Consider the following 288,358-nt stretch of genomic DNA (forward strand, 5'->3'; position numbering starts at 1 on the left):
TAAAATCGTATTTTTCGTTTAATGTTTTGTGATGTATTTAAACTTGGTGCGTTTTTATTTGTAGATTTTGCTGTGTATATAAAACAAAAATGCCGTTTTAAAACAGTATTCATATAAAAAATAAAATATATCAGTGCATTTTATTCTCCTCCTTTTAAGCAAATTTGGATCGAAAAGTTATTAGCTTCTGAACAGCGGCCGCCCAAAGTCCCCTAGCCCATAAATCAAGGCTCGAGCGCCGTGACCTCGGCGCAGTCTCGCACTCCTGGATGATACTCCGTCTTGCATTATTTCCTTGTTTCCCCTGTGAGATCCCACATCAAACGACCCGCTGCTGCTCCGTGGAGTTGTATTTGCCATGTTATGATTTATTCTTCCGGAAACAGTCCGTATACACACTCTAGAAACTATATTTTATACACAATAAACACAAACGATCGCAGACGACTTGTGTACTGTAAAAAATAGAATATTGTTTAGTCTGATTAATCTTTAATACTAAACCCCGCCCATGAGGCCAAAATACTATTTTTTAACAATTTAGAATGTTCCTAATATTTAGATTATTACAAACTAAACACCAACATGTGTTTATGAAATAACGTAACAAATAATTATAATATACTTGTCAATGCATTTTACACGTTAAGGCGAATAATAACGAATTTGCTTACAATTAAAGCCACATTTTTTTTCTAAAAATCTATCCACGTTACAAATTTAGTGTTTACGTATAGTAATACAGTTGGTTCAGCAAATATTGTCATACAGCTGTTAAAATAATCGACTAAAAATCAGGTGAATTCTGTACTAACTTTTTTTTTACTATTTAATTCTAAATAATCACCAGTAGTTGACACTCAAAAACAACGCAGTATAAAAACTGAATACAATTAACAAATTTAATCATGTTTTGTTTTACTGGCTGTTGTTATATTTATACTATAATGAAATCATTTCAGTTACATGGTAAAAACAACAACTTGACCAAATGGAGGTCCGATGATCTTATTCTTTGTTCCAGCGCGAGCACGCTGCCACTGACCTTTTTCCTAACCCACATTAACACATGGGAGTAATGAACAATCAACGGAAATACCTTAGATTAAAATCCATCCTCCTTGCGCTGGGCTGCTCTCTCTTGAAGGGAAACAATCATTCATAAGCAATATAATTCCAGCACGAAATGTGTAATCTATATAACGGTCTGTCTGTCTGTATGCACATCTATCTATCTATCTATCTATCTATCTATCTATCTATCTATCTATCTATCTATCTATCTATCTATCTATCTATCTATCTATCTATCTATCTATCTATCTATCTATCTATCTATCTATCTATCTATCTATCTATCTATCTATCTAGAAGTTGACTGGCAGACTGGCAATCTATTCATCTTCCCCATGCACTTCAGTATAGTTCACAGTGGTTCGACCCCACTGTTGTTGAAGTGGGATCGCAAAGTCAGCACTGCAAATTCAGCCAAGACCAATCCTTGATCAAACACCACCCTACACACCCCTTACCCTTTTACCATTATTTTGCATCCATATTATGCACCCAGCTCACGTGATTCACAATCTAACTAAAACCTTTTTGATTTAAATAGGTAAAATATTAATAAAGACTGTCTGCAATGCACACAGTTAACGTATGAAAGGGCAGAGGAATAGCTTTTGTTTGAACCTTACATTTTACGTCCTTCTTGGTCATCATATGTAGGGCTGCAGCATGGTACTGTGTTTTTACACCTCGCATAATTATAACTTAAATCGGTGGACTGTACAGTGGAGTATATTGGCTGTATTTTTGTGGTGATGTGTATGTGCGTGTGTGTGTGCGCGCGCTCGTGAGTGGATGGGGGAGGAGGGAAATAAAGTCTACGGATGTCGTATGAATGGGTTTTTAAAGATTTGAAGCTTTTCTATGAGAAGACACCCCTCTTTGATGGTTGGCACTCGTCACTTGTCAGTAAAGCTTCTTCTCATTATTAGGTGCTAAGGTTTGAAGTTATTGTCGTTTCCCTCTTCACCTTCCTTTACTATGGGAAAGTAACACGGTCAAAGCGCACAAGATGGCCCTCTCTCGGCCGCCACAGTGTATTATAAAAAAAAAAACCGTGCATAGTAGTTCATATGTTTTAGTTAAAATGATACAATTTTAATTTTGACATTTCCTATTAAAAATACTTATTTGCAGTTGATTCATATTTAGGTTTTGTGTGTGCTTTGCGTAAGGATGTTTTAATCTTCGGATCTGTACACGTGGGTTACGGCTGGAGAAATTATATCCTCTCTCATGTCGAGCCAAAATTCTTTTAACACTAAAACAACGGCATTCCTTAATGTTTGCCAACGCACAACAAAGATGGATTAAAGTCATTCGAATAAATTATGCATAAAAACAAATACCCCCCTTGCCCCTCCAAAAATACAATCGATCGTTACTTGTTAAAATAGAAACTCGTGTATAAACTCAGTCTGCCAACAACATAGCATAGTTTAATGATAAATTAAGTTTTGAGTAAAACGCTGCAGATCATTAACATTTAGAAAACTTCAGATCAAGATCAGTTATTTGGAGCTGTTTAGCTGTACTTTTCCGGCAACACTATGTTTAGACCTCAGGCTACTTTGGCGGATGTGGCGGACTTAAAACACCATTAATCAACTCATTCAAGCACGAAGCATCTCCTTATTGTCTATCCTCACTTTGTCCTAAAATGTCCAATTTCAGAAGATACAAAACGTTGACTATGCTTACAGAAAAGCTATAGCTGTAAAGATTGGACATTGTCATAACATCGTTTTATAACGATTTTGTTAAATTAACTTTTGTGTTAAAACACTCACACACACACACACACACACACACAAAGAATGTGTCCTTCGCTTCCGTTTATTAATACCAAAAAAAAGGTCTTAGCGGAATTTTTGCCCTTATTTTATGATTTAATATTCACGCATCTATTTTAAAGCAATATGATATATTGCGCTGGATTTTGGGTCTGCGCCTTTGTTAAAATTTATATTACGCTAAGACACTGAGATTTATTTACCTTTATTTTAGGACAATTGAATTAACATTTGCAATGGGATGTGCATATAGCTGCCCCAAAACACTGAACAAATTGTTTCTAATAATGTCTGATGCACTACTTTTAGTGAATCCGGGCTAAATTCCAGTTTCACTACTGCCCCATGCGTCCAAGAAAAATATTCCACGCATGAGAAGACGCTTGAGATGGTGGGGTCAAAGGTCAGGGGTCGAGCAAAAAGCTGGAGTTCGATGATTGGAAAGTACTGGTGTCCCTTGTTTGAACCCAAGACGAATGCAGTCCAGCCATATATAAGAGCATTAATAATAATATAATCTAGCACAAGAAATACTAGTTCTGGTTAATATATGTTTGTTAAACGTAGGCACCGACTAGTTTAAAAGCGCATTAGGTGTCTGATAAAATGACTGATCATGACAGAAAAAAACGCTTTGTATATCCTGAAACATGACACTGTAAGTCTTTGGTAACAATTGTAAGAGCTGCTAAAAAACAATACAAGTATGTAAAATTAATAAAATGAGGGCAACCTAACTGTAAAAAATTATCGCATATTTATCGGATGCACGTTTATTTAGAGCTCATTTTTGTTCATCCTTTAGAGAAAGCTGATAAATAGTGTTATAAACACATTCCAGTAAGACTGATGTGCGTTGGTTGTGGTCCGAATAGGATAACCTCATTAGCTATTATTTTATGAAATGTGCTCCTATTATGTAGTTTGTAAATAAAATATTGTGACTACAATATTAAAACACCTGCACCTCTGCATCCATAATAATATACATTAATTTACACATTTACAAATACAGTTACACACACACACACACACACACACATATTATTAACAAACTATGAACAAGTTAACAAATTATTGACAGTAAATGCATTTTTTTTATTTTCAATGACAATATCTTTTACATTACTAACGAATATTCTACAACATAAAACTGGACACTAAAGTACAAATAACTACACGATTATTCACAGCTTGGAAGACAATGCACAACACACTTGGGTACATGAAAGACAGAGTTTAAGGTTTTCCTTCAGAATTACATTATTTGTGCTTTAATGAGATTTGTGCACGAAGCAACTGCCCATCCTCTGATGAGTATTCGTTCCAAATATATGTTACACTCTTCCTTTTCTTTACAGAAGTGATCGACATCACTTTCCAATATTAACATTCCTTTATACTTCAAGTTGGAAGCCATTTTCCACCGAAAAAAGAAGAAGAAACAATCAAACAGTTTCCGAACTGAGGGGGATCACAAAATAAATTAGGTAGGTGAGGGGTAAATGCGGATTTCAAATCCAATATTAAATTAAAAGAAGCACTGTCAAGTTCCGGTCCAAATACTGCTCTGTCTTCTTCCCTCTTGCTCAGTTCTTCTGGTGCTCAAATTATTCCACAGCTAAAGACTTGATGAACATTGCGTGGGAAGCATAGTCTGCTGCTGATGGCCCGTGTCCGTTTTCACTTGGTGACTGGAGGACGATGAGCTCGCGGAACGGATCTTCGTGTTTGGGAGCTTGTGGTCTTTCTTCCACTTCATACGGCGGTTCTGGAACCAGATCTTTACCTGTCGCTCCGATAGACACATGGTATGCGCTATTTCCACTCGCCGGCGCCGGGTCAGGTACCGGTTAAAGTGAAATTCCTTCTCTAGCTCTAAAGCTTGCTGGCGAGTGTAGGCGGTGCGAGACCTCTTGAGCACTCCTCCAGAGTAGTTAGCGGTCACTAAGCAAACAAACAAAAAACTATTACCTATACTGAAGTAATCCATGACCATGAACCCCAAGCAAGCAATACATATTGGAAATCACTATAGACTATATATCACATAAACTGCTTTCCCTCCCCCTTTTATTACTTGTAAACATATTTTATTCTGAATAGTTTTCTACTTTACAGGAGCCAGCATCGAAAGCCAGGACAATTATTAGCCAAAATACTGAATGACCGGCGTGGGCGTCCATAAATTAGAAACACAAGCAGATGGCAGGCTAGAAGCAAAACAAACGATAAAATTTACGAGGACTTCTAATTAGCGCAACAGTGTATCTGGGGTCGTAAATCGTCCCCTCGTTTTATTTGATACGAGGTGTAATTTCTATTGAGTTACTGGTGTTTTTTCTGACCGTCACAAATACTTACTCGAATTAACGTGGACCTTCTTCATCCAAGGATAGACTACCGGCTCCTTTCCTTTCGGAGTGTCAGGGAGAGACTCACTGACTAGGCTGCAATCCTTCCCAGCGCAACTGTCGGTACCAAGGTGGGACTCGTGATTTTGGGGAACGGACTGAGGTTGTAAGTGATGTCGATCGTTGTAATCGACGAGGCTGTTGGTTTGAACGTTGCTGTAGTCATAGCTCGCGTCTTGGTAGCTTGACCGCGGGTATGGTGCCTCTTCGTGATGCAAGAAACCCGAATCTTTCGGTCGCTCATAGTAGTCAGAAGAGACAGGGACGTAGCCGTTCTGTCCGTATTCCTCGCACTGCGGAAAAGATGGTTCTATATAATTTGAATTGATCAAGTAGGAACTCATGGTCATTAATTTGTAAAGTGCCGCAATTCTAAAATTTATCGCGCGATCGTTTTTTCTGATCTCTCCAAAACCCACCTATCCCCTCTGTCAAATGTACAAAGTTGGCTAGTCACGTGAAAAAATGCACCAATCAGAATACCATGTGTCTGCCGGGTAAACAAGCACCAATGGCAGAGCAGACAGGAACACAACGAAAATCATACCGTCTGATCACGCGACTGTTTTTGATTAGAAAAGAAAAATAAGATTATTCACAAAACAATTTGGTTTACTAAATAAATAAGTGACTAAATAAACTGGTCCTTGGTTGAAACTGAAGCGTTCAGAATGAAAATGCACAGTGTTTCTTGTAGAAGAATGTGTGTTACAAATATATTTGTTACATATTACTGTCAAACCTTTCATTAGATAAACCAGTGTTGCAACCAACACTTTGCTACAGCTATGCGTTTCAGAACAAAGTTCCGCTAAAAAGTAACACATTTTATAATTGCATAAATAACAAATATCCCGTTGCCTGATTTAGGAAAATGACAACTAACGTCTATTCGATATGCAAGGTTACCGCAATTCACATTAGCCTGCACTTCCAATTTTTTTGACTGATTATAAACAATGAATACTAATGTAAAACACAAACACAAGCATGATGAGGCAAAAGATTCAACAGTTTAGGCCTAAGGAAATGTTTATAACAAATAGTTAAATATTACTAATAGGCTTATATTTTGTAGGCTATATATATATATTCAGATTTATATTATATGCTCTTTTATTTAACTATTTGCTATAAACATTTGATTAGTTTTACATTTCATGCGTTTTCTTTTGATCCTTAATGTCCTTTCATCTTTTCTTTGTTTTGTTTTAATGTTGTGGTTTATAACTGTTGAAGATGATAGAGAATTTAAAAATAACAATAATAAAAATAATAAAAGTAAAAATAATTTTATAACAATCTATTTGCTTTTGCCTAATTAAATGAAATGGTATTTTATATACGCTTAAATAATCTTCAGTGAGAAATGCAGACTTCACAATTAACGTTAGTAAATTTGCTTCATATTATTATGGACTTAAACACTGCGGTCTACACTCCATAAGATCGACTTATTATGATTAATACATGTTCAAACTGTATAGATAAATCTATAACATAAAACTGACAGCTGTTAGCTAGAGGTAATAAAAATATGTCTGCTCAAATGGCAGGGCGTCTAGGCAAATACATTCATGGAATTTTTACCTACCTCTACCTTGTCGTAGGTAGCTCGCTGAATTCGTACACTTTTGAATCAAAATCGAATTTACTCAAACTAATTATGTTCCAATAATAAAATTCCGAACAATTTGCGCGCTCCTAGCATTAGCGATAACTGAATTTGGACGAACAAGCGTTTAAAGTTATGAGTTGACTCTCGCGACTTGCGATTAAGATAATAGCCTCTAACTTTGGTCTGACCCCTAACTTAGCTTGAATTTCACCTCTGATTAATTAATCTTGGTTATTGACAGTCTTTGTTAAACACCGAGGCGCGCCTTCTAAAACGAGGACATTTTCATATTAGTTAGACGCAATGACCTAGCTTTCACCCGGCCTTGGACTAGCTTCTCCCTTAAGTTAAGACCCAAGGGAACTATCTTGGGGGGTCCTAAAGGTCAGCACTTAATAGCATCCCAAAAACAAAGACCCTGCATTTATTCTTCTTATTGTTATTATTGTTGTTGTTGTTCATCACTAAGAGTAAAATAAGCCTGATAAATAAATACGTATAAATTTTGTGTACAATTGTGGAGCTATAATATACAAAAATGGTTTGCTAATTAAATAAAAGCCTTGTATACACGCATGTAAACTGTCACTGACTTTATGGCACAACATGTTACACACACAGTACCAAAGCCTTGTTCTTAAAACATGCGCACATCCTACATATTTAGGATTTGCCTAAACAATATTTTACCAAAACAAAAGGTTATCAAACAAAAAAAGATGTTACATAAAGATGGAACTTTACTAGAAAACTTTCTCGAAAGCAGGAACTAGACAACTTTCTGTTTTCCGTTTTCTGTTTTCAGACGTATACTGACTTCCTAAATCCGAACTGTAATTATATGGACATTTGTAAAACAAACATTTTGTAAGAATCCACAAAGTAGAATGAATTTTAAGAGCTATGTGATGTCATCTGATTTTTTCAATAATCAGCATAACTGCTAAAAAAGAAAGACCTGGAACTATTTAATCGGACGTTTCACAGAATACTGACTAAACAGCTTTAGAATTTAACAGTGCAGGCAAACAAAATATATTTATACTTATATTACCATATATCTTTTTCAACGGTAGATCTCCGTTTAATTGACCATGGTCTGGTACAGGTCGCAAACAGCAGAGTCAATAAACATTATTAAACGTTATTAACACGGATTTAAAAATTAATACACTATAATAAACAGAATAGTTCTTGTATAAACAATAATAGTACGTGTTCTGAACAAGGAATCTATGATGTAGTTGCACATTTGTGTGTTATTTGTAGAATGCTTATTTTGCCAAGGTCTTTTCTCTTATCTAATTTCATTCATTTAGGGGCAATTCTTTAATAAAAATCAGACGCTTAATCTTTCGCGGTGTCGGTAGAGGTGGGAGTCTCTTGAGGCTGCTATTCCAGGGTCGCTTGGAGAGTTCAACGCAAGGTTAGCACAGAGGGCGCGGAATTCACAGCCAAGCGTATTCCATTTTCTGTGCGTTTACAATGCTGGCACACCGCTTCAGCAGAACAAATGACGATGGGCGATGTGTTCCGCAATAAACTTTTGACCTCCCTCTCTAATCAACTGCCTTCCTATGCTCCTCTATCTTCCATCTTTCACAAGTATCTCTGTATGTGTGTGTGTGTGTGAGGGGGGGTTAATCCTAGGCATGGTAACCTCTTTTTATGTTTTACCCTGAGTGGGTGGGCCCAGTGCGGGTGACACTGAACTTGGCCAAAAGCTCTGCTGGTGGTTCACGGAGTGTGCACATTTATTTTCCTGCCGTGGATGACCTCGTGGTGAACCAATAAGGGGACATTTTTCTTAAATATCGGCAATTCTCTTTTGAGTTTACCAAAAAATATATATTAAATAATGATTCTGTGTTAAAATACTACGAGGTAAAACCTTTACAAACAGCAATGTTTATTTGTTAAATAGACTGTTAAAGCAGATGAGGATTTTTAAATGTTTTATAAATACATTTGCATTAGGCGTTTAAGACAGGGTCATTTCTACATGATATGACTTTTCCAAGAGACAGGTAAAACAAAGCATTTAAAGTTTTGAAACAGATAAATAGGTTAAAAGGTGTTAAAATAAAGCAACGAATTATAAGCAAGGCATACACATAGCGTTCATAATCACTGTAATAACTTTTATCGTCCAGGAAAGAGTAATGAAAATCCGCCTTTGAACGTTCTGTCAAATGCAGAAAGGTAAACGTAACACAAACAATGAATATTTTTTATTATGATAATGTGGAAAGAGAAAACAAATATATCAGTTTAATAGTAATCAGATCAGAGTTTTATTTTAGACCATAATTTAACAACACAGTAGCAAATAAGAAGACTGCAGGCCCTACCTACGCACATTCAGTCGAAGAGTGACATTAATGATGCTGTAAAGTCCCCTGTACCGGCGACTCTTGGACTTGCCATTAGACATCATTTTTTATTCAGCATTTCACAAGAACACGGATTGTCTAAATCTGGTTTACTATCCGCTTCATCTATAATTCTCAAGTGCATACCATCAGCAAAGAAACAAATTGAAAAAGTCCAACTTGCCTTGAGGCACCTCTCGACCTGAGGTGCGACTCCAGTCGCAACGTTTCCAGTCCATTACGATCTTGTGTGAGAGGCAGCGAGGGCAAGAAGCGACACTCCTTATCTACAAGAGTCAGAAGAAAGTCGGCGTCAGTAAGATTAGACGTTATATGCGATATACTGTCAACTCCCCAAAACCATAAAACCACTATAATAGCCAACACGTGACTCTTTCGTGGGCACATCTTTATTCTATGGCTGAGGATAATAAAAGCAGAATGACACAGCGCCTGATCAATCTTTTTTTCGACAAAGAGGTCAATAAGAGCCACCGAGACGATGGCTTAATGGACATAAGTCCTGAATGCCGGGAGTAAGTTCATTAAGTCCTCCTACCTGTTGACTTAGTGATGAGGCTTTAAAGGACCTAATTCTTATAAAACTTTTTTACTTTTTAAGTTTTAAATTACCCATTTTATTGGGAAAATATATGCAATCTGGTTATCCGGACAACATCCTCAGACGTCAACTTAACATTTGAAAAGGTTTGCTAAATTAAGCAGGGCAGGACTTATACATTTACATTTTCGGCATTTAGCAGACGCTTTTATCCAAAGCGACTTACAGTATTGTGACAGTACAGTCTGAGCAATTGAGGGTTAAGGGTCTTGCTCAAGGGCCCAACAGTGGCAACCTGGCAGTGGTGGGGCTTGAACCGGCAACCTCTACTATTTACAAAACGTATGAGGTTGTGAAACATTTTGGTTGAATTCAAGCCTTAGATTTCACACCGAAACCCTAATTTTACCATTACAATTTTTCTGAAACAGTGGCGAGAATGACAGCCACACACAGATAAGCACTTCACCTGTTATAAAAAGTCATAATTTACTGTCATTTTAAACTGAACTGATGGTAAGTAATTTATCAGTATCTGGAAATTATATACATTTACATAACAGTTTGCAATACAAGAAGTTTCCTAAACAAGCGTAATACTTGACAGTCAAAAGTCATTTCCACGCAAAGAATAGAACATTTAAATATCCGTCATAAAAAATCTGTCGTGCTTGCAAACTTAGTGAAAATTTATATCCAATATTTTTGAGGGCACAATTTCAGGACAGAATGTGCATACCCGTCGACAAACACACATACACATTACACACGGCCAAATACACCCACGAGGCCGCAATACTAACTATGGTTTTAGTTTGTCCTTTTTCCATTTCATTCTTCTGTTTTGAAACCAGATGTTGATCTGTCGTTCTATGAGGCACGGCGAAAATGCAATTTCGATCCGTCTGCGTCGTGTCAGGTTACCGGTTGAAGTGGAACTTCTTTTCGAGCGTTTAAAGAGTTCATGTGTTTGATAACGCGTATAAGCTGTCCTCGCCGTTAGTCCATCATTGTATACATTATAAAACATACGACAAAGCATAATATGTATAGTAACTCTATGTTTTGTGTGGACTTTTTTAACCATGCGTAAAGTTTCAAAATATTAGATAATTATCTGTGACTTAGGTGAGGTTTTTGCATCCGTGTGGCTTCGTTTTCGCTGATGCTCTCTGTAAACGTGCATGTTTACATTCTGTCGGTTTCTTTTCCTCCATGCTATTGCAAACCACAACCTTCTTTGCACCACCGGTTAGCATGCAGCCAGGGAAGGTCGAGATTTAGTTTTGAGGTTGTGGCATGAGGGAGAAGCATCGACAGAGGAGCACACAAGAGGGTCAGGGGCCGGCGACTACAATTCAGCGTTAAAATTCATCAGGCATTGTTGTTGCGGTTTCTGATAATAGTGCGAGCTCGTCATCCGAGGAGATACAGTAGGAAGTGATGGAGCGGCCCACGCTCCATTCCACTGTAAACACAGCAGTACCTGCTGAAATGCAAAGCCTTAGAGTCCTGGAACTTGTCACCTGAGCTGTAATTGTCATACTTAGGTAATAAACAGCCTGTGCCATTCGGGAAGCGAGCAAAGAATTAGTCAACAAAACAAGAGCTCATTTATTTATCTCTTGATGGTTTTGCGCAGGGTTTTTGTTCTTGAACAGTTTGTGATGAACTATGCAACATAAATACATGCTTGGTACTCTCGTAGACAACCAATATATGGAGTATAGCTCGAAGTCAAGTGTTTACGGTGTCCGCTGAAAGCTGTTGGGTGTGCGCCCCCTTTGTTTATAGGAAGAAACTTCCCGTATCTCCCGTCCAAGGGCGGGGCTGCGACAGGGTCATCATGAGGTTAATGACTTTACAGCTGAAAAATGATTGCTGCTGAAACAGTGAACAATTCGGTGACCTCTGTATAAATGAGACTAATGAAACAGCTGATGAATTTGATCATATCAAGACTGATGTACATTATTTAGATTATTTGCATTTTTTAATTTTTAAAAACTAAAAGTAACCTTTACCATTATATGTAATAGTTAATATAACACTGTATCTGACGACCTAGAACGACCACCATAAGCTTTATTTTTCAGCAAATATGAGAGCATCAATTGAGTAAATATAAAATTCTTTATCAATAAAAATAACCAGTTAGGATGTTTGTGCAAATAACAATGCTTGTGTCTCTCGGTAATCGCAGGTGTTTGTTTTCTTTATCGCATTAAACGGAATCATTGATTATTAAACGAAACAACGGAATATAGACAACAATCGACTGACTATATAGACATGGAGCTGTATGCTTTATTGGGTTGTTTTTTCCTTCTATGGCTCAATATCAAACAACTATATGTGCTGGAAATGGTAACACTAAAATAATAAACGTAATATGAACTACTTAATTCATTGAGAACTCGTCTTCTGGTAAAAATCATTAACTGCAACTCATATTATGCAGTACACATGGGGATGGTTGAGGCTTGCCACTATACCAGATATGCATAAAATAATCCGTTATTTTAGGCATCTCATTTATAATGCATAAAAACTATGAAAAATTCAGACCATCCTCGTGTAAACACAAGGAGCCAAACTTACTATTACATGGTAGTGATTAATTCTTTAGATGGCACTGTATTTAAAACAAACATGCTTCTGTAATGTATAGCACTATGAGATCAGGAGTTCTCATTAATAAACCGTTTTCAATAGACACTGTTGGTCGCTGCAACCTCAAAAGCAACTGTACTGTAGCGAAAGTCCTATGTCATGACTGCCAGCAATGCCACTGCCTTATTTGAGCTCAAACTTAACTGACTCAAACATAACGTAACTCAAATTAACGATGTACATTAAAAACCTGTGTTGTGGACTCGTGTATTCTCTGGGTCGAAAAGAACCATCCTAAATGTCACTAGCTTAAAGCCTCTGTTATGGATAATTTGCACCTCTGTAAGAACAGCAAAATATATTGGATAAATATATTCTGTCTTGTAGATTATCTTATTCTCTAGTCTTAATTAAATTAACTTCAACACGACCACGCCAAGCCACATTCTGCATGTTTTACTACAGCGAGTGTCTCCTGTTCAAAATATATGGAGCATTATAATGTGCAAAATACAACAAGAACACTACGTATGGCTGTGCAGCTAAAGACGTAAAAAAATCCACTTAAAAATGTGGTTAATAAGTTCATAAGTGCTGTTCAAAGGCTTTTGTATTGATAAACATGCTTCTGTTCCAGCTTTTTAAAATGTTTTAGCCTTCGAATTTGGAATCTATATTTACAAAACAGTTGAATCAAATTTTGTTTTCATTACCATGTATCTTAGTGTTGCTTTTTAATTAACTAAAGAACATATTTTAGAAATGTTAATAATTTTTTATTTCGTTGTTTATATTTAAATGGTTCGGTGTATATGCTTTTGTTAATGCATTGTTTTATAACTGGCCTAGATGTATATTAGTGACGAGCAGAGATTTGCAGCAACGTTTTCACTGACAGCTAGATGCATTTAAACGGTCATTCTTAAATCGTCTCGACATAAAATTTGAGTATTTTAGTTGTATGACATTTATGTAAAAATACATCGTGACAATCTTTAGAAACCAATGCAAATACATTAGTTCAAACGATGCTAATTTCTGCTTACCAGATTTATTAAATACTACCATCTGTGTGTTTTCAGAAAAAAACAGCCAGCATCTGGCAAATTTAAAACAACCAACAAAAAGTGAGACGACATTGAACAAAGTGCATGCCACTACGACAACGAGCACACCACTATAACAGCAGAACAAGAGAACATATCCACAAAAATTTTATTACAACATAAGAAGTTCTAAGCATGTTATCTATAATGTTATCTAAGTTGTAATATGTAACCTAAAGTACACTAAATGTAGTGAAAGAAATATGAAGAAAAAATGAAGGAAATTTTATAATAATAATATTGCAAACACTGCAGTTTGACCATAATATTAATCTCTGTAATCCAACTATTTATAACCATGTGGTTCTCAGCTACGTTCCGCATTATGTCGCAGCGCCACCAGATGTTCAGTTTGTGCAACAAATTAAGAAAGTGCTATTTAAACAATCAGCAAAGGTAAAACACAATTATTCATTTTCTCAATTCTGCTCGCAATTAACCAACACTGATTTTTACACCTGTCACCCATTAATTTTTGCATTAAACCGACCACTGTCTTACGTAAATCTATATAATCTCCAATCACGATCTCATAACATCAAATTTTTAAATTCGACTGGATTAAAAACATTCACACAAAGACATCCTTATTTTATTTTGTTTTATTTTATCTTACTGAGTGGAAACATTGAAGTAATTCCGGGATCATACAAGCATAATTTTAAATTTATTTTTGTTCGACTGCTCCTGTATTAGGGGTCGCAAGCAGCAAGCATAAATATGCAAAAATACACGTTAAAGTAATGATTCTAAAAGTATAATCTTTTGTCCATACAAAATACCAAGGTTCCTACCATTTATGTTTGTGGCTCCAACTACGCGCAGTCAGCGTGTGAGTGGGGGTGGCATTCGACACATCTGACAGCTGTCCTCCTCAAAACTCAGTTTGTTCGGCTTGTAAGAAGTTATTCCATTGCTGTTTAGTTCTCTCTTCAACTGTTCTCCACGGAGTCTAAACAGATATATAACAAAGCATCCAAAATATAGAGCACTGAGGTCGAAACCACAGCGGTAGCAGGAGTTCTAGTGAAGAATGGGAACCTATACTGGGGAAAGGAAGTAAGCGCATATAAAGTTAATGTTCATGGGACCCTAATATCATGTGACCATCACCAGCCAATAGTAAACCGTATGGCCTCGTAAAGTTGTACTGCAGGGTAGTAAATTTTCAACAGCAGATTTATAGTAGCGCCCCTGTGTTAGAAAGGAGACAAGAACTGGAAAGCAGAAATGTGTGCAAGACGCCATTTTACAGAGAAAGAGTCTGTAAAAGATGTAATGATATATAAAAAATTTTTATTGTGAATATTAATGAAAAGTGTTATTGCACGGAACTAAATAATTTTGTGAATGGAGCCATGTTAGGATGGAATCAGATGGAATAACCATCGAAATATGAAATACATCTAACAATAATGCACTACAAAAATGGACAAGTAAAGGAGCAATGAATAAAACTACGAAGACATGCTAAGAATTGGCGCCTGTCCAGGGTATCCCTGCATTAAGTCATATGTTCCCCGCCGCGACCCCGACCAGGTTGGAGCCGTGGAGTCGTTGATGAAAAGAAAATGAAGATTATTATTATTAGGTTTATTATTTAATTATATATATATATATATATATATATATATATATAAGTTCATTATAACGCTAAAGATATTTCAATGATCAACGTAGTTTTTTTTTGTTTAATAGTCAATAAATAAATTGTGAAGATATTTGTTTGCATAACATAAAATTTGACAAAACCGTGTAAGCTTAGGCAGTTTATACATTTTCTCCAATAGATTACAATTATTAATTTCTCCCACCAATGTACATTTTGACCAACAAATAGAATTTTTTCAAACCATAAAGTGACCTTAAACTGGTTGTTTTACAACATTAATTAAAGGCATTTATTTCATTTCATTAAAACAGTGCTAGAGTATTTGCGATAAGTTTCTGAATGAACAACAATATTACAATAAATAAATAAATTAATTAATAAATACCCTATTTTGAAAAAGCTACAGTATTTTATAGGGTAAATGTAAACCAAATTTTCCTAGGCATATCAAGTCATTTCATTCAGCAATACCATGTGTTTTTCTTGTTTCTTAGGGAGAAACCACACTTTACACTGTAAATTAACTAGACGTAAAATACTGATTGTTATGGCTTACACACAGTGGTTTTGTGATATATTATAATATTTTCTCTTTAGAATATTAATTTCATATTAGAGTGTAACACAATTATAAAATTTGAATATTGAAAACATATTACATGTTTAAACCATAAACCATGTCCATATTTACCTGTTACAATCCTCACGATTTATTGATTGCAAAACAAAAAGCTTTAATCACATTTACTATTTAAATACGGAAACAAACATGCTCGGTCACTAAAACACTCACTGAACTAATAGCACTAAACACAATGTGCTAGGCCTTACTTATAACATAAGGCTAGGTAATAACAGTATAAATAAATTGTAATAAACAAAGCTATACATCCTCAAAAACAAGAAAAAAAAAACAAAAAAACACCACACCTTAAAAGACAATACATTTGGCCTTACAGACACGTCAACCGTTCACTGTCCTTTTTATCTTTAATAATAAAGGTAAAGGTTGCATTCAAGATATGAGTTTGTAGGCAGCAAACGGTTTCCTGGAAGTATTTAAAACCTGACATTGTTACAAATTACTATATATTTTCAGCCGAATGGTTTGCCCATGGCAAATAATTTTATTCACCTAAATTGCAGCACACTATCTGTGGTACCCACAATGTTTCGATGGCTTAAGATTTTTGTCTCAAGTTGAAATGTGCTTGCCCTGTTAATTGTGTATAGGTGCGCTGTGACCGTTTTTATAAGGACAAATTACAGTTCGGATAGATCGGATCAGATAGAATCGTCAATAATTTTTTTAAATTTTTCTTTCGTGCAAATATGATGCTCATTCTAGAGCGTATGTAACAGTTAAGACACTGAAAAACTTGCAGATGCAAGTGTAAAATGTACATCAAATTAAAAATATAATGTATTTGACCACCATGCCATAGTTAAACGAGACTTGCATGTCTGCAAGGACAGTTATTTTCCAAAAAGTCCCTTTGTATTTTTTGTAAACACTATGTTAATGAAAAGATTGCTGTGGCCATTTAAAGTGATGTAAGCCTATCTATCTAAAGAAAAACTCTCTGGTAGAGTACCAGTAATAATCTTAGTAGGTCTTTACTGACATCCAGTGGTGAAAGGTTGTAATATTATCACGTCAAAATGGTTCATTTACTTCTAACTAGCGTCAAGCCTACATTTTAATGTACACAAAAAAATATCCTTGATAGAGTTGATAGAGTTGTCTCCGTCAACGTGCAGACAAGTTTCTTTTGACAAAAGCTGCCTGCAGGCGCCGCTGGGAGTGGGAGCAATAAACTGGATAGGTTCCTTTTTTGCACACATAACATAAAAAGGTAAAGAGGTTGAAAAAAAAAATAAAAGCACTGGTACAAATGGGTGCTGTAACTCTAAACCTATCTAATTGTGTCTGGACTGCCATAAAGCCATTAAACTCTAAATTCCAGAGTGTGTTTCCGTGCCTGCATTTAAATGACCTAGTCTTTGCAAGAAGGCTTTTGAAGTCCATCTGCGAATCACGTGCGTCCAACACCTTGTGCTGTCTTCCGTATGTTATGCATTTAGTAATTTGTATTTTTATGTGAGCAATCATCGCTGTTTAACTAGTTTATAACTACATATATTAAACTGGAGGTGTGTTATAATATTCAGGAGGTTCCAGGCATTGATAATACTACCATTAAGAACAATGGAACATTAAAGATCGATGCTATTTTTCGCAAAATACACAGAAAAACTATGACTTCGAACATAAGTTAAATAAACTGGAAAAAGCAACATTTAATGCGTACAAAATACGTGCATGGCTCAGACTCATGGGTCAAATAATGACATCGCTTTTGTGCTGTGTTGTCTCTCGCTTTGCACCCCATTAACGGTTATAGCTGTAATTGTCTTTTACGGCGGTATACAGCTAGCAATCTCCAAATCGCCAAACCAACAGAATGGGCCTGTCTGCTCAAGCCCATTCCCAAGCCGCCCAAACCACCACCACATACTCTATACTGTGTGTGTGTGTGTGTGTGTGTTTTATATATTGTTTATTTTCCTTTGTTAATATTTTATTTTTATTATACGTAACGTAAATACGTAACTAAGTTTTGGCAATACCAATGTCCATATTTTGTTCTGCCAATAAAGCTATGATTGTGTGTGTGAGTGTGTGTGTGTGTGTGTGTGTGTATGTGTGTGTGTGTGTGTGTGTGTAAGATAGAATAGGATTAAAGATGGGGTAGGTTGTAGTGCTAATTAAATAATAATAATAATAATAATATTAATAATAATAATAATAATAACAATAATAAAAAATAAAAAATAATAATAATAACAAATTTATGTTACAACTATGTTTTATTACTTAATAAATAAAGTACAAATAACATATAAATTAAACAATAGCACAACATTAGGGCGGTCAATTGACCAGGAGGTATTTAGTTTAATGACTACATGGTTTATATTTTATTTAGCTTCATGGAGAATCTAGTCATATCCTGAATATCACAACTTTGTATTCTTAATGGATATGGTATTACTATAAGGTTTTAATGTTTTTATTCAAAATTAGGTAGTAAAAAATCTAGGTAGCAACAAACACAAAGGTACTTATAAACAGCATTTCAAGGGTGTATCAGTGTAAAACTATACAACACTACAATGAAAATGTAGTATTAGGCAACATAAGGTCTTTTTATCTATTTTCTAAATATACACGATATCCAAAGATACAATCTAAAAGTAATTCATCCATTAATTTAAACCTCTATGTTTGCTAATATCAAGGACAGGAGACCGCATCAGTAAACTGATCGTTTTTGTTACAAAAAAATAATTTGTGCAGCAGTCAGTAGACACGTAAAACGCTTAAGTAACCTAATATACAATACTAATGCATCCCAGCATGCTTTAAGACAAAATACTGTTCAGTTTAAGATTGATTTACTAACAAAATGTTCTGTTCATTCATCTTTTGTGCTGTTTTTGTTCATTTTTTTCATCTTCATCCTGCGGTTTTGAAACCAGATTTTTACCTGTCTCTCGGTGAGATTAAGAAGACGCGCGACTTCGTATCTGCGGTCGCGCGTAAGGTACATGTTAAACAGAAACTCTTTCTCCAGCTCAAGGAGCTGGTGCTTAGTGTAGGGGCAGCGTTTTTTGCGTGTGGAGCTCGCGTGAAGCCAGTTGGACACCGGATTGTCTGAAAAAGGGTAGAGAGAGCAAAAAAAGGAAATGGGAGAGGAAATTACACACCATCGCTGACCCGACCGTGACAAAACACCACAAATTCATGATCAACATATTAACATTTTATAACACATTTGTTATAAAATTACGTCATTAGAACACCAAATATTATTTGTCTTATTAAAGATTGACATGTATGTTTTAAGAAAATATGAAAAGCCGTGTATTTAAACAGTGTGTAAGTAAAGTAATATTAGCTTTATCTTACTTGAATCACTGGCTGTCTTCTCTTCGCTCTGCCTTTCTGCGTCTGTAGACCGGAGCGAGAGCACGTCTGTATTCTTAATACATGATACATTTGGAAAGTCTTGTTGAATTTCCAATAACTGGGGAGTGGAAAGACTGTGGCTGTTTGTTCCAAGAACCTCCGTTTTGGCGGGCAGCTGGTGATGTACCGTTGATAGTTCGGTTAGAGGAACATTTGTGTCCAATAGCCACGACTGTACGAAGTCTCCAACTAATGAAAGATGTGGCTGTGTATGTGCGTTATATAAGGGATTTACACTGCTAGTCAGTGTTGTTGGAATGTGACCCCATCCTGTACTGCTGTACACCGGCTGTTTTGAAGGAAATATGCAGTTCCCTAAGCCATTATGCTCAGCTTGTAAACCTGACTGTCTCGCGTGCTGCAAAAGCTCCGGTCCAGAGGAAAAATGGGATTCCTCGCTTTCCGACAGAAGAAGAGAGTCAACGTAGTATCCTGTCAGAGGTCCGGAAGTCGACATGGCGAACAGGCACAATCGTGTTTATACACACGCAAAAATATGCACAAACCACCAACACACATACGAGCACCCTTTCCAAAATAATAAACTGTGGGAAATAAAAAGCAGCTTCTTTTTGGTTGGTTAATAGGTTGAAGAAAGACTGCCATTTGATTGGACAACATGCGCACGTGATCGTAGGTACCGAACAATACAGGATAAATCAATCGGCATCAGACCTCAGTTTGCTCTGCGTTTAATGCAATTAATATGTAAAAAATACCAACAAATACAAAAAAATCCGGGTATTCAAAAAATAAATAAATAAATAAAGAGGAAACATATATTGCCAGAACATATAGATTTTACAATCAAATGATTTTATCGAGATTCTTCTTTTAAACACAAGCTCAGTACAATTGTATCTAAAAAAAAAAAAAGATCTAATCCAAACAAATCCAATGGATATATAAGTGCTGAAAAAACGTTTCATGCCAGTGATTAAATAAATTGTTATTCGTTCGTACACTTTCTGTATTACAGTAAATTAAGTTAAACCGCCCAGCTTGCATTTTTGTATTATTATTCTAACAAGCTCTTAATTTCTATATTTCTAATTAATTAAATAAATGCACTGATTATTTAACAAATAAATTATTAAAAATACATTTAATTTTGAAACAAACACATTCTACACTAAAAACGGTAAACCACAGAATAATTCCAATAGCACCGGTTAATTTAGTAAATAAAAAAGACAATGTAAAAATCTTTAAAAATGTAGGAAATAGTCATTGAATAATTAATTAAAAAAAAAATAACTGTAGACAGTACACCATTAATTTGAAATAACTAAATATGTAGTTTAATGTATGATCTATACACACATATATAAATATAAATATATATATATATATATATATATATATATATATATATATATATATATATATGTGCGTGCGTGTGTGTGTTTGTGTGTGTGTGTACAACATTTTGATGCATATCTATCTATCTATCTATCTATCTATCTATCTATCTATCTATCTATCTATCTATCTATCTATCTATCTATCTATCTATCTATCTACAAATAACTAAAAAGTGTGACACTAATACGTTAATGCCTCTAAATCGAATTCTTTTGTATAGCTGGCATTACTATCTAACAGAAATGTGCATTAACATACCAACCCTAATTTAGTAACAACAACCAATAATAATAATAATAATAATAATAATTATTATTATTATTACATAAATAGTATTATTTATTTAATAATAACTGCAACTATTACAATTACTGAAAACTGCAATATAAATAATATGATGATATGATGATAATAATAATAATAATAATAATAATAATAATAATAATAATAATAATAAGAAGAAGAAGAAGAAGAAGAAGAAGAAAAAGAAGAAGAAAATAGCTAATTATTAAATTAATTTATTTTAGTTCTGTTGTCATTAATGTTGCCGTGTAAAATGTACTTGCTACAATTTGGTTTAAGCCTTAAACTTTAAATTACAATTTAATCTAGAAAAAAAAAATTCAACCTAATAAATGTATAAAAACTGAAAGTTGTTTACTCAGTAAAAGTTTTATGTTTATGTTGTAAGTGTTGTATTCACGTCTGCATGTAGGCCCATGTGTTGTCTGATAGTATCATTATGTTTTTGTCGTCACAGGTCGAAATATTGTAAAAGCTAGTCATATACTTTTAATTCATATTTGTGGAAATAAACATTGTCTAATAAAATACAGCAATTTATTATTTTTTTCTTTTAAAAAAAGAAGCTTGTGTCGAATCACAGCATTAAAATTAGTCCTTCTTAAAAAAAACCCGCAGACGGTGGATAGCGAATAGTCACTTTTACAGCAGGAACTTCCACACCAAAAATTAAAACAAAAAGAGACGGAAACGACATAGCACTTCGGGGCTGTAAAAGGCTCACGGGCGTTGGTTAACACTGAGCGAGTTTCTTTTTTAAACCACGGGCGCTATTGAAGTCCTTTAAAGCTCTGATAAGATCCTGTCAGTGTTTGCCTGAATGCTATCATAAACCTCATCCGAGCTTTTGTGTACAGCCTATTCTCACGGCTTATAACGGAAGTCGATCTACAATTGTGCCCCAATTGTGCCCCAAAGAAGTCACAGTAGACGTCCAGCCCTCCCCTAGCCTTAATGGACGTAACCGAGGCCTTGTCACCTTACTGCTTCATTTAGACTTTAAACTAGTTTTTAAAAGTAGTCCACTGTGCATCACACGTCTACAGAGTGATACTTTTAAAAGCACAAAACTCGACAGATTTAGCAACACCGTGGTACAAAATGAAGTGAGACTGTTCAAATGCTCGATAAATTCACAACACATGTAAATGTTTCAACGCCGAATTAAACTGTGGCAATTAAGACAGTTTCGTGTTGCAGAGGCAAAAAGACAATCCCAACAACATGAAACTACCTAAACCACTCGACAGTCTAATGTCAGGAAAAAAGCTTAGCCTATGTGTAACACCTCACCTGTGTCGTCCTTGAAACGGTTTGAAACATGTTTCGAATGCGCACCTTCGTCAGATTTGCTTTCTTTTTAGTAACTTGCAAACATAACCGTCTCCTCAAGACTATCCACCGCACTAAAGCTTTAGTCCTCAATGATGAGCCTTACAGGGCAACACGCCATAAAACGCTACAAAAGCGGAATTAACGTGTTGTATTGCTCTCTGAGGTAACCACATAGACCAGGGGTGGGCAATTAAATTTTCGAAGGGGCCACATAAGCAACTGGGACTGTTGTGGAGGGCCGGACCAATAAGGTGAACTTAATTCTGCTCAATATTAATTTTATCTCTTTATTTACATTTTCAGCATTTAGCAGACGCCTTGATCCAAAGTGACTTACAATAAAGTTACAGTATACAGTCTGAGCAATTGAGGGTTAAGGGCCAGCAGCAACCTGGCGGTGGTGGGGCTTGAACCAGAGACCTTCTGGTTACTAGTCCAGTACCTTAAGCACTAGGCTACAACTGCCCACTATTTATTAAAAGCAGTAAATTGTGCAGTTCTAATAAGTTGTTAATGTTTAGATGACAATTAGAAGTAGGCAGAGTAAAACATCAACATTATTTTACTATTTAAACAAACAAATGCAAAAAAAAACCCAAAAAAAACAAATGTGAACAAAATGTGCAGGTTTTTAAACTTTACACTATTTTGTTTTGAGTCTAATTACCTCATTTATTTTTCAGTCTTTTGTTATTGTTGGACATTCTTATTAAAATCACAAAGCTGGTCCTGACTGCTTCAGTTCTGGATGTGTTAAACTTTATAAAAAGTCCTTGTTGCTTTTGCAGTTTAGTTAGTAAAGCTTCAGGTGTGACGCTCCGCATCGTTCATGTTCTGTTTAGTACCATAACAGCGATTTAAACCCTAAATTGTGATCGTTAAACAGCTTTACACCTGACTTCAGTAAATAAATACTTCAGAAGTTCACGTCTTGTTAAAAACTCCACCGTCAGTCACACTCAGTTGTGTTCGCATTACGGTGAACTGATACACTCTCACACACGTAAAACGAAACGGATATTTAAAGACACAGCGCTCCCGTCAAAATCAATCCTGTTATATTGCATGTTTGATGTACATTTATTTACGTCTAATTTTTAATTGCCACGAACCTCATGCGGGCCGGTTGGGGATGTCTCGCGGGCCGGATGTGGCCCGCGGGCCGTACAATGCCCAGGTCTGACATAGACCAATGTACTTGGCAATAGTACTTATAAATTCCTGTCCAAAATTGAGATTATGTCACTAATCTAAATAGATCTTTAGTCAATGACTAAGGTCTTAGCAATAATTAAACGCAACACCATAGATAATAATAAAATAGAGTACGAAACCACGAAAAATACTCTAATGCTAATTTACTCTAATGCTAATTTTATATGAACAGGCTTGATAGACCTCAGCAAATTTCATAAGGGCCAAGTCCAAGTCGTTATGGCCAGACGACTGGGTTAGTATATCTACGAACAAGCGTTGGGTGACAGCCGCAGACAGGTTACTGGGCGGCCTATGTCAGGGAACAGTGCTAACTGTCCATTATCAAAGCACCTACAATGGGCACTCATGAATCGGAACTGGACATCAAAACAATGGATGTAGGTCGACTGGTACTGGTTTGACGAAGTCTGCTTTCCCCAAGATCATGTGGACCGTGGTAATTTTTCGTGTGTGCGTGTGACCGAGTTTGAAGAAGTCGTGCGCGTGTATGTGTGCGCGTACATTAAAACAGACCAAACTGGAGGAATTGTTATATTAGTCACTTTTTATAAAATCGGTTATTGTAATTATTGATGTTGTTATTTTAAATTACTTTACCTAAACATGGAGAAATGTGTAACTACATTTAATACCTGATTTTTGTTTGCCTTGAACAGTTAACTAATTTTCCCTTTGTGGGCATAATAAGGATTGTTACTGCAATGTTTAGTTTGTATAGTTTTTACTTCATCTAGCATATAAATGGTAAAATGATATATTTTTTTGTCATTTCGATTGTGTGCATGATCTGTAAGCATCATGAGCAGTCTGCACCATATATTTTAGTAAATAAAACACAAGAAACAATTCTTCTCTTTGTGATAACACGTGCTCTTTATCACTGCTCCCTTGACGCACTGTGTGACATATATGCCTTTGCATTTAAATTTTTGTTTTGAGCTGAGGGTGATATATCTAATAAAAAATTTCTTGTTGTCAGGTAAAGCAGACGCGTGTGCCCCTACGTGGTCCATGTGATTTTTGGTCATTACTGCTAGTTAGAAAGATCCTACTGCAAACCGGGTGGAATTCTCCTGCTCACAAGAGACTAACACTTACCCTTGAGCTACCAAAAGAGAACGAAGGAAAAGCATTTTACGCATGACATGCAGACGACCACATTTTACAGGACTTTGACATGTTCATCCATGTCTTGCGCTGAAATCGCGTGCGTTTATCTGGGTTAAAAACTTAACTTTATTGACGCTAGTTCATGGTTGCGCTGCGGTCGATTAAAGGCTATAAGATGCTCGCGACTTACCAGGTCGTTAGTGCATTCCATTGGGTGGTATGTTAGCTAGGAACTGTCGCGTTCTGTTGTTCCCATTTTCTGAAGCAAATATACTGCAGCCGGCGAGCTTTTCTTGCAAATTTGTGTGTAGACTTTAAAACACAGAGAGCCACGCCTTCCGAATAACTACGTCGTCTCATTTAAACGCATGATACGTGGATTTTTTTTTGTTAAACAAGCACAAACAAGATTACTTGTTTGTGGAGTAGTTTCATGAATATTTCACGTACCGCAAATGAAAAAATGATTTATCAACACTGTTTATTAACAAATATATATATATATATATATATATGTTAATAAACAGTGTTGATAAACCATTTTTTCTTAAAGCAATATTTTGCTCTCTAAAATCTGGATGACAGTTACAAATGTTAATTTAGTGATTGCACGTTTGGGCTTACATTTGTTAACATCACTACATTGTACCTCACACATTCTGCTGCTGTTTTACATCGTTCAAGATTAAAAGATCCTCTTAGTTGCTGTTTAAGTAAATGGGCAACCAATTTCTGACAGTTTATCAGTAAAGAAGATAACTTGAAATCGTAAGTAATTTATTATCTAACTTCTCTCTAACCTTTTCCCCAGCTAACACAGAACGTTCCCGTAACGTTAGATTTTGGTTCCCCTATGGTTATTTTTAGGGAACCATCCCATAACGTTATGGGAACGTTCTATATTCGTTAAAAAAATCAGCGCTGTTCCCGGAACGTTCCGGGAACTATGAAACCTAACGTTCTCTCATGGTTTTATGAAAACTAACAGAGAACGTTATCTAAAAGTTGCCTTTAGGTTTTCTTTCTTATGTGTTTAAAGTAACGTTCCAGTAACGTTCCCGGAAGGTTTTCTTATTATCTTTAAAGTTTTTTGGTAGAAACTTACCAAAAAAACAGCCTTTTGCTTGAGACGGTCCATGTAGATCAACCTTTACTTACAAGTACCAACTATAAAACTATGAAACCTAACGTTCTCTCATGGTTTTATGAGAACTAATAGAGAACGTTAGTTAAAGCTTGTATAAGGTTTTATTTCTTATGTGTATAAAGTATCGTTCCAGTAACGTTCCCGGAAGGTTTCTAAGTTAACCCAGCTAGCACAATCATCTGGCCCAGTTCCCACTTTTCTATCGGCACAGTCGGCCGAGTGTCAGAATCGGCCAGAATCAATGTAGCCAGATCCGGCCCAGTTGTTACCACAGCCGTTGAAAATGAGGACTCGTTCGTTCGTGTGAGGTAAATAAACGTTTAATCTTAACAACTTTTTACTTAGTAAAATGTAAGCAGAAAGTATATTAATGAGTTTTGGATTAAGATAGAGAGCAATTTGGAAATGGAAACTGTTAGGTAATGTTATCTAGTGAGTTTCAGGTTAACTGGTAGTCTGAACTGAAACTCTTCAGGTAACGTTAAAGGCTAACAGTTTCTAGCATTAGACAACAGCTGCTAAATAATTAAAGTTCATTGAATACTGTGGATAACGTTAACTTAAAAGCTACAATAAGCAACAAGAACAACAACAACAATAATAGTAATACAATAATAAGCAACAGACGACCTACCATCTCTGACTACATCCACAAGGTGGACCAACAAAGCAGGTGTGTATAATTTAAGAGTGGACAGTGAGTGGACACGGTATTTGAAAACTCCAGCAGCGATGCTGTGTCTGATCCAGTCATATAAGCACAACACACAGTAACACACCACCACCACGTCAGTGTCACTGCAGTGCTGAGAATGATCCACCACCTAAATAATACCTGCTCTGAGGTGGTCATGTGGAGGTCCTGACTATTGAAGAATAAGGTAAAAGGGGGCTAACAAAGTATGCAGAGTAACTGATGGACGACAGTGGAACTGTAGAGCTACAAAGTGCACCTATAGATAGATAACTTTATTAATCCCATAGGGAAAGTCAGTAAATGGTTAGTAAACTATATGGTTAGTGGAGCTGATAGAAAAAGAGTATACATACAAAGAGGTGGTTTTAATGTTATGGCTGATCGTATATGATTTTATAACCCAAAGATTGTCCCTTGTATTTTTTGTAGATATTTAAGTGTCCACTACCATCACTGAGCCACATTTGCTTATTCACCTCTCATACATGAGTGAAAACTATGAACACTACTCTGCAGCATCTAACAGCCGGTGTAGATCATCAGCCAAGGTCACAAGATCCAGCAAGAAGGTTTTGGGTTCGATCCCCAGGTGGGGCGGTCTGGGTAATTTCTGTGTTGTTTGCATGTTCTCCCCATGTCCGCGTAGGTTTCATCCGGGTGCTCGGGTTTCCTCCCACAGTCCAAAGACATGCAAGTGAGGTGAATTGGAGACACTAAATTGTTCATGACTGTGTTTGATATAACCTTGAGAACTGATGAATCTTGTGTTATGAGTAACTACCATTCCTGTCATGAATGTAACCAAAGTGTAAAACATAAGGTTAAAATCCTAATAAACAAACAAACAGTACTTCTTTATATTGTATGTATGTATATATATACTTTACTTTTATAATTATTATTCTTATATGCAATTATATGTTATTTTCTATATATAATATTCATATAGCTGTCATTTTGGTTCACTTTTCAACCAAAAACTAACGTTCCCGGAACGTTCTGGGAACCAAAAATTGTTAGCTGGGTCGTTATTTGTATTACAAGTTCATTCTTCATTTACTCGGTTTTTTTACTCTGCAGTATGCTAATAGGGTATATTTGTTAATAACTATATTTGTTTTTAGAGGCTCTAGCGCAAGGGTATGCTTTAATGTGGTGTTTGGTTAACGAAATTAAAAGGATATAGCTGTAATTTATTTCTTATGGTGATAGACAGTTATAGCAAAATGTTGACATTTGAAATACATTTTACCAAACGTTACTATCAGCTTTTGTTTATTTAAATGAAGTTGTAATTTAAACACAGGAGAAAACCGAATTGGAATATGTTAACTACAATTCTATTATTAACAATACTTTTATTTTTATTTAGCCAGCCTGTGGCGGCATTTTTGAGCCTATCAAGTCTTGCAGTTCCTTGGTCAGCGTTAGCCCACTCGGCCATGACATTGGTCTTAACAGCGCCGCCCGATGGAAACACATATACACCTCTCTGTGCATTTGTCATTGCAACCTTTTGTAGCTATTAATTAATATTAAGTATTATTATTATTAATTATTAGGTAAGTAAAGATTTTACCTTTTGTAAAAAATAGACGAAAAGTGAACAAAACCAGCCGTCGACATAGTGCCACTGGGAAACCAATGCCACCTTAGATAAACTGTTAATAACCTTGGTTCAGACGGTTTATAAAAGCTCAGTATAAACGTGCCAAATGCTGTAGACGTTTATGTATATTCCAAGCCATATTTGGGGCAAAGTCAAGTTTTTTATTACATTTCTTGCATTCTTTACTTCATGCATTTTATGTATTTTTTAAACGTTTGGCTAAAATAGCATATAAATGCCACAAACATTTACATTTATATTTAGCAGATTTAGAAGATGCTTTTATTGTATAAGTGACTTACAATTGTGCACAAGAACAAACAAGCAATTTAGGGTTAAGGGCTTTACTCAGGAACCCAACAGTGATGATTCGACTAATCGATTGTGTTAAATTTGTTATCGTGTTTGTTTATTATGTAAACTTCATCAAATATTTACATATTAATTGCACGTTACAATCACTTGTTTTAGTGATCTTAAGTGAAAAATCTAAATTATCAAGTATAATGTATGAGATTTCTTTAAAAAAAGTTGCCAAAATAATACTGCTTTTGGGGTAAAATCATGATTTAAGTAATGTTAATAACATTTTGCTTGTAAATCTTCGTAGTCTAATGAGTTTATTAAACTTATTTGGCTTTACAATGTGAATCACAAACATTTGAGTTTATTAAACTTATTTGGCTTTACAATGTAGATCACAAAAATGTAACCTTTAGACAATAAGATTTATTCACAGTGTAGTATAACAACTCAGGTGCAGCTGTTTTACTATAAAATTTTTATTGCTTTATTAGATTCATCATGCTTAACAACCAGATGACACTTCCACACAGACCTTCTACGGAAGCATTCTTTGCTCTTGGTTATAACATGAATAATATGGTTGTACAAAATAACCCGTAATGAATTAATGATCAGCTGGGTAAAGTTCTCTGGAAGTGCATCAGGTCACAAAGATTGCCGCTGTTCCCAAACTTAAAATGTATTTTTGCAAATTTATTTCACTAAGTTCGTAGTAGTTGTGTTTATACATCAGGTTTGTTTGTTTGTTTTTGTTTGGATTTTTTCCCGCCCTAAATCAGGTTGCTTGTTGTATACAACCCCTGGCAAAAATTATGGAATCACCACTCTTGGAAGATGTTCTGTCAATTGTTTAATTTTGTAGAAAAAAAATAAATCACAGACATGCCACAAAACTATCATTTTTCAAAATGTCAACCTTCTGGCATTAAGAAACAATAAAAAAAAGAAACAAATATAATAGTTGTGGTCATTCACAATTGCTTTTTTTAGATCAAGTAGAGGAAAAAAATATGGAATCACTCAAATCTGAGGAAAAAATTATGGAATCACTCTGTAATTTGCAGTTTAAAAACAAAACATCTGCAGCAGATTAGATTTGCTAATTATTCTTCAGTTTAAAAAGAGTGCTCACACCTCGGAGAGCTGTTGCACAAAGCAGATTGTCATGAATCATGGTTCCAACACAAGATATGTCAGTTGAAACAAATGAGAGGATTATAAAACTCCTTCAAGAAGATAAATCATTGTGGAATGTCGCAAAAGATGTTGGTTGTTCCCAGTAAGCTGTGTTTAAAATCTGGACCAAGTACAAACAAAATGGGAAGGTTGTAAAAGGGAAGCATACTGGTAGACCAAGTAAGACATCAAAGCATCAAGATAGAAAACTTAAAGCAATATGTCTTGAAAACAGAAAATGCACAACAAAACAAATGAGAAACAAGTGGCCAGAAAGTGGAGTCAATGTCTGTGACTGAACTGTAAGAAATCACCTAAAAGAAATGGGATTTACATACAGAAAAGCCAAACAAAAGCCATCATTAACACCTAAAAAGAAAAGAACAAGGTTAAAGTAGGCTAAAGAAAAGCAATCGTGGACTGTGGGTGACTGGATAAAAGTGATCTTCAGTGATGAATCGCGAATCTGCATTGGGCAAGGTGATGATGCTGGAACTTTTGTTTGGTGTCTGTCCAATGAAATTTATGAAGATAACTGCCTAAAGAAAACATGTTAATTTCCACAGTTGTTGATGATATGGGCCTGCATGTCGGGTAAAGGCACAGGGGAGATGGTCTTCAATAAATGCCAAAGTCCACATTGAAATTTTGGACGCTTTTCTTATTCCATCAGTTGAAAGGATGTTTGGTGATGATGACTTCATTTTTCAAGGACGTGAAAACTTTCCTTCAAGAAAACATATAATGTCAATGGCATGGCCTGCAAATAGTCCGGATCTCAATCCATTTGAAAATCTCTGGTGGAAATTGAAGAAAATGGTCAATGACAAGGTTCCAACCTGCAAAGCTGATCTGGCAACAGCAAGAGACAGTTGAAGGCAGATTGATGAAGAATACTGTTTGTCATTAGTTAACTCCATGCCTCAGAGAATTTAAACCATTATAAAAGCCAGAGGTGGTGCAACAAAGTAATAATGGTGCAGTGTTTTCTAATGATTCCATAATTTTTTCCTCAGATTTGAGTGATTCCATATTTTTTTCCTCTACTTGATCTAAAAAAAAGCAATTGTGACTGACCACAACTATTATATTTGTTTCTTTTTTTATTGTTTCTTAATGCCAGAGGGTTGACAGTTTGAGAAATGATAGTTTTGTGGCATGTCTGTGATTTCTTTTTTTTCTACAAAATTAAACAATTGAAAGAACATCTTCCAAGAGTGGTGATTCCATAATTTTTGCCAGGGGTTGTAGTACTGTATACGGTCCCGGTTAAGTTTCTTCTCTTTCATACGCCTAACCATATTTTGACTTGGCGGTCAGTAAGGTTGAGCAGTCGGGAGAGTTGAAGCCGTTTCTCTTTGTTGATACACACCAAAGAAGAATTCTTTCTCAAGGTCGCGGATATGATATTTGGTGTATGGACATCTCTTCTTTTGAACTCTGGGTGGATCTGGAAATGAAAACCATAATTTGTCATTTTTAGTGAGTTACAAACTTCTTTGCAAAATTGTCCATGCGTTGACAAATTATTACTAGCACAATTTTACTAATATTTCTAGTGTTAAATTTGGTTACTGTAACGATTAAGCTAATATTGTACATGTTAAAATACATTGTAAGGATGACAAAGTTAGCATTTGTGCTATCCTTTATGAGATAGATTAAATGACTATTATTTAAAAACAATACCTGCATTAAACAGACTCGAGCAAATATTGTTTATAAGAAAGTACCTTACACTAAAACAATATTTTCGATTAAATTTGCGTACACTAAAAAACGAGCCCTAAACGATCTTTATTTAGTCAGTACATTGTTGGTTATGTTGTACATATCTTGCACAAATACACACACGTTTTTTTAAACCAACCAGGTATAAAAGAGACATAGAACAAGGCACTTAGCACCGGTGGCTGTTAAAAAAGACATCAAGAAAAGAGCATTTTAAAATATAAAGTCACAAATTATCTGGGCTGGAGTTGTTTCATGGCCAATTTCAATTCCAAGCACACGATTTCCCCAGTTTACAAGTACATAAACCTTATGTGCTTATAAAACAGCATATAAATGTTTAACAGCGGTGTACAAGATTTTGTGAACTTTCTATTTTAGGCTCGTTGCTGCGTCTACGTACTGTTCACTTTGCTCATCTTTTCCTGGTTGTTTCCAAATGAGGACTCGGGGCTGCTGGTCTCTTGCAGATCTTTTCCTTCTGTGTCCTGCTTTGATATAACTGTTTGTGTATGTTTTCTACTGATTTGCTGTTTTCCCCCTATCACGTATTCATAGTTTTGTGCGTTTTCCATACTTCCATATGCCGTGTCAAAAACTGGTCAAAGGCTTGAGGAAGGACTCCATTCCTGTCTATGCTGCCGTAAAAGTTGGGCGACGAGTTCGAACCCGAAATGGCGTGATGGCAGACTGCAGTGCCGTTCTTCGTAACATTTTCTGCAACCGTGGTCACGATGCATTCCCTCCTCACCCGTGTAACACTGAGCCCGAGAACCGCAAGGCCATTTTCCAGACGGTTCAAAAGCATTTTCACGTAATGTTACATCGCGAACAGACTGAATCTGCGAAGACTGGATGAGTATGGACACGAGACGGGACGAGTAGAGTGGCTTTGTGATAGGAAAGATGAAAGCGTGGGAAAATCAGCGCCCGGGACATAGTAAGTGCAACTGGCAGATACATACTAGAACCAGCCCTTTCTTCAAAATCTATTATATAAACCGCGATGTGTCTCGCTCGGGCATATGAGACCTGTGCACAAAGTCCTTACCATGGCTTAGGATCGCTTGTAGCTCGCTCCTCCTTTGAAGCTGTATCAGAATTTGTAAGACGTAAGGTGACGTGGAAATTCATCTCAGTCCACTCCAGTGAAGGCCACGGTCACGTGACTATCGACAGATCTCTCTCTCTCTCTCTCTCTCTCTCTCTCTCTCTTTTACCGAGTTCGTTTGCTAGAAGCAATGCATTTATGTAATGCAACCAAAATGTGTCACACATATCAAGATATATCACACATATCAAAATATATTAACCAAAATGTGTCACACATATCAATATATATCTTGTGGCGGTTGTGTTATTTTAGTTCTGCTACATCCACCCCCACCATCACTACCCCAACTACCACCACTACTACTACTACTACTACTGCTACTATTATTACTACTTCTATAACTGCTTATAAAATCAGTCAGAGACCATTTGTCCAGACCATCTTTGATTAAGATCGTCTTTGGTAATTATTTATAATTTGGAATTGTGAAAAAGCCATTTCTATAATTATTAAAAAATAAATAATAAAATATAAGAAAACAAAGATATTTACAATGTACAAACGTATCAATAGGAATCTATATATACAGTGTATTAATTTTACGGCTCTTGTTGTAATAATAATAAGAAAAAGACGAATAGTAACAACAACATTATTGCAATAATAACTATTAAGAAACTATTATTATTATTATTATTACTATTATTAATATTAGTAGGAGTAGTAATTTAATCCGATAGTTCTTTTGTAACAGTCGCATATGTTTGCTAGATAGTTCTGATAAAATGGAAAACTAAAATGTAACTGTTTTTTTAAGTCACTTAATTGTAGTAATTTTGATAATGGGTCGAAAGAAGAGGAGGAGGAGGAGGAAGAAGAAGACGAACATTATTGATAATTTTCAGGCAGCCAAACCAGTTTCTGAAATATAACATCTTGTTAATAGGAAAAGGAGGGCTTTATATATCATCAGTTACAGCTTCAACCTATCTTAAGGTAATAACCGATTTTAACCATAATACTGCTGGGCACTTACTGTATTTTATGATTTTTATTTGTATTTTTTAATCAAATACGCTTTAACTTGTATTTCCAATATAACTACCCAGACAACAGAAGTTGTTGATAAGTAAATGTGTTAGCCTTAAGAAAAATCTGAACAATTTTCTTAATGCCATTTGTCAGTTTGGTTGCTTAAACAGTGACCGCTGGGTCATGTTGACCAAAGTGACAGCACTGACAAGGGTTTTTCTATAACGTTTAAGGTGACCATATGTGCTAAAGCACGACAAAGCTTCTAAAAACCACGTGACCCGCTCAACCTTGCCTTGATTTCCATGCACAGACCATTTCTAACCACAGATAACACACGGTGCTCGAGTAACTCAGGCCTCAAAATCACGATTATGAAAATAGTGGGATTGTTTATTTAGCACAACAAAACTAATGAAGTACTATTAAAGTACAATTTTGTCTTACAGGTGTCAATAATTAAAACTCACTTCAATAGCCTACGTTTTATTAAATAATTAAACAGGCAGTTAAATAAATGTAATAGTGAATTTTTTGCCTGATACCAGAATTAATCACCAGAGTTAACTGTTACGTTATATACAGTATGTTACCGCATAGTCTAACTTTTAATAGTGTTTATTTTATTCTTTGTGTCGTTTATATAAAAAAATCAACCAAGTGTTCTTTTATACTATGTAATCGAATGTAACTTTATCGCGTGCACATTGAAAAAAAAATCCTGACAGATTTGTTGTTCCTGACAGATGAACACAAACAATGTATAAATTGTCACCATGTAGAAGATAGGGTTGTCAAATTGTAAAATGTCAATTATGTTGGCGCCAAGCCACAGGATACCTAACTGCAACTTTTCTTTACGCTCATAGACGCATTGTTGTGTTATGACCAAATGTAACACATTTGCGTTGTTGCAAATGCGGTGTTAGCAGTCTGTTTACAACTTAAATATGGTGTTGTGTTCTTGCGTCGTTTAAATGTATAAATTAGGCTTTATCTATTTGTTTATTTATTTTAAGATGTAACCAGGCGTTAAGGAAATACACACATGGACACGTACGGCTTTACAGGCAATGGCGTACAAAATCTCAAGGAAGATGCCAAAAAATTAGGAGCTATTCTAACTCCAATAAAGTTTCATACTGGGGTGCGTTTTCCAAAACGTTCGTAAAGCCAAGTACTTCGTAACCTCGTATTTAACCCTTGTGTGGTGTTCATTGTTTTGTTACTCAGCCAATGGTCTGGTGGACCCACCGCATTATTGTGTTTTTAAATCAATACAGCCATGACTTATTTAACATACAAAATGTCAGATTTTTACTTTAAGATGTTTACAAGCAATAAATACATATTTGATTAACATTTACTGTTTACCTATGTTGGATTATATTTATAAATAACAGTGCCATCCGTCTGTTGTGATAAAATCTAAAAAAGGAAAAATCAATAACAAAATATGGCTGGAAAAACGTGTTTACTTTTAACAAATCGGAATGAAACAACCTTAAGAAGTGTAAAACATTTGTCAGTCTAATAAACATCAGCCTGAACAGATACAGTATTTATATCAGTCAACACATCAGTCCCATTGAACACAGTCTATTCATGATCGCCTATACAATAGGGTCAGCTTTACTGTGTGTGTGTGTGTTGCATGCATTCATTTGATGCATGTATGCTGTGTCTTGCTGTCTCTCTGTCTGTCTGTCTGTTTCTCTCTCTGTCTGTATCTCTGTCTGTATCAGTATGTCTGTCTCTCTCTGACTGCCTGCCTTTCTGTCTGTCTCGGCCTGTTTTTTTTTTTTACAAGTTTTTTTTTTTTATCTATCCATCTGTCTGTCTGTCTGTCTTTCTTTGTGTGTGTGTGTCTCTGTGTTTCTCTCTGTCTGTATTTCTGTCTGTCTGCCTCTCTCTCTCTGTCTGGCAGAGACTCTGTCTGTCTCTCTCTCTCACACACACAGAGAGACACACACTCACAGCAGGACATGTTAGGACAGAGTAAAGGGACACACTTGTAAACCTGCAGGTCCAGTGGACCCGAACACCACATGTGTAATATAAATGTGTAGGGGTGTACAGTGTGAACTCATTAAAAATGTGTTATTTTATATGTTCTTTACACATAATGAGCCAAAGGCAAGGAGTCTGAGGTTAAAATAATAATAAATAGCATCATCTATCTTTTGGTAAACACTGAAAACGGGTCCCACAGACCCAAACACCACACAAGGGTTAAGAACATTCTTAAATTTACGAGTGTTTCCCAAAACTCTTCGTAACTGACGTAGTACTTAAACTCTTTTGTAAATTTAAGAGTAGTCTTGGTAACCACTGAGTACTTTTTCATTCTTTATTCATTCATTCATTCATTCATCCATATTCATCCATTTATTTCATAACTGATTCATTAACCCTTGGTACCAAAAAATTATGTTTAATAAAATATTACTTTGCATTTCTTAGTTCCTTTGGATTATACCAACAACAAACAATTAATATATTTTTACTAGTGCACATAGTATGTGCCTGTCTGTGCATATATATATATGCACACACAAATGTGCACACACACATGTGCACACCCACATACATACAGTGTATCACAAAAGTGAGTACACCCCTCACATTTCTGCAGATATTTAAGTATATCTTTTCATGGGACAACACTGACAAAATGACACTTTGACACAATGAAAAGTAGTCTGTGTGCAGCTTATATAACAGTGTAAATTTATTCTTCCCTCAAAATAACTCAATATACAGCCATTAATGTCTAAACCACCGGCAACAAAAGTGAGTACACCCCTTAGTGAAAGTTCCTGAAGTGTCAATATTTTGTGTGGCCACCATTATTTCTTAGAACTGCCTTAACTCTTCTGGGCATGGAGTTTACCAGAGCTTCACAGGTTGCCACTGGAATGCTTTTCCACTCCTCCATGACGACATCACGGAGCTGGCGGATATTCGAGACTTTGCGCTCCTCCACCTTCCGCTTGAGGATGCCCCAAAAATGTTCTATTGGGTTTAGGTCTGGAGACATGCTTGGCCAGTCCATCACCTTTACCCTCAGCCTCTTCAATAAAGCAGTGGTCGTCTTAGAGGTGTGTTTGGGGTCATTATCATCAAACTCATGACCCAGTTTCCGGAGGGAGGGGATCATGCTCTGCTTCAGTATTTCACAGTACATATCGGAGATCGTGTGTCCCTCAATGAAATGTAACTCCCCAACACCTGCTGCACTCATGCAGCCCCAGACCATGGCATTCCCACCACCATGCTTGACTGTAGGCATGACACACTTATCTTTGTACTCCTCACCTGATTGCCGCCACACATGCTTGAGACCATCTGAACCAAACAAATTAATCTTGGTCTCATCAGACCATAGGACATGGTTCCAGTAATCCATGTCCTTTGTTGACATGTCTTCAGCAAACTGTTTGTGGGCTTTCTTGTGTAGAGACTTCAGAAGAGGCTTCCTTCTGGGGTGACAGCCATGCAGACCAATTTGATGTAGTGTGCGGCGTATGGTCTGAGCACTGACAGGCTGACCCCCCACCTTTTCAATCTCTGCAGCAATGCTGACAGCACTCCTGCGCCTATCTTTCAAAGACAGCAGTTGGATGTGACGCTGAGCACGTGCACTCAGCTTCTTTGGACGACAAACGCGAGGTCTGTTCTGAGTGGACCCTGCTCTTTTAAAACGCTGGATGATCTTGGCCACTGTGCTGCAGCTCAGTTTCAGGGTGTTGGCATCTTCTTGTAGCCTTGGCCATCTTCATGTAGCGCAACAATTCGTCTTTTAAGATCCTCAGAGAGTTCTTTGCCATGAGGTGCCATGTTGGAACTTTCAGTGACCAGTATGAGAGAGTGTGAGAGCTGTACTACTAAATTGAACACACCTGCTCCCTATGCACACCTGAGACCTAGTAACACTAACAAATCACATGACATTTTGGAGGGAAAATGACAAGCAGTGCTCAATTTGGACATTTAGGGGTGTAGTCTCTTAGGGGTGTACTCACTTTTGTTGCCGGTGGTTTAGACATTAATGGCTGTATATTGAGTTATTTTGAGGGAAGAATAAATTTACACTGTTATATAAGCTGCACACAGACTACTTTTCATTGTGTCAAAGTGTCATTTTGTCAGTGTTGTCCCATGAAAAGATATACTTAAATATCTGCAGAAATGTGAGGGGTGTACTCACTTTTGTGATACACTGTATGTACATATAAATGTGCCACAATTCTGTTACATTCAGAATTACGTTCCTTCTTTTTTTCAGAAAATTTGTGTGCAGTGGGTGATTATGATTGTCCATAATAAAAAGCACTTTGCACAGAGTCCTTTTCTCTGTCACAGAGAAAAGTTATTAGAGTAATGAGCCTCTACCAAACCGCTGAGGTGATCACAAAAATGATGCAACTTTCAAGAATAATTTTTCAGCTGCAGGCTGTAATTTGACATATAGTTTTCTTAAAACAATCTACCCAATATTTTTTAGTTTAACACATGTCAAACAAGAAGTAGATATGGCCCAAACAATATTATTTAAATACAGCTCATTTCACCCAAGAATTTAGACTTAAAGTAAGATCAGCCAAATGGTTGAGCAGACCATTAAGGGGTTAAACAACTGTAAAGCTTTCTATGTTGTCTCTTCTGATTTGTTTGTAGTCAATAACACTTTTTACCACTTCAACACTTACGCCTAGAAATAAATACATTTCCACATAAACCATAAATTTAAAGGGTACATTTTAAGTTGACCTTTTTCATGCTTTGTTTAGTTCTTTTACCTTTGGTTGAGTCGTGTAATAATTAAGCAATGTGGAGCAATGCATGCAGGCCAAGAAACACGTCACCAATTAATAGAAACTATGTTTGGCCTATAACCCCAACCCACCCTCTCACACACCCTTTATTTAAACCACAGCTTTTTCCTCCACTATTTATTTTGTAATTTTACATATCATAATTTTCACTTATTTTACAACCGTTTCATTCATATATTCATTCATTAATTAAAAAAATTCATTCATTCATTTATCCATTAACCATTTATTTCTTTCATTCACTCATTTCTTTATGAATCCATTATGTACAGATGATGGTTTCTGCTGAATATCAGTCACAAGTATTATTATTATTATTCGACAAATACATAAAGAAGTCCATTAAGGACTACATAAATAAATATTTGACATTTTAAATGTTCGTACAACAAGATTAAAGTAAACTTTCTGCTTTCATGGCATTATGACTACCGTCCTTTAACTGCGTCCTACGTCAGCGATGACGCAGTCACCAGGAACTACGCTTCTAACCACACATCTACAGGTGTAGTTGGAACTACACAACTTAACCACGGTAGTTACGAACGTTCGGTGGAACTATGGTTTTGAGAAACACCTGTGTCGCATAACGATGTTTTGAACTATGCAACTTACCAAAGTAGTTACCACAGTAGTTAGCAACTATGCTTTTGGGAAACGCACCCCTGGTTAGCTGAAACTCTGCCTGGCCTTGATGTCAAGTTTGGTCCTCTTCAAATCCACCAACTCTTAATTCCACCTGAAGCCTTTCTTTTCGAGGGCAATTAACTCCTTACTACATCGTTGATCATGTGGAGCCATTTGACTGGGCCATGCAGAGAAAGGCCCAGGAGATGACCCAGTACCGCTGCAAAGGCAAGGATGCACAGGGGATGTGAGCTGAGATGGGGTAGATGGGAACAGACATCCCTTCAGTTGCTGTTGGGCCAAGTAATCCAGTGTTTATTCCTCCTCCACAGTAAGGCCTGTTGCAGTTAATTGACCTCCACCTGTCTTAGGCCTCTCTTTCCTGAGTTGTCCCCCCTTCCCCCCTTTTTATCTTATCTGGCAAAGTTATGCCATTTTTTTTATATCGATACCAGATCTTTTGGTAGCATAACAAGCACTGATATTGCTGGCAATACCCTTCCATTTCTTCTTTATTTGTTAAATTTCAAAAAAAGCATTTGGGTAAGTTCTTCTTGAGAAAAATGTCGTTTTTTACTGTAGGCTGGACATGCTTCTGGACTGATGCTTGATATGCGATACATAAAATTGCAAATGTAATGGTTTTATGCTTTTATACCAGTAATTTAAATACCTATTGGTTATTATTTTTGTAAGTGATTTTTAAATGAATTATTTGCTTTTTGTGATATAATATTGAGAAATTGCATGGTAATCGGTAATGCAGTTTTCGACTGGCGGTGCCTTGCCACTGACGATGCAGAGGCGGAGTCAACAAAGAATACTTAGGAATTAGTGGTGGTAAATTCGGTTTATTTTATGGACTCTGATTAATCTAATTCACTCAGTAATGTGATCCGGTTCACTTGAGTCCACACACCAAAAACATGTAAGTTAACCAAAATTAAAATATATTAAATGTAGAACAACAACCAAATAGAAACAAACAATGAAAAATGTACAAAGGTACACTGCCTGGCCAAAAAAAAGGTCACACACTCGAATATCTCGTTGGACCGCCTTTAGCTTTGATTACGGCAGCTGATGCCCGTGCCATCAGGGAAGAAAAAATCCATTGATGGAATAACCTGGTCGTTCAGTATATTCAGGTAGTCAGCTGACCTCATTCTTTGGGCACATAACGTTGCTGAACCTAGATCTGAACAACTGCAGCAACCCCAGATCATAGCACTGCCCCCACAGGCTTGTATCACTGTAAAAAAGTTTAAGCGTTTAAGTAACTGATTTCATCACCTTTTTTAAGTTAGTACAACTTTAAGGCTGATTTGTTTGCTACAATTAAAAATTTAAATTGACACAACAAGTCTTAAAAAGTTTGCTAAACTTAAATTGCTAAGTCACCTCAACTTGAATTTTTTTCAGATTGATAACCATAACCTAATATTTTAAGTTGGCAGAACTTGATATATCAAGTAAATGCAACTTTACATTTCATGTTAGAATAGCCAACTAAAAATTGTTTTGAAATTTGTTACTAAAACATTTTTAGTTAGACTAACAAACTCAAAGGTGTTTGTTGTACACGGCAACAGCAATACATTAGTAAAGTGAACTATGTTAATTTAAACCTCTGAAATAAAGACACATCAATGTATTTAAAGATTTATTAACAGCACAATCAGTAAGTCTGCACTTTTACAAAACATATTGCGAAATATGCAGTTTTTACACAGTTACACTAAAAAATATTATACACTAAACGTACTTGTTTTTTGACGTGTACAAAATTCTCATGAACAGAATATTACTCAACACATCTTGCCAAAGGTCAGTAATCTGAAAGGCAAAACTGTGCTAATAACATTTAAATTATGTGTAAAATATAATAATAATACATTTAAATCAAGTACATTCAATGAACTACTATGAACTACAATGAACTACTATGTACTTATACTTAAACAAATGATGCTAAACTTCCATTTCCATTGCTAAAAAGTCTATATATAAAACTTACACAATACTATCACATGAACAAGATAGTGACCTTTGTTCAGCAGCAGATATCTGTACTCAACAGTTACGACACCCTGAACCTTGAAAGAACAGGGTGAAAGCAAATTAAAACGTATGCAGAGAAACAGATGGACTACAGTCAGTAATTGTAGAACTACAAAGTGCTTCTATATGGTAAGTGGAGCTGATAAAATGGACAGTGAGTGTAGAAACAAGGTGGTTTTAATGTTATGGCTGATCAGTGTATATCTTATACCGAATAAACAGAAAGGTACAATACCAAGGCTGAACTTGCATTCCTAGGCTTTAAGCAGGCTTTTTTTCAGTGACAAGGTTCGAGCAGAGCACTGCTCACCAAGAGGCAGGAATACCTTCTGTACAGTTTCAAATGTGTATCTCCATTCTTTTGGGTATTCAATGTTGAGCGCATAAAGAAGTCCAAATAGTACCATAAAGGCTGTGGGAAAGTCACCAAGCCCTTCTAGAGCAAGAGTCTCCTCTATCACAACAGCAAGGTTTCCAAGAGGGTCTGTCTCACCTCTGGCATCTGATACCTCCAGGATCGCCATTTTGATCCCTCTGATATGAGAGAACTCAGTTCCCTGAACCAGAAACAAATACACAAATCAACATCCACCCTCCTCCACCATAGCATTACATAGTTGTATACAGCACAACATATTACATCTTCACAAATAAGACCATCTTAAATCTAGTCAGAATAAGTATTTCTCATTTTGGGAAAAATATTGTTTTAAGTTTTTCATTGTAGGTAGTGAAGTTGTCTTATTCTATAATTTTGATTCATAATTTAGATTTTATTGTTTCATGATTCTTCAAGTGAATGCTTAGGTGCCTGAAGTATGTTCTTTTGTCACAAATATCTTCAAAATCACATATTTCACAACTTAATGTAACATAGTGCGGTTGTCCACGTTTGGAATGTGCTCTGCTTAGATGAGTTTTTAACGCACCTACAGTCCTGAATGTATACACGCAGTCCAAATACAGGCAGTGCAGTGGTCTGTTACTCAAATGATGCCAGTGCTTTAGTCTGTAATGTTTTATAACTGAATCTTGTTTTGCAGTGGAAAAGTTGCAATATCGACGGTCAAACATGCTATTCATGTTGCTACTCATCTATTTGTAATTACAAGATAAACACAACAATTGTATTTTTCTAATTACCTTGATATGAAGATAGTGACAGTGACAGTTTCTCTTCTTATATTTGTAAATTCTGCAGAGCAAAAAAAGACAGATTAGACATATAAATTGCATGCATATAGTTACATAAAATATGTATAAACACTTACTGGTCCAAAGAATTCGAAAACAAAGGTTGGATGCCCACCGTGCTGACTGTCTTTATCCTTAGCTTAGTTTTTTTTTCATTACTGAGTAGCTAGAATAAGAACAGACAAAATATAAACATGGTGTGCGTGCACCGCTGTAAATTGCCCTGTAACGAATGAAATACTCATTTAAGGCGTCGCGTATTCGCGTTTCATATAAAAATAATGTATATTTCTATAGTCAAAGCCTTTTTTCTAATTAGTTACAGACTGATCCATCTAACTACTCTTACCACAACATTAGCAACTTCTCTAACTTACCTGACCAAAAATGCGCAGCTTCGATTTGTACGTAAAGAAGTCGCGGTGCGAGTCTGAACCCGCTGCTATAAAATTAGATGCAGAGCCTCGTAGAATTCCCGCGGTTTAGCATGAGAGATGAACTGATGAACTTGTTAAAACATTGTCTGGCACTTTCACCACTAATTTGATTATAAAAATATTATTTTAATATGAAACTTTAAACTAGCTCGTTTAATTTGCAGATAAAAAAAACAACCAATTTTTAGTAAGCCGGGAGATCTGCACTGGCTAGATTAACCTACTAACAGCTGGGATGCAAACGAATTTGCAAACTAGCTAAGGCATGGGACATGCAGGACATAGTTAGAAAGCTAACTAACATCACTTTACAATGGCAAAGAACGTTGAATATATTTCTTAAAACGTGTTAATAAATTAATATTTACAAAGACTTAAAAAAAACATTGCTGCATACCTTCGAAGTATGTCGTTCTTTGAATGTCTTCGTGGTTTGCCGCTTTGATGAATTCAAAATGTCGGTTGATGTCCAACTAATAGAAGACTGCACATACGCAACTGCAGGTTCAAGCCCAGGCACTAGGGCATCATTTCAGTTCAACAAATTTTTTTATGTTTGCTCTGTGAGATCCATTGAAAGTTAGAAAAATGTGATTTAAGATGTTGGAACAACTTTACTACTGCAATTAAGTTGAAACCACTTGTAATTTTATGTGTCCACAACATTTTGAAAATTAGATTTTTTACAGTGCGGTAGGCACTAGGCATGATGGGTGCATCACTTCAGCCGCCTCTCTTCCTACCCTGATGCGCCCATCACTCTGGAACAGGGTAAATCTGGACTCATCAGACCACATGACCTTCTTCCATTGCTCCAGAGTCCAATCTTTATGCTTTCTAGCAAATTGAAGCTGTTTTTGCCTTAGCCTCACTGACAAGTGGTTTTCTTAAGGCTACACAGCTGTTTAGTCCCAATCCCTTGAGTTCCCTTTGCATTGTGCATGTGGAAACGCTCTTACTTTCACTATTAAACATTTCTCTGAGTTCTACTGTAGTTTTTCTACCATTTGATTTCACCAAATGTTTAAGTGATGGCCGATCACGATCATTCAAGATTTTTTTTCTGACCACATTCCTTCCTCGAAGATGATGTTTCCCCACTGTCCTTCCACTTTTTAATAATGGTTTGGACAGTTCTTAATTCGATTTTAGTAGTTTCAGCAATCTCCTTAGATGTTTTCTCTGCTTGATTCATGCCAATAATTTGACCCTTCTGAAACAGATTAACATCTTTTCCACGACCACAGGATGTGTCTTTCGACATGGTTGATAAACAAATGAGAAGCTACTCACTGCATCAGTTAGGGTAAAATAACTTGTTGCCAGCTGAAACATAATCACCCATCCAGTAATTATCCAATGGGAGACTCTTACCTATTTGCTTAGTTAAATCCAGGTGGTGACCTTTTTTTGGCCAGGCAGTGTATAAGTCGAATATATAAGAATAATATATAAATAGCAAAAAAAATGCAGTGTGCCAATTAGACTAAGAATTAAATATTTTAAATAGCTATATAAACAAAAACAACCATGCTGAAAAAAGGCAAAATGTGCAAAAACGTATATAACTATATGCATAAATATACAAAATAAACATGCAAAAATGCAGACAAAAGTGAGCAAAAACTGCAAATCATTTATGCAAGTGCTTCCACCTATACATGTTGGCATCTGGGCAGCATGGTGGCTAAGTGGGTAGCACTGTCACCTCACAGCAGAAAGGTCCTGGGTTTGATCCCTGGTGGGGCAGTCCGAGTTCTTTCTGTGTGGAGTTTCTCCCTGTGTCTGCGTGGGTTTCCTGTGGGTGCTCCAGTTTTCTCCCACAGTCCAAAGACATGCAGTAAGGTGAACTGGATACACTAAATTGTCCATGACTGTGTTTGATAAAACCTTGTGAACTGATGAACGTTGTGTAATGAGTGACTACCATTACTGTCATGAATGTAACCAAAGTGTAAAACATGACATTAAAATCCTAATAAAACAAACATATTGGCATTTAAAAGTCCCAACTCATGCACTTTGGATGAATTACCATGAGGGAAGGGCTATGATACTCCTTAAGTGGTACAGTCCTAATGTAGCTACATAATGAACACCAGTGTCTTACCTGCTTGTTTATTGGAAAATGTAACTTATTACTTAGATTCACGGACTGGAATAAAGCCGGTTCAGCCAAATCACAGTCCGCGGTGTTTGTGGTCAGTCTGCTCACTCGCCTTGTGTACTTGCCTAGTTCACACTACACGATTTTTGCCCTGATTTTCGCTCGGCGACTGGTCGGCGATTGATTTTCCGGGTCGGGAGCAACTCAGCGTTTGCTCGGCGATCAAAACTCGGCTCTCAGTCGCTAAGTGTGAACTATCCAACAACTCGACCCGACCGGCTCGCCGAGCGCTCGGCGACTGGATTGAATTTTCTAGCAGGTCAGATATCTGATCTCAGACGGGCAACTGGGAATGAGTGACATGTCGAACAGCCAATGAGAACACAGGATACAGCGTGAGGGGAAATGCAGGAGAGGACAGGGGCTTAATTAATATAGTTTATATCAGGATACACCGGCACACACACGTTTTACAGTATTTCTGATTTGATCGTCCTCTACAAAACATAATACCCACGCTGCATTGCAAAACTTACTACAGAACAAGCTATATACTGTTCGTGTTGCCAAATCCACTAAGATTCATTTATTTTTCTCCTTGATATTACGCTGCACATCAGCGCACAAACCCTTTGATCTCTCGCTACTTGTTGACGTTCATTTTTTGGACGTGGTATCATTAAACTTCTCGTCACTTCAGAAAAAAGGGAGACCAGAGAAGCTCGCCTGCGATTCCAGTTGGTGATGGATCGTGTAGTGTGAAACCCCCTATCACCGATCAGTCGTGTAGTGTGAAATATACACCGACTGAAAGACTCCCGAGTGCAGGAGATTCAGTCGTGTAGTGTGAACTGTACAGCGACCTGATGACTTGGAAAGTCGCGTAGTGTGAACTTGGCAGCAGCCAGTCAGAGGACTCATAGGATCCGGGTTAATTGAGACCTCGGACTCGTGATTCCTGATTCAGTACAAAGATTCGAATCATTAACCCGGGTGATTCAGGAACCGCCCAGCTCTATTAGGAAGGCTTTTGGGAAACACTCGCAAAAGCGTTCTTAAAGTTACGTCGTTCTTGAAGTTGTTCGTAAATCGCTAAGATCAATCGTTATCGGGAACGCACCTCTGTACGGCGTGTTAAAAAGTAATTTAAAATAAAGCAATAAGCCACGAGAGACCGTGCATTACTGTGATTTTAGCACGGGGATGACGTTTTTGGCACGACGCGAAGCGGAGTGCCTAAAACTTCTTTCCCCGTGCTAAAATCATAACAGTAATGCACGGTCTCGAGTGGCTTATTGCTTTTATAAAACGGCGGTCAACATAACATATAATAAATACAACAATGTTTAATTCATAAATGTATTTATTGTGTATAAACTTACAATAAATCATTCTTCCGCGACGCAAAATAGTTCGATTAACAGTGTTGCTAGGCAACATGAGGGCGAAAATAACATTAATTTTTTCTATTCAGTGGCGTATTAATATGGAATGATGTGAGGTGGTCATAGGTAATAATACACATTATAAAACGGATAGTTCCGGTCCTAAAATCTGATTGGCTTAGCCGCGTTCGAAGCCGTTGTAAAATCCCCGATAAACGCACACCTATGACCACCTCACATCATTCCATATTAATACGCCACTGATTAGAAAAAATTAATGTTATTTTCGCCCTCATGTTGCCTAGCAACACTGTTAATCGAACTATTTTGCGTCGCGGAAGAAATCACAGTAATGCACGGCCTCTCGTGGCTTATTGCTTTATTTCAAACAGTATGGGCAAAAACGTTTTAAACAGTGGTTTCAACTCTTTCAACTCTTCTATTCATACTGTATTTATCCCATTTGTGTTCTCTTACATTTATACTGTTGCGCCAGGATGTCTTGCAATTACCCTCCAGCCCGACCCCCTTTCCTCCAATTTGATTACCGTAGTCTTGGCTGTGCAGTGTTTTTCAAGTTCGAGGAAGGAGAAAAGACGGGGAAGAGATTACAGACGCCACACAAATACGAAGTTTTTAAAGTTCTTATCAATCCCTTACGCACGTTTTTCTACTTTAAATGTACATAGCACTACTCTGAACAGAAAAAGTGTGAGAAATGGGTACAACATTTAGTTTTAAATGAAGAGACAAGAACAATAAAATTTGGTGACCAGGCACATTGTAAAGAACAGTGGGCCAGTGAATAAAATCATTTCCAATGTAAACATGTTTAGAACTGTAAAGATATTTATTTAAAAGAAGTTCGATATGTGTCTAGAATTTATAAGCGATTCGTCAAAAAAAAGTTTTTAAAAACCATACCATGGAAACATTTAATAATAGTTCAATTGTTAGAAAAATTACATATCTGCCTTTTTTTAAAGTTCAGAAAAAAATTTACACTAAAACAAGTAATTCTATATAACATACATTAAACTGGGGTGTGTTTCCCCAATAACGATTGATCTAAGCGATTTTCGAACAACTTTAAAAACGACGTAACACCAGCCTCCGAAATTACGAAAGAGTTTCAAGTATAGTTCTTTGTTGACTGCACCTCTGGAGCTCCGCTGGAAACGCATCACCAGTCGAAAACTGAATCATCGATTATCATACAATTTCTTATTATTATATCACAAAAAGCTAATAATTCACTAATCAAGTCATTTTAAGATAATAAGCAATAGGTCTTTAAATTACTGGGAAAAAGCATGAAAATATTACATTTGCAATTCATATCCATCGCATATCAAAATAATATAGGCACACAACCTTTTATTCATCAATTCAGAAGAATGGCAAACGAAATTTTTCGCTTAAGAACTTACCCAAATGCTCTATAAAACTGAAAATGGCATAACTTTGCAAGTCCGGCTAAAAGAAAAGGGGCAGGACTCAGAATGATTCTGAGAAAGGTGAGGTCAGTCCAGAATTACACGGGAGGAGCTTGTCAATGATCTCAAGGGAGCTGGGAGCAGAGAAATGCTGGATATGACCCCAAGAACACCATCCCCACCGGGCATTTCTTTGCCTCCAAACACGGCGAGTGGAGTTGATGCCAAAGAGCTCAATTTTGGTCTCATCTGACCATATCACATTCTCCCAAGCTTTCTCTGAATCATTCAGGTGTTCATTGGCAAACTTCAGACGGGCCTGTACATGAGCCTTCTTGAGCAAAGGGACTTTGCGGGCACTGCAGGATCTCAATCCATTACGGCGAAGTGTGTTACTAATGGTTTTCTTGGTGACTGTGCTCCCAGCTCCCTTGAGATCATTGACAAGCTCCTCCCGTGTAATTCTGGACTGACCTCACCTTTCTCAGAATCATTCTTACCCCACCAGGTGAGATCTTGCATGGAGCTCCAGAGCGAGGGTGATTGACTGTGATCTTGTATTTCTTCCATTTTCGAATTATCGCACCAACAGTGGTCTCTTTCTCACCAAACTTCTTGCTGATGGTCTTGTAGCCCATTCCAGCCTTGTGCAGGTCTACAATCTTGTCCCTGACGTCCTTTGATAGCTCTTTGGTCTTGCCCATGGTGGTCGAGAGATTTGAATGGAAGAAACTGATTCTGTGACAGGAGTCTTTTATACAGGGACAGGACTAATTTGTGTGCCTCATGGGCACATAACCGGTCTGTGGGGGTCAGAATTCTTGCTGGTTGGTAGGGGATCAAATACTTATTTCCCTTAATTAAATACAAATTAATTTATAACTTTTATTTAATGTTTTTTTTCTGTATTTTTTGTTGATATTCTGTCTCTCTCTGTTAAAATTAACCTTCCATAAAAAATATAGACTGTTCAAGTCTTTGTAAGGGGGTAAACTTACAAAATCAGCAGGGGATCAAATACTTATTTCCCCCACTGTACATCTACTCCCCCAGATATCCCTTCAGTCACTGTTGGGCCTAGTGTTGTTTCCTCTTCCAGAGTAAGGCCTGTTGCCGATAACTGACCTTCACCTGTCTTAGGCCTCTCTTTCCTTAATTGTGCCCCAGTTTGCGCTGTAGACTTGCCATGCTTCTGCATTGATGCATGAAACGTTAATTGTGCGCCTATAGGCTTGATATGCGATAAATGGCAATTGCAAATGTAATGTTTTTATATCAGTAATTTAAAGACCTATTGGTTAGTAGTTTTAAAAAAATGTTTTGTTAATGAATTATTTGCTTTTTGTGATTATAACAATGAGAAATTGTATGGTAATCGGTGATTCAGTTTTCGACTGGCAGTGCCTTTTTCAGAGGCGGAGTCAACAAAGAACGACTTGAACCTCGTTTGTAATTTCAGAGACTTAAGGGGTTTTTGGGAAACACTCCCAAAACTGGCGTTCTTAAAGTTACGTCGTTCTTAAAGTTGTTAGTAAATCGCTAAGATCAATCGTTATCGGGAAACGCACCACAGGATAACCGATGGCAAAACGTTTGACTAGCCATAATAATAACAAAAAGTAAATAATAATAAAAAATTTATATCTTAATTCATTAATTAAGTTTGTGTTTGTCTAAGTTTATTATAGTCTATTGTAGTAAATAATTTAGGCTTCGGACATAATAAGCTCAAGTTATAGTAAAAAATTAAATGTACTACTCATTTAATTAAACCAAAATAACTGGCGTAATCATTTAGGACTGTAAGTCCTAAGTAAACCATTCACTTAAAATTATTATCTTTAATTTATTTATGTACTTATTCAGTTAGTTCGTTATTTTACAGCGGTAACAAAGCATCCTTCTAAATAACAAAATGAGATAAAGTCTAGGAAATTAATAAAGGCTATTTCAAAAGCCTATTTTTTTATTAGGTTGGCATTCTAAAACATTTTTAATTTACATTTTGGGCCATTGCCTGTTAAAGCGCTTACGTAAACCTGCTTAATTGTTGTTTACTCTATACAATGCACCAGTTCCAACAGAAAAAAACCGCATGTTTGACAGCAGGTACAGTGTAGGTGGGTTTAATTGCCTCATATGCTTCTATCCAAACATTCTTAAAAACTTAAATTTTGTTTTATGTGACTACAAAAACCGCAAAATATATTTTCCTGGTCCCTTTAATTAGTTCTAGTAAAGCTTTAAAAAGGCAATTTTAAAGCTACTTTTTTCACAGCTGTCAGTAGGCCGATTACACTGGAGTGTGGACAGCTGTTTTTGTGGATCTAGGATTACATCTGATTATCTGTATAAATTTCCTCTCCATAAAGTGAGCACTGCATGTAGGGACAAATATTTTTACGAGTGATTTCAACAATGACGTAACGTCAATTTTGTACATTTGTATGTTCATGTATGTACATATTTAAGTACGTATGTATGCACCTGTATGTACATATTTACATACATTTTAACATTATTATTCCACAAAGTATTATTAGGCAAATAATTATTATAAAACCTATAACCGATAAGTATTTAAATTATCGGTTAAAAAAGCATGAAAAACATTATACATTACACTGCAATTCCTATTTATTACGTATTAAGCCCATAGGCGCACAATTAATCTTTCACTCGTTAATGGGTGGATGGTTATGGGTGGATGGCTTTTAACCTAATGGTTAAAAGAATTAGCTATGTTTTTTCTTTTGCTTAATTTTTACATCTAACATCTAACACCTAATGCAAGGTCTTTCCTACAGCTTATCAATTCCACGATTTAAAATAAACGTTTATTATTTTACTTATGTGATTTTATAGCACCTTGTGATTTTGTTGTTTACTCTTCATTGTTTACCTTTAAGTTATGTTTTGTTAGATGTGTTGTTATTTTAATGTTGTTTATGTTACATAAACGAATACTACAATTTACATAAAATGTACGAATGAATAAATTTGCAGTCTTAATGGTGGTGAGCAATTCTGAAGTGTGTGTAGATGCGAGGGTGTGCCTGTTTCTACACTTTGCTAAAACAAACAAGGTGAACACAAAACATTCAAATATACGAAAACGCAGGGCATTGTTTACTTATAGAGACAATTTAGGGCAGCCAGTCTGCCTGTATATAAGAATAAAATAAATTGAAAGCGAATGTGGAAATAGTAAAGTCGACTTACTTGTAATAAATTTCATGGTGAAGTTTGTGTACTATAGGAATGCAAGGGAAATGCTTGCATGTGTAGATGAATATTAAGTTATGGTATTGGTGGTATATGCATTAAGAACTTAAGAAAAGCATAATAAGCATTTCACCACATGCTAATAAGGAGTACCTGGTATCAGGTCAGCAACGTTAATTTAGCTATGTCAGTGCGTTAGTTACTATCACTCAGTTGTATATTACGAATGAACAAATACATTTAATACAACATATACATTTACAGATTGTATGATGGAGATTTACACCACGATGAGGGAGAAACTCTGCTTTCAGCAAAAAGGTGTAAATCCCGATTCTTAACAATCATTTACCTAAATAAATTGTAATCAAAATAAACAAAATACATAAACATATCAGAAGACCGTGAAATCAGATGAACAGCTGTAAAGTTTCATTTCTGCTATTGTAACCAATATGTATTTAAAAAAAATTACTACTAATATACTAATATCAGATAACTTTTTGGTATACGAATATAAAAAACGAGATTATTCTTGATTGTAGAATTTTTAAGTACTTTTAAATTTTAGTATTTTGTATTTTAAGTTAAAAGTCAAAGTATGACAATTTATAATACTAAAATATGGTAATAATTTTCTTGGCTAACTGCCAATTTAACAACTTTAGATCTTTAAAAATATTCGTCAGTTTAGTAATTGTCCTTATTTTTGCTTGTAACATGCATGAAGGAGCGTAAGGATTCGAAATGGAGTGTGCCATTTCCCACTGCACTTCATCAGTTTTACCCTTTACTTACCAGGGATGGAAAGTTTATGCTATAATTTATGCTTTAACAATCCTAAAGTTTATGCACATTGAGATATTTATTATTAGTAATAGTAGTAGTAGAAGTAGTAGTAGTAGTAGTACACTGCTCATACCATACCCAAGTGTTTTGCGTTCTTTACGTTTTACAAAAACATTTGACTTTTTATGAATTGTATGAATTAGTTTTAGCCTTTAATTGATTTTACTAACCAGAGTACGAAGTCCATTTAATGTTCAAATATCTTAAAATAATATAATAAAATTATTGTCATATGCGTGTGTTGCTATTACTTTACTATTACTATGTAAAACATTACTACATGAAAATCTTTTGTCAAAGTAAATGATGGTGCGTATAAAACTTGAGACTCGCTGTTCTTAAATTCCAGTCAATTGTCACGTTTTACTTAAGAAAACAGACCAGAAACTACTCTTTTGTAAAGTAGTCTATATGCAGTTAATGAGGAGTGAATTATAACAAATACATCAGCAGGTGGCAATGTTGCTCTATCACATGAGCTAGGACTCGGCAACAAAACGTCTGTTTAACTGGGTTTATGCTAAATACAGTATTTTTTAAATTATTGACCGAATTAAATTGCCTCTTTTACATTTGCTGATGTTACTGGACCTATAAGGTATACACGTCGAAGACTTACAATCTAACAAAACGTTTTCACAAAACTGCAAATCTTTCAAAACTGTGTGCTGTTCAGTGTGAATACTCGTTTTAGTGCAGATTTAGAAGCAATGCAAATTTCCTGCGCAGTGATTTTTTTCTACCGACAAGATGACAAATGTTTAGCAATCTCAGATATGAATATTAGGTAGCTTAAACATCACAAAAATGCGCGAGTGCATTTGGTAAATACTTTAGTCAGTATTTGTCGTCGTCGTGACACAAAATAAAAAATATAGTAATCAAATAAGCAGTTTATTTGGTCGAACGTGAAGAAAAATTGAGATACATGCTGACTTGACGTTAGAGACACTGCGATTTTGTAACTGATAAGGGCTCCAGAAAGACAAATGCACATGGGCTCCTGTACATGAAATAGTAAGGCTGTTTGGGGTTTTCTGCTCGTTTAGGGTTGAGATTAAAAACCCTGATACAGCAAGCAAAACACTGAGTGTAATAAAGTCGACAACGGAGCCATTAAAAAGCTGAAATTCCTGCAAACATCTGTATCTGTGGGATTTTTTGTGGGAAGTGACCCATATTACTTTAAAGAACATAGCTAGTGATGTTGTAACCTGAGCTGTAGTTATACAGATTAAGCTCCAATACCTGTCGGAAATAATGAAAATGCCACTCCACTTCACTGTTAAACCGATTGGGTCCAAATCCTGCAATCCAGTTGCCCAAGCTAACGTGAAATAATTGAAATATCTGTACTCTTTATGATATCCAAACACATTGGTTTAAGTTTATGCAAATTCATCGACATACGTCCATTTTTGTTTTAGATGGCTAGCTGTCGTGTTTCAATTTGTTGACAACCTTCTTCTCTTTTACTCGTCGGTTCTGAAACCAGATTGTCACCTGTCTTTCGGACAGATTTGTCTGAGCAGATATACGCCTGCGCTTGTCCTTGGTAATGAACTTGTTGGCCGCGTACTCGCGCTCCAGCTCCTTCAGTTGCACCTTGGTGTATGGCACGCGCTTCTTCCTGCCTCGCCGGAACGAACTGGCTTCTGGCCCTCCTTGAGGCACTGCGTCTAACAAAAGAAACCAGATGGTTTAACAAATTAGTCTACAATTCTATATATGCGTAATGTGTTTCTTTTGTTTTTTTAAATAAAACCACAAAATGTAATTATTCAATATAACGATTGGTGTTGCGCTATCTACATTTTATTAAGATGCATCAGTAGTTAGTCGTCATACAGCAGCTAAAATAGTCAACAGAATTTTTTGCTCAGCAAATCCATTTAAATTCGACAAATAAATCCCTTGATATAAGTTCCTAATACCTGGTATAGATTTCCACATGTGCCCTGTCTGTGCTTGATCTTTGGCGCAGTAAACTTGGCCGTTCCATCCGCTAGTACTGATCGCCCACGGCTGATAACTTTCCACAGGCAATAAAGAGGGCTCGTGTCTGGATTCCGCTGGCCCACTTACAGCCTGCACTAAGGGTACATCCAGGTATCCGGGAACGGGCTGGTACGGACTTGTGCCGTAGCTCTGGTAGAATGCGAACTCCTTGGCTCTTGAGACAGCGTAATCCTCAGCCGACGGGGCTGACATATCCATGAATTTGTCCCCGTAAGGCGAAGTTGCTGAGGCAGGGGACTGACCGCATGATTTTACCCCACCTCCGCCCCCGTGGTGATGGGACACACGACACGGATAATATCCACCGCCGCCAAAATAGCCAAAAGGCAGCGAAGCACCTCCAGATCCCTGCGTGGCCGAGCATGGGCTGCATTGCTTTCCAGGCTCGCCAGATACTGGTGTAGCTACGTCGCTCGACATGTAAGCAGTGCTGGGAGCCATAATATTTCTGCAGGAGCTCGGCGCAAAATTGCCCCCTACAAATGCATCCATGGTCTTGCCTGCGTCGTCTGAAGCACCGCCGTTTTCATAGAGAAACATGACCGGGTCGATCCAGCGCGGGCGCAGGAGCAGTGACGTTGTCATAGCCCGTTGGACATCTAGACGTGTGGCTCCTTTTCATAAAAAGCCTAAGCACCTAAAAAGAGCAGATAAACTGATTCCACACGAGTCCAAACACCCCGACGCGCCCATGAGCCTCCCAGAATTGTCTTATTATTGGCTCAGGCGTGTCCACGTGACGTGTATGCGTGTGTGTGTGTGTGTGTGTGTGTGTGTGTGTGTGTGTGTGTGTGTGTGTGTGTATGTGTGTAGTTTGTTAATACAATTTAGCCTAACTATAACTGATATCTTTTAACCATTGTTTAGGTTAATATATATTCATCACTTACAAAATATACTTTTTACACATGATGTTCAAAATCTGCCGATGTTAAAGTTGAAGGCTGTGTAGCTTGGTTTAAAAAACGGAAATAGTAGACATTTTAATTAGTTGACTGTTCTCACCAGTCGACTACTTTACTCTTTTGTGAATACATATATCTCAGCATTCATCACATACTTCAAGTGGATATTCCTTGGGGGTCAAGATCTTAATAATGTTGAAATATGAACCATTATTTGGTGGACCAGATAAATTCTTAAATTCTTACTTTTAGTTGTATTTAATAGACGCTTAAACAAAGAAGAGTCTCTCTCTCTCTCTCTCTCTCTCTCTCTTTCTGTTTGTGTGTATGAGAGAGAGAAAGAGACAGTGAGAGAGGGAGTGTGTGTGTGTGTGTGTGTGTGTGTGTGTGTGTGTGTGTGTGTGTGCGAATGAGAAAGTAGCGTCCGTCCTACGTGTGGCGCTGACATAGGCCAAGGTCAAGTTGAAAGTAGTTGTCGTCCGGCCTGTTAGACTATTCAGGCTTTGAAGAACAGTCTAAACACACAAAAGAGTCAAGTAGTCGACTGGTGAGAACAGTCTCCTAATTAAAATGCTGTTTCAAACACCTATAGTCTGCTACTTCCGTTTTTAATTTAACCAAGCTCAGTTTGCTGACGTAGCCTCCAGCTTTAACACAAACAAATTTTGACCAAAGTCTTTTAAATAGATGTCTAGCAAATGGTTCACCCTAATGAGAGGTCGACGATCATTGATAATATAATTATATTGATAATATCATTGATAAGTGTTTATGTTTTATTTTGCGCGGTTCGTAAAACGAAGTCCCCTTCTTTTTAAATTCTATTATACATTAATTAAATACTATTTCAGTACTGTTTTATTAGTTTTTATTTAAAATGGTAAAAAAAAAAACAACGTTTCTTTGTTTAAAGAAAACATATATTGTTTTTTAAAAATACTTTACTTTTTAAACAGTATCTACTCATTTGTTGTCTACTAAGATAAATAAATAAACTAATAAATAAATAACCAATGAATAAAAACCCCTATTACTTTAAAGTTACATTTAAGCGGACATAAAATACTGGGCGGAAACAACAAGAATTTCTGCTAGCGTTTTTATTTTTTGAACCAAAATATAAAATATTAATTGAGAATGTCTATCATCAAAACACTTAATTGTTTTACGCGTTGTCCTTGTTTTAAAGGACAGATGGAAAGTAATTGTGTAAATAGCGTAGTTTTTATTTAAAGTTTCTTTAAAACTTGACCCTAAATTCAGATTAAGACAATTCATATTCTGTGTGCAAGAGGTAAGTTAATGATATTAGTCGCATGAATGACTGAAAGGTTCCAAACTATTTGTTAGTAAGAGATGTCTGTCAAAAACACCAAACAGGGATGAAAGTTTACTAAATGTTGAAGTATGGTTTTGGAAGATACATTATTTTGGCTTGTAATGAGATTTAATCTGACTTTATATGCAGTTTATATTCTACCTTTAGGCTAAAATGAGAGTTATTTTAGCATAGCCGAAGGTAATAAATACGCTTTTCAACAAATGTTTTAAAAACACTGGGGAAAAACGGTCTTTTATACATTGTTTTACATTTATGCAACTTTTGTAACATCGACATTTATGGATATGCATTGTTATTTGACACTTAACGACACTATGTCGAGACTGGCATAACAAAACAAATACGTTCGTGTTGTTTAACCTTTAAGGCATACATTAAAAAAATTTATTTATTTACAGATTTATTTATCACAATTCCTAAATACTTTACATAGTACACACTAAGTGGTCACTAACAATTGTCTGTGCGTCTACCGAAACAAATTATTTATTTTACACATCGCTGAAGTATATTACATCAAAATTTATACCAAAAGAAGCCAAACACTTTTTAATTGTTTGACTTAATTGACTTGCTTACTTAAGCGTAAAACGTAAATAAAAATCTTCAAAAATAACCCAAAAGTAATTTAATATTGTACTGTACAGACATGAACGTTGTTCTCTATTTTCTAGAAGAAAAGACAAGCTGATGTTTGCAACGTCGGTACGGAAACAAACTTAGTTACGGTCCTAAAACAGCCTGAAAATGCTCAGTGCATAAAGAAATGTATATATGGATTTGATTTTTTTCGAAAATGGTAGAACTACACAACATTGTTTTCTCTCTCTAAGTCGAAATATAGCTTTTTGTGTTGAAAACATTTACCAGTGGAGAGCCAGAACCAGACTGTCGTTAGTGTGAAAACTTGAAAAGGGTAGATTTAATTTTCGATATGTCTTAAATACCTATTTATAAACATTTTATTTAAAACATTATTTTAAAATATCTTATAAAAAGGGGAATGTGGGTAACGTTTAAGTAACACTTACATTTATGACATTTAGCAGACGCTTTTTTCCAAACCTGCTTACAATGCAAGGGCCAAACAATGGCGGTCTGGCAGTTGGATAGGTTCATTAAACTTGGCGAGGATATAGCGGGCGGATCTGTCAAAATAATGATGTGACTAGAAGTATTGTTTTTACTACCACTTTTTTAAAACCATGGTAATTATGTTATTGCTATCAGCTGGTCTTTGTCAATATGGGGCTTTAACCGGCGACCTTCAAATTACTAGCTCTGTACCTTAACCGCTAAGCTACCCCTGCCCTAATTAACCAAAAGCAACTGTCAATCTTTTTCGTGAAAAAAATTATGTAGTTTTAGTGGACCAATTTTGGATAAACAATAATTCTACAATTAATAATTAAGTGCATGTCTGCTTAACTTTAAATCGCATCTATTACATTGTGGCAAGGGTGTCGTTTTTGTCACTTATAATGTGACAACACATCTTGACCTTTGTAAATTCAAACAGAATTGCTCCTTCTGCGTGAGAGTCATGGTCAAGTTCAAGTTGGAGCTCATTAAACCTAAAGGGGCGGATCTGTTAAACTAATCATGTGATTAAAATATCGTTTTTATTACTAGTTTTTTTTTTTAAGATGTTACTGTTATACAATGTTCAGATGGTAAAACGCGCAACATCACAAAGACATACTTGCATTTTTAAAAGGACTATTTACTCGTGCTACTGTTTTATAAACGCCTTAAAGATCTCGCTTGATACGTAAAAGCGCTCAGCGCCATTGTAGAAATATATTCGCTTGTCGTTGCACTGTACAAATTTAACAGTAAAAAACATTTTTAAAAAACTGTTAGCAGGGTTGCCAGGAAGTTACCGTAAATTTAACAGTATCATACTGTTGCAGAAATAAACGGGAAAATACTATTTTTATAAATACAATTAAGATAAACCTGTAATTAAATTTTTTACAGTATAATACTGCTATTGGTTAACAGTTAATTCCCCTTTTAGGGGGTTGCACAACCGTTTTCCGACAAGTAGATACAGATATACAGATACAGAACAAGCAATTCAAAATGAAATGTGAATTTAAAAAACAAACCGTTTGTCTACTTTTGTAAAACATTTGATTAATTAAGGACTTCTAAACCATTTGCATATTTGACAATACAATTACAAAGGTTTTCATCCTTCAGAGAGACTGCAAAAAGAAAAAGCAAACCTGTAGGCACACCAGCTCTCTGCCGGACAAACTTTAACTGAACTCAGTTGTTGTTTTTAGTCTGTGCCAAACACATTTATCAGTGGTAATAAATAATATTCAACATTGCCTAAAAAGAGCTTTACATACAACGCCAAATCAGAAAAACTTGGGACAGTACAAAAATGCAAACAAAGAAAGCAGTGTTTCTTACATTTACTTTGACTTTCATTACAGTGCATACAGAATGAACACAAAATATTTCATGTTTTGTCTAGTCAACTTCATTCCATTTATTAATATACATCCATTACTGCATTTTAAGCCTGCAACACATTCCAGTTGGGATAAAGCATTTACCACTTTGTACTGCTTTTGTACCAAATAGCTGGTAAATTACAACCACAGCTAATTTTACATTAGAAAGTTTTTTGAGAATAACAGAATGATACAGTTAAAATGGCTGTTTTACAGCTATTTTTACAGTGTGGAATAGTAGATCATATTCGGTAATGAAAGTTCGCCATTTGGTTCAAAAAAGTGGCAATGGTCTCAAGATGTTGACTGTGTTACGAAGGTGGTTTGGCACATTTCTGCCCATCTGCATATTTTGGAGTGTAACTCTTAAAGTTTGGAACAAACTCAGACAATAAGCATTATAAATTTTACTCCCTCAATAAACTTTTGCATATTACGCACAATCATTGTTTATTAATTTAGCATCATACTAAACATGAAATATTCCATGCGGAAAGATTATGCAAATTTAATATTTGATTTATTTATTTATTTAAATATATTATAAATTCGGCAAAAAAATACTTATTGTGCACTAAAACTACCTGAAAATGTCATGTTAAATTTTATATGGTAGCTATTTCTTGTCTTTATAACTATTTATTGTATTGTAGTTCAGTTAAAAGTTTTTGTGGCTTATAAAGTAAACATAAGTCTAATTCTGGAAACGCCTGAGACCATACGACAATGTGTTCAAGTTTAACATTGTCTTAAAGGTACGCCGGGATGGATAGTTAAAAACACGATGGGGACGCTTAAAAAACCCAACACAAAATGCCAGTAAGCAGAGACTTATGATCAATTTTAAACAGTACACGAATGTTTTTATTTACAAAAATGAAATGAAAACGGCTTTGTTAGCGATGTATTGGCTGAGGTTAAACTTAAAAAATGTTTTTCGTTATCTGCTTAATATCTCTTAATTAAACTTTATCTGACCTTGAAGAATACATAACATTAGCTATAGCAGTGACTTACCATTCCTGTTTTTGGTGGTAATGCTGGAAGCGATACGTTACTGAATCGTCAAGAGAACAAATGAAAGTCTTAAATTCATCCTTAAAATGTTATAAGAAAGATAAAAAGTATTTATCTTAAATTATTTTTAGATTAACTTTTTAACTTTTTTATATATGTGTGTGTGTGTGTATATATATATATATATATATATATATACAGTGTATCACAAAAGTGAGTACACCCCTCACATTTCTGCAAATATTTCATTATATCTTTTCATGGGACAACACTATAGACATAAAACTTGGATATAATTTAGAGTAGTCAGTGTACAACTTGTATAGCAGTGTAGATTTACTGTCTTCTAAAAATAACTCAACACACAGCCATTAATGTCTAAATAGCTGGCAACATAAGTGAGTACACCCCACAGTGAACATGTCCAAATTGTGCCCAAATGTGTCGTTGTCCCTCCCTGGTGTCATGTGTCAAGGTCCCAGGTGTAAATGGGGAGCAGGGCTGTTAAATTTGGTGTTTTGGGTACAATTCTCTCATACTGGCCACTGGATATTCAACATGGCACCTCATGGCAAAGAACTCTCTGAGGATGTGAGAAATAGAATTGTTGCTCTCCACAAAGATGGCCTGGGCTATAAGAAGATTACTAACACCCTGAAACTGAGCTACAACATGGTGGCCAAGGTCATACAGCGGTTTTCCAGGACAGGTTCCACTCGGAACAGGCTTCGCCAGGGTCGACCAAAGAAGTTGAGTCCACGTGTTCGGCGTCATATCCGAATGACACATATCCGTTGGCTTTAAAAAATAGACACATGAGTGCTGCCAGCATTGCTGCAGAGGTTGAAGACGTGGGAGGTCAGCCTGTCAGTGCTCAGACCATACGCCGCACACTGCATCAACTCGGTCTGCATGGTCGTCATCCCAGAAGGAAGCTGACGCACAAGAAAGCCCGCAAACAGTTTGCTGAAGACAAGCAGTCCAAGAACATGGATTACTGGAATGCCCTGTGGTCTGACGAGACCAAGATAAACTTGTTTGGCTCAGATGGTGTCCAGCATGTGTGGCGGCGCCCTGGTGAGAAGTACCAAGACAACTGTATCTTGCCTACAGTCAAGCATGGTGGTGGTAGCATCATGGTCTTGGGCTGCATGAGTGTTGCTGGCACTGGGGAGCTGCAGTTCATTGAGGGAAACATGAATTCCAACATGTACTGTGACATTCTGAAACAGAGCATGATCCCCTCCCTTCGAAAACTGGGCCTCATGGCAGTTTTCCAACAGGATAACGACCCCAAACACAACCTCCAAGATGACAACTGCCTTGCTGAGGAAGCTGAAGGTAAAGGTGATGGACTAAACCCAATTGAACACCTGTGGCACATCCTCAAGTGGAAGGTGGAGGAGTTCAAGGTGTCTAACATCCACCAGCTCCGTGATGTCATCATGGAGGAGTGGAAGAGGATTCCAGTAGCAACCTGTGCAGCTCTGGTGAATTCCATGCCCAGGAGGGTTAAGGCAGTGCTGGATAATAATGGTGGTCACACAAAATATTGACACTTTGGGCACAATTTGGACATGTTCACTGTGGGGTGTACTCACTTATGTTGCCAGCCATTTAGACATTAATGGCTGTGTGTTGAGTTATTTTCAGAAGACAGTAAATCTACACTGCTATACAAGTTGTACACTGACTACTCTAAGTTATATCCAAGTTTTATTTCTATAGTGTTGTCACATGAAAAGATATAATAAAATATTTGCAGAAATGTGAGGGGTGTATTCACTTTTGTGATACACTGTATATATATATATATATATATATATATATATATATATATATATATATATATATATATATATATAATATGTATTAAATTGTATGTATTTTTTGGAGAAAAAATCTTAAATGTATTCTCTTAAATGTATTTATATACTGTATAATAAATGCTTATCTTGGACAGGCCAAATGACAATTAAAAGACAGCTTGTTTATGCTTTTGTTTTTGAGTTCGTCATGCCAAAGACGAAAAGAACCATCCACTTTAAAATAAGTGTAAACAATAGTTGGAATACTATCAAACCATTTTGGCCTTCACAGCACTGTTGTATTTTGCATTTAAAAAATGTTAGTGCTAACAAGCTCCTTACTACTTACTTATTAACAGTGTGTGTGTGTGTGTGTGTGTGTGTGTGTGTGTGTGCGTGCGCGCGCGCGCGGGCGCGTGTGTGTGTGTGTGTGCGTGCGCGCGCGCGCGGGCGCGTGTGTGTGTGTGTTTTTCTCTCTTTGAACAGGCGAGGGCGTACGAGGACAGATTTGGCTCCTCAGCGCCCGTGTGTGAGTGAGATCCATCCATGTGAGGGTGTATCTGATGAATATCCTAACACTATTTCTAAATCTAACCCAACCTTAAAAAAAGAAATCTAAAACAAATATCTTGCCCTTTGAAGCTCGTTTATTGTGGGGATGAGCCCAATGTCTCCATTTTTGGATTTTTTTTCAGACTTTTTCTATCCAAAAACACCCAACAAACCCCACTGATTACAGGCCTGTCGCACTTACCTCGCATGTTATGAAGTCGCTAGAGAGACTCGTCTTTGCTTACATCAGACCCAGGGTGAAGGAATACATGGATCCTCTACAGTTTGCCTACCAGCAAAACATCAATGTGAATGATGCTCTCATCTACATGTTACATTGTCATCTTGACAATGTGGACACATTGTAAGAATTATGTTTTTTGATTTTTCATACGCCTTAAATACAATCCAACCTGGGCTGCTAGGAGAAAAAATTGTTAAAGATGCATTGGAACCAGCTCTAGTCTCCTGGGTTATGGAATATCTAACCTGTAGACCACAGTACGTGCAACTCAAAAACTGTCTCTGGAAAAACCTTGTGCAGTTTGGGGGCCCCACAAGGAACAGTCCTGTCCCCTTTCCTGTTTATGGTGTATACATCGTATACACTGTATACAATATAGGGGCATGGTCAAGGACTTTGTGGACTGGTGTGTCAACGACCATCTACAACATCGTAAAAACTAAAGAAATAGTGGTCGACTTCAGAAGGAAGAGGAAGGATCCAGAGCCATTTACCATTCAGAGAACAGAGGTGGAACTTGTACCCAGCTACAGGTACCTAGAAGTTCAGCAGGACAGCAAGCTGGTCTGGTCCAAACATATAGAGACAGTGTACAAAAACGGGCAGAGCTGACTGTACTTTTTAAGAAGGCTAAAATCTTTAAATGTCAGCAGGCTCCTTTTGTGCACCTTCTATTAGTCTGTGGTGGCGAGTGGTTTGCTGGGGTGAGGGTGCTTGAAAAATGGACACAAACAGAATTAACAAACTTATCAAAAAATTCAGCTACATAATTGGGTCTGAACAGGATTCAGATTCGACAGAGCACCTTCAGTCATAGACTGATTCCACCAAGATGCAGGACTGAATGCTACAGGAAGTCTTTCCTAATAGCTGCAATTAGACTCTTCAATAAATCATAATAATTTATAATAAATACCTACCAATATTGTATGCTATGCATACACCAACACCTAATGTTTACATGTACATAGATATTTCTGTGAATTCTTTTTGTTTTTGTTTTGTTTGATTGTTTTTATACTGTGTCTGTTGCTGTTGTATGTATGTATGTAACAAGTTGTTTGTCTGATGTGAGCTGTTGTAACTAAAGACATTTCCTGCAAAGGATCAATAAAGCATCTATCTATATAGCTGCCACAGGATTGATAATACTGGAAGTTATCACTCCTGAAAATCAAAATGCATTAACATTGCTTCTCAAATCGAGTTGGTATTGTGAGCGGGTAACGCTAAAAGTAAGTGTACATTTTAAAATAATGACATATGCATTAATAGCATTAAGCGTGGTTACGTCCATGAGCGCTATAAAAGTCAATAAGTAAGACAACATGCAAACCCAAGAGGTCATATCCTTAGAAGGCAATCTCCTTCTTCAACGTGCTTCGTGAATTTTTTACTACTTAAGAGCAGATCAAAGGGGGCACAAGGGAGGCCCCCTCCTTAAAAGCAAGCAAGACACAACTTTGTATTCACCATAACCTCCCCAACAAAAATGTTTTACCAAACCCAAGAAATTATGCAAGGCTGGGAAAATGAAAGTGTCTGTAGACACACATAGTTCTCAGTAGTCTACAGTATATCTAGAGAATTCTGAACATTTGGCTTATTGACAACACAAATGCAGTCTTGTGGATGTTCTTATTGTAAAACTTACTGTAATATCACTTTCCTGCATAAAAGAACTGGTATCAAATACAGGTAACAACCACCTACAATCATTTCCAGTCGGGCTTTAACAGACATAGCTGCACCTATATAAGAGTCATGTTTTGGGTTACAGATAAAACTGATTGACTAGTGGATACTAGTTTTATTATTATTACAAACCCCACTTCCCAGCTTCTTTGGAATCTAAACTTGTTGCCAGTAACATGGTTGTATTTGGTTTGGTGAACACAACATCCATTTGTTCCAAAAAAGGTCTAAAATACTGATTCATCTGACCACAATACATGTTTCAATTATGTGATGGTCCATTTCAGATTTCTGAGAACCCAGAGAATGTAATGCCATATTATAGTGCTTGACAAAAGTTTGCCAAAATAATTCCTTGCCTATGTGGATAAATCAGCTACTTGATGCAATGCTGTCTAAGGGATGGGGGATCACAAGTGTTCGGCTTAGGCTTGCGCTGTTGCCCTTTATTTACTGAAATTTCTCACATTCCTCAAATCATTTAATGATATTATGCACTGTAGAGGGGAAAACATGCAAATCCCATCCACTCTGTCTTTGAGGAACACTGTTTTTAAGCATTTCAATATTTTTCTTATGCATTTATTGACAACTAACCATTTTTGCTCCTCAAAGACTTCAAAAGACGAGAAGAAAAACTGGTTCAGGACACTGCAAGAAAAGCATCCAAGCCAGGCTTGAACTTTTTGGTAATAATTTTAAAAGATATGTTTGGCACAAACCAACATTGCACATTACAAAAAGAACACAACATCCACAGTGAGGTGGTAGCAGCATTGTGTAGGAACTGGGGCTTTGGTAAATTTGGAGGGAATTATGAACAGTTCGATTTTGGCACAAAACCTTCAGGCCTTTGCTAAAAAGCTGAGGATAAAGAGAAACAACAACCCAAAGCATACCTTCACATTACAAAAGAATGGCATCACAGTAAGTATTTTTTTTTTAATATTTCTTTTTGTTTTGTACAGATTATCACATTAACGTTTTGAAATGGTTTATGGTCCAGTGGCATTGTAACAGGAGTGCGTAATTTTTAAAATCCAATGTCAATGATACCTTCACACAAATGCGAGTTAACCATGCTGGGGGCTCTCATTCACTCCTATACCGTTCCAGGCTTTGGCTTTTGCACCGTTTGCTAATAACAGTGTTAATGATCCTTTTCATCTTTGGTATGGAGAATTTAACAACTGTTTTCCCTGAAAACAAGACAAAATGTGGACTTATGAGACCTTTGCACACATTTCCACTGTCATTTGGTCCATCTTAGATAAAGCTGGGCACAAAGAACTCTGCACTGAACAGAGTTAACAGAGTAGCATTTCAAGTAGCATTGACCCCTAAACCTATGTGGCTATATTAACACAACAGCATGATAACTTTCATAATTGTTAGCATGATAACTACCCAGGTCAACAGTGATTTTCAGCATTCCCATACATGGACAGACATTTCTCTGGATTCTCTAAATCTTTTCACAATATTATGTATTGTATATCATCCTGCATTGAGAAATGTGAGAAAAGTGAGAATTACAATCATCTCATAATGTTCTGCTCCAGTTAACACCTAACCCCCCCCCCCCCCCCCCCCCCCCAGCACAAACCAAACAAATGCTATTTTTTACCTGTGCTATTCCCTCTGAACCAATCACAAAAATGCTATTTTGCTGTTCAGTGTGAAGTTATGTGTTGTCTCATTTCTGTTTTGCTCTGTAAGTCATAGAAAATCTGCCAGGCCACACTATGCAACTTGGTAGACAGGTTCACCCCAGGCCATGGCTTAAGTGTTGTTGATGCATGCTTTTGTTTTTCATGTCTTATTATCCTACATTTCTACCATAGAAGTATAGGGGATGTGCTAAGATCATCATTGTCATTATGATCATGCATCAGCTGGTCTTTTTCTCAAGCTTATTGAATATACTTTGTCCAGTGACCCCAAGCTGGCAGAGATAGCAAAACACATTGCTTAAAATGCAAAATATATGTCAAAACATGCCAAATGTGATTTCTGATATGCTAAAGCTTGGTGCAAAATGAGATTAAATGTAAATATGACAGTGCAGACACAGGCTTTTGTACAAAGAGTGATGGAACTCAAGGCAGGGGTAACAATAATAATCTCTTTTACTTATCTGCTTTGTCTGTTGGCATATCAGATATTTTAAATGACGTCACATTAATCGAAATGGGGTCTAAGGTGAGATGAAAGTTTTACAAGTGAAGTATTTATTTTTGGGATCCACTCATATCCCCTTAAAATCAAGGTCTGAATAGAATTCTGGTTTTCATAATGTTGCTAAAGATATGCCTACCTATAGCTTTTACCCCCATCAAAACTGTACAACAAAAACTGAGCTTTTGGTGGATTCTCATTTAATAATTAGAATACCCTTATTTGTTAGCAATTTACCTATTTATTGTGTAATGTGAATTTAACTTTTCACTGTTATTTTTTAAAATATGTTGCAGGCATCAACTTCTTCATTTGTTTGCATTTACAATTAAAAATTTAATCAAGTTGTTTGGCCAAAACACTCACTCACTGTTTTAATTGCTTATCCAATCAGGGTCGCAGGGGGGGTGCTGGAGCCTATCCCAGCTTTTCAATGGGCGCAAGGCACACAGTAATACCCTGGACGGGGCGCCAGTCCATCTCAGGGCAGACACAAATACATACAAACACACACACACATACACACACACACACCCATTCACCTATAGGGCAATTCAGTTTCTCCAATGAACCTGACTGCATGTTTTTGGACTGTGGGAGGAAACCGGAGCTCCCGGAGGAAACCCACGCAGACACGGGGAGAACGTGCAAACTCCACACAGAATAGACCCGGACCTCCCCACCTGGAAAACAAACCCAGGACCTTCTTGCTGTGAGGCGACAGTGCTACCCACTTAGTCACCGTGCCGCCCCTCTGCCAAAACATTAAAAGTAATTTGTTTGTACATCCCACAGTTGAATAAATGTTAAAGAGAACAAAGAAATCACAGATTCTTGTTTTGCATTTTACAAAATGTCCCTACTTTTCTAAAACTGAGGTTTGTATTATTATTATTATTATTATTATTAAAAGGCTCAAATCCTTGAAAACAGTGTTGTTAGCTTGGCTAAAATAAATGCAGTTAAATGTCAAAAAGTCTGTTATTCTGACTGCTAGTAAGAAAGATTTGCCCTTTTTGCACTTGATGTTGTTTAGAAAAGAAAAAAAACAAGAGACAAAAAAGCACAAAAGTGCAACGAAGATGTAAGAGAAAATGTGTTCAGGTTATGCAATGCCATAGATAGACACTGTTCTTTATCCCAGTCATAATATACTAAGATGTCGTAAAAGTAATATAATGTATATAATAATATAATGTGTTCAGTTCTTAGTGTATTTTATCTAATCATAATTTAAAAATCAACATTTTAACACAAATCTAAGCAAATAAATCATTCATACTTGCCTATTTAATTTATAATGAAATATGTAGCGTTAAATTAAATAAGCCCCTTTGTCTCCTCATGTTGTTGCTAGTTCCAATGTTGTGCTGTGATGTCGTGCAGCTAAAGATTTTCAGAGGGCCACAATAAAAAATTATTGAAAGACCATTTTTGAATGCTTGTTTGTTTATTAGGATTCAAATGTCATGTTGTACACTTTGGTACATTTTTCCCAACATTCATGATGGGACAGGTAGTTACAGGGACAGGTTACACATGATTCATCAGTTTAATGTCAAACACCATAACAGGCAATTTTATATTCCCAATTCACCTAACTTACATGTCTTTGGACTGTGGGAAGAAACCAGAGCCCTGGAAGAAACCCATGCAGACATGGGGAGAACATCCAAAGTTTATACAGAAAGGATTCTGTCCACTTCACCTGGGAATGCTGTGAGATGACTGTCACCCATCTTGCCACCGTGCTGCCCCCAATTACATCCAATTACATCCATGCTGCACAATTATATCATCTATCTAAATTACTGGGCTTTGTTATTGGGGTCTGGGGAGCTTAGAGGGCCACAGTTCGCTGCTGATATATAGTTATTACTAATATAGCCAATTTTTGACGTATGCACTAGTGTAAAAAGTAATTGCCCCATTTCCAACTACCACATTTGTCCCACTTAATAATTTCGAATCACTATTCATCTTTATAAAAATAAGTCAATCAGTTAATTAACTTTTTTTTTGTGGCAAGACAGTCTGGTTATTTACATCTAGTTATTTCCACTCAAACTTGTACTAAAACTCACTGTGCCTTATATCTCAGCAAATTTGTTCAGATTAGTAAAAGGCATTACTAAGGCACCATAAAAAGTCATAATCTTTGAATTAAGAAAAATGGATCAGTGTAAAATCTAAATAGGTGGAGACAGTCTGTAAAAATTTCCCAGCAGTTTAGAGAGAGGTCATTCAGGGGGCCACAAACAATCAAAAAAACAAACAAGAAATTACATCTAAGTACTTCTTTAGTGTTAGGGAGGAACCAACTACTAACCAAGAGAGACTTAGTCACCTGACATTTGCAAAAAAAGTTGTTGTTTTTTTTCTAACACCAAACCTTTTATAATAAAACCCAAATTTTAACTTTTTTGTATACAATGGTCTAGCAATAGAGGATCCAAAAAAACATCTAAAAACTGCTAACAACTCTAGTATTAGCTTAAATCATTGTTTAGAACATTTCATTGCATTTCACTGTATGCACTTTATATTAAAAGGAGTAGTGATGATCTGAAATCATTCCCTGTAATAAAAGATTTTCAAACCTGTTCGCTTTTTGCCCACTTTATTTTGTGTTGTGGATTTGATTTGAAAGGTATATAATTGCCAATTTTACCCATCAGTCTACACTTAATCATGCATCATGACAATGTTATACAATGTTTTAAAGATTGTCACAAAAATGAAAAGTCTCTTGTTCACAAAAGTAACAAAAGATGATCCTTTGCTGTGGCCAAACTGTGATCAGGTGCATGCTGTTTGCTTTAGTTATTCCCGAGATTTGTCTACAATTTGTCTATTTCTCTAGCTATACACATGTGGGTCTGTTTGGGCCCACATTTTACATTGCTTTGTCAGAACAAAACCAAAAAGTTTATAAAGTCCAAGTAGCTGACTGTGGATCTTTATGATCAGATTGTGACAAGGCTTAGATTAGGGCAAGAATATAAAACAATACCTGAAGTTTTTTAATGTTCCCAGGACCACAGTGGCCTGAGTATGTTTAACAAGGAAGAAGCTTGGCACAATCTTAATCATTTTAGGGAGATAAGAAAGAACCAAAAAGTCACTCTAAAAAAGCTACCATGTCCTGTGCAAAAAGAGAACATATGAGACATATTTATACATAAATGCAGAGAGACCTGAAGAGAGAAATTCACAACATTCAGTCTGATGGTGGTTAACAAAAGCTGCTTAGGTCCAGGTGCGAAAAGCTTGATGTGTCCACAAAGGCTTGTAGGTGTAATTGCTGCTATAAAGGGGCTTCTACATTGTAGAATAAATACTTTTGCAATAAATAAATGTAATTTTTTATTCATTTTTGAAATTTTACTTTGAGTGAAATTGTGTTTTTTGTAGTATGGGGGAATCTACTGTTTTTCAAAGTGTTAATTAAGTATTTTAATATTTATACAAACTATTGACCCTTGGTTCATGCACAGCCATTTATACTTTTAACTCTTTTATACTTACAACATTATTCATTATAAATAATGAATTTTTTTTTTTCAGAAGTGCACAGATATATCTGTTCTAAACAAATGTGAGGGAAACCACAAAACACTCAGTGCTTTTTGACCGAAGTTTTTTCACATCACAGTTCAAAGAAATATTTATTGACACTGTTACTGCATCTTCTTACTTAAAACCCTTTGCTTTTGCAATATTTGACCTAGAGTCTAAATGTTACACGTTTGTTTCAGTCTGATCCATGGCAGATTTGCTTACTCACTTCTTGCATTGTGCACGTTTCTAGTATTTCAAACCCTAATCCAAACCATTAAAATATTATTTAGGCATTATTTATTAAGGAATGATAAATTGGCTGGATGGCTGAAAATGGTCTTGTAAAAGAATTTGAAAATGAGGAGAGCCTGTATTAAGGGTCCCTTAATTTACATCATTTGGCTGTGCATAATTTCGGACTTTAAAATAAATGGAAGACTTTAATTTGCTTCAAAAGAACCAATCAAATGTTCCCCTCAATGACAAGCCTTGGGAACAACACCATTCACCATTAAGACTGGAGTGCATTACCACACTCAATCATGAGCACTTGTTTAAAAAAACATTATTAAATTAAACGTGGTAAAACTTAATAGTAGCCTTTACTCCTTAATGTGGGCCTGTTAATTATGTTATTAATTATTATTATTATTATTATTAATTATTATGTTAATGTTAACAGCATTCTGTTGTAAGTAGCCATGGCGACATTTAATGTACATGTTGGTTAGTAGGCTACTGATGGTTACATTAAAGTAGAAATGTCTACAGCTACATACATTATAACAGTTTTTCTATGATAAAAGCACTTTTGTTAAGTAAAAACAGAACTGTGTTTGCAGATCCCAAATTGTATTTCTGTAAGTCATTTCACCAAGTAAGCAGATTATTAAACACATTTGTTTTACTCAGCGTGGTTATTGTTGCTGAATGTTGGATTTCTTACTTTTGACATGAGATGTGATATACTGGTGAATTCTGTGCCCCTTCTTTTGTGTGTTTTTTTTCCCTCGATCTTAGCTTTTGATTCGCCCCCTCCCTTTTGTCAGGCCAGTAATGCTTGCCTGTTTATTCACGTCGAATCGACGCGTGGCGTCACCGAACTTTCTATAATGACGTCTTGCCCTATTAAGAATGACAGTTCCCTTGAAGAGAGTGGGCAATGGTGATCCGTCCCAGAGATTGCGCTACACGCTACACAGATCTTTCCTTCTTCATTCGCATCTGAACTCCAAGCGACTCAGAATTCCACTCGCATCGCGTGCATCGAATATGGAAAGCAGAAAGGACGCAGAGATACGCGCCGAGGGTGGTCAGACTGAAACATTGGGCTCTCATTTCTCTGACAATGGTGGAGATTTCGTTCGCCAGCAACATGACAAGTCGGCTAGCCGAAATCGCACGAGCCCCGAGTCTTTTCCGTACTCGCGAGATCAAGTAACCGAGACGAGGGAGAAAGCGTGGACCGGCGGATTTGGGGAAATGAGACAGACAAGCGAGTTGTGTGGACCGAAACGAGAGATCTTAGATCTCCGTACGAAAGAATCTAGCAGCTCCGACGCAGAATCAGACTTCTATGAAGAGATTAATGTCAGTTGCACACCTGAAAGTATGGACTACAATAACAGTCAAGGTAAAAAATACATAAATACACATCTGTAAATTATATGATGTGCAGAAGGGTCATAGTATTCCTTATTCCGTGTTTCATACAGTTGGTTTTATCTGGGATTGTACTGAAAATGAATTGAGGGAGACAAGTGTTTGTATTGCTGTATGTTTTATTACCGTGTAGATCCGTTTAAATAAAATGTAAAAAAGGTCCACCGGTAAGCCGTGGTGTACACGCTAAATAAATGTTCATGAATAGTATAAGAAGTAGTTGTTGTTGCTGACAGCTATTCACTAAATATGTCACTAAAATAGATTACAAAAATAGTAGGCCTCCTATAGTAATGTGACCCTGTCACGTAAATAAGTTTGTAACCACTGCAAAATTTATGCCCCATAATTTTCAGGATACCAATTTACTAATCCAAAATTGGAGGAATTGAAGGAGGTCTTCAGGAATAGTCTGTATTAATATATATATATATATATATATATATATATATATATATATATATATATATATATATATATATATATATTTCTGTATATATATATATATATATATATATATACTGTATATATATATATATATATATATATATATAGAGAGAGAGAGAGAGAGAGAGAGAGAGAAAGAGAGAGAGAGAGAGAGATTAATAATTAAAAATAAGAGATAATATTGATAATTATAATAATAATCATAATAACAATGGGACCAAGATTTATTAAAATAAAAAAAACTACATTTTCTTATTAATTTCATTTATAACTAAAAATGTATATGCAAAATTCTAGTTGTCATATTATTAGAGGCCTCGAGCTGACATGTCATTGTTTTCTGCAGGACATGAAAAGACGTCTCTGAGCCCCAGTACCGAAAGTACAGTCGATGGTGGGAAGACGGGTTTAAGCCCCGCTGCACTGTCTTATGGGGCAGATCAAATGCGACGATACCGGACAGCTTTCACCAGGGAGCAAATAGCTCGACTGGAAAAGGAGTTTTTTAGGGAAAACTACGTTTCTCGTCCTCGCAGATGCGAACTGGCGGCCGCCTTAAATCTGCCTGAAACGACGATTAAGGTACAGCAAGGCTTGCAAATGCGTAACTGATATAGACTGAAGTAAAATATAATTAATCTATTCGCTAACACTGTACTGTGAAAGCCCATTTCTGCAACCTAAAAGAATCTTTTTTTCATTATTCAGTGAATTACTATGTCAGTAGTAGTTTTGAGATACTAAGTGGTTATTCTTTTGTAGACTTTTAAGTTGCTATTTTATTATACACCTTATTTACTTAATAATGAATATATATATATATATATATATATATATATATATATATATATATATATATATATATATATATATATATATATATATATATATATATATATATATATATATGCTAACAGTACTGACAGACTTGACTTTTTTTGAAGATAGTCTTTTTACAAATTGTCTCATCAGGTAATTGTTGTGCATGTGCTTTTGCATTTAGGTGTGGTTTCAAAACCGGAGAATGAAGGACAAGCGGCAACGGTTGGCGATGACGTGGCCTCATCCGGCCGATTCGGCCTTTTATACCTACATGATGAGCCACGCGGCTGCTGCGGGTAATCTACCGTACCCGTTTCCTTCTCATCTTCCCATGCCCTACTACTCACATCTGAGCGGCATGGCTGCAGCATCAGCATCCGCAGCTGGGGCGCCTTCTTTTACTAACCCGTTGCGCTCCCTGGACACCTTCCGTCTCCTTTCTCACCCATACCCACGCCCCGAGTTGCTTTGCGCTTTTAGACACCCATCGCTATACGCAAGCACAGGTCACGTCCTTGGTCCTGGCGGGAGCGCGTGCACGTGCATTGCGTGTCAATCAAACGGGATTGCGCAAAGGTCAACGACCAACTCAGACTTTTCGTGTTCGCCCAGCAGCATGCCTGATACTTTCCTCACGTTCTCACCGGCCATCATCAGCAAGTCGTCCTCCGTTTCTGTGGATCAGAGGGAGGAGGTACAGCTGACCAGATAAGCAAACAGCCTTGGACCATGATTAGCTGCTGGAAATGAAAATGCATGAGCGGCCCGAACTCTGCTACCGACAGCCTGCTGTGCAAAACAAAGCTAGACTTTGTATAATGAAGGATATGTTTTAATAATAACAGATATGGTAGATATGGGTAGAAATGTAAAGAAAATGGAATTTAGGTGCACTGATGCAAATTAGCTGGAAAGATAGCAAATTACCGTCTTAATCCAAAATTATATAAGTGGAACATTTAGGGAAAGGCTTATTTATATATTTTCTTTACTTCCCATCTAAACTGACCCTCAATCGTTTTAGTCATGTTAAAAAATATTTTTCATCCTTTAACAGAATATGTCAGCTGAGTAAGGCTTGCTCATTATCCTTATTTTAGTCCAGACTGCGTTCCCAAATGTGCATATGCCAGGCGAAATTTGAAGACTGATGTATTCGTAGGGGAGAATTTGTGAATGTTGAACAATGGTAATGCAGCGCGCCGGGCCCTGTCTTCCACAGTGGTAACAAGGCGCCCAGGGAGCGGATTAAGAAGCTGGTTGATAATTACTGGTTGAGAGTTTGACAGGAGTAAAGTGCGAGAGATCCACTGGACAATCAGACTTAAATTAGGCCAAGGACAAGATCTCTGTCCCACACATACGCCCTCATATGTCTTTATCCTGTGTCATATATTACATATTTATATATTACAACATTGTTCTCTCTTGCTTAAAGACCCCAAACGCGGCTAGGCAGAAATTCGGTCGAATATCCATATCTGATGAAAGCATTAACTGATTTAACTGCTATATTTATTGACGTAATTCTGGATTTTCTATTTGTATATTTGCTTTATTGTTGTGTCAGACTTTGCTGGGTGCGTTACATAATTGACAAAAGACAAATACATATGTTTATTTGGGCATAGAAAAATGACTTATGAGGTATCATGATGTAACAGAGCGAGTGCATTGATTTTCATAATAAAACTGTATTTTAAACAAAGCTGTAGATGAATTTACATTTATTTAAGGTATTTCATTTATTTAAGGTTATATAGGCAACAAAGAATTTCGCATATTTGAAAAAAAAAAGTGATAAAAAAATCTGCACCTTTACTCTTGCGACAGCAATTTTTTTTTTATTTCAAATTCGCACGAATTGTTCATATGGTCCTTTAGCCTTGGTCGAGGTTAATTCATTTGGATATCAGTTGATCCAATTAATCAAACGATCAACTGAAACCACTTTAAGTGAAAGTTCAATCAGGCAAATCAAGAAAAACGTATTTTATAGAATTTGCACACTTCGGTACAACATACACCGTATATGAAAAAAAAGTTCAGTGTAAAAAGTTCATTCAGCCCTCTAACAAAACAGATAAATTAAGACCTAAGGTTTAATTTAATTAATTCGTTTGTACCAGCTGCATTAGTTATTTCCTAACAATCAAAATTGCTATTATTATAACTTAAAATATATTTTAAGGCACGGATTCAAGTGCTTGCTGGTGTTCATTAACAAGATGCAAATTTTTAGTACAAAGTACAATCATTTACCTTTTAAGAAAACAAACACAAAGCTTCTTGATTTTTAAAAGATTTTTTGAAGTGTAAAATTTAGCGGATGTGTTTTAGTAGAAATACAAGGAAGAAATTACAAATGTATTTATGTATGTATATATTTTTACGGATTTTAAAAATGGAACCCTACACTAATCTAGCCGTTAATTCGCGATGATACAGCTCAAACGTCAACTTAAAGACGTAGACTACATCCCTAATTGCATCTTTCTAAAATTCATTTTAGAAGGAACTGATGTGCCACCTTTCAGACGTAGATTCATCTTTCCATTTTTATAAAGACATCGGTTTTGACAGTTAAGTAGTCCCTATAGTCGCAGTAAAGCGAGGTATATTTGCTCACGATCGCCTTCAATAGATTGAACATAATGTGATGTCTCTGAGAAATTGGGATCGATGATGCTTCCACTACACTAATCAGTGTACGTTAATTGACTGGATTCGTCTAGTAATTGAGACACTTGCGCTAAAAATCGAAGCTATCTTAATGTAATTGGTATGGAGTTGTGTAGTGCATCCAAAGATGCGCTCACCACGAACGGTGTTACGGAGAATTCAGTTCCCCCTGTTTCCCCTTTAACGCGCATGTGCAAAAATCATGACGTTTTTTTCAGTCGCTTCGTTGAGCGTCGGTTTATTTGGAATATGTGTTTATAGCGGTATGTTCTTTTCACATTTCATGTTGTATGTTAGGTAGTTTGTGATTAAATACATACTTTAAAGTATTGAATGAACTACTGTCAGAGGTTTTATTGCTCCACCGCAAGTCAGAGGTTTTCACACTGCTGTCTTCAGCCTTGCTGTCAATCAACTAGAATTAACGTGTCAGATTTATTTGTAAATATATCCTAATACAGGACATGCTCTTACTCACACACTAGTTTAAGGTTATTCATCTCAGCTGCACTACCATTTACTTTCAAGAATAGTTTCATTCATGGTGATCTCTCGTTCATTTAAACTTCACAAACTGCATCCATGTGATTTAAAATTAACAAACAGTATGTAGAACAAGTTTAACCTATAGACCAGTCCATTACACTAACAACACAGGGGGGAACACATTTACCTGGAGACCTGGGGAATATGGTTCCCCACATGTATATCACTGTGTGTGTAATTATAAAACTCTACAGTGATGCTGGTGATGTATTTATCTGTTGTTATTATGTAGAACAAGTTTAACCTATACACCAGTCCATTACACTAACAACACAGGGGGGAACACATTTACCTGGAGACCTGGGGAATATGGTTCCCCACATGTATATCACTGTGTGTGTAATTATAAAACTCTACAGTGATGCTGGTGATGTATTTACCTGTTGTTATTATGTAGAACAAGTTTAACCTATACACCAGTCCATTACACTAACAACACAGGGGGGAACACATTTACCTGGAGACCTGGGGAATATGGTTCCCCACATGTATATCACTGTGTGTGTAATTATAAAACTCTACAGTGATGCTGGTGATGTATTTACCTATTGTTATTATGTAGAACAAGTTTAACCTATAGACCAGTCCATTATACTAACAACACAGGGGGGAACACATTTACCTGGAGACCTGGGGAATATGGTTCCCCACATGTATATCACTGTGTGTGTAATTATAAAACTCTACAGTGATGCTGGTGATGTATTTAACTGTTGCTATTATGTAGAACAAGTTTAACCTATAGACCAGTCCATTATACTAACAACACAGGGGGGAACACATTTACCTGGAGACCTGGGGAATATGGTTCCCCACATGTATATTACTGTGTGATGATTCTTTTCTTTTTTTTAATGCAAACTACAGGCACACACACATTTTAAGAACAAAATATCTGTATTAGAAATTAGTGTTAAACTAAATTATGCATATATTACAATTATGCAAATATATAATAAAGAAATCCACCTCAATGCAAATTAAAACTTAAATACATATTTATAGCTTAATAGAAATATATATATTTTTAAACGAAATAAAATAAAATCTGGGATGGTGCCCTGGGATTGACTAGCATCACATCCATAGTGCACTCCTGCCGTACGTCCAGTTTCCCCAGGAACAGTTCTGGATCCTCCACGGCCATGACCAGGATAAAGCAGTTACTAAACAGAAATGAATGATTAATTTACTATCTACTTTTTAAATAAACTAAAAGAGCAACATAAAATAAAATACAGCAACAAGCAAACTTTTTAGAAATAACGTCCCAGTTAACCTTGGTCTAATCTTCAGTACATGCCGGACAATGAAGGTCTTCCTCTACTGGTGGGTTGCCAACACATGACTGGTGGTACCATCTGTCACATCCATCACAGGCTATAATAGATAGATCACTTTATTAATCCCAGAGGGAAAGTCAAGGACATATATAATAGCATGGTGCAGTCAAAAAGCCAATAAAATTAAGGCATTATTACTATTTCTTTGGTACCACCAGTCATGTGTTGGCAACCCACCAGTAGAGGAAGACCTTCATTGTCCGGCATGTACTGAAGATTAGACCAAGGTTAACTGGGACGTTATTTCTAAAAAGTTTGCTTGTTGCTGTATTTTATTTTATGTTGCTCTTTTAGTTTATTTAAAAAGTAGATAGTAAATTAATCATTCATTTCTGTTTAGTAACTGCTTTATCCTGGTCATGGCCGTGGAGGATCCAGAACTGTTCCTGGGGAAACTGGACGTACGGCAGGAGTGCACTATGGATGTGATGCTAGTCAATCCCAGGGCACCATCCCAGATTTTATTTTATTTCGTTTAAAAATATATATATTTCTATTAAGCTATAAATATGTATTTAAGTTTTAATTTGCATTGAGGTGGATTTCTTTATTATATATTTGCATAATTGTAATATATGCATAATTTAGTTTAACACTAATTTCTAATACAGATATTTTGTTCTTAAAATGTGTGTGTGCCTGTAGTTTGCATTAAAAAAAAGAAAAGAATCATCACACAGTAATATACATGTGGGGAACCATATTCCCCAGGTCTCCAGGTAAATGTGTTCCCCCCTGTGTTTTAGTGTAATGGACTGATCTATAGGTTAAACTTGTTCTACATAATAACAACAGATAAATACATCACCAGCATCACTGTAGTGTTTTATAATTACACACACAGTGATATACATGTGGGGAACCATATTCCCCAGGTCTCCAGGTAAATGTGTTCCCCCCTGTGTTGTTAGTGTAATGGACTGGTCTATAGGTTAAACTTGTTCTACATAATAACAACAGGTAAATACATCACCAGCATCACTGTAGAGTTTTATAATTACACACACAGTGATATACATGTGGGGAACCATATTCCCCAGGTCTCCAGGTAAATGTGTTCCCCCCTGTGTTGTTAGTATAATGGACTGGTCTATAGGTTAAACTTGTTCTACATAATAACAACAGATAAATACATCACCAGCATCACTGTAGTGTTTTATAATTACACACACAGTGATATACATGTGGGGAACCATATTCCCCAGGTCTCCAGGTAAATGTGTTCCCCCCTGTGTTGTTAGTGTAATGGACTGGTCTATAGGTTAAACTTGTTCTACATACTGTTTGTTAATTTTAAATCACATGGATGCAGTTTGTGAAGTTTAAATGAACGAGAGATCACCATGAATGAAACTATTCTTGAAAGTAAATGGTAGTGCAGCTGAGATGAATAACCTTAAACTAGTGTGTGAATAAGAGCATGTCCTGTATTAGGATATATTTACAAATAAATCTGACACGTTAATTCTAGTTGATTGACAGCAAGGCTGAAGACAGCAGTGTGAAAACCTCTGACTTGCGGTGGAGCAATAAAACCTCTGACAGTAGTTCATTCAATACTTTAAAGTATGTATTTAATCACAAACTACCTAACATACAACATGAAATGTGAAAAGAACATACCGCTATAAACACATATTCCAAATAAACCGACGCTCAACGAAGCGACTGAAAAAAACGTCATGATTTTTGCACATGCGCGTTAAAGGGGAAACAGGGGGAACTGAATTCTCCGTAACAACGGCTTCTAAAACAAGTTAATTTACTCCCAGGGAAGAATGTAGCCTAACTGCACAATTAACTCCTTTCCTTTTCAAAATAAACTTAACTGTAACTTCAAAATCACAGTAAACAACACAATAAACGGCAATTATATAAATAATAATATTGTTATCATAATAAGTAAAAACTATAAAATCAGTGAACACAGTGCATGGTAGCATAACATGATTTAACGAGAATAAATTTACATTGTTTTGTAAATTGTACAAGATGTGTTAAAATATTATACAGGGGGGGGGGATATATCTTTTATATAGGCTATATATCCTGCTTTGAAAATTTGACCTTTACTGTCAATTTCCTGTATAAATAGGCTAAGTGACTCCTTTGCCTGTACGCATGCGCCCCGCGCACCCTTCCCCACCTCGTAGTCGCTGATTGATGGCCTTATTAAGCGCGCTTCTTGTAAGTGTGACCGAACTGATTAAAATGCATATGTTTGGAATAATGCACCATTTAAACGGACGGGCTATCTGAACCGTTTGGCAGATTTATGCTCCATTAACGTTTACCAGGATTACGGCCGTTGTCAGGGATTGAAATAGCCAAAGTAAAAAATGACAGTGAATGATAATGCAGTTGAATAGAGTGACAAATACAGTAGGTCATACAGCAATCTACAGAACTGCTTTATTGACTGTTCAATAAAGAAATCAAAATATATCTATACATTCCATTAAATAAGGTCGAAGAATAATCAGAACAGTGTTTCCAATGATTAAACTGCAAATGTAACTGCATGCCCTATATTCAGAGGTCAAAAACACGAAGTATTTACAATCGTGTAGCCCAGTCAAAAAGCATCATCTGCTGTGCATCACGTTAAAATAGATAGGCCTACGCCGAAAATGAAACTCGTTGTAAAGTTATAAAGTAAACCGGTGCATGCGGCACCCAGCAGATGTCATTTAAAGCGCGCTCGCCTCTCCTGTTTAAAAGCCAGTTTACGTTTCTAATTTATGGCTAGGCAAGCAAGGCGTGAACGAAGTGCTCGGCTGCCTAACGATGAAGAATGAGAAATTAATGCAGGCGTTCGGAACAGTCCAAGCCCTCGCCTGGCTAAACAGGCTTTCAATGAGAAAAGAGAGGTCAGCCCAAATCAATCTGGTGGTGTTCGTGAAGTGATCTTCCTATAGCGTCTATCAACTTTATTTACGATGCACTAAATAGAAGCGGCATGGTCAGGGTAGAGAAACAAAACCCGACATATGTGCTATTACAGAAAACACTGCACAGAGTAATTTATTCGTAAAAGAACGACTAGGTACAGAGAAAGTCAATGACTTAAACCTGGCTGTAACAATGTCACAGACCTCCTCTGGCTACCGAGATAAGATGGTATAGGCGATTAGGTGTTGTTTTTATTAATTATGTTATTTTTTACAGCTTCTCTGTAAATGATACTTTATAGAGGCCTTATAATTATGACAAAATATTTGAATAACAAACCTGCATTATGTACCACTAACCTGAAATCCCGTTGACATTAAAAAAAGAAACAAAACGCAGATGTACAGTCATGTGAAAAAGTTAGGACACCCCATGAGAACCTTTGTCTTTTTGAACATAATTAAACATATGGACATTTGAGCTTCATTTAAACAGTACTGAGAGATGGAGCTTACATAACTAAACAACAAAAATGTTAAAAAATACTTTTAAACTCAAGTTGTGAAATGTAATGAACAAAAATGGAAATTCATTGTGAGGAAAAAGTTAGGACACCCTATGCCTTAGTAGCTGGTATTTCCCCATTTGGCTGAAATAACCTCAATTAGACATTTCCTATAACCATCTACCAGTCTCTGACATCGACTGGTAGAAAGTTTTTCCCACTCCTCCATGCAGAATTTCTTCAGCTGTGTGAGGTTTGAGGGGTTTCTTGCATGCACAGCCCGTTTCAAATCAGCCCACAGCATCTCAATAGGATTAAGATCCGGGCTTTGACCTGGCCATTCCAGAAGTCTCAATTTCTTTCTTTTGAGCCATTCCTTGGTGGATTTACTGGAATGTTTTGGGTCATTGTCCTGCTGCATGGTCCACTTCTGCTTCAGTTTTTGGACAGTTTTTTACATTTTCCTCAAGCACCCTCTGATACAGTGAAGCATTCATCGTTGATTCTATAATGGAGAGCTTGCCAGGCGATGCTGCTACAAAGCAGCCCCAAACCATGACATTTCCACCTCCATGCTTCACAGTTGAGTATGAGGTTCTTGTGCTCAAATGCTGTGTTTGGTTTGCGCCAAAGATGTCTTCTGTTACTGTGCCCAAATAATTCAACTTTGGATTCATCTGATGTTTTTTTGACAGCAAGGGTTTCCTCCTTGCACACCTCCCATGAAAATCAAACTTGTGCAGTCTCTTTCTGATGATAGATGCACGTACCTTCCTATCAACTGTGGCAAGAGCTACCTGTAGGTCCTGTGATGACATTGAAGGATTATTGGAGACTTCTTTATGCATCTTGCGGTCTGCTCTTGGGCTGAACTTGCTAGGACGGCCTGACCTGACCATGTTGGCAGTTGTTTTAAATGTTCTCCACTTGTAAATTATTTTCCGGACAGTGGAATGGCTGATTTCTAATTGTTTTGAGATTTCTTTAAATCCTGTCCCAGACTAATATGCATCTACAACCTTATTTCTGAAGACCTCAGAGAGCTCTTTAGATCTCACCATGGTGATACCACTCACTTCATCAATCATAGGCAAACCAAACTTATGTCTGAGGTTTAAATAAAACTCCAATGTCCTCTAACAATGGTCTAATCATTGCAGCTGATGTGGTGCACCTGATTCTAATTTTAGACATTTTAAGTAGTAATAAATGTGGGGGTGTCCTAAATTTCCTCACAATAAATTTCCATTTTTGTTCATTACATTTTACAACTTTTGTTACAAAATGTTGTTTAGTTATATAAGCTCCATCTCTCAGTACTGTTCAAATGAAGCTCAAATGTTCATATGTTTAAATATGTTCAAAAAGACAAAGGTTTTCATGGGGTGTCCTAACTTTTTCACATGACTGTATATATATATATATATTAGGGCTGTCACACGATTAAAATTTGTAATCGAGATTAATCGCGATTAAAGAACAAAATTAATCGAGATTAATCTCGATTAAAATTTTTAATCGTGTGACAGCCCTAATATATACAGTATGTATTCATTTCAATTAATCGCAAACTAATAATTAAGCAAAATTTGAACAGTTATGCACATTGTTATTGCAAGAACGTGTTTACCAATAAAACATTCATAAAATATGATAAAATTATTAAATCTAAATTCATTGTAGAAAGCACATTATCTGACAAAAGTGAGGATCTTTTCCTGTTTATAACCCTGACACTGAAAACAGGTGCACCAACCATAATGTTTTGATCTAATATAAGGCATCAATAAAGCATCAAAACACAGATATGATTATTCATAGATCTATTAAGAAAACCCTTTAATACTGTGTTTGTGCAGAAAGAATACTGGGAAATACTGTTCTACATTACCATTTAAACACCTATAAATACCTGAAACAGTCAAGTTAGCAAACATTATCTATAAGTAATTGATTGTAGCTATATAAAAAAAGTTTTAATTAAAAGAATCCATGTAAACGCTTAGTCCATATAAATATCAGATACGAATGTGTTTTTTAAGCCAAAACCTCCTTCCATCAGTGAGAGCATTGAAGATGGAACATGGCTGGGTCTTCCAGCATGACAATAATCCCAAATACACCGCTCGGGCAACGAAGGAGTGGCTCCGTAAAAAGCATTTCAAGGTCCTGGAGTGGCCTAGCCAGTCTCCAGACCTCAACCCCATAGAAAATTTGTGGAGTCCGTGTTGCCCAGCGACAGCCCCAAAACATCACTGCTCTAGAGGAGATCTGCATGGAGAAATGGGCCAAAATACCAGCTACAGTGTGTGCAAACTGTATGCATTTTATATGCATATTTATACATAAACAATATCAGCCTGCATTTGAGCATATGCATATGCAAAGCAAAGGAAATATTTTATAACATGTTATTCCATAAAGTGATACTTACAGTATGTTGAGTGTTAGAAGCAGTCACTGACATATATAGTATACACATTATATTATCTGCACCATGATGCACCTTGATCTTTTCTCACAATTAAAGTTATTCCAGGTGTTATTAAGTTCGATCTTTATCAGCTGCCATCACCCACCAATAAAAATCACAGCATATGCATCTGCTCCATAGGAGAAAGTACTGTACATTCAACACAATTTCTGATAAAATATACCATTCAGCAAAATTGTTAACTAAAAGCAATAAACATACTGTATGTATGAGAAATTTTTCGGTCAAGTCAAGTCAAACATATGTGTATAGCATTTTTTACAACAGACATTGTCTCAAAGCAACTTTACAGAATCCAAGACCAACAGACCAAAAACCTCTGATGGAGCTACTAAAATGCACTAAGTGTGTGTGTGTGTGTGTGTGTGTGTGTGTGTTTACCCTGTGATGGAGTGGCGACCTGTTCGGGCTGTTTCCTGCATTTCACCTAATAAATCAGACCTACTGTGACCTTGACCAGGATAAAGTGGTGGCAAAACAAACAACACATTAATGAATAAATAATGTGATTTGCACAATAATCATTCTCTAACTATTTGATTTAAAATGTATAAGTATTTTAGGTTATTACTAGATAGAATATTAAATAAAATGCTGCTTCAGTGTGCTCTCCTCGGATGCAATCAGGTATCCCTTAGCAATGGAAGACAAATTCACTGTGCTAAATCGGGAGGAAAATGGGGAAAAAAACAATGTTTCTCAAAGAAAGATGGGAAGGTATTTGCATATTACTCCCTCTACAGTGCATTATATCATTAAATGATTCAAGGAATCGGGAGGAATTTCAGTGTGTAAAGGCCAAGGGCGCAAGCTTAAGCTGACTGCCCGTGATCTTCAATCCCTCAGACGGCACTGCATCAAGAACCGCCACTCAACAATAGCTGATATAACCACATGGGCAAGGGATTACTTTGTCAAACCTTTGCCAAGCTCTAAAATACGGAGTTACATGCACAAATGGTACTTAAAACTTTACTGTGCAAAAAAGAAGCCTTATGCGGCGTCGATTCTTCTGGGTTTGAAGGCATCTACAGTGTATCACAAAAGTGAGTACACCCCTCACATTTCTGCAAATATTTTATTATATCTTTTCATGGGACAACACTATAGAAATAAAACTTGGATATAACTTAGAGGAGTCAGTGTACAACTTGTATAGCAGTGTAGATTTACTGTCTTCTGAAAATAACTCAACACACAGCCATTAATGTCTAAATGGCTGGCAACATAAGTGAGTACACCCCACAGTGAACATGTCCAAATTGTGCCCAAAGTGTCAATATTTTGTGTGACCACCATTATTATCCAGCACTGCCTTAACCCTCCTGGGCATGGAATTCACCAGAGCTGCACAGGTTGCTACTGGAATCCTCTTCCACTCCTCCATGATGAAATCATGGAGCTGATTGATGTTAGACACCTTGAACTCCTCCACCTTCCACTTGAGGATGCGCCACAGGTGCTCAATTGGGTTTAGTCCATCACCTTTACCTTCAGCTTCCTCAGCAAGGCAGTTGTCATCTTGGAGGTTGTGTTTGGGGTCGTTATCCTGTTGGAAAACTGCCATGAGGCCCAGTTTTCGAAGGGAGGGGATCATGCTCTGTTTCAGAATGTCACAGTACATGTTGGAATTCATGTTTCCCTCAATGAACTGCAGCTCCCCAGTGCCAGCAACACTCATGCAGCCCAAGACCATGATGCTACCACCACCATGCTTGACTGTAGGCAAGATACAGTTGTCTTGGTACTTCTCACCAGGGCGCCGCCACACATGCTGGACACCATCTGAGCCAAACAAGTTTATCTTGGTCTCGTCAGACCACAGGGCATTCCAGTAATCCATGTTCTTGGACTTCAGCAAACTGTTTGCGGGCTTTCTTGTGCGTCAGCTTCCTTCTGGGATGACGACCATGCAGACCGAGTTGATGCAGTGTGCGGCGTATGGTCTGAGCACTGACAGGCTGACCTCCCACGTCTTCAACCTCTGCAGCAATGCTGGCAGCACTCATGTGTCTATTTTTTAAAGCCAACCTCTGGATATGACGCCGAACACGTGGACTCAACTTCTTTGGTCGACCCTGGCGAAGCCTGTTCCGAGTGGAACCTGTCCTGGAAAACCGCTGTATGACCTTGGCCACCATGCTGTAGCTCAGTTTCAGGGTGTTAGCAATCTTCTTATAGCCCAGGCCATCTTTGTGGAGAGCAACAATTCTATTTCTCACATCCTCAGAGAGTTCTTTGCCATGAGGTGCCATGTTGAATATCCAGTGGCCAGTATGAGAGAATTGTACCCAAAACACCAAATTTAACAGCCCTGCTCCCCATTTACACCTGGGAGCTTGACACATGACACCAGGGAGGGACAACGACACATTTGGGCACAATTTGGACATGTTCACTGTGGGGTGTACTCACTTATGTTGCCAGCTATTTAGACATTAATGGCTGCGTGTTGAGTTATTTTCAGAAGACAGTAAATCTACACTGCTATACAAGTTGTACACTGACTACTCTAAGTTATATCCAAGTTTCATGTCTATAGTGTTGTCCCATGAAATGTGAGGGGTGTACTCACTTTTGTGATACACTGTAGGATGGACCATCACACAGTGGAAACGTGTATTGTGGTCAGATGAATCAGCATTCCAGGTCTTTTTGGGAAAAAATGGAGGCCGTGTGCTCCAGACCAAAGACGAAAAGGGCCATCCAGACTGTTATCAGCAACAAGTCCAAAAGTCAGGGTCTGTCAGGGCTCTTGGCAAAGGTCATTTACACTTCTGTGATGGCAGCATTAATGCAGAAAAGTACATTGAGATCTTAGAGCAACATATGCTGCCTTCAACACGTCATCTTTTCCAGGGACGTTCATGCATTTTTCAACAAGACAATGCAAAACCACATGCTGCACACATTAAAAAGGCATGGCTGCGGAAGAAGAGGGTACAGGTACTGGACTGGCCTGCCTGCAATAGAGAATGGCCTGTCCCCAATAGAGAATGTGTGGAGAATTTAGAAGCAAAAAATGTGACCCCGTACTGTTGCACATCTTAAGACGTGTTTGCAGGAAGATGGGACAAAATAAAAAGCTGAAACACTAAATCACTTGGTATCCTTGGTGCCAAATTGTCTTTTAAGTGTGGTGAAAAGGAATGACAGCATTACAAAGTGGTAAAAAAAATGCTTTACTGGCCCAACTTTTTTTGAAATGTGTTGCCAGCCTGAAATGCAGGAATGGATGTTCATTAACAAATAATATAAAGTTGATCAGACAAAACATGAAATATCTCAGGTTCATCCTTACTGCAATTAAATAAAAGTCAAAGTAAATGTAAGATGCTGTCCCAACTTTTTCTGATTTGGGGGTGTATACCCATTTTTTCATGCACAATCACAGTTAATTGGTAGTTATTTACACTTTTTGTTATGTTGTTAAATTCCTTTTTTTGTTTTGACATCATTTATTTAAATCAAATTATGGACTGATTTACCAGGATACCTGGTTTATGGTATTATTATGAGCACTGGACATAACCAAGATGTTAGCTAACAAAGTTCAACAAGGAACCTAAAACCAAGATAGAGGGAGGACTGACAGAAAGAGAGGTGGATCTGTTTTCCATCTTTAATGGATGTCTTTAAAGGCCAGTTGCTGATTGTGCTGTCTAGATGTTTGTGACCCACTGAAAGAAAAAAGCTAAACAGCTAAGACACTTACCACAAAGAGAATTAGCTCAGATAGTGCTTGGGGTGCATGAATGTCAACTTGTGCATATGCCTTTAAAATCTAAGCCTAAGTTAAAGGAACAAAGAGTAAGAAAATGGTTTTATGGTGATGTTCTGTTTGTGGTAATTGTCTTCTGCTAAGCTGAACAGGCTCTTAACTTTAAGCAGGTTAACGGAACTTTTATGAGTTCGTCTGCAATCTTTTGGCCTCTGGTTTTGCTTTCCTTTTCCCTTTCTCACACACATTTTATCTAAATAGGGAACTCTGGCCACATTGCCTACACTTCATAGAACGTTTTTACTAATTTACTCTGGACTCCATCTCATTTTCTTACTTTTCTTTTTGACTTTGGTAATGAATTTTTAGCATAGCCAGGCAGAGCATTATGATAAATCCATGATAGTAGTTAATCATATATAATCATTTAATTCTTCCACAATATAAATATCGGGGGCTATTAATGATTTAATATTAAAAACGATTTAAGATAAACTCTTATCATTCATCAAACACCTCTGTGACATTATTGACAAGTCAGTAATCACAGCTGAATTAACTGTACCCAACACTTGGTTTGCTTTAAATGCAGTGCCATTTGATTAGTGTAAGCTTTACATTAGCTCTAACAGGACCTATTTAACTCTGTTTAATAGTGGAATCATAAACATTCACCTTATCTGAGATAGGAAAGGCCTGTAGGTTCTTACATGTTTGTCTGAGATGTCAAACCTTGCTCAGCATAAGAGTTTTTTTATTCTGACCTTGGCCAGGGATTATGGTTTCATGTACTTTTTAATAGGTGCACCAAAGCTAGCTCTAATAACACTATATGGCCAAAAGTATGTGGCTTGATTTGTGCACATGAGGACAAGGTAGGATGCAAGGTAGGACTAAACCTGCATCACTTAAGTCAAATAAGTCAAACCATAACTGTGTAAGACATAGAGACTATTTTAGTTCTTAATATTTACATATTAGTATTTACTTAAAGTGAATCAGATCATTGCTGTTAACCGAATAGCCACATATACAAAATATAATTTGTATTCTTCATTCAGTTTTCCTTTTCCCATTAAAGGCAGAGTTTTAAACCACTGCAGTTTTTTGTCAGCAGCGATCATACAGCCACATAAAACACTATATGAGTAATGGGTAGACTAAAAGTCTTAGCTCATCCTGTTCACTTTTATTCCCATCCATGATCGCTGCATCAATAGTCATCATGCAGCCATCAGGCACAGTATGATGAATTACAGTCTATCTGACAGTACATGTTGTAACACCACCATGAAGGCACATAAACAATCACATTTTCAAATGTCAATGTGAGTTATTAATTCACCTGTCTTTCTCATTTTTTGTATGGAGTTGACAACACAAATTAGGAGAGCTTAAATGTGTGGCCATAACATAAACTTTTCTATCATTACACATGCAGTCACCCTTTCTTCTTACCCTTAAGGTGTAATCAATACAGACTGCACTTTCTTACTCTCCCACTTTCTAATTTTCTTACCATGTACCTCTTTCTGTTACATCCCTCCTCATGAGCAGTAACTCCTGTACAGAATAAATGATGATAATGTGAAAAAATAATGATCTACAGTTTCTTCACCTCCCAGGGCCCTTAACAATAATAATCAATATTGATTCTAAGAGTTAGGCCCAAAAATGAAAAGAGAGGAGTATATGTAATTGAGAAGAGCAAGTGGAGCAAGGAAGGTACTATGTGTAAAAAAAGTGATAGAAAGGGATTAAGAGAAAAAACATCTCCATTTGTAGAATAAAATCATTAGGCAATATACTGATTTCAAGGTAGTAAGTATAATGCCTTGCTTTTTAACAGATAAAAAAATACTAAATTGATACATAAACCTTAATAAGCCAACAATATATGACATTTTCAGTATGAGACAGATCTGGACTGCAGACAGGCCAGCCAAGCATAGGCAGTCTGTGTCTACAAAGCCAATCTGTTGTAATGTGGGCAGAATGAGATCTGGAATTGTCTTGTGGATGTTCTGACTTACTTCAGAATCTGTGTGGCTATATTAATTATATCAACAACATTATTCTCATGCAATGTTATCTGAGGGCTCAAAGGTCATGCACAATCAACAGTGGCTTCCATCCTTGACTGAGGTTTTTCCAAGAGTTTGTTTGTTTGTTTATTAGGATTTTAACGTCATGTTTTACACATTGGTTACATTCATGACAGGAACGGTAGTTACTCGTTAGACAAGATTCATCAGTTAACAAGGTTATATCGAACACAGTCTTGGACAATTTTGTATCTTCAATTCACCTCACTTGCATGTCTTTGGACTGTGGAAGGAAACCGGAGCACCCGGAGGAAACCCACGCAGACACGGGGAGAACATGCAAACTCCAAACAGAAAGCACCTGGACCGCCCCACCTGGTGATCGAACCCAGGACCTTCTTGCTGTGAGGCAACAGTGCTACCCACATAGCCACCATGCCGCCCTTTTCCAAGTGTCCTCAATTGATTTTTTTTTTACAATATTATGTATGGCTGATGGTAAAAGACCCAAATTATTTGCATCTTGCATTCAGAAATGTCATTTATCTAAGCTTATCATAATACCCAACCATGATCCCTTTACCTATTAGCAATTCACCTGCTTATTGTGGAATGTATTAACATAGTGTAATCTAAATATCTAAATAAAGAAAGCCAAACATTAATTCTATATAAAAATAGAATAAAGATTTTGTCTCAGATGTGTTAGCAAAATCTTCCTGCACATTCTTAACTGTTATATAGTGGTTTTGTTTTGCCCTTCAGGCCAGCATATGGCCATTTGTATTTAAAACTTTTTTTGCTCTTTCAAATTTTACTCTGGCTTTTACAATTACATTTACATTTTCGGCATTTAGAAGACGCTCTTATTCAGGACGACTTACAGAAGTGCTTACATAGTGAACATTACCTGACTCTAGTTTAAGTAGACAACAGTCCAAGAACACAAATCTGAGTGGGTTTTTTTTTTTTTTACAAGAAATAAGAGTGTTAGTAAGTAAGTACAAGTCAGCTTAAGTGCTTTTACAGTTAATCTTACATGTAATTTTATGACATTTTGGACAGTGTAAATTGCAAGCACTGATATATTTTTTAAAAGCCTTCCTCTACTTTGCAAGTATTAATTAGCTTCATGGTTGTTAAGTGTTAGCAAATTTAAAGTTAGAAAATGTACTGTGCTAGAATTGCCATGATCTTACAATTCCTAATGACAAACTCATGTGCCTTACATATTTAATAGGTGAATTGAGACCCAATGGGTTTATTTTGTTTTTAGATTTTAAAGACTGTAAGTTGTAAAGTCACTGTGCATTAATTTTTTGCAGTTTGCTACATCTATATTAGTTAAAGTTTTTTGCTATATGATAAACCAAAGTTAACTATCTGATAATAAATAGTCAAAAGTACTGCTAGTGTTAAAAAAGTGGGAAAATTAAAAAATTATCAGCTAAGTTTACAAGGTTAGATGTGATGTAAAACCATTAAGATGATTGAATTGACATGTAATCCCAAGCCCCTCAGGTTCCCTTTATTCCCTGGTACTGTCATCACTTACCTGACCAGTCATCAGAAATGAGCCAGTGATTGATTCTAGTAGCACTCGGAACTGACATTTAACAGATTCTGATTAGGCTACTGATCTATAGGAGTAATTGATGTAATGAGAAGCTCATAATTGTGGAGAGACAAGGATGATGGATACTGAAAGTCACTTTTGGTATTCAAAAATAACATAACACAAAATGAGAGTAAAATATATATAAATGGAACAAAACAGTAATGTTTTTTGTAAAGTTGACAGGGTTTGGACAGAGTACCAAATACTATGTAACAGGGCACCGCTATTAAAGTAAAATCACGGCATACCACTGATAGATCATAACGGTACACAAAGCTAGTACATAAAATGTGTTTATTTATATTTTTACATCAGTATATTGGATGGCATTTTGGGCATATGTAAATATTGTCCCCCCAATGTATAGTGCAATTACAGCCTTGGACTAGCTAAATACACAAGAAAAAATGATGTCTGGAAAATACACTGGAAAAGATGACGTCTTGAAGGCAGTATATGTTGCTCTAAGATCTCAATGTACTTTTCGGCATTAACACTGCCATCACAGAAGTGTAAATTACCTTTGTCAAGGGTACTGACACAGCCCCATACCATGACAGACCCTGGCATTTGGACTAGTTGCTGATAACAGCCTGGATGGTCCTTTTCGTCTTTGGTCTGGAGCACACGGCGTCCATTTTTTTCTGGAATGCTGATTTATCTGACCACAATACACATTTCCACTGTGTGATGGTCCATCCTAGATGCCTCCAAGCCCAGAGAAGTCAATGCCGCTTCTGGACATGGTTAACATAAGGTTTCTTTTTTGCACAGTAAAGTTTTAAGTGGCAGTTGTGCATGTAACTCTGTATTGTAGAGCTTGACAAAGGTTTGCCAAAGTAATTCCTCACCCATGTGGTTATATCAGCTATTGTTGAATACCAAATACTATATAACAGGGCACTGCTATTAAAGTAAAATCACGGCATAGGTGGGTTATATTGCATTGCCAATAAAAAGCATGTAATAGTTAAGCTGTAAATAATAGGCAATTAGCATTTTGATGTTTGACATTTCAAAACAACATGAGGCCACTAACAGTTCCAAAGAAGGCAAAATAGAAATTTAAAAGTAGGTGCTCGGGTGGTGCATTTGTGTATTTAGCTAGTCCAAGGCTGTAATTGCACTATACATTGGGGGGACAATATTTAGATATGCCCAAAATGCCACCCAATATACTGATGTAAAAATATAAATAAACACATTTTATGTACTAGCTTTGTGTACCATTATGATCTATCAGTGGTAACATCAGTTGGTGATACTTATTACTGTAACACCGTACCACCAGCACATCACTTCAGCTAAGTCTTTATAACAGCTCTGACTTGCATGGAAAGGTAATGTTAACATCACTATGTCATACTGTGCTGGAACTGCTATTGCAGAATTTATAATCATCTTGCTAAAAGTATCAGTAACTGTATAAAATACAGACAAACATTTTTATGTGAAATCTAACCAGTGAAATCTAACATAGCTAAGTTACCTGGAAAATTATGCAGCGACTAACAATAGTCACAAGCGTATTTAAGTAAAGTTAATATCTTTACATTATATTTGTTAGAAAACACATGTGAAATCTCATTAAGGTATTGACTATTGTAACAATGCATGCGTAACAAAATCAATGGTAGCTTTTATTTATTGCATATTCGTATAGTATCCTGTGTAGCTGTACTTGCTTATGATAAATAACTGTATTAGTGTTGTTTCAATAAAGTGCAAGTAGTTTTATTTTTTTTTCTATAGTCAGCTTTTATTCACAGCAAGTCATTATAAGCAAAGGAAGGGGTTGCATTGACATTCACCAGTTTTTGGGCAGCCTAACAATAAAAAGAAAAGCAGGAAAATGAGTACTAGTCAGATTATAGTAAGATATAGTACAACAGGAGATGAGTCAGTGTTCTGCTCACCCACCACCACTGAGATTCAAACCCACAGGTAGTGGCTTAATAGTGTTATCAGATTAGTACATGCTCTTGGCAATGCAATATATCGGGCAGCCAGGGGAAGTCTGTGGAACAAATGGTAAGGGGGTTGATTGGTCAGAAGATTGGCACCCTGTCCAGGATATTCTTGCCTTGTCACCAGTGTTTCCTGGTGGAACCGGACCTACTGTGATCCTGACCTAAATAAAGCAGTTCATGAAAATGTAATAAAAAAGTTATAAAAGTCCAGTCAGTGTATGCCAACTGTGTATACTGTGTAGTTCTTTAAGAGTAATAACGTCACTACACCAGGATGCAGTGCTTTATATGCATCATTTGGAATGTGCATGACAGCAGCTTCTAACCGTGGCCCTCATCCTTATAACATTTTTCCCCAAAAGTATGCAGATAACTAACTATGAGTTTTTGAACATCTTATTTCAAAATGAAGGGCATTGATATTAAACCACCTCCTCTCCTTTGTGGTTTCAACAGCCGCCTTTTTTCTTTAAACGCTTTCCACACGATTTTGCAGTACAGTCAAGCCAGAAGGTCTGCACACTCCTTTTACCTTCTCCACGTTTTATTACATTACATACTCATTCTACAGTATAATAGATTGAGTGCATTTTGTCACAAAATTCTGCACAAAATAGCCCACAATGACAAAGTGAAAGCAGGTTTTTAGACATTTGTGCTAATTTATTAAAAATCTAAATGTGAAATATCATATGTACACAAGTGTGCACACCCTTTGATATGACACCCAAAAGTGAGCTGAGGTGCATTTTGTTTTCACGGATACTGCTTTAGATGTCTTTACAATTTAGCTCTGTGGTAAATTGAATTGATTGGACATGATTGGGAATTGCCAACACCTGCCTACATAAGGTCCCACAGTGCATATCAGAGCAAACTCCAAGCCATGGGGCGAAAGGAATTATCTGCAGACCTCAGAAACATGATTGTGTCAAGGCATAGATCTGGAGAAGGGTACAGAAAAAATGCTGCAGCTTCAAAGAGCACAGTGGCCACCATCATACGTAAATGGAAGAAGTTGAGAACAAAGGAGTGGCCAAGAGGAATGGGCAAAAATGTCCAGAAACAAGTGTCCCAAGCTCATAGCTTCTTTCCCAAGACGCCTTGAAGCTGTAATTGTTGCCAAAGGTGCGTCAACCAAGTATTAGGCTAACGGTGTGTACAGATATGTAACCCCTAAATAAACCATTTTTGTCAGTAAAATAAAATGGCATATTTTCTAAACCCTGTTTTCACTTCGTAATTATTGGCAATTGTGTGTAGATGTTTGAGTTGTATTATGTTATTAACATAGTAAACAGATTAGAGGCTTTCAGGATGAACCTGAGATATTTCATGTTTTGTCTGGTCAACTTCATTTCATTTATTAATAAACATCCATTCCTGCATTTCAGGTCTGCAACACATTCCCAAGTTGGGACAGTAAAGCATTTACCGCTTTGTAATGTTGCCATTCCTTTTCACCACACTTAAAAGATGTTTTGGCACCGAGGATACAAAGTGATTTAGTGTTTCAGCTTTTATTTTGTCCTATTCTTTCTGCAAACACGTCTTAAGATGTGCAACAGTACGGGGTCGTCGTTGTTGCATTTTTCGTTTCAAAATTCTCCACACATTCTCTAGGTCATAAAAAGGGCATTGCAAAATTTCAGGTGTGAAGTGATAGACACTATGGTGGTGGAAGCCTCTTTTTTATGGGATTTTTTATTAGCAGTTAGCATACTGGAGTCCTGAGCTTTGATTTAGGACAAATGGGCTCAAAATCAATTGTAACTGTCTGTAATGAAAGGTTTTAGAATACCTATAAACTTAAGTATTTAGAAAAAATCAAGAAAGAAAAAGTAAATAAGTGGTTAAAAAGTCAAAAGGATTTTTGTGAAGTAGTGGTTAAAGGATGCATACTTTATATACTTAAGTTATGTAAAGTATAATTTGTTTAAATGCCAGTGTTCTGGCTAAAATGTGCTAACTACGTTTTTATGTCTTTATGTACTGTCCCAGCAGCAAGTTGGCAGTATGTGTGCATGGTGCACAGACGTCAGTGTGGGCCAGTTTTACCACTGCTCTCTTTATAGCCACTTTCAAGTCCCTGTTAATGAGTGAACCACAACTCCCAACAGTCCCTTGTAAATAAGGCCAAATTAAAACCCAAATATGAATCACACTCAACATGGCTGACACTCAGCATCTGAAGTTTTTCACTGAGGTCAAACTGGACAACAGACTGTCTGAACAGCTTATGACTCCCATTCCGTCTGCTTGAGTCAAATGCTGTCAGTACTACAAGGAATTAAACTTACTTTAGTTAGAAAACTTTCTTAAACGTAATGCAGTATAAATTACTTTAATCTGAAATTAATACAATTACTGCAATCTGATTACTTTCCTCTGCAGCTGACTCAATAAACAGGTACAACTCCCATTTCCAGAAAAGTTAAGACATTTTGTAAAATGCAATAGAAAGAAGAATCTGTGATTTGCTCATTTTCGTGATCTTTATTTAACTGATAAAAGCAGATAGTTTTTCACTGGTTAAATTCATAAATTCATTGTAATTTTTTGCACACACACACACACACACACACACACACCAATCAGGTATAACATTATTACCACCTTCCTAATATTGTGTTGGTCCCCCTTTTGCTGCCAAAACAGCCCTGACCCCTCGAGGCATGGACTCCACTAGATCCCTGAAGGTTTGCTGTGTATCTGGCACCAAGATGTTAGCAGCAGATCCTTTAGCTCCTGTAAGTTGCGAGGTGGGGCCTCCATGGATCGGACTTGTTTGTTCAGCACATCCCACAGATGCTTGATTGGATTGAGATCTGGGGAATTTGGAGGCCAAGTCAACACCTCAAACTCATTGTTGTGTTCCTCAAACCATTCCTAAACCATTTTTGCTTTGTGGCAGGGTGCATTATCCTGCTGAAAGAGGCCACAGCCATCAGGGAATACCGTTTCCATGAAAGGGTGTACATGGTCTGCAACAATGCTTAGGTAGGTGGGCTATGTCAAAGTAACATCCACATGGATGGCAGGACCCAAGGTTTCCCAGCAGAACATTGACCAAAGCATCACATTGCCTGACTGGTCTGCGGCTATGCAGCCCCATATGCAACAAACCTATATGCAACTATGCCTATTCAAATGCATCCTTTAGATTGCACAGATCTGCATGGGTTTTACAGGGTTACTTGAAGTAATACATGTTGTGAATGTTTTTCATCTGTATGTAATCAGTCTGGCTTCAAGGCAGCACACTCCACAGAAAAAGCTCTTGTGGCTGTTACTGAGAAGCTTTATGCAGCCAAAGCAGCCAAACTGTCATCGGTCCTCATTCTTCTTGACCTTTCTGCAGCCTTTGATACAGTGAACCATAGCATTCACTTGTCCAATCTCTCCAACCTTGGAGGAACTGGTTCAGCATGGCAGTGAATGGCCTCTTACCTGGAAGGGCACTCCTACCAGGTGTCATGCAGGGGATCTGTGTCCCCTCCATGCTCTCTCTTAACTGGTGTTCCTCAGGGCTCTGTACTTGGCCCACTTCTATTCTCTATCTACACCCGCTCTCTTGGTAAGGTCATAGCCTCCCATGGCTTCTCTTACCACCCCTATGCAGATGATACTCATCTCATTCTGTCATTCATCTCATTCAAGTCTCAGCTCACATCTCAGCATGTCTACGAGATATCTCACAATGGATGTCAGCTCATCATCTAAAACTCAACCCCAGCAAGACAGAGCTGCTACTTATTCCTGGAGATCAATCTCCAACCCAGGATCTAGTCATCAGACCATCCAATAATGTAAGAAACCTTGGTGTTGTCCTGGATAACCAGCTGACCTTCTCTTCTCATGTAGCCAACATGACAAGATCGTGCCGGTTCCTCCTTTACAACATCAAGAAGGTTTGGCCATTTCTCTCCATGGAAGCCACTCAGATTCTTGTCCAGTCACTTGTAATCTCACAGCTGGACTACTGCAACTCCCTCCTGGCAGGTGCTCCTGTGTCCACTATTAAACCCTTGCAACTCATTCAAAATGCAGCTGCCTGGTTTTTAACCAACCTAAACGCTGCCACATCACCCCACTGCTGCGTTCTCTTCACTGGATTCCTGTAGCTGCACATATTCAGTTTAAAACACTTATGCTCACCTACAAAGCCAAAAATGGACCAGCCCCAAGCTACCTTCAAGGTCTAATCAAACCCTGTTCTGTACCACGCAACCTCCGAGCCACTAGTCTCGCTCGACTTGATCCTCCACCCAGAACTCGAGGAAGACACGCATCAAGGCTCTTTTCTGTACTGGCACCCAAGTGGTGAAATGAGCTTCCCTTGTCTGTCCGAACATCTGAGACTCACGCTGTCTTCAAAAGACAATTAAAAACCCACCTCTTTACTAAGCACTTAAGCTGACATGTACTTACTTACTAACACTCATTAATTTCTTGCACAAAAACAAACAAACATTCTAACAGGGTTTTAGCAGATTTGTGTTCTTTGACTGTTGTTTACTTAATCTAGAGTAAGGTAATGTTCACTATGGAAGCACTTTTGTAAGTCGCTCTGGATAAGAGCGTCTGATAAACGCCGAAAATGTAAAATGTAAAGTAACAAGTAATCCAACTGCATTTTCAGAGAAGTCATTTTGTAATGGATAACTTTCTAACTTTGGTATACTTTAGTTACAGGCAATAAAATAAATACAACTACATTACATGTTTACATTTAGGCATTTGGCTGATGCTTTGCGACTTACAATAAAGACTGAATACAGTCCAGCAACAGAGGTTAATGGCTCAACACTAGCATATTGGCAGTAGTAGAGGTTAAACCCATAATTCTCAGATGAATAGTCCATATTACCTCTACTACTGAGCTGCCACTGCTCCAGTACATATGCTCTAATTGTACCAAAGTACTGCACAACTTCCACAAAAATGTGACACCATGTGTGCCACTTTGGTTAATAGCTTTTCCATAGTAATTATCTGAAAATTTTGCCAGATAGCATCCACTACTATTTCCAGTTTAGAACACACTCATCCAGTTACTGCCTATCAAATAGTTAACATCTATTGATTCCAGTTAAACCATTAGCATGCTTATGATGTTTACGACTATCTACAGTAAGATGACAACTACATAACTGCACATCACGAGTACTGTTCATAAAATTAAGGGCTACAATTAAAAGCAAGTGCAGATTAAAGCAGTTTTATTGACATTTGTGCTGATTTAGACTGGGTTTGTCTGAGACTGTTTACAGACAGAAACCAAGTCGAAGGATTCATAATAGCATGAAAAACAAGCCCAACAACACCATTAAAAAGTTCTTTTTGATTGTGATGATGGAAATAGGGACATTATTTGAAGTGTGAGTGTGTGTGTGGTTGGTTGGACTGTCTGGAGCAGGCCTTTTAAAAAGAACAGTGGAAAAGCAGGCAAACCACAAAACCTGGAGGCTCTGGCTGACATCTCAAACTAGCAGAAAGGAAAGAAATGACACAGTCAAAGAATTAATGCCACTGACTACTTTGTTAAAACTACTTAACACGTACTTAAAAAGCTTGAAAGTGCAGAAAACTAATTGTCCCCTTTACTATTGCCTCAGTTATTATGTAACTTTTCATTATAATGCAATTGTATTATTACACAAGGAATCTTAAGTAAAACACTTATAAATATTTTTATTTATCAATGTTTTTTAATGATTCTGTCACAATTATGAAAATGTAATGTCCACTTAACTTTTTGACATGTAACACTTGATATTAGTCTTTTATATCACCATAAAGAAGCCATAGCCCACTTTTCTTTGCAGAACTCAAGTCTTAAATGTGTGTTAGATTTTGTTTTTAATCATTGCTGCACAACTCATTTATTCCTCAGCTTCAGCTCTTGGACAGAGGACCTCACACTCTTCTCATGAATTCTCTTATAGAGGATGGAATTCATTGTTTTATTAAAAATGGCACGGTTCAAACGCATCTCCAACTATCACACCATTGTATTACTGATGGTGACCAAAGACAATATATGGATTCAATATTACAGCCCCAAATCAGAAAAAGTTGGGACAGCATGGTAAATGCAAATAATAAAAAAAAAATGTTTCTTACATTTACTTTGACTTTTATTTGATTGCAGACAGGATGAACCTGAGATATTTCATGTTTTGTCTGCTCAACTTTAATTCATTAATTAATAAACATTCATTCCTGCATTTTAGGTCTGCAACACATTCCAAAAAAAGTTGGGACAATAAAGAATTTACCCTTTTGTAATGTTGCCATTCCTTTTCATCACACTTAAAAGATGTTTTGGCACCGAGGATACCAAGTGATTTAATGTTTCAACTTTCATTTTTTTAGCCTTTTTGTCTTTGGTACACACGGCGTCTGTTTTTTCCAAAAAAGACCTGGAATGCTGATTCACCTGACCACAATACACATTTCCACTGTGTGATGGTCCATCCTAGATGCCTCTGAGCCCAGAGAAGTCAACACTGCTTCTGGACATGGTTAACATAAGGCTTCTTTTTTGCACAGTAAAGTTTTAAGTGGCATTTGTGAATGTAACTCTGTATTGTAGTGCTTGACAAAGGTTTGCCAAACTAATCCCTTGTCCATGTGGTTTTATCAGCTAATGTTAGGTGGCGGTTCTTGATGCAGTGCCTTCTGAAGAATCAAAGATCACAGGTGTTCAGCTTAAGCTTGGCCTTTACGCACTGAAATTCCTCCCAATTCCTTGAATCATTTAATGATATTATGCACTGCAGAGGGAGAAATATGCAAATCCCTTCCCATCTTTCTTTGAGGTACATTGTTTTTAAACATTTCAATTATTTTCTCACGCATTTGTTGACAAACTGGAGATCCTCTGATCATCTTTGCTCATCAAAGACTCAGCCTTTCCTGGATGCTGCTTTTGTACCAAACCATGATTACCATCACCTGTTGACATCACCTGTTTGGAATCACATCATTATTTAGTTTTTTAACTTCTTTACTAGCCGTAAATTGCCCCCATCCCAAGTTTTTGTAAATGTGCAGCAGGTCTGAAATGCAGGAATGGAGGTGTATTAACAAATGAAATGAAGTTAATCAGACAAAATATGAAATATCTTGGGTTCAAACTGTCTGCAATCAAATAAAAATCTAAGTGAATGTAAGAAACACTGCATTTTTATTTTATTTGAATTTTCCATACTGTCCCAACTTTTTCTGATTTGGGGTTGTAGTTGCAGTGAATATGGTTCTCCTGAACCTTAATTAAACCAAAAGTACCAAGAAAAGACTTCCTATATATTTAATTATAAACACAATTGTTTTTGCATGTGGATTATTTGCCTATTACTGCTTGATACAAGCCTTCAGCTTGCCAACAGTCTGTGACTACCGCTGTCTGATTCTCCTGCTTATGTTGCGCCATGATGAGATATGTACTGCAGTCAGACCAGGCAAGCACACGTACTCTGCCACATTGAATGAAGCCACATTGTTATAACACACGCAGAATGGCATTGTCTTGCTAAAATAACCACAGACTTCCTAGGAATAGACATTGCCTTAATGGCAGAAGGTGTTTGTTTAAAAACCCAATATATGCTTTCCTGTAAACAAGATGACAAATGGACAGGTTTTCAGCCTTTTCCTACAAGATGTTTTCTATAAGAAGATTTCTGTGGATTTACTGAATCCTCCTCTATATGCACATTAGACAATAAAAAACGTGTTGAAAAATTTTATTTTTGAAGTGGCTGACAATTCTCTCAGAAAGTCTGGCACAAAGTGGTGAATCATGACCCATCTTTAACTGGAAAGACTGAGCCATTAATGGATCTTCCTTTTATATCCAATCATGAAACTCTGACCTGTTGAATATTCTCTAAACTTTTCATTCTTGTTTTTCCCTGTCCCAATTTATTTTGAGTGTTTTGCAGGCGTCACACAAAAAATGTGTTTATACACTATATATATATATACAGGGGTTGGACAAAATAACTGAAACACCTGGTTTTAGACCACAATAATTTATTAGTATGGTGTAGGGCCTCCTTTTGCGGCCAATACAGCGTCAATTGGTCTTGGAAATGACATATACAAGTCCTGCACAGTGGTCAGAGGGATTTTAAGCCATTCTTCTTGCAGGATAGTGGCCAGGTCACTACGTGATGCTGGTGGAGGAAAACGTTTCCTGACTCGCTTCTCCAAAACACCCCAAAGTGGCTCAATAATATTTAGATCTGGTGACTGTGCAGGCCATGGGAGATGTTCAACTTCACTTTCATGTTCATCAAACCAATCTTTCACCAGTCTTGCTGTGTGTATTGGTGCATTGTCATCCTGATACACGGCACCACCATTGGATGCACATGGTCCTCCAGAATGGTTCGGTAGTCCTTGGCAGTGACGCGCCCATCTAGCACAAGTATTGGGCCAAGGGAATGCCATGATATGGCAGCCCAAACCATCACTGATCCACCCCCATGCTTCACTCTGGGCATGCAACAGTCTGGGTGGTACGCTTCTTTGGGGCTTCTCCACACCGTAACTCTCCCGGATGTGGGGAAAACAGTAAAGGTGGACTCATCAGAGAACAATACATGTTTCACATTGTCCACAGCCCAAGATTTGCGCTCCTTGCACCATTGAAACCGACGTTTGGCATTGGCACGAGTGACCAAAGGTTTGGCTATAGCAGCCCGGCCGTGTATATTGACCCTGTGGGGCTCCCGACGGACAGTTCTGGTGGAAACAGGAGAGTTGAGGTGCACATTTAATTCTGCCGTGATTTGGGCAGCCGTGGTTTTATGTTTTTTGGATACAATCCGGGTTAGCACCCGAACATCCCTTTCAGACAGCTTCCTCTTGCGTCCACAGTTAATCCTGTTGGATGTGGTTTGTCCTTCTTGGTGGTATGCTGACATTACCCTGGATACCGTGGCTCTTGATACATCACAAAGACTTGCTGTCTTGGTCACAGATGCGCCAGCAAGACGTGCACCAACAATTTGTCCTCTTTTGAACTCTGGTATGTCACCCATAATGTTGTGTGCATTGCAATATTTTGAGCAAAACTGTGCTCTTACCCTGCTAATTGAACCTTCACACTCTGCTCTTACTGGTGCAATGTGCAATTAATGAAGATTGGCCACCAGACTGGTCCAATTTAGCCATGAAACCTCCCACACTAAAATGACAGGTGTTTCAGTTATTTTGTCCAACCCCTGTGTATATATATATATATATATATATATATACAGTATATACAGTATATACAGTATATATATATATACAGTGGGGCCAAAAAGTATTTAGTCAGCCACTGATTGTGCAAGTTCTCCTACTTAGAAAGATGAGAGGTCTGGAATTTTCATCATAGGTACACTTCAACTATGAGACACAAAACGAGGGGAAAAAAAATCCAGGAAATCACATTGTAGGATTTTTAAAGAATTTATTTGTAAATTATGGTGAAAAATAAGTATTTGGTCAATAACAAAAGTTCAACTTAATACTTTGTAACATAACCTTTGTTATCAATGACAGAGATCAAACGTTTCCTGTAAGTCTTCACCAGGTTTGCACACACTGTAGCTGGTATTTTGGCCCATTCCTCCATGCAGATCTTCTCTAGAGCAGTGATGTTTTGGGGCAGTCGCTGGGCAACACGGACTGCACAAATTTTCTATGAGGTTGAGGTCTGGAGACTGGCTCGGCCACTCCAGGACCTTGAATTGCTTTTTACGGAGCCACTCCTTTGTTGCCCGAGCGGTGTGTTTGGGATCATTGTCATGCTGGAAGACCCAGCCACGTTCCATCTTCAATGCTCTCACTGATGGAAGGAGGTTTTGGCTTAAAATCTCACGATACATGGCCCCGTTCATTCTTCCCTTAACACGGATCAGTCGTCCTGTCCCCTTTGCAGAAAAACTGCCCCAAAGCATGATGTTTCCACCCCCATGCTTCACAGTAGGTATGGTGTTCTTGGGTTTTTCTTCTTCCTCCAAACACGACAAGTTGAGTTTTTACCAAAAAGTTCCATTTTGGGTTCATCTGACCACATGATATTCTCCCAATCCTCTTCTGGATCATCCATATGCTCTCTGACAAACTTCAGAGGGGCCTGGACATGTAATGGCTTAAGCAGGGGGACACGCCTGGCACTGCAGGATTTGAGTCCCTCTCGGCGTAGTGTGTTACTGATGGTAGCCTTTGTTACTTGGTCCCAGCTCTCTGCAGGTCATTCATCAGGTCCCTTCGTGTAGTTCTGGGATTTTTGCTCACTGTTCTCATGATAATTTTGACCCCACGGGATGAGATCTTGACCCCAAGGGAGATTATCAATGGTCTTGTATGTCTTCCATTTTCTTACAATTGTTCCCACAGTTGATTTATTCACACCAACCTCCTTGCCTATTGTAGATTCACTCTTCCCAGCCTGGTGCAGGTCTACAATTTTCTTCCTGGTGTCCTTCGACAGCTCTTTGGTCTTGGCCATGGTAAAGTTTTGATTCTGACTGTTTGAGGCTGTGGACAGGTGTCTTTTATACAGATAACGAGGTCAAACATGCGCCATTAATACAAGTAATGAGTGGAGAACAGAAGAGCTTCTTAAAGAAGAAGTTACAGGTCTGTGAGAGCCAGAAATCTTGCTTGTTTGTTATTGACCAAATACTTATTTTCCACCATAATTTACGAATAAATTCTTAAAAAAACCTACAATGTGATTTCCTGGATTTTTTTTCCTCATTTTGTCTCTCATAGTTGAAGTGTACCTATGATGAAAATTACAGACCTCTCTCATCTTTCTAAGTAGGAGAACCTGCACAATCAGTGGCTGACTAAATACTTTTTGACCCCACTGTATATATATATATATATATGTATATATGTATATATATATGTATATATGTATATATATAGACCTTACTGGACCCTAACAGACCCTAACAGACCTTACTGGACCTTAACAGACATTAACAGACCTTAACAGACCTTAACAGACCTTAACAGACCTTACAAGACTTTAACAGAGCATCCTGGACCTTAACTGACCTTACTGGACTTTATCAGACCTTACTACAGCTTAACAGGCCTTATTGGACCCTTACAGATTTTACTAGACCTTAACAGGCGTTACAAGATCTTAACAGGCCTTAATGGACCTTATCAGACCTTACTAAACCTTAAAAGTCTTTGCTAGACCTAAAAAGGCCTTACTGGACCTTAAAAGGCCTTTCTGGAACTTAAAAGGCTTTATTGGACCCTAACAGACCTTACTGGACCTTATCAAACCTTACTGGACCTTACCAGACCTTACTACACCTGAACAGGCCTTAATGGACCTTAACAGACCTTACTAGATTTAACAGGCGTTACTAGACCTTAACAGTCCTTACTGGACATTAACAGGCCTTAATGGATCTTAAAAGACCTTACTACAACTTGACAGGCCTAACTACACCTTAAAATGCCTTACTGGACCTAAAAAGGCCTCACTACACCTTAACAAGCCTTACTGGACCTTAAAAGGCCTTAATGGACCTTAAAAAGCCTTTCTAGACCTTAACAGGACTTAATAATAATAATAATAATAATACATTTTATTTATATAGCGCTTTTCAAGATACTCAAAGACGCTTTACATAAGACAAATAATCAAAACAAATACGTACATACACCATACAAATCATAGTACAAAATCAAAATAGTACATCAACATCAAGAATAATTAAGATAAAAACAAAGAGAGCAGCATAAGACAGTTCATTAAAAATTAGCTAAATTATGAGAGAGAACAACAAATATAGAACAATTTCTTAAAATTAGACAGAAACAGGACAGATTTACATGCAATCAGGAAACTGAAAACTTTACAAGTTTTAGGATCTAGGACTTCACATTTCTGTCGTGATCTAAGTATAAAAACTATTAAAAAGAATAGCAAAAATAAAAGCATTTATTTCGTGTTGTTACAAGTTAAATGCCATATTGAATAGATGAGTTTTGAGAAGTGACTTGAATTTGGACAGGTCAGGACAATCTCGTAGGTGTTTGGGGAGAGCATTCCATAAAGATGGAGCAGCTATGGAAAAGGCCCTGTCACCCCAGGTCCGGTGCTTGGTCCTAGAGGGTATGGACAGTAGGTTAGCCTCAGAAGAGCGAAGGCTACGGGAGGGAATGTGCTGATGGAGCAGGTCGGTGAGGTAGGATGGGGCCTGATTATGGAGAGCTTTGTGAGTGAATAGAAGAATTTTGAATTGAATGCGTTGAGCAACGGGAAGCCAATGAAGTTTTTGTAGAACAGGTGTAATATGATCACGGGAGCGAGTATGAGTAAGGAGGCGAGCAGCTGAATTCTGGATATACTGAAGTAATAGACCTTAACATACCCTACTAGACCTTAACAGGCTTTACTACACTTTAACAGGCCTTACTGAACCTTAACAGGCCTTACTGGACTCTAACAGGCCTTACTGGACCTTAACAAGCTCTACTGGACGTTAAAAAGCTCTACTTGACCTTAACAGACCTTAATAGACCTTAAATGGCTTTACTAGACCTTAAAACACATTACTAGACCTTAAAAGGCCTTACTGGACACTATCAAACCTTACTGGACCTTAACAGACCTTACTGGACCTTAACAGGCCATACTTAACCTTAACAGACCTTACTGGACTTTAACAGACCTTAATGGACCTTAACAGACCTGAGTGTAAATAAATAAATATATACATGTACATACATACACTGATCAGCCATAACATTAAAACTACCTCCTTGTTGCTACACTCACTGTCCATTTTATCAGCTCCACTTACCATATAGAAGCACTTTGTAGTTCTACAATTACTGACTGTAGTCCATCTGTTTCTCTGCATGCTTTGTTAGCCCCTCTTCATGTTGTTCTTCAATGGTCAGGTCTCTCCCAGGACCACTACAGAGCGGGTATTATTTGGGTGGTGGATCATTCTCAGCACTGCAGTGACACTGACATGGTGGTGGTGTGTTAGTGTGTGTTGTGCTGGTATGAGTGGATAAAACACAGCAGTGTTGATGAAGTTTTTAAACACCTCACTGTCACTGCTGGACTGAGAATAGTCCACAAATCAAAAATATCAAGCCAACAGCGCCTCGTGGGCAGCTTCCTGTGACCACTGATGAAGGTCTAGAAGATGACCAACTCAAACAGCAGCAATAGATGAGCAATTGTCTCTGACTTTACAGCTACAAGGTGGACCAACTAGGTAGGAGTGGACAGTGAGTGGACACGGTGTTTAAAAACTCCAGCAGCGCTGCTGTGTCTGATCCACTCATACCAGCACAACACACACTAACACACCACCACCATGTAAGTGTCACTGCAGTGCTGAGAATAATCCACCTCCTAACTAATACCTGGTCCTGAGCATTGAAGAACAGGGTAAAAGCAGGCTAAAAAAGTATGTAGAAAAACAGATGGACTACAGTCAGTAATTGTAAAACTACAAAGTAACATCTATATGTTATGGCTGATCGGTGTATAGTGTTTGGACACCCCTTCTAATTTTTTCATTCATGTGTTGAAGCCACAACAACTGCAGGGTGTAATAAATAAATTATATAAAGTAAATACTTCCAACTTTGCAGCAACAGTTTACCTCCTGTTCCAGCAGGTCTATTAAGACATGAAAAAAAGCTGACATCAGCCCTACTAAACAGCTTTGGAATGAACTGAAACATCAATTGAGGCTTTCTTGACCAACATCATTGCCCAACCATACAAATCCTCTTTTGGCTGAATGGGCAAAAATTCCCACAGACATACTTCAAAGTTTTGTGACAAACCTGTTGTTTTGTGGCTGTTGTTATAGCTGAAGATGACAACATGACAGAGATCATTCTTTTTTATACAATTTGTTTTTAAATGGGATGTCAAACAAGCTCATGGTCAGCTGTCCAAACACCTTTGGTCACAGAGTGTATTTCAAATACAATCAGGTTGCTCAGACAAAACATAAAAACCTTTGTCAGTTAAATAATTGTTCAAGAGACTTGGCAAATTACATATTGTTAATTTTATTGCACTTTTATCTTGCACAGTGTTGCAACTTTTCTGGAATGGGGTTTGAATAACAGTTCAAAGGTAGAACAGAAAATGAAAACAAGGTTAGACGGTTCATTAAAAATTGCATTTTATAACTGCTTAATCATAACTGCTTAAATCATAACACAATCATCTGACCACCATGCATTACAAATATGTAGCTAAGCTTGGAAACTGACATGAAAACAACTGCTAAATTGGTTAATCAAAATGAATAATTGAGCATGAAAGAAAACTATGCTTATGATATCAGATCTACTGTCCCTCATCTTCTCGAAGAAACTGGAACACAGAAGAAAAGTCTTTGTTAGAATAGCCACAAGCACACATGCTGCGATACAACTGGTGAGCCAAGGAACCAAGAGGTATTGAGGTACGTGTTTTGGTGGCAGAGTTCTGTGCCAAACCCAGGTCCTACAGAGATCAAGAAACACTGTTACAAGAAAATAACATCTACTCTTTTACTAAAGTAAGAGAAAAGTACAGGTCCTAGAATTAAGACTGTTTAAAAATCAAACCAGTAAAAATCAGGTCTGACAGGCATAGGACACCTTATTCCATTACACTACTGCTAAATGTTCACCAAAATCACCAAGACAATAATACCAATCATGATTTTATTCAAGTTACACATTACACTGATCAGCCATAACAATAAAACCACCTCCTTGTTTCAACACTCACTGTCCATTTTATCAGCTCCACTTACCATATAGAAGCACTTTGAAGTTCTACAATTATACCCCGATCAAATTATATCTCATACAGTGGGGCTAAAAAGTATTTAGTCAGCCACTGATTGTGCAGGTTCTCGTACTTAGAAAGATGAGAGAGGTCTGTAATTTTCATCATAGGTACACTTCAACTATGAGAGACAAAATGAGAAAAAAAAATCCAGGAAATCACATTGTAGGATTTTTAAAGAATTTATTTGTAAATTAAGGTGGAAAATAAGTATTTGGTCACCCACAAACAAGCAAGATTTCTGGCTCTCACAGACCTGTAACTTCTTCTTTAAGAAGCTCTTCTGTACTTCACTCGTTACCTGTATTAATGGCACCTGTTTGATCTCGTTATCTGTATAAAAGACACCTGTCCACAGCCTCAAACAGTCAGACTCAAAACTTTACCATGGCCAAGACCAAAGAGCTGTCGAAGGACACCAGGAAGAAAATTGTAGACCTGCACCAGGCTGGGAAGAGTGAATCTACAATAGGCAAGCAGGTTGGTGTGAATAAATCAACTGTGGGAGCAATTGTAAGAAAATGGAAGACATACAAGACCATTGATAATCTCCCTCGATCATGATCATGAGAACGGTGAGCAAAAATCCCAGAACTACACGGAGGGACCTGATGAATGACCTGCAGAGAGCTGGGACCAAAGTAACAAAGGCTACCATCAGTATACACACTACGCCGAGAGGGACTCAAATCCTGCAGTGCCAGGCGTGTCCCCCTGCTTAAGCCAGTACATGTCCAGGCCCGTCTGAAGTTTGCCAGAGAGCATATGGATGATCCAGAAGAGGATTGGGAGAATATCATGTGGTCAGATGAAACCAAAATGGATTTTTTGGTAAAAACTCAACTCGTCGTGTTTGGAGGAAGAAGAATGCTGAGTTGCATCCCAAGAACACCATACCTACTGTGAAGCATGGGGGTGGAAACATCATGCTTTGGGGCAGTTTTTCTGCAAAGGGGACAGGACGACTGATCCGTGTTAAGGGAAGAATGAACGGGGCCATGTATCGTGAGATTTTAAGCCAAAACCTCCTTCCATCAGTGAGAGCATTGAAGATGGAACGTGGCTGGGTCTTCCAGCATGACAATGATCCCAAACACATCGCTCGGGCAACAAAGGAGTGGCTCTGTAAAAAGCATTTCAAGGTCCTGGAGTGGCCTAGCCAGTCTCCAGACCTCAACCCCATAGAAAATTTGTGGAGGGAGTTGAAAGTCTGTGTTGCCCAGCGACAGCCCCAAAACATCACTGCTCTAGAGGAGATCTGCATGGAGGAATGGGCCAAAATACCAGCTACAGTGTGTGCAAACCTGGTGAAGACTTACAGGAAACGTTTGACCTCTGTCATTGCCAACAAAGGTTATGTTACAAAGTACTGAGTTGAACTTTTGGTATTGACCAAATACTTATTTTCCACCATAATTTACAAATAAATTCTTTAAAAATCCTACAATGTGATTTCCTGGATTTTTTTTTCTCATTTTGTCTCTCATAGTTGAAGTGTACCTATGATGAAAATTACAGACCTCTCTCATCTTTCTAAGTAGGAGAACTTGCACAATCAGTGGCTGACTAAATACTTTTTGCCCCCACTGTATATAATCTGACCTTCATCAGTGGCCACAGGACACGTGGAGCTGTTAGCTGGATATTTTTGGTTGGTGGACAATTCTCAGTCCAGCAGTAAGGTGTTTAAAAACTCAATCAGCATTGCTGTGTTTTATCCACTCATACCAGCACAACACACACTAACACACCACCACCATGTCAGTGTCACTGCAGTGCTGAGAATGATCCACCACCCAAATAATACCTACTCTGTGGTGGTCCTGGGAGAGTCCTGACCATTGAAGAACAAGGTGAAAGCAGGCTAAATAAGTATGTAGAGAAACAGATGGACTACAGTCAGTAATTGTAGAACTACAAAGTGCTTCTATATGGTAAGTGGAGCTGATAAAATGGACAGTGAGTGTAGAAACAAGAAGGTGGTTTTAATGTTATGTGATTTCCATTTTGATGCCTGCAACAATATTTCAAAAAAGTTGAGACAGGTGCAACTGTGAAGTTTTTTGAAGTGATCAAAACACTTAATTTGAAACTTGTCACAATTAAACAGGTGATGCTGTCTGACTAGCTTGTGACTAGGTTGTCCTCAGTTCCAAAATGATTACAGAACACTGTGAAAAGTAAAGGTAGAGAAAAGTCAACAGTGGTAAACATGACCCAGTACAAGCTTTTAAAATGTATTGCAGCCATCAATTGAGAATCACCATAGATTATATATAAGATATAATTTGATCGGGGTGTCCACGATTTTGCATAAAGCTGTAAACTAGAATATCTGAAGCTTATCAGTGCAAAGGCAGATTGGGGAATATGGTCATTCATTACAGCATTTATTATACAACCGTTAGTTGTATTACAGTATAAAAAGGTCATTTTTCCCTAAACATCTGTTTATTCGACTGTGTGACCACAACTCTTAGTGTGTTTGCCATTTGTAACATAGTACAATGGACAACATATTTATTAACTTGTTTAAAACATGACATCTTGCTCTTGGTAGTATGGCTCTTACCTTAGCCATCACGGTTGTTCCGAAGCCCCCCTGGTAGTTGTTCCATTACACCAGGTACTGAGTTATACATGTCACTGGACCAACATCGACCAGAGCTCATATTCAGAATCCTAGCCAGCAGCTTTGGGTCCAAGCCTAGCCTGACACAGGTCAAAGGGTAAAGGTCAGAGAAGCTGCTGCCCTGTAGGCTCAATGCCAAATAATTCTTCAGTGCAAAGTTGGTCAAGATAATGCAGTATTGATATTTGTGAAGTGCAGTTCATCATTTCTTATTGGTGTATGCAGCAAACGCACCCACACCATAATAGAACTGACATGTGCACATAACCTATTAACCACTTCTAATCCAATGTCTAATCCAACATTAAGAACTGCATCTAAGCACCAATACAAGTCTTGTCTACCAGCATTTCTATTTATTTATTAGCAAATTAGAACTACAGAATGAAATGTACAGAAAACAGATAACGAGTAAAATTAAGAATATAAGACGTTAGGCAGTAAACGGTTCAAGAAAAAAAATAATAAAAAGGAAAGAGGGAGGAACTGGGATGTTTAATTCAACCCAGCACAGCCATATCTTACTTTAACAAGAATATAAATATGACCACATGAAAAACAACCCGACACAAGAACATACACAAACACAGGAGTGGTAGCGGTGCTAAGAAAGAAAATTGTGCTTTTGTGCTTTATGTCATCTCCATTAAACAATGATGAGTGTTTAAGGCCGGTTATACAGTAACTCCACCTGTCTCTCATTCACAGGGTCACACCCACACACACAGACACACACACTAATATACTAACAGTTTTACAAGTCTACACAGTAAGAGACCAGGACACAGCTGCTTATAAAGTCAGACAGTTTCCTTTTCTGGCTCCTGCTCTTTTGTATGCAAACTGTTTTAAAGTGTACACCAATCAGCCATAACATTAAAACCACCTCCTTGATTCTACACTCCATTTTATCAGCTCCACTTACCATATAGAAGCACTTCTACAATTACTGACTGTAGTCCATCTGTTTCTCTGCATGCTTTGTTAGCTCCCTTTCATGCTGCTCTTCAATGGTCAGGACTCTCCCAGGACCACCACAGAATAGGTATTATTTGGGTGGTGGGTTATTCTCAGCACTGCAGTGACACTGACATGGTGGTGGTGTGTTAGTGTGTGTTGTGCTGGTATGAGTAGCTAAGACACAGCAGTGCTGATAGAGTTTTTAAACACCTCACTGTCACTGCTGGACTGAGAATAGTCCACCAACCAAAAATATCCAGCCAACAGCGCCCCGTAGGCAGCGTCCTGCGACCACTGATGAAGGTCTAGAAGATGACCAACTCAAACAGCAGCAATAGATGAGCGATCGTCTCTGACTTTACATCTACAAGGTGAACCAACTAGGTAGGAGTGTCTAATAGAGTGGACAGTGAATGGACATGGTATTTAAAAACTCTGATCCACTCATACCAGCACAACGCACACTAACACACCACCACCATGTTATTGTCACTGCAGTACTGAGAATCATCCACCGCCCAAATAATACCTACTCTGTGGTGGCCCTGTGGGGATCCTGACCATTGAAGAACAGGGTGAAGGCAGGAATAAAAAAGTATGTAGAGAAACAGATGGACTACAGTCAGTAATTGTAGAACATCAAAGTGCTTCTATATGGTAAGTGGAGCTGATAAAATTGACAGTGAGTGTAGAAACAAGGAGGAGGTGTTAATGTTATGGCTGATCAGTGTATATAAATGTCCATGCTTCATCCTGGTTAGGGTCATTGCAGGTTTAGTTTTCCCAGAATCACTGGGCACAATGCAGTAACACCCTGGATAGGACATCAACAGCTCTACTGTCCAAAAACACCCCCAGTTATTGTCTGTGAGGAGTTTTCCATGTTGTCCCAGAGTTCATAGACAGATAGTCGAGTCTGTTTAGATATTTGAATATATGAGTCAATCAATATACTATGCATGTTTAATATTTTGCTACACATACAATAAAAAATGACTAAACCATATCTATATATCTAGCTTTGGCTCTCCATACCCCTCTCTCTTACTTTGTCTCTTGGGTACAATGGGTGACATATGTTCAACATCTCCCCCTTGCTTCCCTCCCCCTGCCCACACATCTACAGACACACAGGCAGGTTCTGGGTCAGTGACTGAAAAGGTTATTGCCTCCATTGAAGCTTGACTTGTGTGCTATTACACCAATCAATCTTTTACCACCAGAGCTAAAGCGCATCAGCAATAGAAAAGCGTGTGTGCATTTGTGTGTGTGCTGCCATCTTTAATTAAATGATTAACATCACGTCAGACACACCTCTTTGCTTTGTAAAGCAAGCAAACAGTAATTAGCATGAAAAAAAAACACTGATTTCTTAATCAAAAGTCTATAGCTAACTAGATGCAACACAATTTAACTGCATGACTCAATTGAGAAGAACGAGGATTTACATCAAGATCTAGATAAAACCAGTAAGGTGACTTTTTAAATGAAGTAAAATATTACAAGTATTTTGCTTATTAGTGTATAATGCATCCTAAAAAGGAGTAAAGGTGCATTATGCTTCGTGATAGCCTGGTGCACTGTCCAGTCACTTTAAGTTTTACTCTGGTAATCTGGTTTCCTTTTCTCTGCACTAAACTGCCCCAAAACTTGACTAAGTAAATGTGTAAAGGCATGTTACTAGGGCTGCAGCTATCGATTATTTTTGTAATCAAGTATTCTACCGATTATTTCAGCGATTAATCGAGTAATCAGATAAGAAATACTTTTGCTTTAATAAAGAGCAAAAATAAATACATATAAGATAAAATAAGACGTGTCACTTAAAACAAACTGTACATTTTTATTGCTTGCATACAGTACAGTTTAAAGAAAACATTTTTGAAATGCAAAAACAAATACTTCAAAAATAAATTAAATTCAAAATGCATACAGGCAACCTAAGGCATAAATAATAATAAAAAATAATACATTGCCATTAATTAATGCAACATTCAGAACTAAAAGTTTCAGCTACAGCTTAAGCATAAAAACCCTTAATGTTTTGTTGGGAGGCTTTGTGGCATTTGTAGGAGGCAAAAAAAGTTCTGTCAGGGTTGTTCTCCTAGATAAGGTAGATTTGGCATTTGTGTGCGTGTACATGTGTGTTTGCCTAAGCCTTTAAAAAAGCATACCAACATGCTCAGAACTGAGGCTTGCCTTGCACGTTGATGCTATGTTTCTTGCTGCAGAAAACAGACGCTCTGATGGTGTGGATGTTGAGTTTCCGTTTTTTTTTTTAGCTTAAAATGAGCCCAAACTTTGGACATTTTCTGGCGTTTTCTCTGTCCCATCTCTTCTGCTTGTCCCTCGCTATTTTCTCTCTATTTCTCCATTTTGCAGTCCACACTATCAAACCTCGGCTGTGCCAAAAATCGCATACAACACTAAACCGTACGCGGGAGCAGGTAGTGTGTCTAAATACGTAGTATTTATTAAACAGTACGTGAAAAGTACCCGGATGACCTACTGCTTGAACAGCAATTTTTGAGTATGCAAACACAGCATACTTGCATACTGAAAGAGCTTACTTCTGTACTGACTGAGCAGTGCACACTGCCTCCAAGTATGCGATTTCGGACGCAGCCCTCATTTTCTTCACGTTACCTGCCCACAGCATGAACGCGTTGTGCAAAAGTAAAAGTCGTCCGTGCGAAACAATGTGAGATGTACATAGTTGTAAGGATTAAACAACGCTTCTATGAGAAAAATTTGCACCGATGATTTTTAATAATCGAATTACTCGAGTTTCTCGAGGAATCATTTTAGCCCTACATGTTACCATGTAATGATTTGGCACACTGTCCGGGGGGCATTCTGGCTATGCAGTACGTTTTTGGGTGATGTCAGATGCACTATGATGGAAAAAAATAGTGAGGGCCAAAAAAAAAATCTTTTGGGTAACCTTAAAGATGTTTCGGCATACCATTCTGCCATTCAGGTGGGTAGGACAAACTGGAAAAAGCTAAACAAGGATTGCTGAACACTACTGGGATATCATTGGTGATAAGAGCAATTTAGAGAACTCAGTAACCCAGCAGACATGATAAGATAATAGGACATTTATAAGACAGGCTTTTCTTTAACTGTCAGATGAGCACTGATGAATCCTGGTCATTTTGTGTTGTGGAGTCAATATTGCATTGGATAAGGCTTTGATGGTGGAATTAAAGATGAAAGGTTTTATACTCTCAATCTGACAGAAATCAAGTCTGAGTTTAATTAACTTAACTGGCTTACAAGTTTAATTTGATGATTTTATTTGGTAAACTGGATGATTGTGAAATGAAAAAGCAATTACATTTTGGATGGTAAACGAAATGATTAAAAATCCAACACAATCTGGTTACTTTTGTATACATAGGCCTATTCAGACAGCACTTCCCTTCTTTTATCATGTCCTAAAATACATATGTACAAAACCACTAGGTAATACTTCAAGGTTCATGTGTGTGTGTGTTCATGCCCCTAGCATGTGCTTAAAACCACTAAATCGAAATGAGTGAATCTAATTAGGACCAAAAGAAAAAAGGCTTTTCATGTGTGATCATGGTTATAATAGAAGGAACCGGTTTTAAAGACTCTAGTTTATTAACTAATGCGCTTGTTCTCATTTTAACTTTATCAAACACAACCCATAAACACACACAAACACTTCTTCACTAATTAACACGAGTGAAGTTGTGCGTTAATTTATTTAAAAAGGAAAAAGATAGTTTATTACCAAACTTCAATTATCTCTGTAAACATCTGTAAGCAGTCTGTGTGCCTTTGTATGTGGAATGAAATGAAAGCTGTTTAAACTTTTCTGACCTAGTGTGTATCTGTGAAGTTATATAGTTCCATTAAGGAGTTTATTAGGGAGTTTTACATATTAATTCACTCATATTACATCAAGCATTTTACACCAAGCTTTGGTAAACCCAAAGCAATATTTCTATTGTTAACTCCTAGCTTATGCAAAATACACGTGGACAAAAGTATTAAGACACCCAATACTTCACATAGATCACACAGGGGTCACTCTATTATAGAACCGCTTGTTTTTAAGCTAGAATGTCCAACAAGCCCCAGGTCATGTGTCCAAATTTTCAACCATATAGTGTACATAATGGTAATAAACATGCTTAATACATGTAGGCTGAAATGTGGCAGTTTAAAACCAAAACAAAGGACAATAATTATTCTGTTCTACTTAATTATACAAACTTAATATCTTCTTTCTGTATATATTTCGGCACTGTTGGAGATGCCCTGTAGACGACAACACAGAGTACATGCTAAAGCGCATACTTTGATGAGCCTAAACATTAGGACCAGCCTGACTTACATGCTGTCAAAACAGCTCTGACCTACCAAGACATGGACTCCACAAGACATCTGAAGGAATCCTGTAGTATCTGTTGCCAAAACATTACCACCAGGTCCTTTAACTGCTATACATTGCAAGATGGTGCATCCTATTGCTATTTCTTCAAGACCAGCTGTCCACATGATCGTGAAGACTCTGATGGCCAGTTCTGTTGCCTGCATGCTCATTGTAGGTGCTTTTGAGGAGAGGAGTTAGCATGGGCAATCTGACTGGCCTGTAACTATACAGACCAATACACAGAGGGGTTTAATGTACTGTGTTTTGTGACACATTTACCTCATCACCAGTGTTAAAATTATCTGCAATTTGAGCCACAGTAGCATTTCTGTGGGTCTGTACCAGATGGCATAGCGTTCATGTCCTTTGGCATCAGTGAGTCCTGACCATACATTGTTTTGAAGGGTGGTCCTAATGTTTTGACCCATCGGCGTATGGAGTTAAAACTGTTCTGGCTCTTGAAGCGTTGTCAGCACAACTGTTTGTGACAATCTGGGTTTCAGTGGCAGTAACTACACATCCAAGAAATGATAATGTTACAGCATCCAGTAAAAATGTGTGTTTTGCTTCATTACAGTAATTCTTCTTTGTTTAGTTATTTGTTTTTGGAAGGCACATAAAGTACCAAAAATAAGTCCAAAGCCCATAGCCAATCACGTTTCCAGTGTGGTGAGTCAAATCATTTTTTGGAGGCACAAACTCATCTATGAACCAATTATGGCTTGTCTATAAACAGTACATCATAAGCAAACCACTAAAATACATCTGCTGATCACTTAACTCAATTTTTACCTGATTCCAAGGTTTATGGTTTCTGCTGTTCCAATCATTCCAATAGCAAGCAGCATGTTGTTGCAAATTTTTGTAGCCTACAAAAATAAAATATTTATTAGACACACATTTTTCTGGTTATTACATACACACTATTTTACCATGAGCTTGCTGGATATTCCATTCCAAAACCATAAAAAATAAAACTAAATTGCTCATTTTGAGGCTGATGTTGCCTGGCTCAAAATCAACATTTAAATTTATCCCAAACATGCTCAGTGTGATTTAGGTCAGGTGCTGTCTTTCTGGACCTCGCTTTGTGCACACTGGCGGAAGCCCTCCTTAGTAAAAGACACATGACAGCCCGCTTGGAGTCTGCCAAAAGGCACCTAGAGGACTCTTAAACCATGAGAAACAAGATTCTCTGGTCTGGTTAAAATGTAACTTTTTGGCCTGAATACCAAGCTTCATGTCTGGAGGAAACCAGGCACCGCTCATCACCTGGCTAGTGCCATCCCTACAGTAAATGGCGGTGGCAGCATCATGATGTGGGGATGTTTTTCAGCAGCAGGACCGGGGCGACTAGTCCTGATAGAGGGAAAGATGAATGCAGCAAAGTACACCGAGATCCTTGAAGAAAACCTGCTCCAGATTGCTCTGGACCTCAGACTGGGGCGAAGGTTTACCTTCCATCATGACCCGAAGCACACAGACAAGAGAACAAAGGAGTGGCTTTGGAGAAAGTCTGTGAATGTGCTTGAGTGGCCCAGCCAGAGCCCGGACCTGAATCCAACAACTGTGGAAGGAGCTGACTGTGTACTGACGCTCCCCATCTAACCTGACGAAGCTTGCAGGGATATGCCAAGAGAAATAGGCAAAAATGTCCAGAAACAAGTGTGCCAAGCTCGTAGCTTCTTTTCCAAGATGACTTGAAGCTGTAATTGCTGCCAAAGGTGCATCAACCAAGTATTAGGCTAAGTGTGTGTACAGATATGTAACCCCTAAATAAACCATTTTTGTCAGTAAAATAAAATTGCATATTTTCTAATCCCTGTTTTCACTTCATAATTACTGGTGATTGTGTGTAGATGTAACCCAATCTATTATAGAATGAGTCTGTAAAGTAATAAAACGTGGAACGGGTAAAAGGATTGTGCAGACCTTCCGGCTTGACTGTAAAGATATAGAAAGGAGGCTTCCCCAAACTGTTGCGACAAAGTTAAGAGCAAATAAATTATTTTAGCTGTAGTAGTGGATGTGGTTATATATCTTTTGGTTATATAACGCATTTTAATATCCCTATCTTAAAGGTCCAAAAGATTTTCCAGGCTGGTAACAAAACTTATGCTATGCTACTATTTAAATACTTACATGTCCAGTACCAACTGGTCCACAGTAAACTACAGTAGCTCCCATACATGTAAGCAGCTCCTGAGCTGCATTAAATTCCTCCTTCACTCCACCCACCATAAATGTGAGTTGAGCAAGACTTGCAGCACCAACACCTAAAAACCACACATACACAGTTAATCCAGGTGTTAGGCAACAATGCTGTTTCAAATTCTGCACATTAAGTGTTTCATTTAGCAGTGGTTTGATCTCTTTATGGTCAAAACCAATTTAGAATAAACTGGATTTCTTAATTACCTAATTAATTATTTAAAACACACAATTGTAATGTTTATCTTTAGCAAAGACATGAAATATTCATTTAACATTCAGACAGAAAAGTATGTAAAACTAGCAAGTATTCCAAAAGTCAGATTATTTAATTAATGAAATGAAAAAGACGAGGTAAAATTGTACGAGGGTTATTCAAAAAGTTTCTGCACTTTTTTAAAACTCTATTTATTAAAAATTTCAAAAACAAATTACAACCCCAAATCAGAAAAAGTTGGGACAGTATGGAAAATGCAAATGATAAAAAAACACATACAAATACATTTACTTTGACTTTTATTTCATTGCAGACAGGATGAACCTGAGATATTTCATGTTTTGTCTGCTCAACTTCATTTCATTTATTAATAAACATCCATTCCTGCATTTCAGGTCTGCAACACATTCCAAAAAAAGTTGGGACAGTAAAGCATTTACCACTTTAAAATGTTGCTATTCCTTTTCAACCACACTTGTTTTGCACTTGTTTTGTGCAGTCCCCCCCCCCCCCCCCCCCCCCCCCCCCCCCCCCCCGAGGAGACCAAGTGATTTAGTGTTTCAGCTTTTATTTTGTTCCATTCTTCCTGCAAACACGTCTTAAAATGTGCAACAGTACGGGGTCGTCGTTATCGCATTTTTCCTTTCAAAATGCTCCACACATTCTCTGTTGGGGACAGGTCAGGACTGCAGGCAGGCCAGTCCAGTACCCGTACCATCTTCTTACGCAGCCATTCCTTTGTAATGTGTGCAGCATGTGGTTTTGCATTGTCTTGTTTAAAAATGCAAGGACGTCCCTGGAATCACATCATTATTTAGTTTTTTTTTACCTCATTACTAGCCCTAAATTGCCCCTGTCCCAACTTTTTTTGGAATGTGTTGCAGGACTGAAATGCAGGAATGGAGATATATTAACAAATGAAATTAAGTTGACCAGACAAAACGTGAAATATCTCTGGTTCAAACAGTCTGCAATCAAATAAAAGTCAAAGTTAATGTAAGGAACACTGCATCTTTATTTTATTAGCATTTTCCATATTGTCCCAACTTTTTTTCTGATTTGGGTTGTACATCACTTTTCTACATAGTCACCAACTTTTTAATGCATTTTTGGTTGAGCGCGTAGCCACTGATGCACTGCTGCTTTCACATCATCATCACATGAAAATCTTCTTCCCCTTAAAGCTATTTTGAGCAGTCCAAAAAGGTGGAAATCAGATGGCGCTAAATCTGGACTATAAGCTCTCTCTCAGTCTCTCAGACACAACCAATTACTACTCCTCCGAAACTCACCGTTTTTAACAAAAATATAAAAGTGCTGAAACTTTTTAAAGATCACTCGTATAAAGCTGGTAAAGGCTACAAGTCTAAGATCTGGGTGTTAAGTCCACAATAAAACACTTTTTAAACAAATAGAGAATAACTACTACATTTCTGCACTACAAGAAGGGCTGTGCCAAAATCACAGCAAAAGCACAACATACAATGCTAACAGAAGTGGAAATAAACCTAACCCAACCCCAAGTATAGATGTATGTATGTGGACCCTTATCATTGAGTTTAGATGTTTCAATTACATCTACTGCTAACTGGTATATACAGTGTATCACAAAAGTGAGTACACCCCTCACATTTCTGCAGATATTTAAGTATATCTTTTCATGGGACAACACTGACAAAATGACACTTTGACACAATGAAAAGTAGTCTGTGTGCAGCTTATATAACAGTGTAAATTTATTCTTCCCTCAAAATAACTCAATATACAGCCATTAATGTCTAAACCACCGGCAACAAAAGTGAGTACACCCCTTAGTGAAAGTTCCTGAAGTGTCAATATTTTGTGTGGCCACCATTATTTCCCAGAACTGCCTTAACTCTCCTGGGCATGGAGTTTACCAGAGCTTCACAGGTTGCCACTGGAATGCTTTTCCACTCCTCCATGACGACATCACGGAGCTGGCGGATATTCGAGACTTTGCGCTCCTCCACCTTCCACTTGAGGATGTCCCAAAGATGTTCTATTGGGTTTAGGTCTGGAGACATGCTTGGCCAGTCCATCACCTTTACCCTCAGCCTCTTCAATAAAGCAGTGGTCGTCTTAGAGGTGTGTTTGGGGTAATTATCATGCTGGAACACTGCCCTGCGACCCAGTTTCCGGAGGGAGGGGATCATGCTCTGCTTCAGTATTTCACAGTACATATTGGAGTTCATGCGTCCCTCAATGAAATGTAACTCCCCAACACCTGCTGCACTCATGCAGCCCCAGACCATGGCATTCCCACCACCATGCTTGACTGTAGGCATGACACACTTATCTTTGTACTCCTCACCTGATTGCTGCCACACATGCTTGAGACCATCTGAACCAAACAAATTAATCTTGGTCTCATCAGACCATAGGACATGGTTCCAGTAATCCATGTCCTTTGTTGACATGTCTTCAGCAAACTGTTTGCGGGCTTTCTTGTGTAGAGACTTCAGAAGAGGCTTCCTTCTGGGGTGACAGCCATGCAGACCAATTTGATGTAGTGTGCGGCGTATGGTCTGAGCACTGACAGGCTGACCCCCCCCTTTTCAATCTCTGCAGCAATGCTGACAGCACTCCTGCGCCTAGCTTTCAAAGACAGCAGTTGGATGTGACGCTGAGCACGTGCACTCAGCTTCTTTGGACGACCGACGCGAGGTCTGTTCTGAGTGGACCCTGCTCTTTTAAAACGCTGGATGATCTTGGCCACTGTGCTGCAGCTCAGTTTCAGGGTGTTGGCAATCTTCTTGTAGCCTTGGCCATCTTCATGTAGCGCGACAATTTGTCTTTTAAGATCCTCAGAGAGTTCTTTGCCATGAGGTGCCATGTTGGAACTTTCAGTGACCAGTATGAGAGAGTGTGAGAGCTGTACTACTAAATTGAACACACCTGCTCCCTATGCACACCTGAGACCTAGTAACACTAACAAATCACATGACATTTTGGAGGGAAAATGACAAGCAGTGCTCAGTTTGGACATTTAGGGGTGTAGTCTCTTAGGGGTGTACTCACTTTTGTTGCCGGTGGTTTAGACATTAATGGCTGTATATTGAGTTATTTTGAGGGAAGAATAAATTTACACTGTTATATAAGCTGCACACAGACTACTTTTCATTGTGTCAAAGTGTCATTTTGTCAGTGTTGTCCCATGAAAAGATATACCTAAATATCTGCAGAAATGTGAGGGGTGTACTCACTTTTGTGATACACTGTACAATTGAATGGATGCTTCCAACTTTGACAAGGGTTCAGGAAGGGCATTTGTACAAACTGATGTCCATAGAGACATGGTTGACAAGTCTTCCTAGACCTTAACCCAGCTGAACAACTTTGGGAAGAACTGGAACACTGATTGTGGGCCAGACTATCTCACTCAAAATCAGTGCCTAACTTGACAAATGGCCTTTCCCAGAAGAGTGGATGCTGTCAAAGCTGTAAAGGTGGGAACCAACTCTATCTTAAGAAAAATTGTTTCTTGGTCAGGTGTCCACATAATTTGTATTTTAACCACAAAATAGTAGTAATTCAGTAGCAACTACTATAGGGAAGAGATGCCAATGTAGCATCTGATTTATATATTATGTTGATATGCATCATTTGAAACTTTTTTTATGAATTACTACTGGAAAAATACAATTAAAGAAATACAATATACAATATATGGGTAATGGGTAATTTAGATTTAGTAGTTTTAGTGGTTTTTTGTGCATGCATGCAAGGTCTTTGGTACCAGAGGGACAGCATGTTAGCATTTGCCTGTAAAAGCTGAATGTTCAAGTCATCCGTCACACAACTCCCTGAGGACAACACTCTATTGTCCACTATTACTTTCTCTCTCACACTCATGGCCCTCACATAAGACAGCTGGACCTGAGATGGCATGCCCCCTTAAATCGACACGCCCCCTGGGGAATGAGTGACAGTTTGAAGGGGTAATTAACTTTACACTTTATCATGTTCAATTAAATGCCCTGTCCTAGAAGAACCGTGCGTGGCCAATTGCGTTAAAGCGTGCCATGTTCTACATTCAAGTGGTCCTTGTCAAGCAGTTTTACGCACAGATGTGTGCAGGGAGCTGACCAATCAAAATGTGATTAAAATAATAAAACTGTGGTGTTTCTTTCCCAGTAAAGCCTCATCTGCACCAATCAGTCCTGATACACATTAAACCGTGAGTGGGGAGTTACATAATAGAACTTCCATTAAATGCTTAATGAAATGCACCCAAATTTAGAAGTGATGGAGCTATGTAGCTTTGTGACTCTCATGTGTACAGTAGAATGGGGATGTTTACTGAAGAGCTAATAATGCCTTAGTTAATAATTAAAGACCAAGTCAAAAAAAGCTGATCCAGGAGAGATTCAGTCCATGACTGCCCTCCTGTCCGTATTGATCTGCAATGAAGTAGCTCATTATCAATAATTCCTTTATTAGCTTGGAATTTGTCATTTCCCCCCATGTGTACACCATTACAGCAATTTAGTGAGTGTTCACAACAGCAACAATGATTATACAGTGTTGTGAAACAGTTAAAAACCACATTTAATTCCCTCTTACTGCATATTTGTCACAATACATGATTTCAAATGATTAAACAAAACATACAGTCAAGCCGGAAAGTCTGCACACCCCTTTCACCTTCTCCACATTTTATTACATTACACTCATTCTATAATAGATTGAGTTCATTTTTTGCCTCAAACATCTACACACAATCACCAGTAATTATGAAGTGAAAACAGGGTTTAGAAAATATGCAGTTTTATTTGCATATTGCATTAAGGTACTGGACTAGTAATCAAAAGGTCGCTGGTTCAAGCCCCACCACTGCCAGGCTGCTGCTGTTGGGCCCTTGAGCAAGGCCCTTAACCCTCAATAGCTCAGACTGTATACTGTAACTGTAATGTAAGTCACTAAATGTCACATAAATGTGTCTGCTGAAAATGTAAATGTTATTTTACTAATAAAAATGGTTTATTTAGGGGTTACATATCTGTACACACACTTAGCCTAATACTTGGTTGATGCACCTTTGGCAGCAATTACAGCTTCAAGTCATCCTGGGAAAGAAGCTACGAGCTTGGCACACTTGTTTCTGGACATTTTTGCCCATTCCTCTCAGCATATCCTTGCAAGCTTCGTCAGGTTTGATGGGGAGCGTCGGCCATTTTCAGCTGCTTCCACAGGTGTTTGATTGGATTCAGGTCTGGGCTCTGGCTGGGCCACTCAAGCACATTCAGACTTTCTCTGAAGCCACTCCTTTGTTCTATTGGCTGTGTGCTTCGGGTCATTGTCATGTTGGAAGGTAAACCTTCGCCTCAGTCTGAGGTCCAGAGCGCTCTGGAGCAGGTTTTCTTCAAGGACTAGTTGCCCCGGTCCCCCGCTGCTGAAAAACATCCCCACATCATGATGCTGCCACCACCATGCTTCACTGTAAGGATCTCATGGTTTGAGAGTCCTCTAGGTGCCTTTTGGCAAACTTCAAGCGGGCCGTCTGACCATGGGCGTGATTTGTGGAGTGCTGCCTGGATGGTTGATATCGCTATAATAATGTATTACAACTGCTACATTTACATGTACAGCATTTCGCAGACACCTTTATACAAATCGACTTACAATTGCAGCCAATTAAAGTGCAAGCAATTGAGGGTTAAGGGTCTTGCTCAGTGGCCCAACAGTGGAAGCTTGGTGGTGGCAGGACTTGAACCAGTGACCTTGTAATTACTAATCCAGTACCCTAACTGCTAAGCCACCACTGCCTGGATCAGTGCTTCTAATGTTTACTACATCCTCTCAGTTGTCAGAATTTTGCTTATTTTAAGCAATTAAGGTGTGACCTTACTTTTAATGTCATGTTTTACACACTTTGTTTACATTTATGACAGAACAGGTACTTGTTACACAAGGCTCATCAGTTCACAAGTTTAATGTCAAACACAGTCATGGACAATTTTGTATCTCCAGTTCACCTCACTTGCATGTCTTTGGACTGTGGGAGGAAACCGGAGCTCCCGAAGGAAACCAACACAGACACAGGGAGAACATGCAAACTCCACACAGAAAGGACCTGGACCGCTCCACCTGGGAAATGAATCCAGGACCTTCTTGCTGTGAGGCGACAGTGCTACCCACTGAGCCACCATGCCGCCCTACTGCACAAACTAAATTAAGGCTAAGCTTCAACTTAAGCACAGCTTAACACCCTACATTCCTCGACAGAATTTTCTGAAGAAGAGTGGAATTCATTGTGATATTAGCAGTAATAGCTTAGCTGTTAAAGTACTGGACTAGTATTCATTGCTGGTTTAAATTCCACCACTGTTGGGCCCTTAAGTAAGGCCCATAATCCTGATTGTTCAAAATGTCATAACTGTAGGTCGCTTTGGGTAATAGCGTCTGCTAAATGCTGCAAATGTGAAAAACGTAATGGTAAGTTGTCCAAATCACCACTGTTTCCTTCATTTCGAAATAGTGGCTCCTTTGTGGTTCTGTGGAATCTTAAAACCTTAAACATACACTAATCCTCCATAACATTAAAACCACCTCCTTGTTTCTACACTCACTGTCCATTTTATCAGCTCCACTTACTATATAGGAGCACTTTGTAGTTCTACAGTTACTGACTGTAGTCCATCTGTTTCTCTGCATGCTTTTTTAGCCCCCTTTCATGCTGTTCTTCAATGGTCAGGACTCTCCCAGGAGTACTACAGTGCAGGTATTATTTGGGTGGTGGATCATTCTCAGCACTGCAGAGACACTGACATGGGGGTGGTGTGTTAGTGTGTGTTGTGCCGGTATGAGTGGATAAGACACAGCAATGCTGATGGAGAAACACATCACTGTCTCTGCTGGACTGAAAATAGTCCACCAACCAAAAATATCCAACCAACAGCGCCCTGTGGGCAGCGTCCTGTGATTACTGATGAAGGTCTAGAAGATGACCAACTCAAACAGCAGCAATAGATGAGTGATTGTCTCTGACTTCACATCTACAAGGTGGACCAACTAGGTAGGAGTGTCTAATAGAGTGGACAGTGAGTGGACACGGTATTTAAAAACTCCAGCAGCGCTGCTGTGTCTGATCCACTCAAACCAGCACAACACACACTAACACACCACCACCATGTCAGTGTCACTGCAGTGCTGAGAATCATTCACCACCTAAATAATACCTGCTCTGTGGTGGTCCTGTGGCGGTCCTGACCATTGATGAACAGAGTAAAAGCAGGTTAAAAAAGTATGTAGAGAAATATATGGACTACAGTCAGTAATTGTAGAACTACAACGTGCTTCTATATGGTAAGTGAAGCTGATAAAATGGACAGTGAATGTAGAAACAAGGAGGTGGTTTTAATGTTATGGCTGATCAGTGTAGCTTTGTAATACTTTCTAGACCTATGTACATGATACAGCCCAAAGGATGTGGATACCTGTCCATGAGTTGAACATCCTATTCCAAAACCATAAGCATTAATATGTAGTTGTCCTCTTTTGCATCTACTGTATATCAGCCTCCACTCTTCGGAAAAGGTTTTCCACAAGATAGTGAGACTGGGAATTTTTGCCCACTCAATCAAATTTATGAAATCAGAAACTGATGTTGGTTAAAAAAAAACCTCAAACCATGTCTTTATGGTATTTGCTTTGTGCCAGGGAAACAGTCATGCTGGAACAGGAAAGGGCTTTTCCCAAAACTGTTGCCACACAGTAGGAATCATTTTATATGACCGATCTTAAAAACCTAGCTAAAACCTGAACTTAATAATTACAAGGTGTGTATCCTGAACAGTGTAACAACCCAAAATACTCACACATTAAATACAACCCCAAATCAGAAAAAGTTGGGACAGTATGGAAAATGCAATAAAATTAAAATGCAGTGTTACATTTACTTTGATTGCAGACAGTTTGAACCCAAGATATTTCATGTTTTGACGCTCAACTTTATTTTATTTATTAGTAAACATCTATTCCTGCATTTCAGGCCTGCAACACATTCTAAAAAAAGTTGGGACGGGGGTAATTTAGGGCTAGTAATGAGGTGAAAAAACAAAATAATGATGTGATTCCAAACAGGTGATGTCAACAGGTGATGGTAATCATGGTTTGGTACAAAAGCAGCATCCAGGAAAGGCTGAGTCTTTGTTGAACAAAGGCAACCAGAAGATCTCCAGTTTGTCAACAAATGTGTGAAAAAATGATTGAAATGTTTAAAAACAATGTAACTTAAAGAAAGATTGGAAGGGATTTGCATATTTCTCCCTCTACAGTGCATAATATCATTAATGATTGAAGGAATTGGGAGGAATTTCAGTGCATAAAGGCCAAGGGCGCAAGCTAAAGCTGAACACCCATGATCTTCGATCCATCAGACGGCACTGCATCAAGAACCGCCACTCAACAATAGCTGATATAACCACATGAGCAAGGGATTACTTTAGCAAACCTTTATCAAGCACCACAATACAGAGTTACATGCACAAATGCCACTTAAAACTTTACTGTGCAAAAAAAGAAGTCTTATGTCCAGAAGCGGTGTTGACTTCTCTGGGTTCAGAGGCATCTAGAATGGACCATCACACAGTGGAAACGTGTATTGTGGTTAGATGAATCAGCATTCCAGGTCTTTTTTGGAAAAAATGGACGCCATATGCTCCAGACCAAAGACGAAAAGGACCATCCAGACTGTTATCAGCAACAAGTCCAAAAGCCAGGGTCTGTCATGGTATGAGGCTGTGTCAGTGCCCTTGGCAAAGGTAATTTACACTTCTGTAATGGCAGCATTAATGCAGAAAAGTACATTGAGATCTTAGAGCAACATATGCTGCCTTCAAGAGGTCATCTTTTCCAGGGACTGATTTTCTGATTTGGGGTTGTAACTTACTCATACAATGAATCAAATTAAAGTAACCAATTCACCTTTCACATGTTTTAAGAGAGTAGAAGTAAATTTATGTTGCTTTGTGGCAGCCACTATTCCAGCTGCACCACTGTGATGTCTGTTGTTATTTCTAAATATAAATTGCTAAAAAATTAATGCTGAAAATGAAGAACTTTATAAAACCAGTTTGCATAAATACAAGAATAAAAACACACACCAGAAATATAATAACCAAATCAAACAAATCTTGGTGAGCAGTCTGTGTGTAATAATGACGAAATATCACTTCAGAAACTGTGCTGAAGTTACAAGCTTTAAATACTGAAATGTTTCATTAGTGGCACATTTATAGTAAAGTACATTTATGGGTATGAGCTGAAACAGACATGCACACTTTTCCCCATGCAGATTGACGCCAGTCGCAAATGCTAAGACCACAACGAAACGTAAATAAAAACCATTTACTTATTTTCTTCTATAAGCCACTGGAACCACTGACACTAATAAAGAGTCTAAATGATCAGATCAGTGCTTTTTCTGTTACACATACAAACACACACACACACACACAGTCAGCCATATATACGCCAACTCCCAAATTATTCATCGGTTAGCGTCCTGAGTGAAATCAATGGATTTACCTAGCTTAACAGTTGACTGCGAAAGGACCAGAATTGATTAGGTCTTACTTGGAAACGGACATTAGGGATTCACTCGTGATCATCTCTTTAAACCTCTGTGCTGGCAGAACATTAATCGGTCTCCTGGGAGCAGCAGTATGGAAAATACAAAAAAAAAGAAAAGAAAATGCACTGTTTCTTACATTTACTTTGACCTTAATTATTAATTTACATCCATATAAATATACACATTCCAAAAAAGTTGGGACGGTAAAGCATTTACCACTTTTTAATGTTGCTATATCTTCTCACAACACTTACAACGTTTAGGCACCAAGGATACCAAGCGCTAGTGTTTCAGGTGTTATATTGTCCAATTCTTCCTCCAAACAGATGTTACGGTGTGCCACAATACAAGGTTGTTGTTCCATTTTAAAGTTCTCCACACATTCTCTATTGGGGACAGGTCAGGACTGATCTTTTTGCAATTTTAAGATTATTATTTTAAGAATAAACACCAAGAAAACAAATGGTAGCTTCAAAGGTAGCTTTACTGGCATGACAAACATGGATATTCATATTGCCAAAGGTCTTGGAAGCAACAGAAATGAAATAAAACTAAGAAAGCTTGCAGTCGCCTTAAATGTGGTCAGAAATTGCAATTACGACCAGAGGAGACACTGTTGCCAAACAGTATAAATATTACCCAGACCTAATAACTTTTTCACAGATATAAATTAGATAAATTTTATGCCCAGAAAAAGTTAACTTGTTTTAATAGTTTAGACCAACAGCACTCATCTGTTTTACTGATGTGTCAGAATCTATCAGAAATGCTGTTTCCAAGATATGGAACACATGTATACACACACTCTTAAAGAGGTAGTTCCTTTGACTTATGTCTTACAGTAGCCTTACAATGCTATGCATCTTTAGCCCTAACCTTAACCTCAGCACCCAAATGGAAATGGTTTGAGGACACAAACAAGTTACTGACAAGCTAACAAGCTTATAACAAGCATCTTTAGCATGTAGTAGAGCACCCTTTTGCTGTTATGGCCTCCAGTTCACTAATTCTCTTGAGTTTGTGTGCTGCAACGGCCTCTTCAAATCCCACAATGGCCTCCAGTTCACTAATTCTCTTGAGTTTGTGTGCTGCAACGGCCTCTTCAAATCCCACCAAATATTTTCTATGGAGTTCAAAATCAGGAGACTGTAGTAGCCACGAATCTTCCAAGACATCTTCAGTAACCAATCTTTTATGGGCTTTAAGGTATGCCTTGGGTCACTGTTCTGCTGAAAGGTCCAATAATGCCCAAGATTCAGCTTCTTCACAGAAGTCATAAAGTTTAGCATGAGCCTTGCTGTGCAAACAGAAGCACCAGCGTCTGCTACCACCAAATCTTGCTGTAGGTTTTTTTTTGCAGTCACTCCAGGGCTTTTAACCACCTGCCTTCTCAGGAACCTTGTGGCAGCCATTGATAAGTTGATTACAAGTGGCTCCAAGTGACACTCCTGACTTGTGAAAATCTGTCATCTCCTTTTAGAGGTCTGTCCCAATCTCCCTAGCTTTTCATATTATACATATTGTGGCTTAGTCCAATGGTTGAATTCTAACCAACCCTTTTAAGATGGGCACAGAAAAGTCACCAGCAGTAGCAAATCATAACAACTACCCTGTTACATTACATTATTTAAGTGTGACCCCCATGGCTCGATGGGTGGCACCGTCCTTTATGTGTGGAGATAGCATGTTCTCCCCATGTCTGTATGAGGAGCTCTGGTTTTCTGCCACAGTCCAGTTGAATGAAAAGGAGATACAAAATTGCATGCCAGTGTTTCACAATTAACGTGAACAGATAAAACACGTGTAACCTGTAACTACCTGTCCTGTCATGAATGTAACCAAAGTGCAACACATGATGTTAAAATCCTAATAAACAAACATCATATTATTTTATTTTCTGCACTACCAAGCAGGAGAGCCAGTTTTGGATTTGTTTGTATGTGTGTGTGAGTAAAATATATCCAGAAACAGCTGGTGAACATTATCTTGAAGTTACTACTCACTGTCATGTAAGTGTTACTGACTTGTATATTTGCAAGTAAAACTGCATGGATTTTGGGTGGTATTAATAGAATGCAACATCTCTGTCAAAAATAAGCAATAAGCATAAAAATAAGCAGGGCGGCTAGCTCACCGCCACAGAGCTTACTCTAAAAATTGTATATAGAGCAATGCACAGAGTAAGATATCAAAGAGGATAGATATACTTCCGTATTTGGGGCTAGCACAATCTGCGAGATTTAACTAACGGATGAATAGATTGCTGTTGAAACACATACAGGCAACAGCGTGAGCTAACAGCCTAGCATTAGGCTAAAACAGAAAAATTCTTTGCTCTAAAATCACAGTGCTGTTCATAAAATGTCTTTAGTCTGGTTACAAATTTAAAAGCTGGCTAACAATAGCATGCAAGCTGAAAGACAAGTTCTTGTACTCAGTGACTTAGTCACTGTCATGTGTACAGGAAAAGTTATATAAACACAATTGTATAATTTGACAAAATAACAGCAGATAAACAGATTATCTAGGGCTGTATACCTACACTGCATACCACCCTACTAAATAGTATATCAGTACCGCATTGGCATTCATATGTTTTTTTTGCGCACTATTTATGCTTGTTACATAAACTGTTCAGTGATGAGATGAGTCATGATGGTGAAGTCTAAAACACTTATCATTAAAAAAAAGTGCATTAATGTGACTTAATGTATAAAAAGAACGACACAGGAACACTAAACCTCTGTTAATTATTACTGCTCATAAGTTCTCTCCACTAATAAAATTTCTCACTTGTTGTTTTAGTACAATAAGTCACTTTAAGTTTTGTGCACCACCACACTCCAAAGAAAACCATGCACAGGTTTTACCGCTTCTCATGTGAATGCACCCTTGCTGAACTCGCTAAGGAAAACAGTATTCCAAGATCGAGCATATCCACGATTAAGAAGCATAAGGAAACAATAAAGAAGTAAAGGTAAAGTGCAGGTTTTATTGTATTTTTTTTGTAAATTTTTTACTGTTTTTTATTGTATTTCAGTGTTTTGAAGTGTCCAAATAACCAAATGACATTGAGTTTCACGGTACCATATTCAAATTCCTAATTTGCATTGCATTTCAATTAAAATTTCTAATAGTGTACATAAGACGATGTGTTGCACATTGAGAATCAGCCAGACAGTGAGACAAGGAAAGGGGGTTTTAATTTGAATGACAACTCCTCAGCAGGGGCCATTACTGCAAACCAGATGACACACAAAACAAAGCTGAAGATACGCTCATTTCATTTCCAGTGCCATAATACACACGTGCCTTGATTACCACTTCAGCTAGATTCTGTACTACGTACCACAGTCAAACTCCTGTAGAATTATTACATGTATTTACACAGCGTACACCCTGGCTCGGTTCACTCTTTCAGTCAGATGCTTTCACTCCCATCGTAAGGGGCTCAGTTAAACAGCTGCTAAGGGCCTGTTTCCATCTGGAGTTCAGGACAGGTTCAGCCCCCTCCCTATACACATACACAGCTCCCCTGTCCCATGGCCATCTCAACGAGGAGCTTGTTATGCTAATTTCTCCGTCACTCATGAGTCTGACAGGCAGACTTATCCTCCCCCTTCTAGTTAGTCTGAGAGAAAAGATGAACCAGAAATCACTGCTCCCACTTTATTTGTTCAGACAGACTACTGTCTGCACCCATTTGTTTCTGAATTTAACATAATGTGCATTTAAATCATTTTCTGCCAATTAATTCACAAGCAAATTCACTTTTGAAGCTTGTTATACAATTTAAAATGATATTTACAGTAAACAAATAAGCTGTAAAGTGTTCCCTTTAAATAGGTGTTAAATGTACAGTAATTATGAACTATTTATCATTGACAAAAAGAGTTGTGCTATTCCAAAGCAATATTTTTCCTTAAGATTATTTATGATCAGCAGGGAAATAATTTTGCAGTTATCTTTCACCGCTAAATCCTCCATATCCTTTTTAATGCCACCACACTGACTCTTGAGAGTCAATTTCTACTGCATGATTATTGTTCCTGTTCGCTTTTTACTTAGTAATGGCTATGCCAACAATGCAATTTTTTCCAAAGATCTGAAATGACACAAGCGCTTTAGCTAATACAACCCCAAATCAGAAAAAGTTGGGAGAGCAACTTTTATTTGATTGCAGACAGGATGAACCCGAGATATTTCATGTTTTGTCTGCTCAACTTCATTTCATTTATTAATAAACATCCATTCCTGCATTTCAGACCTGCAACACATTCCAAAAAAAGTTGGGACAGTAAAGCATTTACCACTTTGTAATGTTGCTATTCCTTTTCACCACACTTAAAAGACGTTTTGGCACAGAGGAGACCAAGTGATTTAGTGTTTCAGCTTTTATTTTGTCCCATTCTTCCTGCAAACCTTAAGATGTGCAACAGTACGGGGTCGTCGTTGTCGCATTTTTCGTTTCAAGATTCTCCACACATTCTCTTTTGGGGACAGGTCAGGACTGCAGGCAGGCCAGTCCAGTACCCGTACCCTGTTCTTCCACAGCCATGCCTTTGTAATGTGTGCAGCATGTGGTTTTGCATTGTCTTGTTGAAAAATGCATGGATGTCCCTGGGGTCTTGAAAGCAGCATATGTTGCTCTAATATGTCAATGTACTTTTCTGCATTATTGCTGCCATCACAGAAGTGTAAATGACCTTTGCCAAGGGCACTGACACAACCCCATACCATGATAGATCCTGGCTTTTGGACTTGTTGCTGGATGGTCCTTTTCATCTTTGGTCTGGAGCACACAGTGTCCATTTTTTCCAAAAAACATGGAATGCTGATTCATCTGACCACAATACACGTTTCCACTGTGTGATGGTCCATCCTAGATGCCTCCGAGCCCAGAGAAGTCGACGCCGCTTCTGGACATGATTAACATAAGACTTCTTTTTTGCACAGTAAAATTTTAAGTGGCATTTGTGCATGTAACTCTGTATTGTAGTGCTTGACAAAAGTTTGCCAAAGTAATCCCTCACCCATGTGGTTATATTAGCTATTGTTGAGTGGCAGTTCTTGATGCAGTGCTGTTTGAAATTCCTCCCGATTCCTTGAATCGTTCAATGATATTATGCACTGCAGAGGGAGAAATATGCAAATCCCTTCCAATCTTTCTTCAGGGTACATTGTTTTTAAACATTTTAATAATTTTCTCATGCAATGCAGGAATGGAGGTATATTAACAAATGAAATGTAGGAATGGATGTTTATTAATAAATGAATTTAAGTTGAGCAGACAAAACATTAAGTATCTTGGGTTCAAACTGTCTGCAATCAAATAAAAGTCAAAGTAAATGTAACACTTTCTGTGTGGAGTTTGCATATTCTCCCTGTGTCTGTGTGGGTCCCCTCCCACAGTCAAAAGATATGAAGTCAGGTTAAGTGAAGATACTTAAGTCACCCTGTGTATGAATGTGTGTTTGCCCTGTGATGGACTGTTGACCTGTCCGGGGCGTTTCTTGCCTTTCGCCCAGTAAATCGGACCCAAATGCGACCCTGAATAGGATAAAGTGGTGGTAAAACAGACTATTATTAGCACGGCAATGACAGGCCTTATTCTGTATGTTCTATAACAGTGTGACTTTGCAGGTATGTAATGCATGTCCTCAGGAGGCCTGCCTGCAGTCCATATCTGTGTGTTAAATGTATGGTGCAACATGAACAGGTGAATCAGTCAATGGTAAGCACAGACTGTTAGACAGCTAAAGTCTTGTATCAAGCAAGAATGGACAAAATTAATTGCAACAATTAGTGTCTTCAGTTCCCAAACCTATAAAAAGTCTCTGTAATAAAAAGGTGATAAAACACAGGGGTGAACAAACATCTGTACCAACTTTTTAGTGTGTGTTGCAGGCATTAATTTCTAAATATGTTTATATTTACAAAATGCAATGAAGTTGATCAGCAAAAAACATTTTAGAAAGGTGCTGCTCTACGGTATTATAAAATCATACTAGATACATTAATTTTTTACTAGTTACTGTTCAGATGAACTCACAGCCATAACTTACAGACATCAACTCTTCTCTGGTCTGTGATACTTATTTTTAAATAAAACATGCTTAAATATAACATGCACTATTTAAACACATCTAATCTACGCATTCATTTTTCTGAATGACAAGTGGGTAGCAATGTCGCCTCACAGCAAGAAGGTCCTGGGTTCAATCCCCAGGTGGGGCAGTCTGGGTTCTTTCTGTGTGGAGTTTGCATGTTCTCCCCGTGTCTGTGTGGGTTTCCTCCGGGAGCTCCAGTTTCCTCCCACAGTAAAAAAAAAATGCAGGTGAGGTGATATGGAGATACTAAATTGTCCATGACTGTGTTTGACATTGAACTTGTGAACTGATGAATCGTGTGTAACCAGTGGCTACCGTTTCTGTCATGAAGTGTAAAACATGATGTTAAAATCCTAATAAATAAATTAATGACATATTTTGGCTCTGCTTTGTGTGGACAAGGATTAGAGGACATGGATTTTGTGTCTACAAATGACAAAATCCTGTGTTGTGTGACCCTTCCTCGGTAATGACATAAAAACTAACACAGTTCCTAAAAGCCTAACAACTAATGTCAAACCATTCTCAGAGACATTTGCTACAAACTTGCCTGAATATACCGATTATGTTGCAACAAATGCTTTACTGCATCCTGAACGATAAAAGCTTGGAGGATAAAGGATAAAGCTTTCCCACCAATGCAAATGTGTGAGAAAAACACCTCAAAAAAAGAGCATGTGCATAATTATCGTTAACTAACTAAGTGGTTGTTCAACGTGGCGATAACCACACAAGCCTAAGTCTCACAGTATGCATGTGTGTACACGAGTGAGTGACGTCAGTAGAGTTTGTTGTGGGTCCAATTCAGAGACAGCAGACTGTGAGGTTTGTGGATTAGGGTTTACTACAAATCTAGGCAAAAAGAAAGAGAAAAAAGAAAGTGACAGCAGCAAACTGAGTGCATTTTGCCCTTTTTACAAGGGTAGTATTTCAGCAGCACTGTGCGCCATGCCAAACCTTAGTGACGCACACTCTGAAAACAACCAAGTAAATAAAATTATCAAAAGAACAGTGTTGTGAGAATGTGTGAGTGTTTACATTTATTTATTTATTTATTTATTTATTCTAAGGCCAGAGACAGCATGCTTCCCACGTAAGGAACTGTGTGTGATAAATAAAAGGCAATGAGTTAAATAAGACATTTACAGAACGGGTCAATGACAAATGATACATTTAAAATAAAAATGCAGTAGGGGAAGTATTTAACCATTTTTGTTTTTGTTATTTTATAGATTTCTGATGCATAAATCCACTTCAAATTTACATGTAGTCTGACTTTGTACTAAATATGAAAGAAATGTATGCATAGGCATAAAGATACAGTGGTACCTTGTAACTCAACATCCCCTAAACTCAAACGCCCTTCGTCGAGAAAATTGTACCCTTAAACTCAACATTTCCCTTAAACTCAGCGGGTGTGCGACTGCTTTGTTCAGCGCTCGGCTTGAGCTGTGTGGTAAAACATCATGCGAACATGAGACAAATCTGCATTTGTGTGTAATACCAATCAAATCCACTCTGAAAGCTCCACATGTATCTGTGTTCAACTGGATTTTTCTCCTGTTTCACTTTTAAACTTGTGTCATAGCTCAAGGTTCTGAGAAATTGTGAGAATCAGCTTTTCTGAGAGCGTCTAAATCGCATTAAAAAAAATAATGTAACAATGTATTAAAAGAATGACATAGAAACACTAAACCTCTCTTAATTAATAATGCTTATAAGTTCTCTCCACTAATTAAAAAGCATAAGGAAACAATAAAGACGTAAAGTGCAGGTTTTATTGTATTTAACTGTTTTCAATTGTATTACAATGTTTTTATATTATATTTGTGTTATTTTTAGTGTATAAGTGTCAAAAACATCATCATTTTACCTTAGCCTAAAATATATGCAGATCTACGGGAGCATGGAACACATTAACAGGTTTTCCATACATCCTTATGGGAAAAAATACCTTAAAACTCGACGCCTTTTAAACTCAACACCAGTCCCAGAACCAATTGACGTCGAGTTTAAAGGTACCACTGTATACCTAAAATGCTACACTGATTGGGGGAGGGGTGGATTAAGACACCATAAACTAATAACATAATGGTCTTAATGCTATTAACAGCTTTGTAATAAAGAACTTCAGATGTTTACAGTAAATAAATAGGAAGCTTTTGCAACATTGTGGTTCAATTGTCAGGTGAGGAGATTGACTACACCAAGCAAGCACTTTCACCGCCTTTAAAAAAAATTTTGGGATCATTTTCTTGTCTTGTCAAATGTCTCGTCTTCTGATTTACTTTCTAGGCCAATAAGATAAAGTTTTTCTCTAGGCTATGCAGTAGATCTCTCGATTTATGTTTCCATTAACGCTGTATAATGCCCCACTGTCGTTTGCAAAGAAACATGATGCTTCTTTCAGTCCACCGTACTTGGTTTTGCTGGGTTTTTGCTGAAAACTTTAGTACACTGTTTCTAATGTGTTCTGTTAATACGCTTGGAATTCTATTCAGAGCTGACATGTCTTGGTATTTGTCATTTTTTACTTGTAAAAAAATACAATTTTGTGTGAGCAGAATTTGAATTTGCACCTTCTGAAGAACACCGATTTCAACTATATCAAGTTATTTTCCCTATAATATAATAACTGATTGCAAGAGCTTTACCAGCCATTGACTGTTTTCTATAATTTCATATTAGTCCTTTATATACCTAGGGAGGATTTCTAGCTCTTCTAGACTCTTCTTTGCTTTAAAACAAACACGGTTTTTGGGCAAGAACTGCTTGTTTGTTTCTATGTTTTTTTAGAAATATTTTGTGACTTTCTGGATGATTTGTTAATAAACTTTAGTAGGCTAACTAGACTTACCACTGTTCTCTGTTCACACTATTTGGAGTTAATGGAGTCCCAGAGTACTGTAATGACTTTGTTTTTTTTGTTGTTGTCATGTTTTACACTTTGGTTACATTCATGACAGAAACAGTAGTTACTCATTACACAAGGTTCATCAGATCACGAGGGTTTATCAAACACAGTCATGGACAATTTAATGTCTCCAATTTACCTGACTGCATGTCTTTGGACTGTGGGAGGAAACCGGAGCACCCGGAGGCAACCCACGCGGACACAGGGAGAACATGCAATCTCCACACAGAAAGGACCCGGACTGTCCCACCTGGGGATCGAATCCAGGACCTTCTTTCTGTGAGGCGACAGTGCTACTCACTTAGCCACCGTGCCGTAATGTCTTTGTAACCCACTCCCTCTGGATAACATTGGTTCCAATAAACGCATTTCCAGAAAACTTTGGAAAATTTGTAAACAATAAAAACAAGAATAGATAAACCACTAGAAGAATAGATTACAGCTAAAGTCTGTGATTTCTTCATTCTCTTTAACCTTTATTTTACTGACAAGTACAAATATTTCCAGTGTTTTCACTGGTCATTGTATTTTGTAAATATAAACACATTTAGAATTTTATGCCTGCAACTCACTCAAAACAATAGTTTATAGAATACTCAGATTACATCACTCCACAATAAGCAAGTGAATTTGTAACTGTAGTGCCAAACTTTAGGACAGATATTTCTCAGGGCAAGACTGCAGATAATTTAGTTAGATTGTTTATAATATTGTAAAAAGATTCAGGAAATCTGGAGAGAAAGCAGAAACCACTGCTGAATGTGCCTGACCTTCAAGCTGTCGGATAGCATAGAATGAAAAATAGTTATTATATTGTGATAATTATTGCTACATGGGCTCCGGAGCACTTCAGAAACCCACTGTTACTTAACACAGTCTACCGCTGCATCAGTAAATGAAACCTGAATCTCTATTACACAAAGAAAAAAGCCACATATTAATTATATACAGAAATGCTGCAGAGTTTTCTGGGCCTGAGCTCATCTCAGATGGTCCAGAAAACAGTGGAAATGTGTGCTGTGATCAGGCAAGTCAACAGTTTAGCTTGTTTTGGGTAAAAATAGAAGTCAAGTTCTCTGTGCCAATGACGAAGAGGACCAAAAGTCAATATCTGTTATGGTATGTGGGTTCATCAGTGCCCATGGCATGGGTGACTTGTATATGTGTTAAGGTACCATTAACGCAGAAATGTATATTAGGATTTTATAGAGACACATTCTGCCATCAAGGCATAATCTTTTCCCGAGAAGTCTATAATTATTTCAACAAGGTGATGACAGGCCTCATTCTGTATGCACTACAACAGTGTGGCTTGTAGACACAGAACGTGTTTGACTTGCCTGCCTGCAGTCCAGCCTGGTCTTCTTTTTAAAATGTATGGTGCAGCATGAAAAGAATAACTAGATGAGGGTGACCATGGAGCTGCTAAAGTCTCGTATCAAGCAAAAAAAATCTATTTGCAAACCTGCAACAGTTGGTGTCCTCAGTTCCGAAACCATTAAAGAACTGAAAACCTCATTATTAGTCAAGGTGATGGAATACAGAGGTAAACACACATCTGTCCCAACTTTTTTGTAGTGTGTTGCAGGCCTCATGTTGTAAATTTGTTTATATTTACAAAATACAATGATACAATATTTATCAGTCAAATAAAGATTCAAGAGAATAACTACATTTTAGATTCTTCTTTTTATTGCATTTTACAAAATGTGGCAACCTTAATGGAAATGTGGTTTGTAAATAACATTACATGTTTCAAAATGTGCAGTTTACAGAAAGAACTGTTTTAAAATAATAGATGGCTAAACGTAATTTATACAGTAGAAAAGATAGAAATAGCTAAACACATATTTATTATCTCAAACGGCTGTGTGTTTCTATTGAGAAATCCTTATCTTCCACTACAGTAGGTAATCTGTATCATGGTGGATGCAGTGCCACCTCCTGGGTAGTTTTTGAGTCTATCTGAGACGAGGCCTGCGTGTTCATGACTGTATACTCACAGAATTTCCAGCTGTACTTAATATTGAATTATTGTTGAATATTGTATGTACACTTACATCGATCAGGCATAACATTATGACCACCTCCTTGTTTTTACACTCACTGTCCATTTTATCAGCTCCATTTACCACATAGAAGCACTTTGTAGTTCTACAATTACTGACTGAGGGTAGCATGGTGGCTAAGTGGGTAGGACTGTCGCCTCACAGCAAGAAGATCCAGGGTTCGATCCCCAGATGGGGCGGTCTGGTCCTTTCTGTGTGGAGTTTGCATGTTCTCCCCGTGTCTGCGTGGGTTTACTCCGGGTGCTCCGGTTTCCTCCCGTAGTCCAAAGACTTGCATGTGAGGTGAATTGGAGACACTAAATTGTCCATGGCTGTGCTCAATATAACGTTGTAAACTGATGAACTACCGTTCCTGTCATGAATGTAACCTAAGTGTAAAAACATGACGTTAAAATGCTAATAAAACAAAACAATTACTGACTGTAGTCCATCTGTTTCTCTACATACTTTGTTAGCCCCCTTTCATGCTGTTCGTCAATGGTCAAGACCACTACAGAGCAGGTATTATTTGGGTGGTGGGTCATTCTCAGCATTGCAATGACACTGACATGGTGGTGGTGTGTTAGTGTGTGTTGTGCTGGTATTAGTGGATCAGACACAGCAACGCTGATGGATTTTTTAAACACCTCACTGTCACTGCTGGACTGAGAATAGTCCACCAACCAAAAAATATCCAGCCAACAGCGCTCCGTGGGCAGCGTCCTGTGACCACTGATGAAGGTCTAGAAGATGACCAACTCAAACAGCAGCAATAGATGAGTGAACGTCTCTGACTTTACATCTACAAGGTGGACCAACTAGGTATGAGTGTCTTATAGAGTGGACAGTGAGTGGACATGGTAATTAAAAACTCCAGCAGCGCTGCTCTGTCTGATCCACTCATACCAGCACAACACACACTAACACACCACCACCATGTCATTGTCACTGCAGTGCTGAGAATCATCCACCACCTAATTAATACCTGCTCATTAAAGAACAGGGTGAAAGCAGGCTAAAAAGGTATGTAGAGAAACAGATGGACTAGTCAGTAATTGTAGAACTACAAAGTGCTTCTATATGGTAAGTGGAGCTGATAGAATGGACAGTGTGTGTAGAGACCAGGAGGTGGTTTTAATGTTATGGCTGATATTTTGTGTATTTTGTATTTATATTTGGTGTCATCATCTTTCTAAAATGTATTTTCCTCAGACTTATTTTCTTGGACAATGAGATTAAGTTCACCTCTAATATGTGCTGCTACGTCTCTCAATTCATTGTTCCATCAATGTGCATTTGCCACATAAACATTTTAAGTCATTATTGCTTAAAATGAGTTTGGCAGCCTGGTCAGTTGTAAGAACCCCAACCACCACCACCACCAAACAGGTCTCATATTACACTGTCCACAGTTGTACCAAAGGCTGCTGAGCAAGAAAAAGGTCACTGCTTTAAAATCAGCTAAAAGATAGCCTAAAGTTAGTTGCTAATCACACAGGTAATAAAAAAAAAGCAGAAGCAGATGCGTATTATATGCAGCCTTTAAGCCCACTACAATCTTTGACTTTAACTGTACCCAGACAAATACTCTGCATACCTGCAGATTCATTTATTAACCAGTATAGCCACTGACACTTTAAAAACCTGTTTGCTTGGCTGGAGACGCTCATCAGTAAACTTCCAGCCAGCCATCAGTCGGCTCATGGCTCAAACTTGAACACGTGTTAGTCAGTGTTTTAGTTTTTATGGCCTTTTATCTATATAAAAGCCAATAGCATGGGAAGAATTACCATAAGAGCCACTGACAGCGCCTTCCTGCCCCATTGCTCATGCCATTAAAGAGCTATTACAGCTTAAAAAGCTGCAGAAGAGACAAGGGTGTGTATGTGTCTTAATAGTCCTTTAGTTTACCTTCTAAACAGGTAATTAACTTAGCAGAGTAGAAGAGTGATTTACAACAATAAGTTATATAATAATTATAGGTTAGACTTGTATGAATAATTATAGGTTAGACTTGTGGTTTAATCTTAGCTCAAATGGTGTTCCAAATATCTTTCAATATTTTATCTTGCGCATCACAAACCATACTGGTCAGTGCAGCAGTGTCTTCATTTTATGCCTCAAGAATTTATATGCATTGGGCTGATGTTTCAGCTAATACATGTGTTGTTTTTACCCTAAACTCACATAAACACTAGCTTTTCAACATGCATTTCAAACACAGTTGATTTAGCAACTTAAACAGCATAATGGCTAGATAAAAGTCACAGGTCTGATTTTACTATTGGTGTTACAACATTATATTCTTAATCATTTCTTGATCAAAGGTGAATGTTTTATAACATATCATAACGTGATTTTATGTAGCACCTTAGCACATTGCAAACAGGATGCTAATTAGCAGTTAATTAGCCTAGCAGGTAGTATACTGTATCCAGTAATTGTTTCTAACTACAACTCATCAGTTTAATTATTGTTTACTGTAACCAAATGTGTGTGTGAAAGTATTACCCAACATGTATGTAAATGACAAACACAATGACTAGACAACTGGAAGCCGTTGCCTTTGTCTCTATCTACCTAAAAAGGCTGTAAAACCAGCAAACAGTTTACTGACAACCAGCAAGCTAATTGCTAATTACATAAGTCACAGATACAAACAATTTCAGTAACAAAGGCCAGTTTAGTGTACAACAATGTTGTCTCAAGGTGTGTGTGAGTGAGTGAGTAATTTTGTGTCACCTGAGTAAATGCCCTGTCTAGAATAAAGTTACAACAACTATTAACTTAAAAAGGACGGTTTGTGGTAGTCTCAAAGAGTATGTATTGTTTTATTACAGATTATAGTACATTGTAAGGCAGGAATACCATGGACAGGCCACTAATCCATTTATTGACCACTAGCCAATAATGTCTATGCAGTTGCTCAACAGGCTGACAGAATCACTGACATTTGAACCTAGTAAATCTAAAGCAGTAAGTGTTCCAATTTAACTACCCAGTGAGAATTTTGTATAAAAAAAAACTACATTTATGTTTATATTCACAAATTACTTTCCGAATGCAGAGAAATATCTACCAAGCAGAACAAGTTAACTAAAACCTTAAATCAAAAACGAATTGCTTGCATAGGGTACTTTGTTTATGGAGTTAACAGCCTTCTTATAATGACTCGGCTTATTTGAGCATTTGTTCAGTCAGAGCTGGGAATACTTAGTTTTTCTGTTCCATTGTTAGTTTCAACTGATTGCATCAACTTGCATTACTTTACCACACATATTGTACCTCCTGCGACGGGAGCATCCATGAATACCGCACCCATCTTTTCTGCAGCCACGGACATTTCATTGGAACTGCAGGGTCTATAGTGCTCGAGTCAATAAGCAGTGTGCCCTTCTTTACAATCCTAAAATAAGAAACGAGTAAGTTTGCTTGTACAAGCGAACATACTGTGCCTTAAAATATATAAAATAGTTAATATTAGTAATAAACCAGCTATTTAATACACAAGTTTACATATTTGTTAGAATGCAGTATTAATTAGTTTAACAAAAAAGAAACACAAAAAGTGGTTAGCATTATTAGTTTAGACTAACTACATTAACTACTGTAGCACAGGGTACTTCTACAACCCAAACCCAAATCTCAATAGTTCAAGTTTAGGAAAGGTTACTAGCCCATATACAGCATTTTTTTTAGATTCCAAAAGTAAATTACACCGACATTACATTACATCAGCCATAACATTAAAACCAACTCCTGGTTTCTACACTCACTGTCCATTTTATCAGCTCCACTTACCATATAGAAGCACTTTGTAGTTCTACAATTACTGACTGTAGTCTGTTTCTCTACATACCTTTTTAGCCTGCTTTCACCCTGTTCTTTAATGGTCAGGACCACCACAGAGTAGGTATTATTTAGGTGGTGGATGATTCTCAGCACTGCAGTGACAATGACATGGTGGTGGTGTGTTAGTGTGTGTTGTGCTGGTATGAGTGGATCAGAGTTTTTAAATACGGTGTCTTCTCACTGCCCACTCTATAAGACACTCCTACCTAGTTGGTCCACCTTGTAGATGTAAAGTCAGAGATGATCACTCATCTATTGCTGCTGTTTGAGTTGGTCATCTTCTAGACCTTTATCAGTGGTCACAGGACGCTGCCCATGGGGCGCTGTTGGCTGGATGTTTTGGGTTAGTGGACTATTCTCAGTCCAGCAGTGACAGTGAGGTGTTTAAAAACTGAGTCTGATCCACTCATACCAGCACAACACACACTAACACACCACCACCATGTCAGTGTCACTGCAGTGCTGAGAATCATCCACCACCCAAATAATACCTGCTCTGTAGTGGTTCTGTAGGGGTCCTGACCACTGAAGAATAAGGTGAAAGCAGGCTAAAAAAGTATGTAGAGAAACAGACAGACTACTGTCAGTAATTGTAGAACAACAAGGTGCTTTTATATGGTAGGTGGAGCTGATAAAATGGACAGTGAGTGTAGAAACAAGGAGGTGGTTTTAATGTTATGCCTCATCGGTGTATACCAATGTGCTGAATGAAGACATTCAAAAAACTACACAAACCAATAGTACGTCATGTTCTGTCCGTTACTACCATGAGTAGTTTATATTGCTCAGACTTACTTGAGGATACCACTTGGTCCAGTGTAGACTTCAATGACATTTGGGCTGGATGGAAGCATAGTTATTATGCGGTCTGCCTTTTCTGCTACCTCAGCTGGGGAATCCAGAATCTGAGAGTGGGTTGGATTTATCAAAGAGTAAAATGTTGGGTGGGTAATTATTCATCAAAGTCAATAGGTACATGTCATGTAAAAGAGGTGCAAAGCTATATTTTCTTCTTCTAGAGCAGAAGTGTTTAACCTAAAAAGCTGGAGTTGCTGTAAAACATACTTTACTCCCTAAATGACAGAGAGGGCAACTGCTATACAAGATTTCTGAGAAGCAACACTGAGGGAGGGTCATGGAACAGAGATGTCACACACAATTTTTAACACTGTCATGTTCTAATAAAGCAGTTATTATTCCTTTTTTATATCAGTAATTTTACTTCTGAGTGATCACAAAAATAAAATGAGAATCAATACCAAAGCATATAAAGACAATTTGAAAAATGCAGAATGTGTGTCTTGTTAAGTATAAGCTACATGCTACAGCTAGGCCTTTTGATGACAGCAACTGGCCAAGATAAACACAAGCTAAATATCAATCTGGTTAAATTATGATTATCTTTTAAATATGTATGAAAACAACCATTTTTTCAAGGTGCCAAAACCAACAAATTGACTTTTATTTTACTAAGCTATCTGTATCTTTGGAGGGCACTATACATGAAAATGCATCTGTGATCTTACTGTACTTCCAATTATGCTAAAGACTACATTTCTTATTTCAACCTTAACAGTTTTCTTAAAACAATGGAAAATATAGGGTCCCAAAAATCTATATGAGGTACCTGTCAGTGTAATTTACCTTTGCTCCTGACATTTGTAATTCTTTGCAGGACTCAAACATCAGTGGCAATAACAGGATATCCATGTTTCAGTAAGTTCTTAGCCATGGGTGTTCCCATGCTTCCCATTCCAATAAAACCAACTGGAGTTTTAGAGGCCATCAATCTACTGTAAACTGACAAAAAAGTATCAGATCGTAAAAATAACATTCTGATTAAATACTAAACAATTTTAAAAATCTGAAATATACACCAATCAGCTATACCATTAAAACCACCTCCTTGTTTCTACACTTACTGTCCATTTTATCAGCTCCACTTACCATATAGAAGCACTTTGTAGTTCTACAATTACTGATTGTAGTCCATCTGTTTCTCTACATACTTTGTTAGCCCCATTTTCAGCACTGACATGGTGGTGGTGTGTTAGTGTGTGTTGTGCTGGTATGAATGGATAAGACACATCAATGCTGATGGAGTTTTTAAACACCTCACTGTCACTGCTGGACTGAGAATAGTCCACCAAACAAAAATATCCAGCCAACAGCGTTCCGTGGGCAGCGTCCTGTGACCACTGATGAAGGTCTAGAAGATGAACAACTCAAACAGCAGCAATGGATGAGTGATCGTCTCTGACTTTACATCTACAAGGTGGACCAACTAGGTAGGAGTGTCTAATAGAGTGGACAGTGAGTGGACACGGTATTTAAAAACTCCAGCAGCGCTGCTGTCTGATCCACTCATACCAGCACAATACACACTAACACACCACCATCATGTCAGTGCTGAGAATGATCCACCACCTAAATTATACCTGCTCTGTGGTGGTCCTGTGGGGTTCCTGTCCATTAAAGAACAGGGTAAAAGCAGGCTAAAAATGTATGTAGACAAACAGATGGACTACAGTCAGTAATTGTAAAACTACAAAGTGCTTCTATATGGTAAGTGGAGCTGATAAAATGGACAGTGAGTGTAGAAACCAGGAGGTGGTTTTAATGTTATGGCTGATCAGTGTAATATATAGACTTTCAGTTTAGCAAGAACAAGACAACTATAATAATAATAATAATAATAAGAAGAAGAAGAAGAAGAAGAAGAAGAAGAAGAAGAATAAACGGATCATTGTATGGCTTCTGTTTATAACATGGCCTTATGACAAGTGCCAAAAATATTCATGCCTCCAAAAAATCTACAGCTGGCTGTCACGCTAAATCAACTGCTGGTAACTCATGTTACAGCACAACATTACTAACAACCATTATAACGATGGCTGACAAATACTGCTGTACTGAACTGTTAACCAGGGATCGTGCTGTAAATACTTTACCCTGCATGAAGTGCACATGACTGTGAGAGTTTCGCAATAAAGCCCAAGTTTCTCTAAACACAAGAGCTACCATGTTCTCCTCACGTACACCTCCACAACATACGCTTTAAACAGCACACTCACTGAGCCACTGTGATTGACACACTTGTTCATTCAATCACAGACTTCCTTTCTACACAACCAATTAGATTGAAGTGATTAGGAGGTACAAAAGAACTGATTAAGAGGTGCAAAAGAACAGAAAATATTACATTAATAAACTGTGATTTACTGTGCTGTGAAGAAATGTCATGTATAAATGTCGTACACGTTTATTGTACCATATACGTATATATAAGACTGGCGAGTACATAAATCTAATCTCAGATAATGTCATCTCCATAGCGGTCGCGGTTGGTCCTGTGCTACAAGAAACGCTTGGACCTGAGGAGGAATGCAACCTGACCACGGCGCCAGTCCACCTTATACCACCTCACACATTTCCACTTACTTATGCAGATGTAATGACAATATTAAGTAGCCTCTACCATATGGCATGTTTTGTAAGGTTGGATGAAGAACATGACAAACTCTTTACATAAAAGGTCTGGAGGCAAGGGTAGAACTCAGTTTCCTTTGGTCCTGGTTCAATGTATTATTTTAATGAATTCTATATTATGTAACTATTTTCGTCAAAATAAAATAGGATTTTTTGGGTCAGTGAAGAAAAGTATTATTTGTCTTTTTATGTCTCCATTATAAGTGTAAAATAATAATAAACATTTGAATAAACAATCACCACTTTTAGAGCAGATTTGGTGCAAATTTATTTTGTCGCACATAACTATGCCAGTCGCAACAATCAGATTTTATAACACTGCAATTCAAACACTACAGTTCAAAAGTATTTGCCCCCTCCTGATTTATTCAACTGTTGCATATTTGTCAATTGTCACATTTATTTTACAGAAGGAAAAGGTTAGAGATAAAGAGATAAAATTTTCACATTGCTGCCAAAGACAGACTTGCCCTTGTGGTTTGGTCTAATATAATAATAACATATAACAACGTATCAAAATCTTTACCAGAACGTCTGTCTATACTCTGTATATACCCACCAGCCTCAGTCATGCAATTGCAGTGCTTTAAACGAGGAGTCGTTTGGAAGTTAAACTCTTGGTGAGCTGAGTCAACTTACTTGACTCACTAAAAAGAGCTGTGCACTGAGCTGAGTCAAATTATTTGACTATTAGATAAATATTAGATATTCCTTTTTTATTCCTTTTTTTGAGAGCAAAATGTGTTAAGTTGTCTTAAGGCCTTAAAACTCAACATAGTTTATTAGAATAAATCATAAAGAGTTTCAAATGATCTATTTAAGAAATGATGTAATGACATATCACAATCTTTACCTGAATGTTTGTCTATACTTAGACTGTGTATAGCGTTATACCCACAGTCATGCATTATAATATAACTATGCACGAAACTTGGTGGAGGGTCTATCCTGGTTTGGAGCTGCATTTTCTCCAGTGATGCTGTCTGAATTGATTGGATCACATTGATTGGTTTAAATTAATCATGCCATTACTTCTGGAAATGGTTTTATTTCTCAGCATAATAATGATCCCAAGCACACTGTTAATGCAGTAAAATTGTATTTGGATGAAAGAAACAGCTGATAAAACACGGATAGTTATGGACTGGCCTCCACAGAGTTCAGACCTGAATATTATAGAGGCAATATGGGATTAACTGGACAGAGAAATAAATAAAATACAGCTAAAACCTAAAGAAAACACGCAAATTGCAATGCTTATAAACGAGGAGTCGAACGCTTGGTGAGCTGAGTCAACTTACTTGACTCACTAAAAAGAGCTAAAAAGTCCACTACTTTAGGGCTTTGCACTGAGCTGAGTCAACTTATTTGACTCACTAAAAAGCCCACTACTATAGGGCTGTGTACTGAGCTGAGTCAACTTATTTGACTCACTAAAAAGCCCACTACTATAGGGCTGTGCACTAATCTGACACACGCTTCTGTTTAGCATTAGAGTACGCGATGTGGACTTGGACCAATCGCAACCAGAAGCGACCGGAAGCGATGTAGCGTCGCAGAGAACCACATTATGATGTTGACCGGTGAAGCTGTCATCCCACTGTTGAAACACCTAGATCAATCGAGCTATTCACTGAGCGCAGAATAACATGGAGAACAGGTACATTATTCATTCGTTATAAACTCTTACACGAGGCTGTCAGTGTTTGGTGTGATGCTGTGGAAGATGCAGACTTGCTGAGTGGCTAGCTGAGAAGATGAGTTAGCACTTAGCTCAGGCATGTTGGCACCGATGGCATCGCTAGATGAGCTATTTTATTTCTCACAAAAACAAGTCAAAGCTCTCATGTATCCACCATATTACAAACTCTAACAGAAATGACTTGCTCACGTGTAATTTTCCATATGTCTTTTTTTTCTTAGCTTGTTTTTATACCTCTACCAGGCAGCATCATAAAATCCTGGCCCTGCCCTCAGCGTTACATCACAGTACCTAGCTACAGTATCTCTGCTGTGATTTGGAATCCATGTATCTCTTTAACCCTACAGGTTTCCCACGGTCCTGGAAATGCTAAACAAGTTATATAGAATCTAGTGGTGTTACTAGGTGGGGCGTGTCTGTTTCTGTGCACACCTATAGTACTGTGCAAAAGTCTTTGGCCATCATTAGTTTTGTTATTTTAGCAATAGTATTATGACCATACATAATTATTCCTCAGTTTCATTATTAGAATACAACCACAAAATCCAGGACACTTGTATGCAGTATTAAATATTAGAAACAGCTTCTATATGCTAAGGTGGAAGGTATTTAGTGTGACTTTCCCTTACACTTGAGCAGTAGCAGGAACCTGGCTCTCCTAAACCTAAATGGAATGAAACCCTAATTAATGTCATTGCTAACACCTGTATTTGTCCTACGATTTCATTTCAAGATGAAAAAGGTCTATTACACCAGATTTGTGCAAGACATGCTTGAGCATTGCATAAACATGTTGAATGAGTTTAATTAATTGGAATCATGGTGATATGTAAAAGACCAACTTTCAACAACATAATTTCATTAAAAATAACAAAGATCAAAGAATTTGACAGTAAAAAAAATCCTAATTTTGCACCAGCAATGCCACTCTTAAAGGGAAAATTAACAAATGAACTGGATAATGAAGATGTGGTATTCAGGCTGTTATGAAGAAGTTTGAATAATCAGGAGTTTGTTTGTTTGTTTATTAGGATTTTAACGTCATGTTTTACACTTTGGTTACATTTATGACAGGAACGGTAGTTACTTATTACATAAGATTAATCACTTCATAAGGTTATATCGAACACAGTCATTGACAATTTAGTATCTCCAATTCACCTCACTTGCATGTCTTTGGGCTGTGGGAGGAAACCGGAGCACCTGGAGGAAACCCATGCGGACATGGGGAGAACATGCAAACTCCACACAGAAAGGACCCGGACCACCCCACCTGGGGATCGAACCCAGGACCTTCTTGCTGTGAGACGACAGTGCTACCCACCTTAGCCGCCGTGCCGGATAATCAGGAGAGGTCAAGGACAAAAAGGACTGGAAGGCCAAGGAAACTTTTTTTTCAGTAAAACATGGTGGAGAGTCTGTTCTGCTTTGGCATTTTTAATAGAAGGTCGAGAAAGCGGGATCTAACAAGAAAGGTGAAATCAGTGCAACAATATTCAAAGAATAGCACAAGCAGTCTACAAAAAGTGATTTAGAAATTCTGACGATGCATTTTTCAGGTCCAAAAAAGAGGACATGTCTGGAAAAAAAGACATATCGTCACCCTATTTAAGTCAGATTTTTACTAGGCTCTTTCTTAAGTTGTTTTTTTGTTGAGCCAGTGAGAGACAAACTTCACCTTGTGGTTTGGTCTGATAACCTGATTGTGCTTTAATTGTTTAGCTCACAAACTGATGACCAGATATTTTCCTTTTTTTTTTTTACAGCAAAACTTAAAACTCAACATAGTTTATTAGAATAAATCATAAAGAGTTTCAAATGATTTATAATGGCATATCAAATCTTTACCTGAATGTTTGTCTATACTTAGACTGTGTATAGCGTTTACCCACAGTCATGCATTATAATATAACTATGCATGAACTGGGAAAAACTTTTTTCAGCGAAACTTGGTGGAGGGTCTATCCTGGTTTGGAGCTGCATTTTCTCCAGTGATGCTGTCTGAATTGATTGGATCACATTGATTGGTTTAAATTAATCATGCCATTACTTCTGGAAATGGTTTTATTTCTCAGCATAATAATGATCCCAAGCACACTGTTAATGCAGTAAAATTGTATTTGGATGAAAGAAACAGCTGATAAAACATGGATAGTTATGGACTGGCCTCCACAGAGTCCAGACCTGAATATTATAGAGGCAGTGTGAGATTAACTGGACAGAGAAAGAAATAAAATACAGCTAAAATCTAAAGAAAAACTGTGGGAAGTGCTGAACTAGGCCTGGAATAATATACCAGATTACTTCAGAAAATATTGACTTCAAGCCAGTTTCCCTAAACGAGTTTTAAGATTTGCTTAATGCCAAGGGAGGTAACACTTAATATTTCCTCTGTTTCTGTTCACCAATGGCAATGGACCACCACAGGACCAGTGATTATTATCTAATAACAGAAAAAAATGCACATTCATGCACAACAGTGATACAAGTGTATTTGGCACAGAAATGTTGCTGAGAGTTGTAAACAATAAGTAATATGTACAGCTACTAACTAATGTTCACATGGAAAGCACCTTAGAGACCTGTGGCCGAACCTAAAACTTCAAATGCAAATGTAATTGGCTTGTGACCTTCCTACATTAGGACCGCTCTTTAACCTGCAAACAACCGTCATGTGCTATTCCTGAAAGACACATTGCACGTTATAAGTTGGCATAACACTGGCTTCAAACCCTAAAAGGCGAATTTCACCTCAGCTGTTTAATGTTCACTGACGACAGACAGCACTGTGTCTTTGTAAACATTCATCTGGTGGGAAGTGAGTGATAAAGCACTTAAGTAGGTCATATTATGCCACTGGTTGAAACAGACACTAGGGCATCAAGCTATTATGATGAAAGGGTTTGAACAACGTTATTTAAGTTTATTTTAAACTTCATAGTGTGTTTTTAAATCCATGAGCACACAATTAGTAGTTATTTCAATTGGCGAGTGACCTGGGTACTTGCACATCTGTGAAGACACCATTAATATCATTAGCATTTTATAGCAACATATTCTGCCATCTAGACATCTTTTTTTAGGGATGTCTTGCTTGTTTGGCAAGACAATGCAAAGGCATTTTCTGCAAGTGCAAATGCTAGACTTGCTTGCTGGAGACCTGTCCCTCACTGGAACCATGTTGTCCATTATAAAGTGCAATATACGAACACAGAGACTCCAGTCTGTTAAGCTGATTGAGCATTAAATCAAGAAATGTGAGGGATAATGTCATTTCAATAGATGCTGTAGGATTTGGGGTCAAAGTACTCCTTATAGTGCAAAAGTTGCATTTATTTATCGGGTACAGAATATTTTTGATTGGAGGTTTCTGGTAACTTGAAGCAGTTAGTTGAATAGCCAGCTTGTTTCAACCCTGTTAGCTATATGCTAATATTATTTTTATAAAACAACAGTAATTATGGCAGATCCTTGCTTGCTGGTAAATTAATTGCTATCACTATTATGACTGAAATGTAGATTTTGAAACTGAATTAAAATGTGTTTATGTTTTTTACCTGTTACCAGTACAATGTAGTTTACTATAAGTGAGCCAGCAGGCTTGTTTACATTGTTGTGTTATATACTACCTGCTGTTAAGTAGCATATATAACTACAGTGTATCACAAAAGTGAGTACACCCCTCACATTTCTGCAGATATTTAAGTATATCTTTTCATGGGACAACACTGACAAAATGACACTTTGACACAATGAAAAGTAGTCTGTGTGCAGCTTATATAACAGTGTAAATTTATTCTTCCCTCAAAATAACTCAATATACAGCCATTAATGTCTAAACCACCGGCAACAAAAGTGAGTACACCCCTAAGAGACTACACCCCTAAATGTCCAAATTGAGCACTGCTTGTCATTTTCCCTCCAAAATGTCATGTGACTCGTTAGTGTTACTAGGTCTCAGGTGTGCATAGGGAGCAGGTGTGTTCAATTTAGTAGTACAGCTCTCACACTCTCTCATACTGGTCACTGAAAGTTCCAACATGGCACCTCATGGCAAAGAACTCTCTGAGGATTTTAAAAGATGAATTGTTGCGCTACATGAAGATGGCCAAGGCTACAAGAAGATTGCCAACACCCTGAAACTGAGCTGCAGCACAGTGGCCAAGATCATCCAGCGTTTTAAAAGAGCAGGGTCCACTCAGAACAGACCTCGCGTTGGTCGTCCAAAGAAGCTGAGTGCACGTGCTCAGCGTCACATCCAACTGCTGTCTTTGAAAGATAGGCGCAGGAGTGCTGTCAGCATTGCTGCAGAGATTGAAAAGGTGGGGGGTCAGCCTGTCAGTGCTCAGACCATACGCCGCACACTACATCAAATTGGTCTGCATGGCTGTCACCCCAGAAGGAAGTCTCTTCTGAAGTCTCTACACAAGAAAGCCCGCAAACAGTTTGCTGAAGACATGTCAACAAAGGACATGGATTACTGGAACCATGTCCTATGGTCTGATGAGACCAAGATTAATTTGTTTGGTTCAGATGGTCTCAAGCATGTGTGGCGGCAATCAGGTGAGGAGTACAAAGATAAGTGTGTCATGCCTACAGTCAAGCATGGTGGTGGGAATGCCATGGTCTGGGGCTGCATGAGTGCAGCAGGTGTTGGGGAGTTACATTTCATTGAGGGACACATGAACTCCAATATGTACTGTGAAATACTGAAGCAGAGCATGATCCCCTCCCTCCAGAAACTGGGTCGCAGGGCAGTGTTCCAGCATGATAATGACCCCAAACACACCTCTAAGACGACCACTGCTTTATTGAAGAGGCTGAGGGTAAAGGTGATGGACTGGCCAAGCATGTCTCCAGACCTAAACCCAATAGAACATCTTTGGGGCATCCTCAAGCGGAAGGTGGAGGAGCGCAAAGTCTCGAATATCCGCCAGCTCCGTGATGTCGTCATGGAGGAGTGGAAAAGCATTCCAGTGGCAACCTGTGAAGCTCTGGTAAACTCCATGCCCAGGAGAGTTAAGGCAGTTCTGGGAAATAATGGTGGCCACACAAAATATTGACACTTCAGGAACTTTCACTAAGGGGTGTACTCACTTTTGTTGCCGGTGGTTTAGACATTAATGGCTGTATATTGAGTTATTTTGAGGGAAGAATAAATTTACACTGTTATATAAGCTGCACACAGACTACTTTTCATTGTGTCAATGTGTCATTTTGTCAGTGTTGTCCCATGAAAAGATATACTTAAATATCTGCAGAAATGTGAGGGGTGTACTCACTTTTGTGATACACTGTATCTCCACCATTGAGGACTCCCGCCCTGACCCAGGAGAGCTGCAGACTATCACGTACCCCCTCTGACACAGTGACCAACTGTTTTTTAGTCACACAGTGCTATCCTTGAATAAACCATCGTAACCAGGCAGAGGAAGCTGCAATTGCAGAAGCAGTGTTAAACCCATTCGACAGGTTCCTCCCTCAGACACAGCCAACTGATTGATCACACAGCTGAGATTAGAACCTGAGATCTCAGCCATGGTGAGCTAGCATTCAGGCCTCCTTTTAATACGTTACCTGTCTGTTGTCTAGTTGTATGTACCTGTGAGGAGAACGGATCAACAACCTCAAACTTCCAACAACAGACACCACCATACCTCTAGTGAAACAATATACTGTATATATATATCACTGTATATATGTATCACAAAAGTGAGTACACCCCTCACATTTCTGCAAATATTTCATTATATCTTTTCATGGGACAACACTATAGAAATAAAACTTGGATATAACTTAGAGTAGTCAGTGTACAACTTGTATAGCAGTGTAGATTTACTGTCTTCTGAAAATAACTCAACACACAGCCATTAATGTCTAAATAGCTGGCAACATAAGTGAGTACACCCCACAGTGAACATGTCCAAATTGTGCCCAAATGTGTCGTTGTCCCTCCCTGGTGTCATGTGTCAAGGTCCCAGGTGTAAATGGGGAGCAGGGCTGTTAAATTTGGTGTTTTGGGTACAATTCTCTCATACTGGCCACTGGATATTCAACATGGCACCTCATGGCAAAGAACTCTCTGAGGATGTGAGAAATAGAATTGTTGCTCTCCACAAAGATGGCCTGGGCTATAAGAAGATTGCTAACACCCTGAAACTGAGCTACAGCATGGTGGCCAAGGTCATACAGCGGTTTTCCAGGACAGGTTCCACTCGGAACAGGCTTCGCCAGGGTCGACCAAAGAAGTTGAGTCCACGTGTTCGGCGTCATATCCAGAGGTTGGCTTTAAAAAATAGACACATGAGTGCTGCCAGCATTGCTGCAGAGGTTGAAGACGTGGGAGGTCAGCCTGTCAGTGCTCAGACCATACGCCGCACACTGCATCAACTCGGTCTGCATGGTCGTCATCCCAGAAGGAAGCTGACGCGTAAGAAAGCGCGCAAACAGTTTGCTGAAGACAAGCAGTCCAAGAACATGGATTACTGGAATGCCCTGTGGTCTGACGAGACCAAGATAAACTTGTTTGGCTCAGATGGTGTCCAGCATGTGTGGCGGCGCCCTGGTGAGAAGTACCAAGACAACTGTATCTTGCCTACAGTCAAGCATGGTGGTGGTAGCATCATGGTCTTGGGCTGCATGAGTGTTGCTGGCACTGGGGAGCTGCAGTTCATTGAGGGAAACATAAATTCCAACATGTACTGTGACATTCTGAAACAGAGCATGATCCCCTCCCTTCGAAAACTGGGCCTCATGGCAGTTTTCCAACACGATAACGACCCCAAACACAACCTCCAAGATGACAACTGCCTTGCTGAGGAAGCTGAAGGTAAAGGTGATGGACTAAACCCAATTGAGCACCTGTGGCGCATCCTCAAGTGGAAGGTGGAGGAGTTTAAGGTGTCTAACATCCACCAGCTCCGTGATGTCATCACGGAGGAGTGGAAGAGGATTCCAGTAGCAACCTGTGCAGCTCTGGTGAATTCCATGCCCAGGAGGGTTAAGGCAGTGATAATAATGGTGGTCACACAAAATATTGACACTTTAGGCACAATTTGGACATGTTCACTGTGGGGTGTACTCACTTATGTTGCCAGCTATTTAGACATTAATGGCTGTGTGTTGAGTTATTTTCAGAAGACAGTAAATCTACACTGCTATACAAGTTGTACACTGACTACTCTTAGTTATATCCAAGTTTCATGTCTATAGTGTTGTCCCATGAAAAGATATAATGAAATATTTGCAGAAATGTGAGGGGTGTACTCACTTTCGTGATACACTGTATATATATATATATATATATATATATATATATATATATATATATATATATATATACAGTGTATCACAAAAGTGAGTACACCCCTCACATTTCTGCAGATATTTAAGTATATCTTTTCATGGGACAACACTGACAAAATGACACTTTGACACAATGAAAAGTAGTCTGTGTGCAGCTTATATAACAGTGTAAATTTATTCTTCCCTCAAAATAACTCAATATACAGCCATTAATGTCTAAACCACCGGCAACAAAAGTGAGTACACCCCTTAGTGAAAGTTCCTGAAGTGTCAATATTTTGTGTGGCCACCATTATTTCCCATAACTGCCTTAACTCTCCTGGGCATGGAGTTTACCAGAGCTTCACAGGTTGCCACTGGAATGCTTTTCCACTCCTCCATGACGACATCACGGAGCTGGCGGATATTCGAGACTTTGCGCTCCTCCACCTTCCGCTTGAGGATGCCCCAAAAATGTTCTATTGGGTTTAGGTCTGGAGACATGCTTGGCCAGTCCATCACCTTTACCCTCAGCCTCTTCAATAAAGCAGTGGTCGTCTTAGAGGTGTGTTTGGGGTCATTATCATGCTGGAACACTGCCCTGCGACCCAGTTTCCGGAGGGAGGGGATCATGCTCTGCTTCAGTATTTCACAGTACATATTGGAGTTCATGTGTCCCTCAATGAAATGTAACTCCCCAACACCTGCTGCATTCATGCAGCCCCAGACCATGGCATTCCCACCACCATGCTTGACTGTAGGCATGACACACTTATCTTTGTACTCCTCACCTGATTGCCGCCACACATGCTTGAGACCATCTGAACCAAACAAATTAATCTTGGTCTCATCAGACCATAGGACATGGTTCCAGTAATCCATGTCCTTTGTTGACATGTCTTCAGCAAACTGTTTGCGGGCTTTCTTGTGTAGAGACTTCAGAAGAGGCTTCCTTCTGGGGTGACAGCCATGCAGACCAATTTGATGTAGTGTGCGGCGTATGGTCTGAGCACTGACAGGCTGACCCCCCACCTTTTCAATCTCTGCAGCAATGCTGACAGCACTCCTGCGCCTATCTTTCAAACACAGCAGTTGGATGTGACGCTGAGCACGTGCACTCAGCTTCTTTGGACGACCAACGCGAGGTCTGTTCTGAGTGGACCCTGCTCTTTTAAAACGCTGGATGATCTTGGCCACTGTGCTGCAGCTCAGTTTCAGGGTGTTGGCAATCTTCTTGTAGCCTTGGCCATCTTCATGTAGCGCAACAATTCGTCTTTTAAGATCCTCAGAGAGTTCTTTGCCATGAGGTGCCATGTTGGAACTTTCAGTGACCAGTATGAGAGAGTGTGAGAGCTGTACTACTAAATTGAACACACCTGCTCCCTATGCACACCTGAGACCTAGTAACACTAACGAGTGACATGACATTTTGGAGGGAAAATGACAAGCAGTGCTCAATTTGGACATTTAGGGGTGTAGTCTCTTAGGGGTGTACTCACTTTTGTTGCCGGTGGTTTAGACATTAATGGCTGTATATTGAGTTACTTTGAGGGAAGAATAAATTTACACTGTTATATAAGCTGCACACAGACTACTTTTCATTGTGTCAAAGTGTCATTTTGTCAGTGTTGTCCCATGAAAAGATATACTTAAATATCTGCAGAAATGTGAGGGGTGTACTCACTTTTGTGATACACTGTATATATATATACATATATATATATATACTGTATATATATATATACATATACAGTGGGGGAAATACAGTGGGGCCAAAAAGTATTTAGTCAGCCACTGATTGTGCAGGTTCTCCTACTTAGAAAGATGAGAGAGGTCTGTAATTTTCATCATAGGTACACTTCAACTATGAGAGACAAAATGAGAAAAAAAAAATCCAGGAAATCACATTGTAGGATTTTTAAAGAATTTATTTGTAAATTATGGTGGAAAATAAGTATTTGGTCAATAAAAAACAAGCAAGATTTCTGGCTCTCACAGACCTGTAACTTCTTCTTTAAGAAGCTCTTCTGTCCTCCACTTGTTACCTGTATTAATGGCACCTGTTTGACATCGTTATCTGTATAAAAGACACCTGTCCACAGCCTCAAACAGTCAACCATGGCCAAGACCAAAGAGCTGTCGAAGGACACCAGGAAGACAACTGTAGACCTGCACCAGGCTGGGAAGAGTGAATCTACAATAGGCAAGCAGGTTGGTGTGAATAAATCAACTGTGGGAGCAATTGTAAAAAAATGGAAGACATACAAGACCATTGATAATCTCCCTCGATCCCGTGGGGTCAAAATGATCATGAGAACTGTGAGCAAAAATCCCAGAACTACACAGAGGGACCTGATGAATGACCTGCAGTGAGCTGGGACCAAAGTAACAAAGGCTACCATCAATAACACACTACGCCGAGAGGGACTCAAATCCTGCAGTGCCAGGCGTGTCCCCCTGCTTAAGCCAGTACATGTCCAGGCCCATCTAAAGTTTGCCAGAGAGCATATGGATGATCCAGAAGAGGATTGGGAGAATATCATGTGGTCAGATGAAACCAAAATGGAACTTTTTGGTAAAAACTCAACTCGTCGTGTTTGGAGAAGGAAGAATGCTGAGTTGCACACCATACCTACTATGAAGCATGGGGGTGGAAACATCATGCTTTGGGGCAGTTTTTCTGCAAAGGGGACAGGACGACTGATCCGTGTTAAGGGAAGAATGAACGGGGCCGTGTATCGTGAGATTTTAAGCCAAAACCTCCTTCCATCAGTGAGAGCATTGAAGATGGAACGTGGCTGGGTCTTCCAGCATGACAATGATCCAAAACACATCGCTCGGGCAACAAAGGAGTGGCTCCGTAAAAAGCATTTCAAGGTCCTGGAGTGGCCTAGCCAATCTCCAGACCTCAACCCCATAGAAAATTTGTGGAGTCCGTGTTGCCCAGCGACAGCCCCAAAACATCACTGCTCTAGAGGAGATCTGCATGGAGGAATGGGCCAAAATACCAGCTACAGTGTGTGCAAACCTGGTGAAGACTTACAGGAAACGTTTGACCTCTGTCATTGCCAACAAAGGTTATGTTACAAAGTATTGAGTTGAACTTTTGTTATTGACCAAATACTTATTTTCCACCATAATTTACAAATAAATTCTTTAAAAATCCTACAATGTGATTTCCTGGATTTCTTTTTCTCATTTTGTCTCTCATAGTTGAAGTGTACCTATGATGAAAATTACAGACCTCTCTCATCTTTCTAAGTAGGAGAACTTGCACAATCAGTGGCTGACTAAATACTTTTTGGCCCCACTGTAAGTATTTGATTCCCTGCTGATTTTGTAAGTTTACCCCCTTACAAAGACTTGAACAGTCTATAATTTTTATGGAAGGTTTATTTTAACAGAGAGAGACAGAATATCAACAAAAAATCCAGAAAAAAAACATTAAATAAAAGTTATAAATTAATTTGTATTTAATTAAGGGAAATAAGTATTTGATCCCCTACCAACCAGCAATAATTCTGACCCCACAGACCGGTTATGTGCCCATGAGGCACACAAATTAGTCCTGTCCCTGTATAAAAGACTCCTGTCACAGAATCAGTTTCTTCCGTTAAAATCTCTCGACCACCATGGGCAAGACCAAAGAGCTTTCAAAGGACGTCAGGGACAAGATTGTAGACCTGCACAAGGCTGGAATGGGCTACAAGACAATCAGCAAGAAGCTTGGTGAGAAAGAGACCACTGTTGGTGCGATAACTCGAAAATGGAAGAAATACAAGATCACAGTCAATCACCCTCACTCTGGAGCTCCATGATCTCACCTGGTGGGGTAAGAATGATTCTGAGAAAGGTGAGGTCAGTCCAGAATTACACGGGAGGAGCTTGTCAATGATCTCAAGGGAGCTGGGAGCACAGTCACCAAGAAAACCATTAGTAACACACTTCGCCGTAATGGATTGAGATCCTGCAGTGCCCGCGAAGTCCCTCTGCTCAAGAAGGCTCATGTACAGGCCCGTCTGAAGTTTGCCAATGAACACCTGAATGATTCAGAGGAAGCTTGGGAGAATGTGATATGGTCAGATGAGACCAAAATTGAGCTCTTTGGCATCAACTCCACTCGCCGTGTTTGGAGGCAAAGAAATGCCCGGTGGGGATGGTGTTCTTGGGGTCATATCTAGCATTTCTCTGGTCTTGTAGCCCATTCCAGCCTTGTGCTGGTCTACAATCTTGTCCCTGTCGTCCTTTGATAGCTCTTTGGTCTTGCCCATGGTGGTCGAGAGATTTGAACGGAAGAAACTGATTCTGTGACAGGAGTCTTTTATACAGGGACAGGACTAATTTGTGTGCCTCATGGGCACATAACCGGTCTGTGGGGTCAGAATTCTTGCTGGTTGTTAGGGGATCAAATACTTATTTTCCTTAATTAAATACAAATTAATTTATAACTTTTATTTAATGTTTTTTTCCTGGATTTTTTGTTGATATTCTGTCTCTCTCTGTTAAAATAAACCTTCCATAAAAATTATAGACTGTTCAAGTCTTTGTAAGGGGGTAAACTTACAAAATCAGCAGGGGATCAAATACTTATTTTCCTCACTGTATATACAGGGGTTGGACAAAATAACTGAAACACCTGGTTTTAGACCACAATAATTTATTAGTATGGTGTAGGGCCTCCTTTTGTGGCCAATACAGCGTCAATTCGTCTTTGAAATGACATATACAAGTCCTGCACAGTGGTCAGAGGGATTTTAAGCCATTCTTCTTGCAGGATAGTGGCCAGGTCACTACGTGATGCTGGTGGAGGAAAACGTTTCCTGACCCGCTTCTCCAAAACACCCCAAAGTGGCTCAATAATATTTAGATCTGGTGACTGTGCAGGCCATGGGAGATGTTCAACTTCACTTTCATGTTCATCAAACCAATCTTTCACCAGTCTTGCTGTGTGTATTGGTGCATTGTCATCCTGATACACGGCACCGCCATTGGATGCACATGGTCCTCCAGAATGGTTCGGTAGTCCTTGGCAGTGACGCGCCCATCTAGCACAAGTATTGGGCCAAGGGAATGCCATGATATGGCAGCCCAAACCATCACTGATCCACCCCCATGCTTCACTCTGGGCATGCAACAGTCTGGGTGGTACGCTTCTTTGGGGCTTCTCCACACCGTAACTCTCCCGGATGTGGGGAAAACAGTAAAGGTGGACTCATCAGAGAACAATACATGTTTCACATTGTCCACAGCCCAAGATTTGCGCTCCTTGCACCATTGAAACCGACGTTTGGCATTGGCACGAGTGACCAAAGGTTTGGCTATAGCAGCCCGGCCGTGTATATTGACCCTGTGGAGCTCCCGACGGACAGTTCTGGTGGAAACAGGAGAGTTGAGGTGCACATTTAATTCTGCCGTGATTTGGGCAGCCGTGGTTTTATGTTTTTTGGATACAATCCGGGTTAGCACCCGAACATCCCTTTCAGACAGCTTCCTCTTGCGTCCACAGTTAATCCTGTTGGATGTGGTTTGTCCTTCTTGGTGGTATGCTGACATTACCCTGGATACCGTGGCTCTTGATACATCACAAAGACTTGCTGTCTTGGTCACAGATGCGCCAGCAAGACGTGCACCAACAATTTGTCCTCTTTTGAACTCTGGTATGTCACCCATAATGTTGTGTGCATTGCAATATTTTGAGCAAAACTGTGCTCTTACCCTGCTAATTGAACCTTCACACTCTGCTCTTACTGGTGCAATGTGCAATTAATGAAGATTGGCCACCAGACTGGTCCAATTTAAACCTCCCACACTAAAATGACAGGTGTTTCAGTTATTTTGTCCAACCCCTGTATATATACAGTGTATCACAAAAGTGAGTACACCCCTCACATTTCTGCAGATATTTAAGTATATCTTTTCATGGGACAACACTGACAAAATGACACTTTGACACAATGAAAAGTAGTCTGTGTGCAGCTTATATAACAGTGTAAATTTATTCTTCCCTCAAAATAACTCAATATACAGCCATTAATGTCTAAACCACCGGCAACAAAAGTGAGTACACCCCTAAGAGACTACACCCCTAAATGTCCAAATTGAGCACTGCTGGTCATATTCCCTCCAAAATGTCATGTGATTTGTTAGTGGTACTAGGTCTCAGGTGTGCATAGGGAGCAGGTGTGTTCAATTTAGTAGTACAGCTCTCACACTCTCTCATACTGGTCACTGAAAGTTCCAACATGGCACCTTATAGCAAAGAACTCTCTGAGGATCTTAAAAGACGAATTGTTGCGCTACATGAAGATGGCCAAGGCTACAAGAAGATTGCCAACACCCTGAATCTGAGCTGCAGCACAGTGGCCAAGATCATCCAGCGTTTTAAAAGAGCAGGGTCCACTCAGAACAGACCTCGCGTTGGTCGTCCAAAGAAGCTGAGTGCACGTGCACAGTGTCACATCCAACTGCTGTCTTTGAAAGATAGGCACAGGAGTGCTGTCAGCATTGCTGCAGAGATTCAAAAGGTGGGGGGTCAGCCTGTCAGTGCTCAGACCATACGCCGCACACTACATCAAATTGGTCTACATGGCTGTCACCCCAGAAGGAAGCCTCTTCTGAAGTCTCTACACAAGAAAGCCCGCAAACAGTTTGCTGAAGACATGTCAACAAAGGACATGGATTACTGGAACCATGTCCTATGGTCTGATGAGACCAAGATTAATTTGTTTGGTTCAGATGGTCTCAAGCATGTGTGGCGGCAATCAGGTGAGGAGTACAAAGATAAGTGTGTCATGCCTACAGTCAAGCATGGTGGTGGGAATGCCATGGTCTGGGGCTGCATGAGTGCAGCAGGTGTTGGGGAGTTACATTTCATTGAGGGACACATGAACTCCAATATGTACTGTGAAATACTGAAGCAGAGCATGATCCCCTCCCTCCGGAAACTGGGTCGCAGGGCAGTGTTCCAGCATGATAATGACCCCAAACACACCTTTAAGACGACCACTGCTTTATTGAAGAGGCTGAGGGTAAAGGTGATGGACTGGCCAAGCATGTCTCCAGACCTAAACCCAATAGAACATCTTTGGGGCATCCTCAAGCGGAAGGTGGAGGAGCGCAAAGTCTCGAATATCCGTGATGTCGTCATGGAGGAGTGGAAAAGCATTCCAGTGGCAACCTGTGAAGCTCTGGTAAACTCCATGCCCAGGAGAGTTAAGGCAGTTCTGGGAAATAATGGTGGCCACACAAAATATTGACACTTCAGGAACTTTCACTAAGGGGTGTACTCACTTTTGTTGCCGGTGGTTTAGACATTAATGGCTGTATATTGAGTTATTTTGAGGGAAGAATAAATTTACACTGTTATATAAGCTGCACACAGACTACTTTTCATTGTGTCAAAGTGTCATTTTGTCAGTGTTGTCCCATGAAAAGATATACTTAAATATCTGCAGAAATGTGAGGGGTGTACTCACTTTTGTGATACACTGTATATACAGTATATATATATATAAATGACACTTTGACACATATATAGCAAATGGCAGACAGAATAGAACACATTATCACAGAACAAGCTTTATGAAATCTGCCCTGACTTAAAAATCCACCAGAAATCATGCCCAGGAAAACATAAAGATCAAGTTATCTACTCTAGATGTCACATTAGGCATTAGACACATTAGACTTACACACTCCTACTTCATAAAGGGGGAGGATGCCCCACAACGTGAATCCTGCCAATTACCCATCACGATTAAACACATACTAACTGAGTGCCCTGAATACCAAAGGGAAAGACAAAAATTTTCCATAGCTGGAACAATGAACGACATTTGAACTTTTGAACTACATTAAAATGACCAAATTAGCAATATAAATATAATATCAGAGACTAAATCATTCAATGGGTATTGTGCAATTTCACTTTAATCACTTTAATGGGACATGTGCAATAGCTTCGGTTCTGCTTCTGTTTTGTTTGAGTGCTGTTTTATGTTGTTATATTTTTATATTTATATTTGTATATAGTACTTTTATTGTTTGCTGTTTTTTTTCTTGCACTGGGGAGGGGGGTGTATTCCAATTTCGTTGTGTCAGTGTACAAGTACAATGTGCAATGACAATAAAGGATTCGTATTCGTATTCAAAGCACCCACATAAACCTTTCCTGCCGTGAATGTAACTCACAAGAGTAAACGCGGCATAGATAGATAGATAGATAGATAGATAGATAGATAGATAGATAGATAGATAGATAGATAGATAGATAGATAGATAGTACCTGTGACGAAGACAAGCTAAGCTAGTTCTTAGCATATAGCCAGCTAGTCATTCTGCTTTTATTGAATGGTAACACTGCCTAAGGATGATTTTAAATTGCAGTCTTATGACTATTCCAAGTCTAGGTATTTTTATTGACGATAGTAGAGAATTTTGTAGGCCAATTTGAAAGTTTAAAGTAAACAATTTACTGCTCCACATTAGATTAGTAAATGTTGTGAAATGATCTGACATGAAGTGGGTCTTACCTTCTGTTTTTTCTAGGCAGACTATTAAGCGCAATTATCAGTGATGTCATCAGCCTGTGATACAGCAGCGTCTGCAGGTGGTGGGGGAGGTTCAGTCATGGAGATGTCTAACTTCGCCCATGTGATCTTCCAGAATGTGGGAAAGAGCTTCTTGCCCCAGGCAGCACTGGAGTGCCACTACACGCTCACACCTTTCATCACCCCCCACCCTAAAGACTGGGTTGGCATATTTAAGGTTAGTGGGCACAAACTCCTTTAGGATCTTTCAGTATCCTGTAAATAAAATGCGATTATGAAAACGTGTCAAATTCAGACATGCATTCTACACACCTTGGAACTGTCTGTCTTTATTTGGATGTAAATCAAAAGTTACAAAATCTTGTTTATGGATATGTTTAGACTGGATGTCTTTTTTTTTTTCCTCAACCACCAGCTGATATTTTTAATAATGGTCAGAGTGGTCAGAGTACGTTTTTTAGAATAAAGCTTTTTGTTAAAAAGGAAAAAAAGTCAGCAACCTAACAAAATTAAGCAACATTTATTTTAAGCAAAACCTTATTACAGTTGTCCACAGACCATTTCTCAGTTTGAAACAAAGTTCCCCATTTCATTTTTAATGTTTGTTTCAGTGAGAGAAAAAGCTTTCCTATTTCAAATATTTGGAAATGTAAAGTAAAAGTGATGCTTAAAAATGTGTTGGAAAATCTACACATAAAGTTTTGACTGGCTCGGTGGGTAGCACTGTCGCCTCACAGCAAGAAGGTCCTGGGTTCAATCCCCAGGTGGGGCGGTCCGGGTCCTTCCTGTGTGGAGTTTGCATGCTCTTACCGTGTCTGTGTGGGTTTTCTCCGGGAGCTTCAGTTTCCTCCCACAGTCCAAAGACATGCACGTGAGGGGAATTGGAGATACAAAATTGTCCATGACTGTGATCAATATAACCTTGTGAACTGATGAATCTTGTGTAATGAGTAACTACCGTGAGTCTGTCATGAATGTAACCGAAGAGTGTAAAACATGATGTTAAAATCCTAATAAACAAGCAATAGGAATAGTGGGTCAAACTACTTTTTGACAGATGCCAATGAAGACTGTGTTGCTAAATACATAACCAAATCCCATCATGTTTGTAATTTTTCATTCATTTTATTATTTAATATTTTGTTGAATCAAAAGCATCATCCGATTTTCATCAACTGTGGAATAAGGGAAATTTCTTTTTCAGTTTTAAGTTATTTTTGAGAAAATTGTTTTTTTTTTCATTTTTGGAAGGGTACTAACAAATTTGTCCACGTCTGTACATGTGGGTAGTAACTGAATGTTAAGCAGACATTTCAGTCATTACTGAAGAATTAACTAGGAAGAAAATGCCTCTTACTAGAAATCTTAAACCCAACTTAGGCATACAATATCATACCAACCTGTTCGCTCACATTATCAGTGATAAAGGTTAAACGAGACCATGTTTTCATGAAAAAACTGAATTCTTTGTGCCATAGACATGTATGACTTGCATATGTGTTAGGGCTGAAACAATTCCTCGAGAAACTTGAGTAATTCAATTACTAAAAATCATTGATGCAAATTTTCCGCATCGAGGCATCGTTTAATCCATACAACTATATACAGCGCACGGACGACTTTTACTTTTGCACAACTTGTTCACGCTGTGGGCAGGTGACGTGAAGTAGCCGAGGGCTGCGTCCGAAATCACATACTTAAACAGTACTTAACAGTACTTAAACCGGGTACTTTTCGCGTACAGTTTAATGAATACTTAGTATTTGGACATGCTCACCGCTCCTGCGTACTGTTCAGTATGAAAGTATGTGATTTAGGACGCAGCCGAGATTTGATAGCGCGGACTGCAAAATGGAGAGAGAGAGAAAATAGCGACTGGCAAACAGAGGAGACTGGACAGAGAAAACCGCAGAAGGTTTTAGATCATTTTAAGCTGGAAAAAATGAAAACTCAGTACAACATCCACACCATCAGAGTGTCTTGTTGATACGCTGACTTTTCATCATTGCAACCACCACATGTTTTGTTGAAGGCTTAGGCAGACACACATGTACGGGTGAAAGACGATTAGGGTGTTCCAAGTACCAAAAAAATCAAATGGTTAAATTGTATAATTTTTTTGTTTAATATTGTGCACAAATGTGTCACCTATGTAAATATGTATTTTTTTTCTCAGCATTTTGCTTATTTGATAATTTTAGTGTTGTTGACACACAACAAGGGCACAAAAATGTCATTCAGTGCAACGACTAATTTATGACAAAATACACACACAAGGAACAATCTTAGCCATTTCAAATTTATAAGTTTAGTATATCTCTTACAAAAGATTTAAAACCTCAGAAGAAACTGTACTTACTCTGTTTTGAATTTTCTGTGCATTGTTTGTACTCTGGATTCTCTTGCATTCACATGAAAAAAAAAATATAATAATGACTTATTACAGTTATTTTAAGCAAATGTTTTTGTTGCACTGTATGATGATTTTATGTTGCACTGAATGACATATTCCAAATTATCCTGTTACATCAGAATATTCATGACTTAATTTGTTTTTAAGTTCTTTATTGATTAAAGTAGCAGTAGTAGAATGAAAATATGCCACACCAGTGGCAAGTATGTGTTATAATATTACTACATCATGAAAAAAGTAAGGCAATCAAAAACATAGCTAATGAAGCCATCATAACAACTTGTAAGGCACCAGAACAGTGTGGAAGTGTGGAATTTGTGTCATAACACGTGAAAAAGTTGCTGCAGTAAATCTAAATTCATTCAGCAGTAAAAACCATTTGAAGTCGCATTTTATTTCATGAACTGAACAAATGTTTTCCAGTCTTTTGTTGTTAACCTTGAGGTTCTTGCTGTACATGACTTTGGTTCTGCGATTATGATTTTGACATCAGACTTAAGGTAGTAAATTTCATCATGTGGATTTGGCCACACAAAGGAATTTCTGTTTCAATTTTGTAGCATGCAGCTAACTTGCACCTCATCTCCTACAGACAGCAGTACCTGCCCAACGAATGGCAGGTCATCGTACTTGACAATAACAAAATCTCAGGGACCACTTCATCAAAAACATAATTATTAATATTCATTGTAATTACTGCTCTTATTAAGGAAGACTAGAATGGAAAAAAGTGGTTTTAATATTTAAAAATAATTTTAAAACATTAAAAAGTCAGTATAACAATGTCATTGTCAATTTAGTGCAACAGCAAAATTCTGTTGCACTGAATGACTGTTGTTGTACTGAATGACAGAAATTTTACTTTAGCACATTTTACAGTTATCCCAGTGGTTAGCAAAAGCTAACATTGACCTTAGCTCAAAGACATTTCTACACGTATTCACATTTAAATGTTAATAACCTTGTTTGTTTACAAGATTAACCGTAATATTATGTTTTCTGTGTTGTACTGAATGACACTCAGTTTTGTTCTTTAATGTACTGTGTCAGTAAAAAGACATTTTTATCAAATAATGTTAAAATGCATTGACCTCGTGTGTGTGCTAAAGGGTCCCCAGGAGTCTTCTTTTGTTGTTATAATTGGTCACATGACTGCAGTAGCTTGATTGTATATTAAAATAAGGCTTTTTATTAACGTTGTACTGAATGACAACTAAAGATTGGGAAAATGGGGACTGAAAGTGAATATTATTAATATTAAAAAACACATCTGATTGAATATTATTTAATATGTCACACATGACATTTGTACAATTATGCCAAAGCAGTACATTTTAAGTTTTACTTAAGATTAATTCGTTTTTTCTTAATGTTTTATTACTTAAAGAGGTAGGGGGACCGTTGCACTGAACGACATTTTGGGGGTTTCAAGGGTTATTTTTTTAAAAATCATAAATTTTCCGTAAAAATTACTTTAGGTTTCAGTAAAGATGTACAAATGGAGTAGATTGAAGGTATATCCACTTATATTAATATAATTGTATATTATTTATCAAGTGGGGACACTAAAAAGTTACGTCTCGTCTTTGACCCGTACACAAACACAAACACCAAGTCTACCTCATCTAGGAGTTATAATCCTGACAGAACTTTTTTTGCCTCCTACAAATGCCACAAAACCTCCAACAAAATATTAAAGGTTTATGTTATGCGTGAGCTGTAGCTGAAACTTTTAGTTCTGAAAGTTGCACAAATTAGAGGCAATGTTTATGTATTATTATTGCATTTTGCAATAATATTATTGCCTATTGCAAAAATGTTTACTTTAAACTGTCCTGTATGCAAGGAATAAAAATGTAGTTTGTTTTAAGAGACATGTCTTATTTACTCATATATTAATTTTTGCTCTTTATTAAAGCAAAAGTATTTCTTATCTGATGACAATCGCTGGAATAATCGATAGAGTACTTGATTACAAAAATAATCGGTAGCTGCAGCCCTAATATGTTTGACGGTACCGCTAACACAAATATGTATATTGAGATTGTAGAGACACATGTAGTCCTTGCGCAAGTCTCTGTCCCAACTGTTTGTGTGTTGTAGGCATCTAAATTTGTTTATATTTACAAATTAAGTTCATCAGTTGGTGAGCTGGAAATCTTTTCTTTGTACATTTATCATTTAAATCAAGGTTCAACAGAATTAACCAATCACAGATTCTTGCATTTTACAGAATGTCCTAATTTTTTTGTAAATGGGGTTTGTATGTTTATCACTTTGATCAAGTAAACGACATGCACATACACCAGGTCAATTTTTTTACACAGTGCAAACATAACTACTTTGCTGTGTGTTACATCTGGTGGCGGTTTGCCGTGACCGCCCCCCCCACACACACGCTCATCAAAGCATTTAATCTCACATGTACTTAAGAGGAAATATATGAGTGGAAAATAGGAATCTAGTAAGGTTAAAGACATGCTTTATAGACAGTGTAAAAGCTTACTTCAAATCAACCAGATCTGTCAGAGCTGGGATAAGAGAAGAGGTTAATGGGAGGAAAAGTGATTTGGAAATACATGGTTAATCCACACTGTATTAAACATTTAATGGTCTGCTTTGAGTTGGTTCAGAATTTACAGGGTGCCTGTGTACATTTGTTTGTCTGTGTGTTTTGTTCTTGATGCAGGGGGGTGGGCTTTTTCCATGATAGACAACTGAGTGTTAGACACCAGACACATGGGAGAACAGAATCCTCTCAAGCTGTGGTATTCAAACTGCGAGATGGACCCCCCTAGGGGATGAAGGGGGACTACTGCAGGGGATAAAATGAATTAGATGAATACTGCTGTACTAAAGTAATTGCCTTTCTGATTGCCTGTTACAGATTATTTGTCACACTCAGTGATTTTAGGCTATTAAAGGGAAAATATCACACGAAACATTACATACAGAGAAACACATAACTGATTCTTGAGATAAGCCTAAAACTAAAAGATGGATTTTTCATATACCGCCATACCGTAGCACAGTTAATTTTTAACATCTGTAGGCTTCAATAGGCAGCAAATACTTATTAAGGGAAATAAGTATTAGATCCCCTACCAACCAGCAAGAATTCTGACCCCCACAGACCGGTTATGTGCCCATGAGGCACACAAATTAGTCCTGTCCCTGTATAAAAGACTCCTGTCACAGAATCAGTTTCTTCCGTTCAAATCTCTCGACCACCATGGGCAAGACCAAAGAGCTATCAAAGGACGTCAGGGACAAGATTGTAGACCTGCACAAGGCTGGAATGGGCTACAAGACCATCAGCAAGAAGTTTGGTGAGAAAGAGACCACTGTTGGTGCGATAATTCGAAAATGGAAGAAATACAAGATCACAGTCAATCACCCTCGCTCTGGAGCTCCATGCAAGATCTCACCTGGTGGGGTAAGAATGATTCTGAGAAAGGTGAGGTCAGTCCAGAATTACACGGGAGGAGCTTGTCAATGATCTCAAGGGAGCTGGGAGCACAGTCACCAAGAAAACCATTAGTAACACACTTCGCCGTAATGGATTGAGATCCTGCAGTGCCCGCAAAGTCCCTCTGCTCAAGAAGGCTCATGTACAGGCCCGTCTGAAGTTTGCCAATGAACACCTGAATGATTCCGAGAAAGCTTGGGAGAATGTGATATGGTCAGATGAGACCAAAATTGAGCTCTTTGGCATCAACTCCACTCGCCGTGTTTGGAGGCAAAGAAATGCCCGGTGGGGATGGTGTTCTTGGGGTCATATCCAGCATTTCTCTGCTCCCAGCTCCCTTGAGATCATTGACAAGCTCCTCCCGTGTAATTCTGGGCTGACCTCACCTTTCTCAGAATCATTCTTACCCCACCAGGTGAGATCTTGCATGGAGCTCCAGAGTGAGGGTGATTGACTGTGATCTTGTATTTCTTCCATTTTCGAATTATCGCACCAACAATGGTCTCTTTCTCAACAAGCTTCTTGCTGATGGTCTTGTAGCCCATTCCAGCCTTGTGCAGGTCTACAATCTTGTCCCTGACGTCCTTTGATAGCTCTTTGGTCTTGCCCATGGTGGTCGAGAGATTTGAACGGAAGAAACTGATTCTGTGACAGGAGTCTTTTATACAGGGACAGGACTAATTTGTGTGCCTCTTGTGCACATAACCGGTCTGTGGGGGTCAGAATTCTTGCTGGTTGGTAAGGGATCAAATACTTATTTCCCTTAATTAAATACAAATTAATTTATAACTTTTATTTAATGTTTTTTTCCTGGATTTTTTGTTGATATTCTGTCTCTCTCTGTTAAAATTAACCTTCCATAAAAATTGTAGACTGTTCAAGTCTTTGTAAGGGGGTAAACTTACAAAATCAGCAGGGGATCAAATACTTATTTTCCTCACTGTACATGGTGAAATCAAAATGTTTTATATTCTATGTACTTATGACAGTAAAATCAGCAACAGACATATGAAAAGTTTAAGTCATACAAAAAATAAAACATACGTGATATACCGTGAAACCGTCAGAATTTTTGGTCTTACCGCCCAGCCCTAGGTCTACTGTTTTTTAAATAGTGCGTCAATTTGAAATGGATATATTCAAAGACAAAGGTTTCAGCTGACCAGTAATGTATAGAAATGGGTTTTTATTGAAACACTTTTTATAAAAATTGACATTTCAAAAATTTACATTCAATGTATTCAATAATTAACTAATTATTGTCAGCTATGTCAGACACCGATAACCATGCTACTTTAATTTGATTAATTCTACCAGGGTATAAAGTCATCAAATAATTTAATATGTAATAATAGTCCACTGTAAAAGAGTTAAAAAGTAAAATCTATTATATATTTTTTTTGTTCTGATTTCAAACTATTTTGAAAAATCTAATTTCGAAATTCCTCAATTTTCCTGGACAAAGAAGACGTCATGGCATGTAGTTCAGCTTGTCTTTTACAATGTTTTTACAACACAAATAAAGTCTAATTTTGTTGGAAAATTACACAAACCTTCATCTAAAGGTGTTGAAAAACAACAGATTGAAAAGAAAATTGAAAATATTTTACTAACAACTGATTGGGATCAGACAAGCTTTGACACAGAACCCTAGACAGAACCCTAAAGAGGAACAGAGGCTGGCCAAAGAACACCTGGCAACAGGATCTTTAGGCAGACATCAAGAGACTAGGATGTACATGTCATCAAAAGAAAACTCTGGAGTACCTTTGTGGGTGGCCTTTACCTCAGAAGGAGTGTAAGTACTGCCAAAGCCATGTGGCTGTATTTATTGCGGTAGCATAACGGTTTTACATGCAGTGCCATGTAAAATCACATATTTAACAGTGTTTTTTGCATTCGCTAAATCTTAAAACCATATTATGAACAGTTTTTTGCAATTATGAACTGAATTTGCAATCCTGACTGACTGACCATCATCTAACTAAGGTTTGCTATCATAAGCAGCAAAAGTTTTTTTAAATAGATAGTTGATCTGAATTTTTATTTAACCAACAAGAAGTACAAAGAAAAGTTTCATGTTTTTCATGTTTTCATGACTAGCCTAATTGTATATTGTAAATATAAAAAAATAATTTGACACCTGCAACACACTCAAAACAGTTGGGACAAAGGCATGTTTACCAATTTAGTTAAACTAAAAGCTGTTTGTGGTTTAAAACATTAAATATACTTAAACAGCACCTGAAGACACAACATTAATGTGCCAGAAATGTATTCAATTTCTTTGAAAGTAAACAACACTTTAATAGCAGATGTTTGTGGAGCTGTGCCGTAAAAGTTTAAATACACTGTTCTATAGTCAGTGTTGTTTGGTTTACTCATATTTCTGTCATATAGTCATCAAATAATTTAGAGATCGAGATGCTGTGGAATAAAATGTAAATGTAAATTCAATACCATATAGAAGCAAGTTGTAGTTCCACAATTACTGACTGTAGTCCATCTGTTTCTCTGCATGCTTGGTTAGCCCCATTTCATATTGTTCTTCAATGGTCAGGACCCCTACAGGACCACCACAGAGCAGGTATTATTTGGGTGGTGAATCATTCTCAGCACTGCAGTGACACTGACATGGTGGTGGTGTGCTAGTGTGTGTTGTGCTGGTATGAGTGGATCAGACACAGCAGCGCTGATGGAGTTTTTAAACACCTCACTGTCACTGCTGGACTGAGAATAGTCCACCAACCAAAAACATCCAGCCAACAGCACCCTGTGAGCAGCGTCCTGTGACCACTGATGAAGGTCTAGAAGATGACCAACTCAAACAGCAGCAATAGATGAGCGATTGTCTCTTACTTTACATCTACAAGGTGGACCAACTAGGTAGGAGTGTCTAATAGAGTGGACAGTGAGTGAACATGGTATTTAAAAACTCCAGCAGCGCTGCTGTGTCTTATCCACTCATATCGGCACAACACACCACCACCATGTCAGTGTCACTGCAGTGCTGAGAATGATCCACCACCTAAATAATACCTGCTCTGACCATTGAAGAACAGGGTGAAAACAGGCTAAAAAGATATGTGGAGAAACAGATGGACTACAGTCAGTAATTGTAGAACTACAAAGTGCTCCTAGAAACTAGAAACTCGATCAGTATCAGCCAGGCTAGTGATCCACGCCTTAAAGTTCCGCTTACATGCTGGGACACTTGAACACTAGTCTCACCTGTTGAGTTATAGTGTAGTAAGGTTCAGGTTGCTTCAGTACACCATCGGCTCCCCCATGTGGTAATGTGAGAGCACACAGAAAATGCTCTCCGATCATTCTAACGTTACTGTTAGGTTATATGAAGTGTAAATGAAGTTGTTTCCTGTACTTAGGCTCCTTTTATGTTGACAGCCTCCCGCTCCAGTTGTTTCTTGTCTTTTTATCATTTGGTGGTTGTTGATTTACATCTGACCATCCATGCTAGATGTGGTACAGTTATCTGTTTTTATCTGTTTTAATAAACATTCTATTACTGTGGGCTTGATTGCAAACCACATATCACCCTCAAAATAATGACAGTTTCAACAGTGTACTATTTAGTACAGTAGTTTGTGGTTTGGGATACTGCCAGTCATCTTGCACCCAAACAATACATACGCTGTATACAGTGTGAGCTTGGTAGCTAGCTTGCTAGTTACAGTTGCATTTAAAATTATTAAACCCCCATTGCAAATTTACTTATTTGCAAGTTTATTAGCAAAATTTTCAAACCTTCAGCTGTTTGCAATAAACAAATAGCTTAACACAACTAATATAACAAAGAGTTTCTCCAAATTCAACAGAAAATGGCACTTTTAATCCTTAAAATGACTTATTCCCACTGAATAGAATCTGGGCGGCACGGTGGCTCGGTGGGTAGCACTGTCGCCTCACAGCAAGAAGGTCCTATAGGTGAGTGTGTGTGTGTGTGTGTGTGTGTGTGTGTGTGTGTATGTGTGTGTATATGTGTGTCTGCCCTGCGATGGACTGGCCAGTGTGTTACTGTGTGCCTTGCGCCCATTGCAAAACCTGGGATAGGCTCCAGCACAAGTGACCCTAATTGGATTAGCAGTTAAGAAAGTGAGTGAGTGAAAAGCTTCTTTTGAGTTTGAGTTTGAATACAATCCCTTATTAGAGCACATACTTGCAAATCAGGTGTTGTCTCAAGCACACCTTATGCAACCAATCAAGAATCATTTATTACCTTTATCAGTTAAAAGAAAAGATAATTGTCTTGTACTGAATGTTCCTCAAAATACAGTTGGAAGCGTAGTTCCCAGGGTTAAAGTTAAAAGAAACAATGGCTGCACTACCTGGACGTGGCAGAAAGAGGAGTCCTGAGAGAGCAGGTGGTCAAAAACTCTTGAGTGACTGCATAAGACCTGCAACATGATTTGGTTGCAGCAAGCACTGAGGTTTTAGTTTGCACAGTAAAGCTCATACTAAACACTGAAGGTCTGCATGCTCAACCTACAAGACATACAGGGGTTGGACAATGAAACTGAAACACCTGTCATTTTAGTGTGGGAGGTTTCATGGCTAAATTGGACCAGTCTGGTGGCCAATCTTCATTAATTGCACATTGCACCAGTAAGAGCAGAGTGTGAAGGTTCAATTAGCAGGGTAAGAGCACAGTTTTGCTCAAAATATTGCAATGCACACAACATTATGGGTGACATACCAGAGTTCAAAAGAGGACAAATTGTTGGTGCACGTCTTGCTGGCGCATCTGTGACCAAGACAGCAAGTCTTTGTGATGTATCAAGAGCCACGGTATCCAGGGTAATGTCAGCATACCACCAAGAAGGACAAACCACATCCAACAGGATTAACTGTGGACGCAAGAGGAAGCTGTCTGAAAGGGATGTTCGGGTGCTAACCCGGATTGTATCCAAAAAACATAAAACCACGGCTGCCCAAATCACGGCAGAATTAAATGTGCACCTCAACTCTCCTGTTTCCACCAGAACTGTCCGTCGGGAGCTCCACAGGGTCAATATACACGGCCGGGCTGCTATAGCCAAACCTTTGGTCACTCGTGCCAATGCCAAACGTCGGTTTCAATGGTGCAAGGAGCGCAAATCTTGGGCTGTGGACAATGTGAAACATGTATTGTTCTCTGATGAGTCCACCTTTACTGTTTTCCCCACATCCGGGAGAGTTACGGTGTGGAGAAGCCCCAAAGAAGCGTACCACCCAGACTGTTGCATGCCCAGAGTGAAGCATGGGGGTGGATCAGTGATGGTTTGGGCTGCCATATCATGGCATTCCCTTGGCCCAATACTTGTGCTAGATGGGCGCGTCACTGCCAAGGACTACCGAACCATTCTGGAGGACCATGTGCATCCAATGGTTCAAACATTGTATCCTGAAGGCGGTGCCGTGTATCAGGATGACAATGCACCAATACACACAGCAAGACTGGTGAAAGATTGGTTTGATGAACATGAAAGTGAAGTTGAACATCTCCCATGGCCTGCACAGTCACCAGATCTAAATATTATTGAGCCACTTTGGGGTGTTTTGGAGAAGCGAGTCAGGAAACGTTTTCCTCCACCAGCATCACATAGTGACCTGGCCACTATCCTGCAAGAAGAATGGCTTAAAATCCCTCTGACCACTGTGCAGGACTTGTATATGTCATTTCCAAGACGAATTGACGCTGTATTGGCCGCAAAAGGAGGCCCTACACCATACTAATAAATTATTGTGGTCTAAAACCAGGTGTTTCAGTTTCATTGTCCATAGTACATCTCTACTGAGCCAAAAGCACAAGAAAAGTCAGCTTCAGTATGCTCAAAACCGTATATAAGCCACAGAAGTTTTGGGATTCTGTTCCGAGGAGCGATGAAACAAAAGACCTGACCTGTGGATCAGTGATATGTCTGGAGAAAAAAGAACGAAGACCCTGCCTACAGTGAAGGATGTAAGACATACAAGCTGGAAGCTTTTGCAAGAGAGGAATGGGCAAAGATACTCTACAGGAGGTGATGGAAGCTTGTTAGCAATAACCGAATATGCAAGGCAATAGAGAACTAGATGTTTTTCCCTTTTGTTATCAAAATTGCTTGTATCAATACACATTTTTCTTTGTTTATCAAAAATTGTTAACATATAAATGAAGCAAACATCACTAATTTGTTCAATACTGAAATTGACTAGACGTTTCCCTGAGGTAAAAGAAACCCAGTGTATAATCTCACTCGTTCTCTCAGAGTTGCTTATGTTGCTCTCCTGTAGACGAACAGACAGGATGTAATTAAGCTGTCACACACTTGTGGAATGTTCCATTTTGCACTTGATTGATAGTCACATCAACCCTCTTATTATTTTATTTGTCATTTATCAGTCCTGTACCTACAGGCATGATGTTGAAAGTTTGCACACACACACACACACAAATGCAAGTTTCAAATGAAAGCTGAATAGTTTCCATGAAGTAAATGATAGTTATGATATATTCTCATCAATGTAATACCAGGGCGTGTTTTCCTGTATTCAAGCAGGCAGATTGCTAAAGTAAAGTTAGTGTGCATTTATAAGCATACACCTGTGTATAAGGGTTGGAAAACACGGTCATATGAAGCCTTTTTGTGACAGCTAACTGTGTTTTCTGTGTCTCTTAATTACTTACAGCGAAATCAGTTAAACTCTATAATGCACTGTATGTGAAAAATTAATAAATAAATACATTTAATCAAACTATATTGTCGATTTAGGGATTAAAATTTTGCCAAATTTTCAACTAATAACCATTCAGCATTAGTCAGTGGTTCACTGATGTGATGTACAGTGGGGGAAATAAGTATTTGATCCCCTGCTGATTTTGTAAGTTTACCCCCTTACAAAGACTTGAACAGTCTATAATTTTTATGGAAGGTTTATTTTAACAGAGAGAGACAGAATATCAACAAAAAATCCAGAAAAAAAACATTAAATAAAAGTTATAAATTAATTTTTATTTAATTAAGGGAAATAAGTATTTGATCCCCTACCAACCAGCAAGAATTCTGACCCCCACAGACTGGTTATGTCACAAAAGGCACACAAATTAGTCCTGTCCCTGTATAAAAGACTCCTGTCACAGAATCAGTTTCTTCCGTTCCAATCTCTCGACCACCATGGGCAAGACCGAAGAACTATCCAAGGACGTCAGGGACAAGATTGTAGACCTGCACAAGGCTGGAATGGGCTACAAGACCATCAGCAAGAAGCTTGTTGAGAAAGAGACCACTGTTGGTGCGATCATTCGAAAATGGAAGAAATACAAGATCACAGTCAATCACCCTCACTCTGGAGCTCCATGCAAGATCTCACCTCATGGGGTAAGAATGATTCTGAGAAAGGTGAGGTCAGTCCAGAATTACACGGGAGGAGCTTGTCAATGATCTCAAGGGAGCTGGGAGCAGAGAAATGCTGGATATGACCCCAAGAACACCATCCCCACCGGGCATTTCTCTGCCTCCAAACACAGCGAGTGGAGTTGATGCCAAAGAGCTCAATTTTGGTCTCATCTGACCATATCACATTCTCCCAAGCTTTCTCTGAATCATTCAGGTGTTCATTGGCAAACTTCAGACGGGCCTGTACATGAGCCTTCTTGAGCAGAGGGACTTTGCGGGCACTGCAGGATCTCAATCCATTACGGCGAAGTGTGTTACTAATGGTTTTCTTGGTGACTGTGCTCCCAGCTCCCTTGAGATCATTGACAAGCTCCTCCCGTGTAATTCTGGACTGACCTCACCTTTCTCAGAATCATTCTTACCCCACCAGGTGAGATCTTGCATGGAGCTCCAGAGTGAGGGTGATTGACTGTGATCTTGTATTTCTTCCATTTTCGAATTATCGCACCAACAGTGGTCTCTTTCTCACCAAACTTCTTGCTGATGGTCTTGTAGCCCATTCCAGCCTTGTGCAGGTCTACAATCTTGTCCCTGACGTCCTTTGATAGCTCTTTGGTCTTGCCCATGGTGGTCGAGAGATTTTAACGGAAGAAACTGATTCTGTGACAGGAGTCTTTTATACAGGGACAGGACTAATTTGTGTGCCTCATGGGCACATAACCGGTCTGTGGGGGTCAGAATTCTTGCTGGTTGGTAGGGGATCAAATACTTATTTCCCTTAATTAAATACAAATTAATTTATAACTTTTATTTAATGTTTTTTTTCTGGATTTTTTGTCTCTCTCTTTTAAAATAAACCTTCCATAAAAATTATAGACTGTTCAAGTCTTTGTAAGGGGGTAAACTTACAAAATCAGCAGGGGATCAAATACTTATTTTCCCCACTGTATGCTTCAATGGGACGCTACATGCTACATGTCTTTATTTTCCATTTCATTTTCATCACAGTTTCCACCAGAAAACACTGGAAGCAAGGCAGGAATACCCTGGGCAGAGCGCTAATCCATTGCAGGGCTTCAGTCACTCCCTCAGACATAGCCAATCATGTCTGTGTAGATGCCTGGTGGGCCGATGGTACCAGTTTAGCATTCAGAGTGTAGATTTTACACCAAGTCCATAGTGACAAGTTCATTACAAACGCAAACTAATTGGTAGCGCAGTTGGTATTTTAAAACTCTTCCCAACAACAGTAGTGTTGTATTACACACAGATCAGCCATAACATTATGACCACCTCCTTGTTTCTACACACATTGTCCAGTTCATCAGCTTTACTTACCATATAGAAGCACTTTGTAGTTCTACAATTACTGACTGTAGTCCATCTGTTTCTCTGCATGCATTGTTACCCCCCTTTCATGCTGTTCTTCAATGGTCAGGACCACCACAGAGCAGGTATTATTTGGGTGGTGGATCACTCTCAGTGACTGAAAATAGTCCACCAACCAAAAACATTCAGCCAACAGCGCCCCGTGGGCAGCATCCTGTGACTACTGATGAAGGTCTAGAAGATGACCAACTCAAACAGCAGCAATAGATGAGCGATCGTCTCTGACTTTATATCTACAAGGTGGACCAACTAGGTAGGAGTGTCTAATAGAGTGGACAGTGAGTGGACACGGTATTTAAAAACTCAATCAGCGCTGCTGTGTCTGATCCACTCATACCAGCACAACACACACTAACACACCACCACCATGTCATTGTCACTGCAGTGCTGAGAATGATCCACCACCTTAATAATACCTGCTCTGTGGTGATACTGTGGGGGTTCTGACCATTGAAGAACAGGGTGAAAGCAGGCTAAAAAGGAAAGTAGAGAAACAGATGGACTACAGTCAGTAATTGTAGAACTACAAAGTGCTTCTATATGGTAAGTGGAGCTGATAAAATGGACAGTGAGTGTATGGCTGATCAGTGTAAGAAGCAGAGTTTTACCCTTATACTGAAACACAATGCAGAATATCCAAATAATGTCTGTACAAAATAACACTGCACTCAGCAATAGACTCTATATTGACACAAAAATTAGATTTTAATGTCTAATAGTTCCTTCATTCATGATTTTTTCTGTTTGTATTGGAACTTCAGCACTTCATGTAAATAATTTTGAACACAACTGGCTCATGTGCACTAAGGGTGGGAGGGGGTGAGTCTCAGATCAGCAGTCTCACTGTAGCTCCTCTCAGTTCAAATCATGCTTCAGCTGGTAAAAATGAATTAAATTAAATTTACCTGACTTCTTTGTTGGTTATTGATTACGTTTAATCATTAACATTTCTAATTGTAAAATATCTGTCAAGTTTACAATACAAAGATTACAATTTTACAGTATTTTTCAAAAGTAACTTTTCCCAATCCTTTGTAAATCCTATTACTGTATATCTCTTTCCTTGAATCATTGCCAATTATTAAAACAAAACATGTTACACTAAGACAGGGTTGTCCAAACTACGGCTCTTGTGACACTTTACCATTTTTAAAACGGCTCACAAGGTATTTTGGAACTAAAACTAAAGTTGTCCAGCTATTAAGCAGGTTTACAAACACAGCTTGAACTGTTTTTTTTATTTTTTATATATATATTTTTGTTTATGCATTTTCTTCCCTTTTTCTCCCTTTTAGCGCGTCCAATTGCCTAATTGCGTCATGCTTTCTCTCCTCCAATGCCAATCCCTGCTCTGATTGAGGAGAACGAAGCTAACCCACGCTCCCTCCGACACGTGGGCAGCATGCCGTATGCATTTTATCACCTGCACTTTTGACGAGTGCAGTGCAGCTCAGCGTTGTGTACGGAGAGGACACACCCTGAGAGCACTCTTTTCTCATCTTTGTGCAGGTGCCATCAATCAGCCAGCAGAGGTTGTAATTGCACCAGTCATGGGAGAGAGACCCCATCTGGCTTAGTCCCGCTTTTATCTGAACAACAGGCCAATCGTTGTTCATGTGGCCGCTCAGCCTTAGCCGGTAGGCAGATCTGAGATTCGATACGATGTATTAAAGATCCCAGCTCTGGTTCCAGCGTGTGATTTTACCGCTGCACCACCTGAGCGGCCTCAGCTTGAACTGTTTGGGTGTCACTATCGCATAAAACAAATCTAAAACGCTCTTCATCTTCTTTTCCCCAAACTCAAAACATTGATGTTACACCTGGATAAACATGACAGCTCCAAAGAAGTTAAAACTCGACAGCAAATGTGCTGGGAAAATGAATATTTTTTCACTGAGTTCAGAGGGAAGTGTATTTGTTTAATTTAAAAAGTATAATAGTCTTGCCATTAGGGTTATAAACTGGTGAGTGAAACTGGCAAAATCTTAGTTTACACAACACTGTCAAAGATAGATAATTAGTCAATCAATTTAAAAGGAAGTGTAATTGTTAGTAATTGAGTAGGTCTATTATATTTTATTTGTTTTATTACAATAGAGTCTGTGGCCCATGTTTGCATATTTTTTACTCGACATTTTCCCGACAACAAAAGTTTGGACACCCCTACACTAAGGGAATAAAAAATCATCACATTTTGTGAAAAATAATTTAGTTATTTAAAAAAAAAATCTAAAGTATATAACTCGTAAATCAACCTTGGAATAGTGTCAAAGTGTCAATCAGCCTAAATGCTAAGCCGCCCTATCATATTAAACACAGCCAGACTTGTTTTCAGCCAGCCCAGATAAATACAATCTCTCATATAACCATCAAAGCCATGCAGTTACTTCCACATGGACATCATGCCATGATCTTTTGTAATTTGTAATGTCATGACAGCTTCATTTTAAGTGGCAAATGCTTTTATGGTATTACAAATTACAAGAGCTGTCATGACAATTACATGCATTGGTGACATGATAATGTTAACATGGCAGGTTTATGATGTTTTTATGTCAGGGTTATGACAAAGTAAATTTTCTGTCAATACATATTCCAGCTTGTTTTCAGCCTCACACATGCAGAATGCTGTGCTGAAAAAGTCAAGCTTTATAACAGTTATGTGTAGAAACATCAGCTTAACTGTTTTATTACTTAACTATTGTATTGTATTGTGTAGTTAACTATATGTATTACTAGTTTGAACAATATGGGCATTGCAAATAAATGACAATGCAAATACATTGATGAAGTGTTTCTGGTGGTATTATGTCCCATTCTTTCTGCACACATGTCTTAAGGTGTGCAACAGTACAGGGACAGGTTTGGAACAGGTCAGTACTGCAAGCAGACCAGTTTAGTACCCGTACCCTCTTCTTTCACAGCCATGCCTGTGTAATGTGTGCAGCATGTGGTTTTGCATTGACTTGTTGAAAAATGCATGGACATCACTGGAAAAGATGTCATCATATATAAATATATAAATGTTCTTTCAGCATTATTGCTGCCACCACAGAAGTGTAAATTACATTTGCCAAGGGCACTGACACAACCCCATACCATGACAGACCCTGGTTTACAGACTTGTTGCTAATAACAGTCTAGATGGTCCCTTTTGTCTTTGGTCCAGAGCACACAAAAATACTGTTTATTCATTCATGTAGTAATATTTGATCAAAAACTTAAACCTGGTCAGGGTCATGATGGGTCCAGTGCTTCCTTTCAACCTCCACTTAATGTGATCAGGAGTTGGCAGGAAACCCAGGCACAGAAAGAACCTGTAAAACATCTCACAGTCCGTGATCTGGGATTTTTACACAACAGTCTCTTTAGAGCAGGCAGCAGCCATTGAATGTCATTGACCCTTGGAATGGATGAGCCACAACAGCAGCAGATTATTTTTCTTTATGTCCCGTCAGCCATTTGCATCAATCTGAGGCTACAGTGGTCACAGGCTCACCAAAACTGGATAGTAAAAATAACATTGTTTGTTTTTCATGATTTTAAGGTCTTGTTTTACACTTTGGTTATATTCAACCTTGGTCACTGTTAACAAAACTAATAAGATATTGTGTGAGCATGTGTGTGTGTGGGGTGTTCAGGACAGAAACTAAAAATGGGGTTGCACCCTTAGTCCCAGCCCTAAGCAATGATAAATAGGAGCATTAGGAAGGGCATCCGGTGTAAAAACTAAAAAAAAAACTGTGCAATCCAATATGCTATTAAATGATCCACTGTGGTGACCCCTAATGGGAGCAGCTGGAAGGATTCATTCATTCATTTATGTTGTGTGTTGGTAGGTGGGTTGGAGCAGTGCAAGAGACTACTACACATTCCTGTGGTCACCCATGCCTGAGAACTACACTGAAGGTTCCACTGTGCACAGAACTCTCGTCTTCCAAGGTGCATGCAGCGGTTCACTAAAGTTTGCATTGGATATAGTTACCAAACCTTGACTGTTAAACTAGACTGTTAAACTGTTAAACCTTAATAATTACCAAACCTTTCTGCTGTTAAACTAGTGCAGGTGGTACAACAAAAACCAGTGTTACAAATGTCATAAGAGTCGGCCATGTCTTTGTTCTGCTCTTAAAACACCCGAGGGCAAATCTTTTCAGCTTGTATTTATTTTAATAAAGTCAAACACATTACATTTACATTTTCGGCATTTGGAAGATGCTTATCCAGAGTGACTTACAGAAGTGCTTCCATAGTAAACATTTCATTACTCTAGTTTAAGTAGACAACAGTCCAAGAAATGGAAAAGTGTGTTTAGTAAGTCAGCTTAAGTGCTTAGTAAAGAGGTGGGTTTTTAATCGTTTTTTTAAAGATAGCAAGAGACTCAGATGTTCAGACAGACAGAGGAAGTTCGTTCCACCATTTGGGTGCCAGTACAGAGAAGAGCCTTGATGCTTGTCTTCCTCGAGTTCTGGGTGGAGGATCAAGTTGAGCAAGACTAGTGGCTCGGAGGTTGCGTGGTACAGAACGGGGTTTGATTAGACCACGAAGCACTTATAGGGAACTTGTAAGGAACAAATGATGTGATGAAAGTCTGGTGGTTTCAAACATTTCTGCAACTGTTTTAAGAACAATTTTTGTTGTCCTTATTAAGGAAAAGATCAATTGCACTTTCTATCATGACGTTTCTGGGGAGAATAGAACTATTTAAACTAAAGTGTAAGCTCAGATACAAAACCCAGTAATTTAAGAAATTTAAAAATAAACAGATAACAATTCTGGCTTAGTCAAAGTATTATTCCAGGTGATATGACATATAAATGTATTAAAGTTTATTATTATGCATGTTTTTTATGCAGTAAGTACAACTAGCACTTTTTTTAATAATAAGCTGCTGCTTGACAGTACTGTTAATGTTTGGCTTCCCAGGTTACTATGTTCCACGCAGTGATGGCGAGTTTTATCAGTTCTGTTACGTCACACACACGGGTGAAATCAGAGGGGCCAGCACCCCTTTCCAGTTCCGACCAGCCACGCCCACAGGGGAGGAGCTACTGACAGTGGAGGAGGAAGGGAATTCAGATATACTAGTGGTTACAACCAAGACTGGGCTACTGGAGGTATACACACAAATACACATCTGTATACAAAAGAATAACGTAACAATTATAAGTGAAGAAACATAATTTTTAAAAGTCTTTCTAATATGGATCATTTACACTCTGTACCTTTTTGCTGGGATTGTCATATTGAGTAATTTTTAGTTTTTATTTTATTTATGCTGGTCCCCTTTTTTCCCCCCAATCCACTCATATCCAATAACTAGTTAAATGCTGCAAACTCCTACCCTGACTAAGGCGGGCCATACCTAACATGTGTAGTAGCCAACCACTTCTTTTCACCTGCACAAGGGTTTACACTGGGATCAGTATCGTGTATGGAAAGTCATACACTGATATTTGTTATTCCCATTATTACTGTTATAGCACACAAAAAAGTCTCAGCACGGCGGAAGACCACAGTACTCTCTATGTATTCCTTTGCTGCTGTTGCTGGCACCTTAACCAAGTTGCTGTTGCAGTACCCAGCCTATGTACTGGTTGTATTTGTTAAGCACCCATTATGGTGGCACCACTTAGACTTGAGACTAGAGTCTCTGTGCTAGACTGCTGTACCACCCGAGCACCTCTTTTATACATTTTTTAAATTGCAGATTATCATCAGATTAGATCAAAACAAAGAATACAACCACATTAATAAAGACAGCAGTGATTCCCAAACCTTTTCAAGTTACACACATAATTCAGATGTTTCCAGCACCCCAACACAGCAGTGGCCATTACACCGATCAGCCATAACAATAAAACCACCTTCTTGTTTCTACACACACTGTCCATTTTATCTGCTCCACTTACCATATAGAAGCACTTTGTAGTTCTACAATTACTGACTGTAGTCCATCTATTTCTCTACATACTTTTTTAGCCTGCTTTCACCCTGTTCTTCAATGTTCAGGACCCCCACCGGACCACCACAGAGTAGGTATAATTTAGGTGGTGGATCATTCTCAGCACTGCAGTGACACTGACATGGTGGTGGTGTGTTAGTGTGTGTTGTGCTGGTATGAGTGGATCAGACACAGCAGCGCTGCTGGAGTTTTTAAATACCGTGTCCACTCACTGTCCACTCTATTAGACACTCCTACCACCTTGCTGTTTGAGTTGGTCATCTTCTAGACCTTCATCAGTGGTCACAGGACCTTGCCCACATGCGCTGTTGGCTGGATATATTTGGTTGGTGGACTATTCTCAGTCCAGCAGTGACAGTGAGGTGTTTAAAAACTCCAGCAGCACTGCTGTGTCTTATCCACTCATACCAGCACAACACACTCTAACATACCATCACCATGATAGTGTCACTGCAGTGCTGAGAATCATCCACCACCCAAATAATACCTACTCTGTGGTGGTCCTGTGGGGGTCCTGACCATTAAAGAACAGGGTGAAAGCAAGCAAAAAAAGTGTGTAGAGAAACAGATGGACTACAGTCAGTAATTGTAGAACTACAAAGTGCTTCTATATGGTAAGTGGAGCTGATAAAATGGACAGTGAGTGTAGAAACAAGGAGGTGGTCATAATGTTATGGCTGATCGGTGTATAATAATAAATACCACCCCCATTAAAATTAAGAAGTCATAAGGTAGACCTGCCGGGCGATAGCTGGGATTTTAAACCTGGATCTAAGTCATGGTTGCACACCTAGTGCACACCTAGTAATAATAATCTTCATTATAATGAATAATTTATTGTTGTTGTTATTAACTTATAAAAGCAATCATAATTTGAATATAGTTTTTATGGTCACTCATTAGCCAAAATTTTTCTAGGTTCTTCTAGGAAGATGTTTTTTTTTTATTATTCACTTTGCCCATACCTTTCTCACTCTGGTTCATATATAACCCATGCCTAAAATGACTCAAATTATAGTCTGATGGATTAGATTTTAAAATGAAACTGTGTATGTATGTGAGCAGCAGCGTATGGAGGAAGTTCAGCAAGAATGCAGGGAACTACAAAAAGCAGTTCGACTCCTTACACAAGAGAGAGACCAACTCCGGGAGGAACAGAGACGACACAACCAGGTAACACTCACACACACAAATACAGAGGGCTCTGCAACACACTGGTGATCACAAGTTCAAGTTATCTCTACATCAAAGAGTTTGGCCGTATGCTTGTCTTAGGGAAGACTCACTGTCTCCAAGTATAAGGCTCTTTGTCTGTGTCTGCCAGGGAGTACACACACATCACTCCCAAAAAGCACTTTACCTTATCAGATAACGTGTCTGTTTGTATCCATGTGCGCAAACGTCTTGCCCCTTACAATGACCTTTTTTACCCATTCAGTGATTTAATGAAAGTGAGTGCGCAGTGACAGGGTAAATAATAAGAGTGAAGGAAGTGACTGGTAAAGAGCTATGGTAAATATATCGTATTGGATTATTCACATCCTTAACTCACGTTTTAAGAGTTAAGTGCATGTGATAGTTTGATGTGTTTCACAAAACAGCTCACTGAAAAAGAGGCAACATGCCCAGTACTGCAAATACCAACAGCCAAGTTCCCACAAGGGGGCTAAATGCTTCCATGCATCAGTTAGTCACATACTGCAACATTTACAACCCAAAAGACTTTATTTCTTTCTCTTAATTTTCTTAATGGCTACCCCACTTACTTTCAAAAGCAAGAGATTGTCTGTAAAGAAAGGTGACAAATAAAAAGATCTGAAAAAAGGTTTTATGGCTGTAACAGCACCCAATATTAACCTACTTGAATGTCTCAGGAGGGTTTGGGCTAATGTGTTAAAATAGTGCTCCATTATTTATAATTATTATCAGATTCTGCATGAGAATTTTTTTTTTTTAATGCATTTTCTCCCCTTTTTCTCCCCCTTTAGCGCATCCAATTGCCCAATTGCATCATGCTTCCTCTCCGCCTATGCCGATCCCTGCTTTGACCGAGGAGATCGAAGCTAACCCATGCCCCCTCCGACACGTGGGCAGCAAGCCGTATGCATCTTATCACCCACACATTGACGAGTGTTGTGCCACCTAGCGTTGTGTACGGAGAGACACACCCTAAGAGCACTCTTTCCTCATCTCTGTGTAGGCGCCTCTAATCAGCCAGCAGAGGTCGTAATTGCATCATTCTGACAAAGAAAGACCCATATCCGGCTTAGTCCCGCCCACCTGAACAACAGGCCAATCGTTGTTCATGTGACCGCTCAGCCTCAGCCGGCAAGGCTGATTCGATACGATGTATTCGAGATCCCAGCTCTGGTTGCAGCGTGTGTTTTTACCACTGCGCCACCTGAGCGGCCCGTGAGATTATCTTTTCAATAATACATCCCTTGAGTACAGTTTCAAAGAATTGTAGGATCTACGACAGGGCACAAAGATTGTTTTGAGGGTCCAACACTTTTTAAATGACAACCAACACCCTTAATGTTGAATTGTAGTCAAGTGCATCCTGTTGTGTCTAGAACTCGATTGGAATCCACCTGTAGTGTAATTTCCAGACTACATCCAATCAATTCACATTGCAACAGGTGGCTCCAATGTGTGACTACAGCACACATTTCCACTGTCTTACTGAGATTAATTTGGGCCAAACTTTTTTTTTAAAATTATTTTGCCTTGTCTCATTTTTTTTTACATGTTTGTTCCAAGCATCAAATTCAACATTGGTTTATATTCACAAAATACTATCAAGTTGGTCAACCAAAACATTAAAAGTCACTTCTTTGTACAACCCCAAATCAGAAAAGGTTGGGACAGTATGGAAAATACAAATAAAATAAAAATGGCCTGCCTGCAGTCCTGACTTGTCCCCAATAGAGAATGTGTAGAGAATTTTGAAACGAAAAATGTGACAACGACGACCCCGTACTGTTGCACATCTTAAGACGTGTTTGCAGGAAGAATGGGACAAAATAAAAGCTGAAACACTAAATCACTTGGTATCCTCGGTGCCAAAACGTCTTTTAAGTGTGGGGGAAATTAATTGCAACATTACAAAGTGGTAAATGCTTTACTGTCCCAACCTTTTTGGAATGTGTTGCAGGCCTGAAATGCAGGAATGGATGTTTTTTTGAGCAGAGCAGTTGAGCAGATAAAACATAAAATATCTCAGGTTTATCCTGTCTGCAATCAAATAAAAGTCAAAGTTAATGTAAGAAACTCTGTGTTTTTTTATTATTTGCATTTTCCATGCTGTCCCAACTTTTTCTGATTTGGGGTTGTACTTTTGTCTCTTGAATCTTTAACTGACAAATCACATGGTCATTTATTGCTTTTTATAAATTGTTTTAACATTTCTGGAAATGGAGTTTGTATTTACTTGTTTTCTGTCTTGTGTTTCTAACCTCAAGTTCTTGCTTTTTAGTGCTCTTTTAGCTGTGCTCAGTCTTTAGTGCTTCCTGTGAATATTCCACTTAAAGGCCCTCACACAATAATAAAAAGTGCTGCAAAAGCAGGATGTGTGAGAGGAGACCCCCCACCGTGTGTGTTCATTGTAAAGTTAAGGCCAGATCATACCCAAAGTAAAGTATTAACGCTCCTTACAATTTTACACCCCAGCCACACACACACACACACATACACAAGCACAAATGTTCATGCGCAGTATTTAATAAAGTGTGAATGTTTTGCAGTATGAATCTGTGTGCATATGCACATCACACCCCATATGTTCAAAAGAATGTGAACACACCTCATAATTATTCCGTTCAGGTGTTTCAACCATACCTATTGCTCGGGGGTGTAAAACCAATTATGTAATAATAAATTATATGCTTTCGCCTTTGTAGCAGTTTGGGAAAAGCCTGCATGACCATGATCTTGTGCACAAAGCAAGGTCCATAAAGAGTGGTGTGTAGGAACTCCAGTGGCCTGCACAAAGCCTCAACTCTTGATATATAAATCCATTTCCATCATTCAAAATATAAAAGTTCGGACATTTTGTTAAATGCAAAAACAAGACTATGTGATTTGGTAACTTTATATTTAAATAACAAATGTGCAAAGAAATAACTTGATTGTTTATTTGTAAATTTTTTGTCTGTTTATCACCACGTTTTTTCTGGTCAGGGTTGCGGTGGGTCTAATTCACTGGGTCTCACTGACTCTAAATCCTCTAAATCTGTAAAGTTGCTTTGAGACAATGTCCATTGTAAAGAGTGCTATAAAAATAAATTTGACTTGACTTGACTTGGGAAAAAGGAATCAAACACTATGGACTATTACAAGGCAGACATACACACACACACACACACACACACACACACACACACACACACACACACACACACACACACATTCCTTAGTATCTCAAACTGGCCTAACAGCATGTCTTTTAACTTGTGGGAGGAAACCGGTGTACCCAAAAAAAAGCAAATAAATCCTTTACACTTGCCTATTTACTTTGTGTTGGAATGTAAAGGGTTTGATTAAATAAGGCCTGTGTTGTCACCCTGTGTTGTCATTAGAAAGAATGTTGTGCTGTGTGGTGGCTCACTTATAGGAATTTAAAATTTGGTAAAATTTACCAATCATATCGTGTCAATTTCACAAAGAAATCAGCCACAGTGAAGCAAAAAAAAAAAAAGTGGTTAAAGAATCTTACATATTTAAATCATTTGCAGCAATGGTGAAGGCAACACAATCAAGCATGTGCCAAACAGAATTTACTTGGCTAAATAAAGATAAACCACAATTGGACACACATGTGAGAATGCTGTGTAGATTATAGCTCAGTATTCAACACCATTGTTCCCTAAACGCTTGACAGCCTGCAATCTGGGTCTTAATAGCTCTTAGTACAGCTGGATTCTAAACTTCTTGTCAGGTTGACGCCAGGTGGTTAGAATGGGCAGCATCACCTCCTCCTTACTGACCCGGAACACTGAAGACCCTCAGGGCTGTGTATTAGGTACTCTCATATACTGTTTGTATACTTCAAATGTCATTATCAAATCTGAAGATGACATTACAATCATAGGTCTCATTTCCAATAACAATGAGATCAGCTTCTTGACATTCTGGTACCAGACAAATAACCCTACACTGAATGTCAAGACATGGGAGATGATGGTGGTCTTCAGTAAACAGGAGAAAGTACACACCCCCCTGAGTATGAACATTTTACACATGCACCATGGAAAGTGTTCTGACTGGTTGTATCACCACCTGGTATGGGAACTAAACCTCTGCGGAACGATAGCTCTGCAGGGGTTGGTACGGACAGCCCAGCACATCACTGGAGTTCAGCTGCCAAACCTTCTGGAATTATACACCAGCCACTGCCTGAGGAAGATCAGGAAGGTTATAAAGGACTCCACCCACCCTGCTCTTACAGCTGTCGAGTGGCAAGAGGTACAGAAGCATCTACACAAGAACCAGACAGATGTGAGACAGTTCCTTTCCCCGGGCCATCGGACTGCTGAACAGCAAGGGCCACCATCTCAGCCAACCACAAACATAATTATCACCATGGTCAATTTACACCACACCCTCACCCCATACCAACTCATCCTTTACTCTGCAATTTGATTCACTTGAACTAGAATTAAAGCACATCTACACCTGCACATATACTTTTTTCTTCTATCCATATCTGCATATCTAGAGCTAAAGCCCGTATTTATGTTATGTGTAGAAATCTTTTTATTTTTTGTATTTACTTACTGTGAGGGACTATGCAAGATTTTCAGCAAACTTCACACTCGTGTTAATGTGATATGAGAATAAAAGGGATTTGATTACTGGCTTTAAAGATGCAGCTCGTACCAAATTAAAGGACACTGTGCAGAGCTTGAGCTAGAAGAATCATCAACACGGCCAAGAAGCAGAGGTGGAGAACCTATGGAAACAGCATAACAACAAGCACCCTCAACGCCAAAGTTTAGTGTCTTTTACACAAAATAAAGGGCAGTGTTACAAAGTCAAGTTCAATACATCAAACATAAAGATGGTACAACCACCACAAAGACCTGGAAAACTTAAACCATCCGGACGCGGGCAGAGAAAATAAAAACTTCCTCTGCAGAAAAAATTGTGACAGTTATTCTTGTGATATGCATATGAACAAATTCTAAAACTCCATCAGCCGTAAAACACCACCAATCATTAAACACCTCAGGGAAAGAATGTGTGTGTCTACACATATAGGTGTGTGATGTCAGATCCAGATGTTGCCATGATTTATTGAGCATGACTGTGAATGTGGACATGTTAGAACGAAGTTAAATGAAAGTAATTCTCAGCTCTTCTCCATGTCAACAATGTGTAAGATTGCCGTGTATCGTCACAGTATGCAAGTGATTCAAATGAATACTCTTGATGCTCTTTTCCAATCAGAATATAATTGACAGACTATAATTTACCTGGTTATTATTTTTAGTTACCACCAGACTATTAGCTGTATACAATCAAAGAATTACAATTTTACTAGTTTTTAGACACTAATGTAATAATTTGCACTTTTATGCCTACAAATTTTGAGGTGTACTCACACATAAGGCCTAATTACAAATAAGCCTTTTGATTGGCTGGATTGTTAGAATGACAGTGGGTCTTTTTGATGACAGGAGCTACAGCAGAGGCTGCAGCAGGAGCAAGATAAAGCTCAAGCTGGAGTGATACAGCTGGAACAGGACCTACTGGAAGTCACCCAGAGAGCTGTGCTTAAAGAGACTGAGCTGGACTGGTAAGGACACGTGCAAAAGTCCTACAAATGGGTTAAGGTGGGATTCCAAGAGAATATTTATTTGAAGGATAAAATAGATGGAGATCTATGTCACACCTTTCACCAGTACATTTTCTTTACATAGGTAATTAAGATAGACAGACAGACAGACAGATACTTACTTTATTAATCCCGAAGGAAATGAAGGCCTCGGTAGCAAGTTACATAAATCAAAAGTAATAGTACACACTACAGAGACACACTACAGAGATGTATAGAAGCACCTTTCATGGCCTCACTAATGTTCAACAGGCTACTCTAGAATAATTGAGCAGTATGTATTTGGGCATAATAATCTTGGAAAATAAAAACATTTGAAAATGAAACAGTAAATTTTCAGCCGAGGGTGCACCGGTCAGGTAGGATAGTCTCATGTTTGTTGGCTGTTAGAGGTTTGGGTTAAAGTTTATCCTGTGGTATTTGTTGTAAACTTCTACCTAGATGGCTTTTTTTCTTTTACTCATGAGACCAGGTTTTATGTTCTTTATACCAAGTTACCCTGATCAGCCATAACATTAAAACCACCTCCTTGTTTCTACACTCACTGTCCATTTTATCAGCTCCACTTACCATATAGAAGCACTTTGTAGTTCTGCAATTACTGACTGTAGTAGATTTCTCTACATTTTAGCCTGCTTTCACCCTGTTCTTTAATGGTCAGGACCCCCACAGGACCACCACAGAGTAGGTATTATTTAGGTGGTGGATGATTCTCAGCACTGCAGTGACAATTACATGGTGATGGTGTGTTAGTGTGTGTTGTGCTGGTATGAGTGGATCAGACACAGCAGCGCTGCTGGAGTTTTTAAATTCCATGTCCACTCACTGTCCACTCTATTAGACACTCCTACCTAGTTGGTCCACCTTGTAGATGTAAAGTCAGAGACGATCGCTCATCTATTGCTGCTGTTTGAGTTGGTCATCTTCTAGACCTTCATCAGTAGTCACAGGACGCTGCCCACGGGGCGCTGTTGGCTGGATGTTTTTGGTTGGTGGACTATTCTCAGTCCAGCAGTGACAGTGTGGTATTTAAAAACTCCAGTAGCGCTGCTGTGTCTGATCCACTCATACCAGCACAACACACACTAACACACCACCATGTCAGTGTCACTGCAGTGCTGAGAATGATCCACCACCTAAATAAATAATACCTGCTCTGTAGTGGTCCTTGGGAGAGTCCTGACTATTGAAGAATGGCATGAAAGAAGGGCTAACAAAGCATGTAGAGAAACAGATAGACTACAGTCAGTAATTGTAGAACTACAACGGGCTTCTATGTGGTAAGTGGAGCTGATAAAATGGACAATGTGTGTAGAAACAAGGAGATGGTTTTAATGTTATGGCTGATTGGTGTATATGCCTTTGCACTTTGGGTTTGATTTTGTAAATACCTTTAATTGCAAGGTTGATAATGCTTGCATACATGCTGCTAAACTAATTAAAATTGATGTAATTAACTCAAATGTTTTTCATCCCCAGATTAACATGTTTTGAACGTTTTTAAGTGAATAGTGTGAAGTAGATATCCAACTTCTTCATTCATTAAAGATTTGTATGCATTCCTTTTCAAAGACAATATGTGAATATCTACCAACCAATCAGAACTTGTGTAAGATCACTCCAAAAAACATTTACAGCTGTTCTTTTTTTGTAGTCTTAAAGACAGGTTGCAGAAAGTGACCCTGGAGAGAGAGAGTTTGGAAACTCAACTAAAAAATGAGAGAGATGAACGTGAACTCTACAAAGTAAGCACTACATTTGATGTTTGTCTAAGAGAATAATCAAAACCATCATAAGTTACCATTAACCAACAAGCTTATAGAGACACAACAGTGTATCAAACAAATCACTATGCTTTAGGTTTTGAATATACTGAGCTTATTAAGGTAGAGGCCTTGGCAGTGATGCAGAATAAAGACTAGTTTAGCCCTTATAAGATAATACAGATTAAATCTTTTTTTTTTTCAAAGCTATTCCCAAGACTATCCTAATACTAAGACATTAGGGCCACTTAATTACAAATGCTAACTAAACATGCTAATCATAAATAATAGAGATGCACTCAGTATATTAAAGCTCTTCATGACATTATTAGTGTAGTTATTATAAGATGATATGTAAAGTTTTATCTACATACTGGTCAAATTCTGCCCAACATCAGTTGTTTCTATGTGGTACTCATGAGTGTAATAGTCGGTCATAATTTAAAATCAACCATTGAGTGTTGACAATAAATTTACTTTTAAATGGAAATAATTAATAGAGTATATCAATCAGTTAATCATTAACATTTTAAATGTGCATGTGTTCCTCACAGTGCACAGTTCAGCGTAGTTTGAACATTGTTTTTTAATCCCTGTGAGTATGTATTTTGCTCTGCTGTCATGTGATTGTGTGTGTAGTCTCATATGCGCAGTGCTGAGCTGGAGAACACTAAGCTGAGTGCCGAGCTGCAGATGCTGAAGGCTGTGGAGCTGAATCGAGAGGTCACTATCTCTCAGTACCAGGAGGAGATACACAGGCTGCGCACAGAGCGAAACATGCAGCATGGAGACTCAGTAAGTCATACAGTGTTGTGAAAAAGTATCTGCTTTCCTGATTTTTTCAAATGTATTCATAATTATATATTTCAAATCATCAAACTACTTTTAGTATTAGACTAATGCTTTTTTAATCTAATTTTTTGGAGGAAAATGTTGTTTAAGCCTTCTTGACCCTATGTGAAAAGTACTTGCCCCTTAGCTACTAAATCAACCAAATAACCAAATTTAATCGACAATGGTGTTCATTTCACTAGCCACACCCAGGCTTGATTACTGTCAGACTTAACATCACTTAAATAGATCCTGTTAAGCAATGCAAAGAAGGCTAGAAGGTCTCAAAAATCAACAGATGATGCCATGTTCTAAAGGCACTGATATTTGTAAAGTGTTACAAAGTCATTGCTAAGGCTCTGGGACTTCAGTGAACCACAGCGAGAACCATTATCCATGAGCAAACGGGCGGCATGGTGGCTAAGTGGGTAGCACTGTCGCCTCACAGCAAGAAGGTCCTGGGTTCGATCCCCAGGTGGGGCGGTCCGGGTCCTTCCTGTGTGGAGTTTGCATGTTCTCCCTGTGTCTGCATGGGTTTACTCCGGGTGCTCCGGTTTCCTCCCACAGTCCAAAGACATGCAAGTGAGGTGAATTGGAGATGCTAAATTGTCCATGACTGTGTTCGATATAACCTTGTGAACTGAATAACCTTGTGTGAAGATAAACTACCGTTTCCTGTCATGAATGTAACCAAAGTGTAAAACATGATGTTAAAATCCTAATAAACAAACAAACAAACCATGAGCAAACATGGAGCAGTGTGGCTGAGCCACCAAAACTTCACCTAGAATGCATCGATGAGTCACCAAGGAGGTCATCTAAGGAACTGTCGGCCTCACTTGTATAAGTTAAGTTCAATGTACAGTACATGATTACACAATGTGAAAAAACACAGTGTGAAAATGGCATCTTTGGGAGAGTTGCAAGGCACAAACCACTGTTGACCAAAAACTAACACAAAGGCTCATCTTGCATTTACTAAAAAACATGTAGATGACCCCCCAGGTCTTTTGGAATAATATTTTGTGGACTGAAGAATCAAAGGTGGAACTTGGAAGACATGGTTCTGGTTACATCTGGCATCATGGTAACTCCATATTCCACCATAAGAATATCATATACAGTCACATAATAGTGGTAGTGTGATGAACTGGGGCTGCTTTCCATCCGCATGACCCAGACCACTTGTCATGATTGACTTTTGATGAACCCTAATTCCTTTATAGAGATTATGATTTACTACAGCTGGTGTATTCTCTGTGCCCCTATGAATAGGGCTAGTTTGACTGTACCTATTTGGATATAACCCCCTAAATGTCACCTTATCCTAAAAGCAAAATTGGCCAGGTGTCAAGATGTAATTCAAAATCCTTTAGAAAAACTGGTTTTGATGTTGCAGAAACACAGGTGACACTGTCCACAGTCAAGCTGGCTTTCTACACCACCAAATGAAACCTGCAGTTCCAAGAGGGGTGTCTATTCTCATTAACACATGGAAATAGACAGCTTTGTTTGCTAATGTTTATACATAATACTCAATTTAACGCGATAAAAAAAAATAGTGCCGTTAACGCAAATTCTATACAGGAAAAATTTACCTATACAGGCAGCGAGTGCCATGTAGAATTACATCACGAAGACCCGCATTGTTATGTTTTGTACTTAACCACGAAATACAAATGACACCAGTTATGTGGAGAACGTGTTGTATTTATTGCTTAATCCACAACTTGGAGCATCACACTTAAACATAACACGCCGTTACCCGCTGGTCACCTGATACACATTATCAGCTCAGTGACGTACAACACAGTGGTAACGTGATACGCAGATCACGTAAATGATACAGTGTATCACAAAAGTGAGTACACCCCTCACATTTCTGCAAATATTTCATTATATCTTTTCATGGGACAACACTATAGACATGAAACTTGGATATAACTTAGAGTAGTCAGTGTACAACTTGTATAGCAGTGTAGATTTACTGTCTTCTGAAAATAACTCAACACACAGCCATTAATGTCTAAATAGCTGGCAACATAAGTGAGTACACCCCACAGTGAACATGTCCAAATTGTGCCCAAATGTGTCGTTGTCCCTCCCTGGTGTCATGTGTCAAGGTCCCAGGTGTAAATGGGGAGCAGGGCTGTTAAATTTGGTGTTTTGGGTACAATTCTCTCATACTGGCCACTGGATATTCAACATGGCACCTCATGGCAAAGAACTCTCTGAGGATGTGAGAAATAGAATTGTTGCTCTCCATAAAGATGGCCTGGGCTATAAGAAGATTGCTAACACCCTGAAACTGAGCTACAGCATGGTGGCCAAGGTCATACAGCGGTTTTCCAGGACAGGTTCCACTCGGAACAGGCTTCGCCAGGGTGGACCAAAGAAGTCGAGTCCACGTGTTCGGCGTCATATCCAGAGGTTGGCTTTAAAAAATAGACACATGAGTGCTGCCAGCATTGCTGCAGAGGTTGAAGACGTGGGAGGTCAGCCTGTCAGTGCTCAGACCATACGCCGCACACTGCATCAACTCGGTCTGCATGGTCGTCATCCCAGAAGGAAGCTGACGCACAAGAAAGCCCGCAAACAGTTTGCTAAAGACAAGCAGTCCAAGAACATGGATTACTGGAATGCCCTGTGGTCTGGCGAGACCAAGATAAACTTGTTTGGCTCAGATGGTGTCCAGCATGTGTGGCGGCGCCCTGGTGAGAAGTACCAAGACAACTGTATCTTCCCTACAGTCAAGCATGGTGGTGGTAGCATCATGGTCTTGGGCTGCATGAGTGTTGCCGGCACTGGGGAGCTGCAGTTCATTGAGGGAAACATGAATTCCAACATGTACTGTGACATTCTGAAACAGAGCATGATCCCCTCCCTTCGAAAACTGGGCCTCATGGCAGTTTTCCAACAGGATAACGACCCCAAACACAACCTCCAAGATGACAACTGCCTTGCTGAGGAAGCTGAAGGTAAAGGTGATGGACTAAACCCAATTGAGCACCTGTGGCGCATCCTCAAGTGGAAGGTGGAGGAGTTCAAGGTGTCTAACATCCACCAGCTCCGTGATGTCATCATGGAGGAGTGGAGGAGGATTCCAGTAGCAACCTGTGCAGCTCTGGTGAATTCCATGCCCAGGAGGGTTAAGGCAGTGCTGGATAATAATGGTGGTCACACAAAATATTGACACTTTGGGCACAATTTGGACATGTTCACTGTGGGGTGTACTCACTTATGTTGCCAGCTATTTAGACATTAATGGCTGTGTGTTGAGTTATTTTCAGAAGACAGTAAATCTACACTGCTATACAAGCTGTACACTGACTACTCTAAGTTATATCCAAGTTTTATTTCTATAGTGTTGTCCCATGAAAAGATATAATAAAATATTTGCAGAAATGTGAGGGGTGTACTCACTTTTGTGATACACTGTATATATCACACGCATGATAATAATAAGCTTTTTTCTCTCTTAATTTTCCCTGACAAGTAAAAAACCAAAATATAGCAACCATAACATTATGAGGAAGAATTTCAAAGATATTCCTTTGCAATACAGTACTTTATCATTTCAAGAATATGATACAGACTGACCAACACTATTAAGCCAAATCAGCATTGAAAATTGACTTTACTTTTAATAGCCTTCTACAATGCTGGTGCTTCTTAAAACTGAATATTTTCTTTTAAACAGATGTGTTATTTACCTGCTATTAAATAATTTTCCAACAAAATCCACCCAATTTGGCGGATAACCGCCCAATCTGGCAACACTGGAACGCGTTATTATTATCGCGTTAACTTCGACAGCCCTAATAAAAACGTATTCTGATATCCAGTTAGCAGCGTAGGGTTTATATAGCAGCAGGTAGAATAAGGTAAGAATAAGGTGCAAACACAATGCAATATTGTGCAAAGATTTAAGTAATATAGTCACTAGTATGAGTTGTCAGAACCCAGGGAACAAGACTGTGTTGATTGTGAATGAGTTTTTGTGTATGTACACCGATCAGCCATAACATTAAAACCACCTCCTTTTTTTAAAAAAACCCCCGATTAATCGCGATTAACTATATGAAATTCTGAGATTAATCGCGATAAAAAATTTGTTATCGTTTGACAGCCCTAATATATATATATACAGTATATACAGTATATCAGCCATAACATTAGAACCTCCTCCTTGTTTCTACACTCACTGTACATTTTATCAGCTCCACTTACCATATAGAAGCACTTTGAAGTGACAATTACTGACTGTAGTCCATCTGTTTCTCTGCATACTTTTTTAGCCTGTTTTCACCCTGTTCTTCAATGTTCAGGACCCCCACAGGACCACCACAGAGTAGGTATTATTTAGGTGGTTGATCATTCTCAGCACTGCAGTGACAATGACATGGTGGTGGTGTGTTAGTGTGTGTTGTGCTGGTATGAGTGGATTAGACACAGCAGCGCTGCTGGAGTTTTTAAATACCGTGTCCACTTACTGTCCACTCTATTAGACACTCCTACCTAGTTGGTCCACCTTGTACATGTAGTCAGAGAAGATCGCTCATCTATTGCTGCTGTTTGAGTTGGTCATCTTCTAGATCTTCATCAGTGGTGATAGGTCGCTGCCCACAGGGCGCTGTTGGCTAGATATTTTTGGTTGGTGGACTATTCTCAGTCCAGCAGAGACAGTGCGGTGTTTAAAAACTCTAGCAGCGCTGCTGTGTCTGATCCACTCATACCAGCACAACACACTAACACACCACCACCATGTCAGTGTCACTGCAGTGCTGAGAATGATCCACCACCCAAATAATACCTGCACTGTGGTGGTCCTGTGGGGGTTCTGACCATTGAAGAACAGCATGAAAGGGGGCTAACAAAGCATGCAGAGAAACAGATGGACTACAGTCAGTAATTGTAGAACTATAAAGTGCTTCTATATGGTGAGTGGAGCTGATAAAACGGACAGTGAGTGTAGAAACAAGGAGGAGGTTTTAATGTTATGGCTGATCAGTGTATATATATATATATATATATATATATACACACACATATATATATATATATATATATATATATATATATATATATATACAGTGTATCACAAAAGTAAGTACACCCCTCACATTTCTGCAAATATTTTATTATATCTTTTCATGGGACAACACTATAGAAATAAAACTTGGATATAACTTAGAGTAGTCAGTGTACAGCTTGTATAGCAGTGTAGATTTACTGTCTTCTGAAAATAACTCAACACACAGCCATTAATGTCTAAATAGCTGGCAACATAAGTGAGTACACCCCACAGTGAACATGTCCAAATTGTGCCCAAAGTGTCAATATTTTGTGTGACCACCATTATTATCCAGCACTGCCTTAACCCTCCTGGGCATGGAATTCACCAGAGCTGCACAGGTTGCTACTGGAATCCTCTTCCACTTCTCCATGATGACATCACGGAGCTGGTGGATGTTAGACACCTTGAACTCCTCCACCTTCCACTTGAGGATGCGCCACAGGTGCTCAATTGGGTTTAGTCCATCACCTTTACCTTCAGCTTCCTCAGCAAGGCAGTTGTCATCTTGGAGGTTGTGTTTGGGGTCGTTATCCTGTTGGAAAACTGCCATGAGGCCCAGTTTTCGAAGGGAGGGGATCATGCTCTGTTTCAGAATGTCACAGTACATGTTGGAATTCATGTTTCCCTCAATGAACTGCAGCTCCCCAGTGCCAGCAACACTCATGCAGCCCAAGACCATGATGCTACCACCACCATGCTTGACTGTAGGCAAGATACAGTTGTCTTGGTACTTCTCACCAGGGCGCCGCCACACATGCTGGACACCATCTGAGCCAAACAAGTTTATCTTGGTCTCGTCAGACCACAGGGCATTCCAGTAATCCATGTTCTTGGACTGCTTGTCTTCAGCAAACTGTTTGCGGGCTTTCTTGTGCGTCAGCTTCCTTCTGGGATGACGACCATGCAGACCGAGTTGATGCAGTGTGCGGCGTATGGTCTGAGCACTGACAGGCTGACCTCCCACATCTTCAACCTCTGCAGCAATGCTGGCAGCACTCATGTGTCTATTTTTTAAAGCCAACCTCTGGATATGACGCCGAACACGTGGACTCAACTTCTTTGGTCGACCCTGGCGAAGCCTGTTCCGAGTGGAACCTGTCCTGGAAAACCGCTGTATGACCTTGGCCACCATGCTGTAGCTCAGTTTCAGGGTGTTAGCAATCTTCTTATAGCCCAGGCCATCTTTGTGGAGAGCAACAATTCTATTTCTCACATCCTCAGAGAGTTCTTTGCCATGAGGTGCCATGTTGAATATCCAGTGGCCAGTATGAGAGAATTGTACCCAAAACACCAAATTTAACAGCCCTGCTCCCCATTTACACCTGGGACCTTGACACATGACACCAGGGAGGGACAACGACACATTTGGGCACAATTTGGACATGTTCACTGTGGGGTGTACTCACTTATGTTGCCAGCTATTTAGACATTAATGGCTGTGTGTTGAGTTATTTTCAGAAGACAGTAAATCTACACTGCTATACAAGTTGTACACTGACTACTCTAAGTTATATCCAAGTTTCATGTCTATAGTGTTGTCCCATGAAAAGATATAATGAAATATTTGCAGAAATGTGAGGGGTGTACTCACTTTTGTGATACACTGTATATATATTATATGTATATATATATATATATATATATATATATACAGTATATACTATATATATATACAGTGTATCACAAAAGTGAGTACACCCCTCACATTTCTGCAAATATTTTATTATATCTTTTCATGGGACAACAGAAACAGTGTATCACAAAAGTGAGTACACCCCTCACATTTCTGCAAATATTTTATTATATCTTTTCATGGGACAACAGAAATGTGAGGGGTGTACTCACTTTTGTGATACACTGTATATATATTATATGTATATATATATATATATATATATATATATATATACAGTATATACTATATATATATACAGTGTATCACAAAAGTGAGTACACCCCTCACATTTCTGCAAATATTTTATTATATCTTTTCATGGGACAACACTATAGACATGAAACTTGGATATAACTTAGAGTAGTCAGTGTACAACTTGTATAGCAGTGTAGATTTACTGTCTTCTGAAAATAACTCAACACACAGCCATTAATGTCTAAATGGCTGGCAACATAAGTGAGTACACCCCACAGTGAACATGTCCAAACTGTGCCTAAAGTGTCAATATTTTGTGTGACCATCATTATTATCACTGCCTTAACCCTCCTGGGCATGGAATTCACCAGAGCTGCACAGGTTGCTACTGGAATCCTCTTCCACTCCTCCATGATGACATCACGGAGCTGGTGGATGTTAGACACCTTAAACTCCTCCACCTTCCACTTGAGGATGCGCCACAGGTGCTCAATTGGGTTTAGTCCATCACCTTTACCTTCAGCTTCCTCAGCAAGGCAGTTGTCATCTTGGAGGTTGTGTTTGGGGTCATTATCCTGTTGGAAAACTGCCATGAGGCCCAGTTTTTGAAGGGAGGGGATCATGCTCTGTTTCAGAATGTCACAGTACATGTTGGAATTCATGTTTCCCTCAATGAACTGCAGCTCCCCAGTGCCAGCAACACTCATGCAGCCCAAGACCATGATGCTACCACCACCATGCTTGACTGTAGGCAAGATACAGTTGTCTTGGTACTTCTCACCAGGGTGCCGCCACACATGCTGGACACCATCTGAGCCAAACAAGTTTATCTTGGTCTCGTCAGACCACAGGGCATTCCAGTAATCCATGTTCTTGGACTGCTTGTCTTCAGCAAACTGTTTGCTGGCTTTCTTGTGCGTCAGCTTCCTTCTGGGATGACGACCATGCAGACCGAGTTGATGCAGTGTGCGGCGTATGGTCTGAGCACTGACAGGCTGACCTCCCACGTCTTCAACCTCTGTAGCAATGCTGGCAGCACTCATGTGTCTATTTTTTAAAGCCAACCTCTGGATATGACGCCGAACACGTGGACTCAACTTCTTTGGTCGACCCTGGCGAAGCCTGTTCCGAGTGGAACCTGTCCTGGAAAACCGCTGTATGACCTTGGGCACCATGCTGTAGCTCAGTTTCAGGGTGTTAGCAATCTTCTTATAGCCCAGGCCATCTTTGTGGAGAGCAACAATTCTATTTCTCACATCCTCAGAGAGTTCTTTGCCATGAGGTGCCATGTTGAATATCCAGTGGCCAGTATGAGAGAATTGTACCCAAAACACCAAATTTAACAGCCCTGCTCCCCATTTACACCTGGGACCTTGACACATGACACCAGGGAGGGACAACGACACATTTGGGCACAATTTGGACATGTTCACTGTGGGGTGTACTCACTTATGTTGCCAGCTATTTAGACATTAATGGCTGTGTGTTGAGTTATTTTCAGAAGACAGTAAATCTACACTGCTATACAAGCTGTACACTGACTACTCTAAGTTATATCCAAGTTTCATGTCTATAGTGTTGTCCCATGAAAAGATATAATGAAATATTTGCAGAAATGTGAGGGGTGTACTCACTTTCGTGATACACTGTATATATATATATATATTTATATACATATAATATATATATATATATATATATATATATATATATATATACATATAACATATATACAGTGTATCACAAAAGTAAGTACACCCCTCACATTTCTGCAGATATTTAAGTATATCTTTTCATGGGACAACACTGACAAAATGACACTTTGACACAATGAAAAGTAGTCTGTGTGCAGCTTATATAACAGTGTAAATTTATTATTCCCTCAAAATAACTCAATATACAGCCATTAATGTCTAAACCACCTGCAACAAAAGTGAGTACACCCCTAAGAGACTGCACCCCTAAATGTCCAAATTGAGCACTGCTTGTCATTTTCCCTCCAAAATGTCATGTGATTTGTTAGTGTTACTAGGTCTCAGGTGTGCATAGGGAGCAGGTGTGTTCAATTTAGTAGTACAGCTCTCACACTCTCTCATACTGGTCACTGAAAGTTCCAACATGGCACCTCATGGCAAAGAACTCTCTGAGGATCTTAAAAGACGAATTGTTGCGCTACATGAAGATGGCCAAGGCTACAAGAAGATTGCCAACACCCTGAAACTGAGCTGCAGCACAGTGGCCAAGATCATCCAGCGTTTTAAAAGAGCAGGGTCCACTCAGAACAGACCTCGCGTTGGTCATCCAAAGAAGCTGAGTGCACGTGCTCAGCGTCACATCCAACTGCTGTCTTTGAAAGATAGGCGCAGGAGTGCTGTCAGCATTGCTGCAGAGATTGAAAAGGTGGGGGGTCAGCCTGTCAGTGCTCAGACCATACGCCGCACACTACATCAAATTGGTCTGCATGGCTGTCACCCCAGAAGGAAGCCTCTTCTGAAGTCTCTACACAAGAAAGCCCGCAAACAGTTTGCTGAAGACATGTCAAAAAAGGACATGGATTACTGGAACCATGTCCTATGGTCTGATGAGACCAAGATTAATTTGTTTGGTTCAGATGGTCTCAAGCATGTGTGGCGGCAATCAGGTGAGGAGTACAAAGATAAGTGTGTCATGCCTACAGTCAAGCATGGTGGTGGGAATGCCATGGTCTGGGGCTGCATGAGTGCAGCAGGTGTTGGGGAGTTACATTTCATTGAGGGACACATGAACTCCAATATGTACTGTGAAATACTGAAGCAGAGCATGATCCCCTCCCTCCGGAAACTGGGTCGCAGGGCAGTGTTCCAGCATGATAATGACCCCAAACACACCTCTAAGACGACCACTGCTTTATTGAAGAGGCTGAGGGTAAAGGTGATGGACTGGCCAAGCATGTCTCCAGACCTAAACCCAATAGAACATCTTTGGGGCATCCTCAAGCGGAAGGTGGAGGAGCACAAAGTCTCGAATATCCGCCAGCTCCGTGATGTCGTCATGGAGGAGTGGAAAAGCATTCCAGTGGCAACCTGTGAAGCTCTGGTAAACTCCATGCCCAGCAGAGTTAAGGCAGTTTTGGGAAATAATGGTGGCCACACAAAATATTGACACTTCAGGAACTTTCACTAAGGGGTGTACTCACTTTTGTTGCCGGTGGTTTAGACATTAATGGCTGTACATTGAGTTATTTTGAGGGAAGAATAAATTTACACTGTTATATAAGCTGCACACAGACTACTTTTCATTGTGTCAAAGTGTCATTTTGTCAGTGTTGTCCCATGAAAAGATATACTTAAATATCTGCAGAAATGTGAGGGGTGTACTCACTTTTGTGATACACTGTATATATATATATATATATATATATATATATATATATATATATATATATATATATATACATACACATATATACACAAACTTAATTTAATCCCTCAGATTCTCAACAGTCTGGCTTCTCTGTGCACCACACATTTTCTGAGAGACAGGTCTGAGCATCTGCATTTTCTTATTACGTAGACATACTGTTGTAACTTGCAGACTGTGGCTTGGCATTGTCTTGCTGAAATGAGCAGGGAAGTTCTTGAAAATTTGTTTAGTTTGCAAAATATGTCACTACAAAATGTGTATGTACCCTTCAGTTTAATTGCCTTAACAGATGTGCAAGTTGCTCTATGCTATTGGCACCAAACACCCGTTTACCACGCAGGCAGGCGTTGGCTTTTGTTGTGTTGATAACAGTCTGTGTGTATATTTTTGAGCCAGCAGAATTTATCTTATTTTTTGAAAAGCACCCAATATTAAGTCTTAGAACAGTTTCATAAATCTTTGAACTTCCAAGACTGTCTTCACATACAGTGTATCACAAAAGTGAGTACACCCCTCACATTTCTGCAGATATTTAAGTATATCTTTTCATGGGACAACACTGACAAAATGACACTTTGACACAATGAAAAGTAGTCTGTGTGCAGCTTATATAACAGTGTAAATTTATTCTTACCTCAAAATAACTCAATATACAGCCATTAATGTCTAAACAGCCGGCAACAAAAGTGAGTACACCCCTAAGAGACTACACCCCTAAATGTCCAAATTGAGCACTGCTTGTCATTTTCCCTCCAAAATGTCATGTGATTTGTTAGTGTTACTAGGTCTCAGGTGTGCATAGGGAGCAGGTGTGTTCAATTTAGTAGTACAGCTCTCAAACTCTCTCATACTGGTCACTGAAAGTTCCAACATGGCACCTCATGGCAAAAAACTCTCTGAGGATCTTAAAAGACGAATTGTTGTGCTACATGAAGATGGCCAAGGCTACAAGAAGATTGCCAACACCCTGAAACTGAGCTGCAGCACAGTGGCCAAGATCATCCAGCGTTTTAAAAGAGCAGGGTCCACTCAAAACAGACCTCGCGTTGGTTGTCCAAAGAAGCTGAGTGCACGTGCTCAGCATCACATCCAACTGCTGTCTTTGAAAGATAGGCGCAAGAGTGCTGTCAGCATTGCTGCAGAGATTGAAAAGGTGGGGGGTCAGCCTGTCAGTGCTCAGACCATACGCCGCACACTACATCAAATTGGTCTGCATGGCTATCACCCCAGAAGGAAGCCTCTTCTGAAGTCTCTACACAAAAAAGCCCGCAAACAGTTTGCTGAAGACATGTCAACAAAGGACATGGATTACTGGAACCATGTCCTATGGTCTGATGAGACCAAGATTAATTTATTTGGTTCAGATGGTCTCAAGCATGTGTGGCGGCAATCAGGTGAGGAGTACAAAGATAAGTGTGTCATGCCTACAGTCAAGCATGGTGGTGGGAATGCCATGGTCTGGGGCTGCATGAGTGCAGCAGGTGTTGGGGAGTTACATTTCATTGAGGGACACATGAACTCCGATATGTACTGTGAAATACTGAAGCAGAGCATGATCCCCTCCCTCCGGAAACTGGGTCGCAGGGCAGTGTTCCAGCATGATAATGACCCCAAACACACCTCTAAGACGACCACTGCTTTATTGAAGAGGCTGAGGGTAAAGGTGATGGACTGGCCAAGCATGTCTCCAGACCTAAACCCAATAGAACATCTTTGGGGCATCCTCAAGCGGAAGGTGGAGGAGCGCAAAGTCTCGAATATCCGCCAGCTCCGTGATGTCGTCATGGAGGAGTGGAAAAGCATTCCAGTGGCAACCTGTGAAGCTCTGGTAAACTCCATGCCCAGGAGAGTTAAGGCAGTTCTGGGAAATAATGGTGGCCACACAAAATATTGACACTTCAGGAACTTTCACTAAGGGGTGTACTCACTTTTGTTGCCGGTGGTTTAGACATTAATGGCTGTATATTGAGTTATTTTGAGGGAAGAATAAATTTACACTGTTATATAAGCTGCACACAGACTACTTTTCATTGTGTCAAAGTGTCATTTTGTCAGTGTTGTCCCATGAAAAGATATACTTAAATATCTGCAGAAATGTGAGGGGTGTACTCACTTTTGTGATACACTGTACATGTGTCTTACAAACTTATGTAAACTTAAATTAGTGCTTGGAACAGAAGACCCAGATACTGAGAGTGCACGCCTAGTTTTTGCATTCCTGTTTGCTTTCATAGTGCCATATGAATGACTGCAGTGTGTTTACCTGCAGAATGTGTTGGGGAAGTTGCATGAAGTGAAGGAGCAGCTGAAGACCGCTCGCCAACAAGCAGCCATTCTTGATTCTGATCTCCGTGCAGAGTCCGGTGGGCACGAGCTTACCAAGGCAGAGTTTCAGGGTGTCCGTGAAGAGGTCGAAACCCTGAGGGCTAGCTTAGCTGATGCCCAGAAGCAGTGCAGTGACACCCAAAGCCAGCTACAAGTGCTGCAGAGCCAAAAATCACTGGAAATGGTAAACAGAATAAGAAAACACCACATGAATTGAGACTGGAAGGTAAATCGCTAGTAGACAGCTGTGCCAAGCAAGCGGTGGAATAAATAATACAAACCCGAAACATTCCCAGTACTTCTATGGGCATATTGCATTAAGACCAATAGGGAAATATAGTTACATAATATGGCAAAGGTTATGTGGACACAGGACCATAAGCATATTAGACATTCGATTTTCAGACCATGGTTATTAATATGGTTGCTTGCCCACCCCACCCCCGTTCTGCAGCTATTTTTAGAGTGTATCTGTTAAAATTTGGCCACTGAGCATTGTACTTTCCCTGCACCAAACTACAGACCTTGCTTTATGGTAATGTTGAAACAGGAAAAAGCCTTCCCCAAACAGTGGCCACAGTTGGAAGCATCAATAAACATAATGTATTTAAATAGCAGTGTGGCTAAACCCTGAATTGTTACTGAACTCAATAATTAGAATGGACAGGTCGCCAGTCCATCACAGGGCAGACACACACACTCACACAGGGCAATTTATCCTGACTGTGGTCGGAAACTGGAGCTCCCGGAGGAAACCCACATGGACATGGGGAGAACATGCAAACTCCACAAAGAATGGACCCAGATTGTACCACCTAGAACTTGAACTCAAGACCTTTGATTCACCTCAATTCTCTGAGTCGCCGTGTCGCCCAGTCTTAAAACTTGTTAGGCTTTAATGTTTTGTGCTTATTTGTTTCACAAGCCTTTCATTCGAATTAAGAATAGTTGGCTATGTACAGTTTCAGGTAGTATTACATTCTCTGATTCTTAAAACCTTGTGCTTACACTCTTTATTCACAGGCATTCCTTTGACAACAAAAATAAATAAATAAAGCTAATTGATGCTTACAATGCAGGAAAATGCTATAAAAAGGTGCACTGTGCTTTTTTGCGCAAACATAATCTGCATAGAAAAGTAATCGGAAAGAAAACCTACTTGTCTTAAAAAAAATGTAAAAAGTGAACTCTTTGCTCACAAGAACCAATTTTATGCATCAATCCAGAAGTATGGCAAGTCTGCAGCGCAAACTAGAAATAATACTAGAACAGGTGGCGGTTAGTGGTTAAGGTACTGGACTAGTAAACAGAAAGTTGCCGGTTCAAGCCCCGCCACCACCAAGTTGCCACTGTTGGGTCCCTGAGCAAGGCCCTTAACCCTCAATTGCTCATCGTGTTCCGCTCATTGTGTAAGTCGCTTTGGATAAAAGCGTCTGCAAAATGCTGAAAATGTAAATGTTATCTACAACAGGCCAGATATCTGCAACACTGAGAATACTAGGCCCAACAGTGACTGAAGGGATATCTGGGGAAGTAGATGTATGTTTAAAGTTCTCATCTACCCATATACCCAACTTCAGCCTACATCCCCTGTGCAATCTTCACTTTACAGCAGTCCTGGGTCATCTCCTGGGCCTTCCTCTGCACAGTCCAGTCAAATGGCTTCACCTGATCAACAGGACATCATGGCCAAGCAGCTTTTATTGGCAGAGTTTCAGCTAACCAATGCCATCTATTTCTATTAAATGTCATTGCCTTTTATACGGCCCTGTGAACAAGCATTTAATTAATTTCATTTAGATGTGTACATCAACAAATGATCTCATGTACTTCAATAACATTACATTATTTTTCAAGTAAATAAAAGGATTTAAACATTGAAATACAACACTGCAAATTTTTACAGTCAAAATTGTTTTATAGTTAAGAAGTACGTAGTGAGTTACGAATGGGTCAGACTACTTGTAATTTATGAACGATTTTAAGTACTTTATTTATGAAGGGTTTTGGGAAACACTCATAAGTTTAAGAATGTTCTCAAGTACGAGGTTACGAAGTACTTGGCTTTACGAACGTTTTGGAAACGCACCACAGAACAAACCATGCAAATTCACTACACTACAAATTCATTGTATTTCCCATAATGATTCAGCATCTTTCCAAAGGTTTGAGCAGCTAATACTTTTAGTCAGAGCCTTTCAGTATTCCACACCGTAAAATGGACATTGGTAAATATTTAATAGGAAGTCAATAATGCATTAGATGGAGTATTAATAGCCCATAACTATATGTTTTAACTATAGACATTTATATGACATATAAAAATATGTCATATGTCGACAGTGCCATATAAAAATAGAAACAGTTTAAGGTAACTGCACACAGTTCTCATAGTTTTAGAGAACCCCATATGTATGTCAGAGGAAGAAATATGGATGCAGTTTTGGCAAATGGTGGCACAAAACTAAATATATTTAGACAGTTTCTGTTTTGTTTGTTCAAGAAGATGCACATAAACAATATTAATGTCATTGATTAAAGAGTTCTTTAGTGTTAATTTCACTATGTCTGAAGGGATGGTCAAACAACCTAGCAATTGGGAGGTGCATATATCACTGCACTCTCAGTGTCAGTCCTAAGCCTGGATTAAAAAATAAGTATGGTTGCATCAGGAAGAGCATTAAGCTTTAAAAAACTGTGTCAAGTCAGGTATGCAGACCAGAATGATCTGCTGTGGTGACACTTAAATATGGAAGCACCTGAAAAAATATTTCGTTCAGGCATGCATTAGAGGCTTAGCCACTTTCATCATCCCTGTGTTGGCTCTTGTTGATTTGAGCATACCCAGCCTTCCAAGCCATTTATGCTAGACTACTGATTGGAATTGGCATCTGCAATGACTGCATTGGCATTGGATGTAATGTCCATAAACTAAGCATTGGATTTATTTCTATTACTAAAAGATCTCACTGTCAACTCATGGATTTTGTAGTTGTAATACATGTGGGATCTGTTTTTGGCATTTTTGTTTAATCATTAAGGCCCTAGAAATGCTTATCAGGGCTTTAAGCTTTGGAGAGCTGACAGTAGAGAGAGCTACTGGAAGGAAGGCTTAGATCCTTCCATGCTTCAGAGGTGTACAGAACAACATGAGGTTTCCCATGAGAACAGTCAACTGTCAGCTCTTGTATTCCATCGCCTGGGAATATATCCCATGTTGTTTGAATGCTGTGCCAGCTTTTGCATGGCCATTTCCATCCTTCTTCCCTCACGTTGGGATCCACATCACAGCAGTCTTTGGAATCCTGTGGTTTCTCGTGTATAATATGGCCTGTCAGATTGAACTTCCGTTCTGATTTGATGTATTGATTGCACAATTAGGATTATTAAAACACTACCTTTGTTGGAACAAATAGAATCATATAGTCTTATCTGCTAAAGTCTTACTGATCGTCCAATTCACATTTTCTTGCGCATCTCCAAAGGCAAAGAATGCTGCCTAGATGTGTATACTTCTCCCACATCTTTCAGTTCCAGCTGTGCAGTGGTGATTCGGTTTGCTCCATTGACAATGCTTATATGCATAACTTTGCTGTGACAAAATATCATCTGCAGTGTCAAAATCCCTGTGGGATAACTTCATACAAAGAAATTCTCATGTTGGTTTCTGCCATTGCTTTTTTCAATATAAAGTTTAAAGCTACCAGGATTTAAAGAAGGAGCTGTTTCCCATGCCTGTCCTTGGGCAGCCACTTAAATTTAGGAAGTACTCGAGTACTCACAGTATGGTACTTTCTCCCTAATTGGTGTGTTTATTAATATTGCCTTTTTTGTATAAAGACCCACCCACTCACACATAGTCCGGCCCCCACACTGCAGATATGGTGGCAAATAAGTATCTGCTGCAGGCATTGGCAATTATGCCCGCTAGATGGCGCCCAGCCGGCCAGTTGCAATGACGAGTTTCGAACCGAGGAGTTCAGAATCTCTGTGCTGGTGTGCTAGCGGAATATCCCGCTGCGCCACCTGGGTGCAATATTGCCTGTATTAAAGCTTTATGAACTATTACACCTTTTGGTATGCCTCCATGCCCCTGTATGAAAGCTGACATTTCGCTCAGACCCACTATAAAGACTAAATAAAATGTATTTAACAGATTTAACAGAATAAACCTGGATCTTATTATACATGCTGCACATCACACATGCCTCCTACATTTTTACCTTATACAGTCAATGCACATATGCACCTTATCTACTACCTATCTATTTTTTTATTTAAGGTCTGTCAGTGCACTGCAACTTCATTGCACACTTCATCTGATACTCATTGTCACTGCTGTATTGTTTATAGTATGGTCTATGTTTATATCTAGTCTTTCTTTTTCTATTATTTAATTAGATGTATATACTGTATGTTGACACCTGCACCAAGAGAAATCCCTTGGCGAGTAATAAAGATTCTGATTCTGATTCTGATTAACAGGACAGGACGGGTGCACTCTCAGAGCTGGAAGCTGAGCTGCAGAAAGAGGTGGATGAGCTGAAGCTGAGGCTGCAGATGGCTGCTGAGCACTACAAGGAGAAATACAGAGAGTGCCAACGCCTGCGCAGACAAGTCACCAAACTCAAACAGCAGCAAGAAACCCAGCAGGGGGTGAGTGAAAACTACAGCGCCATCTAGTGCCACTCCCCAACTGTGTCGCTTGCATTTTGGTGTACATTTATACGTTAACTCCAATTATGAAAACATCATGGTTATCTGGGGATTTCAGTCATTTCTGCAGCTGATTAAAATATTTACAGGTTTTATAGAGGGTTGTCTAAAAATATGACAGAAATATAATTTGATGTCTGATCTCCAAGTAGGTTCCAGGCTGCAGTTAAGAACTTCTGCTCTAATGCTACAGTCACAAGAACATTTTTGGCACTGTAAGCATGGTTGTGTGTATTATTGTTCATACATCACTAATGCTTCCTTTTCACTGCATGGTAACTTACAGTACAATATGATAAGCATCCAAACTCAGAACTATCTGTACTGTACTTTATGTGCTATTGTCTGTTTTCAATTACCCAAGGCTACTCAGGCTATTTAGACACTAAGAGCAAATATGCCATGGTAACTGTACATAATAGCTGTAGCAACAACAGGATGATTTTAGGTTTGCCTTTCTGCAGTTGTAGGGGTGTTTAATTTTCTGCAGCTGTTTTTTTAATGAGTAACCTGTTTGTGTTTAAAATATGCTGCTTGTATCGTCTCACTTTAGTGGCTTCCCACCTTCTTTGCGTAATTCTGAGGTGTGGATGTGGACATTTATGCTTTTTCAGTCTTAAAATCATTTTTGAGGCAAGGCCCGAGTCAAGAAAACCTGGGTTGCAATTAATGGATTAATTCATCTCAAACTTGTTCAGTTAGGTTGAGGACAGGGCTCTATTCCGGCTGTGTTCTGGAGTGTGGCTAAAACACCTGATGTCAGTAATTATTTAGGGTGTCCACTTACTTTTGGCCAGAGCGTGAACCTGCATCTCAAACTTGATACACTTTACAGAGCTCTTGAAAGGCACTTGTTTAATATAATACATTTTCTAGTAGGTCTTTAAAACAGTTTATGGTTTATACATGAATTAATTCATTTGATTTTCTTTAATATATTGTAGTGGTCTTAGAATCCTGTCTAGAAACCTAGAAATTCCAGGCACAAGGTGGAAATAAGCCTTGGACAGGGCACTACTACCCTGGACAACACTTGACTTTACTTGACTTTTCCTCTGGGATTAATAAAGTAATCCATCCATCCATCCATCCATCCATCCATCCATCCATCCATCCATCCATCCATCCATCCATCCATCCATCCATCCATCCATCCATCCATCCATCCATCTATCTATCTATCTATCTATCTATCTATCTATCTATCTATCTATCTATCCATCCATCTATCTATCTATCTTTGGTTAGATAAAAGGAATTCAGATGAGACCCTGCTACTACGCCAAACATCATGCTGACAGTGTTTAAATCGATCTCAGGTTCTCAGGACCCTGGAGCTGTCACACACATGTTACTTCTGCACCATTGTGTTTTATAATTTTGAGACTAAATTTAAGTTCAAACACCCCATTTTTATTTTGGGTAATTTTAGTATTGCGCTACAGATCTAACTAACTGTTGTATTGGTATGTTGATTTATCTAAAGCAAATACCACTGTAATTTCATTTAGAAGTAGAAAATTGTGACATTAGTCATTTGAATGACTAATGTGAGCAACCATGTTTTCTTACCCTGATGTTTGAAATCCAGAGTCAGGAACTTGCAAGTGCAACATTATCAAGAATAAATGGACATATGCTTTGTGAAGTTTGGGTGGTCACAAAATTCAATGTAGTCATAGAAGTTGATGTTTGTACAGCAACCTTGTTACACCAAAACAGCATTTATAAAAGAGTCTCAATCTGGCAATCTAGTCTAGTCAAAAATAGATGCACCTCTGCCAGACTGGCTTCCTCTCTGAAAAAAGATAAAAAGAAGAGGAGGCAAAAGGTGATGCCTTAAAACACGCTGCCAAAGAAACACTTTAGTGCAACACTGGAGTGGCTGAAAATTAAGACAATAGATGTAATTGAGTTCTGATCAATTGGCTGTGCAGATTTCATTTGCTAACCAGCCTGGCTGAACATCAAGGATGTAAATATTATGTAATGTCTTCACTTGGTATTATGTTTACAACTGGCCTTGCATTTAAAAGTCACAGTTGGCCATGCCTGAGGGAGGACAGGTTAGATTGGTTCCATAAGGGACATAGCATGTCTCTTCATATGCAGTACGGCTCTTGTGAGAATCCAGTGATGGCTGGTCTGAAAGAATCAGCCGTGCATACTTTATGGAAAACAAATTTCAAGTCTCATTTTTGCAAATTTCAAGTTGTAACATTTGTGTAAAAAAGCACTAAGTAGAATTGTTTTAGGCAATGCTCTTAATAGTATTTAAATTAGTAACACAAGAGGTGGTGTACTAATTTATCATATATTTAGATCAGTAATGTGTAGATTGGGACATAGTTGATGATGCTTGTAAGTGGCTTTCTGGTATGCCTGGCTTAAGAACAGAATGAAGAACAAGTTGTTTATGTTGAGAAACATGCTTACATTTGCTCCAAGATAAAACATTTTGCATATCTGTGCAGCATGTAAGACCAGTTTTTGGTGCTGCATCTTGTTGTGGCTCAGCTGTTGAATATTCTTTGTTAATGTGGTTTTTGCAGGAGTCCAGTCAGAATGATGCCTCTACAGAGACCAGTCAGGTGCCCAGTACACCGGATGCAGAGTCACCTGGTACAAGAATGCACACTCCAACACACACAACATATGAATTCTGAGTCTGCAGTTATAGCCATGACTGCATTGTGGTTTGATACTGGTGGACTCACTCATGTTTTGCAGAAATGAAACCTGAGATGCGGGAGTATGCTGAGGGGGGTATGAAAGGGGAAATGCAGGAGGAAGCAAAAACAGATGGGAGTGAGGAAGTGCAGGAGGAAGGAGTGGAGTCTAGCATGTCAATGGAGGTGGAGCTTGCCCAGATGGAGGAGAGGTGGAGAGAGCAGTGCACCATTAATGACAACCTGAAACTACTGCTCGCCAATGAGGAGCAACAGTTTAAAGTAGATTGCAGACACACACACACACAAACATGCTTTTTTTATAGTGTCAATGATGTCTCAGTTAGTGAAATGACAACTTAGAGGTAGTACGTAATTTTACAAAAACTATGTGTATATATACTAATATATATTTTTAATTTTATATCCTTGGGTTTAGTGACTTTCGTTGCAACTGTTCTTTTTCTGAACTTAATGATTCAGACTTTAAAAAAAAACTAAACAGTTTTGTCCTAAACAGTTGACTGGGGAGTTTCTAAAAATATGACTTCACTGACTCAAAAATGTACAGTATATTGCCAAAAGTATTCACTCACCCATCCAAATAATTGAACTCAGGTGTTCCAATCACTTCCATGGTGTATAAAACCGAGCACCTAGGCATGCAGACTGCTTCTACAAACATTTGTGAAAGAATGGGTCGCTCTAGGATGCCACCTGTGCAACAAGCCCAGTCATGAAATTTCATCACTACTAAATATTCCACAGTCAACTGTCAGTGGTATTATAACAAAGTGGAAGCGATTGGGAACGACAGCAACTCAGCCACAAAGTGGTAGCCATATAAAATGACAGAGCGGGGTCAGCGGATGCTGAGGCGTATAGTGCACAGAAATCGCCAACTTTCTGCAGAATCAATTGCTACAGACCTCCAAACTCCATGTGGCCTTCAGATTAGCTCAAGAACAGTGCGTAGAGAGCTTCATGGAATGGGTTTCCATGGCCGAGCAGCTGCATCCAAGTCTTACATCACCAAGCGCAATGCAAAGTGTCAGATGCAGTGGTGTAAAGCGCACCACCACTGGACTCTAGAGCAGTGGAGACGTGTTCTCTGGAGTGACGAATCACGCTTCTCTGTCTGGCAATCCGATGCACGAGTCTGGGTTTGGCGGTTGCCAGGAGAACGGTACTTGTCTGACTGCATTGTACCAAGTGTAAAGTTTGGTGGAGGGGGGATTATGGTGTGGGGTTGTTTTTCAGGAGTTGGGCTTGGCCCCTTAGTTCCAGTGAAAGGAACTCTTAATGCTTCAGCATATCAAGAGATTTTGTACAATTTCATGCTTCCATCTTTGTGGGAACAGTTTGGGGATGGCCCCCTCCTGTTCCAACATGACTGCGCACCAGTGTACAAAGCAAGGTCCATAAAGACATGGATGAGCGAGTTTGGTGTGGAAGAGCTTGACTGGCCTGCACCTCAACCCGATAGAACACCTTTGGGATGAATTAGAGTAGAGACTGTGAGCCAGGCCTTCTCGTACAACATCAGTGTCTGACCTCACAAATGCGCTTCTGGAAGAATGGTCAAAAATTCCCATAAACACACTCCTAAACCTTGTGAAAAGCCTTCCCAGAAGAGTCGAAGCTGTTATAGCTGCAAAGGGTGGGCCGACATCATATTAAATCCTATGGATCAAGAATGGGAGGTCACTCAAGTTCATATGTGTGTGAAGACAGACGAGCGAATACTTTTGGCAGTATACTGTATACACGGCACATCTAATATTTACCTAATGACACAATATGAAACAGTTTCGATGTTTTTCCTCCTATAATCTGACCTATAATCTGTACAATTTAAAACAATTGAATGTGGTAGCTTAAATATACACACCTTTAATACAACCCCTGGCAAAAATTAAGGAATCACCACTCTTGGAAGATGTTCTGTCAATTGTTTAATTTTGTAGAAAAAAAATAAATCACAGACATGCCCCAAAACTATCATTTCTCAAACTGTCAACCCTCTGGCATTAAGAAACATTAAAAAAAGAAACAAATATAATAGTTGTGGTCAGTCACAATTGCTTTTTTTTAGATGAAGTAGAGGAAAAAAATATGGAATCACTCAAATCTGAGGAAAAAATTATGGAATCATTAGAAAACACTGCACCATTATTACTTTGTTGCACCACCTCTGGCTATTATAATGGTTTAAACTCTCTGAGGCATGGAGTTAACTAATGACAAACAGTATTCTTCATCAATCTGCCTTCAACTGTCTCTTGCTGTTGCCAGATCAGCTTTGCAGGTTGGAACCTTGTCATTGACCATTTTCTTCAATTTCCACCAGAGATTTTCAAATGGATTGAGATCCGGACTATTTGCAGGCCATGCCATTGACATTATATGTTTTCTTGAAGGAAAGTTTTCACGTCCTTTGCCCTATGGCAAGATGCATTATCATCTTGAAAAATGAAGTCATCATCACCAAACATCCTTTCAACTGATGGAATAAGAAAAGCATCCAAAATTTCAATGTGGACTTTGGCATTTATTGAAGACCATCTCCCCTGTGCCTTTACCCGACATGCAGGCCCATATCATCAACAACTGTGGAAATTAACATGTTTTCTTTAGGCAGTTATCTTCATAAATTTCATTGGACAGACACCAAACAAAAGTTCCAGCATCATCACCTTGCCCAATGCAGATTCGCGATTCATCACTGAAGATCACTTTTATCCAGTCACCCACAGTCCACGATTGCTTTTCTTTAGCCTACTTTAACCTTGTTCTTTTCTTTTTAGGTGTTAATGATGGCTTTTGTTTGGCTTTTCTGTATGTAAATCCCATTTCTTTTAGGTGATTTCTTACAGTTCAGTCACAGACGTTGACTCCACTTTCCGGCCACTTGTTTCTCATTTGTTTTGTTGTGCATTTTCTGTTTTCAAGACATATTGCTTTAAGTTTTCTATCTTGATGCTTTGATGTCTTACTTGGTCTACCAGTATGCTTCCCTTTTACAACCTTCCCATTTTGTTTGTACTTGGTCCAGATTTTAAACACAGCTTACTGGGAACAACCAACATCTTTTGCGACATTCCACAATGATTTATCTTCTCGAAGGAGTTTTATAATCCTCTCATTTGTTTCAACTGACATATCTTGTGTTGGAACCATGATTCATGACAATCTGCTTTGTGCAACAGCTCTCCGAGGTGTGAGCACTCTTTTTAAACTGAAGAATAATTAGCAAATCTAATCTGCTGCAGATGTTTTGTTTTTAAACTGCAAATTACAGAGTGATTCCATAATTTTTTCCTCAGATTTGAGTGATTCCATATTTTTTTTCTCTACTTAATCTAAAAAAAGCAATTGTGACTGACCACAACTATTATATTTGTTTCTTTTTTTTATTGTTTCTTAATGCCAGAAGGTTGACATTTTGAAAAATGATAGTTTTGTGGCATGTCTGTGATTTTTTTTTTTTCTACAAAATTAAACAATTGACAGAACATCTTCCAAGAGTGGTGATTCCATAATTTTTGCCAGGGGTTGTATAATACTTTGTTAGAGCACCTTTTGATTTTATGACAGCATTCAGTCTTTTGGGGTAGAGTTGGCACTTACACTTACACAACTTACACAAACAGTATCAGTGGCAGCCAAAGTAAAACCAGCTCACATGTAGTACACAACCAGTACATGCCAGACATTCCTGTCACTCCTTTGTCATTGCTGTAGGCCTCTTGGCAGCCTCCTGAACCAGTTTTCTTTTAGTCTTTTAATCAGTTTCGAAGAAATGTCCAGTTCTGTATTCATTGTGTTCCATGGTACATGTATAGCCTTGGAAAATGTTTGTACTCTTTTTCTTACTGATACCTTGAGAGACTCTCAACAATGAGGTAACTGATACTTTGTAAGCTTTTTGCAAACCAAGACTTTTGCTGTTAAATTAAGTCAATATCAGGAAAATGCTGCTACTACTGACTACCATTTAAGATGAGCACAGAGACACCCCCAATTATAGGAGGGTGTGCACATTTATGCAACCACATTATTTTAGTTTTTTCCCCTTTCTATAATTGTACATATTGTAAGTCAAAGAGGGAAATAAATCTGCCAAACAAATCAGACCAAGATCATTTATTTATTACAAAAACCTGGTATTTACTACTTTTTATACCCACTAGATGCTGGGTTGCCCTGGGGTCGTGTTGTTTGACTCATCACGATATCACATGTCTGTGAGATGTCCGGGTGTGTGTAAGAAATCATAAAGCACAGGGTTGACTAAGTGGAGACTACGTCGTAAAGCGCTGCCCTTGTCTGAGTATTTAGACAAAGTGGAAGGCACCATCAAAGTCAATGGCGTTCTTTTATTTTCAGCCTCTTTAAACACACACAGTAACACACAGACATGCACACTATGCTTTATGAGTGTTTACTGCAGGCCAGATAGAAGAAACCCGACTTGACCCATTTCATCAGTGATCTAAACTTAAACCCAAACACAAACAGCCATAACTTAGAGAGAGACAGACCGACAGGGACTAGTGGACAGTAAATTGAGGCATGTAGTCTTTTACTCTTTTCGGACGAGAGCACAAAAGTCATGTAAACAGAACTAGGCAGTTAGAATTACCTTATAGATCACTGTGAGTCACTTTCATCTACCAGAACACAATCAGTCAACTTTATTTATATGACGCTTTTTACAATAGACATTGTCTCAAAGCAACTTTACAGAATCCAGGACCAACAGACCAAAACCCCTGTTGAGCAAGCTGAGGGCGACAGTGGCAAGGAAAAACTCTCTTAAAATTACAGGAAGAAACCTTGAGAGTAACCAGACTCAGCAGAGACCCATCCTTCTTGGGTGGCCCAATAATTTAAGAGAATAATTTAAATAAATAGGATTTACACATCATACAAACACAAATTAAAATGAAGTAAAAAATTTATAACTAGCAAAAATAATTGGAGTTATTATTCAGTCCAGTCTGTGATAAAGTCTGTAGTGAGTTCTTGACATTCTTGGGGCAAACATGCCAGGTTTCCGTCACATCTAGCAGGAGCAGCATTGTTGGCACGGCAGTCTCGACTTCATTTCTTAACCTCGGGTGGGTAAACAGGTTTCCATCAGAACCACCTCTGGGTATGTAGTTAAAAATGTAAAATGTGAATTTATTAAGATGTCAATTTTGCAGAGAGTAGCTTTAGACTCCGGCACCCCTAATTATTACAGCATAACTAAAAAGGGAGAGCGAGCAGGTAACAAGGTCATGAAGGCTTTCACAGGACATCAGCGCCCACCTCCCCCACTGCCATCGCTTCCTAGTGTCTTCATAAAAACTTTATTAAACCATTATTCTGATATACACTGATCAGCCATAACATTAAAACTACCTCCTTGTTTCTACGCTCACTGTCCAATTTATCAGCTTCACTGACCATATCGAAGCACTTTGTAGTTCTACAATTACTGACTGTAGTCCATCTGTTTCTCTGCATGCTTTGTTAGCCCCCTTTCATGCTGTCCTTCAATGGTCAGGACTCTCCCAGGGCCACCACAGAGCAGGTATTATTTAGGTGGTGGATCATTCTCAGCACTGCAGTGACAATGACATGGTGGTGGTGTGTTAGTGTGTGTTGTGCTGATATGAGTGGATCAGACACAGCAGCGCTGACGGAGTTTTTAAACACCTCACTGTCACTGCTGGTATAGTCCACCAACCAAAAATATCCAGCCAACAGTGCTCTGTGGGCAGCGTCCTGTGACCATTGATGAAGGTCTAGAAGATGACCAACTCAAACAGCAGCAATAGATGAGCGATCGTCTCTGACTTTACATCTACAAGGTGTAGATGTAAACTAGAAGTGTTTAATAGAGTGAACAGTGAGTGGACATGGTATTTAAAAACTCCAGCAACACTACTGTGTCATATCCATTCATTCCAGAACACACACTAACACACCACCACCATGTCAGTGTCACTGCAGTGCTGAGAATTACCCCCTGTGGGGGTCCTGACCATTGAAGATCAGGGTGAAAGCAGGTTAAAAAAAAAGTATGTAGAGAAACAGATGGACTACAGTCAGTAATTGTAGAACTACAAAGTGCTCCTATATGGTAAGTGGAGCTGATAAAATGTACAGTGAGTGTAGAAACAAGGAGGTGGTTTTAATGTTATGGCTGATCAGTGTAAGTCGCCTGGTAAAATATCTACTATGCTGTATTTGGTGGAAATGTATTGGACTTACTACAGCGCAGCTGCAATGTGCTCTGCCATACAAGGTCATCTAACATGTAAAAAAGATTGTCATTGTTTATAACACTACTTTGTCATGTAACAGGTCTCATTGTCAAACAGCCAGACACACCTATGATTATCATTCACCATGGCAAGTGCCACTTAACATGACATAAATCACACCTGCACTAATACCCTTTTGGATACCCAGCAATTTATGTTATGAAAGGTAGTGAAAAGCCTTCCCATAAAAATGGGGTATGTTACAGAAGCAAAAAACAGCAAAACTCCAGATTGAATGTGATATTGTCAGGTGTCTACAGACCTTTGGTGATTTAATATGGTGTTTAGTGTATAAAATAAGTGTAGAATAAAAGAGAATAATGGCTTTCTGTTTGTAGTAAAGTCCAAGTTGCTGAATGATCTCTTTATACAGTATCTATTCAAAATCTTTTAATGTACCTCGCCACATCAAAGCTGTTTTGATTCTATTTGATTGTGTGTGTGTGTGTGTGTGTGTGTGTGTGTGTGTGTGTGTGTGTGTGTGTGTGTGTGTGTGTGTGTGTGTGTGTGTGTGTGTGTTTGTGCACACCTGTGTAGGCTCGGTTGGCTGAGAAGGATCGAGAAGTGTCATCTTTGAGAGAAAGTCTAGCTGAGGTGACCAAAGAGAAAGAGAAGCTGGAAGAGGTACAAGATATTTCTGAAACCATTATACTAAATGTCATGACAGCATTAATATAACCAAAATGTAAAACAGTTTTACTTAGTCATTTACTCCGATCAGCCATAACATTAAAACCACCTTGTTTCTACACACACTGTCCATTTTATCAGCTCCACTTACCATATAGAAGCACTTTGTAGTTCTACAATTACTGACTGTAGTCCATCTGTTTCTCTACATACTTTGTCAGCGCCCTTTCATGCTGTTCTTCAATGGTCAGGACTCTACCAGGACCACTACAGCTCAGGTATTATTTAGGTGGTGGATCATTCTCAGCACTGCAGTGACACTGACATGGTGGTGGTGTGTTAGTGTGTGTTGTGCTGCTATGAGTGGATCAGACACAGCAGCGCTGCTGGAGTTTTTAAACACCACACTGTCACTGCTGGACTGAGAATAGTCCACCAACCAAAAATATCCAGCCAACAGCGCCCCATGTGCAGCGTCCTGTGACCACTGCTGAAGGTCTAGAAGATGACCAACTCAAACAGCAGCAATAGATGAGCGATCATCTCGGACTTTACATTTACAAGTTGGACCAACTAGGTAGGAGTGTCTAATAGAGTGGACAGTGAGTGGACACGGTATTTAAAAACTCCAGCAGCGCTGTTGTGTCTGATCCACTCATACCAGCACAACACACATTAACACACCACCACCATGTCAGTGTCACTGCAGTGCTAAGAATCATCCACCACCTAAATAATACCTGCTCTCTGGTGATACTGTGGGGGTCCTGACCATTGAGGAACAGCATGAAAGGGGGCTAACAAAGCATGCAAAGAAACAGATGGACTACAGTCAGTAATTGTAGAACTACAAAGTGCTTCTATATGGTAAGTGGAGCTGATAAAATGGACAGTGAGTGTAGAAACAAGGAGGTGGTTTTAATGTTATGGCTGATCGGTGTATATTATGTGCACCATGAAAGACTAAAGGCTAGAAGGCTAAGTCTAGAAAAAATACTAAACCGGGTACAATATCATTGGTAGTGGCAGTGGTAGAGCTTTGGGCTACCAATCAGAAGATTGTTGGATTAAATCCAGGCTCTGCTATGCATCCACTGTTGGGCCCTTGAGCAAGGCCCCTAACACTGTCTGCTCCAAGGGCACCGTAAAATGGCTGACCCTGCACTCTGACTCCAGCTTCCAAACAAGCTGGGATATGCAGAAAAATAATTTCATTGTACTGTATATATACTGTATATACTGTATGTATACTGTATAGAATATATATATATATACAGTGTATCACAAAAGTGAGTACACCCCTCACATTTCTGCAAATATTTCATTATATCTTTTCGTGGGACAACACTATAGACATGAAACTTGGATATAACTTAGAGTAGTCAGTGTACAACTTGTATAGCAGTGTAGATTTACTGTCTTCTGAAAATAACTCAACACACAGCCATTAATGTCTAAATGGCTGGCAACATAAGTGAGTACACCCCACAGTGAACATGTCCAAATTGTGCCCAAAGTGTCAATATTTTGTGTGACCACCATTATTATCCAGCACTGCCTTAACCCTCCTGGGCATGGAATTCACCAGAGCTGCACAGGTTGCTACTGGAATCCTCTTCCACTCCTCCATGATGACATCACGGAGCTGGTGGATGTTAGACACCTTGAACTCCTCCACCTTCCACTTGAGGATGCGCCACAGGTGCTCAATTGGGTTTAGTCCATCACCTTTACCTTCAGCTTCCTCAGCAAGGCAGTTGTCATCTTGGAGGTTGTGTTTGGGGTCGTTATCGTGTTGGAAAACTGCCATGAGGCCCAGTTTTCGAAGGGAGGGGATCATGCTCTGTTTCAGAATGTCACAGTACATGTTGAAATTCATGTTTTCCTCAATGAACTGCAGCTCCCCAGTGCCGGCAGCACTCATGCAGCCCAAGACCATGATGCTACCACCACCATGCTTGACTGTAGGCAAGATACAGTTGTCTTGGTACTTCTCACCAGGGCGCCGCCACACATGCTGGACACCATCTGAGCCAAACAAGTTTATCTTGGTCTCGTCAGACCACAGGGCATTCCAGTAATCCATGTTCTTGGACTGCTTGTCTTCAGCAAACTGTTTGCTGGCTTTCTTGTGCGTCAGCTTCCTTCTGGGATGACGACCATGCAGACCGAGTTGATGCAGTGTGCGGCGTATGGTCTGAGCACTGACAGGCTGACCTCCCACGTCTTCAACCTCTGCAGCAATGCTGGCAGCACTCATGTGTCTATTTTTTAAAGCCAACCTCTGGATATGACGCCGAACACATGGACTCAACTTCTTTGGTCGACCCTGGCGAAGCCTGTTCCGAGTGGAACCTGTCCTGGAAAACCGCTGTATGACCTTGGCCACCATGCTGTAGCTCAGTTTCAGGGTGTTAGCAATCTTCTTATAGCCCAGGCCATCTTTGTGGAGAGCAACAATTCTATTTCTCACATCCTCAGAGAGTTCTTTGCCATGAGGTGCCATGTTGAATATCCAGTGGCCAGTATGAGAGAATTGTACCCAAAACACCAAATTTACCAGCCCTGCTCCCCATTTACACCTGGGACCTTGACACATGACACCAGGGAGGGACAACGACACATTTGGGCACAATTTGGACATGTTCACTGTGGGGTGTACTCACTTATGTTGCCAGCTATTTAGACATTAATGGCTGTGTGTTGAGTTATTTTCAGAAGACAGTAAATCTACACTGCTATACAAGCTGTACACTGACTACTCTAAGTTATATCCAAGTTTCATGTCTATAGTGTTGTCCCATGAAAAGATATAATGAAATATTTGCAGAAATTTGAGGGGTGTACTCACTTTTGTGATACACTGTATATATATATATATATATATATATATATATATATACAGTGTATCACAAAAGTGAGTACACCCCTCACATTTCTGCAGATATTTAAGTATATCTTTTCATGGGACAACACTGACAAAATGACACTTTGACACAATGAAAAGTAGTCTGTGTGCAGCTTATATAACAGTGTAAATTTATTCTTCCCTCAAAATAACTCAATATACAGCCATTAATGTCTAAACCACCGGCAACAAAAGTGAGTACACCCCTAAGAGACTACACCCCTAAATGTCCAAATTGAGCACTGCTTGTCATTTTCCCTCCAAAATGTCATGTGATTTGTTAGTGTTACTAGGTCTCAGGTGTGCATAGGGAGCAGGTGTGTTCCATTTAGTAGTACAGCGCTCACACTCTCTCATACTGGTCACTGAAAGTTCCAACATGGCACCTCATGGCAAAGAACTCTCTGAGGATCTTAAAAGACGAATTGTTGCGCTACATGAAGATGGCCAAGGCTACAAGAAGATTGCCAACACCCTGAAACTGAGCTGCAGCACAGTGGCCAAGATCATCCAGCGTTTTAAAAGAGCAGGGTCCACTCAGAACAGACCTCGCGTCGGTCGTCCAAAGAAGCTGAGTGCACGTGCTCATCCAACTGCTGTCTTTGAAAGATAGGCGCAGGAGTGCTGTCAGCATTGCTGCAGAGATTGAAAAGGTGGGGGGTCAGCCTGTCAGTGCTCAGACCATACGCCGCACACTACATCAAATTGGTCTGCATGGCTGTCACCCCAGAAGGAAGCCTCTTCTGAAGTCTCTACACAAGAAAGCCCGCAAACAGTTTGCTGAAGACATGTCAACAAAGGACATGGATTACTGGAACCATGTCCTATGGTCTGATGAGACCAAGATTAATTTGTTTGGTTCAGATGGTCTCAAGCATGTGTGGCGGCAATCAGGTGAGGAGTACAAAGATAAGTGTGTCATGCCTACAGTCAAGCATGGTGGTGGGAATGCCATGGTCTGGGGCTGCATGAGTGCAGCAGGTGTTGGGGAGTTACATTTCATTGAGGGACACATGAACTCCAATATGTACTGTGAAATACTGAAGCAGAGCATGATCCCCTCCCTCCGGAAACTGGGTCGCAGGGCAGTGTTCCAGCATGATAATGACCCCAAACACACCTCTAAGACGACCACTGCTTTATTGAAGAGGCTGAGGGTAAAGGTGATGGACTGGCCAAGCATGTCTCCAGACCTAAACCCAATAGAACATCTTTGGGGCATCCTTAAGCGGAAGGTGGAGGAGCGCAAAGTCTCGAATATCCGCCAGCTCCGTGATGTCATCATGGAGGAGTGGAAAAGCATTCCAGTGGCAACCTGTGAAGCTCTGGTAAACTCCATGCCCAGGAAAGTTAAGGCAGTTCTGGGAAATAATGGTGGCCACACAAAATATTGACACTTCAGGAACTTTCACTAAGGGGTGTACTCACTTTTGTTGCCGGTGTTTTAGACATTAATGGCTGTATATTGAGTTATTTTGAGGGAAGAATAAATTTACACTGTTATATAAGCTGCACACAGACTACTTTTCATTGTGTCAAAGTGTCATTTTGTCAGTGTTGTCCCATGAAAAGATATACTTAAATATCTGCAGAAATGTGAGGGGTGTACTCACTTTTGTGATACACTGTATATATATATATATATATATGACAAATAAAGCGTTCTTCTTCTACTTCTAAATACAAATGACATGACAGAGCAAGCCATGTTCTGTTCCACATATACCTAACATGCATTCTTACCTTACCATGGCGGTCAACATCAGTACTTAGGGGCAACATACTCCCTCACAAATCAGTCCTAAGGCCATTTACAGTTCTCTTTTTATGGTAAGTTTAGAGTCATAAATATTGTACTGCTAAACCAGCTGTGGCTCGCTAAGATTTCCCTTAAATTGAATTTCTGATGCTTGCCATGACAGATAAACACACTCACACAGTGTAGAAGTAGACATACAGCCCTTTATATTTAAATCTGCACACAGAGTAGGCAGTGGGATTGTCTGTGTCTAATCTTGATAGCTCTATTTGCTGTGCTCCAAAAGGCTAACACCAAGGTATTTAACTTGAAATGATGAAATAAAATGAGGATCTACTGTATCATAAGTACATCAATTAGATTCTGTAATTAAGACAGGCTGAGGGTGGACATGAAGTAGCAGCTAAATGCCACCGCCAGCTCCCTTATCGCCTGTCAGCACTTGTGTTAAATGTTAAATGCTAGAATTATTCCTCTAATCACGACCCACAGTTCTCAGGTCAAAGACGGGGAGAGGGAGAGTGGAAAAAGAAGAAGATTTTAGTCTGCTAAGTCTACATTAGGGCTGTGAATGTATTTGCTGCCTCTTTGTTATCAGACTTCTTTTGTGTGTGTAGCACAATGTTTTAATATTAGTAATTAATAATTAATGATTTTTTTTTATTTGTATTTATACTTTTAGAGTCTTTGTACCTACCCTTTCTCATAAAAGCACTTCCTAGCTTAGAATCTCTTGGAACTTTTTATTCTCATTTCTCCTCACTTAGACATATACACTGATCAGCCATAACATTAAAACCACCTTGTTTTTACACACACTGTCCATTTTATCAGCTCTACTTACCATATAGAAGCACTTTGTAGTTCTACAATTACTGACTGTAGTCCATCTGTTTTTCTACATACCTTTTTAGCCTGCTTTCACCCTGTTCTTCAATGGTCAGGACCCCCCACAGAGCAGGTATTATTTAGGTGGTGGATGATTCTCAGCAATGCAGTGACACTGACATGGTGGTGGTGTGTTAGTGTGTGTTGTGCTGGTATGAGTGGATCAGACACAGCAGCGCTGCTGGAGTTTTTAAATACCGTGTCCACTCACTGTCCACTCTATTAGACACTCCTACCTTGTTGGTCCACCTTGTAGATGTAAAGTCAGAGACGATCGCTCATTTATTGCTGCTGTTTGAGTTGGTCATCTTCTAGGCCTGTTCCTGGTCACAGGACGCTGGCCATGGGGTGCTGTTGGCTGGATGTATTTTTGGTTGGTGGACTATTCTCAGTCTAGCAGTGACAGTGAGGTGTTTAAAACTCCAGCAGCGCTGCTGTGTCTGATCCACTCATACCAGCACAACACACACTAACACACCACCACCATGTCAGTGTCACTGCAGTGCTGAGAATCATCCACCACCTAAATAATACCTACTCTGTGGTGGTCCTGTGGTGGTCCTGACCATTGAAGAACAGGGTGAAAGCAGGCAAAAAATATGCAGAGAAACAGATGGACTACAGTCAGTAATTGTAGAACTACAAAGTGCTTCTATATGGTAAGTGGAGCTGATAAAATGTACAGTGAGTGTAGAAACAAGGAGGTGGTCATAATGTTATGCCTGATCAGTGTATACAAAGATAATATTAGATTTGAAGTCACATTTACTCACTACAGTGCTGTAAAAAGAATTAACTTGTTCCCAATTACCACACTAAATGGAAATCGGTAAAAATGTAATAAAGGAAAGCAACATCCATAGTCACCCTGATTTTAAGAATAAAAAAGAATTTCTCATTGTTGTTTTTTGTTGCTATTGTTATTTTTCTTCTTCTGTTTTTTTGCCTGGAAACTGACTCAAGATCAGTTCTGGATTCACTCTTGGTTAGAGATAAGACAGGAGATCAAACCAAAACTGTACAATGTTTGCACTAGCTTGCTGTGTAGTATTACTCTTTGTGTCAGTTGTGCTTCCAACTCACTTACAAATAAAAATACATACTGTAGATGAAACAGACCAATATACATGTGTATAGTAAATAAAAAATGAAGCTACATGAGTCAAAGAGAGTCTAAATGTTTTTACAGTACCACAGTGATCACTCTGTTTAGTCTTCATTGCAATGCAAACATAATTAAAAAAATGGTAGCCATGCTGATGATTTATGTTGTTTTTGTCCAGGAGCTGCGGACACTCGCAGTGAGAGAGGACGGGGCCGGTGGACAGAGATCAGAGGTGAGGGAGCCTGTAGTGTTGCAGTATCCTCTGCCGTACCCTCAGGACCCTCCCCCACTTCCACTGGTGCCCCAGCAACCTGCTGAGCTGCAGTATGGAAACCCTTACAGTGATCAGCACACACGTGGTGCGTATCAGCTGCTTAGTATAAGGATTACAGTAGATGAATTCCACTTCATTGATTGGTGTACATTTGTGTTTTCTGCTCTCTAGATAGTGCAGATGGAGCGCTCTCTCCACAACCTAGTTGTCGTCCCCCTCCGGTGGCTCCGCCTCCTTGGTCAGGCACTGTAGTCTGCAGTCAGCCATTACGCAGTCTTAGCCCTCCTGATGGTCTAGAGAATCCTGTCGAGGAGCGGCCCAATGTAAGACCAGCTCATTTTTAAACATCTATTTTGTTTATGCTGGGTCAGAATTGACTGAGGTACAGCAATAGGTTTTGGATTCCATTAAATAAGATTGTACAGTGGTGTTCAAAAAAATAGCAGTCCAACACCATTAACCTGATAAATCACTGTTTTTAGTAGAAATGATATTTCTACATAGCAAAAAATTTACTTGAAAATGTAGTAGAGTAATGAAAACAAAACAAACCCAACAATTAGGACATGCATGCCACTCATTCTGAGTAATCGAAACATTGATTAAAAGGGGGTTGTTTAAAATAATAGCAGTGAGGAGTTCAATTGGTGAAGCCATTCATTCTGCAGAAGAATGGGTGTCAATTTTGGCCCTTATTTAATTTAGGAGGGTGGCAAATGTTGCACAGGTTGGTCATAGTGCATTTTTTTCTGAAATACTGGGTAAAATGGGTTGTTCCAGACATTGTTCTGATGAACAGCATACTTTGATTAAAAAGTTGATTGTAGAGGGAAAAACATACAGAGAAGTGCAGCAGATTCTAGGCTGCTCAGCTAAAATGATCTCAAATGCCTTGAAGTGACAACCAAAACCTGAAAGACGCAGAAGGAAGCGTGGAACTACTGTTCAAATGGATAAAAAAATAGCCAAAATGGCAAAGGTTCAGCCAGTGATCACCTCCAGAAAGATCAAGGAACATCTGAAGTTACCAGTGAGTACAGAAGATGATTAAGTGAAGCCAATTTACCAACAAGAACTCCTTGCAAAGTCCCGTTGTTAAGAAAAAGACGTGACCTGAAGGGGTTGAAATTTGCCAAGGAACACATTGACTGGTCCAAAAAGAAATGGCTCAACATTTTGTGGACTGGTGAAAGCAAAATTGTTCTTTTTGGGTCTAGTGGTCGTAGACAGTATGTCAGACGACCCCCGAACACTGAATTCAAGCCAAAGTTCACTGTGAAGGTGGTACAAAATAATGATATGGGGATGTTTTTCATACCATGGTGTTACGCCTATTTATCACATACGAGGGATCATGGATCAATTTAAATATATCAGAATACTTGAGGAGATCATGTTGCCCTATGTCGAAGAAGAAATGTGCTTAAAATGGGTGTTTCAAAATGACAGTGACCCAAAACATCTTGGTTACAGACAAACAAGATTGAGGTAATAGAGTGACCAACCCAATCCCCTGACCTCAATCCCATAGAGAACTTGTGGGCTGATATCTGAAACATGTTTTTTTGAGGCAAAACCCAAAATTGCAGAAGAACTGTGGAATGTAGTCTAATCATCCTGGACTGGAATACCTGTTCAGAGGTGCCAGAAGTTGGTGGACTCCATGCAACACAGATCTCGGAAACAATTGTTATGCCACTAAATATTAGTTCAGTAATATAAAGTAAAGTGAAACCTCAAACATTTTTTCAGTTTATAGATACATTTTTTGAGTTTTTAAAGAAAAATGCTGTCACTGCTATTTTTTTGAACAGCCTAATATTCATTTTTCTTAACTTTCTGTAAAGGATGAACACAAACTGGCTACATTTTGTTAATGTTTTGATTTAGAATTGAAAGTGTAGTATTTTCAGTGCATTTGCATTTATGGAAATAAAAGTTATTAGAATGATTTTGTGCTTTATTCACTTTTTTAAAATCACTGCTATTTTTTGAACACCACTATACATTGTTTAGACAACACACCAGGAGGCTTTAATGCTTCCGGGGTGTTCTGCATGAGACAGATCAATGCCACCTTAAAATTGTTAGGCAAGATGTAAATGTGGTTAACTAAAGTTATCACTAAAGTTAACACTTACTCCAAAAGAACAAACTTCATCTTAATGACTTTAAAAAATACAAATAAAAAATGCATGCATCAAAAACCTTGTCCAGAGGCACCCAGGTGGCGCAGTGGGTTATTCCGCTAGTGCACCAGCGTCGAGATTCTGAACACCCCGGTTCAAGCTAAATTGCCAGTTCCTGCAGCAGACAAAATTGGCCACAGTGTCTGCTGTGTGGGGAAATGACTGGACTAAGTGGGTGGGGTCTTTAAACGCTGTGCAAGGACCCTGGTTAGCAGACAGAGGCGCCTGTGCAGATGAGCCTCATGTGCGGATCCATCAAAGCACGGGCATAAAAGAAGGGGTCTGCACATGCGTCAGAGGGGGCGTGAGCAGCAATATACCCTCCTCCAACGCAATCAGGGATCCCCAGCAGCGGAAGACAAATTGACTACTCTGAAATCGGGAGAAAAGGGAGCATAAATAAATAGAAATGCATAAATAAATAGAAAAAAAAGAAACAACTGTGAACTCAAACACCATTAGTTCATATCAGGAAAGAAACCGAATAAGATGTTCATAATTACAGACTGAATTTATGTCATTACACTTAACTATTTACCAGCACTCAACTGTTTGACCAAAAGTCAAATTTAACAATGATTTGATTAGCTTAAAATTGTATTAACTTATTAAGTTACTTCAGCCTGTAAATAATGGCCCATCTCTTCAATTAGTTATTTTTATACATTTTTTTTTTGCTTTAGCTGTTATAAATGCCTTTTTTTTAATAAAAAATGTTACTTTTACACTGCGGTTTTAGTGGTTTAAAACCCACTAAATAATCTCTGTATGAAGACAGTGGTGTATCAGTGGTTAAGGCTTTAGAATGCTTTCTGAAAGATTGTGGGTTTAAACCCAGACTTCACCAAGCTGCCACAGTTGTGCCCTTAAGGAAGATCTTTAACCCTCAATAGCTTAGCTAATGTAAGTCACTTTGGATAAAGGTGTAGGCCAAATAATCGATTGTAAATATATCGGCTTACTTAGACCAATTTTGTAACAGTTATAAAGTAATATTCTATTATCAGTCAATTTTTTGTTGGTCTGCCAGGAGTCTATGTTTCTTTGTTTTCCTCTCACATGCTCCCCTCTCTCTGTCATCAACCACTTTTTAATGGACTTTCATCTCTTTATCTCTCTCTCTTCTACTCTCTCATGCTAGACGTTTTGGGTCAGGGGCAGCCCCAGGATAGGCGATTTGCATAAAATCACAATTTAGGCTTTTCCTCTTTAGCTCATTAGTGGATGAAAGGGACGAGGGCAGAGGCTTGTTAGTGAGCAAGGCTGAGGAGGTCCGTACTAATTGGCTGGGGTGTTGGTCTGTGCTTGAAACGAGTGCCTTTCCACAGAGACCTGTTTCTGCTTCTCTCTGCTGCATTAAAGGCCCATTAACCTTTGCAGGGAACCGTGCGTGCGTGCGTGCGTGCGTGTGTGAGAGATTTTGGGTCTCAGTGAGTAGTTGGTAGTTGCAGGATTTTGAGTATATAAATGAATTAGGAAGTAAAGTTGTGTTAATCCGAGCTGCTGTGTGTTTTTTAGAGAGGCGGTGATGGTGAAGCCCCTGCAGTCTGTGATCATCCCAGTCCTGAATCCAACGAGAGCCAGGCCTCCAGCTTTTGTTTTGATACTAGGTAACACCAGTATAACCAAATCTAGCATATAATACAAACTGAAACCAGTAATAATGGATTAATGTGAAGGAGCCTGTAAGGAGTACCTCTGTGAACCCTTTGCTTTCACAGCAGCTTATTATTATTATTCCCCCCATCTTTTTTTCTTCCAGTGAAGTTCCTTAGTGGTGGTGGGGTTCCTGTGAAGGTTTAATAATGCAAATATCAGACACTTAGGTGGTGCAGCTGTAAAATGTACTAGCACACCAGAGCTGACATCTTACATTTACATTTACATTTTCGGCATTTAGCAGACGCTTTTATCCAAAGCGACTTACAGTTATGACTGAACACAATTTTTGAGCAATTTAGGGTTCAGGGCCTTGCTCAGGGACCCAACAGTGGCAACTTGGCGGTGGTGGGGTTTGAACCGGCAACCTTTTGATTACTAGTCCAGTACCTTAACCACTGAGCTATCTTGAACTCGTGTGTTAGAATCTCAGCTCTGCTCCCGGCAGGCTGGGCGCCTACACAAACTGCTGTGAGTGGATCAGACACAGCAGTGCTGCTGGAGTTTTTAAATAAGCAAAGCAACCAGAGAAACAGATAGACTACAGTCAGTAATTGTAGAACTACAAAGTGCTTCTGTATGGTAAGTGGAGCTGATAACATGGACAGTGTGTGTAGAAACAAGGAGGTGGTTTTAATGTTATGGCTGATCGGTCTATGTTGTACTGGTGTAAATGTAGCAGGTGCAGCTGTGTTGTTGGGATTTTTAAACACCTTATTGAATCATGCACCAGTCAAAAATATAAAACCAGCAGCGTGATCAGAAACTATCCACTGATTGAAGACAGCAGAAGATTAACATACTATGCATGAAAAAAGATAATAATTCTAGTCTTTAACTGTACACCTACAGTGAGAGCTAACAGGGTACATGTTCCTAATAATGGGGCCACTTTTATTTACTAAATAACTAATATCAACTTTGTCGTATTTTTTCAAACTAAACAATGTCTTTACTTTTACTGTTTCATAACTGCTGGTGCTGATCTGAGTCTCTCTGTGTCTCAGGACTGATGTTCATAAGCGCTGTCCTCTGTGTGAAGTGATTTTCCCACCGCACTTTGAGCAGCGCAGTTTCGAACAGCATGTCGAGTCTCACTGGAGGGAGTGTCCCGTGTGCAACGAGCAGTTCCCACTGGATTGCCAGCAGCAGCTGTATGAGAAGCACGTGCTCACACACTTTGACGGTAACGTTCTCAACTTCAATAACTTCGATTAGAAAAAGGCGCCAGTGGGAGTCATCATGCTGCACCCTGCTTTAGTATAAAGAAGCTTCGCCGAGAACGGAGGAGCCCACACGCTTTCTTCAGCACTTTTTGATGGTCACTTTGCTGTGCGTTAATGCCCGCATGTTTTTATCATGCAACTGGGAGCAGAATGTTTTAAGATTTGCACATATACAGAGATGTTAGTCCAACGTCCCGTCTTGTAAGGGCGCACTCAAATGTTTGCTCAGTGCAGGTACCAAGCTTTCAAGTTCTTTTAGTTTAGCTTTATTTATTTATGTAGAAGGCTTATGAAACTGCTACTGGGTTGGTTGCACTGTATGATGCCAGCTAATAGCTATACATTATGTATAAATATACAATACAGAAAAAAAGATTCTATTGTGTTGTCACATAGTGAACAAGCTCTGTATTTATGTTTTATTGCTCCAGTGTCTGGTATGATGCAGGTTAAATAAAAGGTGTGGAAACATGTGTAATGAGTTTGCTTTGCACATCTGAAATTGTCAGATTCTCTTGATGCATGCTCAATAATCCAGGTACACAAATCCACAAAGTTGAATCAGTTAATCTGGACACAAGTTGGTTGTAGAGATACGTTTCGTCACTCATCCAAGTGACTTCTTCAGTCTGAGCTGGTGGTGAATACCCCAATCTTATATGCAGTTGATTTGCATAACGACCGATCACTGCCCATTGCAGATCCTTGACAAGGAGGAACGCTGGTTTGAACGGGGAGTCAAAGAGGCCATTTACGTGAAGAGGGAACGACCATCCCTGAACCGGGGAGGGGGCCTGAGAGTACATCTCTCACCATCTTTCAACGCTGTAATAGGAGCTTTACCCCAATCATGTGTGAAAGGCAGACATGGCCATTGTAATTAATGGTCATTGTGATTTGCATATGGACCTGATCACCGGTTCCATTGTTATGCAACAGGCGGTGATCGGTCGTTATGCAAATCGGCTGCATATAAGGTTGGGGTATCCACCACCAGCTCAGACTGAAGAAGTCACTTGGATGAGTGACGAAACGTATCTCTACAACAAACTTGTGTCCAGATTAACTGATTCAACTTTGTGGATTAAGGTCAGATGTTTCAGCCACACCTATTGCTATTGTGTATAGAATCACAAGTGATATGTCTTCAACGTTATGGCCCCACTGTGCCAGCATGATTGTACCCATGTGCACAGAGCAAGGCCTAGAAGGTGTGAAGGAACTCCAGTGGCCTGCACAGAGCCCTGACCTCAATCTTACTGAACACATTTGGGATAAACTTGAATGCTGATTGCAAGCCACGACTTCCTGTCCAACATCAGTGTCTGACCTAATTAATAATCTTAAATGTGGACAGATTTCTACAGGCACACCCCAAGCCTTTTTAAAGGACTGTTAATGAAATATTATTAATGGAATATCACTAATTCCCATTGTACTGACATATGAAAACCAACAAGTTAATGGCCTGGTGTTCACATACTTTTGTCTATATGACATATTGGTTATGTCATCAAAGTCTTAGAAGTGGGTGACAGTGGGTGACTTTGAGCCCATATACAGTGCACCCAGAAAGTATTCACAGCGCTTCACTTTTTCCATATTTTATGTTACAACCTTATTCCAAAATGGATTCAATTCATTTTTTCCTCAAAATTCTACACACACACACACACACAATACCCCATGACTAAGTGAAAAAAGTTAGTTTATTTTTTATTTTTGCACTTCTATTAAAAATAAAACACAAAAATAAAACGTACATAAGTATTCACAGCCTTTGCTCAACACTTTGTTGAAGCACCTTTGGCAGCAGTTACAGCCTCAAGCCTTTTTGAGTATGATGCTACACGCTTGGCACCTATTTTTGGGCTGTTTCTCCCATTCTTCTTTGCAAAACTTCTCAAGCTCCATCAGGTTGGATGGATTTATTTTTAATAAATGTGCAAAAATTTCAAACAAACTTTTTTTACTTTGTCATCATGGGGTATGTGTGTGTGTGTGTGTGTGTAGAAGTTTTGAGGGAAAAAAATGAACTTAATCTATTTTGAAAAAAGGCTGTAACATAACAAAATGTGGAAAAAGTGAAGCGCTGTGAATACTTCAGGTGAAAAGGGATTCTTTGACTAATTAAAAAGTGCATTTAACAGTTATCGTACAAAGGTTAAAAAAAAAATAAACAGAAATGACATCTTCTGTGAGTGAAAATCTGTCAAAATTGTCAAAACTACTACTAATAGTTTGCCATACATTAGAAGCTGCTGGAACATGGTTGACACTGTCCACAATCAAATGAGCTTTTTGTCAGCATTAGCATTCCTCATTTTTCTTACATTTATTTACCCTCTAGCTTAAAATGTCAAATTCTGGGTTCATTCAGGTTATGGAAAACCTGGAAAGTCATGGAAAATCAATACAGCAAAATTCACTCCTGCAATATCTGTTAAATAAATAAAACTGAATAAAAGATGTTGAAATTTGTTCAACCTAGTTTAAAAAATATAAAAAATCATAATCTTATATCTGGCTTAATTTATTGGTGTATTATTTTCATTAAAGGTTTTCGTGAGTGTTTAATAGGTCATGAAAAGTACTGGAATTTAGAAAAAAAGCCATATGGGCAAAAGTATGTGAACACCTGACCATAAGCTTGTTGGACATTCTAGTCTAAAACCATGGGCAATAATTTGGAGTTGCCTTTAACAGCTGCTATTCATTTAAATAGGCTTTCTATTAGATTCTGGGGCAGGTCTGGATTTTCTTAATACAAAACTCATCAATCCAGCTGTTATGGATCTTTATTTTGTCCACAAAGGCACATTTATGCTGTATTGTAAATTGGTAACAGGTGAGGGTATGATGAATTGTATACAAAGGTACCACTAGAGGTTCAGTCTTTTCAACGATGAATTTTGACTTGTGCCAAATATTAGGAATCGTCAGTCAATTCAAAAAGTCAACACAACACTTAACAAGATTTCAAATAATTTCCTTTCTATCATTCAAAATGTGGTGGAAAAAATTAAGGTCTAAAGCTAAAAGCCTATGATAAATGTTCAAGCATAGGAAACTGTAATGCTACTGTGATAAATAATAAATATATAAATTATGAATAAAGTAACGTGCTTAAATTTACTATGGAAAACTTGTCACCTAACACAGTCTAATTCTCCATTAAGAAATGCAATCTGAATCTCTACTGCACAAAGAAAAAGCAATAAATCATTTCTATGCAGAAATGCTCCCTGGATCTCTGGCCCTGAGCCCTAAGATGGGCTGAAAGACAGTGGAAATGTGTGCTGTGTTCAGAAAAGGCTCTCCCCAAACAAGTTGGAAGCATAACGTTTATTTTTTAGAATTTAGTACATCTGTTCTCGGTGGTGACTGAAAGACTTTTCAGTCAGAGTTCAGTAATTAGACGAGGTGTTGACAATAGTTTTACCAAAACACGTAGTTTCCAACCTGAATTCTGTATTGTAATGCACTACATAGTGTCGGTGTGAAGTGAAAAATAAAGCTAGAAGACCTTGTAACGACTCATAACTCCAGAGTCTCAGTATTAATAACTCTACTGCACGTGAACAGTCGCCATTTTTTGCTTTATTGTTTTTTTTTGTACCTTTTCAAAATGTCATGAGCAGCTTTTAAAATTCAGACAACTGAAGTCTTTCATATACATAGTCACATATAAACACGATACAAATTTGGCCACATGTACAAATAGCTTTTGCTACACAGAAAGAATTCCACAAAACATTGTATGAAAATATAATTTCAAAAGCACTTTACAAAGACGGTACGATACATTCACTATACAGCATTTTAAACTGCCTCCCATGTACTGAAAATACACCTCCATTACTTTCACTTTAATGTACAAAGTTACTGTGAGTCACACTCATCCAGTCTGACGAGTGTGTGGTGTTTTACAAAATGAATATCTGCATAAGAGTGCGTATGAACGTTTGTGGGCCAAAGGTTAAGAAAATGTTCTAGACACAGGAGTGACACCAGACAATACGTTTGTTCAGGTATCGAAACGGTGTCACACCCACACACACCCACAATCCCTATTCTCTAGCTATAAAGGATTTTGGCATCTAGACACGGTTTATTCAGAAATGACTTAGTTGTACAATGTTTATTCATACAGTAACATCCTACATAATTAATGATTTCAGGAACAGCAGGGAACACATAATGCTCTCCACACCTACTAACACAGTTTCAAAATACTAAACATCAAATACTGTTGAAGATCAGATCCACTCATAGCAGGTAGTTTATTGCGGAAGCCAGGAGCTGTTCAGCACACCACATACAGGCGGGTGACAAATGAAAGGAAAGCATAGTATTCCACGTCAACAACCACCCAACCATGTTCTGCGGCTGGTACACAAGGCAGAACAGGTGACGCTGACCTTGGTTCTAATTCGAAGGGAAAGGTTCCATGTGAAGTTTGATGGTGCAAACATTAAAGGTCCTGGATTACAATGCTGTAAAAAGTGCTTTGGTCAAATGAGTCATTATTTGGCATATTGGCAATTTGATGAGTGTGGTGTAACCAGAAGACGGTGCCACACTAAATGCTCGTAGTACTGTAGAGCATTCTGCTGGAATGCTTGGGGTCCACCTGTCTGCTTAGAATGATGGGTCACAATCAATAAAATGAAACATTTCTATAACATTGGAAGTGATCTCCTCCAGGATGACATCATCACTACACAGAGGGTGTAAGGTGCTACTGAATGGTTCAATACACTGTGTTCCAAATTATTATGCAAAAAGTGTTTAGGAGTGATAAGGTAAGAATTTTTTTGTTTGTCAGTTAAACTCATTGATGGTGATGTGTGTCAGGGCTCTTTATATCACTGAAAGCAATTGCAGACACCTGTGCTAATTAGTTTGGCAGGTGTGTCCAATTAAAGGCAAGACTACTTAAGAAGGCTGTCCCACATTATTAAGCAGCCTACATTTTCAGCCAAAATGGGAAAGAAAAAGGATGTGTCGGCTGCTGAGAAGCAACAAATTGTGGAGTTAGGTCAAGGCATGACTACAATCAACATTGCCAAGACACTTCATCGTGATCATCGCACAATCAAGAAGTATGTAGCTGATTCAGAGCACACACGTGTGCGTGCTGATAAGGGAAAATTGAGGACTCTTTCCAACAGGCAATTACGTCAGGTTAAAAGAGCAGCTGCAAAAATGCCTTGTCATAGCAGCAGACAAGTTTTTGAAACTGCTGGTGCCTCCAACGTCCCCCGAACAACAAGATGCAGGGTCCTTCAGAGGTTTGCAGCTGTGCGTAAGCCATCCTGTCGACCTCCTCTATCCACTGCACACAAGCAGAAACGGCTCCAGTGGGCCAAACAATACATGAAGACTGACTTCAAAACTGTTTTGTTCACCGATGAGTGCCGTGCAACGCTCGATGGTCCAGATGGATGGAGTGGAGGATGGCTGGTTGATGGACACCCCATGCAAACAAGGCTACGGCGCCAACAAGGAGGAGGTGGAGTAATGTTTTGGGCTGTAATCATGGGGAGAGAGATTGTCGGCCCCTTTAGGATCCCTGAAGGGGTAAAGATGACCTCCATAATGTATGTGGAGTTTCTCAAACAGCACTTCCTGCCATGGTTCAAGAAGAAGAACCGTGCATTCCGCAGCAAGATCATTTTCATGCATGATAATGCATAATGTCTCATGCTGCAAAGAACACATCTGCATCTCTGGCTGCTATGGGCATAAAAGGGGACAAACTTATGGTGTGGCCCCCATGCTCCCCTGACCTCAACCCCATTGAGAACCTCTGGAGCATCATCCAAAGGAGTGTCTATGATGGCGGGAGGCAGTTCACATCTAAGCAACAGCTCTGGGAGGGTATTCTGTCCTCATGCAAAACAATTGAAGCAGATACCATCCAAAACCTGACAAATTCAATGGACGAGAGAGTTCAGAAGCTCCTTTCGAACAAGGGGTCCTATGTGCAAATGTAACATCACCTAGAATAAAGTTTTGACTTGAAAACTGTTTGATTTCAGTTTGTAATAACCTGCTAATGCTTATAATTTCACAAATGACCATTTTTTTGTTCTTTATAAAAATGAAAAGGTTGAAAACTCTGCTGTGCATAATAATTTGGAACATGCATTTTGAGTGCATTTTGAGTGTTTTATTTTTTTTTAAATATACTGTTATCATTGGCAGTTTGTTCAAAAACCTTTCAATTGTACTCTAATAGTTGATGACTGGAAAATTACAATGACTGCAATTCATATAGGTAATTTTGGAAAATCTGAGAAAATATTATTTGCATAATAATTTGGAACACAGTGTAAACGTGTTGTGACGAGGCACCAATCCATTGCAAGGAAACCACACACTTCCAGTCTAAAAATGATTCCATGGTCCATTCAAGCTGTTTTACTGACTTGCTTCTTTTAATTTGTCACCCATCTGTATACGAGCAGAATTAAGCTCCTCTTTATTAACAGACATGGCACCTTGTGGGGGGTCTTATTATGGCACATACAGTGTATCACAAAAGTGAGTACACCCCTCACATTTCTGCAAATATTTTATTATATCTTTTCATGGGACAACACTATAGAAATAAAACTTGGATATAACTTAGAGTAGTCAGTGTACAACTTGTATAGCAGTGTAGATTTACTGTCTTCTGAAAATAACTCAACACACAGCCATTAATGTCTAAATGGCTGGCAACATAAGTGAGTACACCCCACAGTGAACATGTCCAAATTGTGCCCAAAGTGTCAATATTTTGTGTGACCACCATTATTATCCAGCACTGCCTTAACCCTGCTGGGCATGGAATTCACCAGAGCTGCACAGGTTGCTACTGGAATCCTCTTCCACTCCTCCATGATGACATCACGGAGCTGGTGGATGTTTGACACCTTGAACTCCTCCACCTTCCACTTGAGGATGCGCCACAGGTGCTCAATTGGGTTTAGTCCATCACCTTTACCTTCAGCTTCCTCAACAAGGCAGTTGTCATCTTGGAGGTTGTGTTTGGGGTCGTTATCCTGTTGGAAAACTGCCATGAGGCCCAGTTTTCGAAGGGAGGGGATCATGCTCTGTTTCAGAATGTCACAGTACATGTTGGAATTCATGTTTCCCTCAATGAACTGCAGCTCCCCAGTGCCAGCAACACTCATGCAGCCCAAGACCATGATGCTACCACCACCATGCTTGACTGTAGGCAAGATACAGTTGTCTTGGTACTTCTCACCAGGGCGCCGCCACACATGCTGGACACCATCTGAGCCAAACAAGTTTATCTTGGTCTCGTCAGACCACAGGGCATTCCAGTAATCCATGTTCTTGGACTGCTTGTCTTCAGCAAACTGTTTGCAAGCTTTCTTGTGCGTCAGCTTCCTTCTGGAATGACGACCAGGCAGACCGAGTTGATGCAGTGTGCGGTGTATGGTCTGAGCACTGACAGGCTGACCTCCCACGTCTTCAACCTCTGCAGCAATGCTGGCAGCACTCATGTGTCTATTTTTTAAAGCCAACCTCTGGATATGACGCCGAACACGTGGACTCAACTTCTTTGGTCGACCCTGGCGAAGCCTGTTCTGAGTGGAACCTGTCCTGGAAAACCGCTGTATGGCCTTGGCCACCATGCTGTAGCTCAGTTTCAGGGTGTTAGCAATCTTCTTATAGCCCAGGCCATCTTTGTGGAGAGCAACAATTCTATTTCTCACATCCTCAGAGAGTTCTTTGCCATGAGGTGCCATGTTGAATATCCAGTGGCCAGTATGAGAGAATTGTACCCAAAACACCAAATTTAACAGCCCTGCTCCCTATTTACACCTGGGACCTTGACACATGACACCAGGGAGGGACAACGACACATTTGGGCACAATTTGGACATGTTCACTGTGGGGTGTACTCACTTATGTTGCCAGCTATTTAGACATTAATGGCTGTGTGTTGAGTTATTTTCAGAAGACAGTAAATCTACACTGCTATACAAGCTGTACACTGACTACTCTAAGTTATATCCAAGTTTCATGTCTATAGTGTTGTCCCATGAAAAGATATAATGAAATATTTGCAGAAATGTGAGGGGTGTACTCACTTTTGTGATACACTGTATTTACTGCAGTAACACGACGCCTGCATTCCTACTGTTCTTAACATGCACTCATCACTTCCTCTCACTCAGGGGTACTAGAGTGGCTACTTGCAGTGTAAGTGGGAATAGATGTTCTCGTCTTAACACTGTAATGCACTGATTATGTTGCTTTTGACCTATTTATCTATTTCCTTTAAACTATATACGATAACACTGACTTGCTAGGTTTTTAGCATGCTAACTAGCTCACTTCCTAACTACATAGACAGAACCAAATTTAAACATGTTATATAATTTTGTATGCCAAGAATGGCACAGTGGTGTATCTCAGGTTCAAATCCTCATCCGACATCCTACAAACATGCCAGTGGATGAATAACTACTGTATGTTGCCCTAGGCATTAGTAAACAAGTGTTTTAAGCTCTGGGATAGACTGGTGCTTTGTCCAGGGTGCATTCCTGCCCAGTGTTTTTAAGAAATTCCAGTCCCACTGCTACTATCAAAATAGGGGTCCAGCCCACACCATTACAAAAAAGCACAGGACCATTGTTTCCCCTTCACCACACCCTACAGCTGGCACTATACATTTAAGCAGGTAGTGTTCTATAAGCCCTCAAACCCAGCTTCATAACAGCACCAGACAATACGCATGATGTGGGTTCCACTTAATGATGGCCTTTGTGCAGTTTCAGAGATATACAGTGTATCACAAAAGTGAGTACACCCCTCACATTTCTGCAGATATTTAAGTATATCTTTTCATGGGACAACACTGACAAAATGACACTTTGACACAATGAAAAGTAGTCTGTGTGCAGCTTATATAACAGTGTAAATTTATTCTTTCCTCAAAATAACTCAATATACAGCCATTAATGTCTAAACCACCAGCAACAAAAGTGAGTACACCCCTTAGTGAAAGTTCCTGAAGTGTCAATATTTTGTGTGGCCACCATTATTTCCCAGAACTGCCTTAACTCTCCTGGGCATGGAGTTTACCAGAGCTTCACAGGTTGCCACTGGAATGCTTTTCCACTCCTCCATGATGACATCACGGAGCTGGCGGATATTCGAGACTTTGCGCTCCTCCACCTTCCGCTTGAGGATGCCCCAAAGATGTTCTATTGGGTTTAGGTCTGGAGACATGCTTGGCCAGTCCATCACCTTTACCCTCAGCCTCTTCAATAAAGCAGTGGTCGTCTTAGAGGTGTGTTTGGGGTCATTATCATGCTGAAACACTGCCCTGCAACCCAGTTTCCGGAGGGAGGGGATCATGCTCTGCTTCAGTATTTCACAGTACATATTGGAGTTCATGTGTCCCTCAATGAAATGTAACTCCCCAACACCTGCTGCACTCATGCAGCCCCAGACCATGGCATTCCCACCACCATGCTTGACTGTAGGCATGACACACTTATCTTTGTACTCCTCACCTGATTGCCGCCACACATGCTTGAGACCATCTGAACCAAACAAATTAATCTTGGTCTCATCAGACCATAGGACATGGTTCCAGTAATCCATGTCCTTTGTTGACATGTCTTCAGCAAACTGTTTGCGGGCTTTCTTGTGTAGAGACTTCAGAAGAGGCTTCCTTCTGGGGTGACAGCCATGCAGACCAATTTGATGTAGTGTGCGGCGTATGGTCTGAGCACTGACAGGCTGACCCCCCACCTTTTCAATCTCTGCAGCAATGCTGACAGCACTCTTGCGCCTATCTTTCAAAGACAGCAGTTGGTTGTGACGCTGAGCATGTGCACTCAGCTTCTTTGGACGACCAACGCGAGGTCTGTTCTGAGTGGACCCTGCTCTTTTAAAACGCTGGATGATCTTGGCCACTGTGCTGCAGCTCAGTTTCAGGGTGTTGGCAATCTTCTTGTAGCCTTGGCCATCTTCATGTAGCGCAACAATTCGTCTTTTAAGATCCTCAGAGAGTTCTTTGCCATGAGGTGCCATGTTGGAACTTTCAGTGACCAGTATGAGAGAGTGTGAGAGCTGTACTACTAAATTGAACACACCTGCTCCCTATGCACACCTGAGACCTAGTAACACTAACAAATCACATGACATTTTGGAGGGAAAATGACAAGCAGTGCTCAATTTGGACATTTAGGGGTGTAGTCTCTTAGGGGTGTACTCACTTTTGTTGCCGGTGGTTTAGACATTAATGGCTGTATATTGAGTTATTTTGAGGGAAGAATAAATTTACACTGTTATATAAGCTGCACACAGACTACTTTTCATTGTGTCAAAGTGTAATTTTGTCAGTGTTGTCCCATGAAAAGATATACTTAAATATCTGCAGAAATGTGAGGGGTGTACTCACTTTTGTGATACACTGTATAAGAAATCCCTTAAACCTCTAAAACACTGGACACAAGGCATATATAAACACTCAAAAAGGTGCAAATACATCCTCTGTCCATTGCAGGGGATCTCACACTAACGGAAAGTCTCTAGGATCATGGAGATGTGCAGCACCAGCACTAAGTGCTGCACAATTGTGCCACCAGTCACTAAAATGAAAAGGCTTCCCCAAGCAAAAAATGTGAAGGAAAGTAAAGTATGCAGTTTTTAACAACAGTATATAACATGTTTGATCATTACTTTACTGGATATGTCTTGGTATCACCCATTTCTAAACACTTTCAAGTTTTGGCAGATTCTCTAATGGCCCATGTTGGTTCAGAGTGCAAAAATATTTACTATGCTAATAAAAATGGGATTGTTAGGACCAGACAGCAACAACAACAACAACAGAAATAATGGATACCACATATATGCTTCCACCATGCATTGCTTAAGTTTTGACCTGGAAAGAAATGATAACAGCCAAATGATTTGCAGTATGGTTTGGTGATTCACCTGCTAACCAAGTAACTAACTGATTAGCTAAATGCAGTGGCTTTTAATGAGAGAATCAGCATATTGTGCAGGACTCCAGCCATCCAGGACTGCAGTTGTGGACCCCAGCTATAATACTCCGGATAGTTTAACTCCTCTAGAAAAAATACATGTAGGCAGAGTTGCATCTGTGGCACTATAATATAAAACACTACAGACAGCAACAGTAACGTAACGTAACATAAAACATTATACATCGGTAAACAATATAAATATAATAAGGCTAGAAGCATACTGCAAAACAGCTAGGCAGGCAATCCATGCTGCTCTTAATGAGAAAAAGGCAAGCATATGTACAAAATAATGCAAATGCACACAAACACGTAACAGTCAGGACCTAGAACTACTGGCACCTTTGGTACAGATGGATGAAAGTTCCTCAAATATCTTTGTGGTCAATTAGCACAGCTTCAGACTGAAAATATGAGCAATTTAACTAATTAAATCACAAGCAAACTTCAATCTACATTACTGACACTGTCTTTAGTACTTCTTACAACATTCCTTTTGCCAATATAATAGCACCAAGTCTTCTCCTATAACACTTAATAAACACACTTTTGGATAGAGAATCTCTCATTTTTTAACATATGGATTATTGTCCTGCTGAAAGATGTCATCAAAGGACCAGTTTTAGCTTATATGTCATGATTTACACCGATCAGCTATAACATTAAGCCAACCTCCTGGTTTCTACACTCACTGTCCATTTTATCAGCTCCACTTACCATATAGAAGCACTTTGTAGTTCTACAATTACTGACTATAGTCCGTTTCTCTAAATATCTTTTTAGACCACCACTGAATTGGTATTATTTAGGTGGTGGATGATTCTCAGCACTGAGTTTTTACATACTGTGTCCACTCACTGTCCACTCTATTAGACACTCCTACCTAGGTGATCCAACTTGTAGATGTACAGTCAAAGTCGATCGCTCATCTATTGCTGCTGTTTGAGTTGGTCTTCTTCTAGACCTTCATCAGTGGTCACCTCACAGGTCACAGGTCACAGGTGCTGTTGGCTAAATTTTTTTGGTATTCTCAGTCCAGCAGTGACAGTGAGGTGTTTAAAAACTCCAGCAGCACTGTTGTGTCTTATCCACTTATACCAGCACAACACACACTAACACACCACCACCATGTCAGTGTCACTGCAGTGCTGAGAATCATTCACCACCTAAATAATACCTATTCTGTAGTGGTCCTGTGGGGGTCCTGACCATTGAAGAACAGGGTGAAAGCAGGCTAAAAAAGTATGTAGAGAAACAGATGGACTACAGTCAGTAATTGTAGAACTACAAAGTGCTTCTATATGGTAAGTGGAGCTGATAAAATGGACAGTGAGTGTAGAAACAAGGAGGTGGTCATAATGTTATGCCCCATCGGTGTATAACATAACAAATCCTCCAGTACAGGCAACCGTGGGACTGTGGGGTTATTTTCTCTATGATCAATCCTCTTTTTATTCCAAAACACATCTTGAGTGTTTGTTGCCAATAAGCAAACAATTTGTCTTATTCCATCATCCAGCAAACTCTAGGCACTTGAATTAGTGGTTAGATAGAAGTAAATAATTTCTTCTGGAACATCTTTCAAATAGTTTGCCACCTGGTGACTTGGCAACTCCCCAATTATGATCCAAGGAGCAATTTCCATTCTTTTTACCTTCCACCTCAAGTTTGTAAGGGCAAAATACATTAGCATTCCTCTCCAGGCAGCTTTACTACAGCTCCTCTTGTTTGTTTCTAATTATGACAGGCAAATTTGCTCCATATTTCAAGTGTTAAGCTTAATAACCACACAGACATTTTATATAATCTTATTTCACCCATCTTTACCAAAGATGCCAATAATTTGGAGCTGAGTGTATCTACTGACATACTGTCAACACAATAGTGCAGATTGAATACACACAAATCTTCTCGGCTATGATTCTTCCATAAACCCAACACTCACTCTATTTAAACATGAGAAAAACATGGCACTTTAGAACTGCTGGCAATGGTAGAACAAGAGGAACAGATAAAAGTAATGAATTCTCTTATTTTCCCTGCTGCTTTTTCATTACCCATTTTTAAGCAACTTTACAAGGTAATGTGCTGGGTGTCGCAGTGTAGTGTAAATATTAGTTTACTCTTAATTGTGTACTCAAAAAAAATGGTGGTGACAGTATAAACCTGAGCTGTGTTTCCCATGCAGACTCAGATGTGTTTTACAAGACTATAATCGAATAATGTCAAAAGTATAAAAAGTAAAAAAAAATTGTTTAATATAGATATGAGCTTTCAAATAAAATACAGATACTAAAATATAGTATATGGAATTAAAATTATATAAAGTATATAAAGTTTATCTTCTATCTACTTTTTATAGATATGTACATATACATATGTCTCTACATAGCTGTGCTTTACAGTAAAGAAGAAATAGAAAAATCAAGAAGAGAAAAAGGAAAATTAGGAAAATTTGCATCCCTTCATTTCACTGCAAAAAGATTTTAGCAAGTGAAGCATTATTGTAGAATTGTATCTTCATTTATCTTAAAAATGAACTAATTTTAAACTTAATCTATTTGTTGGCATTTGTTACTAGTAGAATGATCTAAAATTGGCCGATATTTTATTTTAAGCACTTCTGGAAAGAAGAAAAACTGGCAATATGAGAAAATAATTGAACATAATTAATTAACATAAGATCAACTTGCCTATATTCAAAATGTTTTTTTTGCTAAGATAATATTTTGCAATATTATCTGAGCATCGCAACTAGGTAGATAGTCCCAGTCCTTTCTTCTTTTGTACTAAGTCTGAAAAGTAATGATGTAAATGGATTGTGCAAAGCAATCCACCCCTACAACAACAGACATAAAGAATAGATAAGAAAATAGGAAAAGACAGACGAAGGAAGTAGGAGTTTGAAGGTGTGTGTGTGTTTGGTTATCACAGTGGGGGGTGGAAGTTGATGGTATGGTGTCTAAGCCCTTGAGAGGTTTTGTAGCTTTTCCCACAGCGGCACTTAAAGGTCTTCCTCACGCGAATCTGCGTCCTGTGTCCATTTTTGGCATGATATTTTATACCGTTCACATTCTTCAACAAAAACAAGACACAAACAAGTTACATGGATGGCACTGGGTTTTGCTGAGACTAAAAACTGTAACTTTAGCATTTTTAGTACCTCACAAAGGTATTCATCTCTTAACTTCTAATGACTGTCACAAACTGAGATTTTTTGAAGTGGTGTACAGCTATTGTAAAGTCTTGCCACATATGAAGATCTGTTTATCCTCTGTGATAAAGTCATTAGAACGAGCTGATCTCCAATTTTCTTACACTGACACTCTCAACAAGCTATGTGTTTCATAAAAGCAAAGGCTTTTTGAAGCCATTTTTCTATTTGTCCTCCTAATCTAGTTACCAATTACCCAGTTGTATCTACTCAACTGCTGCAGATTCCTAACACACACCCCCTCCGACCAATTATTTTTACCTGCATGAGGCTGGTTCACACAGGGATCAGTATTCCATATGAGCAGAGTCATGCATTGATCTCCATTATTTCCCGTCTCTGTGCATAGACCAGCCAGCAGAGGCTGCAAATGCAGCAGTAATGAGGAATGCCTTTGGCCTGCCCACCCGTAGACACAGCCAATCATGTCTGTGTAGACGCCCGGCTGGTCAGCTCAACATCTCCGCAGTGGTGGTCTAGCCTGTTTTATCACTGCACCACTAGTGTCCTTTTTGTTTTTTTGTAGTTAATTGTTAAAATGTTTAGACTTTGCCTTTTGCGGTAAATTAATGCCTGTTGTTTTATAGATCAATTACTAAAGAAACCTATTTCATTCTGTTTTACAAACCCTATTTCTGAAAAGGAAATGCAATAAAAACAAGAATTTGCAATGTGTTCCTTCTCTTGAACCTTTATTTAAGAAATGACTTTAATTAATGACCAACTTGAATTTTGATTTTGATTCCTGCAAGACACTTGAAAATCAGGGACAACATATGATTAAAAAGTTTGTAGAATTTTTAAACCTTCACGGTTTTGAAATGTTACACAATGGACAGGTCAGTTAGTAACAGGCGAGGAAATCATGATTGGGTATAAAACAAGGATCCACCAAAAGATCAGTCTTACCAGCAAAGATGGGTCGTGGCTCACAACTTTGTGAGTCAGTTCAAAAGAACAGATTAAGATTTAGTCTTGGATTAATTAAAACAATCAAGTTGGTCATTAAAAACATTAATTAAATCTTATCGTAGAACTTATGTCAGTTTAATAAAGTTAGGAGAATTAATGAATCAGATTATTTTTAAATGCATTTTTAAAATGTCCCAACTTCTTTAGAAATGCAGTTTGTACAAAGTTTAGGGGGAACTTATAAGTAAAATAAACAAAGGGTGGCATATGGGCGCATGTGGGTGTTTTGTGCACCTACTTTGTATCTCTTTTTGCAGCCAGGCACTGGACATGCAAACGGCTTCTCGTCTCCTCCATTCATACACATGGAGCTCAGGATGGACTCGGAGCTTATCGCACTCTCTGTGGTCCACGAGTCATCACTGTCTGAGTCCTCATACTCCACCTCCTCTTCATCACATTCACTGCCTAATGGAGGGGATTAACATGACTGATTGTTACATTATTATTATTACATTAACTATTGCTACATATAGCATTAGAGCACATCAGTACTGGTCCAGTAAAATATAATAACAATTCTTATTTACTTACAAAGGTGCTGGAAACATTTATACTGATGAGCGTTATTGATTCCACACTTGAATTACATTGAATCTTTACACACATAGTTGATACCTGTGGGTGTGCTGCTGCGGAAGGAAGATGAAGGAGTTATGGGCGGAGTCACAGGCGGGGTCAGACTGCCGTTGCTATGACGCGGGGGTGTGGACGTGTTGTTACGGTTCACACTTCCAGTGACTGACAGTGACAATTTCGGTTGCACTTTCTTTTTCTGGTTCTCCTGCTCCCTACGTGCAGCTTCAGTCATAAATCTACACACACACACACACACAAATCTACATGTTTATTATTACACCTTTTTAGTATCTCAGAACAACACGCAAAAAGTAGCAGTGAGCAATGTTTATAATTAAAAAGGCCGGGCACGTATGTTGGACAAGAAGGCCTGGCTAGCAATAGATGTTCTAATGTTCTCGTAATGTCATTACGAAATACATTTTATTGCAAAAGGGGCGACACAATCATGCCAGAAAAGGAAATGTCAAAAGTTTTTCCAAAAGTTCTGCGCCTATGACATACAGTCAAGCCGGAAAGTCTGCACACCCCTGTCACCTTCTCCACATTTTATTACATTACAGACTCATTCTATAATAGATTGAGTTCATTTTTTGTCACAAAATTGTACACAATGACAAAGTGAAAGCAGGTTTTTCGACATTTGTGCTAATTTATTACAAATCAAAAGGTCAAATATCATATGTACACAAGTGTGCACACCCTCTGATATGACACCCAAAAGTGAGCTGAGGTGCATTTTGTTTTCACTGATACTGCTTGAGATGTTTCTACAGTTTAATTGGAGTTCAATTGATTGGACAAGCCACAGACACTAATAATCTGATCAGGTTCTGGCAGTAATCTGATTATTATAATGGTTATTAATACCTTATACTTCTATTATCTCAAATCGATTAAGGTTTATATAGTGATGTTTGAGGTTCTAATGATGTTTGTGGTGCTCGGGTGACACAGCGGTATATTACGTTAGCCCACCATTGCTGAGATCTGGGCTCTAATCTCAGCAGATGCTATCAGCCAGTCAGGCGTCATGCCAAAGTCTAGGAAATGGTGGCCAAAGCCTTGAGATGGATTGTCGTCCTGTCCTGGGTGTGTTCCTGCCTTGCATCCAGTTTTAAATTATATTGTTTGTCCTCATGCTATCAGAACACCATGCCCTTCATATACATTGTCAGAATGTTGATAGACTGGTATTTACATTGTGTACATGTGCTGTATTAATAGCATCAAACTCAAAATAAATACAGTGACACACAAAAGCTTCTGCACACACTTCCTAACAAGGTACTCTAAAACTCTAAAAATAAGTTCTTGACTGTTTCTTACCCAACTGAGTCTTTTCTATTGCAACTAGTCTGGGAGGGCTGGGGCTAATACATACTTCCTCTGAGACACATAAAGCCAGTCATGAAGTGTTAGTGGGCAGATTAAGACTGACTTAATTGACTTCACATTTATAGTATTTAACAGATGCTATTTATTAAAAGCGACTTAAAACTGTGACTAAAATACAATGCAAGCAACTGAGGAATGAAGGCCTTGATTAAGGGCTAACAGTGGCTTCTTGGCAGAGGTGGGGGATGAGGGGGCTACTGATTACTAGTGTAGTGCCTTAACCTCTGTGTTATTACTGCCCATATATAGGCTTGATATTGGAAACACATCAACAAATGTCTGCGGCACTGTTGGGGCCGAGCTTGTGATCCTCTTAATGTACTTCTGTGATTAACTGTCCTTTACATAGTTTTACTGAGCGGCACGGTGAGTAGCACTGTTGGGTTCGATCCCCAGGTGGGGCGGTCCGGGTCCTTTCTGTGTCTAGTTTCTCCCCGTGTCTGCGTGGGTTTCCTCCGGGAGCTCTGGTTTCCTCCCACGGTCCAAAAACATGCAAGTGAGGTGAATTGGAGATACTAAATTGTCCATGACTGTGTTCGATATAACCTTGTGAACTGATGAACCTTGTGTAGTGAGTAACTACCGTTCCTGTCATGAATGTAACCAAAGAGTGTAAAACTTGACGTTAAAATCCTAATAAACAAACATTGTTTGTACCAGATGTCAAAAATAATGCTAATTAACCTGTACTTTATTAACACACACACACACACACCTCTCACCTGTTAATGTAACTCAGAGCAACATATGTGGGCTGTTGTAGCTCTTGTTTCTCCAGCACTCTCGGATCGGTGTCTGTCACAGATTACAGAAAAAGAAGAAACAAAGAATTCACTTTTAATTAAGAAAAATCATACTAATGATTACACTAAAACACAGACTTAAAAAGTGCTCATTTTAACAGAATATCAGTGGATACAGAAAAAGAGGAGCTGTTTATTACACACATCTGATAGAGGAACATTTTTAAGTGCGAGTTTTCCTTCCTGGCACAGGCTAATCTAAAGGGCTGCGTCCCAAACCACAAGTCACACACTACAGTCATAAAAACTGTTAGCACTAAAGTACTAACCTAATAATATGTAATATATATCCACTGATCAGACAGAAAATTATGACTACCTTCCTAATATTGTGTTGGTCCCACTTTTGCTGCCAAAACAGCCCTGACCCATCGAGGCATGGACTCCACTAGACCCATGAAGGTGTGCTGTCATATCTGGCACCAAGATGTTAGCAGCAGATCCTTTAACTCCTGTAAGTTGTGAGGTGGGGCCTCCATGGATCGGACTTGTATGTCCAGCACATCCAACAGATGCTCGATTAAATTGAGATCTGGAGAATTTGGAGGCCAAGTCAACACCTCAAACTGGTTGTTGTGCTCCTTAAACCATTCCTGAACCATTTCTGCTTTGTGGCAGGGCGCATTATCCTGCTGAAAGAGGCCACAGCCATCAGGGAATACCGTTTTCATGAAAGAGTGTACATGGTCTGCAACAATGCTTAGTAACATCCACATGGATGGCAGGACCCAAGGTTTCCCAGCAAAACACTGCCCAAAGCATCACACTGCCTCCGCCGGCTTGCCGTATTCCCATAGTGCATTGCCCATTTTTCCTGCTTCTAACACATCAACTTTGAGGATAAAATGTTCACTTAATATATACCTAATATATCCCACCCACTAACAGGTGCCGTGATGAAGAGATAATCAGTGTTATTCACTTCACCTGTCAGTGGTCATAATGTTATGCCTAGTCGGTGTATATTTATTCAAAATTAAAAAAAGTTGATCAGTGAAAGCATCGGAAATCTTTCTACTTTTGACATTTCATTACAGATTGAAGAAAATAAACAAATCATAGATTATTCTTTTTAATGCATTTAAAAAAAAAAAAAAAAGATTTTTCAGAAATGGGGTTTGTACAATAAAACCATTTATTTGGTTTTAACAAAGTACTTTTGGCATACATTAAATCAAACCCAAACCCCTTAATTTCCAGCCTATTGTGCTGTTGATTAGTAATAAGTTTAATATGCACTTACTGTAAGTGTGTAAACCGTCACCTCATTACTTACACGCGCACACACGCGCACACACACACACACACACACACCATCAAACACACATTTTTCCACCCTCTGTCAGACTGCATGCACTTCCACTGCCTGAGGCACACTAGGCTAAACTTCAAAGAGTACTAAACATGTATGTGTGGGTAAGTGGGTGTGTGTGTGTGTGTGTATGTATGTATGAACAGCTGCAATATTAATTACTTGAACCCTTTATTTTAAAGATATTATGATGTAAATATTGTTTTCTCTTTTTACTGAGATTTTCATTCAGTTCTATACAACACTTTCAAGCAGTTTTGAGAAGTTACATCATTTTGAGTTTAAAGGAAAACATCTGGTTCTATTGACAAATGTCGATGTGCACTATTATTTAACCCCCAACCTCAGTACTTGATGGAACATCCTTCTGCCTTGATAACGTTCAATAAGTGATTTCTCTACTTGCTTACACTATGTGTTTAAACGCTTCCAGCTCATTAAAGTTTGATGGCTTTCCTGTTGCAGCTGCTTTTTTATATATACCACCAAAGATTTTCTATATGATTTAAATCTGCAAAGTGAGAAAACCACTCCAGGATGTTCCAGGACTGATTCCGAAACCAAGCTTGGGTTGACTTGGAAGTGTGTTTGGGATCTTTGCCATGCTGTCCAATTATAACAAAGGTTCATTTTCACCACAAAAGGTGTAACCAAATGCCTTGATATTTCTGTGAATCTACGATACCGATTACACGTTCAAGATTGCCAGTTCCTGGAGCAGAAAAACACCTCCACATCATTACTGACCCACCTCCATGCTTGACTTTAAGGATTATGTTCTCCTGGCAATACACCTTCTTGCACCAGACAAACTGCTGATCCCTATGGCCAAACAGTTCCAGTTTTGATTCATCATTTCATAGAACTGTATCCCAGAACTCTGCAGGCCTATACAAATTCCTTCTGGCTTATTTCAGTCGACACTTCTTGAACTTTATTTCAGTATTAACAAAATATCCTGCTGCTCTACAGTAATGCATATTTAGTTTTCTTTGTTCACTTGCTGCATCATTTAACTGTTAAAGACGTAATTTATAATTGAATATTTCCAGTTGCAATAATGTGTGTGTGTGTGTGTGTGTGTGTGTGTGTGTGTAGCTACAATTTGTATGCAGTGACCGCCATCGTGTGGCATTTTGTGGAAGTTAATAATAGTAAAACAGTGATACCAAAGACATCGCTTAAATTCTGTTAAAAATCTTCTCACTAAAATATTTTATTATGAAGAATAGAGCTTATCTAATATTATAATTACATGCTTATTGTATGTTTAGGTATGTTAACATATGACAGTAAAATTAGTTTGACTTGTTTAGGTAATTGCAAGTTTAAGCCTTAAGTCAAAAAAACTAAATAAGTTACATTTATAATTAAACCAAAACACTTAGAAATCTGTGCATATTTATTGTGCAATCTGCATTTTAATGTTTATGTTTAACCCTTTGATCTTTCTAAACAGGACTTACTAATACTGATAATTTGTCATGTGACATTTGATAGCGCAAATAGTTTATGTAAAAAAAAGTTGGGACATTAGGGAAAATGTAAATAAAATAAAAATGCAGTGTTCCTTAGATTTACTTTGACTTTTATTTGATTGCAGACAGGATGAACCTGAGATATTTCATGTTTTATCTGCTCAACTTCATTTCATTTATTAATAAACATCCATTCCTGCATTTCAGGCCTGCAACACCTTCCAAAAATAGTTGGAACAAGGGCAATTTAGGGCTAGTAATGAGGTGAAAAAACTAAATAATGATGTGATTCCAAACAGGTGATGTCAACAGGAGATTGTAATCATGGTTCGGTACAAATGCAGCATCCAGGAAAGGCTGAGTCCTTGATGAGCAGCAGAAGCCTTATGTGAACCATGTCCATAAGTGGCATCGACTTCTCTGGGCTTGGAGGCATCTAGGATGGACCATCACACAGTGGAAACGTGTATTGTGGTCAGATGAATCAACATTCCAGGTCTTTTTTTTGAAAAAATGGACGCCGTGTGCCAAAGACCAAAGACGACAAGGACCATCCAGACTGTTATCAGCACATCTTAAGAATGGAACAAAATAAAAGCTGAAACACTAAATCACTTGGTATCCTCTGCACCAAAACGTCATTTAAGTGTGGTTAAAAGGAATGGCAACATTACAAAGTGGTAAATGCTTTACTGTCCCAACTATTTTTGGAATGTGATGCAGGCCTGAAATGCAGGAATGGATGTTTATTAATAAATGAAATGAAGCTGAGCAGATAAAACATGAAATATCTCAGGTTCATTCTGTCTGCAATCAAATAAAAGTCAAAGTAAATGTAAGAAACTCTGTGTTTATTATTATACAGCTATAATACAGCACAGATCTAGCTTTAGTTAACATGTATACAAGTTACCTATAAAAAAAAAGTTTAATTAGTTGTTGTCATACTTGAATTTAGATGCTATAAATGTGGTCATTTTGAAACTGATTACAGCCTAAACTTTTATTTGCATTTAAAGTGAAAATAAAATGAAAAGCGTGAAGTTAACTCAAGAAGATTTAACCAGCCACAGAGCTCAAACTAATCCTGCTAACCTGCTTCAGATTTCATTTGAAATTCATTGACTGTATCCATATGTGAAACACTTGGCCCACTGTTTCCCAACCCAGTGTAATTCAGTCTAATTAAAGTAGTATAATGATCTGATGAAAAAGACCACCTGCGTGGGACCACCTGAGATACTGTATGTGTAAGTGCTGAAATCATGAGGTGAGAAAAACTAAATTGCTTCAGTGCATTTAGAGAATTAAGAGGATATTTTCTGAAAGACGTGGCATTTAATCACAGTTTATAGCATAAATGATTTAAGAATAAAAGACTTAAGCTAAAGTCTTGCTAATGATATTATTGTTTTGGTTTGTATATAAATAAAAAGTTATTTACTGTTTTCTTTTTGACAGAATTAGAATTAGCAATACACCGTCAAAGACGAAATTGAACCATACTGCAAATCACCCAGTAAATAAACTAATTATACTAAACTAAATAGTTATATTATATATATTATATATATATTGATAGTTTTCTTCGTAAAAAATCTTGTTTGGCTTGTTTTACTGCCTTATTTTAATATTATAATACCAAAACATATTCAATTTGAGAGTTGGTTTAGCATGTGGTGATCTACTGGCCAGACAACCCTGTTTATTGTGTTCCTGCCTTCATGCTCCCCAGAGCAGACTTACACCGATCAGGCATAACATTGAAACCACCTCCTTGTTTCTACACTCACTGTACATTTTATCAGCTCCACTTTGTAGTTCTACGTACAATTACTGACTGTAGTCCATCTATTTCTTTACATACTTTTTTTTAGCCTGCTTTCACCCTGTTCTTCAATGGTCAGGACCCCCACTGGACCACCACAGAGGAGATATTATTTAGGTGGTGGATCATTCTCAGCACTGCAGTGACAATGACATGGTGCTGGTGTGTTAGTGTGCGTTGTGCTGGTATGAGTGGATCAGACACAGCAGCGCTGCTGGAGTTTTTAAATACTGTGTCTACTCACTGTCCACTCTATTAGACACTCCTACCTAGTCGATCGCTCATCTATTGCTGCTGTTTGAGTTGGTCATCTTCTAGACCTTCATCAGTGGTCACAGGACGCTGCCCACGAGGCGCTGTTAGCTGGATATATTTTTGGTTGCTGGACTATTTTCAGTCCAGCAGTGACACTGAGGTGTTCAAAAACTCCATCAGCATTGCTGAGAATGATCCACAACCTAAATAATACCTACTCTGTGGTGGTCGTGTGGGGGTCCTGACCATCGAAGAACAGGGTGAAAGCAGGCTAAATAAGTATGTAGAAAAACAGATGGACTACAGTCAGTAATTGTAGAACTTCAAAGTGCTTCTATATGGTAAGTGAAGCTGATAAAATGGACAGTGTGTGTAGAAACCAGGAGGTGGTCATAATGTTATGCCTAATCGGTGTATATTTCAATTCATATTTTACACACCAGGTAACAAAGGGTGTGGCTAAAACAACTAAACTCATTAATTAGCAGGGTTGTCAGAAATGTAATGTGATGATGTGTTTAACTATAAAAGTAAACGGGAAAATATAAGCTACAAGTTTATATTTGGCTGGGCATCTACACAGACATGATTAGGGAAAGGGTGTGAACGTCTGAGGGGGAGGGGATGGCCATGTCACTGTTAACATGTCAAGGGTATTCCTGCCATGCGCCCAGTGTTTTTTAGTGGACCCAGACCTAACAAAGCCCTGACCAGGATAAAGTAATTGAATTTTTAAATCAAATATCATGATAAATAAGCATTTTAGAATGTTATTCTACACTGACGTTTAGACGTGTATATATTCTCATCCTCCAGCAATAATTACTCCAGTGAGAATACAGGTGTGCACCTAATGGTAGTTCTGTCTTTAATGAGCCATGAACTTTATTAAACCCCTGTGATCCAATAACCAAGGTCTAATAACACACTGCACTCCACAGACGCCTCTCCTATAAACTCACTTTGGATTCAGACCCTGTCATTAATTCCACCTTGCATCAAACTTCACTCAGGATTATACTGCAGTGTAAACAACAGGACTGGATCAGGTACAAGCAACTGGCTTAACTGAACAGGGCTGTGTTCCTGTACTGGGGTTGTAGTTGTCCAACTTTGGACATGACAGTCCAAAGTATGTAAAAATTGCAAACATTTCATTTTGGGCTAAGTTGGTCTTTTAAAAGTTGCCCTAACACTAATCAGCTTTGCTTTACCTTGACAGCAATATTAAGCACTGTATCATAATTCTTAATATTAAAATGACCATTAAAATGATTTGGCATCTACCATTCCCTCTCATACATGGCCAATCATGTCACTACCTAGACGACCGGCCGGTCAGTGGCATTGCTGGGGACTCAAACCCTGAATGCCAGTTGTAGTGGGCTAGCATAAATCACCACTGTGCCACCCAAGCACCCCATGTCCAATCATTATTATTACATAACCCACCAATGCAGATGTATAAATTGTATAAAATATGGAATTCAAGACTAGACTCACCTTATTTATCTTTTTTATCAACCAGAGCGCAGATCTGAATTATATAAATGCATTAAAAAATTTTCAAGCCCTGTGTCATGACCCTTGAGTGGGTCATGAGCCAAAAAATGGGTCACAGAGAAAAATTATAATAGTAAAACTAACTTGAACAGGCACATAAACACAAAATGAACTTGTACACAAACGACCCCTTGTGGAGGCTTCATGTTACACCTTGTAAACCGCAGTTGGACCAGATTGACACAATTTTTATTAATTAAGTATATTTATATATATGCTTTAATAAATTGTTTGTGTTGCCTGGGTCACGGTTAAAATCATGGACAAATTGTGGGTTGCATGAAAAAAGTTATACAAGACAGTCTCTCCTTACAAACACAAACTCAGCTTATGTACCTAAAATCAGCTTGTAAGCCTATGTTTCTGGATAAGGGCAATTAGCTACTCTCAAAGATCATGAATCCACCCAATTGTATCAAACAGTAAAGCAAACTAGTTCTGTTTTGCATGTTTGTGTGAAAATGCATTAATTTGGCTACTGCAAAATAACTGGCAACCCTTCAAAACACAGACAGTACTAATCACCTAGAAAATCAGCTGAACTACTTTGTTTTAGTGCCAAGGGTGAGCACATTTCACTGTAATTTCCAAAGCAGACGTGTGCTTTAATTTTCTTTCTGCTTTTCTAGCAACAACTGAACAACAACTGTGCCACCTCGTGGTGCCGCCAGGCACGAACATATAAAACTTGGCAAGCCTGACAAAACTGAGGATTGTTTTTGATTTTCACAGCCTGTGTAATGGTGTCCTGCATGTGTGCATGTGTGTGTGGATGAAGGTGCCTGGTACGGTTTGGGGCAGCAGGAATGCCAGGCTTGTTTTCCAGATGGCTAATTAAAAAGCAGTGCAGTGTTTAAATGTGTTTGAGATCAGCAGGTCTCCGGATGGAGGGAAGGGGGAGTAGGGGAAGACGAGAGGAGGGGATGGAGAGAGCTACAAACCAGGCTGTAATTATATTTTCCAGAGCACAGCAGTACACAACACTTGTGGCGGAAGCCACAAGAATACAAACACAGACTGGGAACACACACAGACTAACAGATGAGAAAAACAGACAGGCAAAAAGCACAGGCACCGACAGATAAACCCTCAACAAACACACACGGACACACCAGAATAGGGTGGGACTATACAGGCTGGTATGAGGGATTTTCCGCTGGATCTTGCTAATTGGCTCATAAATGTCTGACAACTCATTTAATGTATCACACACACACATAATATAACTAGAACCTCAAAGACATTCCGCATATAATTTTTGCTGTTTATATACTATTACAACATTTATAGCAGTGCAAAAGTATTGTTATTGCAAAGGATTTCCTCAAACATAACCGCAAGTCACAAAAATTACAATCTTGACCATTTGCTGAACCAAAGACCATACAAAGATGAGCCGGCATCCTGGTTATAAAGTGAATGAAACAGAGCATAATAATTAATATGGTCTTACATTAAGAAAAAAAAAAAAAATCATAATCATCAGTGTTCAGCAACTGTGATCAAAATACATTAGATAGGAAAACACTAAATCCCTGATATCCTGCTCCAAAAACCTGACTGATAAAAAATATATATTTTTATATATATAATAAATATATATAACTTTATATTGGCTACATGCTGCTTCTGATGTAGATCAGATATCATAATGTAGACAGTAGGATGCAATTTTGCAATTTGTAAACATATGCACAAAAGTGCTTCATTTTACATACTCAAAGACTTTAGAGATTGTATTTTTGTGATGTAAAAAGATTAATTTACACTGTTAATATGGCCTATAATAAAAAAGTGGTACTCAACATCCCCTAAACTCAAAATCTTTGAAACTTAATGCCATTCGTCAAGAAATTTGTTCCCTTAAACTCAACATTTCCCTCAAACGTTTACTTTTTTTTTTTTTTAAATGCGGTCCAGTTAAATGTCATCAAAGTGTGCATATGAGACAAATCTGCATTTGTGTGGAATAACCCAACGTCAAATTCCCTCTGAAAACTCCACATGTATCTGTGTTTATGTGGATTTTCCTCCTGTTTCACTTTTAAACTTGTGTTATAGCAGGGTTCTGAGAAATTTTAAGAATCAGCCTTTTTTTAAGAGAGTCTAAAACACTAATCATTATAAAAAGCTTAACGTGACTTAATGTATTACAATTATGACGTAGTAACACTAAACCTCTATTAATTATTACTGTTCATAAGTTCTCTCCACTAATGAAATTTCTCGCTTATTGTTTTAGTACAATAAGTCACGTTAAGCTTGTGCAAGTTATTTTTTTTTAATCTATTTTTCTATTGTGTTTCAGTGTTTTTATATTATATTTGTGTAATTTTTAGTGTATAAGCGTCAAAAACAAGCCCATAATTTTACACATGCCTCAAATATATGCAGTTCCATGGGACCTGGGATTAACAAAAAGTATTTAGTCAGCCACTGATTGTGCAGGTTCTCCTACTTAGAAAGATGAGAGAGGTCTGTAATTTTCATCACAGGTACACTTCAACTATGAGAGACAAAATGAGAAAAAAAAATCCAGGAAATCACATTGTAGGATTTTTAAAGAATTTATTTGTAAATTATGGTGGAAAATAAGTATTTGGTCAATAACAAACAAGCAAGATTTCTGGCTCTCACAGACCTGTAACTGCTTCTTTAAGAAGCTCTTCTGTCCTCCACTCGTTACCTGTATTAATGGCACCTGTTTGACCTCGTTATCTGTATAAAAGACACCTGTCCACAGCCTCAAACAGTCAGACTCCAAACTCAACCATGGCCAAGACCAAAGAGCTGTCGAAGGACACCAGGAAGAAAATTGTAGACCTGCACCAGGCTGGGAAGATTGAATCTACAATAGGCAAGCAGGTTGGTGTGAATAAATCAACTGTGGGAGCAATTGTAAGAAAATGGAAGACATACAAGACCATTGATAATCTCCCTTGGGGTCAAGATCTCATCCCGTGGGGTCAAAATGATCATGAGAACGGTGAGCAAAAATCCCAGAACTACACGGAGGGACCTGATGAATGACCTGCAGAGAGCTGGGACCAAAGTAACAAAGGCTACCATCAGTAACACACTACGCCGAGAGGGACTCAAATCCTGCAGTGCCAGGCGTGTCCCCCTGCTTGAGCCAGTACATGTCCAGGCCCGTCTGAAGTTTGCCAGAGAGCATATGGATGATCCAGAAGAGGATTGGGAGAATATCATGTGGTCAGATGAAACCAAAATGGAACTTTTTGGTAAAAACTCAACTCGTCGAGTTTGGAGGAAGAAGAAGAACACATACCTACTGTGAAGCATGGGGGTGGAAACATCATGCTTTGGGGCTGTTTTTCTGCAAAGGGGACAGGACGACTGATCCGTGTTAAGGGAAGAATGAACGGGGCCATGTATCGTGAGATTTTAAGCCAAAACCTCCTTCCATCAGTGAGAGCATTGAAGATGGAACGTGGCTGGGTCTTCCAGCATGACAATGATCCCAAACACACCGCTCGGGCAACGAAGGAGTGGCTCCGTAAAAAGCATTTCAAGGTCCTGGAGTGGCCTAGCCAGTCTCCAGACCTCAACCCCATAGAAAATTTGTGGAGTCCGTGTTGCCCAGCGACAGCCCCAAAACATCACTGCTCTAGAGGAGATCTGCATGGAGGAATGGGCCAAAATACCAGCTACAGTGTGTGCAAACCTGGTGAAGACTCTGTCATTGCCAACAAAGGTTATGTTACAAAGTATTGAGTTGAACTTTTGTTATTGACCAAATACTTATTTTTCACCATAATTTACAAATAAATTCTTTAAAAATCCTACAATGTGATTTCCTGGATTTTCATTTTGTCTCTCATAGTTGAAGTGTACCTATGACGAAAATTACAGACCTCTCTCATCTTTCTAAGTAGGAGAACTTGCACAATCAGTGGCTGACTAAATACTTTTTGGCCCCACTGTACCTTGAAACTCAACACCACTCCCAGAACCAATTGATGTTGAGTTTCAAGGTACCACTGTATAAAACTAAACTACTATGGTTGCAAAAGTGTGCGCACCCTCTAATAATTAGGGATGTGGCTGTGAGTTATCACATTCAAGCTCATGTTAAATAGTAGTCTGTCATCAAATAAAGTAGCTGTTATTAACAAAGATTAATAAAGTACAACTGTTCTAGTAGGATTTTCCTCACATTTACTTAGTCGCATCTTACAGCTGAAACCATGGTCTGCAATAAGCAAGAGGATCTCATTGTTGAAAGAAATCAGTTAGGACAAGGGTACAATAAATACCAGGGCATTACACATTTCACATAACACTAATGATGATCATCAACATCATCAACTAATGTACTGTACTTATTATAGTACAAAATTAATTTCTAAAAAAGTTGGGATTTCTTTGTAAAAGAGAGCACTACATGAAAAACCACCATGTTACTGTGATAAATAAAGCCACATAGCTCACTACTGCATCAAGACATAGCCTAATTTTTAATACACAAAGAAAAACCCAGACATCTGGACCTGAGCTCATCTCAGATTGACCAAAAGACTGTGGAAACGTGCTGTGGTCAAATAAGTCCATGTTTTAGCTTGTTTTTTAAGAAAAACATATGGCCAGTTCTTCATACCAAAGACAAAAAGGACCATCCAGGCTGATATCAGAAAAAGCTAACACATGTCATGGTATGGGGTGAATCAGTGACTATGGAGTAGATGATGTATGTACAGTATATATATGTATTAGAGATGGAAGGATCGATCGGCTATGTATCGAAATCGGCAGATTTTTAATCAAAATATGCGATCGGCGATCGATCGATATTTCCTAAATTCAGCAGATCCGATCGCGTAATACATAAAGATCACCTCCATGTTAAGCTTAACAGCTCAGTGGATTGATCCAGACTTTGAGCTACAAAGCGCCAACCATCGCATCACCATTCGTCAACCATCGCATTTCACAATCTAAAATAACATCATGAACGTTGTGCATCATACATACGATGCAATTTTGCTGATTGAAACATTTACTTTAAAAAGATAATTCAACCCGACCCTATCTGAGTCGATTCTATGAGCACATAATATAAATTCGTGGTTCACTTTGGTAAATCGTAAGCGGTTCTAGCTTTTGATGTAGATGAGAGCAGAAAACGTTACAGAGCCAATCAGAGGCAAAAGTTTATTAATGACTAAATTCGTTAGTTCAGGATCATCTGCTCTGACTGACAGAAAACTTTTAGCTCCACAGGCAGAACGAGTCTGACTCGGTTACAGATCTGTGGTAATAGCAGTTTAATTAAGCTTTTTAATTAAGCTTTTTAATGTAAGAGAGTCACACAAAATGTTCTGTAGTAGCTGGTGTTTATTTAAAACCACGACATTAATTAATAACAGTAAACACAGAGAGATAACTGAGAAGAGAAACTTACGCTTCGCATAAAATGAACCGACTCCTGAATCACTTATATCGATACTGTGAACAGAACATCTCTCTTAAAGACACACACACGCCTTGCTTTTGTCACCGGTTTATCTTCACTGTTAGACCTATTTTATAAGGTTTTTTCAGACTGAACTGGATAACATAAACCTGCATGTATGTGTGTGTGTGTGTGTGTGTGGTCAGTTAGACTAATGAAATATGTCTCCTGTGGGAAAAAATTAATTGCTTTAGTTTTAGAAGTAACATATACCCCCCCCCCCCCCCCAATCGGAATCGAGATCGAAATCTGTGCTCAATCTGTCTCCTATCGATAAACATGTAGCATATCATCAAAGAAAGTCGGACAATGGTGGCCACAACGTTTTCAGCAGCTTCAGTTTTCTATCTGGCAAGAATGGGCAAAAATTTAACTTGCAACACACCATTAAAAAGTCTTATTAATAGGAAAGGTTAAACGGCTGTGTGGGAACCTGCCACTGCTGTTGCCTGCACATGTGCAGAAGTGACATGTGCTTGTCTGAAGCTCTCTCTTGCCTGAAGAGGGTGCTGCGAGCAGCAGAGGAGTTACATTAAGGAACTGGAAACGAATAGAGAAAAAGGAAGGGGAGGGAAATGGAGCTAACACTTTTCAAAGGCACAGTAACTATTTAATGGTATGCATTAACAAATAATGTGCAATGTATAAAACTGGCTTTAAACAAGACGGGCATCTTTCAACAATGGATAAAAATACACTTAATTAAGTTTGTAATGCTGCCATGTTGGCTTTATGCACACGAATATGTATGTATAACAATTTATACTCTAGCAGTTTTTGTGCACATGTGAAACGTGGCTGCAGACTCTGTTTATATGATGTAATCTGTTACCTGTACACAACTATAACAATAACCAGAAGGAAGATGTCCTGATTATGTTCTGGACGTGTTAGTACAAGCACATACACGCATAAAAACACAGTAAACAAAACTTGTAATCCACTCAGTAAGGGACAGAAGAAGAGCATGAGATCATTCAGCATTCTTTCTTGCTTAGACAAACTGTAAACCAACTGGACCCTATCAGTAAGACAAAGGCTGTTCTTTCTAATATATTGGTTACACTTGAAAAATCAGATCAGTCATGAAGGATTGCGTCAGCCTGCAGCAGAACCTTGACATGTACAGTACAGCTCAAGCACATTAGGAGATTTTAGGGCCAAACAGTGCAATGTTTTTGACTGGCCAAGTCATTTACAATTAAACTAATTTCACTCATTAACAATGAGGCACAAAGTAAAAATGATATCATTATAGGCCTGACAGGGCATCATCACAAAAAGACAGCCAGTGTCTGCTTCGCACACTTTGCACACTCCCTGAGTGTGTTTACATGCAAAGATAAGGCTGTGTTCACATGGACATTCTAATTACGCCTTGCATATTATTATGTGATGTTTTGGCATCCATTTTCTAGTTCACCGGGTTTAGGCCTTTAATAAAACACACTTTGACATGTTGTACTGGTATGGGTGTATCGGGTGCAGCAGTGTTGTTAGGGCAAATCTCAGTGTCAGTGCAGGGAGAAGAATAGTGCTCGAAGCAAAAAGTGTTCACTGATATAAGACTGGGCGGCACGGTGGCTAAGGAGGTAGCACTGTCGCCTCACAGCAAAAAGGTCCTGGGTTCGATCCCCAGGTGGGGCAGTCCGGGTCCTTTCTGTCTGGAGTTTGCATCTTCTCCCCGTGTCCACATGGGTTTCCTCCCACAGTCCAAAGACATGCAAGTGAGGTGAACTGGAGATACTAAATTGAGTGTAAACTAAAAAGAGTGTAAAACATGACGTTAAAATCCTAATAAACAAACAAACTAGAGGGAGATTAGCATATTGTGCATGTAAAATAGTTCAAGTCTATAAGAGCTATGTGTTCCAAATAAAGAGAGTAATAAGTTAACAGTATTTAAAAATCCCAACAACACTGCTGCACCTGATACTCGCATACCAATACAATACACTCCACCATGCCATTACCATGTTACTGTTATTGCTGTGCTGAGCATGTTCCACCCACCCAAACATTTTCTGTCATTGGGGGTGATTTTAATTAAAAAAAATAGGGTGTAGGGGGTGAAAAAGCATAAAGAGCAACAAACTATAGTCAGTAATTGCATACCCACAAATATATCCTCGACCAAATTAAACCTCAACTCCCACTCAAAGCCCAGATAATTAATTTCGAACACATTATTAAAAAAAAACTATTTACTGAAAAAGAAAAAAAGTTAAAGGTAAAAGAGGAAGAGGATAATCAGCAACAAGATGAACTGATACAATTATAGAAATAATGAAAAGCCATTAAGAAGCCTGGGGACTCAAGGATATACAGTGTATCACAAAAGTGAGTACACCCCTCACATTTCTGCAAATATTTCATTATATCTTTTCATGGGACAACACTATAGACATGAAACTTGGATATAACTTAGAGTAGTCAGTGTACAGCTTGTATAGCAGTGTAGATTTACTGTCTTCTGAAAATAACTCAACACACAGCCATTAATGTCTAAATAGCTGGCAACATAAGTGAGTACACCCCACAGTGAACATGTCCAAATTTTGCCCAAAGTGTCAATATTTTGTGTGACCACCATTATTATCCAGCACTGCCTTAACCCTCCTGGGCATGGAATTCACCAGAGCTGCACAGGTTGCTACTGGAATCCTCTACCACTCCTCCATGATGACATCACGGAGCTGGTGGATGTTAGACACCTTGAACTCCTCCACCTTCCACTTGAGGATGCGCCACAGGTGCTCAATTGGGTTTAGTCCATCACCTTTACCTTCAGCTTCCTCAGCAAGGCAGTTGTCATCTTGGAGGTTGTGTTTGGGGTCGTTATCCTGTTGGAAAACTGCCATGAGGCCCAGTTTTCGAAGGGAGGGGATCATGCTCTGTTTCAGAATGTCACAGTACATGTTGGAATTCATGTTTCCCTCAATGAACTGCAGCTCCCCAGTGCCAGCAACACTCATGCAGCCCAAGACCATGATGCTACCACCACCATGCTTGACTGTAGGCAAGATACAGTTGTCTTGGTACTTCTCACCAGGGCGCCGCCACACATGCTGGACACCATCTGAGCCAAACAAGTTTATCTTGGTCTCGTCAGACCACAGGGCATTCCAGTAATCCATGTTCTTGGACTGCTTGTCTTCAGCAAACTGTTTGCGGGCTTTCTTGTGCGTCAGCTTCCTTCTGGGATGACGACCATGCAGACCGAGTTGATGCAGTGTGCGGCGTATGGTCTGAGCACTGACAGGCTGACCTCCCACATCTTCAACCTCTGCAGCAATGCTGGCAGCACTCATGTGTCTATTTTTTAAAGCCAACCTCTGGATATGACGCCGAACACGTGGACTCAACTTCTTTGGTCGACCCTGGCGAAGCCTGTTCCGAGTGGAACCTGTCCTGGAAAACCGCTGTATGACCTTGGCCACCATGCTGTAGCTCAGTTTCAGGGTGTTAGCAATCTTCTTATAGACCAGGTCATCTTTGTGGAGAGCAACAATTCTATTTCTCACATCCTCAGAGAGTTCTTTGCCATGAGGTGCCATGTTGAATATCCAGTGGCCAGTATGAGAGAATTGTACCCAAAACACCAAATTTAACAGCCCTGCTCCCCATTTACACCTGGGACCTTGACACATGACACCAGGGAGGGACAACGACACATTTGGGCACAATTTGGACATGTTCACTGTGGGGTGTACTCACTTATGTTGCCAGCCATTTAGACATTAATGGCTGTGTGTTGAGTTATTTTCAGAAGACAGTAAATCTACACTGCTATACAAGCTGTACACTGACTACTCTAAGTTATATCCAAGTTTCATGTCTATAGTGTTGTCCCATGAAAAGATATAATGAAATATTTGCAGAAATGTGAGGGGTGTACTCACTTTTGTGATACACTGTAGAAGGATATACTCGCTTAGGGTGTGAGAGGCCCGGGGTTCAAATCCTGGACAAGCCCTAGTTTCCTGACTCAACATTTAGAATTATTAAAGTGATCCATCCATCCATCCATGTGTCTGTCTATATTATGGTGTAACACTATTCATATGGTCACCAAGAGCAGAATCAACTTGATGGCACTTAATTTTGATGGCAATTAGTATTGATAATGTACTTATCGTCGTTCACACTACTCTATCAATAACGTCATGTTTTACACACTTTGGTTACATTTATTACAGGAAACGGTAGTCACCCACCACACAAGACTCATCAGTCCACAAGTCTCAATGTCAAACGCAGTCATGGACAATTTGTATCTTCAGTTCACCTCACTTGCATGTCTTTGGACTGTGGGAGAAAACCCACACAGACATGGGGAGAACATGCAAACTCCTGGTGTTCCCATCTTATTAGAAAGTTAAGAGCATTAATATACATGCAGTCTTATGCAAAGGTCTTAACATCCCTAATCAAATTTCATATTTTTGTAATTTTTGAAATGGCAAAAATCTACACAATCTTTATTACTTTTGTAAATTGTAGTGCACAGTTAATTTGAAATGTTACGTTCAGCAGACAGTAAATGCACATTTAAAAAAGGTTTGTTTCCTGTATAGAAAGTGCTATTATAGTGCTAGTACAGAACTATTGTTAACATGAGATTGATCAAGAGTGTTCACACTTTTACATAATACTGTAGGTCACACTGAAAAAATCAAATAACTAACAAGCTTATATAAACTTAAGACGTGCCTGTAACACCAGTACTGAAATTACTGACACAATCTATAATAAAGCTGTTTAATCCACGCATGGAAACATATGAGCAAGGCTCACTGCTTTAACACGCTATGACAAGTTCAGATATTCACCACAAGGTGGCAGAGTTTCACAGATTTGCCAGAGAGCAAATAAGCATTATGGACGTTTGGTTTAAAAATAAATAAATAATCCCAATGATAATACTTAGTGGTGGTGGTCAGGGTCACGGTGCATTAGAACGGCATTACACATTGTAAATAATATTAAACACAGAATACTGTGGAAATGGTTTTGATTTAAATACTTGGAAAACAAAACCAAATGCAAAAAGTAAACAAATCAGTTAATACTTTTACTTCACCTTCGGAATATAAATCATTAAGTAGCCACAATAATTGAAAGTAAATGCTTTCTTTAGGAGTTTAAAAGCCTCATCGATTTGAAGAAATCTAAGCCACTCTTCCTTCCAACATCGCTTTAGTTTATTGCTGTTAAAGGACAGTTCTTAATGCACAGCTCTCTTGAGATCGCACCACAGAATCTCAGTGGGGTTGAGGTAGGGCTGGGCGGTATGACCAAAAATTTGTATCGCTGTGGCATCGTTTCCACAAGCTTCTGCAATGTCACAACATTTATTTCTGTCCAGAGTTGCATTAATTTTTCCCCAAGATCTTGTATTGATGATGGGAGATTTGGACCACTGCGCAAAGTCTTCTCCAGCACATCCCAAAGATTCTCAATGGGGTTCAGGTCTGGACTCTGTGGTGGCCAATCCATGTGTGAAAATGATGTCTCATGCTCCCTGAACCACTCTTTCACAGTTTGAGCCCGATGAATCCTGGCATTGTCATCTTGACCACATGACCTTCTTCCATTGCTCCAGAGTCCAATCTTTATGCCCCCTAGCAAATTGAAGCTGTTTTTGCCGGTTAGCCTCACTGACAAGTGGTTTTCTTAAGGCTACACAGCTGTTTAGTCCCAATCCCTTGAGTTCCCTTCACATTGTGCGTGTGGAAATGCTCTTACTTTCACTATTAAACATTTCTCTGAGTTCTACTGTAGTTTTTCTACCATTTGATTTCACCAAACGTTTAAGTGATCGCCGATCACGATCATTCAAGATTTTTTTTTTTCGACCACATTCCTTCCTCGAAGATGATTCCCCACTGTCCTTCCACTTTTTAATAATGCGTTGGACAGTTCTTAACCCGATTTTAGTAGTTTCAGCTTCTCCTTAGATGTTTTCTCTGCTTGATTCATGCCAATAATTTGACCCTTCTGAAACAGATTAACATTTTTTCCACGACCACAGGATGGGTCTTTCCACATGGTTGTTTAACAAATGAGAAGCTACTCACTGCATCAGTTAGGGTTAAATAACTTGTTGCCAGCTGAAACATAATCACCCATGCAGTAATTATCCAATGGGAGACTCTTACCTATTTGCTTAGTTAAATCCAGGTGGTGACCTTTTTTTGGCCAGGCAGTGTATAACATTTTGATTTCACCATGTATATAATGAAGGTTTTGAGTACTATAAGGTTTGCTTGGGCAAGCAGTAGCCTAGTGGTTAAGATACTGGACTAGTAACCAGAAGGTTCAAGCCCCACCACTGCCAGGTTGCTGCTGTTGAGCAAGGCCCTTAACCCTCAATTGCTCAGACTGCGTACTGTAACTGTAATGTAAGTCGCTTTGGATAAAGGCGTCTGCTAAATGCCGAAAATGTATAATGTATAAATGTAATGTAAATGCTTGGCCCCACAAAATGACACGATATATGATGGAATCCCTATGCGTGAAACAGGTGCAATATATACAATGCTTATTATTAATATAGCATTTAAGTATTACAATTACTGTTAGCTCTCCCTTTAACAAATAAAACAACACTAGCAGTCTCCCAGTCAGCACTGATGAAATGCACAGTTATACCATTATACTGAGGTATGACTCCACTGATTGTACAACTTGATCACAGGTCTGTTGTAGAAAATCGGACGACTATAAATATTTACGCTTCCAGCTTGCTTCTGTGTTGTTGGAATAACGTCGGTATAGCAAATAAACTAAAGTATTTTCGCCCCGGTAGTAATGTCGCTTAACCTTTTGCTTTTTTTGCAACAACCATGCCCCGACAAACCGTACAGTATATAGTGTTTAATCTGTGTCGGAACAAAAATAACTTCTAAACTGCTGACACAGCTCATTTCTTTGCTGTTTTTGTTTATTTTTTCCACCATATAGAGAAAACCTCTCATCTGTTGACACTGTAAAGCTAACGCTACCTGGTTAACAAGTAAGCTGTATGTAATCTGCACAGCGCTCAATAGCGCTTTTAGCGGCGAACAATATTATATGATTTGCTGCCTATTGAAGCCTACAGCTGTTGTATTAACTGTGCAACGTTATACATGAAAAATCCATACCGTACGAGGAATCAAAGCTGGTATACCGAATGTACCGTCATACCGCGCAGCTCTGAATTGAGGTCTGGACTTTGACTGGGCCATTATGACATCTTTAATAACTTTTTTACTTTCACGGTGGGTCTAGTTCCATTAGGGAAACACTGGGCACAAGGCAGGAATACCATTAATAGGGCACCAATCCATCGCAAGGCTACGGCCATCTCCCCCGCACATCTGTATCGCAGCGGGAAGAGACCCTGTCCGAATGGCCAGCTGTATTTGTGTGAATGCCTGGCCAGGTCACACGTTTTGGAGATTAAGTAAACTTGATTAAACACCAGGTTGATAATTACTCTGCTGATGATTGTGGAAGTAGGAAGCGTTTTCTTTTTTGCCCACCTGGTTGTGTTTAAATTAGTTGTATTTCCTCTTATATGTAATTTGTTTTTAAAGCTGGTAAGGAAAACATGGTTGTGGAGAGAGGGTGTGTTTTTCTCTCAAAACTATATGTAGTAAAGTCTCTTCATGTCATATATAGCAGGATTTAAGATAGACCATCTCTGATATCTTACCTCCTGAATAAATAATTGTCTATGGTACTTACTTTTACCTTAGCAAGATACACCGATCAGCCATAACATTAAGACCACTTCCTTGTTTCTACACTCACTGTACATTTTATCAGCCAAACTTACCATATAGAAGCACTTTGTAGTTCTACAATTACTGACTGTAGTCCATTTGTTTCTCTACATACTTTTTTTAGCCTGCTTTCACCCTGTTCTTCAATGGTCAGGACCCCCACAGAGCAGGTATTATTTAGGTGGTGGATGATTCTTAGCACTGCAGGGACAGTGACATGGTGGTGGTGTGTTAGTGTGTGTTGTGCTGGTATGAGTGGATCAGACACAGCAGCGCTGCTGGAGTTTTTAAATACCGTGTCCACTCACTGTCCACTCTATTAGACACTCCTACCTAGTTGGTCCACCTTGTAGATGTAAAGTCGCTCATCTATTGCTGCTGTTTGAGTTGGTCATCTTCTAGACCTTCATCTGACCACTGAGCGCTGTTGGCTGGATATTTTTAGTTGGTGGACTATTCTCAGTCCAGCAGTGACAGTGAGGTGTATAAAAACTCCATCAGCATTGCTGTGTTCTATCCACTCATACCAGCACAACACACATTAACACACCGCCACCACGTCAGTGTCACTGCAGTGCTGAGAATGATCCACCACCTAAATAATACCTGCTCTGTGGTGGTCCTGGGAGAGTCCTGACCATTGAAGAACAGCATGAAAGGGGGCTAACAAAGCATGCAGAGAAACAGATGGACAAAATGGACAGTGAGTGTAGAAACAAGGAAGTGGTTTTAATGTTAAGCATGATCGGTGTATAATAAGGCTTACCATGTCTTATACTGATCTCAGTTACATTTAGTTAACATACCTTTTTGTTGTTTGCTTAAATTAGCTAACTAGCAACATTAGTGCTATGTTTTTTTTCTAAATTAGAAGCCACATTAGCATAGTTTCCTAATCAATACTTACAGAAAAAACAAATCCATTATTATTAATACCATTTTGTAATTTACTATGTAAAAGTCATATATAAAACACACCATGTGGTTTGATTTCAGCAAAAATCTGATTTTATTTAAGTCCTATTTTAGAGGAGTTTAACTGACCCTACCACAAACACCACACACCACCCAAACCACAGATAAAAAAAGCAAACTACAATCTGAAATCTTACAACATCAAGTATGTCGTGCATTAGTGACCACAGCACCTTTGTGGAGTCCCATAAAATACATGACAATGTGCTAAACTGCACAATTCCTTTGCTAAGCTTGAATAAACACTGATAAATGATCAGTAAATAAATCATTACTTTGTTTTATTTTGAACATGGGTATGGTGTTATTGATCCACGGCAGGAATACTAATTGTTTTTGGGGCACAGGGGTCCTCTTCACAACCCTCAATCACCCATCTGTGACGTCAGTCCAGCTGATGCACAGAGAAGGTCAGAGGTCACATGTTAAAAAGGCTACGTGTAGCTGATTATTCAAGAATAACCAAAAGATTATTTCAAAAGATTGTTTCTTTTTTACACAGATTAAAGACTAAATTGAGGCGGCAGGTTTACATAAATAAGCTTGTCTCTCATGTGTAAGTGATCCGTCCAATCACAGACCTCTGTCACCTCTGCCTGATGGTTGGTTGGCATGGAAACAGTAATCCTTTCCCCTCAAAATGCTCTTCTAAACACAGTGAATCATTTTGCTAGCACTTGAACACAGCAAGGGGGTTGAATGACAAACGCAAATACATGCATCGCTGTGATGTGGCAGCTGCTAAAGGAGTCGTGTCCTTCTGCATTGACATTTTTGCCGGCAGAGGGGGCACAGAGGCGCAGACTTCTGTGTAAGTTTCTCTTGATTAACAAATATATCTTTTTCTATACATCATGGTTTTCTGTCTCACACTTGTCAGCTCTGCCTTCTCTCTGGAATCGTAATACTGGGCTACTTAGTGTGGTCCGGTCTTCTGTTGGAAGGCAAACTAGACATACTATAGCTTTCTGGGAACTACCCCTGGTGTCGCTGTTTATTATTTATTTATTTATTAGGATTTTAACGTCATGTTTTACACACTTTGGTTACATTCATGACAAACACTGTAGTTATTCGTTACACACGATTCATCAGTTCAAGTTTAATATCAAACACAGTCATGGACAATTTTGTATCTACGATTCACCTCACTTGCATGTCTTTGGACTGTGTGAGGAAACCGGAGCTCCCGGAGGAAACCCACACAGACACAGGGAGAACACAACACAGAAAGGACCCGGACCGCCCCACCTGGGGATTGAACCCAGGACCTTCTTGCTGTGAGGCCACTGAGCCACCCTGCGGCCCCCCTGGTGTCAGCAAACTGCCCTGGGACAGCAAATTGTTGCGCTCATGCATTGCCAGTCCCAGCTGGTTCTGAGAGTTCCCTAGCATTACTAGTTTTATCCAGAGTAACTTACAATTATGACTGACTATGATTTGAGCAATTGAGTGTTTAAGGCCTTGCTCAGACGCCAAACAGTGGCAACCTGGAGGTTGTGGGGCTTGAACCTGCAACTTTCTAAATACAATTACTTTACTAATTACTAGTCCAGTACCTTAACCACTGAGCTACCACTGTCCCACATATCACAGTAAATTGTTACTGCAAGGCTACGAGTTTAAAGTAGTCAAAGCAGGAACATTACAGGTAAAGGTTTAACAATACTTTCCAAATGGATGGTTGCAAAAACCATGTTAGATCATCAGTTGGGCACAAATTAAATTCATTGTAATAAATCCAAGATGGTTTGTCGGGACCTGATATGTTGATGCATTGTGCACAAAGTGGTCTCTATCCACAACCATGATTGTGTGGTATAACAGTTAAATTATTCATTGTTAAATAACATGCTCTTACGTTGACACAATATCTAGTGATACGGAGTATCATGTTATTAAAAATGTGCATATTTATTATTGAATTATACATTTATCATTGAACTAGTGTAGTTTGGCATAGGTAGTTTGAATTTACAAATGACTAGCTACCATGAAGGGCATAACAGCTACCATGCCCCTTTTCAATTTCTTCTATTTTATATTTTTGTCACACTTTTATGTTTTAGATCATTAAACTACTAATACCATTGGACAAAGATAATCCAAGTTAACACGACTGCCCCCTAAGCTTGTCAATCAACCATTTTACCAAATTTTATTGGGTTCAATTTCACTAAATACTCCCAGGCATTACTGCAAGACCTGTTGAATCTAAACATCACTAAAATAGCACCTGTGTGGCAATGTAAAGCAGGCTAGAAAGTCTCAAAAAAGAAGAATATGATGGCACGTTTCACTACCAGTCTGTGAAGGATTACAAAGCCATTGCTAAGGCTCTGGGACTCCAGTGAACCACACTGAGATCCATTATCCACAACTGAGGAAAACCTGAGACAGTGGTGAACCTTTTCAGGAGTAGCTGGTTTACCAAAATCTCACGTAGAAAACATCCAGGAGGTCACAAAAAAAAATAAAAAATAGACAAGCATCTAAAAACTGCACTCACTCGATTTAGTTAAGGTCACGATCATGTGCACTAAGACTTTTGGGATAACATTCTGTGGACTGATGAGTCAAAGGTGGAACTTTTTGGTAGATATGGGTCTTTTTACACTTGGCATAATGTTAACACCACATTCCACAATAAGAACAGCATACCAGCAGTCAAACATGGTGGTGGTGGAGTGATGGTCTGGGGCTGCTTTGCTTCCACACGACCTGGACACCTTGTTGTAATTGATAGAACCATGAATTCTGACAATGTTCACCCATCAATTTCTGACCTAAAGCTTAAGTGCTGTTGGGTTATACAGCAAAACAATGATCCAACATGCAAGAACAAGTCAATATCCAAATGTCTTAAAAGAAACAAAATTCGAAGTCAAAATCCTATTGAGATGCTGTAGCAAGACCCTAAACAGACAGTTATTGTACTGCATCAAAACAATTCTGCAAAGGTGAGTGTGCCAAAGTGATGTAAAAGACTCAAGACAAGTTATAATAAGCATTTGATTGCAGTTGTTACTGCCCAGGGGGACACAACCAGTTATTAGGTTTAAGGGGCAATTACTTTTTCACATAGGTGATACAGGTTTTAAATGAAAGCTGGATTTTGTGTTTACATTAGTTGTTTTTATCTTATGTTAAAATTGGTTGGAAGATCTGAAACACATTCAAATGTGACATATTAGCAAATATAGGTCAGTAAAGGCCAGGTGTGACTGTAGAAGGTTAACTGGTAAAAGTGGTTAAATCTTAGTTACTGCTGGTTTTGCAATTTTGACTTTTGCTTAACTTGATTCAGTTTTACTGTATCTTATTTAACAACTAGATATTGACATATAAGATACACCCAGAACTCGAGGAAGACAAGTGTCAAGGCTCTTCTCTGTACTGGCGCCCAAGTGGTGGAACAAACTTCCATTGTCTGTCCGAACATCTGAGTCTCTCACTGTCTTCATAAGACGATGTAAAACCCACCTATTTACTAAGCACTTGCGCTGACATGTACTTACTTACTAACACTCTTCTTTATTTCTTGCGCAACAAAAATAAAGCACTTTGGTTCTAACAGGAGTAAGGTAATGTCTACTATGGAAGCACTTCTGTAAGTCGCTCTGGATAGGAGCATCTGCTAAATGTCGAAAATGTAAAATGTTATTATATTATATAATTTATATAACTTGCTTATTGTAGTTATTTACTTAACATCAGGGCTGCATCGGAACACCCTTAGAAGCTACCACTAGTGATTAACCTGTATAATGCCTGACCAATATGAAGGGTTGCTTGTTTTTTATCTGCATCAACCACAGAAGACAGGTACATTGGGGATCCTAAGAACCTTAATGTGAAATGGGTTTGTAGACTGGTGACATCACTGCCAGATTTTTTAAAGGAACCATGAAGCACCCAAATTGTTGAGGCTTTTTTAAAGAATTGGGTGTGTTTGAATTGATTTCAGAAAAAAAAAACATGAAAAACAATTACATGTTAAATTATGTTGCCACTGAGTCAGTGACAAGGCCATTACGCTGGACAGCAGTCACAGTGAGTGCTTGTTGCTTTAGTCACATTATGGCAGAAGACCAAACTGAACAGTGTTTTGAGGAGATTTAAAGAAACCCATTGGCTTAAGCATTGGAGCCAGTGAGGAGGAGAGTAACTGTACAAACTCAAGTTGGTACAGAGCAGCAGTCACCAGCTCCAAGAGGTGTGGACATGGTGGGTAACACCAGCTGAACACAAGCGAGTCGATCTGCTGTCTGGAGACTAATGTAGACCGCTAGCTTGGGGATCTTTCCTGCATAACCCTGGCCTGGCTCTGCTGTGAGAGAAAGTCTGTGTAGCCCTTAGCTAGCGATTGCTATTTAGCATCTAAAAGGGCACAGCGTAATGTTTAAAACATCAGTGCGAGTTAAACATTTGTCTGCTTTCACCAAGTCACTAAGTTAAGTTGATGTACAAATCCGCAGACAATGTCTGGCTGATAAAAGCAGTTCATAAGTTTGGAAGCTAGTAGGCCTGCTAGTTAGTTAGCAAGCTTGTTGTATCACACATTTGCTAGCTGTAGTGGGCAGATAAGATGGCTGGGTCACATACCAGGGCTAAAAACAATATAACCTTATGCCAAGTTCACACTACACGACTTTCCAAGTCGTCAGGTCGCTGTACAGTTCACACTACACGACTGAATCTCTTGCACTCGGGAGTCTTTCAGTCGGTGTATATTTCACACTACACGACTGATCGGTGATAGGGGGTTTCACACTACACGATCCATCACCAACTGGAATCGCAGGCGAGCTTCTCTGGTCTCCCTTTTTATTCTTTACAAAAACACACGTGAGAAGTGACGAGGGTTTTAATGATACCACGTCCAAAAATGCACGTCAGCAAGTAGCGAGTGATCAAAGTGTTTTTGTGCAGATGTGCAGCGTAAAATCAAGGAGGAAAAATAAATGAATCTGAGTGGATTTGGCAACACAAACAGTATAGATTCTTCTATAGTAAGTTGGAGGTTAATTAATAATTTTGCAATGCAGCATGGGTATTATGTTTTGTAGAGGACGATCAAATCAGAAATACTGTAAAACGTGTGTGTGCCGGTGTATCCTGATATAAACTATTTCCTCTCCTGCGTTTCCCGACTAGTTTAAACCACACATCTTTGGAGTATGTGACTGGAAAGCTTTAGCATTAGATGGCATAATATTACAGACTTTGCTTTACACAAGATAGATGTAAGCTAACTGCCTTGTTTATGGTGTGTATACTGTATGTAACGTGAGGACAAAAAATTTAAAATACATATGTATTTTGTCATTCTGCGTAAATGACAACTGCGTAAAGACAAAAACTCACGAGAAGTGCTTGCTACTAAGCCTAGAATTTCAGCGCAGCTAGCCCCTGACAAAAACTGCTTGTCACTTAAGATGTAAACAGATGTATTTAGGGCCCTACTAAATTCACGTGAAAATGTGCTTAATTTCTAATACCTGGTTTTTCAAAAAATCACAGATGTCATGGATTCTTTTTTTTTTAAATTATCTATTTTTTCCCACTTTTTCCCCCCAATTTTTATCCCTAATCTAGTCTTGTCCAATTACCCTGATTGTGTCCTCTATACTGATTCGACCCTTTGCCGCTGACTGAGGACGCCACTCAACTGACTAGCGCCCCCTCCGGCACGCAATCAGTACAGACTGCATTTTTCACCTGCACGAGCCGAGTTCATACACCGAGAGACACTGCGCACGGAGGCTCACACCCCCCTCAATGTTATTCCTCAGCTCTGTGCAGGCGCCGTCAGTCAACCAGCAGGGGCCGCAGTTGTACCAGTTATGAGGACCTATGCTCCGACTCTACCCCTAAGCCCGTGAACAACAGCCAAATGTTGTTCATACTGCCGCCCAACCCAGTCGGAAAGGTAGAGCTGAGTTTCGATACGATGTATCTAGAAACCCAACTCTGGTGAGCTAGCGTACTTTACCGCTGCACCACCTGATCGGCCTGATGTCATGGATTTTTAAAGAAAAGTGCCACATTTTACACCAGTCATTAATTTACACTCATGAATTGAATGATAGAATCAATGGAAGCTAAAATACACAACAGAGTCTAGCACAGGGGTGCACAACTTCTTTTTACCAAGGGCCGATTTCACATAAACATCTAAACCAGAGGGCCACAAATTTCATTTTTACAGACCTGTCCACATTTGTTACATAAAATCAGGTACTTACAGGAAATGTCTTGGTCAATGGGAGATATTGCAGCGTCTTTCTGACACCAACTGATTAATGTGGTGGTCACAAGTCTTTTAGTGCTTCAATCTTTTGCTTTCTGTCCACACCTCGGTGATCGCCGAGTTTCGCGTAATGCTGCGTAAATTATATTCCTCCATAAATTATGGCCACTGCCATGCATTCTAAGCACACCAGACATAAGAAAACGCCATGGCTCGTTTCATAAAAAAATACTTGTATGTCCATTCAGGGTTACATTTCCTATGCTCGAGATTCACTTTTCTTTTTTTACTCATACTTGGTTTGGACAAAGCCATGGTACCGCTGAAGTAACTTGTATTTACTTAATTTAGCAGTCACTTTTCAGTCGCAATTTCATGGAATTACCCGGTGAATTTCAAGTGACGGCATCATTTATTTAAAAATGCATCAGCACTTCATTTGGCGGGCCAGATTGAGAGTTTTGCCGGGCCGTGTCTGGTATGTTGTACACCCCTGGTCTAGCATAACACAGAACTGGTTGGGAGTTTTCCAGACTCAGTTATCGGAGTCGTGTTTTTAGCTGCTTTAGACTTCGACATCTTGAACATTGTGACTAACAGATTGCTAACTGTATTGCCGTAGGATTGCTAGTGTAACAGACTTTTCTGTGGTGTAGTATGCAGACAATGTTTGGTGCATGTGTTTACGTATTGAGTGCATTTTGTCCCTTTGGGGATTCAATGGAAAAGTGTGCTGCTCTACACACGTGATCTTCTCTCTGTAGTCTGTGTTGTGCCTCAAAAGAACAAGCCAGTAAAGTATTATGCTCCAGATAGTTTGTCTATGTACAGATTATTTCTTTCTTTACAAACTAAACAAACTCTTAGAACACTTGGCTACACTAGGACCGCCTCATAGTGCAAAATAACCAGTAAACGTGAGGTGAACGAAAAACATTAAATCGCTAAACACAAACCTTAAATTTTGAATTTCACAAAAGATGCATATTAAACGGGAAACGGCTCATTTTATGGTCCATGATGCAATTTTCACGACAGTGAATTATGTAGGGCCTTACTTATTTTTCACTAAGTTAGTTAACGAAAGTCAACAGCTAATGCAAACTAATGTAAAGGACAGAGTGAAGACATGATGTATTTTTTCGCTAACTACATCTAGTGATGTTAATGACTTATGACTGATGATGGTACGTTCATCAGGACTTGGTTCCGTGAGAAGCTGCAAAGCATCCCCGACTGACACACATCCACTAGGTTTGACTGCTGGTACGACGTTTTAATTGTCAAACGCTATATTATGACATAACAGGACCCACGCTAGCCCACTGCAGAGAGAAAGGAAATTTAGTTTTTAAGTTGTACAATTAATAGAAAAGCACATAAGCACTACAATTGTGACCTCTGCTGTCTAGTTAAGGCGTCAGCAGGAGTATTGTTGAATACACATAGGGCAAAGCTTGACTCTACATGGCTTTGTGAGAAACCACCATGGGCAATTGTTAGGAAGAAGTCAGTGACCGTACACGTGTCACGGGAGGCAGGTGCTAGTCTGCACCTCTGCTCGCCCAAAACAGGAGTGGTGCAAACACCAGAGGAATTGTAGAGGCAAAGTGACAATGAGATAAAAGTCAAAATGCTAAAAAAGATGTAAAAGTCATTGCAAATGCCTGTTGTGTGGTGTGTACTAGGCTTCATTTGGCCATAGGTGTAAGTGAATGTGTGTGATACCAATGTCAAGTGTGTTTTACTTTCTTACCCCCAATGTTCCTGAGTGGCACTACAAGCCTGACTAGTAAAAATGGATAGTGAAAAATAAATAAGTAAATAAAAGCAGTTACCTGTTCATAACAAAATTCAGATAAGTGGGCTATAACTAACATCACGTTATCTATAGCCCTATCCCCCAGCCCTGAAACCAACTTAATCCAACTTGGGCTCAATGTCTGCACGTTCACCAGCTACTGGACCAGGTGTGAACACATAAACAAACAGACCTGTGTGAAAAAGCGGCGACAGACAACTCATACATACAACTCCAATACACCAAGCCAAGCCTAAACAAAGCTGCAAGCAGCGGTGCTAATGACTGCTCGGGCCTCTCGCGCTCGCGCACGCACACACACACACACACACACACACACACACGCACACACGCACATATTATACACACACACACACACACACACACACACAGACACAGCTGGCTACGTGTGCGTAACCGCAGCGGAATTGTAGCGCGTAAGCATTTTTGTTAAATATAGCATTTCCATGTTGCATTAGATACGTTCACATATATCTCAACGTATCTTTGCAACAACTGGCTCCGAAAAGAAGCAAACACACACAGAGCTTGTTGGTATAGCGGCCGCTGCTCTAACGTTCCTGCTCGGGTTAGGTTGGGCTAGCTAGCGCAGACGGCTACAGCGCAGCTAGCGGCACTTACCGATGTGATTATCCTCGATGTGAGCGATGAGCTCGGCCAGAGAGTCGAAGTGCAGCCCGCAGCCGCCGAACCGGCAGGCGTTCGAGAAGAAGGACGCTGCCGCGACGCCCGCCATCTCCGGCCCGGGGACGTTAAGCTCGGAACCCGGGGAGAGGTAGAGGAGTGGTGCGGGAGATGAGCAGAGGCGGCAGCGGAGCAGCTGGAGGAGGAGGGTAGAGAGACGGAATGTGGCGGAGGAGGAGGGAGCACTTCACCTCATTGATGGGCATTGTGAGTCACTTTACTGATTCGGTTCCCGAAATGAATCACACTGACTGTTTTGATTCACTTCAGTAACCACCATTAGCTGTCAGGTTGAGAGAGTAATACTGTGTGTGAACTGTATTACACTACAGCTAGTGAAGTGGGTGCTGTATAGCAATACGTATCTTGGTTTTGCAAAGTTCCTCTGGGTTCTCTTTCCACCCCCTAAAATATGCCTGTAGGTGAATTGAAATTGTTCATACATGTGAGTGAATGTATTTCTCTTTGTTAAATTGGTCCAAGTACCAAGTAGTGCCTGCTGCACTCTGACCTGAATAAAGTGGTAAGAAAAATGAGTGCACTACTTATGCAGGTTTACTGTAATTAAACTACAGGATTGGAAGCTACAGGCAGCTACAGTATCAATAACTATTTATTTCCAATACCCTTTAAAGAAGCTACCCCTTAAAGTAACTTCTCTCAATCTTAGTTTTCATAACCAGTGGCATGGTGGTGCAGGTAGTGTGGGTTCATTACAGCTACATTGACCTAGGTTTTGATCCTTACCTTTGGTACCTATCTGTAATATATATGGCAAGTTTTTTTGTCATTATGTGGATTGGCTGCTCTAAATTACCCCTAGGCAAGGACGGATTAAGGATAGTCTGGGCCCCTGGGCAAAGAGGGCCCTCTAATGGTATGCCCTGCTCTTCTCTAGTGCCCCCTGGTAGGGGCTCTCATAACCAGGGCCCTCTAAAAATATGCCCCCCTCTTTCCTAGGACCCCTAATAGCCAGAAGTCGAAGTCAGAGCAGTGCCACAACGCCTCATCCATTTTCATAAGGGGCCCAAAAGCATGGCTAGGGCCCCCAAAAGCATGGCTAGGGCCCCTAAGAGGCCCTGGGGTCAAAGTCCCTAATAGTCAGAGGATCCTTAAAATGGAGGGCCCTCGGAAATAAAAATATATTGTATCATAAATGTTGATAGGCATCGCAAAATGTTTTGGGCCAGGGCCCCCCCGGGGCCCCCTGACCTCAAGGGCCCCTGGGCGCTGGCCCCACTGGCCCGGTCAGTAATCCAGCCATGCCCCTAGGTGTGAGCAAATGTGTTATCATCTATTAGATACCATCAGTCCAGGGTATATTCCCTTGAGCACAGTGGTTTTGGGTAGGCGCCAAATCCACCACAAGCCTTATTATGATTAAGCAGATAATCAAGATAAATGAATAAATGAAATTCCAACTGTTTATGTAAAAGGACTTTACGTTCACCACATAGAGCTAGTAAGGTGTTTACAAGGAAAACGGTTAGTGTGTTATACTGCGCAACAATGCAAGAGTACTTGCTTTTATATATGTATATGTTTGTTTATTAGAATTTAAATGTCATGTTTTACACTTTGGTTACATTCATGACAGAAACGGCAGTTACTCGTTCACAAGTTTTAACGTCAAACACAGTCATGGACAATTATATATCTCCGATTTAACCTCACTTGCATGTTCTTGGACTGTGGGAGGATACCGGAGCTCCCGGAGGAAACCCACGCAGACACGGGGAGAACATGCAAACTCCACACAGAAAGGACCCGGGCTGCCCCACCTGGGGATCGAACCCAGGACCTTTTTGCTATGAGGCGACAGTGCTACCCATTGAGCCACCGTGCTGCCCATATGTATATTGTGTGTGTGTGTGTGTGTGTGTGTGTGTGTGTGTGTGTGTGTGTGTGTGTGTGTGTGTGTGTGTGTGTGTGTGTGTGTGTGTGTGTGTGTGTGTGTGTGTGTGTGTGTGTGTGTGTGTGTGTGTGTGTGTGTGTGTACTGTGAACTGTATATCTAATTAGCATATAATTACAGTCAGGCCTTTATATTAGTGAACTGTGAAGGAATTTTACACTTGTATACTGAAAACACCACAACCTAATATGTAGGTTAATATTACTATGAATTACCGCCCTATATACATCAAAGTGTTAAAAAAAACATGACGTCTTAACCTCACAAGATATATTTGTGTAAGTTCCAAATATTAAAAAGCATATACTAATACTAAGCAGGAAACAGTCACACAATTTACAATGGTTTTAATAGTTGCATCCTGCATGCCATAAAATTGTAGACTTTTGTGGCTTATGTGACAAAAAAAATTCACCATTACCTAAAAATCATGAGTTCAAGCACCGCTGATGCTGTAACCCATTTATGGAGTTTATGAGTGAGAGAAATAGTATTTCCGTGTTTCATATCAGTAAAGCAATACCATCCAATCTAGGATGGTAAGCTAAAGCGTGGTCAGTGATGAAACAGAAATGCTAAGGAAAGTGTTAAAAAATATAAATCAGACATTTGTGCTTATGGTGAGAATTGGTGGAATTTGTCTGTATCTGCTATTGCAAACTATTTGAAATACTAATATTTACAGTGTATCACAAAAGTGAGTACACCCCTCACATTTCTGCAGATATTTAAGTATATCTTTTCATGGGACAACACTGACAAAATGACACTTTGACACAATGAAAAGTAGTCTGTGTGCAGCTTATATAACAGTGTAAATTTATTCTTCCCTCAAAATAACTCAATATACAGCCATTAATGTCTAAACCACCGGCAACAAAAGTGAGTACACCCCTAAGAGACTACACCCCTAAATGTCCAAATTGAGCACTGCTTGTCATTTTCCCTCCAAAATGTCATGTGATTTGTTAGTGTTACTAGGTCTCAGGTGTCCATAGGGAGCAGGTGTGTTCAATTTAGTAGTACAGCTCTCACACTCTCTCATACTGGTCACTGAAAGTTCCAACATGGCACCTCATGGCAAAGAACTCTCTGAGGATCTTAAAAGACGAATTGTTGCACTACATGAAGATGGCCAAGGCTACAAGAAGATTGCCAACACCCTGAAACTGAGCTGCAGCACAGTGGCCAAGATCATCCAGCGTTTTAAAAGAGCAGGGTCCACTCAGAACAGACCTCGCGTTGGTCATCCGAAGAAGCTGAGTGCACGTGCTTAGCGTCACATCCAACTGCTGTCTTTGAAAGATAGGCGCAGGAGTGCTGTCAGCATTGCTGCAGAGATTGAAAAGGTGGGGGGTCAGCCTGTCAGTGCTCAGACCATACGCCGCACACTACATCAAATTGGTCTGCATGGCTGTCACCCCAGAAGGAAGCCTCTTCTGAAGTCTCTACACAAGAAAGCCCGCAAACAGTTTGCTGAAGACATGTCAACAAAGGACATGGATTACTGGAACCATGTCCTATGGTCTGGTGAGACCAAGATTAATTTGTTTGGTTCAGATGGTCTCAAGCATGTGTGGCGGCAATCAGGTGAGGAGTACAAAGATAAGTGTGTCATGCCTACAGTCAAGCATGGTGGTGGGAATGCCATGGTCTGGGGCTGCATGAGTGCAGCAGGTGTTGGGGAGTTACATTTCATTGAGGGACACATGAACTCCAATATGTACTGTGAAATACTGAAGCAGAGCATGATCCCCTCCCTCCAGAAACTGGGTCGCAGGGCAGTGTTCCAGCATGATAATGACCCCAAACACGCCTCTAAGACGACCACTGCTTTATTGAAGAGGCTGAGGGTAAAGGTGATGGACTGGCCAAGCATGTCTCCAGACCTAAACCCAATAGAACATCTTTGGGGCATCCTCAAGCGGAAGGTGGAGGAGCGCAAAGTCTCGAATATCCGCCAGCTCCGTGATGTCGTCATGGAGGAGTGGAAAAGCATTCCAGTGGCAACCTGTGAAGCTCTGGTAAACTCCATGCCCAGGAGAGTTAAGGCAGTTCTGGGAAATAATGGTGGCCACACAAAATATTGACACTTCAGGAACTTTCACTTAGGGGTGTACTCACTTTTGTTGCCGGTGGTTTAGACATTAATGGCTGTATATTGAGTTATTTTGAGGGAAGAATAAATTTACACTGTTATATAAGCTGCACACAGACTACTTTTCATTGTGTCAAAGTGTCATTTTGTCAGTGTTGTCCCATGAAAATATATACTTAAATATCTGCAGAAATGTGAGGGGTGTACTCACTTTTGTGATACACTGTATATTTGTGATTTAATTGTCATTGGATAGTAAGATTCTCTCTCCTTTTATTTTGGTGTCTTTGGTGTTTTTCCATTTAATTTTTATCCACCGATTTATCCTGGTCAGCTCTCGCTGGTCTGATTGTACTGGAAATACCCTTCCATCTATTGCAGGGCTTCTTTCATCCCCCTCATTACAGACATAGCCAATCATGTTTGTGTTGCCCGACTGGCTGATAGCATTGCTGAGATTCAAAGCCGGATCACAGAGGTGGTGTGTTAGCATCATAGGCCGCTGCATCTTGTGATTTGAAAACACTGTTTGGGAAAATATTTGAAACTTAACCAAAAAAGCAATAAAAACTTTCATAGCTGTTTGTTTAGGTCATACATATTTAAATAAGAGTGAAGATCCAATAAAAGCCTAAACATCTGGCTCTCACCATTCACTAAAAGGGAGAAGCACACAGCATAAAGTCATTATCCATTTATTGTAGGATAACAAGCTTTTTTGCAACAGTGGATCTATTGAAACCTATTACAATCATACAGCACCTTATATCTAAAGCATTGTGCATTATAATTTTCAGCGTTTTTTCTGTTTTATAACATTGTTCCTAAGTGATGCATCCAATAGCTTTTAGGTCAAGGTAATCACTGGAGCAGTCTAAACCAGTCCTGCCTTTGTTAAAAGAGTCAGTCAAGTGAAATGTGGAGATGTGCTGTTCTTTAATCTGGACAGATGCTCCTGGAGAGAAAGGAATGTCCCAAACACTGCCATCAACTTTTAATTAAAGGTAAACTGGGGCTAAAAAAGGTTTTGTAGAACCATCATCAAAAGCAAGTTCAATGACATTTAGTGTTTCACTTTTACATACACATCTTAGTACCATGAATGTAATGGAGGACTTTGAGTTTCGCCTTCTCCAAATTTACCACTCTAAAGCTTGACTGAAGTTTGTAATCGCATTAACACATGAGGTCCATAGTGATGTAAACATTGCTTTATAGTGGACGGTGTCTCATGTTCCATAGAGAAGTCACCAGCTATAGTCAATAATAAAGAAGTCTATTCCACTAAGCCAATTTGGAGTCTATGCCATTAGGTTAAATTATACTAAACTATACGTTTTTCTAAAATGAATACAAGCAAGCAAATTGTTAATCCAAAGACTGCAGCATGACTCGTACAAGTGTATGCTTGATTTTAACTGTATTTAGATACAGAGTGGTGGTGGACAACTATATCCAGCTCTCAAAAGTATGAATACTTTTTTTTTAATAATTTATATTTTATGTATGATTTCAATTATGAAATACTCTATTCTATCTGTATTTTGTTCTCCACTCTAAAAAGTATTTCAAAAATCTGCTTCTAGCAACTTAAATACATACATTTTACAACTTAATTTTCTCAATAGTTTGAATTCGCCCCGCCCACACGGACAAATTCAAATTCCTCTGCATATGCGTGACGCCGTCTAAGTTTTCAAGGCGCAAACCTTCTTGATTTTGGACAATTCACGAAAATTGGAGCATGTTTTTTTTATAAGCAAGGCGAGTGTTCTAACTGTTGCAAACATTTTTATGACCCACACAGCCAGGTATTTTGCTTTGGTGATGTGATTAACTCTGTAGGCACGCAGTAATTGGCTAGCTGGCTGCTTAGTCTGCCATAGACTGTGTTATAACTGCTACAAACATTTTACAAAAGTGATGTTGTTTTTTCATAGTTTTTATTGTTGCCCACTTGGAATGTTAAAGTAGATGCGTTCTGTGACTGTTTCATATTAAATGAGTCACTAATCATCCAGTCTTGGTAATAATTTATGTTCCCATGTTCTTGTATTATTGTTTAAATTGTTTCATGCTCGTAAGTGTTTTGTAATGGTGTACAGTAGGCCAAATATTTAAGTTTCTTTCTTTTTTATGCTTTGAGTACAATGTGATGTGAAATCACAGTGCAGAATGAAGGTAGGTGTATTGTCTAATGCCATATTGTCTTTGCTTTGTTGAATTTATTCAGAAAGACGCATGAGCTGAGTGAAAAAAGATTCAGTGCAATGCTAGGAGAGTCAACAAACATTTAAATGAATGTTTAGAGATATTAGGCTACAGGTTGTTGGATCAACGTAATTCTATGAGCAGTTGGCATAACTCAAAAAGATTGATGCAAAACATTGCCTTAATTTTTTTTGTTGACCCAATGTTTTATTTTTTAGAGTAAGCTTGATTTCTTTAATATTCATTCAACTTAAAAATATCTGTTCATGTTGACAGTCGTTAAGTTCATGTTATTTAAAAAATGCTTTTACTAAATTATGAAAAGCTAATCCACCAAACTTAAAATATTGTGTTGGATCAATGTAATTCTACAAGCAGTTGGCATAACTCAAAAAGACTAATGCAAAACGTTGCCTTAATTTTTTTGTTGACCCAATGTTTTATTTTTTAGAGTGTACATTTCACTGAAAAATCTATCATTTCCAGTCATTTTATTTATTAATTTTATTAGGATTTTAATGTCATGTTTTACACACTTACATTCTTGACAGGAACGGTAGTTATTCATTACACACAATTCATCAGTTCACAAGTTTTAATATCAAACACAGTCATGGACAATTTTGTATCTCCAATTCACCTCACTTGCATGTCTTTGGACTGTGGGAGGAAACCAGAGCTCCCGAAGGAAACCCACACAGACACAGGGAGTACATGCAAACTCCACACAGAAAGGACCCGGGCGGCCCCACCTAGGGATCATACCCAGGACCTTTTTGCTGTGAGGCGACAGTGCTACCCACTGAGCCACTGTGCCGTCCAATTTCCACTCATTACATTTAAAACAGTCTAATATTTTTTATTTTTTTATGTAAAACGTCATAAAAAAAGAGCAAGATCAATTTATTTCATTAGAATATATGAAGTATCAGGCAGTATTTATCACCAGTTGCCACCAAGGACCAGTTTCTGTTTGCCATACTTAATTAGAATAATGTATAAGTAGGACTAGGGTGGCACAGTAGTCTATTCCACTAAACTATATTGTAGAGAGTTACCAACAGCCGCAAACAAATTCCTAGTGTGTGTAAACATACTTGGCCAATGAATCTGATTTTGATTCTGAACTACCACTGCTGAGACCTGGGTGTTGGGCTCTACAGACACGATTAGCTGTATCTACTGTCACTCATTTTCACTGTACTATGGGAGAAACTGGACATGTCTATGTTTAGATAAAAAAGAAATAAATATATAAATAGCTTCAACCATAGTACGTTTAAATAAGGTATAGTGTATCCTCTACCAATGGCATGCCTAACATGTATCAAAAAAGTTGTGACAAAGCACATTGGACACTGAGCAAGGAACATATCGAAAACAAGGGGCGTAGACAACAATATGAAAGCACATGTGGGGCAAGAGGGGAGGCTAGAGAGGATGTTACACACAAGTTTGATTACCTCTCAGCTTAAAACCACAAATGCACACACATGCCTATTTAAAAATGCTTACACAGACAGACACAAACAATGTGCTGTCTGTAACATGCTTTATAACATCATTACATGAGGTTGGAGTAAATGTAACCATCTGTTCTCCCTCAGTGCAGGGGCAGGTACTTTTTACCAGATGTGAGAAGATGCCAGGCCAGGCCAGCCCAGGTCACACGTGTAATCACACGTATCTTTAATCAAAAACAGATTCTACAAGCAGCATCATGCTGTCTGTGTGCATATACAGAAACACACATTATTTATAGCTCTTGACAGTCAGCTTTTCAGATACTTTCATATTTACAAAGTTAATATGAGATAACCCAGTGGTGTATATATATATATATATATATATATATATATATATATATATACAGTATACTGTATATATACAGTGGGGAAAATAAGTATTTGATCCCCTGCTGATTTTGTAAGTTTACCCCCTTACAAAGACTTGAACAGTCTATAATTTTTATGGAAGGCTTATTTTAACAGAGAGAGACAGAATATCAACAAAAAATCCAGAAAAAAAACATTGAATAAAAAATATAAATTAATTTGTATTTAATTAAGGGAAATAAGTATTTGATCCCTTACCAACCAGCAAGAATTCTGACCCCCACAGACCAGTTATGTGCCCATGAGGCACACAAATTAGTCCTGTCCCTGTATAAAAGACACCTGTCACAGAATCAGTTTCTTCCGTTCAAATCTCTCGACCACCATGGGCAAGACCAAAGAGCTATCAAAGGACGTCAGGGACAAGATTGTAGACCTGCACAAGGCTGGAATGGGCTACAAGACCATCAGCAAGAAGCTTGGTGAGAAAGAGACCACTGTTGGTGCGATAATTCGAAAATGGAAGAAATACAAGATCACAGTCAATCACCCTCACTCTGGAGCTCCATGCAAGATCTCACCTCGTGGGGTAAGAATGATTGAAAAAGGTGAGGTCAGCCCAGAATTACATGGGAGGAGCTTGTCAATGATCTCAAGGGAGCTGGGAGCACAGTCACCAAGAAAACCATTAGTAACACACTTCGCCGTAATGGATTGAGATCCTGCAGTGCCCGCAAAGTCCCTTTGCTCAGGAAGGCTCATGTACAGGCCCATCTGAAGTTTGCCAATGAACACCTGAATGATTCAGAGAAAGCTTGGGAGAATGTGATATGGTCAGATAAGACCAAAATTGAGCTCTTTGGCATCAACTCCACTCGCCGTGTTTGGAGGCAGAGAAATGCCCAGTGGGGATGGTGTTCTTGGGGTCATATCCAGCATTTCTCTGCTCCCAGCTCCCTTGAGATCATTGACAAGCTCCTCCCGTGTAATTCTGGGCTGACCTCACCTTTCTCAGAATCATTCTTACCCCACGAGGTGAGATCTTGCATGGAGCT

The 288,358-nt window shown here is 38.9% G+C and overlaps 8 protein-coding genes and 2 long non-coding RNA genes across 12 annotated transcripts; 2 read left to right on the top strand and 8 right to left on the bottom strand.

Annotated features, from left to right (window-relative positions):
- Positions 1 to 3,949: 3,949 nt before the first annotated feature.
- hoxa4a (homeobox A4a) lies at positions 3,950 to 5,625 on the bottom strand. Its single transcript, XM_063011794.1, has 2 exons — positions 5,226 to 5,625; positions 3,950 to 4,808 (listed from the first exon to the last, which is right to left on the bottom strand). Exons 1-2 carry the CDS (start codon positions 5,623 to 5,625, stop codon positions 4,483 to 4,485), a joined length of 726 nt encoding a protein of 241 aa, XP_062867864.1. The 3' UTR covers positions 3,950 to 4,482.
- A 12,979-nt stretch (positions 5,626 to 18,604) lies between these two features.
- Positions 18,605 to 19,648, bottom strand: hoxa9a (homeobox A9a). Its single transcript, XM_063011781.1, has 2 exons — positions 19,132 to 19,648; positions 18,605 to 18,876 (listed from the first exon to the last, which is right to left on the bottom strand). The coding sequence occupies exons 1-2, from the start codon at positions 19,646 to 19,648 to the stop codon at positions 18,638 to 18,640; spliced, it is 756 nt and encodes a 251-aa protein (XP_062867851.1). The 3' UTR covers positions 18,605 to 18,637.
- A 2,625-nt stretch (positions 19,649 to 22,273) lies between these two features.
- Positions 22,274 to 35,621, bottom strand: hoxa11a (homeobox A11a). Its single transcript, XM_062985703.1, is given in 10 exon segments — positions 22,274 to 22,292; positions 30,697 to 30,754; positions 30,757 to 30,821; positions 30,823 to 30,907; positions 31,592 to 31,786; positions 31,789 to 31,916; positions 31,918 to 32,038; positions 32,041 to 32,139; positions 32,142 to 32,220; positions 35,529 to 35,621. Coding segments are annotated over 10 exon segments (942 nt in total).
- A 4,795-nt stretch (positions 35,622 to 40,416) lies between these two features.
- Positions 40,417 to 42,724, bottom strand: LOC134305734 (uncharacterized). The gene is made up of 3 exons (XR_010008770.1): positions 42,072 to 42,724; positions 41,944 to 41,995; positions 40,417 to 41,357 (listed from the first exon to the last, which is right to left on the bottom strand). It is a non-coding gene; the product is annotated as an uncharacterized LOC134305734 (long non-coding RNA).
- Positions 42,725 to 52,864: 10,140 nt separating this feature from the next.
- hoxa13a (homeobox A13a) lies at positions 52,865 to 54,037 on the bottom strand. The gene is made up of 3 exons (XM_062990188.1): positions 53,738 to 54,037; positions 53,368 to 53,689; positions 52,865 to 53,112 (listed from the first exon to the last, which is right to left on the bottom strand). The coding sequence occupies exons 1-3, from the start codon at positions 54,035 to 54,037 to the stop codon at positions 52,865 to 52,867; spliced, it is 870 nt and encodes a 289-aa protein (XP_062846258.1).
- Positions 54,038 to 70,494: 16,457 nt separating this feature from the next.
- Positions 70,495 to 72,865, top strand: evx1 (even-skipped homeobox 1). Its single transcript, XM_062990189.1, has 3 exons — positions 70,495 to 70,855; positions 71,678 to 71,913; positions 72,335 to 72,865. The coding sequence occupies exons 1-3, from the start codon at positions 70,495 to 70,497 to the stop codon at positions 72,863 to 72,865; spliced, it is 1,128 nt and encodes a 375-aa protein (XP_062846259.1).
- A 3,488-nt stretch (positions 72,866 to 76,353) lies between these two features.
- On the bottom strand, positions 76,354 to 78,457 carry LOC134305777 (uncharacterized). The gene is made up of 3 exons (XR_010008804.1): positions 78,348 to 78,457; positions 76,661 to 76,761; positions 76,354 to 76,547 (listed from the first exon to the last, which is right to left on the bottom strand). It is a non-coding gene; the product is annotated as an uncharacterized LOC134305777 (long non-coding RNA).
- A 27,868-nt stretch (positions 78,458 to 106,325) lies between these two features.
- Positions 106,326 to 147,214, bottom strand: hibadha (3-hydroxyisobutyrate dehydrogenase a). Its single transcript, XM_063011832.1, is given in 11 exon segments — positions 106,326 to 106,484; positions 109,387 to 109,429; positions 109,431 to 109,526; positions 115,607 to 115,683; positions 116,957 to 117,090; positions 141,195 to 141,263; positions 141,266 to 141,315; positions 142,557 to 142,666; positions 143,406 to 143,442; positions 143,444 to 143,561; positions 147,142 to 147,214. Coding segments are annotated over 10 exon segments (879 nt in total). The 5' UTR covers positions 143,548 to 143,561; positions 147,142 to 147,214.
- tax1bp1a (Tax1 (human T-cell leukemia virus type I) binding protein 1a) lies at positions 146,813 to 232,306 on the top strand. 3 transcript variants are annotated; one of them, XM_063011806.1, is made up of 17 exons: positions 146,813 to 146,910; positions 162,784 to 163,002; positions 181,272 to 181,374; positions 182,359 to 182,549; positions 184,463 to 184,570; positions 190,075 to 190,193; positions 191,887 to 191,977; positions 192,635 to 192,790; positions 205,445 to 205,684; positions 209,986 to 210,156; positions 212,769 to 212,838; positions 212,947 to 213,167; positions 219,740 to 219,826; positions 226,671 to 226,851; positions 226,938 to 227,089; positions 230,474 to 230,565; positions 231,622 to 232,306. In XM_063011806.1, the coding sequence occupies exons 2-17, from the start codon at positions 162,811 to 162,813 to the stop codon at positions 231,830 to 231,832; spliced, it is 2,385 nt and encodes a 794-aa protein (XP_062867876.1). In that variant the 5' UTR covers positions 146,813 to 146,910; positions 162,784 to 162,810; the 3' UTR covers positions 231,833 to 232,306. The 3 variants fall into 3 exon arrangements, with proteins under 3 accessions (XP_062867876.1, XP_062867891.1, XP_062867883.1); XM_063011813.1 differs by lacking the exon at positions 146,813 to 146,910 and adding an exon at positions 152,444 to 152,493; XM_063011821.1 differs by lacking the exon at positions 205,445 to 205,684.
- Positions 232,307 to 245,539: 13,233 nt separating this feature from the next.
- On the bottom strand, positions 245,540 to 279,374 carry jazf1a (JAZF zinc finger 1a). The gene is made up of 5 exons (XM_062990191.1): positions 279,183 to 279,374; positions 249,750 to 249,822; positions 247,669 to 247,865; positions 247,289 to 247,458; positions 245,540 to 245,939 (listed from the first exon to the last, which is right to left on the bottom strand). The coding sequence occupies exons 1-5, from the start codon at positions 279,295 to 279,297 to the stop codon at positions 245,793 to 245,795; spliced, it is 702 nt and encodes a 233-aa protein (XP_062846261.1). The 5' UTR covers positions 279,298 to 279,374; the 3' UTR covers positions 245,540 to 245,792.
- Positions 279,375 to 288,358: the final 8,984 nt, after the last annotated feature.

This window comes from Trichomycterus rosablanca, chromosome 2, assembly GCF_030014385.1.
Source record: "Trichomycterus rosablanca isolate fTriRos1 chromosome 2, fTriRos1.hap1, whole genome shotgun sequence".
Lineage (NCBI taxonomy): Eukaryota > Metazoa > Chordata > Actinopteri > Siluriformes > Trichomycteridae > Trichomycterus > Trichomycterus rosablanca.

Bases quoted from the DNA above. Each gene is read 5' to 3' on its own strand.
- hoxa4a (XM_063011794.1), bottom strand. From the start codon at position 5,625: ATGACCATGAGTTCCTACTTGATCAATTCAAATTATATAGAACCATCT. The intron at 4,809-5,225 runs GTAAGTATTTGT...TTGTTTGCTTAG, and splicing joins GAAGGTCCACGTTAATTCGA to TGACCGCTAACTACTCTGGA.
- hoxa9a (XM_063011781.1), bottom strand. From the start codon at position 19,648: ATGTCGACTTCCGGACCTCTGACAGGATACTACGTTGACTCTCTTCTT. The intron at 18,877-19,131 runs GTAAGATAAAGC...ACCCTTTTTCAG, and splicing joins GAAGACAGCCAGTGATTCAA to ACAATCCGGTGTCCAACTGG.
- hoxa13a (XM_062990188.1), bottom strand. From the start codon at position 54,037: ATGACAACGTCACTGCTCCTGCGCCCGCGCTGGATCGACCCGGTCATG. The intron at 53,690-53,737 runs GTGTCCCATCAC...TCATGCGGTCAG, and splicing joins GTGGATATTATCCGTGTCGT to TCCCCTGCCTCAGCAACTTC. The intron at 53,113-53,367 runs GTATTAGGAACT...TTCTTTTGTTAG, and splicing joins CATGTGGAAATCTATACCAG to ACGCAGTGCCTCAAGGAGGG.
- evx1 (XM_062990189.1), top strand. From the start codon at position 70,495: ATGGAAAGCAGAAAGGACGCAGAGATACGCGCCGAGGGTGGTCAGACT. The intron at 70,856-71,677 runs GTAAAAAATACA...TGTTTTCTGCAG, and splicing joins GGACTACAATAACAGTCAAG to GACATGAAAAGACGTCTCTG. The intron at 71,914-72,334 runs GTACAGCAAGGC...TTTTGCATTTAG, and splicing joins TGCCTGAAACGACGATTAAG to GTGTGGTTTCAAAACCGGAG.
- tax1bp1a (XM_063011806.1), top strand. From the start codon at position 162,811: ATGTCATCAGCCTGTGATACAGCAGCGTCTGCAGGTGGTGGGGGAGGT. The intron at 190,194-191,886 runs GTAAGGACACGT...CTTTTTTTGTAG, and splicing joins AAAGAGACTGAGCTGGACTG to TCTTAAAGACAGGTTGCAGA. The intron at 192,791-205,444 runs GTAAGTCATACA...GTTTACCTGCAG, and splicing joins ACATGCAGCATGGAGACTCA to AATGTGTTGGGGAAGTTGCA.
- jazf1a (XM_062990191.1), bottom strand. From the start codon at position 279,297: ATGGCGGGCGTCGCGGCAGCGTCCTTCTTCTCGAACGCCTGCCGGTTC. The intron at 247,459-247,668 runs GTATCAACTATG...CCCCTCCATTAG, and splicing joins CCGCAGCAGCACACCCACAG to GCAGTGAATGTGATGAAGAG. The intron at 245,940-247,288 runs GTAGGTGCACAA...TTTTTGTTGAAG, and splicing joins GCTGCAAAAAGAGATACAAA to AATGTGAACGGTATAAAATA.